This window comes from Heterocephalus glaber, unplaced genomic scaffold, assembly GCF_053883595.1.
Source record: "Heterocephalus glaber isolate CG9 unplaced genomic scaffold, H.glaber_assembly_v1.0 deba00001760, whole genome shotgun sequence".
Lineage (NCBI taxonomy): Eukaryota > Metazoa > Chordata > Mammalia > Rodentia > Bathyergidae > Heterocephalus > Heterocephalus glaber.
Window position 1 is genome coordinate 6,026,203 of NW_028258457.1, and position 231,405 is coordinate 6,257,607.

Genomic DNA, 231,405 nt, shown 5'->3' on the forward strand with positions numbered 1-231,405 from the left:
TTACACCTTGAATGTAGTATGGTTTTGGTATGAAAGAGTGAAAATGTGAACTCTAACCTAAAATTCAGTATTTTATAGCATGGTAGAAGAATCTCGATAGGTTCTTCATTCCCTACAGAAATTTGTCACCTTGTATATTACAAAGAAGTTGGAAAACTAAAATGGACCATGAAGAAATTTAGGAGGGCATAGCTTTGACTTTATAGTGGATTCACATCTTCTGCATGTAGTCCAAGGCCCGTAGTTTGATAATAACAATAATATTCCTGAAATAAATACCAGAATTAATATGTTCTAAAGTCATGGTTTGGTATTGCACCTCCAGGATTGTAAAAATATTGAACTAATTTGGAATTCTATTTTATTTCTTCCCTGTTATGTGACAATATTGTATTTAAAAGCTCACAGAGACAAATGATGAAAATATATCACTGGGTGTGTATTAGCATATCGAAGTATTAACTTTAAAAAAGTAGATTAAAAACTTTTATGCTTCAAATTGAAATCTCCTGGACTGTTTAGAGTCTGGGGACAAAATCCAAAGTTAGATTAAATAGTGATCATAAATATTTCAAAATTAAAAAGATTGCATTAGTCATATTTTTAAATCTGAAGCTATGTGTATTTCTTTGTACAAACATCATGCCTACCGTATTTAGGTATTTTAACAAAATAGTATTCAAATACAGTCAAAGAGGGAGATAAACTTTTTTTTATATTCCCTTTTCAAACCACGTGTCTAGGACAAGTGCTTGTTCATAGGGTGATAGACCTGCAGCATAGAAACATTTGTAAACATACAAAACCATAATGTCCAACCAGAATTCATTACAAACCTTGGTGAAATTTACTAAAAACTTCATCAATTAAAATAGACAAGTAATTTAACCCGTTAAATATGCAGCACAATTATCCAGCCTTATTATTGAAGTAAATTAAATACTCTATGACAGTAGGAGTGAAGAGAGCAGAATTGCAGGGGGGATAAGTTCTAGTAGCTATCAGGAGAAATATACAAATCAAAGCATCAGGTCATTATGAAAGATTATGGCATCTATATCTGAAGAAAAAGCTTTAAGAAGAAATATTAGTAGACATCAATCTAGAGACAGGTCTACATTTCTCAATGTTTTTCCAACCTAGAAATTCTATAATCATAGAATTTTTAAAAAGAATATGCTGAAAAATATATTTTAGTGTAACATTATGGCCATACATAGACACTGAACTTTTAATATGGAGGGCCGGGGATTTAGCTCAGTGGTTCTGGTGCCTGCCTTGCAAGCGCAAGGTCCCAAGTTTGATCCCCGGTACCAAAAAAAAACAACACACGAACTTTTAATATGGAATCTGGTTTTTACGTCACAATTGATTTTCATAATCTTATTGTATTTACTAAATTGGTGTTCATTTGCATATTTTTGCAAATCAATAAATATTCAAAGTAAGATGAATATAACTATGTGAGCGGCAAAACCAAGGTAGAACCCTCATGGCTGCTGTGACCTCTACCAGGAATGATATCTAATGTTCTACAATGGCACACCCATATACTGATGATTATAACGCCAACCTTGATGAAAGCAATGGTAATTTTATCACTGACAGTCCCGGTTTCATCTGGATTTCCTGGAGTTTAGATACACTGCTAAGCACTGTAGAGAATGGATCAGACTATTTCCAACATGTCTTGCATCCCTCTTATTAGGATATTGATGCTGAAGGCAAAACAGTATTTAAGTTTCCTCTGTAATGTGTGTCTGAAAACAATAGAAACATCACATTGCTATGGCTTCTTTTTGCATTGCTATGGCTTCTCTTGGGTTGGAAAACAGCTACCCTTTTCCCTAGACTCTCCCTCCATGGCTGCTGACCAGGGAGTGAGAACTAACAGTGTGAAAAAGCTGCAAACTGCAGGGGGAGGTTGCTCCTGCACACCTCATTAGGCCTTTAGTACATTTGACTTTGTCTTTCCCCAGCACAGTGCACATTATAATTGGAAGCAGTTGGGTACTTCCTGTTTTTCTTTGAAAGGTGTAATTGGGTAGCCAAGAAACTGTCACTTTCTGGAGATTGCCTGCTCAGCCATCTGCTGTGGAGCCTGAATTCATTGGCTATTTCTTTAAAAGGTTTGACTCATGGAACGTTCCATTTTAAAAGCGCTCACCAGTTATTTTATTTAGTTTCTCTTATTTTACAGATGAGGAAATTGATCCCAGGAACATTAAATTTCTTACACATAGACACACTATCACTGGATTATACTTCCAAGTTTGCCTGGTGTCAAGATTTAAGCTATCCTTACACAATGCTAGACTTTAACATACCCACAATACTTTCATTTTTTCCCAGTCTGACAATTTCATGAGTGTAACAGGTTAAAAGGATCCATTTAGCATTTACATATAATGCTAAACACCCCTTAGGTATAAAATGCAAGACTATTGCGAACCAGGCTGTTGTTGTAACTTCAGAACAATGTTCTTCATTTTTCACTTCACCATAGTTACCCAGTGTTGTTTTGTAACTATCATGGATGGAAGAAATGGGGCAAGGTAATTGGAGAATACAGGCAAATTTCAGTCAAACGCTCATTACTTTGGATGCTTTGCTTCTTGGAGACTAAGTCGGAGTAATAGAAAGAAATCCGGACTGAGCTAGAGTTTGAGGTGTCCATCATCTACATGGCTGACCAGCACTATAATCTCGGAACACAGTTTCACTGACTTGTTATCATTATATAATATTTCATCAAATTTCAGAGTTTTTCATAGCTTGAGTTCTAAGCAAGAAATAGGTAAGATCTTGTGAGCTCCATGTGAATTTCCTAATGGAATTTTCATCTAAAAACTCATAATATGTGGATCAGACTGTAAGAGTTAAGATTTTGTAATACTGAGTTGTAGGATCGTCTTTTGAACCATGCCTCCTGACCTCGTTCTTTCTATATACTTATTGGTCTTGTAAATCTACCTTACTCCTCCATGTAAGCCTGACTTTCTGCAAGTCTTCTTCCTACCTCAGGGCACTCAGTAGAAACATTTAGAGGTCATTTATTGCAAAATTCCAAACATGATTTTGTATTGACCTTAATTATGATGGGAAAGGTTGGAATCAAAAGTCAAAGTAAAGGTTCAAAAATTGTTCATTTATTTCTCTTTTCCTACAATCAATTTGATACCATACTAAAAAGAATGAACATGGGTGTGAGGTATAGGTGGACTTTTCCCTCTTTACACCTGAGAGGATAGGTCAGCCACTGATAGAATAACCTGATCTCAAGCTTGTGATTCTCACCCATCTTTTTCTGGGCCAGGTATCTCCAGCATATTCAGAATTCTAGAAATTCAGTTTCTGCACCTGCAGGAGCCTTGCCTACAAAATAAAATTATTTTGAGGTCAATTTTCCGCTTTGAGAGAATTCAAAGGTAACTGAGAAATATTATCATTACTTTGAGACATTTTTTTCAATAACCCCTAAGCTCCTTATAGCTCCTTTTCTACACTCTGATGCATTCTACATTGTCCTGTCATATTAAACTTCTTCTTTTTTTTTTTTTTTTTGGTACCTCGGGATGGTGTCCACAGACGTGGGGCTTCTTGATGGAAGACCTCGCACATGGACATGCCAGGAGGTGAGCAGAGAAAAACTGCATTCCATGGAGGAACATGGCTTCCTCCTATGTGGCTGATCCCCCATGAGGAGGATGTCCACATCCACAGTTACTTTTTTTTTTTTTTTTTGGTACCGGGGATCAAACTCGGGTCCTTGGACTTGTGAGGCAGGCGGCAGAACCACTGAGCTAAATCCCCGGCCCCAGAGTCACTCCTGGATCTGTAATTGGAGCCACCTTGTGTCGGTGACGCCCTGAGGGTGCCAGGTAGCAGCAGCACAGGGCCCGCAGGCAGCCTGTGATGCTCCTCTTCATGCCGGGGGGGGGGGGGGGTCCTTACTAGCCCTTGGTGGCAAGGGTAAAGCTGGGCTCAGTCCTGGGCGCTCTGCTCCCTGCACAGCTCTACCAGCGTGGCTCCACGGGTAGCTGAGAGGCGTGCCGGGGGCGGTCCTTACCTGCCCTTGTTCGCCAGTGTGTGTCGCCAGCCGGGCAGAGCTGGGCTCAGTCCTGAGCGCTCTGCCCTCTGCACGCCTCTACCCGCGCGGCTCCCCGGACAAGTGAGTGCATGCCCAGGCGGGTCCTTCCTTACCAACCCTTGTTCGCAAGTGGGCGTAGCCCGCCCGGGAGAGCTGGGCTCAGTGTTGGGCCCTCTGCTCCCTGCAGGGCTGAACCCGCGTGGCTCCATGGGCAACTAGGGGGAGTTCCCGGGGGGATCCTTAACAGCCCTTGGTCGCTCGTTTGCATAACCAGCCTGGCAGAGCTGGGCTCAGTCCTGGGCAGTCTGCTTGCTGCACCGATCTACCCGGGTGGCTACAAGGCGGCTGACAGGCATGCCCGGGGGCGGGGGTCATTACTAGCCCTTGGTGGCAAGTGGGCGTAGCCAGCCGGGCAAAGCTGGGCTCAGTCCTGGGCGCTGTGCTCCCTGCACAGCTCTACCTGTGCGGCTCCACGGGTGGCTGAGGGGCGCGCCAGGGGCGGTCCTTACCTGCCCTTGTTTTTCAGTGGGCGTCGGCAGCCGGGCAGAGCCGGGCACAGTCCTGGGCGCTCTGGCCCCTCCTGCCTCTACATCCTGGTTTCTATGGGCGACTGGGGGGCGTGCCTGGGGCGGTCCTTACCCGCCCTTTTTCTCCAGTGGGCGTAACCAGCCGGGCAGGACTGCGCTCAGTCCTGGGCTCTCCGCCCCCTGCGCAGCTCTTCCCTTGCGCCTCACGGTTGGCCGGGGGTCGTGTCCGGGAGTGTCCTTAACCGCCCTTGGTCGCCAGTGGACGTAGCCAGTCGGGGATAACTGGGCTCAGTCCTGGGCGCTCTGCTCACTGCGGGCTCTATGGATGCATCTCTAGGAGCAGCTGGGAAGCTTGCCCAGGGTGTCCTTACCTGCTATGGGTCGCAAGTGGGCATAGCCAGCAGGGCAGAGCTGGGCTCAGTCCTGGGCGCTCTGCCCCCTGCAGGGCTCTACCCGCGCGGCTCCACGGGCGACTGGGTGTGTGCCCGGTCCGGTCCGGTCCTTACCAGCCCTTGTTCGCCCGTGGGGGTAGCCACCCGGGCAGAGCTAGGCTCAGTCCTGAGCACTCTGCTTCCTGCATGGCTCTACCCGCCCGTCTCCAAGGGCGGCTCCTCTTTGGACTGTTCTTGTCCATGTACCTGGTCACAGTGCTTGGGAACCTGCTCATCATCTTCGCTGTCAGCTCTGACTCCCACCTCTGCACCCCTATGTGCTTCTTCCTCTCCAACCTGTCCTCAGCTGACATCTGTTTCATCTCCATCATGGTCCCAAAGATGATTGTGACATCTTAACTCACAGCAGGGCCATCTTCCATGCAGACTGCCTGACACAGATGTCCCTTTTTATCCTTTTCGGATCCATGAATGACATGCTTCCAACTGTGATGGCACATGACCGCTTTGTGGCCATCTGTCACACCCTGCATTATGCTGTCATTATGAACCCTCACCGCTGTATCTTAGTATTTTTGCTGTCAGTCTTTGTTAGCCTTTTGGATGCCCAGGTACACAATGTAATTGCCTTACAAGTGACCTGTTTCAAAGATGTGGAAATTGCTAGTTTCTTTCTGAGCCTTCTCAACTTCTTGACCTTTCATGTTCTGATACCTTAATCAAAAACATATGTGGTAGGTGTCCTATTTGGTTTTTTCCATGTCAGGGATCATTTTCTCCTACTATAAAATTGTTGCTGCCCTCCTGAAAATTCCACCACCTGAGTGGAGTTAAGTGAGGATAAGATAAGGATACAGATAAGTGAGGCATATAGAACTCCACCCAGCCATGATAAAAAAAAAAATCTACACCTAGACATATAATAGTCAAGATCCCAGAAACCCAAGAGAAGAACAAAATCCTACAGGCAGGTAGAGAAAAGAAACAAATCACCTACAAAGGAAAGCCCATCAGAATCACAGTAGACTTCTCAACACAAAACCTCAAGTCAAGGAGAGCCTGGAGTGAAGTATTTCAAGCCCTAAAAGAAAATAACTTCCAACCTAGACTGTTGTATCCTGCAAAATTATCTTTCAAAATCGATGGTGAAATTAGATACTTCCATGACAAAGAACACCTGAGAAATTTCATGAACACTAAACCAGCACTCCAAACAATTCTAAGCAATATCCTAGAAAAAGACAAGGAAGATCACAACTCCATGTGGCCCAAAAGAAGGAAGCCACCAGGCAAGGTAAGAAACTAAAGTGAAACGGAAAAAAAAACAAAACCAAGAAATGAAAGAGCCACCAATAGTAAAACATCATGACAAGGATGAGTCAATATCTATCAATTATAACTATCAATGTTAATGGTCTCAATTCACCAATCAAAAGAAATAGACTGGCAGAATGGATTAAGAACCAAAATCCAACAATATGCTGTATACAAGAAACACACCTAACTCAAAAAGAAATTCATAGGGCCAGAGATTTAGCTCAGTGATTCCGGCACCTGCCTTGCAAGCACAAGGTCCCAAGTTTGATCCCCAGTACCAAAAACAAGACAAAACAAAACAAAACACACATACAAAAAGAAATACATAGACTGAAAGTAAAAGGATGGAAAACAGTTCTCCAAGTGACAGAAACCCAGAAAGAAAGCAAGGGAAGCAATCTTATTTGCAGACAAAGTAGATTTCAAACCAAAACTAATTAAGAGAGACAAAGATGGTCACTACATCTTTGTGAAGGGAACAGTCCAAGAGGAAGAGATGACAATCACAAATACATAGGGCCGGGGATTTAGCTCAGTGGTTTTGCCACCTGTTGTGCAAGCACAAGGACCCAAGTTCTATCCCTGGTACCAAAAAATAAAATAAAATAAAATAAATAAATATATATGCATCAAATACAAATGCCCCCAACTATACAAAATAAATATTAATGGACATGAAAAACCAAATAAGCTCTAATACAGTTGTAGTGGAGGATCTCAATACTCCATTATCACAATTAGACAGATCATCTAGACAAAAAATTAACAACAAAATTTTAGAGCTGGACCAAGCTATTGAACAAATGGACTTAATAGATGTTTACAGAGTGTTCCACCCCACAAAATCAGAATACACATTCTTTTTGGCTGCACATGGGTCATTCTCCAAAATAGACCACATACTAGCTCATAGGACATGTCTAAGTAAATGGAAAAGAATTGAAGTTACCCCCTGTATATTATCAGATCATAGTGCAGTAAAGTTGGAGATCAATGATATAAGAAACTGCAAAATTCCTACAAACACATGGAAATTAAATAACACCCTCTTGAACAACTAATGGGTCACAGAGGAAATTAAAGAAGAAATTAGACAGTTTCTACAAGTAAATGATAATGCCAGTACAACATACAGGAATCTATGGGACACAATGAAAGCAGTCCTATGTGGGAAATTCATAGCAGTCAATGCCCATATTAGGAAAACAGAGAGAACTCAGATAAATAACCTAATGCAGAACCTCAAGCTCCTAGAAAAAGAAGAGCATAACAAACCTAAAGCTCATACAAGAGTGGAAATTATAAAGATCAGAGCAGAAATGAATGCAATGGAGACAAAGAGAACGATACAAAAAATTAATGAATTGAAGAGTTGGTTTTTTGAAAGAATAAATAAAATCAATAAACCTTTAGCCAATCTTATCAAAAAAAGGAAAGAAAAGGCTCAAATCCATGCAATCAAGAATGAAAAAGGTGAAGTCACAACAGACCCAGCAGAAATCCAGAGGACATCAATACCTACTTTGAGAACCTGTACTCTAATAAAATGGAAAACACAGAAGAAATGGACAGATTCCTAGATACATACAAATTCCCAAAGTTAAATGAAGAAGATATAGAAATTCTAAATACCCCAATTACAATGAGTGAAATTGAAAATGTAATTAAAAAATTTACCAACAAAGAAAAGCCCAGGTCCTGATGGCTTCACTCCTGAATTCTGCAAGACATTTAAAGAACTATCGCCATTACTCTTTAAACTCATCAAGGAAATTGAAAGGGAAGCAAACCTTCCAAACTCATTCCTGGAAGCAAGTGTTACTTTGATTCCAAAACCAGGGAAAGACCCAACCCAAAAAGAGAAGTACAGGCCAATCTCCCTAATGAATACTGATGCAAAAATCTTCAACAAGATACTGGCAAACAGAATACAGAGTGTCATCAAGAAGATCATACACCCTGACCAAGTCGGATTTATCCCAGGGATGCCAGGATGGTTCAACATTTGTAAATCAATAAATGTAATACACTATATTAACAGAGTCAAGGACAAAAACCATATGATCATTTCAATAGATACAGAAAAGGCATTCAACAAAATCCAACACCCACTTATGATAAAAACCCTACAGAAAATTGGAATAGAAGGTCTGTATCTCAACTTGATTAAGGCTATCTATGAAAAACCAACAGCCAACATCATACTAAATGGTCAAAAACTGAAAACTTTCACGCTAAAATCAGGAACAAGACAAGGATGCCCACTATCACCACTCCTGTTCAATATAGTTCTGGAAACATTAGCCACAACAATTAGAAAAGAGAAAGAAATAAAAGGAATAAAAATAGGAAAGGAAGAAGTGAAACTGTCATTATTTGCTGATGATATGATACTTTACATAGAAGACCCAAAATACTCTGCCAAAAGACTTCTAGACTTGACAGATTCAGTAGAGTAGCTGGATATAAGGTTAACACTCAAAAAACAATAGCTTTCTTGTACACAAATAACAGACTCACTGAGAGAGAAATTAGGGAAACAATTCCTTTTACAATAGCATCCAAAAAAAATGAAGTATCTAGGAGTCAAACTAACAAAGGAAGCAAAAGACCTCTACACTGAAAACTACAGCACTTTGAAAATGGAGATTGAGGAGGATATAAGAAAATGGAAAGACGTCCCTTGTTCCTGGATAGGAAGAACCAATATAGTGAAAATGGCCATACTTATAAAACTATTATATAGGTTTAATGCAATGCCAATTGAAATTCCAACAATATATTTCACAGAACTAGAGAAAACAATCCAAAAATTCATTTGGAACCAGAAGAGACCCAGAATAGCAAAAGAAATTTTTAGGCAACAGAGATATGGCTGGGGATATTATAATCCCCAACTTGAAACTATACTACAAAGCTGCTGTGATAAAAACAGCATGGTACTGGCAAAGAAACAGACCCAAGGATCAGTAGATTACAAGGTACAGAAACAACTACAGATATGCTCAGCCACCTCATCTTTGACAAGGAGCCAACCATCCTCACTGGAGGAAAGACAGCCCATTTAATAAATGGTGCTGGAAAAACTGGATTTCAACCTGTCAAAGATTAAAACTAGACCCATACCTATCACCATGCACTAAACTAAGATCGAAGTGGATTAAAGATTTAAATAGTAAGACAGAAACACTAAATTTGCTGGAAGATAAATTAGGTAGAACTCTTGAAGACACTGGTATAGGTAAAGACTTTATGAACAAAACCTCAGTAGCACGGGAACTTGCACAAAGAATCAACAACTGGGATCTTATCTTATTAAAAAGCTTCTGCACTGCAAGAGAAACCACCAACAGAGCTAAGAGACAACCTACAATGTGGGAAAAAATTTTTACCAGGTGTTCCTCAGACAAAGGTCTACTATCTAGAATATATAAAGAACTGAAAAAAATCAGATCCCCCAAATTCAAAGACCCAATTCAAAAATGGGCATCTGAAATGAACAGATATTTTTCAGACAAAGAAGTAAAAGCAGAAAATAAATATACGAAAAAATGTTCAATATCATTGGTTATTCGAGAGATGCAGATGAAAGCAACACTGAGATTCTACCTCACCCCAGAAAGAATGGCTGCTATCAAGAAATCAGCCAATAACAAATGCTGGCAGGGGTGTTGAGAGAAAGGAATCCTTCTCCATTGTTGGTGGGAGTGCAGACTGGTGCAACCACTGTGGAAATCAGTATGGAGACACCTCAAAGAACTAGGAATAGAGGTCCCATTTGACCCAGCTATCCCCCTGCTCGGTATCTTCCTGAAAGAATTAAAAGAATCATACCACAGTGATATATGTGTACCCATGTTTATAGCGGCACAGTTTGTAATAGCGAAAGCTTGGAAGCAGCCCAAGTGCCCATCAACTGGAAACTGGATAAAGATGTGGGTTTTTTTATAAAATGGAGTACTACTCAGCCATAAAGAACGAGAATCTAGAGTCATTTATAGCTAAATGGATGCATATTGAGGCCATCCTCTTAAGTGACATAAATAGGACACACGTGTGTAAATACCGAATAGTTTCTCTAGTGTGAGAAACTGAAAGTGTAAAAGAGGACACACACAGATGAAATTGCCAAATAACATATTTCTAGGATTGTGTTTCCATTGCGTGTCATAAGACTGTATTGAAATTTAAATTAGGGAGAAGTTTGGCTTATGTGGAGTCGGCTAGCTAACTGGAGTTTTTTCCAGACTATTTGTTCAATGCTGGTTTTGGGGATCTTTCTGAAACAAATCACATCCTCTGGTGTCTTGTTGGTGCTTCAGATGCTTTCTTAAGTTATATGGAAAAATGTTTAAGTGCTTTACAGTTTTGTTTTGGTTGAGTTCTACTGTATTTGAATATTATTGTAGTTTTTTTCCTCTTGCCTTCTTCCTCTTCCTCCTCCTCCTATTCTTCTTCTTCTTCCTCCTTCTCCTTCTCCTTCTACCAGGGATCAAACTCGGGTCCTTGCACTTGCACAGCAGGGGGTGATGCCACTGAGCTACATCTCCCGGCCCTGCATTGTTCTTCTTTGAATGGTTTTAATTTTTGTATGGGTGTGTGTTTGATAATAAAGTAGATAGATGGGCTTTTTTTTTTTTTTTGAACTGGGGATCAAACTTGGGACCTTCGGCTTTCAAGGCAGGCAGCAGAACCACTGAGCTAAATCCCTGGCCCGATAATAAAGTTATTTAAAAAAAAAAAAAAAAGAATATCCTGGGTCCCTTCTCTCAAATTCTGAAACCCCTTGTGCTCTCCTCTAACACCCTTAAACCCTAGGTCTTTTCTCAGCACTGATAACGCCTGACCTACTTTTTAGTTTACTTATTGCTAAGGACAGAATTGCTCCCTCTGCACCGCTATTGCAGTGCAGTCCCCAGTACCCCAGAATGTGACTGAACCCTTTCTGTACCAAAATCCGTGCATCCTCAAGTCCCTTCTATAGCTAAGCACAGTAGCACGCGCCTGTCTTGCCAGCACTCAGGAGGCTGAGGTAGGAGCATTGCCAGGAGTTTAAGGCCAGTCTGGGCTACATAGCCAGACTCTGTCTCAAACAATCAAACAAAACTTCAAGTCCCTACTGTAAAATCATTCTGTATTTGCACAGGACTGGGACTTGTCTTCTGGTCATCTCCATGACTTAAGATACCTGATACAATGTGAACACTTTGGAAATGATTGATACATTGTATTATTTAGGAAATAATAACAAGGAAAGAAGCCCACACTTCACAAAAGACCCATTTTATAAAATATATTTTTTCCACCTCCCACAGTGGCGCACACATGGGTAAAGCCAACAACTCAGGAGGCTGAGGCAGGAGGACTGAATTTCAAGGCCAGCCTGGGCAAATTATCGAGACCTTGTCTCAAAATTTAAAAAAAAAAAGGGCTGGAGGTGGAGCTCAGCATGAAGGCTGTGGTTTCCATTCCAGTACCTTCAAAGGAGGAGGAGGAGGGGGAGGGAGGGGGGAGGGGGGGAGGGAGGGGAGGAGGGGGGAGGCAGGGGCAGGAGGAGGAGGGGACACGGGATTCCTGCAGAGGAAAGGCCCCTGTGCCAGCCAAGCAGCAAGGTGTGGAGAAACCAGCCCTGCCCACACCTTCACCTTTGACTTCCGCATCCAGATCTGAAAAAAAAGAAAAGAAAAGAAAAAAAATCCATCTGTTGTTTAAACCACCAGTGTGCAGTGTTTTCTGTGGCATCTCCGCCAGACTAATGAGCTTCCTTAGCCTTTCCTGAGATTCCCACACCCGAGATGCGTGAGTGAGGGGGATTTGGGGTCCCGTGGGGGGCTCTCCCAGCTCCTAATTTAGTGCCCGGCGCACGACCCTCTCGGGATCTTCCTTTTGCTGGACTGGGGATGGAACTCAGGGCCTTCCCACTGAGCTCCTTCCCCAGCCTTGCATTTTGAGACAGGTTCTGGCTGAGTTGTGCAGGCTGGGCTCAGACTTGTGATGCTCCTGCCTCAGCCTCCCAGAGTGCAGGGATGACAGGCCTGTGCTACCACGCCCTGCTCTCGGGAAATATTTACGGAATGAATGAGTGTCTCATTTTTGGTATTCTGTCTCGGGATCTGTCCTATTAATTTCTCTATTTTTTCTAAATGTTTTTTCATTAAAATCCTTGTGAAGCTCCCAGGTAGGCTCTGGCGCATCCGTAACCTCTCCTGTGGCCTCCCTGGCCCGTGCTCTGCGTTGGCTGAGCTTGGAGCCCGGAGCAAGGACAGGGACAGGCAGCACAGGGACAGACTTGGCTGTGCGTTGCCGCCTCCCTACAGCCCTGCGGGGACACAGAAAAGAATCAGAATGAAAGAAGAGGAGGCAGAAGGACCCCAGGACTTGCAAGACGCAGAGCATCTAGGGTAGGTGGGCTGGGGCAGTGCTCAGAGCAGCTGCGTGGGGGCTGGGAGAGAGCGTGTACTGCGCATGCCCACGGCCCAGGCTTCCCTTCCCAAGACCAAAAACAAACCAAGAAACTAGGCGCAGTGGTGCACACCTCTCATCCCAGCACTCTGAGAGGCTAAGGCAGGAGGATCTCAAGTTCAAGTTCAAGCCCAGCCTGGGTGACGACGACTTAGACGCTGTCTGAAAAAAAAAAGTTTTTTCAAACGGCTGGGGATGTAGCTCAGTGCAAAGGCCCTGGGTTCAGTTTACAGTATAATTAATTTTTTTTTTGGTACCAGGGGTCGAACTCGGGTCCTTGAGCTTACAAGGCAGGTGGTGGCACCACTGAGCTAAATCCCCGGCCCCAGTATAATTAATTTTTATAAAGCTAGAACAAGAAAAAGGTATACTAAATATGTACATTATGTAACAGGTGAAGCTGGAATGGGATATTTGATCAAAATGTACAGTGAATGTCTGGATTTTTAAAATGTTATTACAGTAAAGCACTCATTTCCATGAATCCCCCTCAAAATCCTCCTCCTCTCCGTGGACACATTTGTCCCATCACGCTTGCCCCTTCCCGCAGCAGTTCCAGAAGTCCTCATTCTTGAGTGTATACATGAAGTGTGATAAAAAAAAATACAGTGAACACAGCTGCTGAGCACCATCCAGTGGAAAGGCAGACTTGAAAAACATGGCACTGTGTCCTCATCCACCTTAGTCACTGGATCTGCCACAGAGTGACTTCTAGCTCCTCCCAAAAGTCAAAGTGGGCATGAAAGGGAACTATTTCGAGTGGATTCAGGACATCAAGGCAGCCATGACACCCCTATTAAAGACACTCATAAGAGTTGACTCATGAGAGTCTTTAAAAACAGGAAGTTGTTTTGCAGTTTACAATTCCATTATCAAAGACTTAGGATCCTTCTATCTTTGATTTCCAATGTCCAATGAAACAATTGTTTGAGATGCCCAATATGGCAGCCATTAGCCACATATGGCTATTTGGGCAGTTGCAGTGGTGGAACTGAGGTATTTGCTTTGTTGTTATGGCTGGACTCCATTTTAATTAAAGCCCACAGAGATAATCCTAGTGGTCCACCAAACTCAGCCTCTGGCTTCTTCCTTGTGAGGCACACCACTTCTGCTCATTTCCCATTGGCTTGTGTGTGGTCATATGATTGCATCTAGCTGCAAGGGAAGCTGGGAAGTGTAGTTTTCCTTTTGAGCAGCCACGTAGCCCAAGTAGATAGTGAGAGGGAGAAGGTGAGAGAAGATGGAGGGATGACACAAAGTTGTGAACACATTTACCAATCCTAAAGTAAAACCTAGGCTGCCATGGCCCTCCAACCTGCCCACCCTTCCCTCATGAGAGTCTCTAAGGACAAGGCTGCCTCTTCAGCCTCTCCCACACAGGGCTCCCTCTTCTCAGCCACATATGGATCTCCTCACTGGTCAGTGGAACAAACCCTGGGAGTTTTCATCCTCTTCCCTCCATGCACAGTGATCATAGACGAGTCACATCTCAGTGTCCAGCAGCCCTTTTCCTGACTCTCCCTGTCCCCCTCCTGAGTGTCAGGTACTCCAAACCCTTGTCCTTGGTCAAAGCCACTGTGGCCAGTTGTAGGAAGATGCTTTCTGGTCAAGCATGGAGTGACAGTGGAAAAAAGAACATGTCAATCATAGTAGCAGGAGTTCCCACTTACTGAGGCTTCCTGTGTGCAGTCACGTGTCACTTAGCGGCAGGGCTGTGTTCCCAGCAATGAGTTGCTAGGCGATCTCATCACCATGCAGCATCATGGAGGGCACTCATACAGTAGAGACAGAAGAGCCTGACACGCCTGGGCTATGGGGTGACTCGGTACAGCCTGTTGTTCCCAGGGCCACAGGGAGCAAGGAACACGAGATTAAATCAAGAACTAGAGAAGGTGAAGTAGCCAGGCATGGTAGCAGATGCCAGTCATCCCAGGAGGCTGAGGCGGCAGGATCACTGAGAGTTTGAGGCCAGCCTGGGCTACATAGCAAGACCCTGCCTCAAAACAAAACAAAACAAAACAAAAATAACATTAAAGATATGGTTACAGTAAAAACATAACCAGTAATACAAACACTCACTTTCATTATTGAGTACTATATACTATGTATAGTTGCACTGCTATATTTTCATCGGACTCTCAGGCCAGTAGGTTTCTTTACCTCAACACCACCAAAAATACATGAGTAATGTGTTACACTATGACATTTAATGACCATGATGGCAGGTAGGATTTTTTTTCTCTCTGCTTTCAGGAGTGAGCCAATGGCCTTGGCACTGGCTCCATCCCCCGCCCTTTTTTATTTCTTCTCTTGGGACAAGATCTCACTAACTCATTGTTAAGTTGCCCAGGCTAGGCTGGAATTTCTGACCCTCCTGCCTCAGCCTCTTAGAGTGCTGGGATGATAGGTATTTCCACCATTTCCAGCTGGTGGCAGAAAATTTTTTTGTTTTGTTCCGGGAATCAAACTCAGGACCTTGTGCTTGCAAGGCAGGTGCGGTACCACTGAGCTACATCCCCGGCCCAAGTGGCAGATATTTTGAGCTCCACTGTAATCTTATGAGATCATTGTCATGTGTGCAGTCCATCCTTGGCCAAAATATAGTTGTGCTGTGTGAGGCTGGGCAGGGCTCTGCGTCACATGCTGTTGACAATTTCCTCACCTAACCCTAACCTCACAGATGGGGGCATCAGGGCTCAGAGGGCCCCCTGCAATCTCAGAAAGCTGATGAGGGTGCAGCTGAGCCCCGACCCAGGGAAGGCTGGTGGCAGCACTCATGGCTCACCACACTCACTGCTCTCATATGCTGCTGACCAGATGCCACGGGGAAGGAAGAGCTGCTGCCAGCTGCTTCTTGTGCAGACCTCAGGGCATCAGCTGCTCATTGTGGTCCCGTGGGACTGTTAAGGGGTCGCTGCCGTTTATGGCTCAGGAAATGCAGGTTTAACAATGTTGACTCATTGCAGACCTGACTGAGAAGCAACAGAGTCAGGATTAGAACTCAGATCTGTTGGGTTCCAAAAAGGTAATGCAAAGTGATGAGAATGGAATGAAGGCGGTGATGGTCCTGCTGATGGTGGTGGTAGTCATGGTGATGATAGAGCTGTTATTATAGACTAAAATGTACTTTCATAGAATTAAAATTCATATATATATATATATATATATTTTTTTTTTTGGTACCAGGGATTGAACTCGGGACCTTGTGCTTTCAAGGCAGGCGGCGGCACCACTGAGCTAAATCCCCAGCCCAAAATTCATATTTTGAAGTCCCACCTTCCTGTGTTGGAGATAGAATTATTGGGGGTGACTGAGTTAGAATGAGGTTTGAAGGGAAGAGCCGTAGCCCTCCATGACTTGTGTCCCTACAGGAAGAGGAAGGCAGAGCAGAACTTAAAGCCCGTGGTTGTGGCTGTAGGAAGTGGTGAGAATGGCCGAAGTTTGGGAGGAGCCGTGTGGAGCCGGAACTGCAGATTAAGCCCAGTCAGGAGACAACTGCCGCAAAGCTCCACAGCTTCCTAGCAGAGCCCATGGGGAGGAGCCAGTGGGGACCTGGCCGGACACGAAGCCCGAGTCCAGGGCTTGGACGGCGCATGTGGTTCCAAGTCAGTCTCCGCGCTGAAGGGAGAAGAAGAGCCCTGGGAATGGCTGGGGGACACACGCGCACTACACCCCGCAGTCCTGGACGGGTGCCTGGGGCAGGAGTGCCGTGATGCCTTCCTTGATGCGCTCCGCGGAGCCCCCATCCCCAACACGGTCTCCATAGTGTGCAGAGGTGCGGGGGCCTCCCTCTCCTCTCTGAAGGAACAAGGTGCTCTCCCCCAGGCCAGGGCAAAGCTCTGCAATCCTCGTGGGTGCTGCAGCTCTCTTCCTGCTCCTCTCACCAGTCCCAGCTGCCTATGGATTCCTGGCCCTTCCTCCCCCTACCCCCTTCACTTCCGGTCTGTTGGATGCCATCTGGCTCCTTTTGTGGCAGGACAGTCACTGACTTTATAAACTGTTTAGATCAGCAGTTTCCGTGTCCTTCATAAAAAGAAGAGGAGGAAGAAGAAGAAAGGAAGAGAAAAAGAAGGTGAAGAAAAAGAAGATGGATGAGGAAGAGGAAGGGGAGGGGAAGGAGGAGGAAGGATGGAGGAAACAGAAGAGGAAGAAGAGGAGGAGGAGAAGGAAGAAGAGAAGGAAAAGGAGAGGAGGAGGAGGACAGCACCACCACCAGGGAGAGGTGTGCACAGCAGAAAGGCCGTGTGAGGGCCGGGAATTTAGCTCAGTGGTTTCCGGCGCCTGCCTCCCAAGCACAAGGTCCCGAGTTTGATCCCCGGTACCAAAAAAAAAAAAAAAAAGAAAAAGAAAGGCTGTGTGAAGTGGCAGTGAGACAGCAGCCATCTGCAAGTCAAGCTCAGGCTCCACGAGAAACCAACCCTGCTGACATGGTGACCTTGGGTCCCCAGCATGCAGAACCATGCGGACGTACATTCCTGATGCATAAGCCAGCCAGCGTGGCAACTAAGACAACAATGGTGACAATGGTGGCAGTTGCATGAAGTGATGATGGAAGAATCCCCCTTTGTATCTCCAACAACACACATTGGAGTTACGGAGCACTTTTATACTTGTTTCATTTTGCTTTGTTTTGAGACAGGGTCTCGCTGTGTAATCCAGGCTGCCTTGGAACTCCCGACAATCCTCCTTCCTCAGCTTGCTCAGTGCTGAGCTTACAGGTGAGCACCATGGTGCTTGGCTGTACAGAACACTTTCAGGAGTATTTTCTGTCACGCTTTGAACATGGACTGTCCCCAGATGCTCATGTGTTGAAGGTTTGGGCCCGATGAGAAAAGGAGAAAGATGAGCTCTTTGAGGGCTGGGGATTTAGCTCAGTGTTTCCACTGCTTGCCTCACAAGCAAAAGTACCCGAGTTTGATTCCTGGTACCAAAAAAAAATTAAAAGATGGGCTCTTTGGTGGACTCCTAACCTGGTGGCATTGCTCGGAGGCAACGGAGACTTAGCAAGGGGGCCCCACTTGAAGGTGCTGGGTCACAGGGACATAAACTGGGGGCTCTGTCTGTTCCACAGCCTCTTCCTCACTGGCTTTTTCCTTTCCTCAATGCTTCCTGGATGTCGTAAGGTGATCAGATATCCCCTACCACATCTGTCCTCCATGATGTTCTTGCCTTGCTACATCTAAGAGGAATAGAGCCAGCCTACCACAGACTGAAACCATGAGCCAAAATAAACCATTCCTCTCTATAGGAGTCAGGTTTTCTGTCCCTGAGACATAATGCCCAACACCTGCAACTGGAAGCAGAGGTTTAATTTGGCTCACAGTTTCAGGGGATTAAACCCATGGTCAGCTGGTTCCAAGGAAGAAACATCATGGCAGAAGAACATGGAGAAGCAAAGATGGTGCCCAGGACAGCAGGGAAACAGAGGAAGGGGTGCAGGACCAGATAGAGTCCCCTAGGTTCACACTTCCATGAGCCACTCAGACACACCCAGAAGTGTGCTTTTCTAATCCACTGTGCTGCACCCAAGCCAATCAAGTTGACACAATTAAGCTTAACCCCACACTGCTTGAAGTTGTTATACTCAGGTATTTTATCTCAGTAGTGGAAAGCTGGCTAACACCTTTCCCTCTCATGCCTCGCACAGCTCCTGTATCCCATTTAAGACAAGAAAGCCACATTCATGGACTCTGAACAATGCACGCTGGCCAGGATTCTGCCAGTTGAACCCAGGAATTCAGTTTACAGAAATGACCTCTTGGCTATGATGGAGGACAAATCGCTAATAAAGTATTTTCATTCAAAACTCTTAGCCTTTCTGCTGTACAAAATGCTCTGAGTAGACAGATGTGGTGGTGCACACCTGCAATCCCAGCACTTGGGAGGCTGAGGCAGGAGGATTACTATGAGTTTAAGACCAGACTGGGCAACACAGTGAGTTTAAGGTAAGCCTGAACTACATAGCCAGACCCTGTCTCAAAAGAAAAAAAAAGTGCCCTAAGAAGCACCAAGAAATGTCCCAGAGGTTGACCATGAGTCACTTGGCTAGGATTCTTATCTCCCTACATGGTCCTATGCCAACCCCAGGTGCACCCTGGCAGCCTTGAAAGCAGATAGCTTACATGTAGCTTTCAGCTGCTCTCCTGTTCCCGAACCTATTTCCGCTGGTGAATTAATTTTTAAAATAAACCCTGTAATTACTTATGCAGAGAACAATTATACAGCAGGACGTTGCCATCTGTGGAGGGGGGTTTAAGACATGGCAAAGTCCTTAGTGACAGACACTCATGTGACTTTCAAATCATAGTTTAGTATTCTGTGTTCAAAACGTTAAGAGACCTGATTTCACTGCTGAAGTTCTGACTCATTAACTGCAGTAAAAAGATTTCGAAACCAGGTGTAGTGGCATATGGCTGTTCTATCAGCACTCAGAGAGGCTGAGGCAGGAAGACCGCAAGTTCAAGCAATAAAAACAGGCTGGGGATGTAGCTCAGGGGAGAAAAAAATACACAAAATCCTGTTGGAAAATGGTTCATCATGTTCTAACACATCAGTGACTTGGACTTTTTCAACCCAAGAGGTCCTGGAGCAAACTTTCAAGACTTCCTAAAGGAGAGGAGAAACAACATGTGAAAAATTCAGCAATACCTCACAAGTTAAAAATAATTTCATTCTTAGGCATCACTCAAGACAAAATGAAAATATAGTTCCGTAGTATGCAAAAGTTCATAGCAGCTTTATTTCAATCAGCTAACACAAAAAATAACCATAAGTAATGGATACAGAAACTGTGAATCGTCCACACAATGGAATATAGCTTAGCAACAAAAGGTAATAACCAGTCTCGCATAATGGTACACCTCTGTCATCCCAACTACTTGGGAGGATCTTTGTTTTAAAATAAAAAATAAACCCGGGTGTGGTGGTGCATGCCTGTAATCTCAGCACGAACCCTGTACAAAGGGCCTGGGTACAATCAAAAGAGAGAAAGAGAGACAAAGAGACACCTAACATACAGTACAACAGAAATAAATGTTTGAGATGTAGGAGAATGAATAAGTGAATGAAAAATGAGTGAGCGATGAAGATCGACCCTTATCGCCTTCTGTCCTCCTAGCTCCCCTCAGGTCCACGCCACACAAGTGGCGCGCGCCCTCTGCCGGTTAGCGGATCCCCCTCATTTTAAGCCCTAGACAGACCCGCTTGGCCAATTTAGCTCGCTCGGCTTGCTGCGGAATGGAGTCTTCTGGGCTTGTGTCTGGGCTTCCGGTCGGCTCCAGCACAATGACAGCAACAGGAAGTACGTCACCAAATTTCCCCGAGTCGCCCAAGTGAAAGCATGGTAGCATGGCATGCCGGGAATGGTAGTCCGTTAATAGCTGGTTTCCCCTGCGACCCGTTTCTATTGGAACGGCAATTCCCAGTATGCATCTTGCTCGCAGTTTGCTGGGTTGGGGCCGATGCTTTCTGGGAAATGTAGTCTTCCGCCTCTACTGTTTCTTGTGCGTTCTATGGAGTTGGAATGGTAGAGGACTCCGTTTCCCGGCAAGGCCACGAATGCCCACGGGCGCCCGGTCGCGGTGGCCATTTTGTTCCGCCCCGAGTGCCCCTAAGATGGCGGCGAGGGAGACGGTGAAGGTTGTCGGTTGCTCTTCTGGTCTGTAACTGCCGTCTCCCTGTCCCCCCCGCGGCCAGCCCATGGCCTGACGACAGCCCAGACCATGGACCTCCACACTGCCGTATACAATGCCGCTCATGACGGCAAGTTGCAGCTGCTCCAGAAGCTGCTCAGCGGCCGGAGCCGGGAAGAGCTTGACGAGCTGATGGGCGAGGTGACGACCGGGGGGACGCCACTGCTCATCGCCGCCCGCTACGGCCACCTGGACGTGGTGGAGTACCTGGTGGACCGGTGCGGCGCGAGCGTGGAGGCCGGGGGCTCGGTCCACTTCGATGGCGAGACCATCGAAGGCGCGCCGCCGCTGTGGGCCGCCTCGGCCGCCGGCCACCTGGACGTGGTGCGGAGCCTGCTGCGGCGCGGCGCCTCGGTGAACCGCACCACGCGCACCAACTCCACGCCCCTGCGCGCTGCCTGCTTCGATGGCCACCTCGAGGTGGTTCGCTACCTGGTGGGTGAGCACCAGGCCGACCTGGAGGTCGCCAACCGGCACGGCCACACGTGTCTCATGATCTCGTGCTACAAGGGCCACCGCGAAATCGCGCGCTACCTCCTGGAGCAGGGCGCCCAGGTGAACCGGCGCAGCGCCAAGGGCAACACTGCCCTGCACGACTGTGCCGAGTCCGGCAGCCTGGAGATCCTGCAGCTGCTGCTGGGCTGCAACGCCCGCATGGAGCGCGACGGCTACGGCATGACCCCCCTGCTGGCAGCCAGTGTGACCGGCCACACCAACATCGTGGAATACCTCATCCAGGAGCAGCCTGGCCAGGAGCAGACCCCCCCAGGGCTCATCCAGGAAGGCAGCTCCACCAGCCAGGGCTGCTTGCAAGGGGCTCGCAGCTGCAGCTCCTCGGCAGAGGAGCAAGTCAACAGCGAATCCTATGAAAGCTGCTGCCCCACCAGCAGGGAGGCTGCTGTGGAAGCCTTGGAGTTGCTGGGAGCCACCTACGTGGATAAGAAGCGTGACCTGCTTGGGGCCCTTAAACACTGGAGACGGGCTATGGAGCTGCGGCACCAGGGGGGCGAGTATTTGCCCAAACCGGAGCCCCAGCAGCTGGTCCTGGCCTATGACTATTCCAGGGAGGTGAACACCTCGCAGGAGTTGGAAGCGCTGATCACAGACCCGGATGAGATGCGCATGCAGGCTCTGCTCATCCGAGAGCGCATCCTGGGCCCCTCGCACCCAGACACATCCTATTATATTCGGTACCGAGGTGCAGTGTATGCCGACTCTGGCAACTTCGAGCGCTGCATCCACCTGTGGAAGTATGCCCTAGACATGCAGCAAATGAACCTGGAGCCGCTGAGCCCCATGACTGCCAGCAGCTTCCTGTCCTTTGCTGAACTCTTCTCCTATGTGTTACAGGATCGGGCTGCCAAGGGCAGCCAGGGCACGCAGATTGGCTTTGCAGACCTCATGGGGGTGCTCGGCAAAGGGGTACGGGAGGTAGAGCGGGCCCTGCAGATGCCCAAGGAGCCTGGGGACTCAGCCCAGTTCACCAAGGCGCTGGCCATCATCCTGCACCTTCTCTACCTGCTGGGGAAGGTGGAATGCAGCCCCAGCCAGGAGCACCTGAAGCACCAGACCGTCTACCGCCTGCTTAAGTGTGCGCCCCGTGGCCGCAATGGCTTCACACCGCTGCACATGGCAGTGGACAAGGAGACCACCAACGTGGGCCGCTACCGCGTGGGCACCTTCCCCTCACTGCATGTGGTCAAAGTGCTGCTGGACTGTGGGGCCGATCCGGACAGCCGGGACTTTGACAACAACACCCCGCTGCACATTGCGGCCCAGAACAACTGCCCGGCCATCATGAGTGCCCTGATCGAGGCTGGTGCCCACATGGATGCCACCAATGCCTTCAAGAAGACGGCCTACGAGCTGCTGGACGAGAAGCTGCTGGCCAGGAGCTCCGTGCAACCTTTCAACTATGTCACCCTGCAGTGCCTGGCCGCCCGCACCCTAGACAGGAACAAGATCCCCTACAAAGGCTTCATCCCCGAGGAGCTAGAGGCTTTCATTGAGCTGCACTGACCTCCCCACCCTGCCGAGGGGAGAGGTGGGCAGGTGGGCGGCAGATCCCCATTCTCGCCTTGGCGAGGTGAGCGTGAGGTGGCAGAAGGGTTCCCCTGCTTCCCGCCTCCTCCACCTATGCAGAGGGGAAGGGAGTTCAGAAGCGTCGCTCCGGGAGCCCACCCACCCATCCTGCGGCTGAAGAAGACGCCAGCGCCTCCGTGCTGTTGCCTGGGTGTCGGAGGAGCTGTTCCCTTGTGCTTGAAACACAGGGAGGGGCCGAGAACTGGTCCCCCAGTTCCTGTGCGAAGGCACCTAGCACACTCAGGACCAGGCCTCCCAGAAGTTGGAGAGTCAAGAAGCAAGGCCGCTCTCGGTCCTTCCAGCATGGTCATCCCGAGCCCGCCCAGCCCAGGCAGCCTGCCACTTGAGTAGCTTGCGGCTGGTTTGTTCACATAGTAAGCAGGTAGTGTCCAAGCACTGCACACACGACCGGAGATGCTGCTGCCTTCCTTAGTGATTTTCTTAGGAATTTCATTGTCGAACTCGATGTTCAACCCAAGGCCTGAGGGCTTTGTGGTGTGTCAGGTGGCTGACTCGCCTGTGACGGGAAGTGACTGGGGGAGCGAAGTCAGAGGTCACAGCCCCAGTTGGTCACAAGGACAGATGTCTTTGTTTTTATGGGCCTCCCAACTTTGCATTCACATGAAAGAACTTCTTCTTACCAAGGATGAGGTCAGGTGCTGAAGGAACGACAGCAAAACTTGACAGGTTTGCCACCCTGCGCCTGGCTCAGCACTGTCTACGAGTTCAAACAACAGGTCGCTTGTGCCAGCCTCACCTGCTCCGAGGACCAGACCCAGGAACAGCTCCAGGGCCATTCGCCGGGCTGGTGGTTCAGCTGGGCAGTGAGCAGCCCCAGCTCCACAAAGCAGAAGCCAAGAGCCAGCTGGGTTCAGGTCCGCAGAGTCCCACAGGGCAAGTGTGGGTGCCAGAGAGGTCCCCCAGCAGGGTCCTTTCCAGGAGCAAGAGCAGCGGGAGTGCGACAGAGGCAGCTGCCCCAGGTCAGCTGCAGATGGGCCCCCAGAGCCCAGCACACTGCCCTGCAAGGGGAATTAGGTGTGGATTTGCAGTGTTCTCTAGGAAATTATTGATTGATAAGATAGGCTTCGGCTTCGACTTCCCTCAGGAGGGGGCGCCATTCCCGTCTCTTCCAGAGCACAGAGCAGAGCCGAGGGCTGCAGTTGTGTCTCTGTGCTGCGTTTATGGTATTAAAGGAAGGTACTGGAATAGAATCGCCTGGCGCTTCCTTGCGGCTGTTTTTGGGACTGGAGTGGGTGTTGCCGTGCAGATAGGAAAGCCCAAGGTGGAACGGGGGTGCAGCTCAGTCGAGAGCCCTTTCCGGACTCGTGGGGGCCTGGGCTTCATCCCAGCACTTGGGAGGCGGAGGCAGGAGGCAGGATTGCCACAAATTTGAGGCCAGCCTGGGCTACATAGCAAATCCCTGTCAAAACCCCACCAAACTAGTCCACAGGTGTGCCTTGGGGCGGGGCTGCCAAGCACAGGAAGGGCTGCTCAACTCAAAGCCGGGGCCAAGGAGGCCAGGGCGGGCCCTGAGGGAAGCTATGGGCTCCATGGGTCCCCGAGCCTGAGTCCTGGCTGCCCTTCCACACCAGCACCGACCCCCGCCACAAGGCGCCTCCCTGCCAGGTCCCCACCCAACCGCACTGGGGCCTGGGGCTGTTCTCTCCAGCGATGAGTCAAGTTGCCAAGGCCAATGGTCACACTTGCCACCGAGAGACACAGTGGGAAAGGCCACACTGGGGACTCTGCTTTGGTGGTCAGCTGGGTTAGGTGTCTCTTCCGTCTCCTGGTTCCTTTGGGGGCCAGACAGCTGCCAGTAGGTGACACTGGTCAGCCATGGTGCGACCATGTCATCTGCTATTGGAGTGGACCTTACCCCGACTACTCTCAAGGCAACCTGACAGAAGCATTTTTTTGAGCCCTTATTGTAGCCCAGTACTGGGGCTGAACTACCGCCCTGGCCCTATTGGTTGATTGGTTGGTTGGTTGAGACAGGGTCTCACTGTGTGTCCCAGGCTGCCCTCAAACTTGTGATCCTCCTGCCTCAGCCTCCCAAGTGCTGGGATGACAGGCGTGTGACACACCCGGCAGACAGCACAGGCCTGCTCCTTCCCTGCCAGGTGGTGCTGCTTCAGCTCCTGCTCGCCCTCACCTTGGGCTGTCTTGCCTCAGAGCTCCAGCCTCTTGGCCTTGTGGGCGCGAGTGTCACTGTCCCTGGACCCCAGCAGGACCCGGAGCGGAATCTACCAGGTGAGCACTCTTCGGAAGCCCAGACTGAGGACGTCACTGTCCTTCCGGATGGAGGCCTCAGCATGGCAACCAGGTTCATGGGCTCCCTTCAGACAGGCTCCGGCCGTGCAGGAGGCCTCCTGGCAGCCTGCACTGTCGGGGACCTGTGTCCCTGGTCCCCATCCAAAAGGAGAAGACCACATCCTCTTCCCTGCAAGATCCTCCCACGGCTCTGACTGTACACACCCAGTCCCGAATGCGCGGTGCTGATTGGCTTAGCCTGAGGCTGGGGGGTGGGATTGGGGGTGGAGCCTTGTTAAATAGGGGAGTAAATGTGCTGCACCCCTGCTGTCCCAGCTATTCCGGAGGCTGAGGCAGGAGGGTTGCAAGTTTGAGCTCAGCATGGGCAACATAGCGGGGCTTTGTCTCAAAATAAAATAGAAACAGCTGAGATGTAGCTCAGTGTGAAGGCCTAGTTTGGATCCACAATCCACCAAAACCAAAAGTTTACTATAAAATTAGTATCTGAGATTTATGAACAAAGAAAATCACTCTCAGAGAGGTCAAGTGGCCCGCCTGTGGCCACGTGGCCAGGGTGCTGACCGATTCATTGACAACTTGCAAACCCCGCTCCAGAAACGGTGGGGGGTTGGTTGTGCTGGCACACGCCTGTCATCCCGCACTCAGGAGGCCGAGTCAGGAGGGTCACTAAGTTTGAGGCCTGCCTGGGCTACATAGTGAGACAGTCTCAAAAATAAATAAAGTAAAATAAAAAGGGCTGGGCAAGTAGGTCAGTTTCAAGGCCCTGGGTTCCATCCCCAGTGCCCAGGGCTGCCTCAGGGAGGGAGGAACCACAGCCTGCCTGCTCGGGGATCAGCCGCAGGGACACGGCTTGACCAGGCGGTTCCCGCGGGTGCCAGGGCTGACACTCGAGTGCTGTTTACCAGGAGGGTGCGTCCCAGCCGCGGGTTAAAGATAGCCTGGCTCTGAGCCCCATCCCAGACCGGGACGGGGGACAGTGACTGTCCAGGACAGCTGCCGCATCTGATCCGTGCCCCACGAGTGAGCGAGGCTGGCAGTGGGTGGCGGGCAGTGGCCTGTGGGGGGCTGGGCGGGGAAATGGAGGCACCTTGAGCCGGCGGTGACCAAGACTGGCATCCACGGCCACATGTGTCCCTGGGGTGCAGAGCCTCCTGTTCCCTGGGCCTCGCCCTGAAATCTTTCAAAGCCTGTTAGCCCACAACCTTGATGAAAGTAACCGGAAGTCACCACCTCCGGGAGGCCAGTCCAGATCGCAGTGCCCAGCAGGTGCTGGGTGTGTCCTGGCTTCCAGTTCTCTCTGTCTGTCCTCCTCGGCCTTTTTTATATTTTCAGACAGGTTTCCTCTAAGTCGCTATGCAGCCCAGGCCAGGCTCCTGCTTGTGACCTTCCTGCTTCAGCCTCCCCCAGGGGTGGGATTTTAGGCAGGCACCACCACACCTGGCATAAAACCTGTTTAAAGAAAAGTATTAAATGACATGTACTGGGAAATAAATGCAATAAACACTCCCAAGTGTGCAGGTTGCTGACAGAGACCCTGAGGAGGGACCAGGTAAGCAGGGTTTGGAATCGGGTACCAGGGAGTGTCACGTGTCCCCAGGTGGGGATTTTGAAGCCCAGAAGAAGGGCAGGGAGTGAGGCGGAGGTGCTGAGCTGAGGACAGAGACAGAGGGCAGGCAGGGCCTCAGCAGGGGTCCGCAGGGGACATAGGCAGCCGCCCTATCTCAGGGAGGGAGACACCCCTCGGCCTCTCTGCAAACTGAAACCGTGGCCTCCTCCCAGGGCTATAATAAGGCCTCAGGTGCAAAACAGGTTAAAAATAAGACCGCTGCTCAGGGTGCTCAGGATGGCGTCTGTGAGCCAGGCACACTCCGGGCCCGGAGGAGGTCCTGTGTGTCCTGAGGAGTGAGGGGAACCTGCTGCGTGACCTCAGGCAGCTGCCTGCCCTCTCTGGGGTCCCAGTCCTTACAGAAAGAAAAGGCTTCCACTGAGCAACACGCAAAAGCCTGGCACCTCCAGCCGGGTGCAAGGTTGGGGGACCACACGAAGACAGTGGCCCGGTTTCCCTGTTTGTAAAACGGTGCAAAGAGCACAGCAGTGACCTGTGAATGGGGTTGTTCAGATGGTTGGGATCAGCCGGGCGTGGTGGCGCAAGCCCGATATCCCAGCACTCGGGAGGCTGAGGCAGGAGAATCGCCAGCAGTTTGAGGCCAGCCTGTGCTACATAGTGAGACCATGGCTCCATGATGATGATGATGATTTTAAAAATAAAAAGAACCCTCCAAAATGGATGCTGGGATAGGATCGATGTCAGGCTGAGGTTGTAGCAGGGACGTGGCTTTGCCGCGGCGTGGAATGGGAACCTTTTCGTGGCCCTCAAGGCTAGGCATTCAGGCCCACAAGAGAGATCCACTGATCTGGCAAGGACGGGGCAGAGGTTGGATGCGGCGCCCCCTGGTGGCGATATCTGCGCACTGCAGCTCTCAGTTCCCTCAGCAGTAACGACTTGTCCCCTCCCTCTGGCCTTGGGGGACAGAAGACCTGTGCCCGGGTAAACCACGCTGGCTCCCCTCGGCCCCTCAGAGGCCCCACAAGCCCTCCCACTGCCACCGGGGCTTGGCCTAGGCTGCACCTGGGTCCCAGGGCTTCCACACCCCCGGGGCCCCACGAGACCCTCAGCGCCCACGTTTCCTGCCCAGGACCTCGCGCTATAACCACCTGCGCTCCCCCTGTCCCCCTATGTGCCCGAGACCCACGGAAGCCATCGCTGCTATACAGTGGCTGCTCAGTGTGGGCCCCTACAGGACTGAACAGTGGACGACGGAAGGGGCGAAGGGGACATCTGCCAGCCTGCAGAAGGGAACAGAGAATCAAGGGGTTGTTCTAAAGGCAAAAACAGCCTCTCGAGATGGCACATGCCTGTTATCCTAGCACTCTGGGAGGCTGAGGCAGGAGCATCTCAAGTTCCGGCCCATCCTGGGCAACCCAGTGAATTAGTGAGACCCTGCCTCAAAATAAACTAAAAAATGGCCGGGGATGGAACTCAGGGAAAAAGCCCTGGGTTTAATTTTATAAGTTAAAAACACACTTGAGTATTAACTCAAAGTGCAGTGTTTGTTGAGTGCCTGCTGTGTGCCAGGGACTAGAGTGAGAGAGGGAGCCCCACCCTCCAAGAGAAGGCAGATGGCCGACAGCGAGGGTGATGGATGAGTGAATTAAAGATTGTCCCATACTGCTAACTGCCACAGACATACAGAGAAGCCCTGGGAAATTCTATGGGTGTGATTTTAACTGACTATTAAATTGGCTGCAGAAAGGTAAGGAGGGAGCCATGGAGGTTTCTGGGGGAAGAGTACTCCAGGTGACCTTTACAGCCCGTGCAAAGGCCCTGGGGCAGGACAGAGGTACAGCGAGGAGGCCATGTGGCTGGAGCAGGGGGACCAGGTCTGGAGGGTGCAGAAGTGACCACCAGCCCTGATGAAGCAGGTCACCAGTGCCCTCGAGCCAGCCATTCTGACAGCGCACACGTGTCACGTGTCTCAGGAACTCTGTGGATTCCACTCTGGAGCAAAAGCTGTAGGAAAGAAACCCCGAAAGACCTGGATTTGCATGGGCAGAGCCGAGGGTATCGGCAGCTGCAAGAACTTCCTCTCTTCTGGGCTCAGTTTTCACTTCCCCGCCACAGCCGGAGCATGTCCGGTCGGTGTGACCTGGGCAGCGGCCAGCAGGGCACCGGGTCGCCAAGCACTGAGCTCCATCCCAGGTCCTTTTCATTTTTTAATTTTGAGTCAGGGTCTCACAAATTTGCCCAGGCTGGCCTGGAACTTTCGATCCTCCTGCCTCAGCCTCCTAAGTAGCTGGGATAGGGAGGCTTTGTCACCGCGCATGCTGTGTGACGTTATACAAAAGCCCACCCTCTCTGGATCTGGAGGGTGGGAGAAGGTGGGTAAAACCCCTGAGAAGTTCCCAAGGGCTCATCCCAGCCGGGGCAGCCCCCGCCACCCTGGCTGCTGGCCTTCGGCCTCCTGAGAGAAGCAGGTTGCGCCTTCCACGTATTTCAGTTGTAAAGGGAAATTCTGTTTCTTTCCTTCCTATTTTTCTCTAAGGCTGCTTGGCTTCAAAGGACGCCCCCTGGGAACCCCACCCCATCCCTGACCCGGGCCCCCCTGGGGCCGCTGGCTGAACGGGTGTGGCCACCAGGGGGCGCAGGGGAGCAGGGACGATCGCTGAGCCCCTGACGCACCGCCGCTGCCGCCCCCCCCCCCCCCCCCCCGCGCGCAAAGAACCCTCTGATTTTGTTTGTCTGGAGATTGGGTTTGGGTTTGGGTTTGGGTTTGGTGGGGATTTTTTTGTTTTTGTTTTTTTTCCGTACCGGGGATCGAACTCGGGACCTTGGGCTTGCGAGGCAGGCAGGGGAACCACTGAGCTAAATCCCTGGCCCTCGGTTCGGTTTTTTGAGACAGGGTCTTCCTATGTAGCCCAGGCTGGCCTCAAACTTTCGGGTATCCTTCTGCCTCACCCTCCTGAGTGCTGGGATTGCAGGCCTGCACCACCACACTAAGCCTTGGGTCTCAGCTTACTTTCTCCTTCCAGAATCTTCCTTTCATCCCATCACACTGATCAAGGGTCCCCTTGGGCTTCCATGACCCCATCACAGCCCTGATCACCCCTATACCTGCTGATCACGGTCGTTTCCTGCACACAGCAGGTGCTCAACAATGGCTGATCCAAAGAATGCACTTACTCAGCACTGACTGTGTGCCCTGGTTCATGCTGGGTTCTGAGGTACTCAGTGAGCTGGAGACTCCTGTCCTCTGCCCTCAGGGCAAGGTGGTGTATGCTGGGAAATCTCCAACTAACAGTCAAATGATCCCTGCACTGGGGAGGCTGAAGCAGGAGGATCACAAGTCTGCCCTCAGCCCTCCATGGTTCCCACCTCCCTGGGCCAAAGTCCAAGTCATCCCTGCTGCCCACAGGGCCCTGCATGGCCTGCCTGTCCCTTCCCCAGCTCCCCTCCTCCCTCTGTGTCCCTCACTTCCTCTGCTCCAGCCACACCAGCTGCTCACTGCTCTTGTATAAATTTGATTGCTCTGTCCTGCCCCAGGGCCTTTGCAAGGTGATCTCTCGAACCCCTAGTTTTTTCCCTAACTAGCTCCTCCTCTTCTGTCAGGTCTTGGCTCCAACTGCACCCCTGGACACCACACTAAGGTTGTCCTGCCTGTCACCTGTCCATGCCTGTTCCTTCTGATGTCCCTGCAAACCTTGAGCTCCTCTATCATCCTTCTTTGGTGACTTCTTTCCTGTCCCCTTTCCTACAGCCTGACGGCACCAGGTGAATCAAATCAGTTTTCATCCCCCAATTGGTGCCTGGGACAATCCTGGCACACAGTAGCTGCTCAGTAAATGTGGGTTGTGCCGCTACACCACAGGATCAAATCTCAGAGGCTCTGTCCGCCAGGTTTCACTTCAGGGCTGCCGTGTTGGCCGGGACTGTGACTCAGTCTTAGTCAGGGATGAAAATAGGAGGCATTGCGTGGCTGCTGGGTGACTCATGCCAAGGCCTCCCCTTGGGCCTAGTGGGCAGTGGGCCAAAAAGCATTTGATCTCAGAGCTCTTGCCAAAGTCCAATTCTGCCCTCCTGGAGCCTCTTCCGTCCCTTCTGGAAATGTTTTCATTGTGAGCACCCCACTTCTAATCTGAGGGATGATGGGGGCTACAATTCACTTCCTTGGGCCTCTGTTTTCCCTGTCTGAAAAATGGGCTCTGAATCACAGCATTTCCCTTGAGGGATCATTCACAGCACAGAAATGTTTATGTATTGAAGCCTCAAAATTCCATCCCTGTCCCAGCGACCAGTGAGCAGAAGGTGAAGGCAGCAGCCGCGTGGAGCAGGGCGCCATCCCGCCCATGCCTCACCTCCCAGCAACAAGCTTAGCCCTTCAACACACCTCTGGCCTCTTGGCTGTCCCTGTACCTGGTTCCACACTACAATGGCACAGGGGGGCATAAAGGCCATTGTCCTGAGCTCCAGAAGATAGAGCAGAAGTAAGCAACAGTGAGAGGGCCTCTCTCAGGCTCCCTGATGAAAACTGAAGCCCACTGGAAGAGTGAAGAGAATCTCTGCAATAAAGGCACACCAGACCACCGTACTTGGTAAGTTGGAGGGATCATCACCTCCCATTGGCACCTGGACTTTCTTCAGGGGAAGGGCAGCTGGAACCTGCAGTAGAAACTTGCAGAGTTTTAACCCTGCAGGGGGACAGGGAGCTCAACTTGGGACTTGCAGCCAGAAATCTGCCTGAATCTCACAGGTCTGCTACTGGCTTGCTGAGACTCATTGACATATCTGCACACAGCTGCCCATGTTGTCTATTGTGACAGCAGAGACATACCCTGAAGGAGGCCCTTCATTTTTATTTTTTATTTGCAAAAATTTTTTTTCTCTTATTTTTAATTCTTAATTTTTATTTTTTTTCTACTTTTTAAATTTTTATTTTTTCTCTTTTCTTTTCTTCTCTCTCTCTCTCTCTCTCTCTCTCTCTCTCTCTCTCTCTCTCTCTCTCTCTCTCTCTCTCTCTCTCTCTCTCTCTCTCTCTCTCTCTCTCTCTCTCTCTCTCTCTCTCTCTCTCTCTCTCTCTCTCTCTCTCTCTCTCTCTCTCTCTCTCTCTCTCTCTCTCTCATTCTCTCACTGTCCCATATTATTCTTCATCTTCTTTTTTGTTCCTTTCTGGACCTAATTTGGATTTTTTTTTTCTTTTTCTTTTCTTCTCTTTTTCCTTCTCTTGATTGTCATTAGTTTTAAAGGAAGGTAAATAGTTTCTAGCCCCCCTATTGCTGTTAGGTTGTTCTTTTCTCATCTTTGTTCTTTCAATTTGTCTTTTCCTCGTCTTCAGCAGTTCCTTAGAGTTTGCGTGATCTTCCTGTGTCCTCTGGCCTCACCGCTAACCTTCCCCTATCCTTCTACCTATCTATCCCTCCCTCCCCACCTCCTTCTAACTCCCCATCTCAAAGGGTAATGTTGCTATATTGAGGAGTTTATTCACTATAAACATATGTTGGGCTGGTCCTTGATTTTGATTTAATTCACACAGTTAAAGGTGATAGATTAATAACTACCACAAATTGTCAGTTTCTAAGCTGTGCTTGATGCTATGGTGTTGCTGATTCTATCACTTGGGCTAAGGTGTTGTGATTGATATAATCAGTTGTCCTTCCTGGTATAATGAAAATGAGACAGCCTCAGAGCCATTAGAGACTCAAAACCTAAAGACCAGCTACATCTGGAAGACACCTCTGAGAAGCAATCATTCCATAAGGATTCTAAATACAAGCAACAAAGATACTTACAATAAGTAATACTGAAGAATCAACCCAGGGATTAAGCCAAGGACAGTAACAAAAACAAAAATGAGAAGACATTTAAGCAAGGCACAAGCCCAGATTTCCACTCCACCAAAGGGAAATTCTGCGGGAAACAAGGTGGAAAAGTCTGATAATCAACCACCTGGACACCCTGAACTGATAGCACAGGAAGTAACAAAACAGATGAATGAGGCTCTAGAAAATTCAAAACAGAAATAATTTCCCAGATAACTACAGAAATGGTGAGCAGAATGAAAGACATGATTAGAGGCTCTAGAGAAGAAACAGATAAAAAAAATAGATGAGCTCAGGACCATGATGGAAGCCATGAGTACTCAACATAGGAAAGAAATGGAAACCATGAAACAGATTCAAACAGATATCCAGGAGATTAAAACACTATTGAGGGCCAGGAATTTAGCTCAGTGGTTCCGGCACCTGCCTTGCAAATGCAAGGTCCTGAGCTCAGTCCCCAGTACAAAGAAAAGAAAAGAAAACTCTATTGAAATCATACACAGCAGACTGAGCCAACCTGAAGACAGAATATCAGATAGAGAAGACAGGATGGCAGTCTGTGACCAAAGAAATAGAAATCTCTTAAAAATAGTAAGAGACTATGAGAAATTAATCCAACAGCTCCTAGATGATGCAAAGAAGAAAAATATGTGATTGTTAGGAGTCCATGAAAAAGCAGGAGAAAGTACAAATGACATAAAAAAAACTGTTCACAGAATTAATGACAGAAAACTTCCCAAACAGAGAAAAAGAATTTGACATACACATAAGTGAGGCATATAGGACTACAACTAGCCATGATAAAAATAAAAAAAAAAATCTACACCTAGACATATAATAGTCAAGATCCTGGAAACCCAACAGAAGAACAAAATTCTACAAGCAGTTAGAGAAAAGAAACAAATCACATACAAAGGAAAGCCCATCAGAATCACAGCAGACTTCTCAATTCAAACCCTCAAGTCAAGGAGAGCCTGGAGTGAGGCATTTCAAGCCCTAAAAGAAAACAACCTTCAACCTACACTGATGTATCCTGCTAAACTATCTTTCAAAATTGATGGGAGAAATAAGATACTTCCATGACAAAGAACACCTGAGAAACTTCATGAATACCAAACCAGCATTCCAAACAATTCTAAACAATATCCTAGAAAAAGATAATGGAGGTCACAACTCCAAGAGGCCCAACAGAGCAAATCCATTAGGTAAGGCAAGAAATTAAAAGGAGAGAGAAAAAAATAAAATAGAACCAACAACAGGAAAATAACATGACAATGATAAGTCAATACATATCAGTTACAACCATCAATTTTTTTTGTTGTTGTTGTTACTGGGTATCGAACTCAGGACCTCATGCTTGTAGGGCAGGCAGCGGAACCACTGAGCTAAATCCCTGGCCCATAACCATCAATGTTAATGGCCTCAATTCACCAATCAAAAGAAACAGACTGGCACAATGGATTAAGAAGCAAAACCCAATCATATCCTGTATGCAAGAAACGCACCTAGTTCAAAAAGAAACTCATAGACTGAAAATCAAAGGGTGGAAAACAGTTCTCCATGCGACAGGAATCTGGAAAAAAAGCAAGGGTAGCAATCTTATTTGCAGACAAAGTAAATTTCAAACCAAAACTAATTAAGAGAGACAAAGAAGGACACTACATACTTGTAAAGGGAACAATCCAAGAGGAAGAGATCATAAATATACATGCACCAGGGCTGGGGATTTAGCTCAGTGGTTTCTCTGCCTGCTGTGCAAGCGCAAGGACCCGAGTTTGATCCCCGGTACCAAAAAGAAAAAAATATACATATATATATATATATGCACCAAATACTAATGCCCCCAACTATACAAAACAAGTATTAGGGGACATGAAAAACCAAATAAGCACTAATACAATTGTAGTGGGGGACCTCAATACCGCACTATCACAAACAGGCAGATCATCTAGAAAAAAAATCAACAATGAAATTCTAGAACTGAACCAAGCTATTGAACAAATGGACTTAATAGATGTCTACAGAGTGTTCCACCCCACAAAATCAGAATATACATTCTTTTCAGCTGCACACGGGTCATTCTCCAAAACAGACCACATGCTAGCTCATAGGACATGTTTAAGTAAATGTAAAAGAACTGAAGTTACCCCCTGTATATTATCAGACCATAGTGCAATAAAATTGGACATCAATAACATAGAAACTGCAAGAACTTCACAAACACGTGGAAATTGAATAACACTCTCCTGAACAACCAACGGGTCACAGAGGAAATTAAAGGAAAAATTAGACAGTTTCTACAAGTAAATGGTAATGCCAGTACAACATACAGGAATCTAGGGAAACAATGAAAGCAGTTCCACAAGGGAAAAATCATAGCTGTGAATGCCCACACTAGGAAAACAGAATGAGCTCAAATAAACAACCTAGTGCTGAAGCTTAAGCTCCTAGAAAAAGAAGAGCAAGACAAACCCAAAGGTCATACAAGGGAGTAAATTATAAAGATCAGGGGCCGGGGATTTGGCTCAGTGGTTTCACTGCCTGCTGCGCAAGCGCAAAGACCCGAGTTCGACTCCAGGTACCCCCCCCCAAAATTATAAAGATCAGAGCAGAAATCAATGCAATGGAGACTAAGAGAATGATATAAAAAAATCAACAAATTGAAGAGCTGGTTTTTCAAAAGAATAAATGAAATCGATAAACCCTTCACTCACTTTATCAAAAAAAGGAAAGAAAAGGCTCAAATCCATGCAATTAGGAATGAAAAAGGTGAAGTCACAATAGATCTAGCAGAAATCCAGAGGACATCAATACCTACTTTGAGAACCTGTACTTTAATAAAATGGAAAACAGAAGAAATGGACAGATTTCTAGATACATATGAATTACCAAAGTTGAATGAAGAAGATACAAAAATTCTAAACACCCCAAAATTATAATCAGTGAAATTGAAAACATAATTAAAAATTTATCAACAAAGAAAACCCCAGGGCCTGAAGGCTTCACTGCTGAATTCTACAAGACATTTAGAGAGGAATTATTGTCACTACTCTTTAAACTTTTCAATGAAATTGAAAGGGAAGCAATACTTCCAAATTCATTCCTGGAAGCAAGTGTTACTTTGATTCCAAAACCAGGGAAAGATCCAACCAAAAAAGAGAACTACAGGCCAATCTCCCTAATAAACATAGATGCAAAAATTCTCAGTAAGATATTGGCAAACAGAATACAGAGGGTCATCAAGAAGATCATACACCCTGACCAAGTCGGACTTATCCCAGGGAGGCAAGGATGGTTCAACATACATAAATCAAAAAAGGTAATACACTATATTAAGAGAGCCAAGGAAAAAAACCATATAATCATCTCAGTAGATGCAAAAAAAGCATTCCACAAAATTCAACACCTATTCATGATAAAAACCCTGCAGAAAATTGGAATAGATGGTCTTTATCTCAACTTGATAAAGGCTATCTATGAAAAACCAACAGCCAACATCATACTAAATGGTCAAAAACTGAAAACCTTCACGTTAAAATCAGGAACAAGACAAGGATGTCCACTATCACCACTCCTGTTCAATAGACTTTTGGAAACATTAGCCACAGCAATTAGACAAGAGAAAGAAATAAAAGGAATAAAAGATAGGAAAGGAAGAAGTTAAATTGTCATTATTTGGTGATATGATACTCTACATAGAAGACCCTAGAAACTCCGCCAAAAGACTTCTAGACTTAATTGACAGATTCAGTAGAGTAGCTGGATACAAAGTCAACACTCAAAATTCAATAGCCTTCTCATACACAAATAACAGACTCACCAAAAGAGAAAGTAGGGGAACAATTCCTTTCACAATAGCACCAAAAAAGTGAGGTATCTAGGAATCAATCTAATGAAGGAAGCAAAAGACCTCTACATTTGGAACTATAGCACTCTGAAAAAAGAGATTGAAGAGGATATCAGAAAATGGAGGGCCGGGGATTTAGCTCAGTGGTTTCACCGCCTGCTGTGCAAGTGCAAGGTACCGAGTTCGATCCCCAGTACAAAAAAAAAGAAAATGGAAAGACATCCCCTGTTCTTGGGTAGGAAGAACCAATATAGTGAAAATGGCCATACTTCCAAAACTGCAATCCCGATTGAAATCCCAACAGCATATTTCACAGAACTAGAGAAAACAATCCAAAAGTTCGTCTGGAACCAGAAGAGACCTAGAATAGCAAAAGCAATTCTAGGCAACAGGGTCATGGCGGGGGGTATCACAATTCCCAACTTGAAACTGTACTACAAAGCCACTGTGATAAAAACAGCATGGTACTGGCAAAGAAACAGACCCGAGGATCAGTGGAATAGATTAGAAGATGCAGAGAGAACTCCAGACACACTCAGCTACCACTTCTTTGACAAAGGAGCCAACCATCCTCATTGGAGGAAAGATAGCCTCTTTAATAAATGGTGCTGGAAAAACTGGATTTCAGCTTGCCAAAGATTAAAACTAGAACCCTATCTTTCACCATGCACTAAACTAAAATTGAAGTGGATTAAAGATCTATTAAAACAGAAACACTAAACTTGCTGGAAGATAAGTTAGGTAGAACTCTTGAAGACATTGGCGTAGGAAAACTTTATGAACAAAACCTCAGTAACACAAAGAATCAACACCTAGGATCTCATCTTATTAAAAAGCTTCTGGGGGGCCGGGGATTTAGCTCAGTGGTTCCAGCGCCTGCCTCGCAAGCACAAGTTCCCAAGTTTGATCCCCAGTACCAAAAATAAATAAATAAATAAATGAAATAAAAAGCTTCTGGGCCAGGGATTTACCTCAGTGGTTCCCATCCCTGCCTTCCAAGCGCAAGGTCCCTAGTTCGATACCTGGTACCAAAAAAAAAAAAAAAAAAAAAAGCTTCTGCACTGCAAGAGAAACCACCAACAGAGCTAAGAGAACACCTACAATGTGGGAAAAAATTTTTACCAGGTGTTCCTCAGACAAAGGTCTACTATCTAGAATATATAAAGAACTGAAAAAAATCAGACCCCCCCCCAAATATAAAGACCCAATTCGAAAATGGGCATCTGAAATGAACAGACATTTCTCAGGCAAAGAAGTAGAAATAGCAAATAAACATGGAAAAAAGTTCAACATCACTGGTCATTCAAGAGATGCAGATGAAAACAACACTGAGATTCCACCTCACCCCATAAAGAATGGCTGCTATCATGAAATCAGCCAATAACAAATGCTGGCGGGGGTGTGGGGAGAAAGGAACCCTTCTCCACTGTTGGTGGGAGTGCAGACTGGTGCAACCACTGTGGAAATCAGTATGGAGATACCTCAAAGAACTAGGAGTACAGGTCCCATTTGACCCAGCTATCCCCCTGCTGGGTATCTTCCTGAAAGAATTAAAAGGATCATACCACAGTGATATATGTGCACCCATGTTTATAGCGGCACAGTTTGTAATAGCGAAAGCTTGGAAGCAGCCCAAGTTCCCATCAACTGGAAACTGGATAAAGATGTGGGGTTTTTTTATAAAATGGAGTACTACTCAGCCATAAAGAATGAGAATCTAGAGTCATTTATAGCTAAATGGATGCATATTGAGGCCTTCCTCTTAAGTGACATAAATAGGACACGCGTGTAAATACCGAATAGTTTCTCTAGTGTGAGAAACTGAAAGTGTAAATAAGGATTAAAATGAATAACTGATCTTGTGAAATAGGAAGAAAATGTCTAAAGGAGTAGGGGAAGTGGGAGGGGAAGGGGAAAGGAAAGAAGGGAAAAGAAAAAATATGAGAAAAGGAAAAACATGGAAACAAAGGCTTTGTAAATAGGGAAGGGTGGAGGGGGTGAAGGGAGGGCAGGGGAATGGGGAAAAAATAAGAACCAAGATGCATCATGTACAGATACAAGATCCCAATGATGAATGTCACTGTATTGTATACCAAAACGTACCAATAAACTGAATGGAAAAAAAAATCCATCCCTGTGGAGTGCTCAACATACACACTCTTATTCTCACAATAAGAGCATCCCACCCTGAAATTCCATGGAACAAAGTTAATGACAGTCTGGCATGCTGGCACGTGCTGTCTTCCCAGCATGGGTGACGAGACAGGAGGGGTGCAAATCTGAGCCCAGCCTGGGCAGTTTAATGACATGGGGAGACTGTTTCAAAATTAAAAACAAAAAGGGCTGGGGATGTAGATCAATGCAAAGGCCCTCGGTTCAATCCTCAGTACTGCAAAAACAAAACAAAACAATCAAATCTGCCAAGTGTTTCTGTTTCGTCTCCCCTTTGGAACATTACAATTGAGACCGTGAAGCTGAGCTTGGTGGCCCACAACTCAATCCCAGCACTCAAGAGGCTGAGGCAGGAGGATCACTACAAGTTCAAGGCCAGCCTGGGATACATAGTGAGTTCAAGCCCAGGCTGAACTACATAAAGAGACCCTGTTTCAAAAAACAAAACAGAGCAGGGGACTTAGCCCAGTGGCACCGCACCTGCCTCACAAGCTCAAAGTCCTGAGTTCAATCCCCGGTACCAAACGAAAAGACTAACTGTAAGACATATGGACTCTCAAAAGAGTACATCTCCCACCATGCCTTGCAAACATGAGCTCAGGTCATGTGACTTCATTCTGACCAATAAGATAAGACCAGAACGTGAAACTTCCGACTTCTGCCCTTCGAGAGACAGAAGCTTGCTCCTTCTGTCTGGTTCTCTTTTAAGGGCAAGGGGAGCCACGTGTTCGTTAGCAGAAAGCAGATCAGAGTCTTTTGGCTCTGAAGAATCATTCAATAAATATTTATTTATAATTAAAAGTTTCAGGCTGGGGATTTAGCTCAGTGGTTCCAGCACCTGCCTCGCAAGCGCAAGGTCCCAAGTTCGATCCCGGGTACCAAAAAAAAAAGAAGAATTATAATTAAAAGTTCCCTCCAGTATCCCCCACCACCAAGTCCCCTACCCAGGATTAGATGAATCTGTGAACACCATGTACAGGTCTGTTTCCTTTCTTGGCACTTTTCCCCCCCAATGCTGGGGCTAGAGCCCAGGGCATTCACACTGAGCTACACCCCCAGCCCTTGTGGACAAGGTCTCACTAAGTTGCCCAGGCAGGGTTCAAACTTTCGACCCTCCTGCCTCAGCCTCCCACAGATGACAGGTGCACCACCACGCCTGGCTCCTCTTGGCTTTATTTTGAGAAATGACAGTCCTCCGGGGCCAGGTCTTAGAAGTGGCAAATCAGCCGGGCTTGGTGGCACATGCCTATAATCCCAGCTCAGGAGTCTGAGGCAGGAGGATTGCCATGAATTCGAGGTCAGCAAGGCTCTGTCTCAAAAAAAAAAAAGAAAAAGAAAGGGGCAAATGACCCTGTCTGCCACTGCCCACTGGGAATGTCCCACCCAAAGCTGGTGCCTGGATGGTGGTATGGTCCCAGGGGGTCAGGCCTGGTCGCTCAGCCTTTCTGCTTCCTGCACCTTGTCCTCAGGTGTCTGGGCTCCTCTCTGGTTCCACATGTGATTGTTCACTCCCAGCTGCACCATCTGGGCGTGGTGAATAATGAGGGGGGTCTGAGGAGGTGCAGGAGAGGCAGGTGGAAAGGTAGGGGGCTGGGGGAAGGTGGGGGGCTGCGGGCAGGCTGGTGAGGGGGTACCAGTATGCCCTGGGTGCAGTGTTGGTGGCTGAGGACACCCAGGCCAGCCCAGGAAGGGCGGCAGGGCTCCCCAGGGCCCCTGGACCCCAAAGAGCCCCTGAGCCGGATAAGGCACCTGAGTCCCAAGTGACAAGTGGCTCCCGAAGTCCACCTTGAGCTTGTCCATCTGAGCCTGCCAGGCCAGGCAGCTCTGGAGGTAGGCACTGTGCTCGGCGTGCAAGGCCTCGGCCTGCTGTCTCTCGCTGTCCAGGCGCTGCCTGGCCTCCAGCCGGGCCCGCGCATCCTGCTCCCTCTGCCAGTGCGCCCTGTGCTCCCACAGCCTCTGGGGCTTGAAGGTGTTGCCCACCTTTCTGGCAAAGATCTTGGAGTGCTCGTCCAGCCACACGAGGCCGGAGAGCAGGCGTGAGGTGTCAGAGCGCTGCAGCCCAGGTGCACTCTCAAGCGGCAGGAGGGGGATGACACTGTCTCGGCGGCCGTGATGTGTGAAGCTGCTTGTCAGGGCCTGGTTGACCTGGTGCAGGCTCAGGGCGCTGTTGAAGTTGGGGGTCATGAGCAAGATGATGAAGCCTGAGTGGTCAATGGCGTCCTGCAGGCAGCGGAGCTCACCACGCCCGGGCACCTGGAAGTCCTCCCAGAACGTGGCCCCATCGGGCACCCCCAGGGCCTCCAGCCTCTCCCGGACTCGCAGGGCCACATGCTCATCCGCCAGGGCGTGGAGGACCACGAAGTTATAGAACTTCTGCTCCGATGCCTCGGACTGGAAGGAAGAAGGGCAGAGCGGGCGGGAGGAGGCTGGCAGAGCCTCGGAGCCGGAGGATGGGGAAGCAGCAGGAGGAAGGGGCAGGGAGGTCTCCGGAGCCAAGGACATCGGCGGGCTGGGCTTGGAGTCCTGTGATGTGGTGTCTTCCACAGACAGCTGGGGTGCTCTCTGGTCTTTGACGGGGCAAAGACTTTCTGTGGGTTCGGGATCCGGTGAGGGGAGAGGTTTGGGGCCTGAGGAGACGTCTGTGCACTCCACTGGGGAGTGGGCGCCAGTCTCCGGGGGAGCAGGGGGAGCGGGGAGGCCTGGAGAGGGGGGGTCGGGGCCCACTTCCAGGGCAGGAATGCTTGGCAGCTCCAGAGGCCCCGTGATCTGGGCCGAGGGGGGCCAGCTCATCTCCTCCGGCTCCGGGCCCCCCAGGGGGACAGGCTCAGGCCCCAGAGGCTGAGTACTGAGCTTGCTGGGCCCGTGGAGGCCTCGGGGCTGGCTGAGGAAGGCCATAGTGGGCGACTGGCTGATTTCCAGGTCGCTGGCCAGCGAGGCAGGGCTGCCCGTGGAGCGCAGTGAGCGCCCCTGGCTCCAGTCCTCGATAGGGCGCGGAAGGCTCCCAGTCCTCGGCGGTGTCACTGATGACAGTTGCAGGGGACCCTCATTGGAGCAGAGAGGCTGGAAGCCCCTCATGTCCCCGAGGACGTCCCACCCACAGCAGTCGAAGGCCTCAGCCTGCAGCTCACCCAGCCGCGGGTCCCCATGGGAGCCGAGGGCCTGGTGGGCTGCCTGGTAGGCCGCGTCCCTCAGGGCAGCTGGGCACAGGGACTCCTCAGCCAGCAGGTGGTACAGGCGGGCAACTGCCCAGGACACATCGGCGGGTTCCTCGGGGCCCTCGACACTGTCCATGCCGGCCCACCGGTGGCCCACCAGACGGGCCACAGTGTCAGCCTTCAGGGTGTCCAGTGAGATCCGGGCCTCGGTGTCCCGGCCCAGCTGCAGCAGCACCATGGCGTGCAGGAGGTCGGCGCCTGGGTGGCCTTTGTACACCGTCTGGAGCTTGTGCTGCAGGACCACCAGCTGGTCCGGCCCGGTGGCAGCTAGGAGGTCAAAGGCGCCAGGCAGTGACGGGCCTGGGCAGGCCATGGGCACGGGAGGGAGCGAATGTGGGCAGCAGAGGCTGGGGCTGGTGGCGACATGTTCCAGATGGCTGCCTCCTGCTCGCCCAGCGACTCCTATTTATCACTGTGCCCAGGTCCACACGCAGGAGGGCGACCCGGGGAGACCTGCCGGAGACAGGAGGGCACCCAGTTAGCACCAACACAGCAGCAAAGCCAGGGGTGGCAGTGCACACCTGTCACCTCAGCACATTGGAGGCTGAAGTAGGAGGATCGCTGAAAGTTCAAGGCCAGCCTGGGCTACATAGCCAGGCCCTGTCTCCAAATAAAAAATAGAAAGGGCAGGGGCCAGGGATTTAGCTGTGGTTCCGCCACCTGCCTTGCAAGCACAAGGTCCCGAGTTTGATCCCCGGTACCGGAAAAAAAAAAAATAGAAAGGGCTGGGGTGTACCTCAGTGTGAAGGCTCTGGGTTCAGTCCCTAGAACTAAAAAAAAAGAAAGAAAAAGGGGTGTTTTCACCCAGGAAGTCCTGGGGAAATTTACTACATGGCCATCGGTAACCCATGCAGCTAACAGTATCAGTGGGACAAGTAAACTGTCACTGCACACGAGCGGGTCTGTACCTAACTGGGCAGCCACATGGGAATGACTCTGGCTTCTCTGTGTTTCTCTGACAATGCCGGACTAAGTCCTGCCTTTATCATTCCCTCCAGGTGTGTGCTGTCCCCAGGCTTCCCTACTGACCTTAGCCTCATCTTTCCAGTCTCAGGTGCAATGGGACTGCCGGAGAGGGGCCTCCAAAACCACCCCAGGTCCTGCCTGTCTCTCCCCTGTCCTCTTTCTGTCAGTTGTCAACACCATAGACTTTCTCACTGAATGAGTATTTGTGTGTGGGGGGGGTGCTAGGGATGGAACCCAGGACCTTTGCACATGCTAGGCAAGGGCTCACCACTGAGCTGAACCCCAGATGTGAGCTTTTCCTGCATGTTAAATCTTTCACATTTACTGCCTGACTCCCAGTAGCTGGTGAGCACCTGATAGTGGAGGCTGGGTCCCTTCTGCACACTGCTGGGAGGCCAGAGCACAGTGCAGGCAGCTGGCAAGGGGCTGGTGGGTGGGTGGATGAGTGGATAATGGATGGGCTGGCCTTCAGTGCTGTCCCTGAGTAGACCAGGGCCCAGAGAAAAGGCTTTTCCCAAGGACGCCCACAACCCTCCAGGCCAGGACCCAGCCCCTGTTCCGGGTCACCAGAGCCCTGTTCAGCACATTCTGAGCATCAACACCTTTTACCTACCCCTCAGCCTGGCTGGACTGAGCCCTGCTGCTTGTCCCTGCCCTAGCGCCTGCCACAGGGACAACAGCCTGAAGCCAGCTCCCACCCAAGAACACAGCCCTGTCTGGGACGGGTGAGGCGGTCACACCTGGGGCTCCTGGCACAGACTGGTGGAGGCTGCCGATGCCGCTCAGCCCCTGCAGTGCCCAGCACACCACGGAGAACGCCCGGCTCAGTGTGCAGTGCCCAAGGAGCCCCTGGGCCAAATCAAAAGACGACCCCAATGGACTGGGGATTTAACGCAGTGGTTCTGGCACCTGCCTTGCAAGCAGAAGGCCCTGAGTTTGATCCCTGGTACCAAAAACACTCAAAAAACAAAAAACTGATAAAGTGAAGAGCTCTTTGTTTAGTTAGAATTCTTTTTCCCTAGGGGGGATGGAACTCAGGGCCTTCACACTGAGCTACACCCCAGCCTTTTTAAATTTTTTATTTTGAGCAACTTACGTTGCTCAGTTGCCCAAATTGGGCTTGAACTTGTTTTTTTGTGGTTTTTTTTGGTACCAGGGATCGAACTCGGGTCCTTGTGACTGCGCAGCAGGTGGCGAAACCACTGAGCTAAATCCCCAGCCCTGGGCTCGAACTTGTGATCCTCCTGCCTCAGCCTCCCAGATGCTGGGCTGCCAGGCTCCCATGGCTTACTTTTTTTTTTTTTTTTTTGCGGTACCAGGGATCAAACTCAGGACCTTGCACTTGCGAGGCAGGCACGATGCCACTGAGCAAAATCCCCAACTCAGGCTTAAATTTTTAAAAAATTGATTTTGAGCAGACCTACTGGGCCCAAGGGCAAGCTCAAGACTCCAATAAGGAGCAGAAAGGGGCTGGGAGCACTGGGAGGGAGCTGGCATTCAGCATCAGCACCTGGGAGGGCGACCAGGCAGGTGGGGAGGGAGGGAGGGGAAAGGGGCACTGGGCAGTTGTCTGGGGGATCTGAAAATCACCCTGGGACAGCCTGGTGGGGTGACCAACCCAGGTGGGGAGGGGAAGATCAGAACTGGAAACCAGAAATGGTGTGAGGGCTGAATGAATGAGGAAAGCCCACCACCTAGGGGCTGCGGGTGACCGGCACCTGGAAGAACAGCAAGCCGGACCAATGGGGGCAGGCTGAGAGGGGATCAACTTAACAAGACTGCACCAGGCTCCAATTTACCTATCTTTAAGAGATCTTCAAAGAAAAGTTGCCGGGCAAGGTGGCGCACACTTTAAGTCCTAGCACTTGGGAGGCTGAGGCAGGAGGATCACTGCAAATTCCGGGGCAGCCCAGGCTACATAATGAGTTCAAGGACAGCCTGAACTACATAGCAAGACCCTGTCTCAAAAGCACCACAAAACAGGGCTGGAGATTTAGCTCAGTGGTACCACAGTCTGCCTCACAAGCTCAAGGTCCTGAGTTCGATGCCTGGTACCAAAACAAAACAAAAGTTAAGATCAATAAAAAAAAAAAAAGTAAGAAAGAAAAGTTCAGCCGAGTGCTGTGGCACAAACCTGTCATCCATCCCAGCACTCTGGAAGGCTGAGGCAGGAGGATCCCAAGTTTAAGCCCAGCCTGGGCAACTTAGCAACTTAGCAAGAGCCTGCCTAGAGACAAAAATAATAAGGGCTGAGTACGTAGCTCCGGGCAAGGGCCCTGGGTTTAATACCCAGTACTGGGGAGGGGAAAAAGGAAAAACAAAACAAAATTCAGATTCCTGGACGCCACTGGCAGCAGCCTAAGAGTGAGGTTGTGTGTACTTCTCTGCCAGCGTGGAACAAAGCAGGCTCTGTGTAAAGGTGCCTCGTTCTGGATTCCCACGGAAAGTAAACAGCTGGGCCATTTTCAGCTGATAGGAGTGAGGGGGGGGGCCCAGGGGTGAGGCGCCCCGCGCCCGGAAAGACACGGTCATCCCAAGGAGAGGGGAGCCACCGGCAGAAGCAAGCGGCTCTGCCACTGCCGGCTGCAGCCTTGGGTGCGAAAAATGCCTCCATCTCCTTGCGCAGCACTGGGGATGGAAACCAGTCTCTGCACTGAGCCCTCTTTATTCTGAGTCAGGGTCTCACTAAGTTGCCAGGCTGGGTTTGAACTTGAGGTCCTCCTGCCTCAGCCTCTGAGGTGCTGGAATTACAGGTGTGCGCCAGCTCTTTTTTTTCTTCCGTAACCCGGACTGGGAGGTAGCGTCCCCTTCTCTCTGTGCCCACGCAGTCTGCCGTGTGTGCCTGGACAATGCTGTCGCACCCGGAGTGCCTTTGGCCTCCAGGGCTGTTACGGCCAAGGCAGAGCTGGCTTCCGCCTCTGCCCACGCATAGCGCGCGGTCCGGTCCAGTCCCGAGGCAGTAAGAGGAAACGAGAGAATAACGCGAGATCATTTCGAGAATGAAAATGCCATGAAGGAAATGAGCCAGGCTATGTGGTTAGACTGGGCTCAAGGAAGGCCTGGAGCCGACAGCTCACTGCCACCAAAGGAGGGCAGGGAGCGAGTCGCCAGAAATCGGAGGGCAAAAACTTCCAGGTGGAGGGCAAGGCCTTGGAGCAGCAGTGAGGAGACCGGAGCAGTGGGAGGAGGGGCGGAGGGAAGGGAATGGTGGCCGAGCAGGGCCTTGTGGGCTGCAGGGAGGACTTGGGCTTTGGCCCAGGGAGGTAGGAGAGGTGCTGAGGAGGAGGCCCTGATGCGGTGCTCGCGGCGCCCTCTGGTGGTTGCTGTATGGGGACAGGTCAAGATCAGGAGCAGGGACCAGGTGGAGAGGACTGAACTGGCACAGAAGAGTCCCTAGGAAGGGTGAGGGGCTGACTCCAGGGATAATGTGGAGAGGAAGCCCTGGGCCCTGGCCCGAGATGGGGCCGCGGGAGGCGCTGGGGTGTGGCCAGGAGGAGGCTCCTCCTCCTCCTCACTCTGCTACTTAAACACACAAGCATCATCCACCCCAGGACCTTTGCACCTGCCGTGCCCCAGCCTGGTGCACCCTTTCCCAGAAATCTTTCGCTGCCTTGAGCCTCCTCCACTGGCCGCCCCCTCTGCAGCTGGGTCGACCTCGCATGCCCACTCTGCTCTCCCTCCCCTGACCTCCTCCCACTGTAGAGCGCCTAGTTTGGACAGCCACCCTTGCCTGCTGGGGTGAGGACCTCTCTGGGGACAGGGGAAGGAAACGGCTCTGCCAGGTTCATGGCTTGTATCTAAAGCACCAGGCACACAGTAGGTGCCTAATATATGCTAAGCGAATACATCAAACAGACAGGGCAGTGCCCTGCATACAGTGGGTATTTAATAAATACTACAGATTGGGCCAGGGATTTAGCTTAGTGGTTCCGCTGCCTGACTCAAAAGTGCAAGGTCCCTAGTTCAATCCCTGGTACCAAAATAAATAAATACATAAATAAATACTACAGATTAACTGAACCAATCAATGCAGTAGAACGGTACCCAGTTTCACAGGAAGCACTCAATAACTCTTCCTGCTTCTAAATCCTCCCTCCCTAACATGACTGCAATTCTTATTTTATTTTGTATGATTTTTTTTTTTCTTGTACTGGGGTTTGAATCCATAGCCTTCAGACTGAGCTCTACTTCCAGCCCTTTTTACTTTTTATTTTGAGACACAATCTCCTAAATTGATAAGTTGCCCAGACTGGACTCAAACTTGTGATCTTCCTGACTCAGCCACCCAGAGGGCTGCTATACAAGCTGATATCATTGCTAAGGTTAGGACTATTTTTTTTTTTTTTTTTTTGGTTCCGGGGATCGAACTCGGGTCCTTGAGCTTGCGCAGCAGGAGGCGAAACCACTGAGCTAAATCCCTGGCCCAGTTTAGGACTATTTTATTTGTACTCTGACCGTTGGGAGAGAGTGGAGCAGGAGTTTAAACTGGAAAGCCTGAGCTTCCTCCGCAGCAGAGTGAAGCCTCAGCGATTTCACTGAGCACCTACTATGTGCAAGCTCCTGGCAGAGCAGGCATAAGTTCCGCACAGCTGTTCTCCAAATCTGGCCTCCTCACCTTCCCCTACCGTTGGCCCAGGGTCTGAGCACGTCTGGGGTCACAGCAGGTGACCCGTGTGTACTGACAGTGAATGAATAAGCCCTGTCGCCGCCTCTTCCGGATGCTGCTGCCCCACCCCGCCCCACGGCTCGGGGGAGACTCGGGTCCCCAGCCCAGCTGGCAGCGCCCCCACCCCGACTTCAGGCCCCTACCCCTACATGGGCCGTAAGGAAGAAATAAGAGGGTCCCCAGGGGGAAGAGACAGAGCTGGCCGGACCACGGGGACCCCGGGAAAGCTGGGGTCCCCAGGGTGGGCGAGGCCTGTGAAAGGGGGGCACCGAGGCCCAGGGCGGGTTCTAGGGAGGAACTGAGTGTAAGGGAAATCGGGGTACTGGAGAGGGACCCAGACTGTTGGGGGACCCAGGTGTTGGGGACCTGGGTATCGGAGAGACTTGGGTGCTGGGAGACAGACAGCTGGGGCACTGGGATCCGGCCGCTGCAGGGTCGCAGGTGTTGGGGTTCGGGGTGGGGACAGAGAGCCCCGCTGTGTGGAGCACCCGCCCGCCCCGGCTTTGGGGTCCCCAGCCCGCTCAGACGCCTCCACGGCCCGCCGTCACCTACCTTTGGGGCAGCGTCCTCCGCTCCCCTCCTGCTGCGCGCTGCAGGGCCCGAGTAGCCGAGAGGAGGCGCCGCCCTCTCCAAGTCACGGGGAGGAGCCGGTGAGGTCACCGCGAGACCCGAGGCCGGGAAAGTCCCCCGAGGGGCCCCAGGAGCCGCGCTGGACGGCAGACCCGAGGGAAAGCAGAGGGGCGGCCCAGACTGCACACGGCGCAATCAGGCGCTTTGGGGATACCAAACGGGGCATTTAAGGCACCAGATCACAACTTTGGGGAGTCCAGGACCCAGAGCAGGCAGACTGTTAGACACTCAGGGCCCCCATGACGTCGGGGCCCACTGGAATTTTTTATTTTTAGTTACAGGCATGAAGCCAGGGCCAGGCACTGAGCTAAATCCCTGGCCCTGGAGATAGCGTCTCCTTAAGTTGCCCAGGCTGGACTGGAACTTGGGATTCTCTTGCCTCAGCCTCCCAGAGTGCTGGAATGACAGGTGTGCACTGCCACAGCCCCGTACATTTCCACATCCTTTAAAGTTAGAGGGAAAACATGAATATGCCCCAGCTTGGATCCGTTCTTTGTACAATGGACGTAAAATAGGATTTTTGTGTTTAAGGAGATGGCTCCTGGCTGAGTCAGGATCTTTTTTTTTTTAATTAAATAACTATTATCAAACACACACATACAAAAAATTAAAACCACTCAAAAACAATGCAAGGGGAAAAAAGCCTACAATACTACTCAAATACAGTAGAACTCAACCAAAACAGAACTGAAAAGCACTTAAACATTTTTCCATATAACTTAAAAAAGCATCTCAAGCACCAACAAGAGAGTCAGGATCTTTGACAGGACTCCGGCAGATGACAGAAGCTCAGAGACTACTTGCTGGGTAGGCCATGATGAGACAGGAGGGTCAAAAGTTCAAACCCAACCCCAGGGCTGGTGGTGCACCCCTATAATCCCAGCACTTTCCAGGCTGAGGCAGGAGGATTTGTACAAGTTTGAGGCCAGCCTGGGCTACATAGTGAGTTCAAAACTAGCCTGAACTACAAAGCAAGACCCTGTCTAAATTAATTAATTAATTAAAATTTAAAAGAAAAAGAAATTTTGAGCCCAGACTGGGCTACTTAGTGAGACCCTGTCTCCACAATAAATAAATAAATAAATAAAACAAAAAGTAAAAAGGGCTGGAGGCATAGTTCAGTGAGAAGGCCTTGTGTTCAATCTATTTGAACTGGTCAACTTTGCCAGACTCTGTCTCAAAAAACAAACAAGACTATTTGCAGAAGTATTTTTATTTTATTTTTTTGTTACTGGAGATTGAACTCTGGACCTTGAGCTTGTGAGGCAGCCAGTGGAACCACTGAGCTAAATCCCTGGACCCTTGCAGAAGTATTTTTAAGAAATAACCTAGTAGCTAGGCATGATGTTGCTCACACCAATAATCCCAGCACATGGGAGGCCAAGGCAGCAAAGTTCAAGGCCGGTTTGAGCTAGTGAGTTTCCACCCAACCGGACTGCAGAGTAAGACCCTGCCTGAAAAAGAAACGAATAAAAAATAAAAATGAAAGCCCAGGTGCATGCCTGTAAACCCAGCACTTGGGAAGCTGAGACAGGAGGGTTGCCCCAAGTTCGAGACCAGCATGGGCTCCACGACAAGACCCTGTCTCAAAAAAACCAAGCCAAACAAAAAAAGCAATGACCCAGTGTTGTGCTGCCCAATGAATGAATACACACAGAGTGGTCTAACCACAGGATGGAATATTAGCCATGAAAAGGAAGTCCTGGCACCGCTAGAGCAGGGAGAGAAAACTTGAGACCGCGCTGCTCAGGGAGCTGAGGCAGACACAGGAGGACATGCAGCGCAGGGCCCCACCCCCAGGAGGCCCAGCGTGGTCAGACCCACAGGGACAGGAAGGAGGACGGTGGTGCCGGGCTGGGGAGGGGACAGGGGTCAGCGCTTCCTGGGACAGAGCTCAGCTGGGGAGATGGAAAGTCCTCGAGGTGGGCGGCGGGGACGGCACAGCCGAGGGATGCGCTCGATGCCACTGAACCATACACTTAGACGTGGTCAGAAGGGGGCTGGGTGTGGCTCAGCAGCAGAGCACATGCTTAGCAAGTACAAAGCCCTGGGTAGAATCCCCAGCACCAAAAACAGTTACCATAATTTCAGGTTACATATATTTCACCACAATTTAAAAAAAATATATTTTTGAGGCAAGGTCTCACTATATAGCCAAAGCTGGCCTCAAACTCATAGTAATCCTCCTGCCTCAGCCTCCCGAGTGCTGGGATGATGACAGGTGTGCATCAGCACACTGGGCAACACTGACTTTGCATGGTGACCAAGCGTGGCCCTGTTTCGGGTTCTCGAAAGCACAGAAGCGGCTGTGAAAGTACCCGGAGTCTGCTGGGGACAAGGGACAGGGACAGGGCCCAGGCCTGGCTGCTGCCTCACTCATAATTGAGGAAGCGGAAGCAGCAGTCAGTGTGGGCGGAAACAGAGACCCGACTCTGCCCCCTCAGAGTCCCGGGCACCCTGGACTCCTGCCCAAGAGCCCCCAGCGGTCCAGAGCCTCAGGCTGCAGGTCACTGAGAGTCCTCGAAGGGGCTTCCCACAGCCGGGACAGAGATGAGAGGTCCCCACCCTGCAGCCTCTCTCACATGTGGGCTGGACTCACTGGGTACCTGCTGCGTGCCAGGCTGGCCTGGCCCTAGGAAGGCATCAGGAAAGAGGAAAGAAACGGTTCTCAGCAGGGCGTGGTGGTGCATGCCTGTCACCCCAGCGCCTCATGTTGGAGCCCAGCCTGGGCAACTTGGCGAGAGCCTGTCTCAAAATAAAGAATAAAAGGGCCAGGGATGTAGCTCAGTGGCACCGTCCCTGCCTAGCAAGCCCAAGGTCCTGAGTTTGATTCCCTGTACCTGAAAAAAATTTTTTTTAAATAATAAAAAGGGCTGGGGTGTGGCTCAGTGCAGAGGCCTTGGGTTCAGTCTCAGCACCAAAAATAACAGAACACAAGCCATTTGCCGCCCGCCGCCAAGTCTCCTCATTCAGCTGCTCGCTTGTGCCCCCACAGGCGATTGCTCTCCTGACTGCTGTCTTCCTGTCCATCGTGATGTTTCTAAACTTCAGCACACTAGATGCTTTCACGTCTGGCTTTCTTTTCCTCATCATTCTGCCTGTGGGTTTCTTCCACATTGTTGGGAACATCCGGGCTTTCTCCTTTTAAAGACAGGGTCTCTTCATGTTGGCCAGGCTGGCCCCAAACCCCTGGGGTCAAGCAATGCTCCTGCCTCAGCCTCTCAAAAAGCTTCAACTATGGGTACACACACCACACTGGAACCTTATTCCTTTTGTTGCTGTGTAATATTCCACACTGGGTGATTATATAGTAGTGAAAGAGGCTAACATATATTTATCCCCTTTCCTTTTTTCCTGAGATTCCATCCAAGACTTTCACACTGAGCTACATCCCCAACCCTTTTTCACTTTTTATTTTGAGACAAAGTCTTTGTAAGTTGCCTAGTTGCCCAGGGTAGGCTCAAACTTGCAATCCTCCTGCTTCAGCCTCCCAAGTAGCTGTAATGACAGGCATGTGTCACTGCGCCTTTCTAAGCTATTTTTGTTTTAGCATCAAGAATAGACTAAAACGCGCGCGCGCGCGCGCACACACACACACACACACACACTTTAGCTGCAGGTAAAATTTATTAAGGCGACACTGCATACCTGGGTACTGGGACGGGGCTCACCACCCAGGCCTCAGCCCCTTTTGGACCCAGAATCAGCTCAGCTGCCCCCACTGGCCACCCAGGGGGCCAGGGTACTCAGACCGGAAGTCCTAGTCTGGGCAACTTAGTAATTTGGGGAGACTCTGTCACAAAATATAAAATAATAAGAGCTGGGGTGTAGCTCAGTGCCAAGCCCTCTGAAACAAAGAAAAAAATAGAAAAAGAAGAGAAGAGTTTGAAGTGAGCTGGTTGTTAGAGAAACCAGCGATGCTGGTGCCCCCGGGGAGGGACAAGGCCGGCCCACCCCCTACTACTTCTCCTCCTCCTCTGGGGCTCGCTCAGTGATGCCCGGGGCAAAGGGCCCCACCAGCCAGGTGACATGCACGTTCTGGGCCACGAACTCCACCACACGCTCCAGGGCCTCTCGGGCCTGGGCCACGCGCTCCCGGCTCTGAGCCAGGACACTGCCGGGCAGGTCCTGGAAGGAGCGGGCACCGGCAAAGGTGGCCTGCAGGTCCTCCACGTGGCAGCGCGCCTGCTGGGCCTGGTCCTTCACGTGCACGGGCAGCCCCTGGATGCTGGCGCCCAAGGACGCACAGGTGCTCTGCAGCTGCTGCGCCACCTCGCGGCACATGGCCAGCGCCCGCGACTCCACCTGTGGGGACAGCAGGATGCGCAGCTGAAGCAGGGCAGGGCTCTATCAGTAGCCAGACGGGAAGCTTTTCCAGGGCAGAGACCGAACTGAGGGCTTCCTGCTGAGCTCCATCCCCAGCACTTTTTATTTTGTATTTTGAGACAAAGTCTAAGTTGCCCACACTGGGCTTTAACTTGTGATCCTCCTGCCTCAGCCTCCCAAGTGCTGGGATTAGAGGTATGTGCCACCATGCCCAGCTGCGAGCCACATCAGTATGGAGCAACTTGAATTTACAAGCCACAGCCACACCCATGGAGGGAAATCTTGAAGGGCTTCCTGGAGGAGGCCTCAGGGTGGCAGAAAACAGTGAAGAGGAGGAGTCTTGGAGAGCATGCGGGTGGGAGGGCCCACAGAGCAGCGCCTGCAGGCTGACTCAGTGCCCCAGCACCGGCACACCCAGTGGGTACCTCTGGTTTGGCCGGGTCCTCCGAGCCCTGTGATGCTCTCTGGTTCCAACTCAGCCACATCCGGTGCAGCTTCTCCTGCCCCTCCAGCAGCTTCTGGTCCACTCCCTGCTTCACGGTTTCCATCTGCAGCGGAGAAAGACCAGTGAGGGTCGGGGCTCCTCCGGGGGGTGCTCCTTTCCGGTCCGACTTATTTTTTAAACTGTGTTGGGGATGGAACCCTGGGCCTTCACCCTAAGGTACATCTTAGGCCTGTTCTATTTATTATTTTGAGACAGGGTCTTAATAAGTCACTAAGTTGGAGCCGGGGATTTAGCTCAGTGGTTCCGCTGCCTGCCTTGCAAGCGCAAGGTCCTCAGTTCGATCCTCGGCACCAAAAAAATAAATAAACAAAAATTAAAAAATAAGTCACTAAATTGCCCAGGGTGGGCTCCAACTTGAGATCCTCCTGCCTCAGCCTCCCAGAGCGCTGGAATAATATGCCTACAACACCACACCTGGCCAGGTAGTACCCTTTTTTACACCAGAGCACCTAACATACAACCACAGCCCCAGCCAGTTGGACCCTTCCAGCGCACCTGCCCAGGTGCGTGATGCTCTACCCAGCACGGGAAGGGTCGCGCCGCCCCTCTCCCTACTCACCAGACTGAGCGCCTGCGCCAGCTGCTGCAGCGCTTCCTGCGCATGCTCCTTGGTGCTGCGCAGCTTCCCCAGCGAGTGCTCATACGCGTGCTGGCTCAGGCGCTCAGACAGCGAGCCTAGGCGCACAAAGTAGCTCTGCTCCTGCCGCTGCTGCTGCACCGAGGCTATGTCAAAGCCCTCCAGGGACGTGGCGAGGCGCGCTGGGGTGGGCAAGAGGTCCCTGTGAGGCCAGGGTGCACTGGTCCTGTCTGTGCCCAGGTCGCAGCGCTCAAAGGCTGCCAGGGACTTGCAGACGAGGCCAGCAACATGAGGTAGGAGAGGACATGGACTCGCCGTTTGCCATGTCGCTCCATTCCTGCCACCACCCCAAATGGTCCCATGATCACTCCTCGGGCCCCAGCCACACCAGCTTTCTTGTTGACCCTTGAACAGGTTCTTCTTATCCCAGGACCTTTGCACTGGCCGCTCCCTGGGGCAGGAACATTTTCAGCAGGTGCTCAAAGCCTTACCCAAAAATCATGTAGAAAGGGCTTCTTCTCTGTTCTCCCCCCTGCCTTGTGGCACCCCTGAGCCTCTTGGTTCATTTAAAAGTTCAAACCCATGTACTGGTGCACACCTGACATCCCAGCACTCTGGGAGGCTGAAGCAGGAGGATCACAAGTTCAAGCCCAGAACGAGCAACTTTGTGACTTAATGAGACCCTGTCTTGAAATTTTAAAAAATGACGGGATGTACCTCAGTGCAAAGGCTCTGGGCTCAATACCTAGTTTCACTGATACAAAAAAGGTTTACTGGGCACCTTCTGTAAGTTAGATCCTGGAGATATGTTGGGAATCAAAATTTGTTCCTCACAGAATTCACCATCTCAGTAACAAAAATCAAGCTAAAGGGAAAATAATGGAGACTAGGTAGACATTTCTGAGGAGGTAACATTTGATTGGAGCTAAATGGACACAGGGCATAGCCCATGCAAAGGCCCTGGGGCAGGATAGAGCCCAGTGTGGTACAGGCAAGAAGCCCATGTGACTGGAGCAGAGGGACAGTGGGGCAGAGAGGGAGGTGGGGAGGTAAGGAGGGGACTGGCCAGCATCCAGGGCCCTGTGGGCTGCAGGGAGGACTTGGGCTTTGGCCCCAGGGAGGTGGGAGTCATGGAGGGCTGAGGGCAGAGGAAGCAGGACCTTACTCAGTGCTCACAGCCCCATCTAGTGGCTATTATGGGCAGGACAGGCTGCAGGGTTAGGGGAGAGGTGACCAAGGGCCAAGGTGAGCCTGGAAGGGGCTGCAGGGATTGAGCATGGCTAACAGGGCTGCACTCACCCAGCTCGGCATTTGTCATGGGCAGGTGGTTGTCTGCCCAGGCCTCTGACTTGCCCAGCACGGTCTCTGCCCCACTCAGCACCATCTGTCCCACACGCGACCCCATGACCGACTGGACGCTGCTGGTCACCGCGGACTTCGTCATGTCCACACCGCTCTGCACAGCTCCGCGGGTCACATCCACCGCGCCCGCCACGCGGGTGGCCACGGAGTCCTTGGCACTCGATACTGTGTGGGACACCACGTCACGGGCCTCCGACACCTTAGCCGACACGAGCTGTTTGGTGTCCGCCAGGACCTACAAGACAGGACAACTGCACCTCAGTCCCTGGGCGCCCCTCTGCTGCACCCCGAAAGGAACATTCCACCTCCTGGTGCGGCTGTGACCCTGAGCAGTAAGAGCTGGGATTCAGCTTGGGGCAAAGTTCTATTCTCTGCACTGCAAAAAAAAAAAAAAGTCATAGGGCCGGGGATTTAGCTCAGTGGTTCCGGCACCTGACTCGCAAGCGCAAGGTCCCGAGTTTGATCCCCAGACCAAAAAAAAAGTCAGTATGCCCAGGTTCCCATTTCTGGCTTGCTGCTCCCTAGCTGTGTGGCCTCAGGCAGGTCCCTCTACCTCTCTGTGCCTCCCTGTCCTCCTCTCAGGGGCTAGGGGTGGTGCTGTGTCCTCCTAAGGAAGTTGTCAGTTGAAGCCCTCACTTCCAGCACGTTAAAATGTGGCTGTATTTGGACAGTCTTTAACGTGGTCATTAAGGTCAAAATGGTTGTGTATGCCTGAAATCCCAGCACTCTGGGAGGCTGAGACAGGAGGCTCTCAAATTCAAGCCCAACCTGGACAACTATGTGACTTAGTAAGACACTGTCTCAAAATGAAAAATACAAATGGGCTAGGGATGTAGCTCAATGCGAAGGCCCTGGATTCCATCCCCAATATAGAAAGAAGAAGAAAGAAAAGAAGAAGATTTGTCGAGTCAGAGGGTAACCCTGCCGGGGATTTAGCTCAGTGGTTTCGCTGCCTGCTGCACAAGCACAAGGACCCAAGTTCCATCCCGATCCCCGGTACCCAAAAACAAAACCAAAACCAGAAGGTAACCCTGCCACTATAGGCAGACAGGAGCCATGGAAATGGAAACGGAAATGAGTGGGTGGGGCCACTTGCCAATAAAACCAGGACAAAAGACAAGGACAAAGAGAGGGCCCTGCTTGGGCTCCTTTTCTGGTATTTGAACCTAGTCTGGTGTGAAAATCTGTGCATCCAATCAGCATAGCACCAGGGTTAAAACCTAGCACTGGGCTGAGGCATGGTGTCACACACCTGTTGTCCCAGCACTCAGGAAGCTGAGGCAGGAGGATCACAAGTTAAAGTGAAACGTAGGCAACTTACCGATTCAGGGAGACTTTGTCTCAGAATAAAAAAACAATTCTTAAAGGGCTGCAGATGGAGCTCAGCACAAAAGCCCTGAGTTCCATCCCCAGTGCTGAAAACAAAAGAGTAACACAGGCAACACCCTTGTCCCACAGACCTTGGAAAGCTGCCTTTTCCAGGGAGAAGAGTCATGGCCCAGGGCCCAGGAGAGAGAAACCCCGGCCCCTCCCAAGCCCGGAGCTGAGAACTTGACCTTGGGCTCCTGGCTTCAGTAAGGGAAGGAAGGCTGGCCCAGCGGACAGACAGGAGGGTCCCCAGGCACTGGGTCTGGGACAGGGAAGGAGAAAGCAAAGCGCAGCCCTGAGGCTGGGCTTCTGGGGACATCGCCAGGGTTGGGGGCTTCAGCAGCTCCTGGCTGAGCCCTTTGTTCGTGAACAGCACGGGGCAGATGGGTATACAGCAGGCACTGGGTGGGTACCAGGGGGAACACTGGCCCTAAGTGAGCTGGGGTGCTGGAAGGGCCTGGCCCACTGCTCTCCTGGACGGAGGACCCAACATGCAAGGTGTGCCCCAGCCAGCCCTCCTCACCTGCCCCCGAGTGTGTGGATTCAGCCCCGGGTTTTTCTTACTTGTTTTGGTATTGGGGATGGAACCCAGGGCCTTCGCACTGAGCTGTATCCCCAGCCCTTTTAATTTTTTGTTTTTTGTTTTTTTTGTTTGATTTTTGGTACTCACGATAGAACTCAGGTCCTTGCACTTGTGGGGCAGGCGGTGGAACCACTGAGGCAAATCCCAGCCCCTTTCTATTTTTTGTTTTGAGACAGGTTCTCGCTAAGTCACTAAATCACTCATGCTGGGCTCAAAGTTGTGATCCTCCTCCCTCGGCCTCTCACAGCACTGGGATGACGGGTGGGCAACTCTCCACCCAGCTCCCTAGGGGCTTCTGATGGTGCCCCGTGCTCAGTCCTCACCTTCTCCGTGGGCTGCTGCAGGATGGGAAGGTTCTCCTCCAGCTTGTCCAGCCCCCTGTGGGCATACTCACTGGCTGATGCCACTGCGGGAAGGAGAAGGGAGAAATCAAAATCCAACTGTGGAGTGGGTATGGGATGCACGCCTGTCAGCCCAGCACTTGGGAGGCTGAGGCAGGAGGATCCCATGAGCTCAAGGCCAATCTGGGCTACACAGTGAGACCCTGTCTCAAAAAACAAACAACTAGAACTACGGCTGGGTCTGAGGGGTCTGGGACTGGTGTGGGCAGACAGGGCCAAGGGTGCAGCAGATGCCCCAGGTCAGGAGGGGACAGTCCCCACGTTCTGGGGCCTCCATCACTCACACTGAGGCTCCAGCCGGGACAGGATGGGCTCCGCCCCGCTGACTGCAGCCGCTGTGAGGGTCCTCACTCCCTTCTCTGCCACGTCGCACATGGTCTTGACGTGGGGGTGACTCTCCTTGGTGGATGAGTAGGCAGCCGACACCATGTCGCAGGTGGAGCTGATGAGCGGCAGGCTGGTCACGCGGTCCACCACACTGGGCTGCAGGTGGGGAGAGGCAGCTGAGGGAGGGTGGCGACGGAGCCCAAGAAACTCCGGCACCTGCAGGTCTGATTTATTTATGTTTGGGCACCGGGGCTGGAACCAGGGCCTTCCCACTCAGCTCCACCCCCAGCGCTTTTTTTTTTATTTTGAGACAGGGTCCCGCTAAGTCACTGAGTTGCCCAGGCTGGGCTTGAACTTGTGATCCTCCTGCCTCAGCCTCCCTGAGTAACAGGATGACAGGCGTGCACCACCATGCCCGGGTCAGGTCTGCCGCTGTTTCTGGTGAGCACAACAGCCCTGCCCCCGGGACTCAGACTGCTGTGATTGCAAAAGCCAGGAACTCCGAGCTTCTGCCATGCACTTCCACTGGCTGGTCCCCTACGAGTGAGGCCTTACCCCCAGCCTTGTGGCAGGCAGTGCCAAGGCACAGGGGCCATCAGAGCTCAGGGTCCGGACCTGAGCACAGGCACCTCTGTTCTGTGTACCAAACCCAGCTGACCACCTGAGTTTTAATTGTTACCTGCATTCCCCTAATATTTTTTCAGATTTTTTTTTAGAAAGGCTCTCACTATGTAGCCCAGGCTAGCCTCGAACTCTCAGCGATCCTCCTGCCTCACCATCTTGAGTGCTGGAATTACAGGCGTGCACCACTACGGCCAGCTCCCTAATACTGTACTTTTATGAGATATAATTCACATACTGTAAATTTCACCCTTTGGAGGCCTGCAACTGTGCACTTATTAAATATATTTACAAAGTTATGTAACAACTACTAATTCCAGAGCTGTCATTGTGTGTGTGTGTCTGTGTGTGTGTGTGACACTGGAGATGAAGCCCAGAGTCTGTGCATCCTCAGCCCTTTTCATTCTTTTTTTTTTGTTACTGGGGATCAAATTCAGGTCCTTGCGCTTACACAGCAAGTGGCAAAACCACTGAGCTAAATCCCCGGCCCGCCCTTTTCATGCTTTATTTGGAGTCGGGCTCACACTAAATTGTCCAGGCTGGGCTTAAACTTGCAATCCTCCTGCCTCAGCCTCCCAGTGCTAGGATAACAGGCGTGGGCCACCAGGACTGGGTTTTTTCCCCCTTGGCAGAGGGGGAGATGGAACCCAAGACCCCACTGAGCTATACCCTAAATGCTTCTCAGCACCCTAAAGAGGTCAAATCTCTACTCACAGCCCCTCCCTGAAGGGGCTTAGAGCCATTCATCCAGCTTGTCTGCAGGGCTGTGCCCCAGCTGCACACCTGGGAGTTGGGTCCTCAGTGTGGTCGCCTGCGCCTGGCTTCTCCACGGAGCCCAGGTCCTGCAGGTTCATCCGCACTATGCTGAGTCAGAGCGCACTCTTGTAATTGGGCTAAAACACATTCCCATGTCTAAGTGCCCAGCTTGGCAGCATGGAACTTATCCCTTGGCTGTGCCGTCCCCACTGCCCACCTCCAGGGCTTTCCATCTCCCCAGCTGAGCTCTGTCCCAGGAAACGCTGACCCCGTCCCCTCCCCAGCCCGGCACCATCCTCCTTCCTGTCCCTGTGGATCTGATCACACTGGGCCTCCTGGGGGTGGGGCCCTGCGCTGCGTGTCCTCCTGTGTCTGCCGCAGCTCCCTGAACAGCGCGGCCTCAAGGTCCATCCAAGCTGTAGCAGTGTCAGGACTGCCTTCCTCTTCGTGGCTGAGTAATATTCCATTGCGATTTGGTTTAAGATTTCATTGGCACGCCTCACATCTGCTCATCTCCATATCATCTATGGTGTTTTCTGGCTACATAGCAGTTTTGAGCAGTACTGACACAAATCATAAGATCCATAAAGTTGAGAATATTTACTGTGTGTTTTTTTATAGACAAAGTTTGCTGCTCTCTGACACAGATCATATATAATATTAGGTGGTCAGAGCTAAAAAGAGGCTGGGTACAATCATACACGCCTGTCAGCTCAACACTCTAGGAGGCTGAGGCAGGAGGATCGCAAGTTTGAGCCTATCCTTGCCAACTTAGTAAGAACCTGTTTCAAAATAAAAAAGGCTGGGACGTACCTTGGTGGTGCGCCCACACGAGCCCCTAGGTTCGTCTGGGAGACAACTCTCATGTGCTTCAGGGTCACATGAGACCCCGATAGTCCTGAGAAGTACACAACGTTGTTCCAATTTCACATGTAGGGAAACTGAGACCCAAAGGAGCCAGAGACATCACCCACAGTCAAATATCGAGCTGGTCCTGGACACAAGCAGTGTGCCAGGGCTTCACCACTACGCACTGTGGGGTCCTCAGAGGTCATCATGTGCCCAAGGGCTTGCTCAGGTCCCCAGCATCACAAAACCCAAACTAAGGGAATCACAAGTTTACCATGGGATCCAGTGATGTTGCTCCTAGAACCGGACCCAGAGACTGGAAAACTCGCACCCACACCTGAGTCATAACAGCCAGGACGTGGAAATGACCCAACTACCTTTCGGCAGGGGAAGAGATTAAAAAACATATAAAACATGTTTCACACTGTTGTCCTATCACCTGGGAGGCTGAGGCAGGAAGATCACCATGAGTTCAAGGCTAGACTGGGCTACATAGTGAGTTTGAGGCCAGCCTGGACTACATATCTAGACCCTGTTTCAAAAGAAAGAGGAGGAAGGAAGGAAGGAAGAAAGAAAGAAAGAAAGAAAGAAAGAAGGAAGCCTCTTGCCCCACTTCTCTGTATCCTGCACACAAGTCACAGGGTTGAGGCAGCCCCAGCCCCAGGCCTTCCTCACCTGCTGTACTGGTTCCTCCGGGGTCACCTGGCTGTCCCCATTGGCCTCTGTCCCCTGGGCATCCATGGTCTCAGCAGCAGGTACTGTGGGCAGAGGGAACTGTCAAGGGACAGCCTACCTGACCCCTCCCTTAGAGGAAGTCTGGCCCACGACCGGGCGGGGGACGCTGGGCTCACAATCGCCCTGGACCTCCTCATTCCTTACAGCTGGGCCTCCATCACTGGGCGACACCTGAGTCACCTGTGCGCATCCCAAACTGCAAGTGTGACTAAGAAAGTCAGATGGCAAAAACCAGACTTGGCCAGTTTTTCCTTTCGGTACTGGGGTTGGAACTCAGGGCCTTTGCACTGAGCTGCATCCTAGTCTGTTTTGTTTTTAAATCTGAGACAGGGGCTCACTAAAGTTACTAAGTAGCCCAGGCTGGACCAGAACTGGTGATCCTCCTGCCTCAGCCTCTGGAGTAGCTGGGATGACAGGCCATGCGCCACCTTTCCAGGCTCCTACTCCAGGGGTTCACCTTTATCACCTCTAGTCCAGAGACACAGATCTGGGCCAGAACCTTTGCAGAAGGCAATCTGCCAAGCCCTAACAGCTTACAGCAGCCACCTTCCCTTTACCATGGAAACCTCCCTTCGGGGACAAGCTCGAGCCAGCTCTGCCACATGGGTGGCAGTGACCACACCGCTGCCAGCCATGCCATGATCTTAGGACCAACCCAGAAGCCTAGAAGAGGAGATTAAAGAAAATAATGCACCAGGCCGTGGTGGTGCACCCCTATGATCCCAGCACTCGGAAGACTGAGGCAGGAGGATCGCTGAAAGCTCAAGGGCAGCCTGGGCTATATAGGGAGGGCCTGTCTCAAACAACCAAATAAATGAATAAATACAGTAACACACATCCCCCTAACCCCAGCAGGGCTTGACCCTGAGGATAACTGACACGGGTCAAGATTGCTAAAAGGTGTTCAGTTGGGCAAAAGCTTTTGCTGGCTTTTGCAGAGTGTTTAATGAGACATAGGACACTGACCAGGGGCCGCCTTTCAGGAAGGAGGATTGGGTGGCTGGAGGTGGGGACAAGACGCAGGCTTCAGAGTTTAAAGCCAGGTCAGTAATATTAGCTGTTGGAAAACAGGTAAGGGTTTGAGGTGCAGCTCAGGGGTATGTGCTTGCCTACCACGCTCAAGGCCCTGGCTTGGATCCCCAACACTGCAAAGAAACAGAATAAAGCTTTTAAAAAAATTAAGCCAGGCCAAAAGTAAAAACTAAAGCCGAGTGCGGCGGCACATGCCTGTAATCCCAGCACCCAGGTGGATGAGGCAGGAGGATTGCGAGTATTTTAGGTCAGCCTGAGAATTTGAAGAGACACTGTCTCAAAGTAAAAAGTAAAAAGGTCTGGAGGTGCATCTGCAAAAACTGGGGTTAAATCCCCAGTAGCACACACACAAAAAGGGGGCAGGCCCAAAGGGGGCCAGGAATGAGCTTACCCAAGGCTCCTGGGCCGGAAGGAGGGGAGGACACATCTCAGCCTGCCCATCTCTACCTATAACTCCCCACACTCAGAGTACAGGCCAGACCAGTGCCCCAGCCCCGGCCTCCACAGATGCCAGTTCCCACTCAGGACTCCAGGCACTCCCTCCTACCCCCTCTGTCCACCACCCCCTCCTGGAGCTGCACCCCCCGAGTGACCACTGTGGACGTCAGCACCACTCAATTCCTCAGGGTTGGCGACGTGCACGTCGCTGGTTCCCGTGACCCAGAGCTGCTCTGGCCAGAGCTGACGCAACTCCCCCAAACACATCCCCACCCAAGTCCACTCTCTCCTCTTATAAACGCCAGTCAAACCAGCACTCTGAGAGGCTGAGGCAGGAGGATCGATCGAAAGTTCCAGCCCAGCCTGGGCCACTTAGGGAGACCTTGTCTCAAAACATAAAATAAAAAAAGGCTTCGCGTGTAGCTCAGCGAGAAGGCCCTGGATTCAACCCACAGCACAAAAAGAAAAGAACTAAGACTTCGGAATTCCAAGAGACCAAGGTCCCAGGCCCAGCAGGGTGCAGAGCCCCACAGCAGATAAAGCTTTCGCAATTTCCCGGCCACACCCACCCATGGGAAAGGCAGGATTTGCCCAGGAAAGAGATCCCCAGGTGCCAGCCAGAGCTGGGGGCAGCTCCCGGGTAGCAGAGCCATTTGCGGGGGCGGGAGGGGGGCGGCTTGGGAGGCCTGAGGTCCCGGGAGAGAAGGCAGAATCCCCGGGCCACCCAATCTGGCGGCTGCAACCGCGTATGGAAAAGCAGCCCAGGCTTTTGGCGCACAGGGGATCGGGAAGGGGGCAGGATGTGCCCCCCCCCCGCCCGATACTAAGTAGATCCTTGTCCCGGGCACGGTGAGGACCCAGTGTAGGGTCTCACTCTGTCACAACAATTACATTTTTCCGGGGACGGGGAGCCCAGCGCCCTCCTTTCCTGAGGTTTCCCAGGACCCCAAGGACCCCGCCCCTGAGTCACGTCGGAGCCCCTAGCTTCTCACCACCGTCTGCGGAACTCCAAGGCCAGCGCGGAAAGTGGCCCGGACGGGGCGGGACGGGTCTTTACCCCATGGGAGGGCGGGTCCCGGGAGTGACGGGCCCGACAGCCAATCATGTGCGGGGGGCTGCCCGCCGCCGGCCCCGCCCTTCCCCTCCGCCCCCGGCCCAGGACGTGACTGTCACTTAGTCAAGTAGGACTTCGTGCCCTGGCTCTGGAGGGGACAGGGGACCTTGGACGACGCCGGACCCAGAAAAGAGGGGGCCCTTCCCCACGTGGGGGACTCTGAACTCAGCCCTGGGTGGTAAGTGGGTGCAATCCGAGGCGCACTGGGTGGGGAGTGGGGGAGGGACATAAGGCCCCCACTTTTCCAAGGACCAAAGGGAGGCTTCCAGATCCCAGCGATGGTTGCCAGAGGGTCCCAAAGTGAAGGCGCCACATCCTACCCAGCAGTCAGCAATAGGAACAATGAATCCCATTGGCCAGCCCTCACTCAAAGCTTTCTGTCTGCACAGCCCCAAATCCTGCCTCTTAATCCTTCCAACACTGTATTGTGCCTTTGTCACCCCCGTTTTATAGACCCTGAAGCCCAGAAATGGTCAGCCAAAGATGCTACAGGGTCCAAGCCTCAGATTCTCTGGCTCCTGGATCAACCCCTTCCTGAAGCTGCCATAACTTTTTTTCCCAAAAAACAATTATTCTTTGTCCTTTTGGTCTATAATCCAAGATCTGAGACTCAGGTGGCTCTAGAGGCTGGGCAGGAGATGGCACCATGCCCAGCCCTGGAACAGCAGAGCCTTGTTCGAGGAAAGACACTCACCTGGGAATCAGAACATCTATGGGAAGTCAGGCTGCAGAAATGTCCTGTCTCTCAGAAAACTATGGGGCCAAATGAAATCTAGCTGGGGCTACATCCAGCCAGGGACCACCCAGCTGCCCTTCTACTGAATTATATGGATGGGGGGAAATTTAAGAAAAATAATAAATTATATGGATGGAGTGGGGCTTCCAAGGCCTCCAGAAAAAGCATGGGGAAAATGGGGTGTCACAGACCGCATTTTCCCTGACCAGGTGGACACAGCATTGTGCCACAGAACTCCTGTGATGTCGGCAACGGGAATGTTCTAGAAGTCTCCAGCTCCCAGTTGAGTGGCACGTGCATTGTGTCAAAGCAGGAGTGGGCACCAGGTGGAACTAGGGCCTCAGGCTTGCCAGGCGAGCGCTGGCCACTGAGACTCATCTCCAGCCCAAGAAACAATATCCAGTTTAAATTTGTTATTGATTGATTGATTGATTGATTGATTGATTTTTTGGTACTGGGGATCGAACTCGGGTCCTTGCACTTGGGCAGCAGGTGGCGAAACCACTGAGCTAAATCCCTGGCCCTATTTATTTATTTTTAGATAGGGTCTTGCTAAGTCGTTATGTTGTCCAGACTGGGCTCAAGCTTGAGATCCTCCTGCCTCAGCCTCCACAGCGCTGGGATGACAGGCATGCACTACCATGTCTGAGGGAACATCTAAGTTTACCCACTTACAGGCAGCAGACTGATTCCCAAGGAACTTTGAGCCCCCCCATGATTGAGGTAATAAATGATTATGGGTGTCTTCTTCCTATTCATTCATTCATCTGTATCTATTCCACTCCTGTGCTGACTGTAGGCCCCACGGCTGTGAGCTAAACAAAAAAATCCAGCCCTGTGCCGCTGGCCACCCAGTAGCAGAGACGGCCAATAAGCCAGATAGCTGAGGGCTCTGTATTTGGAGTCAGGGGGTGATAGGCACTACTGAAGGAAGCCAAGTAAGAGGGTCACAGATGTTGGGGTGCAGCTTTACCAGGGTGCTCAGGAGAGGCCTTACCGAGTGATATTTGGGCACAGAAGTGAGGGGGATACATGAGATGGAACCATGGAGAGAAACAGAAGAAAAGTCTTCTGGGGAGAGGGCACAGTCGTGCAAAGGTCCTGGGGCAGGGTGGAGCCTGGTGCAGGGCAGGAACAGCAAGGCACCCCTGTGGCTGGAGCAGAGGGAGGAGGGGAGGCAGTGCTGGCTTAGAGAGATGAAGGGATTTATCTGAGGTCACAAAGCTCCAAGGTCAAGGAAGTGGCCTTCAGCTCCCCAGGGGCCTAAGTGCCTGGATGGCTCTGGTAGGGGATGGAACCCAATTGTGATATGGAAGATAAATTCCTAGTGATCCTGCCCCCATCTTTGAAGCAAAACGGGACAGAGAAGGAGTTGGGCCCTGGGTAGTGGGAAACAGGAGAGATGGCCACAAGCAGAGGGTGCTGGGAGACGGCCCTACCCCCCAGCCCTGCTGGGCGTTCTCTCTGCACATGTGGGGGAGGGGCCTTAACAGCTACTCTGGGGTTTCCTGAAACTTCTCTTCCTGGGACACTCCCGCTGTTCCTGCCCCCTTGTCCCCCCTCTCAAGCCTTCCTTGTTAACCCCCAGACTCCCCCAGGCTGGGATTGGCTGGTGAAACTCAGGAAGCCCGGTGACATTTTCATTTCAGATCAGTAACAAGTACGGTACAGCTTTTCTTTTGCTATAGTACATCCCATGAAATACGTGTGATATACTGACTCTCAAACACTCAAACACTCATTCCCAGCCAGGTGTGGTGGTGCACGCCTGTCATCCCTGCACTTCAAGAGGCTGAGGCTGGAAGATCACAAGTTCCAGCCCAGCCTGGGCAACTTAGTGACTTAGCCAGATCTTATCTCAAATTTTTAAAAAAGGGCTGGGGTCGTAGTTCAGTGCTGAAGACCTGGGTTTAATTCCTGATTCAAATGTAGATGTACATGATGTTTGGTTTTTGTTTGCATTTGTGCTAAATCTGACAACCCTACCTCACACCCACCTGCCTCTGTTTGCACCCCCTGGTTCCGGTGGGGATCCTGTCACCTTCCAGGCTTAGGAGACTCCTTGAAGGTGATACCCATGCAGGACTGGCTCCTGGCCTCCTGCAGCACTGGGATGCAATGTAGGAAGTAGCTGCTGTCTCTGAGCTGTTTTATTACATCCCTTAGCAGCCTGATGGGGAAGCAAGGTTCAGAGAGGCAGTGCAACTTGCCCTGGTCACACAGCCAGAAACTACCAGGCACTGGGTCTGAACCCTTAGTTGTTTGCCTCTGAGCTTTTTATTTCTGCTTTTGCTTCCTCCTCTTTCCTTCCCACCAAACCCATTCCCAATAAGAGGGCTCTGAAAATGGACCCCTTCTTTTCCACTGGGAGTTGGGAAGCAGAGGCAGGAGAGCATCCTGCCACATGGGGGCGCACTGGTCCTGGATTGGTCCCCACCTGGCCCAGGCATTCTCAGTGTTTGCCTTTCTGACTGACGCTTCCCTGTGTCTGTCCATCTATTCCTCACACATTTCCTGTTATCCATCAGCCAAGCCAGTGATTCACTGATTATTCATTCAACACACTTTTTTTGGTTTTGCTTTCTTGAGACAGGGTCAGCTTGATCTTGAACTCACATGTTGCCCAAGCTGGCCTCAAACTTACAATGATTCTCCTGCCTCAGCCTCCCAAGTGCTGGGATTATAGGTTTGTGCTACCACACCCAGCTCAATAAGTAATTCTTTTTTTTTTTTTTTTGTACCGGGGATCAAAATCGGGACCTTGCACTTGCAAGGCAGGCAGTAAAGCCAGTGAGCTAAATCCCTGGCCCTCAATAACTAATTATTAAGCACTGCTGTGTAGCAGTCTCCGGCTCGGCAGCCCTGGGCAGCTTTCAAGTCACTCATAATCCACTGGGAAGACAAGTGTTCCCAGAAACGAGCAGGGATCAGACAGGGAAAGAGTGCAGGTGAAAGGTGGGACTTGGGTAGTGGTCAGGGAGGATAGACAGAGCTGGACAGGTTGGCAAAGACCAGACTACTAGTATCACAAGGCACTGGGGAGCCGCACCAGGCTCTGGAGCTAGATCAGCAAGGGCAGATGGACTAGTTGAAGGATCCCTGGGGCTTCCCAGTGGATAGAGGTTCAAAGGGCAGAGGGTGGAGGATGGGGAACCTGGAGAGTAGAAAGATTCCCTAGCGATTTTGAGACTATCACTGTCTCATCTTTGCTCTTTGGATGAACTAGTCCCTTGAATGTGCTGAGGAGGACTGCTAGATGGTGTCAGGATATAACGTATAAGTCACAGCTTTACTCTGAGTGTAGGTAATTTATGAGCCCTAATCCACTTTATGCAATCTGAGGGCATTAAAATTAATTACCACCTGGAACTTCAAAGAGAGGAATTCAGGGATGAGTTGAAAAGCACTGGATCTATTTGCGTCCATACTGGATCTGTAAGACAAGATTATTCAAAAAACCAAGCTGGGCCTGGGAGTCCATACCTGTAATCCTCGTACTTGGGAGGCTGAGGCAGGAGTATCAGGAGTTCAAGGGCAGCCTAGACTAAAAACCAAAACAAAACATTGAAGAGCTAGTGTCTAGAATTAGCTGTTCAGAATTCAGAAGGGGACATTTGTTTTAACTTTGTGATGTATTAGCACAAATGGGCCCCACTGTGATGTTTGGGAAGAAGGGAGAAGTTTGGTTTGTTTTTTTCTGTTGTTTCTCTTTTTTTTTTTGTACTGGGGATCGAACTCCGGACCTTATGCTTGTGAAGCAGGTGGTGGAACCACTGAGCTAAATCCCCAGCCGGGAGAAGTTTTTCCTTATGCACTTGTATATGAAGACAGTTTGTATGACACAAAACTTTTAAACAAAAAACAAAAAAAGAAAGAAAGATTCCCTGGCTTCAGTAAGCATAGAGGAGAAAGTGCGGCAGGAAGAGGTGGGGAGGGATGGAAGGCAGGATCAGTGCTGGCAGGGCACTCCAGGCAGTCTGTTCACTCAGTCTCCCCTTCAGGAAGGCCTTTGCTTTATTTCAGTTCCAGGGATTGAACCTAGGGCCTTTGCACTGAGCTCCACCTCCAGTCCTTTTGATTTTTCATTTTGAGACAGGGTCTCACAAAGTTGCCCAGGCTGGGCTGGGACTTGGGACCACCCTGCCTCAGCCTCCTAATCCCTCTCAGATGACAGGCATGGCCAATGCGCCCAGGCATCCTGAATAAGTTTTTACATAATTAAGTCCCAACTCTGGCGGGGAGCACACATATACTAAAAACCCACTTGCCTCTTGGTCCTGACTTTGGCCAGCAACCTGGCCTGCCTCTGTCCATGTCCTCACCACCACCCACCACGTGGTGGACACCTCGCCTCACCCACTGTGGCAGCAGGGACACAAAGCAGGGGATTTGTGACCGCTGCAGCCGGTCTGGGCTGGCCGCCGCACGCCGCAGGAGGCATGGGTCCTTTAACATGCAGACCCTGGCCTGTCCCGCCCTCCCGGGCTTCGTGGCGCCAACTGCCCGCTGCCCTGAGTTCCCAGCTGCAGCAGTGGCAGGCTTGGGGGAGGGGAGCAGCTCTGAGGCTCAGGTTCCAGGGCTTGTTGGCCTCTCGCCTCTCCCAGGCTAGCAGGGTCCCCCGACTCAGTTCCTAGGCGCCTCCATGCAGGTGACGCCAGGCCACATGCTGGAAAAACTTCCATCTGCCCTTTGTGTCCCCCGCCAGCCTCCATGGTGGCCTGCGGGCAGGCAGGTAGAACCAGAAGCAGCTGGGCAGGCATGGTGGTGCATGCCTGTCATCCCCGCGCTCTGGGAGGCTGAGGCAGGAAGATCACAAGTTTAAATTCAACTAGATCCACTGGGCAAGACCTTGTCTCAAAATAAAAACTAAAAAGGACTGGGGGTGGAGTTCAGTGCGAAGACCCTGGGTTCAATCCTCAGTGACATTTTAAAAACTGTGCTAGACACAGCTGACCAGGAGCAAGCCCTGGTGGGACCCTGTCAACTCATGCCACCTGCAGCTGTCCCACACTGAGGATCCTTGTCGGGTGGCCAGGCTGGCGCAGGGACAAGGGCGCCAGGATGTGCCGGTCACATTGGCAGCATAGAACAGGCCGTTCTTGGCTTTCCCGCCACCCTTTTGTTCCTGGGTGGAGGTGGGGGGCTGTTGTCCTGGCAACCAGCCACCTCCCCCCAAAACACAGATAGTTGAGGGGGGAATTGGGGGCACCTTGGAGCTGGGCCTAGGGGTTCTAGCTAGGGAGGACCTTTGTTACGCAGGGGGCAAAGGGCTCCCTCCTCCCAGCATGGCGGCTCCTCCTCCTTCTCCTCCTCCTCCTCCTCCTCCTGAGTTTAGATTTCCAGGGTGACAGAAGGGCCTGGTCACCCCCTCTCCCTCTCAGGACTGGAATGCCGGAGGTGGCAGCAGTGGGGGGTGGACATTCCCAGCAAGACCTGCACCACGGTGGCTGTGGCAGCAGCTGGTTGTCCCCAGGAGCAGGCTGCAGCTGGTGTGGGTGGCTTGGGTCCCTGGAGAGTGAGGTTATTTAGGGGGTGGGGGCCAGGGAGACCGAGAGGCCCCTCGGTGGGGACAGGAAACAGGGCTGCCCCCACTTGCCTTCTCCTGTTGGCCCACCTGGCACGGTGGGCGCCCAGGGTCACCGCACAGGAAGTGTCCCCAACGCCTGTTGTGTGGGCCACTGAGTCTCAGGGCCAGGAGGGAGGCAGCCAGCAGCGTGGGCAGGGCCTGCTGTCTGTCTCAGCTGCAGAGAAGGTTGACCTCTTACCGAGTGACACATGCTTGTCATCCGGGCCACTCAGGAGGCTGAGGCAGGAGGGTCAGTAGTTTGAGACCAGCCTGGGGAATTGAGAGACACCTTGTCTCAAAATGAAATTTAAGCAAAAAAAAAAAAAAAAGAAATTTAAGGTAGGTGTGGTGCCACACACCTGTGATTCCAGCACTCAGGAGACTGAGGCAGGGAGATCTACAAAAGTTAGAGCCCAGCCCGGACTACATAGTGAAACCCTGTCTCAAAACACAAAACAAACCAGGGCCGGGGATTTAGCTCAGTGGTTCTGGTGCCTGCCTTGCAAGCACAGGGACCCAAGTTCGATCCCTGGAACCAAAAAAAAAAAAAAAAAAACCACAAACCAAACCAAAAAAAAAAAAAATTTTAAAAATAAAATAACAAAGTCAGACATACAAGGTTCTGGGGAAGGGCAGGTCCTCGATGTCCCTCACAAGACCTCCCCAGAACACGGAGCTGGGGAGAACAGCCAGGGACAGATGTGGCTGTGGCCACAGGGAACCAGTCCCCAGAGAACCCACAGCCCCCAGAAATGTAGCTGCTCGTGTGATCAGGGTAGACTAGTGCCTCTCAGTGGGGGTGATTCTACCCCCCGTGGGACCCTTGGCTACGGCTGGGGACACTTTGGGTGGTGCTGGCTAAAGAGAACACTACTGGCATCCAGGAGGTAAAAGCCAGGCATGCTGTCAACACTGTATAGTCACAGGACTGTCCTCATCATCAAGTCTTCAGCCCCAAATTTCTTTTTTCTTTTTTACCAGTTGTAAGTTTTTATTTAAAAGATTCCCTTTTTAATCTGTTCCAAAGTGTTGGAAGCTGAACTGTACAAGCTCTTGCCACCTACCCTTCCAGTATAGTTCTTTGAATATATATATATATATATATATGACCAGAATCAGCTCCTCAGACCCCGGTGGCAGTTTGACCAAAGCTGGCCTTGCAGAGTGAGCTCATGGAGGAATCTGAGGAACTAGGCCCCTCTCCTGTGAGGAAAGGGCTGAGCAAATTCATATTCTCTTATGGGGAGAATGGTCCAGATTCAGACCTGAAGACCTCTGTTATGATGTTCCCTGGCACTCTTCTTACACTTTTGATATTGAAGGCTGCTTCCTCTTTTATGGCCAGTTTTAGCAGGCAAAGAAAAGGAACATAGATACATATATATGTGTGTGTGTGTATATATATATGTATATATATATATAAATTTTATATAGGTAAAATATATACATATTTTATACATGTATCTATACATATCTGGGGGTAGCACCAAGGTCAAGAAATCCTGGATGAGGGCAAAAAAGAAATCCTGGATGAGGCCAGGCGTGGTGCACAACTGCAATTCCAGCACTCGGGAGGCTGAGGCAGGAGGATTGCCTGGCTAGCCTGGGAGAGTGATTTCTCACACTATTCAGCAAGATCCTGTCTCCAAAAAAACAAACAAAGACATTTTATTTATTTATTTATTGCAAATTAGAAGGGGACCAAGAGATAGAGGGATGGGGCAGGGGAGGGGGAAGGACAGAAAGAGAATCAAGATGTCTTCTGCCCATGTACCAACTCCCCACAAGGAATGCAATCATTCTGTATTGCAAACATGCACAATAAAAATTTAAAAATTCAAAAAAGGAAAATAACTTGCAAAAGATCACACAACTAATAATGGACACATTCAACTAAAAAAAGTTGTATATTTTTGATCCCCAGTACTGGGAAAAAAAACAACTTGTATTTTTTGCCAGGTGTGGTGGCCATGCCTGTTGTCCTAGCAATCTGGGAGGCTGGGCAGATTAGTGACTCAGCAAGACCCTGTCTCTTGGTTTCTTGTGTTAGAGCCAAACTCAAGGTCAGCCTTCCTGGGTTGCTGCCCCAGAAAGAGGGAATCAGGATGCAAGGTCCTTCCCCTGCTTGTCTCTTGAGTCCTCCCATCCTAGGGAATATTTAGAGAACCAGACAGGAAACGAAGTCAGTTTCTTTTTTATCCATTGGGTAGAACTCAGTGACATGGCCTCAACTTCCTCTGGCGCATGCTGGGAATTGTATTCCAGCCATGTGCTCCCATGGGCAATTAAAACAATAGGCAGACTAGGCCCATGTTATTTTGTTGTTGTTTATTTTTAAATTTAATTTAATTTAATTTTTTTGGTACTGGGGATCGAACTCGGGTCCTTGTGCTTGCGCAGCAGGCGATGAAACCACTGAGCTAAATCTCTGGCCCTGTTGTTATTTATTTTATTTTTATTTTTTCTGGTACTGGGGATCGAACTCAGGACTTTGTACTTTCGAGGCAGACATGGTTCCACTGAGCTAAATCCCCAGCCCTTCTTTATATTATTTTTTTTTTGAGACAAGGTCTCACTATGTAGCCGAGGTTGGCCTTGAACTCTGGGTGATTCTCCAGCTTCAGCCTCCCAAGTGCTGGGATTACAAGCATGCACCACCACACCTGGCCTATGTCCATGGTACTGTTTCCATTGCTTTTATTATTATTCAAACCTAATAGTTTTATATGTCTTTTTTTCTTTTTTTGGCAAGTACTAGAGATTGAACCTAGGACCTTTGCACTAAGCTACATCCCAGCTCTTGTTTTAATTTTCATTTTGAGACAGAATCTGATAATTTGCCCAGGCTGGGCTCAAACCCACAGTCCTCCTGCCTCACCCTCCCAGAGTGTTGGATTATAAACATGTGCTCTCACACCTGACCCTTTTTTATTTTTTTATTTTGAGACAGAGTCTTGCTAAATCGCCTAGGCTGGGCAAACCGCTTCTTGAACATATTTCTACTTCCTGCCTCAACTCTTCTCTATCCAGAGAGTCGAAGGAGTGATTTTCAAACATGTTCTCTCAAACCCTCAGCCTCTGTCCCACCTCCAAAGAAAGACACTTTTTGGCTTCCTGAAGACCAGTGTGTCAGGCGCAGTGAATGCCAGAAACCGCGTTTCTGACTTGGGCACGTGGAGCCAGCAGCAGGACATGGGGGCCTGTGGAAATGAACCTGGAGTCACCCACATTTCAGGGCCTAGTGAAGGAATCCAGTGGCAAGGAGAGTAAGGGGCCCCTGCCTGGTGTAGCGGGAAAGCTTCCTAGAAGAGAAGGTACTGATGCTGTGGCTTTGAAGAGGCCACAAGTCAAATCCAAAATCAACAGTGGTAATGATAGAAATAAAGCATAGCCAGGCATGGTGGTGCCAGCCTGTCATCCCAGCACTTGGGAGGCTGAGGCAGGAGGATCCCTGTGAGTTCAAGGCCAGCCTGAGCTACATAGTGAGAACCAGTCCCAACTCTCCACCACCTCCAAAAAAGTCCCACACCACTGGCTGAAAGGTTGTAAGTCAAGTGGTCTGGGATACCCTTCTGTAGATTACTGACAGGTTACAGAAGAAACTGGCAACTTCATAAGGATATCTGGTTGACCTCCCTTAACTCTCAGTGCTCAAGAGTTCACACCTTCAGGGGGATTGAGACACGCCTCCACATTATGTGCTTTGTTTTTTAGTTTGTTTTTGACACAAGGTCTCTCTTTGTAGTCCAGGCTGGGCTTGAGCTCCCGGCAATCCTCCTGCCACAGCCTCCCAAGTGCTGGGAGGATCCTGCCCAGTTTGAGCCAGAATCTGACCTTGAGAATACAATCAGATTTTGGGAGAATTGGAGACAACTGGGGGAGGGGGATTGCTCAGCTGTGAGTGCTTAACTAGTGCACAGGAGAACTCAGTTTTGTTTTGTTTTTTGGTACTGGGGATCAAACTCAGGTCCTTGCGCTTATGGGACAGGTGGCAGAACCACTGAGCTAAATCCCTGGCCAGAGAACGGGGCTTTGATCCCTAGCACCACACAACAAAAGGGAGGTAGAGGGGAGAGCCAGCCGGACACAGTAGCAAAAGCCTGTCATCCCAGTACTCTGGGAGGCTGAGGCAGGAGGATCACAAGTTCTAGCCCAGCCTGGGCAACTCATCGAGAGCCTGTCCAAAAAGTAAAAAGGGGGCCAGGGATTTAGCTCAGTGGTTCTGGTGCCTACCTCACAAGTGCAAGGTCCTGAGTTCGATCCCCAGTACCAAAAAAAAAAAAAGTATAAAGGGCTGAGGATGGAGCTCATTGTGAGGCCCTGGGTTCCATCCCTACTACCGCAAAAATAATAACAATAAAAGCGACAAACTGTGTTGCCTGTGGCACCCTGATCCACGAGGTGTCACCCTGCAAGACACAGACTTCAGACTTCCCACCGAGTGAGATACCTTTTACTATCCAGGAGTTTGTACACTTGTTCCAGGTGGGCCAGGCTCGGGGCTCACACCCCCAGCTGCCAGGGGCTGGCTGTTGGCCGAGTCCGCGGGGCTGCAGGTGATGACGATGGGCACCCTGGCCTCGATGCTGGTCATCGACCAGGGCAGCGGCACGGTGACCACCAGCTCGTAGTGCGTGCGCATCAGCTCCTGCTGCTGGGCGCTGTCGCTCACGGCCAGCAGCAGTGGGAGTCTGAAGGCGCTGACGATGTTGGCGGTGGTAAAAGCGGCAATGTGCGCGCTGGCCTCCTGTCGCAGCAGCTGGCTGCTGTCAGTGCGGCAGCGGCGCTCCGCGCTGGGCGTGAAGGCCTCGTACTGCACATGCGCGAGGAGCGCTGAGCTCACCGACTGGATGCGCTTGCGGGTCTGGTTGTGGATCTCCGTGGTGAACACAACCTTCTCCCCCGGTATGAAGGTGTTCTTGTCCATGTGCACCTGGAGGTCCACGGTGCCCCGGCTGCAGCAGTTGTAGGAGACCCTCTTCTCGACCCGCACCAGCAGGGGGTTCTGGAGGGGGGAAGTTCGGGCTATGTAGTTCAGGCTGGCCTTGAACTGGTGAGATCCTTCTGCCTCAGCCTCCTGAGTGCTGAGATTCCAGCCATGTACCACCACGCCTAGCTTTGAACTCATCTTTCCCTGGCAAGCAAGTGGTGTACAATATCCTATTGTGGATCTGGGCAGCTAGTCGTCTGTTGAAACTACCAACATTGTACATGGTGCTGTGTTACTATGCTAGAATGCACTGTAGGTTAGGGGTATTAAATGCATTTTGGACTTAATATTTTCAGTTTATGGTGGGTTTGTCAGAACAGAACCATATTATAAATGAACGTCTGGGCCAACATCTGGGATTTAGCTTAGTGGTACCGTGCCTGCCTCACAAGTGCAAGGTTCTGAGTTCAATCCCCTGTACCAAAGACAATTACTATAAATAAACATCTATATATAGCTTCATGTTTAGGTTTTTATTTTATTTTTAGGTCCTAGGGATCAAACCCAGGGCTTCTCCCCTATTAGCCAGGTACTCTGCCACTGAGCTACACTCCCAGGCCTTTTAATTTTATTTTGTGGTAGGGTTGCCAAGGCTGGCTTAGATTTCATGATCTTTCTGCCTCAGCCTCCCAAGTAGCTAGAATGATAGGTATATGGTTCTGTGCCTGGCTCTAATATTTTTGACTTATTTTACCATTTAGTCTATTATTTTATTTAAAAAAACAAGTTTGAAGTTGGGTGTGGTGGCACACACCTGTCATCACAGCATTCTGGGAGGCTGAGTCAGGAGGATTGAAAATTTGAGCCCAGGGCCGGGGATTTAGCTCAGTGGTTCTGGCACCTGCTTTCCAAGGGCAAGGTCCCAAGTTCGATCCCAGGTACCAAAAAAAAAGAAAATTTGAGCCCAGCCTGGGCAACCTGGTGACTTAGAAAGACCCTGTCTCAAAATAAAAACATTATTTGGGTTTGATATAGTATACAGCAAACAAAAAAATAAACACCCCAAACCATGCTCGCATCCTGCCAGATTGATTTATACAAAGGAGATCTATGGTTTAAAAAACACTCTAGATCAAATGTTGTTGCTCTTTGGGTCTGTGGCTGACCCCTGACCCCTGACCCTCCAATCTTACCTTTCAACCTCTGCCTCTGACCCATGCCTCTCTCCAGCTTTCCCACTGGCCAGCCCCCCACCCCTTCCCTGAAAGCCTAGCCGCTTGCAGGCAGGCAGTTTCACCCCAGTCCATCCAGTCTAACTGCAAGTGACTGCATGCCTTAGGGCCCTGAGGGCTTAGGGTTCCAGCGGCCTAACTGCAGGCACAGCCCGTGTTCTGTACAGTCCTCAACCAGGTATCCAGAGCCTGCTGTGGTGGCTCACTCTTGTCATCCCAGAACTCAGGAGGCTGAAGCAGGAGGATTGCTGCAAGTTCAAGGCCAGCCTGGGGCACATACTGAGACCCTGTTTCAAAAAACAAAAAGGAGGTATCCCGAAGCCCTTATGTGGCCCAGCAGAGACCCCACACCCCACCGGAGGGGCTTCCCCAGTACCCTGATTCCCAAGAATGTTGGGGCAACAAGGTCAACGTTGGATTCACTGAACTTGGGGATTGGGGGATCTCATATTCCCTTGACACGTAGGAAGCCTGCAGGGACCCATTCACTTGACTTGTTTTTTTTGCACCTACTCGAAACCCATAGTAGTAGAGCCCAGCCAGGGAGGAGGGGAGGAAGAATAAAAGACAATAAAAACAATAGGTCAGGGTTGGGGATGTAGCTCAGCGGCTCTGAACCTTCCTGGCAAGTACAAGGTCCTGAGTTCAATCCTGGGACCAAAACAAACAAACAAACAAAAAACCAAGCAAACCCTGGTAGGTCTGAGCTGGGTGCAGTAGTGCATGCTGGTCATCCCAGCACTCTGGGAGGCCTAGGCAAGAGGATCACAAGTTCCAGCCCAGGCTGGGGAACACAGTGACTTAGAGAGTCCCTGTCTCAAAATAAAAAGTAAAAAGGGCTAGGGATGGAGCTCAGTGCGAAGGCCCTGGGTTCCATCCCCAGTACCAAAAGAAGAAGAAAGAAGGCCTCCTTTGACCAGTCTGGTTAAACCAATGATTGGTGCTCTGCCCAAAGCCTGCCTGTGTCCCTCTCAGTTCCCATGGGGTCCAGGGAGGGAGCGTGGCCTCCCAAAGGCCACCGAGGAGCAGCGGCTGTGCTGGGAACTTGGACGGCTGATCTCAGGGCCATGCCCCTTCCAAACAGCCACCCATCCCAGCAGTGTCCCCTGCAGTCGGTGGGCCTGGGGAGGACCCTTGTACCTGGACAGGGGCAGTAGCAGCATGTCTGGCAGGAATTAACGGCAACGCCACAGTCCAAGGCCCAGCACTTATGTGAAGTCCACTCATTGTTCTTTTATTTAAGGGGATGTGTACTGGGGATGGAACCCAGGGCCTTCACATGGAGCTGCATTCCCAGCCTTTTAAATTTTTATTGTGAGAGAGAGCCTTGGCAAATTGCTAAAGTTGCCTGGGCTAGACTGGAACTCAAGATCCTCCTGCCTCAACCTCCCAGACTGCTGGGCTTCCGGGTGTGCCCTTTGAATGACCTTCAAGAAGGTCACACAGCAGGGGGATTTTTAACCTGGATTTTGAGAGACAAAACACCAACCCTCTGCCTTTGTCATCCTAATGCTCTGAGGACAAATGACTCCCTGGGGCTAGTGACCTTGGCCAGTGTCACCCCCCACTTCCGCTTCTGGGTGTGGCTTCAGGAAGGGACTCACAGATGGACACAGAACCATTCCTGTCCTTGCCTCTCCTGGGCCAGGCCACCTTTGCTGTCTTGAGGCTTGGAGGCCAGGAAGCCACCGAGCGCCCCCATGCCCCTCTCTCCCATCCACGGGGCCTGTGCAGGGCTATTGGCTTGACTTCCTGAAGGGCCCTGGACACTGGGGACACAGGGCTGGGCCTGCTCCGTGGGGCGTCCCAGGCACTGCAGGCTGCTGGGAAGCGTCCCGGCCTCCACCTGCTCCAGGTCAGCAGCTCCCCCAGTGTGACAGCCACAGATGTCCCCACGAAAGAAAGACCCAGTGTCAATTGTCCCTCCTTCCTCTTTTCCTTCAGAGGCCCTGAGTGACTCTGAGGCTCACTCTGCCCATAAGGTAGGACCACCATCCCTGGGCTGTCTGCACCATGCCAACGGCCCCTGCCTGGACAAGTGGCCAGGCATCCTGTCCCTAGACATTGCCCAATGTGACTGGAGGGGGTTGTAAAGCTCCCTGAGTTCCACCCAGGTTTCTGCTCAGCTTTTGTGAAATCGCAGGGCCCGGGCAGCCGCCAGCGCCCTTCCCCACCTGGGCCTCTGTCCCCAGGCCACCCATCTGTCCCCTTCCTACCAGAGCCCTGAGGACGCTCCCACTGCTGTGCCATCCCCACGGGTACCTGCAGTGCATTTTCCTGGTGGAAAACTGAAGTCCCTTGAACCAACAAATACACCCTTTTCCTCGCAAGAATGTGCTCCCGGCCCATGCAGGAGGCTTGGATGAAGTAGAAGATGTGGCCCGTTTTGCTGGCAAAGGTGGACGGTAGCCTGGGAGGTAAGTTGAAACGGAAGTCGAAGGTGTGGGTACCTGCGCCTAACCAATTGTCTGAAAGCAAAACACGGCAAAGCCATCAGAAGATTCTAGAATTGTTTCTTCTGTCTTCATCCCCCACCCGCCTGCCCACCTGCCCGTGTGTGTGTGTGTGTGTGTGTGTGTGTGTGTGTGTGTGTACTAGGATTGAATACAGGGCTTTTGCACTGAGCTACATCCCCAATCCTTTTTTATTTCAAGACAGGGTCTTGATAGTTCGCTAAATTGCCCAGGCTGGACTTGAACTTGAGATCCTCCTGCCTCAGCCTCCCAAGCGCTGGGATTACAGGCATGCACCATCACACTCGGCTTCAGGAACTATCAATTTTGAATATCTGAGTTCTGGTCAGCTTCTTGTGTCTTGTGCTTCTACCTATTTTTTTTTTTGGTACTGGGGATCAAACTCAGGACCTTGAGGTTACAAAGCAGGTGGCGGAACCACTGAGCTAAATCCCCGGCCCCAATTTCTTATATCCCTGGGGGTTTGTTGCTCAATTCCCAGTGTTTCCCTTCCAGATCCAGTTCCTGTGATGGCTGTGGTCGGCTGCCAGCCTCTTCCTTACCCTCCACCAGGAATGTCTTTGTCTTATGGACGTAGTCTGCCTTGTTGTTACAAATAACATTTCTGCTATAATCCCACGTCTCCCCAGTCTCTTCGTTCCACTCCACGTAACCCCGTCCTACAAGTTCTACTTTCACTACGGGGTCCACTAGGGTGCTGTAGAGGGTTAGAGCCACATCCCCGTATATGCTGGAGCCAGCCAGGTAGACTGCATGCATGGGCAGCACTAATTCGATGGACTTCACCAGAGACATGGGGAGCTGGGCTGTGGAGAACAATCCTCCTCCTCCCCCATGCCAGAAAGAGTCCTGGTTCCTGGGCTGTAGTGACGTCACCGCTCTGTGATGTCACTGATCCAAGTTCTGGGGAAGGAGGGGCAGCGGCTGTGGTTGGGGTGAGCAGTCACTAAAGAATTCCATGATTTGTTTTGTTTGGTTTTGTGAGACAGGATCTAGGAATGTAGTTCAGGATTGTCTCGAACTCACAGCAATCTTCCTGCCTCAGCTTCCTGAGAGCTGGCATTGAAGGCATGTGGACCACCTCGCCCACTCTTGCAGTGTGGAGGACAGAACCCAGGACCTCCTGTGTGCTAGGCAAGTGCTCACCAAGGAGCCATGCTGCAGCCCTTCTCGTTATCTTATTTTGAATCAAGGTCTAACTTGCAATCCTCTTGCTTCAGCCTCCAGAATAGCTAAGATGCCAGGTGTGTGCCACCACATCCAGATTCTCACTGGTTCTTGACTTGGCAGCCTGGCTACTTTTTCCTAGGAAATAACAACAGACCAAAAAAAGCTAAAACAAGCCCCAAAAAGCCACATAGGGAATGCCTGTCACCAGGTCAGAGATTTGGTGGCCTGATTGGGAAGACTGTTAACCACCCTGGTGCAGTAAATGTCATCAGCTCCCTTAGCAGATGAAGAGAGCCAAGCGTGGTGGCACACACCTGTCCTCTCAAGACTCTGGGAGGCTGAGGCAGGAGGACTGCAAGTTCCAGCCCAGCCCAGGCAATTCAGTGACTTAGCGAGACCTTGAATGAAAAAAAAAAAAAAAAAAAAAAAACTGGGGATGTGGGTCAGTGAGAAGGGCCTGGGTTCAATTCCTGGCACTGTACCACAAATAAACAAAAAATAAATAAACCAAAGAAGGCCCAGGGGCCGGGCTTAAAGGTCTGTTCTGTCTTATCCAATACCCCCACCCCAGTGGGCTGCACACATCTTCGAGTTGAGATCATATACAGATTATCATTTTCTTTTTTTTTTTTTTGGTACTGGGGATCGAACTCGCGTCCTTGCGCTTGCAAGGCAGTCTGTGGAACCACTGAGCTAAATCCCCGGGCCACAGATTATCATTTTCATGATTGTGGTTCTACATTTACACCAGTCTATGTTAGAAGAAATACAGATATGGCCAGATGGCCAGTTGTGAAATTCAGTGTGTACTGAAGATTGTCAGAGCATTGTGTGCTCAACCTGAACAACTGTACTGTCCTGACCATTGCAAAGGCCCATCTCCCTGCACCTCTGATGTTTCTCTTTAGGGCTGTGTGTGCCCCCCTCCCCAGGAAGTCCCTTCAGGGTGATACGGTACCTCAATGAACTTTGTGGCCACTACTGTCTGTCTGACCCAGACAAGGGTGTAGGGGGGTTTTCAATAAAAGTTTGTTGAGTGACTTAATGACTTTCAAGAGTATATTGTGTTTACAAAACAGTATCTCACTTGGGCTACTGTCCAAGTGGGCAAGACATTGAAGGAGAAAGGGTAGTAGACAATACCCACTGTCCAAGTTGACAGACTTTTGTTATCTTTGGTGTATCTTGCTTTGTGTGACAGTTTTTGTGCTCACTGACATCTTGTCTCCCCAACATTTTTTTTCCCCTAATTTTTCTTTCTCTCTCTCTCTCCTCTCTCTGTCTCTCTTTCTTTTTGTACTGGGGATCGAACCCAGGACTTTCACACTGAGCTACATTCACAACTCTTTTTTAATTTTTTTTTTTTTTTAGTGAGGTGTTTTTTTTTTTAGTGAGGCACTAAGTTGCCCAGGCTGGGCTCAAACTTGAGATCCTCCTGCCACAGCCTCCCAGAGTACTGGGATTGCAGGCATTGCCACTCCATCCAGTTTAACTTGAGGTGTCTGAAGCTCTTGGGGCTGTACTTTAAAACTGACCACATTTCTTTCAGCCACGTTGAGTGTTTCCTACTGTGGCACCAACTGCTGGAAGAGGCTGGGTCCTTTGGAAATCCTGCCAGCCTCACAAAGCTCAGAGGGCTTGTTCGAGTCTGGGCCCTACATGTGGCGTGGCAAACACCTGGCTGCTGACTCAGGGTCCAGAACTGCATTTCGGTCCTGAAGCAGAAGACAGTTAGCAGCAACATCCTCACTTCAGGTGTCAGAGTGCATAAGTGTCCCATGGAGGCTGTAACAAATGACCACCAACTCTGTGGCTTGAAACAGCACAAACGTGTTACTACCTTACACTTCTGTACGTCAGAAATCCCAAATGTATCCTGGGGGCTAAAATCAAGGTGGTGCTGGCAGGGCTTTGTTCTTGGGGAGAATCTGTCCCATCCCCTTTCCAGCTTCCAGAGGCTACCTGTGTGCCTGTCTCATGGCCACCTCCTTTTTGTTTTGAGGCAGGGTCTTGCTACACAGTTCAGGCTGGCCTTGTGTATGGAACAGGGAAAGGGGACATCACCAGAACCTCTGCAGTAAGTCCTAGTCTCCTGCGAGCCACGGCAGCACAAGGCGAATTACAGGAAAGGTAGAAAAATGAGACTGAGAAGAAGCTGAGCTTTGGGTCTGATCAGTGCTGCTCTGGGCGGCAAAGACGCAAGCCCCCGGCTTACCTCAGTACATTGGGAGAAACAAATGTAGCAAATGACTTGCAGAGAGTTCAGTACATCCTGCATAAATGAGATGTAACACTCCAAGAACAACCAGGAACTGAGTAGATGTTTATTCCTCCCAGGATGTTTTCAGCTCCCAGGATGTTTCTTGTCCTGGAGAATCACAGCATCACGGGATCATTGAGGTCTCAGTTGTGACTGGAGGCCAAAATGGAATTATGTCTTGGAATTCCATAGCTGGGCTGTAGGCAGGAGAACTAAGCTAACCAAATGATTTTTCCCTAAAGTTATGTAGCATTGCTCCGGACAGCCTTGAATTCACTATGTAGCCCAAGTTGGCTTAGGAACTCACACCAATCCTCCTGCCTCAGCCTCCGGAGTGTAGGGATTACCACTGTGCACCACCATACACAGGATGGCCTCTTCCTTCTAACCTCTGCTTCCGTGGTCAGGATCCCTTTTCAGACTCACCTTCCTGCCTCTCTCCTCCACTCCCTGGGACCCTGGTAATGGCATCAGGCCTGCCTGAACTACCCAGGTTCTGGGACAATCTCCACATCTCAAAATTCCTAACTACCTTACACCTGCTGACTCCCTACCCTGTGGAAGGCACCACTTTCATAGAATCTGGGGATGAAGGCGTGGACATCGTTGGGGGCCATGGTCCTGGGTACCATGGGGAAAGAGCAGAAACTTAGGCCAGATAGGAGTTCAGCACAGTGCCAGAGAAACTGCAAAAACAAAAGATGAAACTCGACCACTTTCCACTCACAGCCCTCCAAGGCCGCTCCCTGCTCCCAAGAGAAAGACCGAAGTCCTTCCCGTGGCCTTGGAGGTCTTCCGTGTCACCCCTCTGACCCTGGCCCCTCCCCCTCCCCTGGCTCAGCCTGCCCCAGCTCCTTGGGCCTCCTTCTGGCTTCAGCATCCCCAAGCCTTCTCTTTCCAGGTCCCGTGTGTCCTTGGGAGTGTCATCTCAGTCCCCGCAGAGGGCCACTGGCCAGAATGTCTTCTCTCCCCAGCTCCCAAGGACTCTTTTGCCTTCGTGGCCAGTAGCACTATCAGAAATTATCTGCTTTATTCATTCATACCTCGTCTACATCCCCAGACAATTCACCCTACCCTAGACCAACCAGGGTTATGTCTTGGTTGCTGATGGACTCTCCTGGCTCTGAGCATCCCGTCCAGCCTAAGGTGCCCGGGGACAGGTCACTCGTGTGCCCTCCCAGACTGGCCAGGAGGGAGCAGGCCGGGCGGAGGGGGCAGGGCAGCCCTGCCCGCCTGGACAGCTCGGAGAAGGCGGGAAAACGAGGCGGGAAAACCCAGTCAACAGGCCCTACGGGTGGGTGGGGAGCGCTGGCAGGCCCTGACGCCAGGCCATGGGGATGGGGGGTGATCTGACCAGCTATCGGGGTGCACTGTCTCATGGGGGTCTTTCGCCTTCTCCAGTAGTAGACAGACATTCCGTCTTGGTCAGTGGTTGCCCAGGGGAGGGGGCTGCGGAAACGGATTTAGGATAAGGTCAGGGGTCTCCACACTGGGGGGTTCCTGTGCTGGGGGGTCCCCCTAGAGGTACTGTGGGGTGTGCATGGTGGGGCGCCCAGGTCGCGCCACCCAACCCCTGGCACGCTGGGCACGCCCAGCAGACCCACGGAACAGGGCGGGCCGAGGACAGCTGGGCGGAGTTCGAGGGTGGTGGACAGAGGGGGCGGGGGGCGCCCCCCAACCCCCTTTTTCGTTTCCCGCCACTGCGGCGGCCAATCAGGAGGTAGGCGTTCGCCCGAGGAACTGCCTCCCGCGGGCCTAGCAACTCCCCAGCGCCGAGTTTTCGCGGGAAAAAAATCAGAGCAGCTGGTGGCGTGGTGGACTCCGTTCGTCTAGCGCGCGCTCCGGGTGGCACGCAGGTCCGCGCGGGAGTCCGGCCCACGCACGGGGCGCCACCGCAGTCCCTAGCCGAGGGAACTAGTGCGTTGGATAGCGGCAGCCGGAGAGGTGAGTGGCGGGGCCGATCGCGGTGCCAGCCTGAGCTAGGCTCACGGGGCGCGGGGACTTGGCAAAACTTTGCCGCGTGGCCCGGGATGCGCGATCAGTATGGGCGCACGCGTGCCCTGGAGTGGGGTGCTGCTTTGCACACGAGGTGTAGATCTAAAGTCTGTGTCTTGGATCACACGGCTCGGGCGGGGGCGAGCGCCACGCCGCTGCAGCCTGGCCGGGGTCGCGCGAACCTGGTGGGGGAGGGCCCGGAGAGCCGCGGGGGAGGATGTCAGCCTCCGCGCCTGCGCGCAGGGCACCCAGCGATTCAATTGTCGCGCCTGAGCCTGATTTCGCGCGCCCTGAGTTCCCCGGGCGCTTCTAGACCAGTAGGAAGCGAGTGGGGCGGAGCGTCCTGGAACCTCGAAGCCAATAAGAGGAGCAGCTCAAGTGAAGGGAGGCGGGACTTGGCGTGGGGGCCCCTTCGGTCGGTCCCGGCGGCGGTGGGCGTGGGTTTGCTGGTGCACTCGCGCGGGCCGGTGAGAGTGCGGGAAGAGACGTGAGGGCTTGAGTTAGGTGTCCAGGGAGCGTGGCCTGCCGTGGGGCTGAAGTGAGTCTCCCGGCACGCGGGCGGGGGCGGCCGGGACGGGGCGACCCGTTGCCATGGCCACCGCGGAGCTGGCCGGGTCGCGGACGCGCGCGGGGGCATGGTGGAAGGGGGGTTTCCGGGCTCCGGGGTCGCAGGTGGGGGCCAGACCTGTCTTCTCATTCGCACTTGCTTGAGTTACTCCCGGTTCCTGCTTTTTCTCCCCTGGACTTCTGAAGTTCCGGCCCGTTCTGGACTTTGGGAATTTACGAATCCCGGGAATGAATGAACGGTCCGGTGTGGCTACTTGTGGTGGTGCTGGACGTCCCTGGCGGCTGTTTTCCTGCGCATAGGGTTGTAGTGGGTTATACTTGGTGGTCTGAGATGGCGTTTGGCCCCCCCCATCAACAGTTGCTAGTCATTAAGGCAGTTAAGTCTTTAATTAACTTTGCCCGGCTCTGGACCAGAGCGGCAGAATATGGGGACTGGAAATTCTCCTAATTGTCTGAACCCCTGCGCCCCCATAACTTGGTGGTGATGTGGAAACTGACCTTCGGTTCTGCTCTCTCCCCCACCCAGCACCGACACCATGTGGGTCCAGGTGCGGACCATGGATGGCAAGGAGACTCACACCGTGGACTCGCTGTCCAGGCTGACCAAGGTAGAAGAACTGAGGCGGAAGATTCAGGAGCTATTTCACGTGGAACCCGGTTTGCAGAGGCTCTTTTACAGGGGCAAGCAGGTAAGCCCTTTGGCCAGGCTGCCCGCCCACCCGCCAACACCTTTGTTCCTGACTGGTCCAGGCACCCGGCCACTGCAGCCACAAGCACAGGCAGACTCCCCCCTCGTCCGGTCCCGCTTCACGTCTCCCGGAAGGAGAAGTCTTACAGAAACCTCAAATGCTTGCCAGCAAGAGGAAAGGAACAAAGGCCAGACTCGCACACTGACCCGCCAGGCAGGCAGCTGGCACTCCAATCTCTAGCGCCTGGGTTTTTAAACTTGTTTTTTAAAAAAGCTTGTCTTGAAATAATTTTTTTTTTTTTTTGAAATAATTTTTAAAGAAAGATGTCAGAGGTGGCCAAGAAGAGGGCTGAGGAATTTCGAAAGACAAGCCGAGCCGTAGAATGCACCCGTATACAGTTAAGACCAGGTTTTTCTTTTACAACACACCCTGATGGCCCACAGCCTGCACCCATTCAGCATCAGATTCCGTCCAGGATGTGGGATTAGAGATTTGGATTCTTTCATTCAGAGTCTGAGTCCGAGTGGGAGCGCTGGGTGTGGAGTTCTGGCCACTCTGGGCTGAGCTGGAGGGAGGGTGGTCTCCCCTTACCACATTTCTGCAATCTCTCTCCCCCGGCCCCCTGTGCTGTTAACATGGTCATTGTGCTAACAGCTGCCTGTGCTTGGGAAGCTTTATCGTTGGCACCTGGGGCTTTTGCCCCTTTGATACGGGACGTGCATCTATGCAGCAAGCGGGGGTTTCCTAGGTGGGCCAAGATGTGTGGTATCAGGTTCAGGTCTTACCTGCTGGGACTGGCTTGGAGTTGGTGACTGTAATTGTTGGTGACAAGACTATAGGACTGGATAAAAAGTCTCAATTTGACTTGGTTTTGTGTGTCTGACTTTGTTGTTGCCGAATTTTAAGCCGGGTGCTGCTGCCATCTGCTGTCTAGATTGGTAACAGATGCAGTGCACTTGGGCTGATATCTGGGGGCTGGGAGGATCCTTCGTGCTCACTCCAAACGAGACTTGATGATTAATTTCTTGGGGAAGTCATGCCCTGGGAGACTTTTCTTAGCCCTTGATATAAGAGACTTGAGGCCTCGTGAAGATCTTAAGAATTCAGTTTAGCTGTGCTTGGTGGTGAGTGCCTGTCGTCCCAGCAGTCGGGGAGGCTGAGGCAGGAGGATCAAAAGTTTGAGCCCAGCAGGGGAACTTAGCGAGACCCTGTCTCAAAAAGGGTTGGAGATGGAGCTCAGTGCAGAGGCCCTGGGTTCAGGCCCCGCTTGGGCCAGAAAAAAGCCCAACAAAAACAAGTCCATTTAAGCAGCCCAGGGCTGTGCTGTGCTGGATGGTGGCAGCTGTAGCTTGTGTAGCAGTCAGGCTGCCATCCCAGGGGACCTCTGCTGCACATGCTCTCTCTCCTCCCAGGGTGGCTGCTTTTTGTGGCATCCCAATGAATTTTTTTCTTTTTGGTACCAGGGATCGAACTCTGGTGCTTGTGCTCGCGCAGCAGGCGGCGAAACCACTGAGCTAAATCCCCGGCCCATCTCAATGAATTTTGACTGCCAGTGTCTTCCCGTTTAGTTCAGGCTGGGCTTGAACTCACTCGGTAGCCCAGGTTGGCCTGGGACTCACAGTGATCCTCCTGCCTCAGCCTCTACACCCAGCTTTGATTACCATTGGGATCGGCCCCTGGTGTGTGGGTCCACGCAGTAGCTTTCATCTCACATAGGTTTTGGAGAACCAGGTGTGCCTGCTGGGCTCGTGGTGGCTGGGACTCTCCTCAGTGTGAAGGAATGAATATTACCTGTTGTCCACTCTGTGCCAGGCACTGGGCCTGCGTTTTAGCTTCGATGCTTTAAGCATACAGAAAGTTAGGATGAGCCCTGAACACCTATGCACACCTACCATGTTCATTTTACCTACCTGGGCATTTCGCCATATTCGGGTTTTTTTGTTGTTGTTGTTTTTGGTACCAGGGATCGAACTTGGGACCTTGTGCTTTTGAGGCAGGAATTGGAACCACTCAGCTAAATCCCTGGCTTGGGTTTTTTGTTTCTTGAGACAGGGTCTCATTATGTAGTTATGCAGTTTGAGCTGGTTTTGAGCTCACTCTGTAGCCTAAGCTGGCTTCCAACTTGAGATGATCCTCTTGTGTTGGTCTCCCAAGTGCTGGGATCACAGTGTGGACTCGGCTCTTATTTATCATGCAGCACTCTATCCTTTCTCCGTTCATCAATCTGTCTTACCTTCCAGATGCAGACATTTGTCCGTGTCATTTCTAGACACTCGGCACGCCTATGGCTCACTGAAATTCAGTATTCCTAGGTCTGGTTCTTTTTTTTCCCCAGTACTAGAGATTGAACCCAGGGCCTTTGCACTGAGGGAGGTACATGCTCAACCCATATTTTTTTTCCTTTTTTTTGGTACTGAGGATCGAACTTGGGTCCTTGGGAGGCAGGCAGCAGAACTACTGAGCTAAGTCCCCGCCCACCCCACCCCCCCCGCCTTTTTTTTTTTTTTTTTTTTTTTTTTGAGACAGGGTCTCACTGTGTAGTCCAGGCTGGCCTTGAACTCACGGCGGGCGACCTTTCTCCCTGAGCCTCCCAGCTCCTGAATGCTAGGATTACAAGTGTCCACCACCACGCCCAGCAACTCTGCCCATTTTTAGTTTTTATTTTGAGACAAAGCTTGGTAGGTCACCCAGCCTGGCCTCAAACTTGTGATCCTCCTGTCTCAGCCTCCCAGAGTGCTGGGATGACCAGTGTGTGTATATCTGTGTATATAGTGAGATATATACATGCTCGCAGACTGAGGAACTGAGGTAGATAATTGTCTATGTCACCCAAAACTCTTTGATTCTTCTCTATTTGTAATGGAATAAAGTGTCTCCCACATCTGTGGCCACTAATGCGCGATAACAAGAGGAACAGCTGTGTGGCAGCAAAGCACAGGTCTGGGTCTGACTCTGGGGAGCCCACCCTAGCCCGGGTGAGCTAGGATTCACACCCCATTAGTAGTTAGGAAACATTCTCTTCTCCTGCTCTTAGTCCCCGCCTCCTACCCCCTTCCCCGCGGTGGCTTTGTAGGGAATGTGCAGTTGCTTCCGTCTTCCGGGTGAGGGAATCAAGCCTCAGACCAGTGGCGCCACTTCCCCAGGTACCCTGCTGGGGAAGTGGCCAGACCACGGGAGGCGTGAACGGTGACAGGAGGGTCGACAGGAGGGTCGGGATGAGGGCAAGGAGCCGAGTGGAGGCTGCACCGGCGCTGGGCCGATCTGCGGAGAAAGTAGCCAGCCCGTGGGGCGCGACTGGGCTCTTCTCACGAGTGTTCTGGAGCAGCTGTTTTGCTCTGGGGTGTGGGGGTGCAACCCAGGGCCTGGTGTGTACTAGGCAAGCCTGCACCCCAGGGGCCCTTCTCTTTTTTTGTGGCCTGGCAGCCCGAAGTCTGCAGGGAGGGGCTGTCTTTGGGAAGTGGCGATCCCTTTGGGTAGTGGGGTGGCCATTAGGGTGCTCAATTGGTGGAAATGTGGTCAGCGGGTGTGCACATGCCCAGAATTTGGTTGCCTGCTGCAGCAGAGGAAGGCATCTGTGTGCCTGTTGCATAAAATGACAATAGTAGTCATTACCCAGGTACAGTGTGCTTTTTATGGAACCCTCCCCATCCCTGAGTGCCTCTGGCCAGCCGTGCTGGCTCCCGTGGCTCCCGTTGCCAACGTGGCTGCCGCTGGGTCCCCATGTGGCCACGCAGGGAGAAGCCAATGACGAGATGGGGTGAAGGGCTGGCACGAGCCTGGCTCGCAGTAATAGTGCAGTAAACCATTTATTTGGCTCACAGTCTAAATGCACTGTGCGCACTGGGGCCGGGGCATTCTCTGTGGGGGCGTCCTGAACACCGCAGGTGTGGGCTGAGTGGGGTCCCCAGCCTCCGCCATGAGATCTCCCAGTGTGACAGCCACACGTATCCCCAGACATCACCCAGTTGAAAACTAAGGTTCGGTGATTTACTTCAGGAACGTGGCTAAATTGGCTAGGGCTGTGTTGACGTTGCTCTGAGAGGACAGTCAAAATAGTGGCCTAGGGTGACTTTGGATGGGTGCTTTGTCCCTGTGTGCTGCCTCGGTTGGGCTGGTACTTGTTTTCCCTGGGTGGCCGAAGTGAGCAGAGATCTGTTGTCCAGGAATGGGGTGGTCCTTTGACCTGCAGGCACCCACAGCCTTCCTCCCCGGGACAGCTCCCAGCCACAGGCAGCCAGGTGCTGTTGGGGGTGGGATGGGGCGGGGCAGCCAAGCCAGCTTTCTATAAGTGGCCAGGCAATGAGCTTTGCCTGCGGTCCCATTTCTGTTGAGACTCATCTCTGCCAGTGTAGCACAGAAGCTGCCATAGTTGATGAGTAAATGTCTGTCTCAGTAAAACTTTATTTGTAGCCAGAGGTGATGGTGAGTATCTGGGGTCCCAGCTGCTAGGGAGACTGAGACAGGAGTTGCTTGAGCCCAAGAGTTTGAGGCCAGTATGGGCAACGTAACAGGATGTCACTTCAAAAAAATCAAAATAAAACTGGGCGTATTATGATACGTACTTGTCATCTCAGCACTTTGGTAAGCTGAGGCAGAAGGATCACAAGTTCACCTGCCTGAGAACTTAGCAAGACCCTGTCCCAAAATAAAAAATAAAGGAGGGCTAGGTTTATAGCTCAGCAAAAAGGTCCTGGGTTCAATCCCCAGTATGGCAAAACAAAACAAAATACACTATAATGAGTGGAGAGCCAGGGATGGTGCACCCCTGTAATGACAGCGCTTAGGAGGCTGAGGCAGGAGGATCGCCAAGAGTTTCAGGCCAGCCTGAACTACATAGTGAGACCCTTTCTCAAAAAACAAAAAAAAATAATCGGTGAAGGGTAGAATTGCCGAGCTGGCTGGAGTCGTGGACCAGCTGGCTGGTATCTGGGAATGGCACTGCCATAGCGTGTGCTGACGCCATCGATTTTTTTTCAGGTTGGTGTCCTCAAACTTTGGTCTCAGGACCCTATTGCACTTCCACATGCTTAGGACCCCAGGGAACTCTTGCTGATGTGGATTCTGCCTGTCGGTTGTTACCGTGTTAGATGTGGACAGGTCATGCCAGTCTGGGCACCTTACATAATATCCAACAAAATATCCTGGGTGTGGTGGTGCATGCCTGCAAATCCCAGCACTAGGGAGGCTGAGGTAGGAAGATCCTGCGAATTTGAGGCCAATCTGGGATACATAGTGAGTTCAAGGCTAGTCTGGAATACATAGCATGACCCTGTCTCAGAAAAAAAAAAGTGGGCCAGGAATTTAGCTCAGTGGTTCTGCTGCCTGCCTCACAAGCGCAAGGTCCTGAGTTCGATCCCTGGTACCAAAAAAAAAGGCATTGGTAGGTGACCTGGCCCAAGACTACACGCATGCGTGTCCCCTTGCAGTGCATTGCCATGGCAGTCCCTTGTCTTGTGGCCTCCGCAGACACCCTCCTCTGCGCCTTCCTGAGAAAGGCCTGCAGCAGGCACCCTGTGCCCTCGCTGACCCGAGAGGCTGCTGAGGATGTGTCCTCAGCTGTGGCCTGGCTGGGTGGAAGGCAGCTCCCTTGTCCCTGGCCATCCTCCCTTTAGTGTCTAGGTGTTCCTGTCCCTGAGGTTCTCTGTGACTGCTACTCTTGCGTGTGTCCTGTCCTCTTCCCCTGCCTGGGGTCGTGTCTCCCCTCCCTGGCCCCCTCTCCCCAGCTGTCTGTGGGACTGAGGTGGCCAGTGGGGGCCAGAGCACTTTCTGGGTCCTCCCCACCGGCCCTTCCAGGCATTTGTCTCAGATGAGGCTCCTCTGCCCGCATGGTGCCCTTCGGTCTGCTTCCTGTCCCCTCTGCTTCTCCCCGGAATCTCAGTTGCTAAGCCATCTGGTGGGAGTTACTGCTTGTGGCTTCTGTTTCCTGACCTGTGGTGCCTCAGGGCAGCATTTGGCACCCTGAAATGTACCCCCTAAGCATGGCACAGAAGGGTAGAAAGTAGAGGGACATGGTAGGCATGGTGAGCTTTAGTCTTTAACTTTTTCTTTTTTTTAGGGCTGAGGATGGAACCCAGGGCCTTGCCAACAGCAGGCAAGCGCTCGCTGCTAAGCTACCCTCCGAGGCCTTTTCAGTTTTTGAGACAGGGTCTTACTGAGTTGCCCAGGGTGGGCTCTAGCTTGCGATCCCTGCCTTCCAGAGTGCTGGGATTAGAGTTGTGCACCACTGCAGTGGGCTGGATGCTATTTTTTAATTTCACGAACATGAACGTGCTGTATACACACACATCTTTGTCGTGGCTTTTTAGTAACTGCTGGTCCACATTAGCACCATGGCTGCTTTGTTCTCACAATGACTCCACAGAAGGCCTTTTTGTCTGGGTGCACTGTGGTTTATCTACCACTTTAATATTACTGCATGTTTTGGATCATTTTTTTCTCTTTGCCATGATAGAGTTGCTGACCGTCCTTGTCCCAGTGTCCGCGTGTGGTTGAGGTGGAGAGACAGGCTTGGTTTGTGGAGGACTGGTGTCCAGCCAGGGCTGTGCACCTTGGCTTTGAGGAAATGATTTCCTTCTCTGTGCACTGAGGAGGTCTCTGCCTCTCCCTGTGCTGCCAGGGTCTGCAGTTTGTTATATGATCAGCCGTGGTCTGAAAATACGCGTGAAAAATACCAGAAGTGAGCAGACTACATTCATATAACTTGTTGTTGTATGTTGGTACAATTGTCTGTTTCTTGGTTTTTATTATTTTTTTTCTGGTACTGGGGATTGAACTCTGGTGTCCTTGCGCTTGTGCAGCAGGCAGCGAAACCACTGAGCTAAATCCCCGGCCCCATTTCTTGTTTTTTTTTGTTTTGTTTGTGTTTTGTGATACTAGGGATGGAACCCAGGGCCTTCACACTAAGTGACATTTTCACTCCTTTTTAAAATTTTTGGCCAGGGTCTCCCCAAGTAGCCAAGTTGCCCAGGCTGGGCTGGAACTTGGGATCCTCCTGCCTCAGCCTCCTGGAGTGCTGGAGTGACAGGCATGTGTGCCCCCATGCCCAGCTGTTCCATGTTATTTTCTCTCATGGTGCTGATGACGGAACAGGCCTGCACCCTGCCACTGAGCTGTACTCCAGCTGAGGTTTAATTTTTAACATTGGAAATTCCAGTTTAACCTGAGGTGTGACTTTCCCATGCTCTGGTTTTTATATCTTTTATTAATGCCATTAATCTCGAGCAGCATTTTTGACTCTGGCAAACCGGGCTTAACCTTGGGACCCTTGATGGAAATTCGGCCTGTGGGAGAGCCTGGACCAGCAGGTTGTGGGGCAAGGACACCCCAGCCCCAGCAAGGGGCTGTGCAGGCTCCTCCAGGCCTTCTCTGGACCTTTCTGAGAAGTTCTAGGGTGGACTTGAGGAGAGGGAGACAGCCTGACCGGCTTGTGGGTCATGATCTGGAACCAGCCCCAGCCAGCCTGGCCCATGCTTGTCCTCTGTCCCTGCCACATCCTGTCCTGTGTATGCCCCTCTGCACTTTGTTTGGCATGAGGGCCTTGCTGTGTAGCCCTCACAGGCGGGCCTTGAACTCACAGAATGGTGTGCTGCGCCATGCCCAGCTCTCCTGTGCAGTCTGGCCTGGAGGCATCCGTGTCGCCCAGGACCCCAGCTGCTGGCTGCTTGCTCTGCTCTTGGCCTGTCCTGCCTGGTGTGTGCAGGGCTGCCTGGCAGCTGTGAGGGCCTGGCAGGCTCCGCAGCCAGCTGCACCATTCCCCCGGGAATGAATCCCCAGTCTCAGAGTAGGAGATACAGGCCTGGCTGCTCCAAGCCACACCTGCCGCTCACTGTACCCCCAGTTTCCCTCCATCCTTCCTTCTGGGAGCCGAATCCAGGGCCTTTACACTGAGCCCCGTCCCTAGCCCCTTTGATGCTGAGGCAGGATCTTGCCAAGTTGCCCAGGCTGGGCTCAAACTTGCCCTCTTCCTGCGTCTGACAGGCGTATGCCACCATGCCCAGCTCTCCCAGCTGCCATCTCTGCTCATGTTCCCCTCCCTTCACTTCTTCTCTGCCGCCTGGCCTCTGTCTGAACGGGACGGAGTGTCTCCTGTGTCCAGTCGCTGGCTTGTCACATGGTCCCCTCCCGGGTCCAGGCTACAGTGATCCCTGTGCCCTTCTGTGTCCATGCAGTGGCTCTCCTGCCCTGCAGTCCTTGCCGCCCTTTGTCACTGTGAGTGCTGTCTGGTCTGTCATGTGGGCTGTGCGGTGGCCCTGTGCCCTGGGCTGTGGTCCCTGTACTTGGATCCTGTGGTGTTAGCTGGCGGGCATTGCGGTGATCACAGCTCCCCTGCTCAGCGGTGAGGTCCTCATGTTAGGGCCTCTCCTTGGGGGCCACTGCCCTCCAGGGGACGCCGGGCTATCCTGGGGCCATCTGTGGTATCTGTGACCAGGGAGGGGAGCTCCTGGCATGGAACAGGAGGAGGCCGGGACGTTGCTAGTGCCCAGCACGCCCTGTCAGGCACAGTTCGAGGAGGTGCCTGCCTGGCGTCTGTGTCCTGTTCATCCTCTTCGGGAGCCCTTTGATCTGCCACCACCCAGCTTCCTGGGAACAATGAACTCTGTCTTTAAAAAATTTGCACTGGGGGTCCAGCTTGGTGGCGGGTGCTTGCCCAGCACGCACAAGGGTCTAGGTTCATCCACAGTTCTGCAAAACACAAACAGGGAAGTTTGCTTTAGAGTAGTTTGAGTGGAAGGTGCAGAGTTCAGCTGTCACTGTGCCACCGTTGCCTCTGGCCCGAGTGGAGCGTCGGTCGCAGCCCTGGATGCTCTGTGGACCCAGCCTCTTCTCTCAGCCCGGCCTCCAGGTGGGCCTGGACCAGCGTGCAGTGCCTGCTCCCCGTGCTGGTGTCACACAGGGCTGTGTCATGCCCTGACTGCCCCATGGGACCCTCCTGGTCTCCCCCACTCCGGGTCCTGGTGGCTGCTGACCCTTCCTTGTCGCCATAGTTTCGCCTTCTCCAGACGCACAGGGGGAGTGACACAGCGTGGAACCTGGTCCCAGTGGCTCAGGGATGACACTCAGGACCTTGTGCTTGTAAGGCAGGCTCAGTACCACTGAGCTAAATCCCCGGCTCACTTTGTTATTTTTTGAGACAAGGTTTTGCTAAATTGCCCGGGCTGGGTTCACACTTGGAATCCTCCTGCGTCAGCCTTACAGAGTAGAGTGCTGGGTTGATGGGTGTGCACGACTACAGCCCCCTTTCTTCCTCTTTCTGAAAGCTGGCAGGGCGGCTCGTGTTCTCCAGTCGCCCACGTTCAGGAGTAGGTGGAGGGCATTCCTCTGCTCACTTGTGAAGCCATCACCAAATCAACCTCACGACAGTGTCACCTTCACAGGATTCCCTGTACCCCCAACTTCCCCCTCATCCCCTCTCCCCCCCAGCCTGGCACCCCCGAGTCCACTTCCTGTCCCTGGAGTCGCCTGTCCTGGGCGTTTCCTTTCTGTGGAGCCCACTCCGTGTCCTCTGTGTCTGGCGTCTCTCCCTGAGCACGGCGTCCTCGGGGTCCCTCCATGCTGTGGCGAGTGTCACAGCCTTGCTTCTTTCTCGACCCAGTGACATCCTCGTGTGGTGGACCCCTCTGGGTGTGTCCGCGCCTCTGCCCATGGCTGGTCTGTCATCCCCTTCTTGACTGCTGTGGTGGTGATCCTGTCCTGGCCCCTCTGTCTACCCAGGCCAAAGGGTAGGTGCCCAGCTGGGGGACTGGGTGGCCTGTGTGACAACTGTGGCCTGCACATATGCAGTGTGGTATCTGTGGGCCTTGAGGCCTTGCTGCTGGAGGACAGGAAAATGCTGAGTGTCTTTCTGCGGGAGGCAGTGTCCCGCGAGGCCTGGACAGGGTGTGAGCCCACGGGCTGTTTGCGTGTTAATAGCGCCCAGGCCTTGGCCTTGCAGCTCCAGGTAGCTGGGGGAGGAGGGCCTGACCTGTTCACAGCCCCTTCTCTGCTCCCTGACTAGGGCATATCGCTCCCACAACACGGGGCCCTGTCTGGGGATATCTGTGGCTGTCACGGCAGGGGAGCCCTGCACAGAGGGGTGGAGGCTCTACAGGGAAGGAGCAGGGAGTGACCTGGTCCCAGGCGGAACTGGGGGGCTGAGAGTTGGCATCTGGGGCATCTGGGCTCGTGGGTCCCCTCCCTGAGCACTGGGGTTGAGTAGGACAGGAATGGAGGGCCGAGCTCAGGGTCTGAGAGCAGCCCAGTGCCAGCTGCAGTCTTGGCAAGGAGGATGTGTGTGTCTGTGCATCCAGACAGGGCAGGGTCCTCCCGGGGCGCCCCGGCCTCCACCGCTGCACACCAGCAGCTCCCCAGTCGTGACAACTGCCATTGTCTCCAGGTGTGGCTGGAGAGTCCAGGCAGGCGCCTTTGGTGAGGTCCCTGGTAGGAGTCACGTCCGTCCCTGTGACAGACACTCTGGAAGGGTTGGGAGAAGCTCCTGCTGGGTCTCACAGGCCCAGTGTCCGCAGCTGTGTGGCCCTGAATGGGGCAGAAGGGCTGGTGGGAAAGAGGGGTGCCCCCTTCAACTTGCCATCCTTTGGTTTTGGTTTTTTTTTTTTGGTACTGGGGATTGAACTCAGGACCTTGTACTTGTGAGGCAGGCGGCGGAACCACTGAGCTAAATCCCTGGCCCTATCCTTTGTTTTTTATTTTATTTATTTTTTGAGCCAGAGCTTCACTAAGTTGCCCAGGGCAGCCTCAAATTTGCGATCCTCCTGATTCAGCCTCTAGAATGCTGGGATGTCGAGCTTGTGCCACCACCAGTTTGACTTGGTGTCCTTTAATGTGATTGAGAGATCCTGTCCTCCGCCAGGCGGGGCACATGGGTGGTTGGTTCGCTTTGTGTCCCACTGCCTGTCCCAGGCCAGCCTGCGCGTGTCCAGGGCTCGGGGGACGCATGGACACACAGCCTCTGTCTCGGGGTCTCTGCAGATGGAGGACGGCCACACGCTGTTTGATTATGATGTGCGCCTCAATGACACCATCCAGCTGCTGGTGCGCCAGAGCTTGGTGCTCCCATCCAGCCAGGAGAGGGACTCAGAGCTCTCAGACACGGACTCGGGCTGCTGCCTGGGCCAGAGTGAGTCGGACAAGTCATCCACACATGGCGAGGGGGCTGCCGACGCAGATAGCAAGGCTGGCCTGGCAGACAAGGATGTGGCTGAGACTGAGCAGGGGCTCTATAAGGTGAGGCGGGTCCCTTCCTCCCGTGGAGATGGCCAGCGTGTCCCCTCCCCTTCCTGGAGGGCCATGTGGCCTGGCCCTCTGGAGCCCTTCCGCCCTCTTAAGCAGAGTCCAGGCTTGGGGCCTGCAGGGTTGCTCCATGGCCTAGTCATCCCCAAATCTGCTGCCCTTGCCGGGATCAGGAAGTTCCCAGGAACGACCTGTGTTTCTGGGTGTGCTAAGGGGGAGGGAGTCGCCCCCCTGAGCCACAGCCACAGAGGCTATGCTGGGCACACTGCTCCTGCTGGGCCTGCTGCTCCCCGTGGGCAGTGGGTCTTGCCTGGGGCAGTTCTGCCCCCAGGAAGGCTGGGTGATGCCCAGGGACCCCAGTGGTTGTCAGGACTGGGCTCGTCCTGGCCTGGAGCTCGGCACCTGCAGGACACCCACCCCGGAGGAGGACGTGGCATCGCCTGCCGTGTCCCCCATGCCTGCCCCAGAGGAGCAGGGTGTCTGTGTTCCTGTCCCTACTCCCCGAGCACTGGGGGAGCCCTGTTGGTTCCTCACGCCACCAACTGAGACACCCGGGTCCCTGTCCCTGCAGGTGAACGAGTACGTGGACGCACGGGACACAAACATGGGTGCGTGGTTCGAGGCGCAGGTGGTTGGGGTGCTTCGGAAGGTGAGGATGGCTGAGGACAAGCCCTGCAGCTCCACCACCAGCCCAACACCCGAGGAGAATGTCATCTACCGCGTGAAATACGATGAGTGAGTGGCCCCGCTGTGACTGCAGGCTGAGCTTGGTGCTGTCTTGGTGATGGCACTTGGGGTCTGCAGGGTCCCTGCCCACACATGACCATCGGGTGGACACAGAAAGCAGGGCCGCCCCTCCTTGGCAGCGAGACGAAGAGGGGCAGTTGGCTGGCAGTGCTGGATGGAACCGAGGGCTTTTGCAGATGCTAGGCAAGCACTCGCCACAGAGCTGCACGCCAGCCCATTTCCCCGTCTTCTTCTCATGCCACCTATGACTGATGAAGCCAGCTTGTCCCCTTCCTTCTGGGCCTCGTGGTCGGCTGCCCTCAGATACATAGGCTTAAAGTGCCCAGCCCTGTTGCTTGACCTTCTGAGGCCAGAAGGCCAAGGGCCAGGTGGTCAGAGGACGGGTGCCTGGTCGGCTGGTTGTCTCCTGAAGGGACCCCGGGCCTGGGGATGAAAGCCCCACCTTTGACCCTGTGTAATCACAATCACCTCTGTGTCCCAGGGCCCTTGAGGCTTGGGGCTTCAGCCTGGAGACCGGGAGTGGAGGGCTGCTGGCAGACGAGGTCAGAACGAGGCAGAGCTCCTGCTCTGGGGTACTGGGGGCTCAGTCTAGTCCCTCTAGCCCAGAACGTGTCTGGCACACTCCATGCATGCGTGGCTCTGTGGGTAGTTTCTGGGGAAACTGGCCTGGGCAGACCCCATTGGAATAGAGCTCCAGTCATCTGGGCCAGGAGTTTGCAAGCTGCAGTCCTAGGGCCAAATCCAGTCCCTGCTCGGTTCCGTACCCCTGTTAGTTGCCTGGGACTGGGGCAGACTAGACCACTATCTTTGCAACCCTGTCACCCCAGCACTCTGGGAGGCTGAGGCAGGAGGATTGGAAGTTGGAGCCCAGCCTGTGCAACTTAGTGAGACCCTTTTGCAGCATAAAACAATAAAAAGGACTGGGGATGAAGCTCAGTGTGAGGGCCCTGGTTCAGTTGCCAGTACCACAGCATGTATTTTTTTTGATCCCCAGTACCAAAAGGAAAAAAAAAGTTGACTCTTCACAGCATGTTTTTTTTTTTTCTTTTGTAGCGGAAATTAAACTTGGGACCTTGCGCTTGTGAGGCAGGTGGTGGCACCCCTGAGCTAAATCCCCTGCCCAGTTCAGGCTGTTGTTTTGCGGGGGGAGGGTACCGGGGATTGAACTCTGGTCCTTGCGCTTGCGCGGCAGGCGGCGAAACCACTGAGCTAAATCCCCGGCCCAAGGCTGTTTTTGAGCTCACTGTGTATCCTAGGCTGGCCTCGAACTTATGGCAATCCTCTTGCCTCAGCCTCCTGAGCGCTGGGATTATAGGCATGCGCCATCACACCCAGCCAGCATGTATTATTTAAAATGAACAAAAAACCTTAGCAGAAAGTTTGATAATGCCTATTCATGGTGACGTATTAGAAAAAAATGAGCCCACAGTGAGAGAGCTATAGGAATAGATTTAGGGGTGACCTCTCCCAGGTCAGGCTTATTTGCTGGCGGAGTATCCCCCCCCACCCGCCCCAGTATGAGGGATTGAACTCAGGACCTTGTGCTTGCCAGTCAGGCGCAGCACCACTGAGCTACATCCCTGGTCAGAATTTTCTTTTACCTCTATTTTTTTCTTCCTTTTTTTCTCTCAAGTGGTGGGATTATAGATGTATGCCACTATGCCTAGTTAAGCTCTGTTTTACATCTCTTATGGCTTGTAAAATAACCCTGTGCATCCAGAACAGTGATGGCGAACCTTTGGGAGGTTTCGATGATGGAAACAGCCAGCTGCAGCATGCGTGCCGGAGGTTCGCCACCATTCACCTAGAATAATGACTTCCCATTGTGTTCTCATAGCCATTCTGTTATATGCACCTAAACAAAGTCAGGCTCCTCTGCAGAAATGACTTTGAACACCTACATGTTGAAAAATTAAACTTTGTCCTCTCTGGAATCTGTCCAAGGGCCGAGTCCTCTTGGGCTGGAAAAGTCAGTTTGGGAGCCAGAAGCCCGGGAGGTCAAGGAGTCTGCCTATGGGGAAGCGCCAGTCGTCCCTGGGGTGCTTGGGGATCCTGGGCATAGTGGCTGCCTCCCTACAGTCTCTGCGTTCTCTCCCTGTGGTCTTCTTTCCCTCCTCTCTCCTCTTCCTAAGACGCTGGGCCACATCCTACTCCAGGGTGGCTTTTTTCAGCACTGGGGAATGAACTGGGGTGCTTCACACTGAGCTACATCCCAGCACAGGCTGCCCCCTGCCCTTTTTTTTGGTACCGAGGATTAAACTTGGGATCTTACGCTTGTGAGGCAGGCGGCAGAACCACTGAGCTAAATCCTCGCCCTGAAAAATTTTCTTATGAACCAGGGTCCTGCTCAGTGGCTCAGGTTGGGCTTGAATTGCCATCCTTCTGCCTCCTCCCCAGTGCTGGGATGACAGGTGTGCACCAACATGCCCAGCTCTGTGTGATCTCATCTTGACATGGAAGACCCTGTTTCCGAGGGCGGCCTCCCTCGCAGACTGCTCTCTTGGAGAATGGGCCCCAGCCTGTCTGGGTGCTGTGGTTGGACCTCGTCCCGCACACCAGTGTTCCCAGTGGGGCACCTCAGGTTGGGATGGGGCCTTTTCTGTGCGTCCTCGGGCTCTGCAGAGACGGCTGTACTGTCCCCCCAGCTACCCCGAGAACGGCGTGGTCACCATGCAGTCCCACAATGTGCGTGCACGGGCCCGCACCATCCTCAAGTGGCACGAGCTGGAGGTGGGCCAGGTGGTCATGCTCAACTACAACTCCGACCACCCCAGGGAGCGCGGCTTCTGGTACGACGCCGAGATCTGCAGGAAGCGTGAGACGCGCACGGGGCGGGAGCTCTACGCGAACATCAGGCTCGGGTGAGTTGAGCCGGGCTGAGATTTCCGGAGTCTTCCATGGGCTCCCTGGGTGGTGAATCCTGGGGGAGGCAGGAAGATGCAGGGTGAGAGTGTGGGGCACCAGAGCCTTCTCACTGAGCTTTTTTATGGGGGGTGTGGTGAGACAGGGTCTCGCTTTGTCTTCAGGCTGGCCCTGAACTCACTGTGTAGCCCAGGCTGGCCTTGATCTCACGGTGATCCACCTGCCTCAGCTTCCCTAGTGCTGGGATGACAGGCTCCACAGGCCTAATTTCATTTTGATTCTCTTGGTTTTTTTGGTATGGGGGATCGAACTTAGGTCCTTGTGCTTGTGAGGCAGGTGCCGGAACCACTGAGCTAAATCCCCGGCCCTCATTTTGAGTTTGAGACAGGGTCTCATTAAGTCCTGAAGTTGCCCAGGCTAGGCTTGAGCTTGAGATCCCCCTGCCTCAGCCTCCCAGAGTGATGGGATGACAGGTGCCCAGCTGAGCTGCCTTTTCTGTATACTCGAAAGTTGAGGGAGGTTATGGGGCACGGGGTATACTGGCCAGCAGCCTCTGAGTCCCCTGATCTTGAACCCCAGGACTCAAGCTGTTTCTGTGACCATAAAGCTCCTTGCTGTGGTTCTTTAGTCCTCCAGTGCTTGAAGGTCAGATCTGTTGTGCTTGCTGTGTTGCATTCCTGCATTTGAGAGTTTGTGTCTTTATTTTTGTCTATTTTGCTGGAAGCTTGTCAGTTTTTTGTTTTGGGGAATTACCTTTTTTTTTGTACTGGGGATCGAACTCAGTACCTTGTACTTGCAAGGCAGGCAGCAAAACCACTGAGCTACATCCTTGGTCCAGCTTTTTGTTTTGTTGATTTTTTCCCCATTATTTTTAATTTCATTGATTTTTGTTCTTTTAAAATTTTCTGCCTTCAAAAAAAGGAAAGAAAAATAGAACTCCCTCAAAACAATAAATTCTCTTCTGCTTGCTTAGGGTTGATTTTGTTCTCTTCCAGTTTCTTAGGAAGGGGGTCTGTGTGGATTTGAGACAATTCCTCTATCATGAGCCTTCAGTTCTCATTTTCCCTCTCAACACAGCTTTAAGTGCTTTCCAGCATACTTTGCTCTGTTACATGTGTGTGTTTGTTTTTGAAGCTAGGTCTCTCTGTAGAGTGGGCCATCTTGCCCCAGCCTCCCAAGTGCTGGAATTCTAGGCATGGGACACTACACTGCCTTGAGGCATTGTTTAATTTCCAAGTGTTCAGTGATTTTCCTGTTGTGCTTTTATTGGTGATTTGTCGTTTGGCTTCATCGTGGTCAGAGAACATACTCTGATTTCAGTCCTGTGAATTGTGTGTTTTGGCCTGGGATATATGACCTCTCTTGGTGACTGTTCCATAGCCACTTGAGAAAGGAAAAAAAGGGGCATGATTTCTTGCTGAAGGGGGAGTGCTCTGTGCCTAGCTGTGAGGTCCAGTGGGTTGGCTGTGATCCAGATCTGCTCTTGCTGTACTTTGTCTCGCAGTTCTGTCACTGGGGAGTGGGTTATTGACGTCCCTGGCTGTATCTGTGGGATTTGCTGTTTCTTACGGGTTTATGTATTTTGAGGCATTCTTGTTTAGTGCCTATGTGTTTGGGTTTTTTGTTACTGGGAATTGAACTCGGGACCTTGCCCTTGCGAGGTAGGCGGTGGATCCATTGAGCTAAATCCCCAGCCTACTGGTTCCTATGTGTTCACAGTCGTTTTGTCTCCTTGGTTAGTTGGTGTGTGTGTGTGTGTGTGTGTGTGTGTCCGTGTGTGTCCGTCCGTCCGTCCTAGAATTGAACCCAGAGCCTTCATACACACATAGCTGCATCTCCAGCTTTTCTGAGACAGGGTCTTGCTAAGTTGCCCCAGGCTGAGCTCAAACTTGTAATCCTCCTGGCTCAGCCTCCCAGAGTGCTCTGATTTACAGGCATGTGATAACCTTGTTGCCTTGATCTTTTCATCATTAGGTAATGTCCCTATTTGTCTCTGGCCATGGTTTTTTTATTTTGAGACAGGGTCACGCTATGCAATTCAGGCTGGCCTTGAACTCACTGTGTAACAGACTGGCCTCAAACTTGCTGCCCTACTGCTTCAGCATCCTGAGTGCTGGGATTCCAGGTGTCCACTACCACACCTGTCTCTGGTCGTGGTTTTCCTTTTTCTTTGTGGTGCTAGGGATGGCGCCCAGGATCTGCTACATAAGGGGTACACACTGTACCCCCGAGCCACACCCCAGGCCCAGTGACTGTTTTTTACCCATCCCATGGTGAAATAATATCTTGGGTCATCTGAATTGGTTCTACCTGTTTCCTTTTGAATGTGAGAAAATTCAGTGTGTATTTGGAACTCGAACTCTGCTTCCCTTGGATGTTGCTGATGAAGTTGCCAGGGACTCATTTAGGTCATAGGAGCTTTTATTTTCTGTTCGTTTGGGTTTTTTTTGAGACAGGGTCTTGGCTATGTAGTCCAGGCTGGCCTCAAACTCATGGCTTAGCCTCCTGGGTGCTGGGATGAAATATACACAATTTTTTTTTTTTTTTTTTTTTGGCACCAGGTATTGAACTCGGGTCCTTGTGCTTGCGAGCCAGGCAGTGGAACCATTGAGCTAAATCCCTGGCCCAATATATACACATTTTTAAAGGACAAATTGGTCAGACTGTTTCTTGTTCTTTGCTGTTGTTGGCCTTGTATGCCCAAAGGTTTAAACTTTTGCCAAACACATCCCATAATTGAAGCTCTGGTTTGTTTTTGTCTTGCGTCTGGTTTAGCAGGACTTGACTTGGCACGAGGACTAGCTCAGGGCCTGCAAAAATCTCCTGTCTGACCGCACTGGAACTTGTGGTGTTGAAATGCACCCAGGATGGGGTGAGAGCAAAATCCTTTTTGGTCCGGGCATGGTGACAGAAGCCTGTAATCCCTGCACTGGAAAGGCTGAAGCAGGAGGATCTCAAGTTCAACTCTGCTTGGGTGACTTAGTGAGAGCCTGTCTAAAATGGGCAAAGATGTAGCTCAGACCCACCGACAGAACGCAAACAACAACCAAGTCCTCCTGGGAGCGCCAGGCTGGGGCCAGGCAGTGGCCCGCTGAGGTTCAGGGTTATCCTCCCGCAGGGACCATTCCCTCCACAACTGTCGCATCGTCTTCATGGACGAGGTATTCAAGATTGAGCGCCCAGGCGAGGCCCCCCCCGTGGTTGAGAACCCCATGAGACGTGAGTTCTGAGTGTCCCTGTGCAGGCGGGGAGGGTCCCTGCTCGTCCTGCCCCCTTGTTCACTGAGCCTGCCCTCCCGCGCAGGCAAGAGTGGCCCGAGCTGCAAGTACTGCAAGGACGACCCCAACAAGCTGTGCCGCATATGCGCCTGCCACCGGTGCGGGGGCCGGGAGGCACCCGACAAGCAGCTGATGTGTGACGAGTGCGACATGGCGTACCACCTGTACTGCCTGGACCCGCCGCTCAGCAGTGTGCCGCCGCCCGAGGAGGACTGGTGAGGGCAGGCAGTGCACGGCTGGCCGTGACCGGCAACGCCTGTGCTCGCCCCATGCCGTGGACGAGGGCGGAGCTCGTGGCCCAGGTGCCCCCTTGTGTTGGCCGCTCCTGTTGCCGCGTGCCCTGAGATGGGGAAACCGAGTCCATGCCTGGAGTTCCCACACCATTTGTGTGTGGGTGGTGCCTGCGCTGTCCCAGTGGGGAGGGGCTGTGAGGCTCTGAGGAGGGCGATGTTTGATCCAGGGAGGGGCTGTTCCAGCTCTAGCGGGGACCTGGGATTCTGGGTGTGAGGAACCCGAGTGACTCTCAGTGGCCCGGATGCCACGGGGTCCCTGTGTGGCGGAAGTGACGGGCGCTGAGGGGCTCGGACCGCCGCTTGCCGGGTCTCCGTGGAGCTGACACCCCTGTGGTCGTAGGTACTGCCCCGATTGCCGGAACGAGCCCAGCGAGGTGGTGCTGGCTGGGCAAAGGCTGCGAGAGAGCAAGAAGAAGGCGAAGATGGCGTCGGCCACGTCATCCTCTCAGCGGGACTGGGGAAAGGTGAGGCGGGTCGGACCCCTGCCCCACCCCGTGCCACCGTCCTCCCCTCCCATGCTCATAACTGTCCCTCTTTGTCCACCGTGCAGGGCATGGCGTGCGTGGGGCGCACGAAGGAGTGCACTATTGTCCCGTCCAACCACTATGGACCCATCCCAGGCATCCCTGTGGGGACCATGTGGCGGTTCCGCGTGCAGGTACTGGCTCCTGTGCCCACCAGGCTGGTTCATGGCATGCAAGGCAGTGACCGGGACCGCGGGCACCAGCTCCTAGGCCAGGAGGGTGGGGCCGGCCCGAGAGCGCAGGGACACAGCCAGTTCCTTGCTGGCACTACGTGTGTGACTGCTCTGTGCCCTGAGCCTGGCCCTGAGGCTGCTGTGCCAGGGCCTAGCTGGCGTCACTGGAATGAACCTGTTTTCCCCACCAGTCCCCGTGTGTAATGACGTCTCCTACCTCTGGTGGCTCTGCCAGCACCCAGTGCCACCAGCAGCTTCATGTGTTTTTGGTCTTTTTTTCTTTTTTTGTTCTTCAGTATTGGGGATAAAACCCAGGACTTGCACACTAAGCTACGTTCCAGTCTTTTTAATTTTTGAGACAGGGTCTTGGTAAATTACCCAGGCTGGGCTTGAACTTGCCATTCTCTTGCCTCAGCCTCCCAGAGCAGTGGGATGACAGGTGTGTAGCCCTGTGCCTGGCTAGCCTGAGTTTTGTTTTCTGTTTTGGAGCCCAGGGTCTCATGCATGCTAGGCCAGTACTGTGCCTCTGAGCTCTGTCTCCAACCCTCTGGCAGCCTCTGGACTGTGTGCCAGGGTGGAGGAGACACAGCCACTGCTGACAGGGCTAGCAGGCTCTGTGAGGCTATCCATGACACTGAGCAGCATCCCTGGCCTCCATCTGCTCCATGCCAGCAGCACCCCCAGTTGTGACAACCACAAATGGCCCAGGGTCCCCAGGACAGGGTCGGCTGGGTGAAAGGGACCATGCTCACTTTGGTAGGAGCAGACCCCAGGTGCTTGGTGTTTGTGTCCTGCTGCAGAGCCGGGTCGGCCTGGCTGAGTTGCAGGGCTGCTCTTGGTGCACTTGGTGGGCTGGGTTGTAAGCCTACCCCTCTCAACAGCATGGCCTGACTCTGGAGGTGATGTGTGGCCCCAAGGCAGGGTTGGGAATGCCAGGCTTTGCAAGGTGGGGGGGACAAGGTTCTGCTCTGCTGTGGTCATTGCTGATGGTGCCGTCTGTCTCTGGTGTACACAGGTCAGTGAGTCCGGTGTCCATCGGCCTCACGTTGCAGGCATCCATGGGCGGAGCAATGATGGGGCCTACTCCTTGGTCCTGGCTGGGGGCTATGAGGACGATGAGGTGCGTGAGTCGGGGTGGCTTTACATTTTTTTTTTTTTTCCTATTGAGCCTTGTTTTTGAGCCAGGGTCTCATGGTGTAGCCCAGGCTGGCCTTGAACGCTTGGCAATCCTGCCTCACTCAAGAGTGCTGGGATCATAGGTGTGCACCACCATTCCTGGCTTATTATCTGTTATTATCGTTATTTTTTTTTTTTTTTACAATACTGGGAATTGAACTCAGGACCTTACACTTGCCAGGCGGATGAGGCACTGCTGAGGCTACATCCCTGGCACATCGGTTTATTTTTAAGTTTGTTAATTGCTTGCTCCTTCCCATGGTTTCCACATTGACCTTTCAGATTGAACTTTAGTCAACCATAATCCAGAAATAGTAAATGGAACATTTCAGATCTAACCTACTCATACATTTAAAGTTCTGTGCCATTCTGAATGGCACATTGAACTCTTGTGGTGCCCACGCTCATTCTTAGTCAACTCTTTCCACATGGTATGGACTACCTTCCCATTAGTCACTAGGCAGCCATTCTGGTTATCAGGGTGAGTATCATGTGGTATCATAGCACTGTATTTCTGTACTTATTTAATAGGGGCTCCTAAACACCAGAGGAGTAATGGTGGCAGTGCATATGCCAGGTGAAAGCAGACAATGCTTCCTGTAAATGAAAAGATAAAAGTTCTTGACTTTGTAGTCATTGTACACTGAAGTTGCTGAGAATAAATCTAACTGGAGTTGTGAGGGAGAAAAAAAAGTTGTGCCAGTTGTGATAAGTGGTTACTTAAGATAGAAAAAGTCTTAAGAGTTTGTAACTGGGGATGGTGGCATACCCCTGTAATCCCAGCACTCAAGAGGCTGAGGCAGGAGGATTGCCATGAGTTCCAAGCCAGCCTGGGCTACATAGTGAGTTCAAGGCCAGCATGGACAACATAGTGAGACCCTGTCAACAAAAAACAAAAAATAGGGCCAGGGATTTGGCTCAGTGCCACTGCACCTACCTTGCAAGTGCAAGGTCCTAAGTTTAATTTCTGGAACCAAAAAAAAAATCAACCCCAAAACAAAAAAAGAGTTTGGTACAATCTGAGGCTTTACACATTCACTGGGGGTCCCGCAGCACATCCCCTCAGCTTACAACAGGAAGTGCATTTCCATGGCTGTGTGGCCATCACCACCGTTCACCTTCAGGCTTTCCATCTCCTTAAACTGAGCCCCCTTCTTCAGGAAACGCTGACTCCCATCCCCTCCCCAGCCCAGCACCACCATCCTTCCTGTCGCTGTGGATCTGGCCAAGCTGGGCCTTCTGGGAGTGGGACCCTGTGGTGCATGTCCTCCTGTGTCTGGCTCAGCTCCCTGAGCAGCGCAGCCTCAAGGTCCATCCACGGTGGAGCAGCATCAGGACTTCTTCCCTTTCATGGCTGTGTGATACTCTTATCATATGGATGGACCCCATGATGTGTGTCCATTCATCTTTTTTAAATTAATTTTATTGGTACATTTTAGGTATACAGTATAATGGCATTCATCAGTGGAAATTTGCCCCTTTACATAATCCATTTTCATTCTTATTTTTTCCCCATTCCCCTGCCCTCCCTTCAACCCCTCCATCCCTCCCTATTTACAAAGACTTAGTTTCCATTTTTTCATTTTCTCATACTCCATTCCATTCATCTGTTGATTGCCACTTGGGCTGTCCCCACCTTTTGCCTGTTGTAAACAGTACTATGTGCATATTGTACAAACATGACTTCACGATCTGCTTTCAGCAAAGCCTTTTTTTGGTACCGGGGATCAAACTCAGGACCTTGCACTTGCGAGGCAGGTGGTGGCACCACTGAGCTAAATCCCCGGCCCTCAGCAAAGCTTTTGTACGTAGGGAGGGGAGGGGGATTGAGGGGGGGAATGGGATAAAATTTAAAAAAAAAAAAAAATCTGCTTTCAGTTTTCCAGGCTATACACCCAGCAGTGGGCTTGCTGGGTCACATGATCTTTTTCTTTTTTCCTTTCAGTACTGGAGATTGAACTCAGTCTTTGCACTGGGCTACTACTTTGGTCCTTTAAGAAAATTTTTTTGGGGGGGCGGGGTGGGGATTTAGCTCAGTGTCACCATGCCTGCCTTGCAAGCGCAAGGTTGTGAGTTCGATTCCCGGTACCAAAAAAAAAATTTTTCTTTTTAAATTTTAAAAATTTTGGGGCCGGGGATTTAGCTCAGTGGTTCCCGCTCCTGCCTCGCAAGCGCAAAGACCCAAGTTCGATCCCTGGTACCAAAAAAAAAATTTGAGTCAGGGTCTTGCTATATCACGATGTTGCCCTGGGTGGGCTCCAGCTTGCTATCCTCCTGCCTCAGCCTCCCAGAATGCCATGTGGTCATATCATGTGCAGTTTTTTTTTTTTGGTACCGGAGATCGAACTCAGGACCTTGCCCTTGTGAGGCAGGCGCCGGAACCATTGAGCTAAATCCCCAGCCCTAATGTGCAGTTTCTTGAGGAAGCACCATCCTGTTTCTTTAGAAGCAATACTGGGTGACATTCCCAGCATAGAACCCATGAGCCCTGTCTCACGTCACCCACGCTCCCTTGCTCTTTGACACTCACTATACTGGTGGGCGCCTGGGCTGGTTCCCTGGCTCCCCTCTCCCTGAGTGGAAGGCTCACTGGCCCCTCTTTTCTGTTGCAGGACAATGGGAATTCTTTCACCTACACAGGTAGTGGTGGCCGAGATCTTTCTGGCAACAAGCGGACTGCTGGGCAGTCATCTGACCAGAAACTCACCAATACCAACAGGTTCGTGGAAATGGCTGGTCTTGTTTCTCCCCAGACCCCCCAGGGGTCCTTGGTTCTGATCTGGCATCTGGCAGGTGCATGGCCCTGTGCAGCGTGTGGTGGGGTGTAGAGCTGGACATCGTTTCTTCCCTTGTTTACTAAAGCTGTGGGGGCCATTCAGGTGGATTAAAGCGTTCTCTCCGTTAGGGCAGCTGTGTGTTTCCTGTTTGCTATCCACTTGGTCTTTGTGGTAGATGCCTGGGTGCAGCAGCTGCCACAGACCATCTGTAAGCAAGCCACTTGCAAAAACCAGGGTCCGGGTCAGACTTTGCTGGCCCCCCAAGGCAAGTGGGGTGGGCTTTTCAGGATTAAAAGCATAAAACCCAAAGAAAAAGGCTGAGAGACCTGATGGGTTGGTAGGGGAAGGGGCATCTGTGAAACAAACAGCCAGTGACTGTTGAGGAGTAAAATGTGCCCATCATGGCGACAGCTGTGGCTACTACGTAAAGACAATGGGGGAAAGAGTGAAGGACATGTGGACAGCCACTGTCCATGGTAAATTAATCATTCACCTCCAGTAATCAAAGAAATACAGATTGAGGCAATGTTCAGACCCTGTTTATGTCCCCTGTGAAATTGGCCAGAAACTCCAAAATGCTGAGAAACAACAGGGCAGAAACTAATGTTCTACTCTTGTAGAAACTCAAGCTGCTGCCGTCTTTCCAGAGAGCTCTTTAAACAGACAGTGTATGTAATATTCCCAGCTCCCAAGTCCAGTCTTGACTCTCCCACAGGGCGCTGGCTCTCAACTGCTACGCCCCCATCAACGACAAGAAGGGCGCAGAGTCCAAGGAATGGCGCTCGGGGAAGCCAGTGCGGGTCGTGCGAAACATGAAGGGCGGCAAGCACAGCAAGTACGCACCTGCGGAGGGCAACCGCTATGATGGGATCTATAAGGTGAGCCAGTGCCATTGGCTATGCCCTCCCACACCTTCCTCCTAGCCCTGCCCCTCACTAACACACCTGGCCATACCCGCGAACAGCCCTGGATCTAGACCTCTGGCCAGACCCCCCAGCACTCCCTGGCCACGCCCCTCCCTACCGGCTAGGTGCTCACTGGCTTTCGCCCACACCCTCTAGGGTCACGCCCCTCACTAGTCCCTCTCAGGCCATGCCCTTTCCGGCTGTTGCCCCTCCCACAAGTCTTCCTGGGCCGCCACGCCCCCAGGGTGGGCTCCCCTTCCTGACACCCCTACCCATCTCTTTCCTGTAGGTCGTGAAGTACTGGCCTGAGAAGGGCAAGTCTGGCTTTCTCGTGTGGCGCTACCTCCTGCGCAGGGATGACGTGGAACCTGGGCCCTGGACCAAGGAAGGGAAGGACCGCACCAAGAAGCTGGGGCTGACCATGCAGGTGCGCCCAGGCCCGACACCCACGCAGGGGCCCCACTTGGCTCTGCTGTCTACTTTCTGCCATGTCTTTGGACAGCCACTCTGGGTGGGGCAGGAGCCAGTTTGGGGTCAGCAAGTGAGCGGGCACCCAGGCCTGAGGCTCCCTGGCTCTGAGTCTCTTCTGGTATTACCCCCAAGCTCCCCTTGCTTTGAGTTGCTTTGCCACGTTGTGTGATGTAGAAGCCACCTCTCCAGGTGTCTGGCGCAGCTTCCGGTTTGCATGTCATCTGTGTGGAGGGAGAGCCAGACCTCCCTGGCATGGCCATGTTCACGCAGGGCTTTGGCCCCCATCTGTTTGGAAGCTGGTCTTTCCTCTGTGCACCACCTCCGCCCGCTCCAACAAGGCAGAAAGGAACCAGTAGAGCAGGCAGAGGAGGAGCGAGAGGAATCACTCGCTCTGTTTTCTGAGAGAGGTGCAGGCTGTAATTATGGTGTTCGCTTCTCATTCCCTGCACGTTGCTGTATAGCACGAAAATGTTGGGCACTATTTCAGGAATCTTAATTGCTGGTGAGAGTCAGAGAGCGCTTACCCCCCGGGGGCACAGGGACTGTCATCTGAATGTGTTTGTGCAGCCCGGGAATTTCAGCACTGAGGCAGTGGGGCAGGGAACAGCAGTGGGATGGAGAATGTCACCTTCTGGCAGGGCACAGTTTTGTTTTGTTTTTTGTTACTGGGGATTGAACTCGGGTCCTTGAGCTTGCGCAGCAGGCGGTGAAACCACTGAGCTAAATCCCTGGCCCCCTTGGGCACAGTGTTTATTCATGACTTTGGTCAGCACAACTGCAGGTTACTCGGGATGTTGAAGGTTTGGCTTTGCTGTGGAGGTGGGGTTTTGCTGTGTCGCCCAGGCTGGGCTTGTGTGCATATTGTGTGCTGGGGGTGGAACCCAGGGCCTCGTGCACTCTGTCTGGGCAAACCCTCAGCCCTGCTCCACACCCTAGCTTCTGTCAGTTGCTTGTAGAAGAGGGAATGGGGATCAGGCGCCTTTGGGGACCAGTCATGCTGAGGGCTGTCTCACCATGCATCCACTGTTTCGCAGTATCCAGAGGGTTACTTGGAAGCCCTGGCCAACCGGGACAAGGAGAACAAGAGGGCGGCCGAGGAGCAGGAAGACCTGTCGCCCTCCAAGAAGGGCAAGTGGAAGCGGAAGTCAGCAGGTGCATGTCTCGCCCGTCCCCAAGTTCCCTGTCCTGCGCAGGAGCCAGCCGCTCCCTCACCCACTGTCTTCTCCAGGCCAGAGTGGGTCTCAGCCTCAGACCACCAAGAAGACCAAGCTGGAGCCCTACAGACTCACGGCTGAGCAGAGCAACCTCATCAAGGCGGATGAGAGCAACATGAAGCTGTGGACCGAGGTCCTCACGGCGCTCAGAGAAGGCTTGGTGAGTCCACCTGGGCGTGAGCTCACGTTGGTGACGTGTGCATTATGGGGCAGCTGGCAGCCAGACCATGTTCAAGCACACGGCTCAGCAGCATCGCGAATATCCAACAGCTATGCTGTCCCCACCATCCACCTCCAGGACTTTCCATCTCCCTAGCTGACCCTGTCCCAGGAAACGCTGACTCCCATCTCCTCCCCAGCCTGACACCATGTCCTCCCTCCTGTCCTTGTGGATCTGACCACGCTGGGCCTCCTGGGAGTGGGGCCCTGCGGTGCGTGTCTTCCTGTGTCTGGCTCAGTCCTGAGTAGCATGGTCTCAAGGTCCATCCCTGCTGTAGGAGTGTCAGGACTTCCTTCCTTTTTGAGGCTGAATAATATTCCAGTGTGTGGGTGGACCAAGCTGTGCGTATTCATCCTCCCCTGTTTAGTTCCACTTTTGAGCTGTATGCTCGTGCTTCTGCGACCCCAATGTGCAAATGTCTCTTCTGGCCCCTGCTTCGATTTTGAGGTATATCCTAGGTGGGAATTGCTGGTTCAGGATGGGGGTCTGGGTTTAGCTTTTTGAGGGACCTCCAAGCCAGACCTATCTCTCTCTTCCTGCCCTTAGTGGGGTTTGACACTGATCAGTCATTGTCATCCAGCCGGCGTCCCCTCCTTGATAGTCCAGGCTCACCTTCCCTGACCCATGTGAGTCTGTTGGGGGTCCTGTCATAAAAGACCCCAAGCCTAGTAGTTCAGAACAAACCAGACTTAAGCTGTCACTGTTTTGAAGGCTTGAACCCTAAAAGGAGCCTTCTGGGGCAGCTGGAGACGTTGGCAGGGTCAGTCTCGGTGGCCCCATGGCTTCGTTTCTCCTGTGCCTCCCTCTTAGACCGTTGTGACACTGGCCCACTTGGGGGGGTGGGAGCCGCCCCCCTCTGTGTTAGTGTATTCTTGTCAGCAGAATCTCTTGTCATGTGAGGGGACGTGTTTACGGGACCCAGGACTGCCCTGTGGGCTTCTCTGGGTCCCCATCCAACCTCCCACTGCTCCTTCTGGCCTCATGCATGAGCCATCTTCTTCATGGAGCTTTCTCTCCCCATTCTGCATTTGGGGGCAGCTCCTCATGCTCTCTGCGGTCCCCAGCCCCACAGGGACTTTTTTTTGTTTTGGGGTTCTTTTTGTGGTACTGGGGATTGAACTCAGGATCTTATGCTTACCAGGCAAGTGCGGTGCCACTGAGCTACATCCCTGGCCTTGTTTTCATTTTTTGAAATGGGGTCTCGCTGTGTAGTTCTGGCTGGCCTTGAACTCACTATGTAGCCAAGCTGGCCTTAAAACTCCTGGCAACTTTCCTGCCTCAGCCTCCGGAGTGCTAGGATCATAGGCGTGTGGCACCATGCCTGGTTTTCTTGCACATCTTGGCACCTCCACCAAACCCATGTGTGAGGGCCTTCTTTCTGATCCATCCCCATGCTGGGCCCACTGGGGGACCCTGGATGTGGCCTGCATGGCCCTGGGTTTCTGCTCTTTGTCACGAAATGGGACCCAGCTGCTCCTGCTCGGGGTGGGGGCCGTGTGGGGATGGCTGATGCGCCTGCCCGTGTGCAGTTCCAGGTGTTCCTGAGCAAGGTGGAGGAGACGTTCCAGTGCATCTGCTGCCAGGAGCTGGTGTTCCAGCCTGTCACCACTGTGTGCCAGCACAACGTGTGCAAGGTGAGCGTGTGGGGGTGCTCGGCAGGCGGTAATCACTCCTCCTCAGCAGCTCCCTGCTCTAGGCCTATTGCATAGCGAGACTTAGGGTCAGCCGGGCAGGGAGGGAAGGCTTCCTGGAAGGGGAGATTGGATGGGGCAGCACTGCAGGAGCAGCCAGGACCTGGAGGCAACGTGGGCACCAGGACTGGGCCTTGCTGGCCGTCTTCAGCACCCTTAGGTCTCTGCTGCTTCCTCCTCCTCCTCCCTGATGGGTGTTTATTGGCCACCTGCTTAGTGTGGGCACTGTGTCTGGTGTTAGCAGGGTGTAGGGGATGTAGACCACAGTCCCTAGGCTGGTCTGGGTGTCACATGGAGGGAGAGGCAGCAGGCTGGTGGGGTTGGGCTGGACAGGTCTCGGAGATGATGACAAGTCCCCTGGCAGTCAGCCTGAGGCACAGCTGCAGAAGCTGATGAGCCTGGCACCTCTCAGGGACCCTGCAGAGGCCAAGCTGGCTGTGGGCAGGGAGTGGCATGGGGGCCAGGCCGGGACCTCACCCACCCACCCTGTCTCGCAGGACTGCCTGGACAGGTCATTCCGTGCCCAGGTCTTCAGCTGCCCGGCCTGCCGCTATGACCTGGGCCGTGGCTACGCCATGCAGGTGAACACGGCACTCCAGACCATCCTCAGCCATTTCTTTCCCGGCTATGGCAGCGGCCGGTGATCCCCGAGCACTTCCGGCGGCGCTGGACCCGTCCCCGTGCCTGGCGTTGGCCTTGTTCCTAGTGGGCTTAACTTAAAACATGTAGTTTCCCTCTGCTCCCTCAAAGCCTTGTCTTCCTGTTTTTGTTTTTGTTGTTTCTTAATGTATACGTTTTCAGGAATTTCCAAGTTCTAGCTGAAAGTTGGACTTGTGTTTGGTTTAGTTGTATCAGAACTATAAAGCTGCAATTTATCTGCATGAGATGGGATGGGCCCCGCGGCCTGAGGCTGCGCCCTGGCACTCCTGTGGAGTTCAGAAGCTCTCAGAAGCTCCCGCCACAGACTGCTAAGAAGGCGACCGCTGGCTGCCCAGAGCCAAATGTGAGGTTTGGGGGAGTCCCCGAGGTCCCCCCTCCCCAGTGTCAAAGCCGGTCGTCTTTCTGGTGGCAGCAAGTTGGTTCCTGGCGGGTCCTTGCCGACTGCCTAGAGGCGGCTAAGCGGACAGGATGCTCAGCTGGGCAGACTCGCCTGCAAGCTATCCATGGGCACCTCGGCCGGCCGGGGTCCTCTATCCCCGCCTGCCCGCCGGAGGACAGCATCTGCCTGGCCTCCATGGGGCCGCTGGGGCGGTGGGGAGCACGGAGCCCTGTCCAAGTGCCTTCGCTCGTCCTTCACAAGACGGGGCTCTTCCTTTTTAGCACTGAAGTTTTGAAAAATGCCAACCAGATTTTCTAAATACTGCGCCTGTTCCTTCCTTCCTCGTGCTGAGTGGGTGTTAGGGGTGGTTTGAGTTTCACCCATCTTTTTTTTTTTTCTAAAACTCAGCAACTGAAACTTACAAGGGGGGATTTTGTTTTTTATTTTTTTTTTTTGTACCGAATGCTTTTTGAAATGAATTTTTTTTTTTTTGTAGCATATGTACCAAGAAAGATATAACTTAGGATTTGGTTGTATTTTTTTATACTTTTTTTGAAGGGTTTGTTCATTTTTCTAACTTTACCAAAGTTTGCAGCGTATACCTCAGTAGACCCAGGGATGTTTTAAATCACGTAACTGCAAACAGACTGAAGCAATACTATTTTTAAAGGGTTTTTTTTGTTTTTTTTTCTTACTAGACTGTTAATGTATTAGGGAAGAAATAACGAAATTCTGTGTAGGCTTTTTCCGAAGTTCAATATTCTTTGTGCAGATTTTAGATTCTCAGAATAAATGTTTTTCACAGATGTATCTGGTTGTCTTCATGTTTGCAAACAACTTTGAGTTCTGTGTCTTTTCTCGCCTATTATTTCATTTTCTCTTCACAAAAACCCCAAGAGAAAAGTTGGTAAGAAACGTCATCCCCACTTTAACATTTTTTGCAGTACTGGGAATTGAACCCAGGGAGTGCGGAGCTATATTTGTAGCCCTTTTAACTTTTATTTTGAGGCAGAGTCTTGCTAAATTGGCCAAGCTGGGCTGGAACCTGTGATCCTCCTGCCTCAGCCCCTCCCAGTTTGCTGGAATTACAGGCGTGCACACGCTGACCAGGTTGACAGTTTTTATTGATGATAAAGTCATTACGTGGGCAGATGGAATTTGATAAAAATAACTTTTTTTTTTGGTACCGGGGATCGAACTCGGGTCCTTTTGCTTGCGCAGCAGGCAGCGAAACCACTGAGCTAAATCCCTGGCCCCAAAATAACATTTTTAATAGAATGTGCCATCTTTTCCTTAAAATGTCTTGTGTCCTTGGGAGTGCTATCCTAAGTGAAAAGTGAAGTCACAGAATGCCATCCATGGTCCTATTCATGTGAAATGTCCCCCATAGGGGACAGGATCTGGTTGAGTGGTTTTGAGGGCTCGGGCAGAGCTGGGGGCTTGCTAGGAGGGAGTGGTAGGTGAGAATTGTGTGGGATGTGAATTATATCTCAGTGTCAAGTGTGAACATAAACTAAAAACAGGAAGGATGCCCAGGTCGAGGAACAGAGAGCTCTCAGTGTCCCCTGGCCAAGTCCTTCCCAGAAGAGCCTGTAGGGTCCCTGGAGGCAGCTGCTGTCAGGGTGACTCATTGTCTCTGGAAGCTTTCACATAGAATGATAGCACTGGCTTTTTGTTTTATTTTATTTATTTTGATACTGGGACTCAAACTCAGTACCTTGTGCTTTCCAGGCAGGTGGTGGCACCACTGAGCTAAATCCCTAGCCCCTTTCTGTTTTTGTGTTTTGAGATGGGCTCTGGCTATGTAGCCCAGGCTAGCCCCAGATCCTCAGCCTCCCAAGTGCCTGGATTTTTTATATATATATATATAATCAAGATGTGTACCTTGATGCCTGGCTCATATTATTTAAAAAATGGGCTGGGGATTTAGCTCAGTTCTGCTGCCTACTTTGCAAGCGCAAGGCCCGAGTTCAATCCCCAGTACCAAAGAAAAATGTGGAAACACCAGAAAAGTGAAATTGTTATACAGAAATTACAACGTTGGGGGCTGGGGATTTAGCTCAGTTCTGCTGCTTGCCTCGAAAGCGCAAGGTCCCGAGTTTGATCCCCGGTACTAAAAAAAACCCAACAAATTACAATGTCGGGCATATTTCTCTCCTGGTTGACTTTATAACAGCTTTATTGAGATTTCATGTAACTGCACCCATTTAAAGTGTACAATAAGTCCCCAGTTTAGTTCCAGGAGAACTTTTTTTTTTTTTTTTGCGGTACCGGGGATCTTGGGTTCTTGCGCTTGCGAGGCAGGTGGTGGAACCACTGAGCTAAATCCCCAGCCCCAGTGGAGAACATTTTAAAGTCTGATTCGTTCACAAGTGAGAAAGTGAGTCTTACATGCCTCTAATGCAAATATACAAAGTGAAGCATTAACACACATTTTGGGCTCTGAGCACTGCGCTACTGTACAGCAAACACCCAGCAGCACAACTGTGACCATGTCCGGCACACACGGGAGTTCATGATTTGTTTGCATCTACTCGTGTTCCTAGTGCAAAGTCAGTTGGTATGTGAAAGTTCGCAACTCGAATGTTTGCAAGTTGGGCCCTTACTGTGCAGTTGATTGGTTTTTACTATATTCACAGAATTGTGCAACCATTGCCAACATCTAATTCCAGAACATATTGTTACATCAAAGAGCAACTTTGTCTCATGAATGGTCACTGCTTGTCCCCTCTGCAGTCCCCAGCATTTACATACAGGTCCACTTCCTGTCCCTGGAGTCGCCTGTCCTGGGCGTTTCCTGTCCGTGCAGCCCATGCTGTGTCCTCTGTGTCTGGCGTCTCTCACTGAGCACAGCGTCCTCAGGGTCCGTCCACCCTGTGGCGAGTGTTAACAGCTCTCGCACCTTGTCTGGCCACGTGAACCCTCTTAACCTTTGGGTTCAATCCCTAGTACTGAAAAGCTGGATTGAGCACATTTTTACAATCTACCTGATTGATTTTGTAAAACTTTTTGGCTGGATGTGGTGGCCCACGCCTGTCATCCTAGCACACAGGATCGCTGGGAGTTCAAGGCCAGCCTGTTCTACAAAGTGTGACCCTGTCTCAGAAAACAAAAAAAGACATTTGCTTCTCTCCACCTCTGGTTACAAAATAAATGCTGACCACCTTGGAAACTACATGTGAGGAAAGATAATCCTGTCCCCTGTGGGTGACATTGCGGTGTGCGTTTATTTAGGAGTTAATTATGGGTGTCTCTTCTGAACCCACTAGGTGCTGGTACTACATGGTTTAAGTGCAAAACCACCCTCATAGTTTGGATTCTGCCATTATATTCTGAGGGAAACTGAGGAACAAGAGGGTAAGAGGGCTAAGGCAAGGATATGGCAAAGCTAGGGTGTGTGTGTATGTAAATGTCCCTCACTGAAGAAAATTTGGGACAGTCGTATATTCTATTTTATACCTGGTTTTCTTTTCGGTTGATTTATCAAGTAGCTGATTTGTCTAGCACCGTGGTAAACAGGTGTGGGCCATGGTCTCAGTATATATACAGTACATGTGTGCCTAGTAACATACTGGAATGAAATAGGTTAGATTTCCTCCCACAAATATATTAGATTTGTCAGGGTACAGGATGCAGTAGCACATGATTGTTCCAGCTCTAGGGAGGCTGAGGCAGGAGAATCACAAGTTCAAGCCCAGCCTGGGTAGTTTACCAACTTAGCAAGACCCCATCTCCAAAAGGGCTGGGATATAGCTCAGTGGTAGAATGCCCCTGAGTTAAATTGCTAGTCCTGAGGAAAAAATGTTTTTTCCAAATACATAAGAGAATCTATCTCTCCATTTTAAAGTTCATTTTTCCAGTAGTGGGGAATGAACCCAGGTCTTTGCACTGAGCTACATCCCCAGCCCCCCCCCCCCTTTTGAGTGAGGCTTTTGCTAAGTTGTCCAGGCTGGGCTCAAACTTGGGACCCTCCTGCCTCAGCCTCCCAGAGTGCTGTAATGACAGATGGGCACCAACACCCTAGGCCATGCATCTCTAATTTTCATGCACCAACCCATAGGGTGAGGGAGCCTTTGTGAACCGAGTGCTTCTTGGTGCCACACCTTGCCTTCAAGGATGCTGTAACTTGACCTCTCATACTGGAGGGGCCTTTGATGTCTGAGGTCTGCGCAGAGGGTCTCCTGGACTTGTCCTTCGAGTGCTCCCCAATACAGCCTGGCCCACCTTGAGGCCATTATACTTGTCTGCAGAGTGGAAGGATGAGCTCTCCCCAAGTTCATCTGTCCGTTTAACAGCCCCCTCCTACTTTGTATATGGTGCCTTTTAATTAAACGACAGCGATTCATTTTTTTCTAACTTTTTTTTTTTTTTGGTACCGGGGATCGAACTTTGGTCCTTGCGCTTATGCAGCAGGAGACGAAACCACTGGGCTAAATCCCCGGCCCATTTTTCTAACATTTTATTATGAACATTTTCAACATAGAAAAGGTGTAAGAATTATTCAGTGAGCCTCAAATGTGCCCACCATTTAGATTCCATGATTGTTAATGTTTTCCACATAACTGGATTTAAAAAATGTCGCCAAACAAAGTAAAGGAAAATTGACTGTTTAGGTCCCCTGCTTAAGAAAAACATTAACATTTCAGAGTCTGTGAAATGCAAACATCTGGAATTCAGTGATTTGCAGGATAAACTTGGATGTAGGAAAAAAAAAAGACATATGTGGGAAAATCCCTTTATGATAGCACTTATTTTTATCTCCAGTCATGCTGGGGATGGAACCCAGGGCCTTTGCACTGAGCTACATCCCCAACCCTTTTATTTATTTATGTTTTTGGTACCAGGGATCGAACTTGGGTCCTTGTGCTTGTGGAGCAGGCGACAGAACCACTGAGCTAAATACCCCAGCCCCCTTTATTTTTATTTTGAGCCAGGGTCGCCCTGAGTTACTCAGGCTGGCCTTGGACTTGAACTCCTGCCTCAGCCTCTTAAGTATTTGAGATTACAGGTGTGCCTTGTTGTGCGGTAGGACCATCATCCAATCCCTTTCCTAGCTCCCCCCCCCCCCCGGGTTAAGGAGTTCCTGGAGGGCATTTTCTATTTCCTATTTTAAAGATGCAGTTTAAATCCCACGAGGAATACGTGAATAGGGTCCCCTAAGAATTTTAAACGCCCAGAACAGCTTCAAATCCCCTTCCGACTCCTCATTTTACCACAGTGGATCCCCCCTCTCCCCGCAGACTCAATTGTCTGTCAGGGGGTTGCTATTTTTGAGGCATTTGCACACAAATGAATTTCTGAAAACCCAGGAGTATGGTGTGTGTGTGTGTTTGTCTCATAACGTGTCTCATCGAATGCAGAATTTTGAGTATGCCAGTGCACTGTCCACCTCAGGTCCCTACCCAGCACCCTGCTAATGGGCTAGGAGACTTTGGCAAGTGGGGCACTCAGCGCTGAGTCGCATCCTGGAATTGTGCAAATGCTGGAGAGCAGAAAGCCTTGGTGGCTGCAGGGAAGATACACTTTGTTACTAGAAAACGTTAAAGCTCCGGGTTGACTCTCTGCCGGTGAAAGGGGAGTGTGCTCATGCCCCTGCCCGGCTCAGTATACACTAATAGCGGTGATGATGGCGAACCTTAGTTACACGCTGACTATACGAAGCCACGGAGTAGAACGCTCCCTGGATGCGGGGGGAGAGCGGTTCGAGACCTGTAATCGGAACTGGGGCGCTGAATTCCCCAATTTGCAAAGTGCCCCGATACCTTAGGGAATAGCGCCCAGGGCAGCCCAGTGCGCAAGGAAGGAAGGGAGAACTCAGCACTGGGAAACCCTCTTTATTCTCTGAAGCCTTCGCCCCCTTGCTGATCAGCCTTGGGGGGGGGGTTAAGCACTTGTTGCTTGACCCTGTATTCATCCAATTCTCCGGTCTCCTCCTTTGCAAAGTAGGTTGCTTTGGGGTGCTCTGTTTCCTAGCTCAGCATGTTGCAAGTTTGGGAACCCCGGCGTCCAATTTCCGGCCATGGGTCTCGAACTACTGGCCCGCACGTTCCGGGCCGGAGGATCTGATGTTGTGCAGGTTCTCACGTACTCAGCGGCCTGCTGATAGCCAGGGCGGGGCCTGGAGAGAGTAGACAGTGATTGGCATTTACTCCAGCCAGTTGGCGTCTCAGGTCAATCCCGCAAGCCAATACTCGCTTCCCTCAGTGCGGTCGTTTGGCGGCCCTCAAGGCACCCTTGTCAATCTGTGGCCCCGACGCTGTCCGGTTGGTCACTACCGCTTTACCTGGCGTGTGCTTCCACCAATGAGAGTGGAGCCGGTCAGCGGGCAAGTGAGTGGGCACCGGCGTGTCCCCTGACGGCTGGCCAATGAGAACGCGAGACTGACTCCTGTACCCGCCCAATCGGGGTGCGCGGTAGGCGGGCCGTGCGGTGTTGATGGGCCCGGTGGAGGGGAGGGGCGGAGCTGTCAGCCGCGACCAGTAGGCATGCGGGCGTGGGCTCGGGAGCCAATGGCAGCCGGGGCGGAGCTGGAGCACCGCCTCATATGCCCCTCCCCAGGGCGCTTGCGGAGGGCTCGGCCGCCAGCGACCGAGCGGGGTACCCTGCCCGGGCTGGGCCTTGGGGGTGCGACGCCGAGGGCGGGGGAGCGCGCGCCGCTGCTCCGGGACCGGGCCGCGCGCGCCGCTTCAGGTGAGCCAGCGGGGAAGCCGGCTGGCCGCGGACAGAGGAGCGCGGGCCCAGTCGCCCAGGCCGCCCCGCGCCGCGGCTCGGTGCTGCGGGCGCGCCCGGGACTCGAGGCCCAGGCCTCGGGCGCGGCCTGCTCGGGGCCCGGGGCCGTCGCGCTTTGTCCCGGCCGGCGACACGGGTGGTTGGGGGCGTTAACCGGTCTGCCGGGGGTGGGGGTGGCGCCGGTCGGTCCTGCGGACGGGGGGGGGGGTCGGGGGCCCGGCGGGCCGGACAAAGGCGGGGCGCGCCCAGGGCGGGGGCGGGGGCGGGGCGGGGCGGGCACCCCTTCCCGGGCCGGGGGCGCACAAAGATGACAGCGTGGGTGGCCGGCCCGACCCTTCTGCTTTATGATGCAAAACAATCCTGATCACAATTTAAAAAAAAAATAAAAGAGAAAGAATGAAAAAAAAACGATCCCAGATCCTTGGTAACCCCTGCCTGCGTTTCTGGCCCTTTGGGCACTAGAGAGGCAGAGGGCATCCTCCAACACCCCCGAAACGTGTTCTCCCAGTGGTGCCCCCGAAATGCCCATCACTGCCGCTCCCCCAGTCACCCTGCTGTCCAGGCTTCCAAACTCCCCCCATGTCCCACAGCACCCTTCAATAAGCATGCAATTTAGATTTTTTTTTTAATTAAAAAAAATTTCCTGGCTGTGCACTGGCAGCTTCAAGATGCGCCCCACCCCCGCGTCCCTCCCACTTTCAACCCGGTCGCCATCACGGAGGAAGCCCCTTTACTATAGAGATGATCGGATCGTGCACTCGGTCCCGCCGTCCCCCTGGACGTCCCCGTGACGGCTGGGCACGGATTTCCTCTGAAATGTGCTGCCCTCGGGGCTTTGCCAGGGCCTGGGGGTGCTCAGTGGGTGCGATGACATCAGGCGGAATGGGGGGGTCCGTGTCACTGGGGAGCCGGGAAAGGTTTTCTGAGGGATTTTTTTTAGCAGAGGAGGTAGGGACTGCGTTTCAGTGTGTCCCATCTGTCAGGTTGGGGGAGGATGCTTTTGTTTTAATAATTGAGCAGCACCTGGGGAACTGTTTCCCCGAGTTGTGAAACTAGTGGGAAGGTGGCCGGGCTCTGTGGAGCCGGGCAATCCTATAATACATAAAGAGTGTCTTTTTTTCCCTGGGCCTCTGCCAATGGCATTGATTTAGCACATTACTTTGGGGGCCAGCGCTGTCCTAGGGTCTGAGGAGACTGGGTCTTGAAGGGTTTGGTGTGGTGCCCCGCTCCAAGTCCCAACAGCCATTTATCTGACTGTCCCCAACCTGGAGAAAGGTCCTGCAAGCAGCGCCTGCGCCTGCCCTGCCGTGGGCTCATTAGATGACTCCTCTGGGCTTTTATCACAGCCCTGCCAGAGTTAATGACTCCCCTAATTCTCCAATAATAGCTGCCTTAAGAGCCTTGGGAGACCGCGTCAAGGGCCTGGAGTGGTGAGCAGCCCCTCTCATCTTGGCCTTTATTTTACAAAAGCCCCCCAAAGGACAGAGTGTAAACGGCTAGAGTCAACTTTGGATGCTCTTCCTGAAGCGAGGGTTTCTGAAACTTGCAAATCTTGGCTGCTCCCAGTTGTGGGTTGCGGGAACATGGAGAGGGTCAGCTTGTCCCGGCTGAAGGAGGTTGTAGCCAGGGAGGCCAGGAGTGGTGGAGATTGGGTTGCACAGACACTGTAGGGTGGGCGGCGTTGTATCTGGAAGTGTGCACTGTGCTAGGCGCCGTGTGTGTGTGTGTGTGTGTGTGTGTGCATGTGTGTGTATGTGTGTGTCCACGTGCTGGCACCTGGAACATGTGCAACTCTTAGCAGCAATTGATTTTCTAACCCTTTCCACTGTGGGGAGGGGCTGCAAGGGAGGTATTAAACCCTAGAGGCTGAAAGTGTTGCTAATCAGTCAGTCTGTCACCCACTCTGCTCCTCAGTCCCCTCTGTGCCCCTCCATCTCGCCCTGTCTGGGCTTCGGTTCCTCCTCTGCTGCTTTCTGCTCCCATCCTGTGCCCCGCCCCTCCCCCTGCAGGGGCCCTGGGAGTCCCAGCCCGGGGGAGCCCATCTGTCCTCTGTGCCATCTGACACCTGGCAGGATTCACCTGGCTTGTGGAGGTTGGGTTTCCAGCCCTTAGGCAGGTTGGGAGGAGCCTTTCACTCCAGGGCTTGGGGTTCAGTGAGGTGCGGGTGGGGGGGTGCCCTGGGCTGAGGCAGAAGTTGTGATGGTGGAGTAGCTTAGGGAGTGGGTGGGAGGTGCCCTGCGTGGCCCCAAGTAATCACCAGGTGACTTCCTGGGATTGGAAATGCGACTGTGGGCTCAGTGCTGTGTGACCTTGGGCTAGTCCCCTGCTGTGGAGCCGGGGTGGGGGGCATTCAGCCCTTGCCAGTGCCCTGGGCAGGAGAGGTGGGCAGGGAGAGAACTGTGGGCAGGAGGCCTGTGCTGGTCACACCGTGACAGATGGCCGGCTCGCACACCAGCCAGGTCTAGCTCCTGGCTGGGTTCCAAAGACCTGCCACACAGCTGTCCATGGGCCCTCAGCCCTGTCCCACCCTAGGGGCCTCACTTTCGGCTGAGAACACTGGGCAGCGGAAGGCTGATTTGGGCCTGCTCTGCCCTGATGTTAGTGATGCCCATCCCTGGGTCCTGGCCCATGTCTGTGCCCCACAGTCTTGGGAACCTGAGAGACCTGGGGTCAGGTACCCTGCTAGGCAGGTATGTCACCTTCTGCCCATTTTCTGCATCTGTGAAGTGGGCTGGGCATTGGGAGCACGTGGTTCCCCCCTCCCCCATGGCTTTTTGCATGGGAGGCATGAGAGGTGCCAAAGAGTTTTGGGGGGTTCAGGGAGCCCTGAGCCCGGAGCTGATTACTCCACATCCGCCCTATGCCCAGTCTGGCCAGGTGTGCTCTGCGGGGCATCCTGGGCACTGTAGGATGCTGAGGGACGTCCCCAGCTTCCACCCACACCGTGCCAGCAGTACCCAGTCCTGACAGCCACACAGGTCCCCAGACGTGGGCCCCTGGGAGGACCTGGGACAAGGCCTTGAACTCCAGGGCTGCCTCTCCCTTGACACCGAGCTGCTCCCAGGCCACTCCCATCCAGGCCACGCCCACCCGGGTTGGGGTGTCCCTGGGCTGCCCTTGGCCTCTGAGCCCCAGCAGGTTCCCGCCCCCCTGGGCGCCTCCATCCCTCCCATCACCATCCCCCTTCCCGCCAATCCGGTGGACGGTGTGTTTTTAATGCGTTTTTTTTATTTTTTATTTTTTTGGTACCGTGGATTGAACTTGGGTCCTTGCGCTTGCGGAGCAGGCAGCGGAACCACTGAGCTAAATCCCCAGCCCTATGGTTTGTTTTTAAATTGGCTTAGGATGGCTCACTTCGGTCTCCACAGCCTCTTCCGGACGGTAATGTCCTAGGAGCGGGGGAACGTGGGCCGGGACGCAGGAGTGTCAGCTGCGGTGCTTTCAGGCACCCACATGCAAATGCATGGCGGGGCCAGTGGGGCCATGTCACTGGCTGAATTGGGCCCCCTGAAGTGGGGCTCCACTGGGGACGGCCCTTCCTGGCACACCCGCCCCTCTTACTACTTTGGTGAATTTTACACTTTGGGAGCACTGAGTTTTGAGTTTGTCCCTACTTGGCATGGGCTGTTCCAGGACCCTTATGCTGGTTGGATAAGGTGTCCCAGCCACTCGGGGGGCCACTCGACTCCTGTTGCCTCCACTGGCTCTGAAAAAATGGCCTTCCCTGTGGGGGTAGGGAGCATGTGGAAGAGCTCTACCTTTTGCTCCCTTTCGTGGCAACCTGAATAGAGACTATTAAAAGTTAAGAGGGGGGCTGGGGATTTAGCTCAGTGGTTCTGGCGCCTGCCTCGCAAGAGCAAGGTCCTGAGTTCGATCCCTGGTACCAAAAAAAAAGAAAAGTTAAGAGAAACAGCAACAAACAAAGCATTCTGGCAGCGGGAACAGTGAGTGTGAAGGTCCTGAGGGCAGGCAGACAGGCAGGGGAGCGGAAGTGGTAGGGAAGGGAGTGAAGACTCAGCAAGGTGCAGCAGAGAGCCCGGAAGTTCTTTGAAGATCCACTGGTAGCAACAAAGCCCTGAGCGATCCCTATCCTGCCTGCTTCTGCTAAGGTGCAGCCACTTTCCCTGTCTCCTTGATTCTGCCCCAGGACCTTTGTACTTGGTGTTCAAGTTGCCACAGTGCTTCCCCCCCCCCCCAGCAGGCTCCTTTTCATTTGGGTCTCAGCTCAATGAATCCTTTCTTCCCCTGACTCCCTTCCTGCAGTCAGTCTCCTGCTCTCCCTGTCCCATCCTGCTTTTTCTTCTTTGGCAGAAATGAGTATTCATCTCCTAACACTACCGGAGATGAGTATTAATCTCACTATGAATTTGTGGCCCATTTTGCCCCCTGGAACAGGGGGTTTTTCTGTAAGGGAGCAGACAGTAAGTATTCCCATCTCTGGAAAGCAAATAGTCTCTGTCCGGCCACCCCACCATGCCATCGTAGCAGGAAGGCCACAGTGGGTAGGAGCAAAATGAACGTGTGTGCCTGTGTTCCAATAAAACTTTATGTGCACACAGAAGAGTGCAGGGCAGAAATACAGTTTTTACATCATGAAATACTTTTCTTCTTTTGATTTTTTTCCCCCACCCTATGATTAAAAACTGTCAAAACCATTTTTAGGTCACAGATTGTACAAAAACAGGACACAGCAGGAGTGGCCCCTGCACCTGGAGTTTGCCAGCACTTGGGCCACAGCCTGAGGCTAATGTGATTGAAATGACATCTTTTGTTTGCTTGAGGCCGGATGCCTCTCTATATAGTTGACGCTGGCTTTGAACTTGCCAAGTTGCTCAGGCTGGGCTGGAACTTGGGATCTTCCTGCCTCAGCCTCTTAGTGCTGAGATCACAGGTGTGCACCATGCCCGCCTAGAAATGACATCTACCTTGGTGGCTGTATATAGGGCAACACACAGGGCAGCTGTTGGTACGTAGTAGATGCTCAGCAAACATCTGTTTAGTGACTAGGTCTCTGTCTTTCCTACTTCAAAGCTTTAGAGTCTAAAACTAGAATGTTTAAAATGGGTCAAGGGTCTTTGGCGGAAAACTAAGAGTGCAGGGAATGCAAGAAAATGTGATTAAAAAAAAAGAAAAGAAAATGTGATGCCATCTACCCTATGGGCTCAGACAAAAGAGGAATGAAATAGACTTAAACAAGGGGCAAGACAGTCACAGTTTGGGGGAGGCTGGGATTCTCGCTACCCCCTTTCCTCGAAGTTCCCACGCATCGGAAGAAGCTGGGTTGCAGCCTTGGAACTGTCTGTGACCAGCGGGAGCCGATGGTCACACAGGAAGATCACGTCTCACAATTCTTTCATGAGTGTCCCAGTCTGCCTCTTGATTTTTGGAGACAGGGTCTCACTATGTAGTCCATGCTGGGCTCAAACTCAAGACCTTCCTGCCTCAGCCTCCCTTCCAAGGGCTGGAATAACAGGCATGTGCCACCACCCCTGGCGCTGAGCCCTCCTATTTACCAAAGCCAGCAAACCCCTCTCCCACCCCAAGGAAGGGAGCACCGTCATCCTGGGAGGTGGTGTTTGCTGTTACCTAGCAGGAGAGGAGGCTTGGGCGAGAGTGAAACACACTCTCACTGTGGGTGGGGCAGACCCGCTGCAGTCAGGTGGCCGTGGGCTGTCAGGCTGGGGACCAGCCTCGGCCTGCCTCACCCCCTTTCCCCTGTTCTTCCCCTCAGGTTTTGGGAGTAAAGACAGGCTGGCGAGTGTTTCCCCAGCGACGGGGAGACACTGACTTGTCCAGAAAGGTGCTCTTAAAGTGGGCATGGTGGCGGATACCGTCATCCCAGCACTCTGAGAGGCTGAGGCAGGAGGATCCCAAGTTCCAGCCCAGCCTGGGCGCTTAGCAACTCAGCATGACCCTGACTTAAAGTGAAAAGGGCTGGAGATGTGGCTCAGTGAGAAGTCTATGGGTTGCTTCCCCAGTATTGCAGAAAACAAACAGAAAGAAGGGGTGTGGTTATTTAAGGGTCACCCTTGCTTTCCTGGATTGGAATGAGCCCTCCCGCAAAGGGCTGCCTGTAACCCCAGGGCTTTAAAAAGTTGTGTGTCTTTTATTTATTTCTGCTCATCCCTGCTTCTCTGTCCTTTCTTTCCTTGCCCAGTCCTGGGGATCTCCTCTCACACATGGGGTCCGATGACAGTGACACTGAGTTGCCTTTGTCCCTGTGTGGGGTTGTCCCTCCAGGTGGGCCCAACCCTGCAGCCTGGGGACAGGAAGCAGGGCGGGGGGCCATGCTGGTGTGGCCAGCCATCCAGACCAAGCCCAGCGATGCCTCCTGAACTTGCTGGGACCGGGCTGGGCGCCTTGGGCAGCTGGGCATGGGCCCCGCTTTGTTTCTGTGGCTGCCCCAGTCCCAGGGGAGAGGACATGGACAGAAGTGATTCGAGTAAGCTGAGCCTGCACTGCAGTCCATTCTGAGTCCAGATCAGGCCGGAATGGGTCCCCCGGGTCCCTTCCAACCACAGAGTTGCTGAACCTCCCCGTGGGGCACAGTGAGGCAACCACAGCAGGGGGAGTTGGGCTCCTTCTCAGCCCAGGTCAGACCCCAGCTGGCCCTCCCTCTTCCCCAGCCGGGCCTCCCCAGTCCCACTCCATCCAGCAGGAGGGGAGTCCCTGCTGGCCAGGCCCTGTCCAACTTCAGTCCTCCGGTATACCTGATCACCCCGCCGAGCCCAGTGAGTACAGCCTTGGGGTTCCAGCTCCGTGCTCCTCCCCAGGAAGAGCGGGGAGCAGGTGAGGCTACACTTCTGCCGAAACCTTTTAGGTGGCCAGCAGTGTCTTTCACAGACCCTCCTGCTGCAGTGGCACTTGTAGGATATTTCTGGCCCCTGGGTCTCCTCCTGTCCTCTGTGCACTAGTGGTAACACAGAGTTCATTTCTTTTTCTTGCCCTACTGGGGATTTGAACCCAGGCCTTCACACTGAGCTGTATCCCCAGCCCCTCTTTCTTTTATCTTTTTTATCTGAGTCATTAAATAGTCCAGGTGGGCCTTGAATTTGCAGTCCTCTTGCCTCGACCTCCCAGTGCTGCCACAACAAACCTCTCTAAGCCAGATACCAAAGAGTGGCCTGTGCCCTCCCAGTGTGGTCCTCTGGCCCTGGAGGGGAGGAGGGCTTCTTCCCTTATGACAGAGCTGCAGCCAGCGCCCTGGTCACCTGCGCCTGTGAGCAGTGGCCTGAGTGTCTTTGCCATTATCACTTTCATTGTGACAGTGGTCCGGCTGCTGTCTACCTGGCCAGGTGCCAGTGGCAGCTGGGTGACGGGGCTCACTTAAGCCCTTTGGCAAGACAAGGAGAAGCCAAGCCTGGCAGAGCTGCCGGGGTGGTGATCGGGGAGGCTTCTCAGAATAGCGGCCGCAGGAGCAAGTCTCTGTCATGGGTGACACAAGCTGGTGGGCAGAGGAAGGAAGGAAGGGACATCTGGGTTGGGCCTGTGAGGTGAACAGGAAGGAGGCCAGGCACCGGGAATGTGGGGTGACTCTCGGGCCACCCTGCGTGCACCTGTACCCAGCTCCTCTTAAGGTGACCCTGCTTTGTCTTTTTTTTTTTTTCTGGTCCTGAGAATTGAACCCAGGGCCTTCTCACTGAGCTACCTACTCAGGCCTTTTTATTTTTTATTTTAAGTCAGTCTTGCTAAGTTGTTAAATTGCCTAGGCTGAGTTTGAACTTGTAGTCCTTCTGCCTCAGCCTCACAGGTGCTGAGGTTACAGGGATGGACCATGCACTCAGATTTTAAAATATATTTTTAGGGGCCAGGGATTTAGCTCAGTGGTTTCGCCATCTGCTGCGCAAGCCCAAGGACTTGAGTTCGATCCCCGGTACCAAAAAAAAAATGTATTTTTAGTAGAGATATATCTCATATACCATAAAATCCATCCTTTTCATGGTTTTTAGTGTGTTCAGAGTTGTACAGCTGTTTTTATTTTTTATTTTTATTTATTTGTTTTTTTGGTACCAGGGATCAAACTCGGGTCCTTGTGCTTGCGCAGCAGGCGGCAAAACCACTGAGCTAAATCCCCGGCCCCATCTGTTTTTATTTTGTTGTAGTTTTTTTTTGGTTTTTGAGACAGGGTCTTGAATGTAGCTCAGGCTGGCTGCTGTGTACTTCAGGTGATCCTCCTGCCTCAGCCTCCCAAGTGGCAGGATGACAGGCATGCGCCACCATGGCCAGCTAGCAGCTTTACCTCTGTCAAATTCTAGAATATTCTTATCACTCTAAAAAGCAGCAGTGTCCCCAGAATGGTCAGTCCCTCCCCTTGTCAGTACCCTAGCCTCTGGCACCACTAACGTGCTAATTGTCTCTGTGATTGTTTGGCTCAGCATAATGGCCTTAGGGTCCACCCACATTGTAGCCTGGTCAGTGCTAGGTTTGTGTCTGTGGTATGGGTCGCATGTGTTTTTCCATTCATTTAGCCCCCCTTCCCTGTAATTGTCGTGGAGTTCCAGAACGCAGGCTGCGGGTCCCGCTGGCCCAGGGCCAGAGCAGCGTGGAACCCTGTGTAGTGCATCTGGGTGTTGGGTGCAGTTACCCAACTCACCTGCAGAGGGTGCTTGACCTACCCATTACACACCAGCTTCTGGCCTCCTGTAGCTAGTGGCACTTCTTGGGCCCGGTCTTCGTCTCTGCTCACTTCCCCCACTCCAGCCACAGTGGGACAGGGTCCCCATGGGCATGCTCCTCACCCAGCCATGGCCTCTCAACACGGCCAGCAGGACCTTTGCATCCTCACGCCATGGACCTGGGTGGCCCAGGCTGGCATTTCCTGCTCCCGAGTCCACCATGGCCAGGCTGCCTTGTCTCTTTCCTGACACTTGCTGGGTCACCTACTGGCCTGGATGGGCCATCCTGAGAAGCCCCACAGCCACCCGACTCATTCTTCCCTTCCTTCCCTGCTTCCTGTGCTGGGGATTGAACAGCCGGAGCACTCTAGCACTGAGTGACATCCTAGCCCTTTTAGATTTTTATTTTGAGGCCTGGTCTTGCTGACTTGATAAGTTGTTTATGCTAAGCTAGAGTCCTTCTGCCTCAGCTTCCTTCGAAGCTGGGATACCAGGTGTGCATCACTGTGCTTGCACAGCCATCTTTCCTAGTGCCTTCTGCAGGTTAGAAGCGGGATGTGGCTGCGCCACTTCCCTTTCCTGGCGTGAGGCTGGGTCCCCAGCTTGAGAGGGTGTGTGGCCTCCTGCAGAAGGCAGCTGTGGTTCTGAGCGGCCCTGGAGGTAGTGGTCACAGTCCTGCTCCAGCAGCACGTGGGTGGGCAGTGCTGTCACCACTCAGGGTGACTTGGGATTCTGCTGGGGTCCCAGGGAAGCTGCAGGGGGATGAAGGGAGTGGCTTGGCAGCAGCACGGTGACAGCCCCCTTGCTGCCATGTAGCAGTGTCCCCCGTGGGGACAGCAAGGGGCACGGGCAGAGGCGTGACCGGCTGGCTCTTCCCCTGGCTGCTTGCGTTTGCCTAGCATGTGTGAGGCCTAGGGTTCATCCACAGCACGGCAAAAAACCAAAAATAAAGCGGCATGTGATGTCCTCACAGTCTCCCCATGTGTCTCTCCCGGGAGCTGAGCAGCCAGCAGGGAGCAAAGGAAGATGGCAGAGATCCCGAGGTGCCTCTCCCCGCAGGGGACAGGGAGCAGGGCTAGAGTGACCCAGCTGCTCGCTGTGAGCTCGCCAGGAGGGCTCCACAGGGCATCGAGTGCCAAGGCCTGGGCTGGGAAGGAGGCTCCGGGTCTGCGGTGGGAACGCTGGGGCGGGCTGACCCCGTGGGAGCAGAGGCAGCGGCTCGGGTTCCAAGGAAGGGCTGGGCATCGGCGCATTTTGGAGGTGGCCCTGACATGGCTCGCTGCAGGAGACGGCACCTGAGGGCTGGTTCAGGCCCCTCTGCTGCTTCCTCCCAGCCCGGGGTGAGGGCGAGTCGTTGCCGCCCTGCTTCCTCTCAATTCAAGACCTGAGGTGGGTGGCTGGCGGCCCTCTGGGTCGCCTGGGTCCCTGGGAGCTGCCCAGGGTGGGAACCTGCGTGTCACTGTGTTGCCCAGCTGCCCAGTGACTTGTCTTGTTTGGCACGACACAGCCTCAGTGACAGAGTACTTCACCTCCACCTGGACATGGGTCAGAACTGACCCGGAAGGACTCAGGACATCCTGGACTCCAGAGTGGCACAGTGCTGGTGGGATGAGGTCCAGGCCCGTCAGGCTGAGGGGTGGGGTGCGGAGCTCAGGAGGGTGAGGAGGGCGAGGAGGAGGGAGATGTTGAGGCCTGGCTGGGCGCTCCCCCTGGTGCTTCCCCGGCGCTACGCCCTTAACACTCATTCATGACAGCATGGTGGGCAGTGTTCTGGGTTCTCCTGGTTTCTAAACGGACTTTCTTAAAAAATAAAATTTACTTTCTTGTGGTACTGAGGATGGAGCCCCAGGGCCTCACACACGCTAGGCCAGTGCTCTGCCAGAGCAACACCCCAGCCGTTTTTATGAGACAGGCTCTCGCTTTGTAGTTCAGGCTGGCCTTGAACTCATATGTAGCCCAGGGTGGTCTCGAACTTGCTGTGATTCTCCTGCCTCAGCCTCCCGAGTGCTGGGATTACAGGTGTGCACCCCCACGTCCGGCTTCCTGGTGTCGCTTTAAGATCTGTGTTGTAAAAGCTCCTGACCAGCTGTGGGGCCTCTGCAGACAGAGGCCCATGGCCGAGGTTCTATGGTAGAGACCTGGGACGAGGAGGAACTGGCCCTTGTCGGTGCCGTTCTGGTGTTGCGTCCCTTTATCATCATCGGGGATTTGAGCGCACGCATTGGTGAGCAGAGTCGGGCAGTGAGCACCGGCACACCCGTCACCGCGCCTGAGCCATCGCCATGGCAGTCTGCCCGCAGTGCCCCGTCCATGACAAACTGCCCCTTGTCATTTTCGTAAACTTAATTCTTCATGGATTGTAGACTCCCCGTCAGTTGCAAAAGTAGCTGAGAGAAGAAGGGCGGGAGGGAACTGGGAGAAGAGGCATTGAGATGTGCTGTGTACACGCACCGCCTCCCATGATGAGGGCTGCATTATGTCCTGCAGACAGGGACTAAGAAAAATGTACCGATTTAAAAAGCCTGAGAAGTTGCACTGTTCTTACCCCAGCTTCTCCCAACGTTAACTTTTTTTGGGGGAGGGCATTACTGGGGATGAAACCCAGGGCCTTTGAACTGAGCTCCACTCCCAGCTCCATTTTGTTTTTTGAGACAGGATCTTGCTAAGCTGCCAAATTGTTCAGGCTGGTTTTGAACTTGCGATCCTCCTGCCTCAGCCTCCCAGAGTGCCAAGATGACTGCCAGTGGCCCTGCTCCAGTGGTGTCATATATTACATAACCAGAGCTAGCTGTCAAATCCAAGCCCTAGCAGTGCACTGCACGCCGCGGTCCTTGCACTTGGCCACTTCGGCACACGCTTGTGTGATGTGTGTAACTGCCCAGTCGAGCAGCGGAACTGGCGCACCGAGGACTTCGGTTCCTTCCATCTCCTTCCACAGACCTGGATGTTCTACAAGTGTGGTGTGAACCCTGCGTTATTTCTTTTCTCACCTTTATCCACCCACGTTGTGCGAAGCAGTGGTTCAGACCTGGTATTTTAAGATCTCTTGTTTCTGTAGGGTTAGGCTCCTCCGTCACCGCCCCACCCCCAGCCCTTGAAGGGTTCCTGTGTCCTGCTCACTTGGAGGCGCTCTGGATCCCAGATCAGCCAGGGCTGCGCTTCCAGAAGGCACAGGGCTGCGGGCTGTGGACTGTGGGCTGCGGGCTGTGGGTGGGGGCCTGTGACCTGCTGCTGCCGTGAGGGGCCAGGAGCACGGCCTGAGACCCGAGGTCTGGCTGGCCTGGGCGCAGAGCCAGGTGGTGCCACTCTAATTCTCTGGTTTAAGAGATAAAAGCTTTATTCAGTGCAGTGTTTGTGCCACGCAGTCACTCTTCAGAGAGGACACTTGAGTGGTTATTAGTGTGTTTACCAAGCTGAGTAGCGGCCAGCACCGCTGTCAGCACCTCAGAAAGAGACTCCAGCCCCTGATGCGCACCGGTCTTACATTTGTGTGTGTGTGTGTGCTGGGCTTGAACTTACAATCCTCCTGCCTCAGCCTCCCAGAGTGCTGGGATGACAGGCTGCACCTCAGTGTCTGGTTAACTAATCACAGTTTCTGTCTCTAGGGACTTGTCTGTTCTAGACATTTATATACAGTCACACTGCCTAACAACGTCTCAGTCAATGAACTGTACACGACAATGGAGTACACAAAGTCACAATGGAGCTCACAAATTCTTGTTGCCTGGTGTTTTCCTGTATCTTTTGTTTTAATGCTTTGACCTGCAGCTCACCACTGTGGTTCAGGGGCTTGAGGACTCAGTACAGTACCCTGCTTCACAGAGCCCAGGGTGAAGGAGCCACCTGGGCTGTGGAGTACATGCTGTTATGGTCACACAGTGACGTATTTCTTGGAACATAGCCCTGTCCCTAGGTGATGCGTGACTGAGTAGAATCATCCAGTGTGTGGCCCTTGCAACTGGCTTCTCTCGCTGAGCAGTGTTCTCGAGGTCTGTTCACACTAGTGTGTGTCAGGGCCCCGTTCCTTTTCGTGGTTGAGTAATATTCCTTGGACCAGATTCACCACGCTGTGTGTATCTTTTCTCTCGTTGGTGGACATTGGGTTGTTTGCACTTCTTGGCTCTTGTGAATAATGCGGCTGTGAAGATGCATGGATGTGGATATGTGTGTTCATTTATTGTGGGGAGATAGGAAGAGAATGTCTGGGTTCAATGATGACTCCGCGTTTTACATTTTAGGAAACTACCAAGTTGTTTTCTCATGTGGCCACACCAGTTTACAATCCCATCAGCCCCCCCTGTTTTTGAGACAGGGTCTTGCTATGTAGCTCAGGCTGGCCTTGAACTCACTGTGTAGCTCAGACTGGCCTCAAATTCGAGGTGAACCTCCTGCCTCGGCCTCCTGAGTGCTGGGCTGGCAGGTGTTTACCCCCTTGCCGGGCTTCATAGTTCCTTCTCTTGGTTGGGGTCTCTGTTTCCCTGCTGACCATAGACTGGTCCCCCTCTGGCTGTGCACGCACTGGGGGCTTAGCTGCTCCCTTAGCGCCCTGGCTGCGCAGCGCCCCTGATGGAGAGAAGCCGCCCACATCAGGGCCCCTCGAGTCTGTCTCACTTTGCATGTCTCCTCAGGCCCTGGCTCACCCTCAGGGTCACTTTGGATGTGTTGTGACAGGCAAGGTTCTCAAGTTCACCGCCAACACTCTCCTTTCCTTTAAGGCTTCTGGCTTTGTGACCTGCGTAGGGGGCCTGGCCTCCCCGACATGGTAAAACTCTGGCCCATTTCTTCCCCTGTGCCGGGATGGGTTTCTGAAGACCTGCACTCCAGAAGCAGAGACGTGTGTGGAGGCTGGGGGCCCCATGTCGGGTAACTGAGCTTCAGTCCTCAGAACGCTGCGCTCAGGGTCCTGGGGCCCAGGGCCTCCAGGGAGGGGTGGGGCCCCTCAGTGTCACTGTGCTTCTCCCAAGGCTGTGGACATCAGGGCTCCCATACTGAGATCACTGGTCACATTTGCAGATAAATTCAGAAGATGATTTTGCTAATGATTATAGTTTTTTTTTTTTTTGGTACCGGGGATCGAACTCGGATCCTTGTGCTTGTGAGGCAGGTGCTGGAACCACTGAGCTAAATCCCCAGCCCCTTAATGATTATAGTTTTAAGCAGTTAATTATGGGACATCAAAGACCTAGAAACATATGTAAAGGGTGGGCTGGCTGTGCCTGAGGGTGCCCCTGGCAGCCCTCTCTGCATCCCCCCTGCCACCCTGCCCTGCCGCCCTGCCCGGCCCTCAGTGTCAGGGAGATGTCAGTGGTGGCCTTGGTCCTATTGTCCCTGCTGGGAAGTGAGCGCAGGGCAGGGCACTGGGGCCTGAGTCCCTCCTGGGTTCCCTGGTTCTGTACCCAAGCTCTGCTTTCTGCTTTGTGGGGGTTTTTTTGGACATAATTTTATTGTTGTGGTTTTTTTTTTTTTTTTTTGGTACTGGGGACCGAACTAGGGTCCTTGTGCTTGCGCAGCAGGCGGCAAAACCACTGAGCTAAATCCCTGGCCCTTGGACATATTTTAGATTAATCAAAAAGTCACAAGAAGGGGCCGGGGGATTTAGCTCAGTGGTTTCACCGCCTGCTGCGCAAGCACAAGGACCTGAGTTTGATCCCCGGTACCAAAAAAAAAAAAAATTCACAAGAAGGGCTGGGGATTCAGCTCAGTGGTTCCGCCGCCTGCCTTGCAGGCGCAAGGACCCAAGTTTGATCTCCAGTACCCCCCCCCCAAAGTCACAAGAGTAATACGAAGAATTTGCAGGTACCTCTCACCCGGGCCTGTCCATTGCCTTTGCTTTATTCTCTCTGCGCTTCTAAACTGCCTCAGTTAGATGCAGGCTGGGGCCCATTACTGTTGAAGGCTTCCCTTCGTGTTTCCCAGGAGCAGGGATTCTCTCCACGAGTTGTCAAGTTGGGAAACTGACCCGGATGCGGAGCTGACTCTGCTCCCCTTCGCAGCAACATCTACAGGCACCAGAGCAGGGTCCTGTTCACAGTTGCCTTAAGCTGCCTCCCTCCTTCCCTCCCTTCTTCCTTTCTTCCCAAGGCCTTTAGACTGAGCTATATCCCTAGCTTTTTTACTTCGAGACAGGGTCTCGCTAAGTTGCCTAGGCTGGGCTCAAGCCGGCCTCAGCCTCCCAGTGCTGGCTTGATGAGTGCCCCTTACCCCACTCGGCTCTGTCGCTTTTCCTCTGGAACGACTCTCGAGCCTGTCTCTGCACTTAATGACTTTGAGGGTCTGTTCCCCGAGCTGTGCCCACTTGCTGTTCCTAAAGCCACACTTGGCAGAAAAATCACAGGCTGATGTCGTGTCCTCCCAGATGACGTCAGCCCTGGTCCCCTGGTCTAGGTGGTGCCCGCGCTGTGCCAGCCACACATATGAGAACCCCATGCCGAGACCCTGAACCCCAGGAGCGAGGTTGCCCCTCACCCGCCTCGTTTGGCTGCAAGTGTAGGTTCTCATCTGTGCCTGCGCCTGCGCCTGCGCCCCTTCTGCATTTTGAGTTGGTGTCTGCTCCAGGAGCAGCTCCGTCTCCTCTGCCCTGTTGGTGGCCATGGTGGCAGGTAGAATGCATGGGCACCAGCCCCGCTCTCGAGTTTATCCTGAGGGAGGTGCACTGCAGGTCCCACCCTCCTCTGACCCTTCCTGCCTTGGGGCACAGCCTCCGCTCATTCTTCCCCCTCCCTTGGGTGGACCCTGGGATTGACCACTCTTCCAAGGAGCTGTGCTGCCATTTGCATTTTGAATGCCTTTTTTTGTTTTGTTTTGTTTTGAGACAGGTTCTCACTATGTAGTCTAGGCTGGCCTCCAACTCACAGCAATCCTCCTCCCTCAGCCTCCCAGGAGCTGGGATGACAGGTGTGTGCCACTACACCTGGTCTGGCAAATGCCCAGTAAAGACCACAGGCAGGAGATGAGGTGATCTCTGTGGATAGAGCTGGAGGATGGATGTGGGCAGCTGGGCTTACACATGCATGCACATATACACACCTTAGTGTGGCTGTGTATACATGCATATGGGCACCAGTGTCTCTTTCCGAATCTCGACCTGTTTATCACGTACAGCATCTGTGTCCATTTCTACATGCAGCTGTCCATCTAGCTGTCTGCGTATCTGTCTTTCCATCCATCTCTCCATTTGTCCATCCATACACCCAGCCACTCAGCCACGCTTCCATCTCCCCGTTCAGCTACCCACCCACCCACCTATCCATCTGTCCCTACCCGGCCACACTGCACCCGGCCACCTGTCTATCCAACATCTACCTGCCCAGCACCGGTACCCATGGGCTCATACTGAAAGCCTTGTTCCAGTCCCACCCCAAGGGTCCTTGCCATCCCCCCTTGGGTGCCGTGAGAGCCCCTCTCACCTACCCTGGCAGCAGTCTGCACATTTGGGCTGTCAGTATCGCAGAGTCCCCAGCCTGGTTCTTCCTTTCCAGCCCCTCCTGACTGGGCTGTGTTGTTCCCTTGAAGTAGGTCTGGATGTTTGCTTCTGTTTGTGTTTTTATTAGGACACCCCCAGCGAATCTGACTGATTTCCTTTATTCTCTATTGATCCATTGATGGTTTAGAGTGTAGCAGCCTGGTGCGGCTCCAGAGTAGGGCTTTGTGGCCAGCATTGCCACCAACCCTTGCCTGCCCACGTCCTGCAGTAACCAGACTCGCTGGTCTCTGCCTCAGCCTCCTGCCAGCTTCAGGGAGCAGAGTGCATCATATACCCGGCCTCCCTGCATGAGGGAGACTTGGTATTCTGCACAGTGCTCCTTTCCGTCTGTGTGTGTGTGTGTGTGTGTGTGTGTGTGTGTGTGTATGTGTGTGTGTGGTGTGTGTGCATGTCCTGGGAACCTCGTCAACAGGGCAACAATCCTCCTGGCCCTCTGCACAGTCCTAAGTGCCCGGGCTCTCTCCCGTGGGGCGGTTCGGTTGCTTCTACCCTCTTGGGCCGCGCTGCATGGGAGCTTGAGTGTTCGGGTTTTTGCTCAGCAGAAGTGTGTCTGCTGTGGAGGTTTCTACCCGCCAACGGGACTGCGGAGTCCAGAGAAGCCCCCCACTCCCTGGCTGCTGCCAGGTCCCTCTGGGCCCATGTGCTTCTCTGCCACACCAGTAGGGTGCGCTATTCTAGCCAGGAGCTCAAGGAAGCGGCCTCAGGGAGGTGGGAGTGGTGCTGCTGGACCAAGTGGACTGAGTACCTAGTGGGCAAAGGCTGTCCTGTGACTTTGCTGCGATGTCTGTGTCTGCCTGCAGGACTCTAACCTCCCCAAATCTTACAGCTCTCTGTCCCAGGGTGGACGCAGCCTTGGTGATAACTTGCAACTGTTTTTTCTGTCACTCAGGTGCCTTTGGGCTGTGTTAGTTGTTTTCTTCCTGCAAAGACTGTCTTTTCCCTCCTCCCCTCCACCTTTCCTGTCCAGTGCAGTCCCACGGATGGCTGTTTCTTTCCTGTCTTAATTTGCCTCGCCGTCTGTGTCCCAGGCCGCTCTCTGTGACTAACTGAGCCCCGCCACCAGGGTGACAGTGACGAGCAGAGGGTCCCGGGGCCTCGTGCTGTGCGCTGATGGTGGAGGACATCCCGTGACCCCCTGGGCCGGTGCCAGCTGGGGTCTTTCTCCCCTTACGGGGCCACTGTGCCACCCGTGCCGCCCTGCCTCCTCAGCCCCCTTGCAGAGCCCGCCACACGTTCCACCCACACCCAGGCCACTGAGGCCAGGGATCCTGGGCTTTCTTCAGGAGCCGGGTGATCCCCTTCCTCACTCGGATCCCCTGCGCACGTGGAGTTGGTTTGTTCTGGGAGTCCTGTGAGGGGGGGGCCCTGCCTCTTTCCACACAGCCACCAGGCGGCACCACGGAGGAGCGAGCCCTCCTCAGCCCTGTGCGTTGCAGTGCCCCTTGGTACCGGCAGAGGCGCTGAATGCCTCTCCATCCCTTCTCCCACCAGTGCCTGTCCCCACGCGTCCATTGCTTCCCCGGGGTCCTCTGAGTCCTTGTGACTGCGTGTACCCCTGTTGTGGCTTTCCTGTGGACTGGGCGGGCCTGCTGCTGGGGACATGGGGTCTGGGTTGCAAACCCTCTCAGAGCCCTTTCTGGGGGTGGTAGAGACTCTCGGAGCCCCTCCAGATGGCAGGTCCTTGCCATCCCCATGTCAGCTGCCCTGCCCTGCTGGGCACTGGCCCACGAGCCCCTCTGCTCCCAGCCCCAGCCCATAGTCCTCAGGGCGTCCATCTTCACCCTCCTGTCTCTGCATCCTGGCGCAGGCTCTTGGTGGGCGGGGCAGCCTGAGATGCCTGGCGGTGCTGGAGACTGCACAGGTCACTGTGACCCGGGTGTGTGAGCCGCACATGCGCGTCTGGACCCAGATTTGACCTCGAGGAGGCAGTTTGTAGGCGGGGCTAGGATGGAGGGTGGCTGTGTTCTCGGTGAAGGACAGCGGGGACTGTGAGGGTCCAGAGGGCCAGCCTGTCTTGGCGCCCAGCCTCCTCCTGTCCATGTGTCCTGCTGCTCCCAGACCCTGGTGCAGCTCTGCCTGCGCCTCCTCCCTGATGCCCGTGGCCCAGGCTGCTCTACCTCTCTGCTCTGATGACTGTGTCCCTTCTGGCCCTGCGGCATGCCCCTGGCCACCCCACCTGCTGTGCCACCTGCTTTGCCCTTGGGGTGACTTAGGAGGTGGCAGCCTCAGGGATGTGCCTGGTGTGATAGGCACGGAATGGTGACCTGCACAAAGCAAGGTGACCGGTGCCAGAGCAGAGATGAGTCACAGGGCTGAAGCTGAAACTAGGACCTGGGCAAGGCTAGGGTGGGAGGCAGAGCCTTAATGGACCTTGAAGCAGGCCCTGCCCCACACCCCCTGTCACGAGGGGCGTGGCAAGCTGCGTGACTGTACCCCCATCACCTCCTGTCCTGCAGTGCAGGGCTTGTGCCAAGGCCTGGTGCCCCAGGGACCCTCTCCTCTCCCACCCGAGCCTCCTCCAGGGTGGTGCTGAGCTCAGGAGTGGGTTCCCAAGGCCCGGCTGTCCTTGCCCATGCTGTGGGTCTGGCTCTTTCCTGCTTCTTTGTGCTGTCGCTGTGACATTGAGTATCCCTTCATGTGTTTGTTGGCCAGAGCTGGCTGCTCAGACCCTTGGCCTGTGTTCCCTGTTAGCTCTTGAGCTGTGGATGTTCTTTACGTATTCTGGATTCTAGTCCTTCCTCAGACACAGGACTTGCAAAGGTCTCTTGTTTCCCGGGCTCTTTGCATCTTTTTTCTTTTCTTTTTTTCTTTTTTTCTTTTTTTTGCTCATTATTGGAGATGGAACCCAGGGCCTTTGCACTGAGCTGCATCCCCAGCCCTTTCTACTTTGAGCCAAGGTCTTGCTAAGTTGCTAAATTGCCTGGGCTGGGCTTCAACTTGAGGTCCTTCTGCCTTCAGCTTCCAGAGTGTAGGGGTGACAGGGCCACATCACTCCACCTGGCTTGTTCTGTGGCTCTAGTCAGGTGAGGTCCTTAGTGATTTTGCTGTGAGAGTCCTCCCCTGGGGCTCTCTCCTGTGTCCCTGCTGCGCATCCCTCCTGAGCCCAGGGCCTGAACTCCTGTGTGTCCCCAGCCCCAGCCCTGAGGTGACTGGATCTCCTGGCAGTGGAGGTGGCACTTAGATGCCTTAATCCAGAGACTGTGATGCTGTAGGTGTCACAGCTCCAGGGCCTGTCACCAACACCCGTGTGACCGTGCCTGTCGCCCTGTGTGTGTGGCGTCCTCGGAGGGGCTGTGTTCTTGCCCACAGGGTGGCGCTGTGCTGGGGACTCATCCCTTCTGGGCAATGGGCTGCGTCCCCACCCTGCATGGGCACGTGGCATCCTCTGCAGAAGAAGGGACCATAGTCCTGGTGGGCCAAGGCCTGGCAGAGTCAGGAAAGGAGTGTCCCTTCTGGAGGTGACTTCTGGCTGTGCCCTAGGAGGAGCAGGTGGGGTTGGGCCCTGAGGCTGTGCAGGTGGGGACCTTTCCCAAGTGACCTGTGCCTCCTGGCACCAACCGTCCCCAGCCCCGGGACCGGGGTAGGCAAGGGGCCTCGAGGGTCAGTCCCACAGCCCCAGGGCCAGGAGCACCTCTGCCCCCTCTGGGTGGAGTGAGGGCCCACGGTCCCCAGAGGCCACCTGTGAGGAGGAGTCCCTGCACCTCTGTACAGATGCAGGGCTGGCCCCTTGCCTGTCTGGGTACCTGCTGTCCCTGTGCAGAGGGGTAGGGGGAGTGGGACATGGGCACGTGCTGGCATCTGCAGGGCAGACTGCGCCTCTCAGGGTGCCTGGGTTGTTCCGCCAGGCCTGTTGGGGTGGCCCTGACTCTCGCATCACCTCTATTTTCGGTGCCTCAGATTTGCGACCAGTGGGCCGGCTGGGCACAGGACGTGGCCTGTCTGATTGCTCTGCCCCTCAGCAAGCAGGCTTGTGTGTAGAGCGGCCTCAGATGCTCAAACGCTGGCACAGGACAGCCATCCACGCTGCCCTCCCCATTTCCTGTGGCCACTGCTCACCTTTCCATGGTGCCTGTGCAGCTGGGAACTGAGGATGATTCACCAAAGTCCACACTTTGGTCACATTTCCTGTTTATCCTTCATGTCCAGCTCCTGTCCCAGCCCCATCCTGTGTCTCATGGGACACAGCTGTCACCTCTGCAGGTTCCTCTGGGCTGTGACATTCTTAGGTTTATCTTGCTTTTGATGACCTGGACAGTTTGGTTTTTTTTTAATGGTGCTGTACTGGGGATTGAACCTGGGGCCTTTGCACTGAGCTGCATCCTCAGCCCTTTTTATTTATTTTTTTTGAGACAGTCTCACTAAATTGCCAACTTGGGATCCTCCTGCCTCAGCCTCCCAGAGTACTGGGATGACAGGTGTGGGCCGCCACACCCGGCTAACCTTGACAGTTTTGAGAAGAGTCCAGGTGGGTTGTGGGATGTCCCCTGATTGGGGTTCATCTGCGGTTTCTCTCACTCTCACCCTGGGGTGATGTTTGGCAAGGAGAGTGTGGGGGAGGTCATCGTACCCCGTCCAGGACAGATGCCCTCCCCGTGACTCGGTGTGATCCTTGGCTGGAGTCGTTTTGATCAGGTTTTCCCACCGTGAGGCAGGCGACTCTGTCCCATGAGTCCTGCACGCATAGCTCAAGGAGAGAAGTCCTGTGCACAGCCTGTCCTGAGGGGAGGCTGCCTGCCCTCAGCCCTCTGCCCTTGACCTTGTTTGGAGCAGAGCCTGACCAGCTGGGAGTGGGAGGAGGGCCCCTGGGCTCCATGGCATGGTGACCTCGAGCGGGGGCAGGCTGGGATCTGCCCCTGCGCTTGGTGTCCTTTCCTCTCAGGCCCCGTGCTGCTGGGGTGCCCTACCCTGTGGCCCCAGGGTGCTCATTAGGCTACCTTTCTGGCCACCCACAAACAGCCTGAAGTGGGGCAGGCACATTCTCACTCAGCCCTGGGGTCAGGAGGCTAATAGCCTCCCAGGGCTGAGTCCAGCTGAGGGCGGTGGGGCCGTTCCTCCTGAGGCTCCAGGAGGACCCCAACCCCTCCAGGCTCCTAAAGGTGGCCACCCCATCCTCCATCGGAGAAATGGCAGTGCCGTCTTCAGCCTCTTGCGACTTCTCACCCTACTTTGCCTGCTCAGGGAGACCCTGGGGGACATTGGGGCCTGAGTGACCCAGGAGGATGATCCCCCTCTCAGGGTCCTGAATTTTATTATTATTATTTTTTTTTGTGGTACTGGGGATGGAACTCAGGGTCTTTAAGCTGAGCAACATTTCTAGCCATATTGTTTTTTATTTTGAGACAGGGTCTCTGAGTTGCTCGGGCTGGCCTTAAATTTTGATCCTCCTGCCTCAGCCTCCTAAGTAGTCAGCATTAGTGGTGTGTGTCACTGAGCCAGGCAGTTCTTCACTTAATCTCATCTGCAGACTCCCATGGAAGAGGACATAGCCACAGGTCCTGGGGGCAGGGCAGGGGCTCCTTGGGGGTCGCTGCTTTGCTGGCCACAGCTACACTGAGGGATTCTGGGGTGCCCAAGGCCCTGGGCTTCAGCGCAGGCAGTGTCTGACTTCCGTGGGGCTGTGTCTGGTGCTGGCTGGGCTGTGGAGCAGGAATGCTTTGCACTGTGCAGCCAGAGGGCACAAGGAGCCCTCTGGGGGTTGCTGGGCAGTCATCCCAGTCCTGAGGAGGAGGGGCAAAGCCTGTGCTTTGATTCCAGTTTGCCTCCAGCTAGGGGTGCTGTCTTTTAAAAGACAGTAAAATCAGAGGGATGGGCCCTGCCCAGCAGTTTTGAAAAATCCAGGTTAAAATAAGAGAAAAAACCAGGATATTGCATGTTCTAAGGGTGTTTGTCAAACTTATGTAATTCCAAACCCCTTGTGAAGCTGGGCATGGTGGTGCAGGCCTGTAATCCCAGCACTCTGGGAGGCTGAGGCAGGAGGATCCCAAGTTTGAAGCAACTTAGTGAGACCCTGTCTCAAAAATGAAAAAGAGAAGAAAAGACTTGTCCTTGGCCACACGCACCTGCTAGGGGTGTCACTGAGGATGAAACTGGAGCCCCCTGGAGTCTAATTGTGGCTTTATTTGCACCCTGTAGGAGCTGTCAGCGTTGCAAGAGGAGCCTGACAGAAATCCTGGCCGATTACTGGAGCACCTGTCCTTCAGCAGCCTCTGCCACCAGAACGCACCTGGGAGCTGCGAGGTGAGGAGCTTGGCATAGGTTTCTTCTGGACTTTTCTCCCTGCTGTCCTGGGTGCTGCGACTGTGTCCTGGCCCTTTGCATCCAGACGCCCGTCTTTCCTGTGACAGCTGGGGGACTCCCTGTGCCCAGGCCTCTCTGGGGGCGGTGAGGACACACTGGTCTAGGCTGCTGACCCTGGGTTCTGTGGGCAGGTGTTGGAGGCGGACAGGACAGTGCCCAGCTATGGCAATGGCAGTGCAGGGGTCAGACTGTCCCTGCCTCAGTCCCCTGCCGGATGGCACTGGGTGACGACCTACTTTTCGGGACAGCAGCCTGGGAGGGGAGCCCCCAGTGGTCTGTGACTGGGGCCCTAGAAGAGCTGCTGAGCCCGGAGCAGGCCTCCTCCCAGCCTGGCCTGTCCCCTCTGCCACACGTCCCCAGCTGTCCTGGGCAGAGGAGAAGCTGGCCAGGATGGGGACACTGGCTGCAGGACCTGGTCGGTGTTCACACAGGGAGCCCGGGGCCAGCCCGAGGTGTGTGGGGACCCCTGGGAAACTGCTGTCTTTTTACATTGTTTCAAATAATCCTAGCTCTGAGACAGGAGTCACAGAGCACTCAGTTACCCATTGGAAGCATTCAGTCCTGTGGTTTTTAGGTCGGAAACAGCTGTTCTTAGGCCTCAGAAGGAGGAGAGGAAAGGATGCTTTTTCTCCACAGAGGGGTGCGGCTCAGGGCGAGCACCTGCCTAGCAGGCACCAGGCCCTGGTTCAACCCCTGTTCTGCAAAAATAAAACAAAAAGAAAAGAAAGACCCTGGCGAGAAGTGGCTGGGTGAGCACCTGCTGCACACTCTCCCTGCCTGCCGCCCCGGAGTCCCCACCTGCGCTCAGCTCAGGCAGGGGATGTGTGTGTCCTGGGCGCTGTCAGCACCCTGTGTGGTCCCCTGTGTCCCCGCGGCTGCTGTCACACAGGGCCCCAGGTTTGCTGGCCGAGGGTTCTGGTGGTCGGGTGTCTGTGGTGTCTTCCCTCAGGGAAGATTTGTCTGGTTTTGCTCAGCTCTGGAAGCCACTGCATCCCCTGGCTGGTGGCCGCATCACTGCAGCCTCTGGCCCAACCTCCAGGCTCCTTCCGACGCTGGCCTCCCTCTCACTAGGACACCGGACACCAGGACATCGGGGATAGCCTTGGTCTGTGTGCTCTTTGGAGTGTGTGGGGAAGGACCCTGTGCTGTGCCACTGGACGTTTGCTCTCCCCTGCACTGCACCTGCCTCCGTCTCTGTTCGTAGTCCCAGCTGCAGCGTCTCCTGCCCCATGAGGAGCCCGGGACTTGGATGGGGTTGCCCTGGCATACCATTCTGCCCCCACAGCTCTTTCTTTTCAGTACCGGGGAGCAAACCCAGGGTCTTGGCACTAAGCTGCATCCCCAGACCTTTTTATTTTTCATTTTGAGACAGGGTCTCACTAAGTCCCTAAGTTGCCCAGTCTGGGGTTGAACTTGGGATCCTTCTGCCTCAGCCTCCCAGAGTGCTGGGACGACAGTGGCACGACCACCACACCTGGCTGTCCCTGCAGTTCTCGTCCACCCCTTTCTCGCTCCTGTGCTTGGTCTCTGGCAGTGAGAGCTGCAGTCCTACTTGAACAGAACCCAGACAGCCTGGGTTTCTCCTCTCAGTGTTTTGGCAGGCCTTGACCCCACCCAGCCGTCTTCCCTCACAGTCCCCTGCCTCAGTGTCTCCGCAGGGGCTGGAGCAGGATGAAAGCACAGGGCCTCTTGTCCCCAGGCTGCTGAGAATGGTTGTCACGCCCAGCGTGGGGCCTCTGCACTGCCTGGTCCGTGCAAAGCCGCAGCTCCCTGAAGCTGTCGCCCGGAAGCAGGCTGGGTCTCCTCTGCCAGCATCCACCTGGCGGCCCCAAGCAGCCCCGCCCCACACTCCCTCCCCTCAGCCTCGGAGCCTTGGCTTTGCCCCCATTCCCCTTTGCCGGGATGTTCTGCCCCAGCCCTCTTGGTGCCCTATGCTCCCTCCCCAGCTTCCTCCTGCCACCACCGAGCCGCCTTTCCTCGGCCTGCTCTGTCTCCCTCTCCCCTGCTCCGAGATGGTGCTTGTCAGTTGGTCCCTCTGCCTCCGGAATGAGCGCAGGCCGCTGCCCAGCCTGGGCGGTCCTAGGGCCCGAAGGTGAGGAGTCATGGCCAACTTCCTGCCTTGAAGGTGAGCGTGAAGTGCAAAGGCAGCCTGGGCTCCAGAGCAAGACCTTGTCTCAAAAACCCAAGAGTAAAGCAAAAGGGAACTGAGCAGCTCCCAGAGGCTGGGCTGGCCTCGGGCGGGACTGTGTTGGTGGGTGTGGGAGGAGATCCACAGCTCACAGAGCGTGTCCCCTCCTTGTCGAGGCCCTGGTGCCCACCTCTCTCCCAAGGCCCGAGCGTCTGTCACGTTGCAGCATCTGATAGGGACGCAATGGGGCGGGCGGCAGGGCCTCGAGCCCCATGTGTGCTCTCCAGGCGGGGGCTGAGGTGGACAAGGGCGGTGGGGACAGCACAGTCTGACACGTGCGTGAGGAGCCCAGCACCGCCCTAGGGAGGACACGTCCCGTCCCGTGTAACCATGGGCCTTGTCACTTACCTGCCCTTTTCCACGGCTGCCCACTTGTCCCTAAAATGTGTGTGGCGAGGCCGCTCCTGTCCCCGAGTGAGAAGGCCCAGCTGAGGAGCACAGGGCTCGGTCCGCTCCGTCCAAACCCCTCCCTCTGCCCAGTGTCGCTGAGACGCAGGTCCACCGCCAGCTCCCTTTCGGAAAGTGGTGGCCTGTGGAGCTGTCACTGCAGTTTGTTCCAGAATGTCCCCCCACCCCCAGGGTGGGTCCTGTTCCTTCGAGTGTCCCTTTGTCCTTGCTGTGCACGCACCTTTCCACGTGATGTGTATTTTCACTTCTCTTGAACATATCAAGTTTGGCCTGAGCCATTGGTGGAGACACTGGCTGTATCCGCAGCTCTGTGGCGTGTCGCACCCCATCCATCTGCAGGGCGAGTGCTCCTCTTCCCCCAGGTCCACATCAACACTGTCTTTGCCCCTGGTTCTGATTCCAGCATCCTAGAGGGTGTGAAGTGTTAGCTTCTTGACGATCATTTTTCTTTTTGGCTGAGGGTAGAACCCAGAGCCTCGAGCACGCAAGGCAAGTGTGCACCCCTGAGCTCCATCCCCAGCCCTTTTTATTTTTCACTTTGAGACAGGTCTTGGGAATTTGTTAAGTTACCCAGGTTGGGCTCAGACTCACGATGCTCCTGCCTCAGCCTCCTGAGCATCTGGGTTGACAGCTGTGCGCTGCTGTACCCAGCTCCTCTGTGGCCCTACTGTTCATTCCCCAGTCGCTGAACGATACTAAGCACGGTTTCACATGCTCATCTGTGTCTGCTGTGGAGAAATGCCTGTTCAAGAGCTTGGCCGGTTTTAACTCAGGCTGTTTTTCACCTTATAGTTTAAGGGCTCCACTTTTCTGTGTAGAGCACTCTGGACAGCTTGGGGTCCTCATGGGGACTTCACAAGGCCTGCCATCCCCATCTGTGCTGAATTGGAGGCTGGGTTCCAGGTGGGGCTCCAGTCAAATCCTGTAGAAAGTGTGTACAGGTGTCATTTCCCCTGGGGACAGTCCAGAGCCTCCACACCCAGCTGCATCCCAGCCCTTTTATTTACTTTGAGACAAGGAAACTTACTTCAAAAAGTACAAATGAAGTAGAGCGAAACAGCCATGCACGGTCCCTTGCCAGTGTGCGTGTACAGAGTCCTGCCGCTGCCCCAGAGCATGGGTGTGCGTGGTGTGTCCCGGTGGCAGGGCCCTGTGTCAGAGGAGGACTGTCAGGCCCCACCCGCCAGGCACGCAGCAGGCCAGAGACCTCGTAGCTCCACAGTGACGCTGATGGCCCCATCAAAGTCCTGGTCCCACCAGGCTGCCAGCTCCCCAGAGACGTTCCCGGAAGTCCTGTCTAGCCCAGATCCAGTGTCACCCTGGGAGGCCCTGTGTGGCCAGCGTGGGGCAGGGGGAGGCCAGGTAGGGACTGAGGGTCCACACAGCCTGGGGGCTGCAGAGTTGCAGGCAGCGAGGTGGGTCTCGGGCTGGCTGGGCCAATGTGGTGGCCTTGGGGCCCTGAGACTCACCTCCTGGCAACTGTTGGGTGGGTGGATGGCTGTACCTGCTCCCTGGAGGGGGTGTTTACAACAGCCCGGTCCTTTGTGCCCTGCTGTCCATGGCACATGTGTGCCCTGGCTGGTGGCACTACGGCTGCACAGAGCAGGGGGCTGTGGCCCTGGTGTGGGTGTTCCCACGGTAGCCCTTCACCAGAGTCCAGCCAGTGGGTTGGCCACTGTCCCCAGTGCTGAGTTCCCTGTGCCCAGGTGAGAGTGGGCTGGCCAAGTGCACCTGGGTAGATGAGGGCAGGTGGTGAGGGGGGTGGGTGTCCCCGGAGGTACTGCTTCTGCTTAAAGGAGGGTGGCCGTACCTGGGCTTCCAGGCGCTGCTTGCATGGGATTCCTGGGTTCGTGCTGCCCTCTAGTGCCGCCATGGGGTGCTGTAACTGGCAACAGGGCACCCTCAGCTAGGCGAGGCCCTGCCTCTCACTGGGTGGCTCAGTGCTATAGGGCGGGGTGTGTGTTGCCAACTTCCTGTGTTCTCGGGTCTGTGCGCACTGTGGTTCCTCTTACCTCGGACCTGTCTGGAGGGTCCTGGGGCCTTTGCACTCCATTTGGAGCATTTCATGGCCAAGCAGGATCCTCCCTGGTTTGGTGGGCCTGCCAGGGACAGGAGGGAGCAGCTCTGGCCTGTGCTTCCTGATGGGACACCAGGCTGGTGACAAAGGCTCTGGGTGGCATACAGACTCCATGTGATGTCCATGTGCCCAGCACGCAGGCGTGTGCATAGCTGGGGGGACCTGAGTGTCTCCGATGGCAGGGACCAGGCCCTGCAGCCGGGCACGAGTCCCTACTCTGGCCTGGGCTCTGATGGGCTGTGCTTCCCTTCCCTTCCCTTTTTCTGTGGTCCTGGGGCTTGAACCCAGGACCTTCCCACTGACTTCCTCCGCTCCTCACTGAGCTCCATCCCCAGGGTCTCTCTGAGGGGGCTGCCCAGCCTGGACTCCAACTTGCCGTCCTCCTGCCTCAGCCTCCAGAGTGCTGGAATGACAGGCGTGGGCCACTGTGCCTCGGGACTCTCTCACCTGCAAGAGCACACCCAGGGCTGTGGTCTTGAGTGCACATCAGACGTGTGCATATTAAGGGAAAGGAAAAATTATGAGAGATAGGAAAAATGGAAACAAAGGCTTTGTAAATAGGGAAGGGAGGACAGGGAATGGGGAAAAAATAAGAACCAAGATACGTCATGTAAAAAAAAAAAAAGATACGTCACGTACAGGTACAAGCACCCAATGATAAATGTAAATGTATTATATACCTAAAATGTACCAATAAAAGAATTTAAGGGAAAAAAAGTGTGCGTATTGATTTGGAGCCCAAGCCAGTGCTGAGGATGAGTCCCTGACAGCAACAGCTTTTAGTTCCGAGGCTGCAGTTAAAACAAGTGCACCGGCTTCCTGTATCGCCTTGGCTCTCAAAAGTGGGACGCCTCTGCTTTAATTAGCCAGCGTCATCCTGCCCTTTGTGCTGCGCGGCGGTGACAGGACGGGGCCAGCTCACAGTTCCTCCTCACCGCCCCCGGCTGCTGGGCCGGGTGCCATTGTCCCCGGCGGCCGGGGGTGTCTTCAGCATTCTGAGGGCGCAGAGGCTGGGGTGGCGGCAGTGTCGGAGCTCACCGTCTCTTCTCTCCCCGTAGGTGTGGCGCCCACGCAGCTGCAGCCATGGGGTCTGAGGACCATGGGGCCCAGAACCCCAGTTGCAAAATCATGACTTTTCGCCCAACTATGGAGGAGTTTAAAGACTTCAACAAATACGTGGCCTACATTGAATCGCAGGGAGCCCACCGTGCGGGCCTGGCCAAGGTGGGTGACATACTGGGCCCTGCAAAGGGCCCTGTGAGCCTTTCCTCATGGGCCCCTGGCCCTGATCTCCATTGGCAACATGCTGGTGGGTTGGGAGGGACACAGGCGTGGGCAGGCGCCTTGGATGCCGAGCCACGTCTCCCGAGTGGAGCTGGGGGGTGGGGGGCTGCACTTTTGCCCTTGTGTTCCTAGTCAAGCTGCTGTTGGAGATGACAGTGCAAGGGCGAGGCAGGGGTGGGAGGTAACGTGAGCCCCTTCTCCCACCCCGGCAACTCTGAGGCAGCTGTAGGTTGCCTTTCCAGGACAGTATACGCGTGCATGTGGGTGTGTGTGTGTGCGTGCGTGTGTGAATGTAGGCAGACCCCTGTGTCACACAGGTCCCTCAGCCATGGGGACCACTCACCTCACAGCTCAAAGCCAAGATGAATCGCGTGTGTCTCTGAGCTCTGCGGGTTGCGCCCTGTGTGAACCCACTGTACCTAGATGCCTGTCCCCCAGTCTCTGCTGAGTCCTCTGCACTGTTGCTGGCAGGGAACAGGGCCACAGAGCGTGTATGGATAAAACTTTAATCCATTCTTTTTGGTTTTTTTTGGTACTGGGGATCGAACTCAGGGCCTTGCGCTTTCGAGGCAGGCAGCGGAACCACTGAGCTAAATCCCCGGCCCATGGGACTTTTTTTTTTTTTTTTGGTACCAGGGATCGAACTCAAGTCCTTGCGCTTGCACAGCAGGCGGTGAAACCACTGAGCTAAATTCCCGGGCTGCCAATAAAACTTTATTCCTGGATGTTGGAGTGTGAATTTCACATCGCTTTCACTTGCTCCGAGATAACCTTTTGATCCCCCCCAAACATTTAAAAATGAAGAAAACAAATGAGAGCTAGGGATGGAACCCAGGGCCTCGCCCATGGTGGCCCCTGAGCCGTACCCCGGCCCACACTCCATTTTAAGCCCTCTCCCTGACCCTCTCTGCCATAGTTTGCCTGGCTTCTCTGTGGGGTCCCCTTTGGATATGGAGGGGACAGGCAGGATGGGGCAGGCCTGGGGAGCTGTGGGGAGAGGAGCAGAGGGCGCATGCGTATTGACACCATGGAGCAGATGGGCTCGGGGACCATCTGCTCGGGGTGCAGGCACCTCCGCTCCTCCAGATGGGGCCTCGGCTCCAGGACGCTAGCCTCTCTGCAGAGTGCAGTGCCTGCTGGCTGTGGACATGCTGTGGGTCTCCTCAGCCTCAGCACCCTGTGCGTGTGCGTGGGAGCGTGTGGGTCTGTCCTGCAGGGGTCAGCTGCTCCCAGTGTCCTCAGTGTTGCTGTGGCTCTGTGCATGGTGCCTGCAGCCAGCAGGGGGGGGCAGGGGAGGGCCCGGCTACTCCTACGTGGCCATCGCCCATGTCCACCTTGGTGGCTTTGCATGTGTGACCTGTCTGTTCTCCCGGGCCTGGTAGAAATGGGCCTCTGCGAGCTCCAGAGAGGGGACAGAGGAGTTGGCCTCAGGCGCTGAGCTTCCCCAGGGTGCGGTGCCTGTCCCCAAGCCCCCCAGCTCCTGGTGGCCTGTGTCAGGGACAGGCAGCTCTCATGCAGACCAGAAACTTCCGTGTCCAGAGTCCGGGCCCATTTCGGTGTCTGTGACAGGGGTGCCTGAGCAGAAGGGACAGCAGGTGGGGCAGCCTTGTAGTTTTATTTATTTAGTTTTTTGGTACTGGATATCGAACTCAGGACCTTGTGCTTTCGAGGCAGGTGCAGTGCCACTGAGCTAAATCCCCGGCCCCCTTGTAGTTTTTTTTGGCGAGACAGGCCTTACCAAGTTGCCCAGGCTGGGCTTTCCAGTCCTCCTTCCTCAGCCTCCTGCAGCATGTGGGGTAGCAAAGAGCTGTGAAGCAGCCTCCTACAGTGCAGCTCAGTTTGCAGTCCCTTCGGGTAGGCCCGGTAGGGCTGGTCCAGTTGCGGGCTCCCCTGTGCAGGAGGCACAGGTGCTCTGTGAGGCAGGGGCCCCCATGTGCATCAGAAGCACCTCAGGAGCTGCCTGTCATTCTAGCTTCTTGGGAGGCAGAGGCAGGAGGATCACAAGTTTGATGCCAGCCTGGCAAGTTAGACCTGATCTCCAAAAAGAAAAGAAGAGAAGAGAAGAGAGGAGAGGAGAGGAGAAGAAAAGAAAAGGCAGCTGAGAGAGAGGTGCAGCCTCCGTCACCGCCCAGCCAGCAGTCCCTGTGCTGTCTCCTTGTCCCTCTCTCATCCTGGAATTTCAGCTCTTGGCTTGAGGCCCAGGACACTGCATGCTGGCAGCTGACCTCAGGGCCCTCCTGTCATACAACCTGCACCAGACTTGGGCACCCAGGCGCCCTTGTGTCTTGGCTGTGCCTGAGAGAGGGGTGGGGAGAGGTCTTTGGAGAGAGGGGCTCATGTCCCTTGTCAGCTCCAAGTCAGGGTCCTCCGGGCACCGTGGACATTCAGGGCCAGGTCATCTGGGGAGGGCGTCCCGGGCACCACAGGTGCTGAGCAGCGTCCCTGGCCTCCACCTGCTGCAGGCTAGGGCTCCCCCAGTGTGACAGCCACATGGGAGTCAGGCTTGCTTGGCTGAGAGCCGGGGCCCTGTGGTGGTGGATGTCTGCGTTGGTGAGCGCAACCCCCCATGGCCCTCTGTCATCAGCAGGCAGCCGAGCCAAAGCCATCGCAACACAGGCTTCTGCCACTGTGATCGTGATTGTGGGATCCATGGGGACAGCAAGTGGCTCCAGCTGTTCCTGGAGCTGTCCATGAACTCGGAGTCCCCAGGGCTTTCCTGCCTCTGTGCCCAGTGTGGCACTGGCACTTCCAGCTTGGAGCTGATGAGCTGAGTTGGGGATCTGGCCCCTTCTGCCCCAGCTGGGGCCCAGGAGGAGGATGGGGCCTGCAGAGGGCGCTGCCAGCTGGCTCTTCCTCCTCCTCTTCCTCCTCTGTCCTCTCCACTTGTCCCGGCCTTGGAGTTGACTTGGGACTTCACAGGTCACTACCATGCTCTGAGTCCTGTCCCCCCCTTCCCAGCAGGTGCTGGTGGCCTCAGCGTCCTCAGCTGTAGATGGGGTCACTACTCTGCCCCCCTCTGGGCTGCCTCGGGGAGCAGAGGTGCTGGGTCCCAGTCAGCTCGGCACAGCACCCCCCTGTGAGCCGGCCCTGTCCCCACCCCTCTGCCCGTCCTAGTTGGAACTGTCACTTCCTCAGTTCAGTTGAAGTCATTGCTCTCCCTGTGGCCTTGCCTGTGCATCCTCCCTTCTCCTTGTGCCCTCCTGAGCTGTCCCCTACCCTCTCCTGTCACAAACCCCAGGACCAAGGGACTTTACCTCAGCTCCTGGCTGGTGGTCTGAGGCACCACAGCTGGCCTGGGCCGTGGGCTGTGGTCCTGTGGGGGCTGCTTTCCCTGCACTCTGGGCCACAGGGACAGGGGGCCGGCACCGGGGCACTGCTGTGCCGTGACCCAGGGCCCAGGGTCAGGGTCCAGTGACCCCAGCTGACCTGGCGTGGTGGGAGCTCTGTCGTGATGCCCTCCCTGTCTTGCAGATCATCCCCCCGAAGGAGTGGAAGCCCAGACAGACGTACGATGACATTGACGATGTGGTCATCCCGGCCCCCATCCAGCAGGTGGTGACGGGCCAGTCAGGGCTCTTCACGCAGTACAACATCCAGAAGAAGGCGATGACCGTGGGCGAGTACCGCCGGCTGGCCAACAGCGAGAAGTACGCGCCTTCTGCAGTGTCAGTTGGCAGCCCGGAAACAAGGGCCTTGCCGTGCCTCCCATGTGCCGCTCCTGGCTTCCTTCACCGCACCAAGGGCACAGGCCGTCACCTGTTCCCTGCCCCATGGCCTCCTCCTCATCCTTCTGTGTTCCCGCCTGTGCCATGAGCTGGGCCTGGTCTGTCCCCCTCACCTTGTGTCCCTGGTCCCCTAAGGCCTCCACCCAGCTGCCAGCTTGTGTTGAGACTTGGGTCCCAGTGTGATACCGAGGAGGAGGGACATGACGATGGCTTGGCCTCCCCCATGGCGGTCCCTGGGTACCCCGAGGAGTCCTCCCTTATGTGCTAGAGGTGTCCGTATCCTTTGGGCCAAGGGTGGGCCATGGTGCTGGGTCATTGCAAGCTGTCTGGTGCTGTCCCCAGGTACTGCACCCCAAGGCACCAGGACTTCGATGACCTTGAGCGCAAGTACTGGAAGAACCTCACCTTTGTGTCCCCCATCTACGGGGCTGACATCAGCGGCTCCCTGTATGACGACGTGAGTCCCCTGGGGCAGAGGGTGTGGGCGACGCTGAGGGAGTCACCCTGGCGGGGGACAGTGGTTCTGAGGTTGGCACAGAGCACTCCCCATGGTGACACAGCCCCATCCCTGATTCCCTGCACACCTGACCGACCAGAGTTTGCCTGTCCTGGGCTTTTCCTGTCCATGGGGGTCATGCTGTGTCCTCTGTGCCTGGTGTCTCCCACTGAGCACGGCGTCCTCAGGGTCTAACCTGAGAGTGGATCGCTGCAGGTTTGCTTGTGGAGGAGCCACCAGGGCGACTCTGCCTGCAGCCGCTGCACTGCATCATGTCCCCCCTGGTAGCAGGAGGCTCTGTGTGCCCTCGAGACATGTGACACGCCATGGTTCTGGGTGCATCGGAGTCCTAGTGGGTGTGAAGCGGTGTCTGGGATGCGCACTTTGCTTGGGTACTGCTGGCATGCATCTTTCTGTGCTGTCCTGAGAGACCCTTGGCTCATGTCTGGGTTGGGCTGTTCGAGGTGAGAATTTCTCATGCATTGAGGTTATGTGTTCCCGTGTATTGAGATTTACAGGTATTTTCTCCCATTGCTCTTCTGAGGTTGTCTTTTTATGTTCTTGGTGGTGTGGTTTGAACCCCCCACTTTTATTTGATGGGGTCCAACTTACACTTTTTTCCTTTATTGCTGTGCTTTTGATGTCATATCTAAGTGTCCGTCAACAACTCTAAGTCATGAAGATCTACTCCTGTTTTCTTCTGAGAGTTTTTTAGTCTTGGTTCTGTCTGAGGGCATTGTGAATTCATTTCTTTCCTGCTCATTTTTCTTCCTCTTCCTCCCCTCCCTCCCTCTCCTCTCCTCTTCCCCTTCTTCTTCATGATCCTGGGAACTGACCCCCAGGCCTTTGCACTGAACTCCATCCACAGACAAGTTTTAGTGTTTATTTTCAGACAGGGTCCGCTCTTTAGATCACCCAGGCTGGGCTTGAACTTGTGATCCTCTTGCTTAGCCCCCCAGAGTGCTGGCATGGCAGGCCTGTGGGACACCGTGTGTGCCCGGCTGTTAGGAATATTAGATGGCATGAGGGAGGGCTCACATTGCTCCTTTGCATGGGGACAGCAGTTGTCCCAGAGCCATTAGTTGAAAAGATTTCTTTCCCCAGTGAGTGGTGCTGATACTAGGTGCGATACCTACAGCATTATTGACTTTCCTGTTTAAAAAATAAACATAAATATTTCTTAGGACTTTAGGTTCACAACACAGCAGAGTAGAAAGTGGAGAGCCCCACCTGGGCCTGTCCCCGACATGCTCAGCCCTACCAGTGGGGTTTGCAGCCGTCCGGCTGTGTGGCCGTGCTGCTTGGGCTGCACGCTCAGCGGGTGGACACAGGTGAATCTGCCACCGCTGTGGTGGCCCACACAGGAATCTCACTGCCCTCAAGGCGCTGGCTCCTTTCCTGTCTCTGAGGTTCTGCTTTGCCGACTGTCACAGCCTGGATTGGCTTGGTGCTCACTCCGGTCACTGCGTCCTGTTGTCATGGGCCTGGAGGCTTCCTGCAGGCCTGCAGGGCTGATGGCTGCATCCCATCATCCAGGCGCATGCAGTTCGTTACCCTTCTCCTTGCTGAAGGCCGAGCTTCTCGCTTCTGGCTGGGGTCCTTCCACCCCGCTGCAGGTACAGGCTTGAGTGGGGAGCAGGCTTGGCTGTGCAGGACCTGCCGGCCTGGCCTCCAGAGCGGTTGTGCCCTTCACACTCTCACCAGAGACTGGGGACTCTGGTCGCTCCCTCGCTGTTAGCTGCCTGGGCTTGGGCCTTCTGACAGGGCGTGCACATGGCGTCTTGGCTGTTGTAGCCTGTGGTTCCTGGTGGCCTGTGAGGTGGCCCTGTTCATGTGCTTGTTTGCTGTCTGTCCAGCTTCTTTGCCCAGGTGGCTCTTCAGGTCTTTTGTTGTTTGTTGTTTTTGAGACAGGGGCTCACTCTGTAGGCCAGGCTGGCCTTGAGCTCACTGAGTAACTCAGGCTGGCCTTGAACTTTCGGCAGTCCTCCTGCCTCAGCCTCCCCGGTGCTGGGATGACAGGTGTGCTCTGCCATGCCTGGCCCATCTTCAGGTCCTCAGTCCATTTTCAATGAGGTTGTGTTTTGCTGCTGCGTTTTGCGAGCCTGTTGTGTGCTGTGGGGCTGTCAGGTGTTCTGCGAGTCACCTTCCCTCAGCCTGTGGCTTGTTGTCTCATCCCTTAAGGCTCTTCTGTTACTGCTTTTATTTTTATTTTTTTGGTATTGGGGATTGAACTCAGAACCTTGCACTTGCCAGGTAGGTGTGGCGCCACTGAGGTAAATCCCGGCCCTGTTACTGTCTTTAAATAAAAGTTCACAATGGGAGTGGGCCGGGGATTTAGCTCAGTGGTTTCGCCGCCTGCTGCACAAGCGCAAGGACCTGAGTTTGATCCCTGGTGCCAAAAAAAAAAAAAAAAAATTCACAATGAGAGCCCAGTCCCATGAGAACCTGCCTTGTGCCTGCCCCCCTCCAGCTGCATGCAGCCATGGCTCTGTGAAGGACTCTGTGGCCACTCGGGCTTCAGAGCTGTGGGCTGGGGCCTGCGAGCTGCACCTGCCAAGAGCCAGGGGCAGTCGGGGCTCACCTGTGGGTTTCATATGCTGTGCAGCACTTTTTTACAGATGAGGAAACCAAGGCACAGCAGAGAAACACTTTTCTCTCCTCACAAGATAAATCAGCACCTGGGCCAGACTCAGGCCTGGGTCCCCTTCTCTGCCCATGTCATGGTCCACTGTGCTGTGAGCGTGTGGGCTGGATGGGGCACAGTTTGGCCCCAGCTGTAGGTTGAGGGTGACTTGTTTGTGATGTTCCTTTCCTGACCTTGGGCAGCGCCTACTTGTGGAGCCCTTGGGCTTCTTACCCTTGCCTCCAGGAGTTGGATGCTGTCACCTCTCCGTGTTCTGGGCTCCTGCCAGGGCTCGGTTTGCAGTCGCCACTGGTCCTTAACGCAGGGTCCTGGGTGGGGTGGACTGAGAATGAGTGAGGACACTCGGGATCCTGAGTGTCCCGAAGACTGGCAGGCTCGGAGTGCCCAGGGCCTGGAGTTGATTGACCCTTTTAGGATCGCTCATGGTGAGTTGGGGTGGTGGGCTTGTAGCGTTAAGGATCGGTGAGCTGTCGGGGTCCCCTTGTCTGCTGGGCTGCACACTGTCACACCTCCTGGGACGCAGGTGCTGGAAGGGCGGTCGTGGAAGCAGGCCCTGCCTACACTGATGCTGGCTCGCCCTGTGGGGACTTTTCCTCCTCCTCAGTGGTTCATGACCCTGTGCAGGCTTTGGAGCGAGATCCCTGCCCTGCACAGCTGGCACACAGCACAGTGCAGGATCAGTGGTGGTCTGAGGGGCAGGTGGTGGCAGATGTGCCAGGCTCTCCTGCTCTGTGGTGATCGGCTCTGGTGGCTTTGAACTCTGCAGTGGGCAGGCTCAGGGGCTGACTGCCAGGTCCCGGGCTCTTGGACACCCAGTTCACACCAGGAACTCGGGGTGACCGACCAGGCCTCCTGTTCTTCCCAGGTGCACAGGGATGAGTCCTGGGTCCTGGGTGGTGGCCGTGCTGACCCGCTGCATCCCCTTGCCTACCCGCAGGACGTGGCGCAGTGGAACATTGGGAGCCTGCGGACCATCCTGGACATGGTGGAGCGGGAGTGTGGCACCATCATCGAGGGTGTGAACACGCCCTACCTATACTTCGGCATGTGGAAGACCACCTTTGCCTGGCACACGGAGGACATGGACCTCTACAGCATCAACTACCTGCACTTCGGCGAGCCCAAGTCCTGGTGAGTGCTGTGCTGTGCTGGTCCTCGCTGGAGCCAGAGCAGAGCTGGGACGGTGCTGGTGTCCCTGGGCCAGAGTGTGGATCTCGTGTCCCCCCGGCTTTGACCCTGCACTTCCCTGGCTCTGGCCTTGGGCCCTGGGTCCAGACTGCAGACTGCTGGGTGGCGAGTCGGCCCCAAGGCCAGCCCCGGAGGCGAGTGTCCCATTGTCAGAGGGGCCCGAGGGCTGCAAGGGGACATCCTGACACATATGTCTCATGCTGTCTTCTCTGCACTTGGTGCAGGGGCCACAAGGCAGTGTCACTGGGCAGGATGGTGCCAGCCGCTGCTGTTGCATGGGGACCCTGCCTCCCCTTGCCCATCCCTGGCTGTCAGAGCTGCTGTCTCTGCATGGTCCCAGCTCAGAGGGTATGATGGGCTAGGAGGGGGGCACAGCAGAGCTGGCAGTCCTGAGGGGAGGGGAAGGGCACAGTGCCCAGGTGCAGGTGAGTGGGGTACCCCAGGTACGGAGCCCTGTCTATCCGAGGTGGTGGCTGCATCTCTCCTTGCTGCCAGCCCCTCTCCAACACCAGCTGGCAGGACTGCCTTGCCTTGTTGTGGAGTGGGGTGGAGGTGCCAGTGGGAACCGCTTCTCCCGCTTGCCCCAGCACCCACTGCCCCCTACTCCCCCCTGGGTTCTCTTGAGGTGGAGCCCCTGCCCTGCTGTGGCAAGTGGGTGACGCCCAGCCAGGTGTGGGGCCGGGAGGCCAGCAGCAGTGAGGCTTGGCACACGTGTCCCAGGGCTGCAGTAACACATTGCATATGCCTCATGGGGTGCAGGCAGCGCAGACTTTCTGTCTCAACCACGGAGCCGAGAAGCCCCGAGCCAGCCTCCTGGGCTGAGTCCAGGCACAGGCGGCAGGGCTGCTCCTCATGAGGCTCCAGGAGAACCTGGTCCCCTCCCGGCTCCTAGAGGCGCCTGCAGCCCTCGGCTCTCAGCCCCGTCCTCCATCTGGAGAGCCAGCACTGCCATCTTCAGCCTCTCTCGGCCTCTCACCCTCCCGAGCCTGCTCAAGGGGCCCTGGGGGATGCTGGGCCCTGGTGGTCAGGATGGTCCCCCTGGGGGTCCTTAGCCCAGCTACAGAGTCCTTTCCCCTAGAGGTGACATTTGCACAGGTCCTGGGGAGGATGATGGGGACCTCATGGGCTCTGGTTCTTCCCGTGCTGGCCGCAGGCACCAGCCCGAGCTGGGACACTTTCTTGGAATCCTGTTGTCATCCCAGCGTCTTTTCAGCTCGGATCTCATTTTGTGGTTGTTCTGTAGCTTTGCATTGACCCCTCATCTTGGAAACTGGTAGACAAGGTGTTTGTCTTTTGGGAAAACTTTGGAGATAATGTTGGGGTGGTGTCAGCTCTGTCTCTCAAAGGGCTCAAGTCTGCATTTGGGGGAACCAGAAGCGCCATGTTCAGCATTGTGGCCCTGAGCTGCACGCAGGGGGCCTTTCCAGGTGCAGTGGCTCTGTCTGGTCCAGCATAGAAAGGGTGGCCAGCGTGTCATGGTGTCCCAGTGACGGGTCCCCGCTGCCATCCCACTGCCCGCTCCCTGGAGGCAGGAGCAGACCTGCTGGGTTGGAGAGTGTGTGGCCGGTGCAGCCCTGGGCCCTGAGCGTCCCAGTGGGGTGAGGTGGCAGTGCTGGCCTCAGCCTCTGCTCCCAGGGATGGGTTCCCACGCCCAGGCCACGGGTCACAGAGGCAGCTGTGAGCACGTGTGGGGTGGACTGGCACTGCTTGCCCGTAGTGGGAACTGTCCTGCTGCTGAGAGCCACTAGGAGGCGCTCCTGCCCTTCCGCACCGCTCTCCTTGTGGTGGTTCCTGGGCGTGACCAGTGTCCCTCCTTACAGCTGCTGGCTGAGCCTGGAGCCGGGAGCCTGGAGCCGGGAGTGGCTGGGAGGCACAGGTGCCTGGCTGGGTGGGTGGGGCTTGGGAAGCAGCCCCTCTGCTGAGCCCTTATCTGGCTCAGGTCTGGGGAGAAAACTGCATCTCCTCCTTAAGAAAGAACACAGAAGGCAAAGCTGGGAGGGAACACACTGCCCCCAGCACGCGTAGGAGCCTGCCGGGACCCTGGCTCCTCTCTGTGGCCTTGCAGGGCCTGGGTGAAGCTGTGTCCCTGGGGACAGGGTCCTGGTGGGCCGTTTGGGCACTACTTGGGCAGGACCCGGTTTGTGCCTTGGGAGGGCCCTCCGCTGCCTGCTGCTGCTCTGCACAGCTCCGGCCTTCACCCTACCTGTGTCCTCCCATGACGACGTGGGAAGAGCCCTGGGGACAGCGAATGGATGGCAGCAGCTCCTCCGGGGAGAGTGCCGAGGGCGCCTGGCCTGGCCCTGTTCTCATCCTGCAGGAGGGGTCTGTCCAGGAGGGGCTTCCCACAGTGACACCCCTCCCCAGGCTCGGGGCTGCGGGAGGGCAGGGCCCTTAGGGGGTTCAGTGACCCAGAGCCCCTCTGACCCCGATGCCGCCTCATCTGTGAGCCGTCCTCCCTCCGGACTTCGCATGCCTGCCCTAGGCTGGGTTCAGAGACCCACGTGACCCCCACAGCAGCGCCTGAGGCCCACCCAGCCCTTCCTCTCCTTCCTGAGCCCAGTGCCAGCTGGGCTCCTGGCGATGGGATGGTGCAGCTGTGCCTGCGCCTGTGTGCACGCTGTCTCCCTAGTTAGAGCCTCTTACGTCGGCATCAGCTTGATTGCGTGGTTTGTGACTGTTTTGGTGGCTCTTGCTCAGTGTTGACATTTGCAGGTTTGCAGGGGCTTGTGAAGCCTTTCTGTGCCCGCTGGTGCATGGTAGTGAGACCCCAACATCAAGGTGATGCAACAGCCAGGCAGCCAGGCTGAGCAGCTCTCGAACCTCCCCCCGGTGGCCCTGGTGTTTGGGGTCACAGAGGACACTGCCCTGGTTCCTCCTGGGGCTCTGGTCGATGGGCTGTGCTGGTGGCGCAGCCGGGGCCGGTGTCCACCCAGTGGCTCCCTGCCCTGTGGTGTGTGGTGCCTCATCCAGTGACCAGGGCAGGGCCAGAGGCCAGCAGGAAGCCCGAGTTGGGGCCTGGCAGTCTCTGCTGGCCACATGGGACTTCACGCTCTGAGTGCCTGCACCTCGGTGGTCCCATCCTGGCCCCTGTGGCACTTGGGCAGCCCCTCCCCGATGCTGCCAGGCTGGGGCTGGCACAGGCTCTGGGAGGGGAGAGGGGGGCAGAGGGAAGAGACGGTGCCCGGGGAGATGGAGGCAGGGTGAGCTGGGCCTCCGTCCCTCACCGGGCACACCAGCAGAGTCCCTCTCCTCAGCCACAGAGGCGAGCCTCAGTGAGAAAGGCGGGAGAAAGTGAGTGCTTCAGAAGGCACGGTTACAGAGAGCAGGGCGTCGTCTGTGGAGACTCGCAGGGGCGCGTGGGGCTGGTCCCCTGGAGAGCGGGAGCAGAGTACTATATCCCACGGTGTTCGCACCAGCCCCCAGGCCCCTGTCTGCCCAGAGCAGGGAGACCCTCGGAGCAGCCCCAGCCTGTCCCTCAGGCCTGAGTCCTTGGCCCTGTGTCCTGTCTGGCCTGCACTCAGTGCCCGGGGAGTGTATGGGAGGGGTCCTCTCTCTGCACAAGGAGCATCCTTCCCGCTCAGGAGGTGGCTGTCACAGACGGCCGTACACAGGCCCGTGCCTCCTCCCAGAGTGGTTATGGGGACCAGCTGAGGGGCCTGAGTCCCACTCGGCTGGTTCTGGGAATGGCACCCAACATTGTGTCTTTGGGCACATGGGTAATTGGCTTCTGAGATGCTGACACAGCCACGGGAGAAAGGGGATCCTTCCAGGTCACCTGCCCAGGTCCTCTTACCCTGCCAGTGGCAGTGACTGTGGCTCCCGAGTAGCCTGGCACTCTGGCCCCTTCAGGAGTGCCTGTGCACAGTGGGTGCCCACCGACCCCCCCAGAGACCCAGTGCATTGGTGCTATGCAGACCCACAGCTGTGTGCCTTCATCCTGCAGGGTTGTGTGTGGCACAGACTGGCCGTGTGGCGGGCTGTGAGTGCATCTGACCCTTGGGATGCTGCCAGCAGCCCTGAGACCTGTGTGGTGGCAAAGCCAGGCAATGGCATGCAGCCTGCCTCCCCCTGCTCTGTGGAGCTCAGCATAGTGGGGCTGGTGTGGGCTTGCAGCTTGGCTCGGGCTCAGCGCCATGGCCAGGAGGGCCCGGGCACTCCAGAGCTTGTGGAGGGACAGCTGTGTTATGCCTGGCCCAGGTCCCCTCCCGGCCCTCCGTATCGAGCCCTTGGCCCCGCTCTTGTCACCACTGCTCTATCGTCCAGGCCTTCTGCTTGTCAAGATTGGATAGTAAATCTCAGGTTGAAAGCTGCTGTGAGCGTTCACAGAATTAACTCTGAAGCTTGTGCTCAAATCAGGGCATCGAGTGCCGCCACACAGCAAGAGGGGGATTGTGTCATTACCGGCAGCGGCGGTCTGATGACGGCAGGCAATTTGGAAGGATTTGGAGCACACGGTGCGCTTCTGAGTCACAGCTGCCCCATTAGGCCCCTGCACTCCTCTGCGCGCCTCCCCTGCATGGCTGTAATGGCCCGGCTCTGCCCCGGGTGGCTATGCCCAGCTGTCCTGGGACAGGACGTGTCTCACGGACACCCTGGGCCAGAGTGGCTGGGAAGCCCAGTATCCTTGGGGCCCCAGAGCTCCCCATCCTGTTGGTGGCTGCTCTGCGTGTCTCCAAAGCTGGCAGGGACAGTCACAGTTGGTGTTTGTTCAGAGATGGCAGAACAGTTTTAACATCATGTTTGTGCCAAAAAGCAAAATCCCTCCATATGCTCTCCTGAAGCCAGCACGCTAGCCGGGGGTGCTGGTGTCCCAGGTCTGTCACCCTGCTGCAGCCCCAGACGGGCAGAGGAAGCACAGTGGTGAGGTGGACTGGGGACAGGCTTGTTAGGGGCAGAGGCCAAGGCTGGCAGGCTACAGAGTCTGCCGATCTCCTTGTTCCTTGGGATTTTGTTTCCCGTCTGCCTGTTTGCCTGGTGCACGCTTGTCTGCCATGGGTTTGCACCAGCCCGGGAAGACAGTACAGAGAGTCCTCACACACCATGTCCCTGCGCTAGTGACATCTTCCCCGGGAGGACACTTTGTTACCGCAGTGGGCCAAGAGGGGCTGTTGTTAATGACAGGCCACGAGGTAGCAAGGGACGTTGGAAAGTTTAGAGTTGGCTTCGGGTCCAGGTGGGGGTGGGAGGGGCAGGAGCGCCGAGGTCAGGTAGGGTGGTCTGTAGGTTAGGAGGCGGCATGTGGGCCCAGCCAGCCATACAGGGCACAGCCGCCATCTGGAAGAGGTGGGGGTGTGGCCAATAGCCAGACCCTTCCCACCCCCATCCTGACCATTGCCAGCCCCAGGAACTCCCACGGTAGGGGCGGGGAAACGGAGGTGCTGCTGGAGAAGAGGGTCCAGGGCACACCCAGGTCAGCAGGTCCTGGGCCGAGACAAGCAGGGTGCAGGCTCAGGACGCTGCCACCCCTTGTGCCCTGGCCAGGCCGCCCTGCCCACAGGGCTGCAGTGACTTCCTGTCTGGTGTGGCCTGCAGGAGCAGATGGCCGACATTGCGGAGTCTTTTGAGCAAAGTGAGTGCTTTGGTGTTGGAACAGGATGGGCCATGCCATCTCTCGGTGCTGGGACTCCTCGGGATTTCTGCTTTGGGGAGGCAGGAGCCAAAAGACACCCGCCAGGTGAGGAGCCGGAGTCCTTCTTGCCCCGCACTTGGAGGGACAGGAAGTCCTGTTGGAAACGCCACTGCTAGATGCCCTGTCGCCTGCAGGCGCAGGCATCTGTGCTGAGGTGGGAGGTGTGGGCACCGAGGGACCCCTCCCCCTGCAGAAGACTGGCACCTGGCCGAGAGTCACTTAGCCACCTGCCTGTCACCGTGCACACGGGAGGCCTGGGTTCCTGGGCAGGGTCTGGTTTCCATGGCAAACGTCTCTTGTGTGAGTGCGGCCCCCAGAAGGGAGATTGCTGCAATCTGTGACCGAGGAGCCTCTGTTATCTTTGCTTAAATGTCGGGCGCAGAGTATGCTGTCTCCCCAGCAGCAGGGGACAAGCCCTCGTGCCTTCCAATGTGGAAGCGACAGCGACACTAATGGCCCTGCTCCACAGCTTCCCTGCCGAGGCCGAGGCTGCTGCTTCCCAATCTGATTGCACCAGCGAGTTTAACCTGTGTGAGCGCAGCCCTCCCCAGCGCTGGAGGAGGGACATTCGTGTCCTGGGGTCTTGCCTGGCACCCAAGAGGTCGAACAGGGCTGTTTGACCTGGGTTGTGGAGTGTGACCCACGTACCTCCAGTTCTGGCCTCATAGCTGAGGGGAAGCCAGGGCTACCATGGCCCCTGCGAGATGGAGCGGATGTTGTCTTGGTGGATGCGTGACAAAGACACCTCGAGCGCTGTGGAGGCACCGGAAGCCCAGGGGCCGACCAGCTCCCCAGCCTGGGCCATCACCACGGCCGTCCCCACAGGCCAGAGATGACTCCAGGGGCTGGGCCTCGTGCTGCCTCCCATCACCGCCACTGCCACCTGCTTCCCTCTGCAGGGCTTGGTGCTGCCTGCCCAGTGGCTGCTCCACTGTCTCCGTCACTCCTGCTGGTCACCCTTAGCCCCAGCATTGACTCTGGCCGGAACTTCCCCATCCCACCAGGGCCCCTGACCCTGGGCTCCTGGGGTGGACATCTGTCATCTGCTCCCCATTTGTGACAAAGGGAGCCTCTTTTCCCATCTCTCCAGCACCAGGTCCCTCCCACACTCCGTGCTCTCTGCCGACCTGTCCTTCTTCCTTCCTGTTCAAGCTGTCCTCTGTGTGAGTGGAAGTAAATCAGGGTGGGGTCCCACTCGGGTATAAATGAGGCTGCCATGGGAGGCGCTGGTTAGCAGCCAGCCGTGCAGCCATGGGTCCATGTGGGGCTGGGGGCTCCCACCTTGTTGCTTTATGAGGCGACAGCAAGGGGGCTCCGAGGTGGCTGTGTGCAGGTTGTGTCATGGCCCATGGGCTCCTCTGGGTGCAACTGGCAGTTGGCAGCTGGGGGTTGCTCTTTGGCTGTCACTGGGCACCACCCCTCTGCCGGGCGCACCCACCTTTCACAGGCGTGCAGGAAGCCACCATCAAACACCGGTGCACATGTGACTTCGCTGTTCTGATCTTGTCATAACAAAAATAATTTGTGGGCCTGAAGGGGACCCCAGGGCTGGGGACAGAACCCCTCCAGAACCATGTCAGCCCAGTCCCTTTGTCTTAGCGTGCTTGCTGTCCTGACCCGTGGGTGGTGGGGCAGCCACCCGAACCAGAGGCCAGAGGAGCCTTGCCTGGCCACCCAGTGATCTGCAGACCATCGCCCCTGCAGCTCAGTTTACCCAGTGTCCCCTGGGTGGCCGTCCCTAGCTGCAGCTCCCTGTTTCCTGTGAGCCCTTGCTCCCAGGGCTCTGCTGATCTCTGTGTGCTTCAATAAAAGTGTCATTATTTGAGATCATGGAGCTGCCGGTGTGAGATACCAAATTCCATCTCCTGTTGTCTTGTGAAATGATCCATTAGAGATAAAGCCACAGGCTCAATGAGGCCCTTTCCTGGGAACAAGCCACCCTGGCTGGGCGCAGATCCTATCTCCAGAGCGCACTTACAGTGTCGCATCAAGGGCTCAAGGCCAGGGACACTCTCACGCGCTACGCTGGGAGGCTGCGCTCACGACCGGGTGTCCCTGTAGGAAGTGGGGAGGGCGTTGCTCGAGGTCTGAAGGCTCTGGTGGCTCTGGGTGGTGGCTGTGCAGCGTGGGCCTACTGGCTAGGCTGGCAGAATGCCGGGGTGGAGCCCACCGTGCTGGGCCCCAGGTGTGTCCCTCTCCCTCCCTCCTCCTGCTGTGACATTGGGAGCGCCCCAGTGACAGGCGGCCCTGCTCACACCGTGCTGTCCCACTGCTTCTGAGGCACCACCGTCACTGTCACAGGGATCACTGCCTCTGTCGCAGGGACTCAGCCCAGTTAGCAGTGGGTTCCCTTGCCCTGGAGGCCCTGCCGGTTCTGAGGTTCCCAAGCAGCTTGCATCTTCGCCTGCTCCTCCTTGTGCTCCACACTGTGCTCCTTTCTCTGCCCTTGGCCGAGTCTTCAGGACAGCTGTCCCGCCCCCGCTCTCCACAGCGCCCTCCCTCCTCCCTGTTCAACATGATGGGGGCAGCCCCTCCTCGTCCTGGTGGGCCGAGGACTTTCACGCTGTGTGGCGTGGAATTTTATAGATATTTTTATAGGTTTGTGCAGCCCTGGGAGTAAACTCTGCGTCTTGCACTGTTCTTCTGCATCTGATTCACTGATATTTTCTTTAGGACTCTCAAATCTGACACTGGTGTGTCACACTCTGTGTGTTCTTCTCTGTTGGTAGTAGTGTTTCCCACTCCTCCACCCACTCAAATGGGATGCTAGAGCTGGGTGCAGTGGTGATCCTAGCACTCTGGGAGGCTGAGGCAGGAGGTTTGCAAGTTTGAGCCCAGCCTGGACAACTTAATGACTCAGCGAGACACTGCCTCAAAATTTAAAAAAAAAAGGCTGGGGGGTGGAGCTCAGAGGGAAGACCCTGGGTTCCTTCCCCAGTACCACATACACACGAGTGGATGCCGGACTCTTAAGGAGAGCTCAGTAACATCTTGTCTGCCCCCTGCTCGGCATCCAGTGTTCCTGGGCCCTGGCCCTGAGCGGGAAGGGGAGGGGTGCTGTCAGTAAAGCCGCCGGGTCTGGGGCCCTTTCCAAAGGGTTGAGACTGAGCTGGTCTCCCCAGGAGTCCCAGCTGTGCCTGTGTGGCCCTGTGGAAGCACAGGGGACACTGCACAGCTCCCAGGGTAGGGACTGTGTCCTTGGTGCTGATGTTTTTTGAACAGCCGTCTTGGGGTGTAACTTCTCACCCCACAGAAAGTACCACACACAGAGGTCACCTGGGGAGACTGGGTGTCGAGGGATGTCAGGCAGGCACTGGTTCTCCGGCCCAGGCTTCTCGGGGCCTTTCTATGCCCTCGGTCCGGAGCAGAGCAGGGAGCTTCCTGGCCCAGCCTGGAGACAGGGCTCCATAGCGGGTGCTTGCAGTGGGGGAGGGCGAGAGCAGCTGCTATCCAGCTTGGCCTCTGGAGATGTCGGGCAGCAAGCTGGAACTGCCCTTGACCTGGGCTTTGTGTGTGAGGGCTGCAGCGATGTGCCTGTCACTCGGGCCCCTAGAAACGTTGCTGGCATAGGGTCCCTGTGGCCTCCTGGGCTGTGGGTGGGTGGATTCCTCCTGCCTGGGCTGTAACTGGGCATGGGGTGTTGGTGCCACCGGAGTGGGGCGGTGTGTGTGGCTCTACCTCTGCATTTCCTGTTCATCTTGATCTCGCTCAGCATCTGCCCCTGCCCTGTGCATATGCTCTGAAATGGACTCCCTCACCCTTCTGCAGGAGCCAGGCCAGCAGACATTTCCAGTGGGCTCTGCTTGGGCTGCTCTTGGCTCCTGTCCTCACCGAGAGTATGAGGCGATGGCATTACCACCACCACTACCTCCTTGCTGCAGCCTGGTGTCGCAGCCGCCGTTGGCCATCTGCCTGTTGTCACTAGAACAGAGTCACGAGCCTTGCCGGTGGGGGCAGGGATGGGATATGACATCTCCGTGCCGAGGTTCCCATCCCTACAGGGGCTGAGGGGCACATGAGGACGGCAGCCCTGACCTGACCCACAGGAACCTCACAGGCTGGGCAGGCCTGGCCCCGTCACTGTGGGGGCCTGTGGGGTGACTACTGCTCGTCCCTCCTCCTGCTATCTCGCCCTGTTGCTGTGGGCTCAGCCCTCTGGCCCGGCCATCTGCAGTCTGGGGTGGGAACAGGCAAAGGCCCTGAGGCATCGCTGCCCTGCCACAGAGGCCAGTGGCTGGCACACAGGACACGGGTGTCGTCCACCTGTGAGGTGACCAGATAGCCACTTGGCCAGAGCTTTGTTGAGGGTAGGCAGTGATGACTCCAGAAGCCCTGTTGCTCATTGTCCCCTGGTGACTAATGGCTGCTGAGCAGGTCCCTGCTCCCCAAGACGATCTGTGTTCCTCTTCCTGACACACTCATTTAATTTTTAACTCAAAAGGCATTTGCTTATTTATTTTCATTGTTCTTGATAATAATTCTAAGCCATTAGAGGGGAAAATTATATTCAAAAATGCTGTTTCACACTTTATTTGTTTGATGATTTAGAGCGATAGAAAATAGCACATTTGCTGGCTTTTATAGTCTGATAATTATTCACATCCATCAAGCCATTCCAGGGGAATAAACAAAACACCAAGAAAATTACACTATTAATAGCATCCTCCGTGGAGGACGGAAGACACTTCCCAGGCCAGCGTGGCAGCAGGACGTATGGCCTGTCGGCCTGCAGGGAAGGCCACTCCCTCCAGGGCGAGGACCCACGGCCACTCTGTGAAGGTGGGCTCTTGATGCAGTGGCTCAGGGCCTGGTCTTTCTGTTTTTGTTGAGACAGGGTCTTGCTAAGCTTCCCTGGCTGGCCTTGACCTCACGGTCCTTCTGCCTTAGCCTCCTGGGTAGCTGGGGTGACAGTGAGGGCGCCTAACTGGGTGGGGCTCCATCTTTCTGTGTGTCCCCTCCTGGACACGTCAGGCTGTGGCTCAGACAGTTCATGTCCTGGTCAGGGTCTCAGCCATGGCAGAGACGCCCAAGTCCCTGCGTTTGTCCCTCTGGCAGGTTTGTGGGCTCTCAGCTCTGCCTTTTAGGTGGCAGTTATTGGAGGGGAGACATTCCCTGCTCAGGATGCTTCAGAGTAGGAGGGAAGAGCCCTGGAAAGGTGGAGAGCTAGCTCCTGGGGCCGCCTGCCTTCCCAGGCTGCATTGTTCCTCCCAGACTCAGGGCTTCACTTCTGCCTGGGCTGTTGTGTGTGTGGTGCTGTGATGGAGCCCATGGCCTTTTCCCTGGCCTACATCCCCACTCCCTTTTATTTAGTTAGTCTTTAATTTTAAGACAGGCTCTCACTAAGTCACTGTGCCACCCAGGCTGGGCTGGCCCTTGCCATCCTCTTGCCTCAGCCTCCCAGAGTGCTGGGCTGACAGGGGTGTGCCTCTGTGCCCGGCCCTTCTGGAGTCTTCTATGGGGAGTGTGTCCTTGCTCCACCTCATGTGTGTTGCCCTGTGGCCTCTTGAATTGTTCACCTGCTAGGCTGAGTTTTTGTTTTTTAGGGGTTTTTTTTGGTACCGGGGATCGAACTTGGGTCCTCCCGCTTGTAAGGCAGGCGGCAGAACCACTGAGCTAAATCCCTAACCCTAGGCTGAGTTTTGTTTCTCAGCCATTGTGTGATTCACACGTCTCATGTCCCCAGCTCAAGGTGACAGGCCTGGGCCCGTCTGTCTCCTGGGGCCTCCCCTGTGCGAGTGAACGTGACACCTCATCTGAGCACATTTTGTTTTCTCCTGAAGCCCCTCGTGCTTTCTGAAGAGGAAGCTGGCCAATGCCGCCTGGCCCAGTCCCTCGGCAGTGCCAGGGTGCTGCACTCAGTCCTGAGTCCCAGCATCCTGCCAGGGACACCTGCAGTAAGTTGCCAGGGAGACCGGTACCACGGCTTGGCGCAGATGCAGATCGGGCTGTTCACGAGTTTCTAGTTCAGAGTCTTCCAGGGCTTTGTGGAGAACATTCAGAAACGGGAGGCAGAAGGGGCCAGAGGGAGGCACATGTGGACCTGCATGTCCTCGGCTGCAGGGGAGGATGGCAAACGTCTTAGAGCTTTCAGTGACACGGACAGCCTGCTGTGGCGTGAGTGCTCTAGAGGGTGGGACCAGGCTGGCCTGGAGGATCAGAGGGGCTAGGGGATAGGACAGGGAAGTGCCCTCTGCCCAGGCCGGTGGGGGTGAGCCTGGGGCAGGCGGCCAGACGGCAAGGAAACCCCGCGGGAGCCCACTGCTGCCCAGTGGATGGGGCCACTTGGGGTCGCAGGAGGTGAAACTGATTCTGGCGATGCATTTTGGCCTTGTGACAGGGACTGAGCTCCCAGGGAGCGAGACAGACTGGCTCCCCATGTCAGTGACCAATGAAACCGACTCTACTTTACAGCCGCGAGAAATTGCTTGCTAATCACCAGACAGATGCTCACCCTGCCCTGAGCTTCAGCGAACAGACTTTGGCGGCCCAAGTCTCCACTCCTTGCTCTCTTCACCTCCACAGCCAGACTCCAATGTCAGGGAGGCCCCAGTGGGTGCCAGGTGCAGGTGGTGATGAGGGTGGCATGGGCCAAGCTCCAGGGGTGGCAGCGCCTCCTCCATCTCGCCGGTGTCGGCCCTGTGCCCTGGGTCCTTGTCACACGCCGAGAGCACCAGGTGGAGGTGGTGCCCCGGCCGGGGAGGCGGGGGGTTTAGGCATGAGGCTCCCACCGTGATGGTACATCCTGAAGCACACAGCCCTGGCTCTGCTCACCTCAGCTTGGACGGTGAGGTTCTCGCATGGCCCGTGCCATCCTGGGGTAGCTGGGCTGGCATGTGCTTCGGCATCAGGGTTCTGGGCACCACAAGGCCGCCACTGGCCTGTGCCAAGGGGTGCGGTGGTAGTGCTCCTCGCTCTTGGGCACTGCCAGTAGCACGGTCCAGAGGTCCCCAGAGCCACCCCGCTTCCCAGCCGAGAGCCCTTTTAATCTCTCTGGGGGCCTCGTCCTGCCAGCTGTACTTCCCGATAACAGAGGAGCCACGTTGCAATGTATTAAACTTTTAACATCCACCAGATTCAATTAATCTTATCTTTACAACTCCCAATTACAGGCGGTAATTAAGTGAAAGCTGCATTGTAGATGGGGGATATTGCATTAATCATCCCAGCCCCGCAGCTGTGAATTAGCTCCTTCTGTCCTCTGGCGGCTTACTCTCTTGGGCAGGGGCTCCGGGTCCACCTAGGTGCTGGGATTAGGATTAACTTCCATCATCTGTGTGTAAACGATAAACGGGCCTTGGAGGAAGGATGACCTCGGCTTCATCCAGACAGTGGAAACTGGGAAACAACGAGGAGGCTGAAGGTGCCTGGGAGTGCGCCCAGATTCTGATTGCAGCATTCTATGTAGATCACAGGCGACATGACGTCTGCTTTATCTCGGCCCCCCACCCCCTCTTTATTAGAAGAATCTCAAGCCCCTTGCTGGGAATGGGCCTCCCCACTGGAGACGGGCCCATCTCTCCCACTGCCGGCTCTCCGTCCTGCTGCCTGCATCCTGGGCACTGCAACGTGCTGAGCAGCGTCCTTGGCCTCCCCCACCTGCCCCGTGTCCAGAGCTCCCCTAATTGTGACAGCCACACGTGTGCCCAGGCCTGGCCCAGTGCCTGGCAGTGCGGCTTCCGTTCTGTGTGAGTCCTGGGTGGATGGGCTGGTGTGTCTGTTGGCGCTGGCTCCTCAGCACCCTCCCCACCAGCCTGTGGCTCTGGGCAGCCGTCCCCATGGGAAGAGTCCCCGCAGCCGCGCCTCCAGCTTTCCCGAGCAGCCAGCGAGCAGCGTTAGCGGCATGTCACTCCTGCGGCATCTGTTTGCAAACTCCCACCTTACATCTCCCTTACTGATGACAGAGCCCCAGCAATCTTTCAAATATAAAATGTGTAAAAATAAAACTCACAAAGTGGGTGACGAGTGTAACTTCTCATTCCTGAAGCTGCTTTTCCCTGTTGGCGCCCAGTCCAGGACGCCAGTGAAACAGGCCTGAGAACCGAGGCCCTTCTGTTCTACACGCCTGGGCCCTGCTCCCCTTCCGCCCGGGGCTGCTCGTGTTCTGTTGGGAGTGTCCCCACGCCTGGCTTTGCCTCCATGGTCCCTGCTCCCGGGAGTCCGCCTGCCGGCCCTTCCCTGCTGCCCAGAGTCCGTCCCCACCCAGTAGGCGTGTCCTCTCTGACCTCCTCCCTTCTCTCGCAGGTATGCCATCCCGCCGGAGCACGGGAAGCGCCTGGAGCGGCTGGCCATCGGTAGGTGTCTGCGGGTGGGCGTGGCCACGCAGGGTGCGGACTGGCCGGGACGGGCCCAGGCGGGAGCGGTCACTGCCCACTCAGGAAGGGCGGCTGTTGGGCTTCTGTTTTGTTTCTGTTGTGTTCTATACTAGGATGGAATTCAAGGCCTTCTCACTGAGCTATGACTCCAGCCCTTTTTAATTTGGAGACAGGGTCTTGCTAAGTCACTAAGTTGTCCAAGCTGGGCCTGAGTTTGCGATCTCCAGACTCAGCCTCCCAGAGTATTGGGATCACAGGTGTGCGCCACTGTACCCCTGGTTTCCCCTGGCACAGCTGCCGCCTGTGACCTTGGCTCGCTTGTCCAGGTCTGGTGGAGCCACAGGACCCTGGTGCACCTGAGCAGGGGTGCAGTGGCTGCGGCCATCGGCCCTGCTGGGCTGTCCTGGGCTGCCCAGATCCTCTCTGGGTGCTTGGGCAGAGGCATTTGTCTTTTGGGGGTCCCAGAAACAAGGCAGACACCAGGTGGGGCTGGCACCGAGGCCCCTGAGCACCCAGCAGGTTCCCCGGGTCAGCTCATGTCACCGCACCTGGTCTCCCCGGCTTGTGGAAGCTCTAATTTCCTGGCGTCAGGTGGTGCCTGCACCTCCAGGCAGATACCAGATGCCTTACCTAGATTGTCAGGTGGCTGTGGCAGACACCTGAGGCCGGGTCACCCAGGGGCAGCAGGATGCACTGCTTATGTTCAGTCAGGATCTCTCAGTGGCTACGCCTGCATGCATAGTGTCTGCCGAGGGCCTGGTCCTCACTGTTGGCTCCTGTCCTGGTCTCAGTGCCAGACTCAGTGTCCATTGTGCCTCTCAGGAAAGGGCCGCCCTCCCTGTCGTGGGGTCCCTGTCCCCTCGCCATAGCGTGACACAGGCTGAGTTTCAGCTGCTGACGGACTCCTTCACCCCTGTTATCTCAAAGGGTGGGCAAGGGGCAGGCGATCTTAGTGCTACCTGGGGCAGCTCAGGGCATATGAAAGAGAGGGCAATGAGGACCTAGGTGCGTCAGCACCCGCTCTGGTCTCCCTGAGCCTCCTGGTGACAGTGATGGGGGCCCAGGAGTCTGAGGCTTGTGTGGAAGTTGCCCTTGGCATTGGCATGGGCTCCCTGACTGCCCAGTGCTGTCCTGTCATCTCCCCACCTTTGGCCCAGTGCACAGCCATTGCACACTGTCCCTCCCCACTGGGTTTGTGCTGTTGGGACGGGGACAGCCCCTCTTGATGAGGGAGTCCTGCAGGGGCTCCTCCCATGGTATTGAGGGAGGGTGCTGTTTCCCTCCGAGCACGCAGCTTCTGCATGAGGCCCAGGCGCCCTGCCTCTGAGCACGTCCAGTGGAAACGGGGCCACTCTCGTGGGAAGCGCCTGTCCTAGTCCAGCAGTGCCTGCTTCCCACAGAAGTACAGTTCCGCATGGTCTGTAGCGAAGATCTGTTCAATTATGTATCTGAGCCCTCAAAAGACAAATGAAGACAGTTTTCTCCATTGTACTTCTGTTCTTTTCTTTTCTTTTTTCTTTTTCTTTTTTTTTTTTTTTTTTTGATTTGTTGAGACAGGGTCTCATTATATATTCCAGGGTAGACTTCAACTCACTGTGTGGCCCAGGTTGGCCTGATACTTACAGTGATCCTCCTGCCTCAGCCTCCTGAGTGCTGGGATCACAGACCTGTGCCACCATGCCTAGTGTATTGTACATTTTAAAAATACAAACTTTAATTTAAAAGATAAAGAGATGTTTTCCTGATGAGTTTTCTGTTGCCGTTACAACAAATAACCACAAATTTAATGGCTTGAACAACATGAACTAATAGTTCTGTAGGTCAGAAATTTGGGATTCTGGTGGTAGCTCCTGGGAGTACCTGGTCCCTGTCCTGGGTCCTAGAGGCACCCGCAGCCCTCGGCTTTCAGCACCGTCCTCCATCCGCAGAGCTGGCAGCACGGCGCCTTCAGCCTCTCTCAGCCTCTCACGCTCCTGTGCCCCCTGAGGGGACCCTGGGGACCTGGGCCCTGGGTGGTCAGGATGACCCGCTCAAGATCCCTCCTTGAGCCCTGCTGCAAAGTCCCTGCGTGCCACCCTGCTGTGGCTGCTGTTGGGTGGCTTAAGGTGACAGACACGGACCCTGTCACAGTCCCTGAGTCAGAAGCGACCTTGCCTGCCTCTGCCAGGCCTCCCTGTGGCCTCACCACTCCAGTCTCTTCATCGCTGCACACTCTGTTCCTCTGCGACCTGTCTCCCCTCCTCCTCCTCTTTGTCATGGCCCTCCTGCGGTCCCAGGCCCTGCTGGCATGTTCACCCCTAGCTGTGTGCAGAGGCCTCACAAGGCAGACCCTTACCCAGGGGCGGAGAGGGGCATCAGATGACTGCGGAATGGCCGAGCCCCTCGGCAGCCCCAGCAGGCCCTGCCACATTTTGGGGGGCTGTCACGGCTCTGTCTGGGGATTGGGAGTGGCTTCGAGATTAATATGGAGAATGACTAGTGCGCCTGGAATGGGCTCGTCGGGAGAGTCGTGGGGCCCACAGAGAGGGCATTAATGTGCTGCCGCATTATTGGTGCTAATCACTTAAAATGTGTGCCTTTATTAGAGCTTTAATGAGAGCCACTTAAACTGTGCATTAAAAAGAGGAACCGCAGCGTGGCCAGCAGCCCGGAGGCAGGCAGTCATAACTCTAATTGAAATGCTCTTAGCGCTGGGAAAGTTGCTGGATTCAGTGGTCCTGGACTCCCTGGAACTTTATGGTTGTGTCCTCGTAGGTGCCTCCCACCAGCCCTGGGGGTGGCGGAGCCCCCACTCTGTGCCCACCTTGTGCCTAAGTAGCAATGACCTGCCTGGGGTGTGGTGCACTGGGCCCAGGGGAGCCCCTGGGCAGAGTCCCCACCTGTTCCTGGCCTGGCTCGTGGGGTCTGTCCCGGGGGCAGAGGCTGGGCCTCTGATTCGGCGACGTCCCTTTGGCAGCAGGGAACATGAGTCTTGAGTCAGTATCTGCTGTGAGAGGGAGGGACATGGGCCCCAGATGTGCTAGTGCAACTCACTCCGGCTCAAGGTTCATCAGCTGCACAGTCTGCTGGGGGACAGAGGTGTCCCCAAGTGGAATTCACACTGTGAATTCACACTGTGGCTGAAGAGGTTGTTTGGTGTCCTAGGTGGGTGCTGTGTGGGAGGTACAGAGCCAGAGTTGTCCATGTAGGGCTCAGGCCCGGCTGCCAGTTCTCTCTGCAGACTCGCTGTGCCTGGAAGGAAGGAGCACATTGGGAGTGCCAGTCGTGTCCCAAGGTCTCTGGTTCACAAGGCTCCATGTGGCTTCTCTCATGCACCTCTCAGGCCGGCACAATGACCATGTCCCATGTCCTGTTACCCAGACCACCCTGCTCCTTCCTGTGGGGAGGTGGCTCCAGTTGTTTCCTACTGCTCACCCCCTGCCAAGCAGGGAGCACAGATGGGGGCATCCCCGCTGTCCACCCCGCAGATCTTGTGGAGCCACTGGGCAGGACCTGGGTGCTCATTGTCCTCAGAGCTGTGACCAAGCCCTGCAGGTCCCCCAGCACCTACCTGGCCTAGTACAGCCTCTGACTGATGCTGCCTCTCTCTGTCCTAGGCTTCTTCCCCGGGAGCTCGCAGGGCTGCGACGCCTTCCTGCGCCACAAGATGACACTCATATCGCCCATCATCCTGAAGAAGTATGGGATCCCCTTCAGCAGGGTGCGTACAGGCTGGGCAGACGCCAGGGAGGGGTTTGCAGCTCCAGGAGTGTGGCATGTTGGCACTGGAGAAGGTTCTGGAACAATGGCCGGCGGGAGGCTGAGGGGTTGCTGCAGGCGGCTCTGTCTCTGGTGCAAGGGGGGAGGGCAGAGGGAGTGGCCGAGGGAGGCAGGTCTCAGCTTGCCTTCCCCTGCTCCCCCTCTCCCTAGCCAGCCCCTCTGTCCGAGTGGCCACCAGGTCCACTCCTCAGGGCCTGGAGTGGACACTAAGGCTTAGGCAAAAAAGTGGGAGGTAGGGTGGCTGCTGAAGACCCCTCCTTGCCTAAGACCTTGTGCACCCTGGGGGACTCGAGCTATTGTCCTGGTCCTGTCCCTTGCGGGCTGTGGCGCGTGCCATCTTTCAGGGTCTGCTATGTGACCAGCTCCCGGCCCTGTGGCTGCACTGATGGACACCTAGGGGTTGCAGATGAGGTGCTATTGGGTCCCCAGGGGCCCAAGGGGCCAGTGCCTGGGAGACAGCTCTGCTCGGGTGCAGGCCTGTGTCCTGGTTGGGACAGGCATGGGCTGGCAGTGGTGAAGCCCCTCGAGGACTGGTCTAGGTTTCCTGACTGAGCAGTATGTCAGGCTTAGGAGCCAGCTCTGTGATGAGGCCCTCACTTCCTACTATCCACCTCCTGTCAGTTTGTCAGAAATCGCTTCTGACATTTTAATCGCCCGCCTGCAGCTCAGCCTGCATTGAGCGCACTGCTTGTTGGGCACAGCTGGGGAGGGTGGTGGGTCGGGTGGGGAGCCATTCACTGTGCGTGTGGGCGTCGTGTCCCTCTGCACCTGGAGAGCCACCTCCTGTGGGTGGCCCGTGGACATGAGCAGGGCTGATTCCCCTCCATCTCCAGTGTGCTCTGAACGTGCCTGCCATCTCCCCGGTCTGAGTCTAGATGGCGCTGCAGTTCGCAGGAAGATCACCCCGCCTGACCCAGGCACTGGCCTCCAGCTGAGGCCAGAGGCTGTGGACACTGAGTGGCTATGTTCCTCACTCCTGGCCCTGCCCAGAAACCCAGCATCTCTGTCCTCTGAGGCCCTGTCCGGCCAGCAGAGAGCAGCCCCAGTGCCTCCTGGCCTTGAGTGGTGCCACAGCCCCCTGAAGCTAGTCGTGGACCCCTCATCTGAATTCCTGGCGCCCTTCAAAAGAGTGACTCCCTACTCTTGGCTTATAAATCCTTGTAATGGTATTTACTTCTTGAAGAAAAAGCAGATCAATAGCAGAGCTTTTTAATAATTAACAGTGTGTATTTCTGCAATCTGCGTGGATTTCCTCGTTTATTCTACATGCACTCGCAGAAGGCACTGCGGCTGGGCTCCCATGACTGGTGTTGGGCTGGCAGCCCCTCCACCACGGATTACTTAGCTGCACCCCATCCATCATTCCCAGTGCCTCCTAATTTATTGTCGGGCTCGTGTTGACAGCAGTGGCATGGAACACAGACACCGTGGGCTCCAAACGCAGCCCCTGGGATGTAGCTGTTCGCACAGGGACATCATCTTCCTGTCGTCCAGCCAAGCATGGCCTCTGTCCTGGGCCTTGGGTCCCAGGAAGCGCAGCAGGCAGGACAAGGCCCCCATGTCCCCCTGAGCCAGTGCCTGCCACCAGCCCTTCACATCTGGCTTTCAAACTGGGGGGTCCCAGCCGTGCACCAGAAGGCTCTGACTTGGCAGCTTCTGGCATACAACACCCTGCGACCCGCAGGCCCAGTCTGCACCACGTCGGGAAGCCTGCGGGCAGCAAGGGGGCACTGGCTGGGGTGTGAGGGGGCCCAGCAGGAGCACTGCAGGGCCTGCTCCACTGGCCGAGAAAATTAACAATTGTACTTAAAAAAAGCCCCCAAGTTTGACTTTACCTGCCCCACTGCCCCAGAGCATGGAGTGAGGCAGACCAGAGAGTCCAGCGTGCACTCTATCCTGTCCCACGCGCTGTCACTTGGACAGGAGCTTAAACATATAATTAATGCAGGGGCTGAGGATTTAGCTCAGTGGTTCTGCCACCTGCCTCGAAAGGACCTGAGTTCGATCCCTGGTACCAAAAAACAAAAACAAAACAAAAGAATATAACTTAATGCACACTTAATTCCCTTGACTGGTGCAATTAATTATTTGAAAAGAAAAATATCGCAGTGTTCTTAAAGACTGGCTTTTCTCCAGCTGTGTCAGTTTTGATTGATTTTTGACATGGTGGCGGAGGCGGCTTCTGGAAGCCTCACCCTCAGGTCCCACCACCCACTCCCCGCCTGCCAGGGCTCTGCCTTCTCCTCAGTTTCTTAATGAATCCAGAGGCTTCTGCTCATCTCTCCAGTGGAATAAGTGCAGATTAGCCAGCCTGATAGCCCCTGAAAATCAACAGCACAAAGACATGCAGCCAGAGCCCGTGAGCGGCACAGCACTCTGGGAGGCTGAGGGAGGAGGTTTGCAAGTTTGGTCCCAGTCCAGGCAACTTAACAATTTAGTGAGACCCTGCCTCAAAATAAAAAGTAAAAGGGGCTGGAGATGGAGCTCAGTGTAAAAGCCCTGACTTACCTAGGACTGTAAGAAAAAAGGGAAAAATGAAGAGATGAGCAACCTGATAAATCAGGGCGAAAGGTTTGCACAGACTCTGCGGAGGGACTCAGTGTCCAGCATCCATACAAGTTGTGCTGCAGGGTCGTAGGTGTGGCAGGATCCACACGAGGCCTTGAGCCCTGGTATGGAGGGAGAACCCCTCACCCGGCAGGCTCTGGACCCTGGGACACGCCCTGTGCCCTGAAGTCCCTTGCAGCCCATGCTCAGAGGGACATGCGTCTCCAGAAGGACTTGTGCACCCATGTGCACAGCAGAGGCCAGGCCGAAGGTCCCTGTGTGCCTCAGGAGGAGATGGTGACCCAGCCGGTGTCCACATGGCCGGCTTCAGCTGATTGAGGGTGGGCGCCAGCTCTGTTGGGACACCAAGCAAGGGGCATGTGTGCAGGTGCCCAGCATGTGGCTCCATGTGTGCAGTTGCAGGACAGCAGTCAGGTCACCAGGTGACAGCACTCGGGGGCTGAGGAAGGGTCCTCCTCAGGGCACGTGAGAGGCCAGAGCCCCGCCCGTCACCATTGAGACCCAAGCGCCTCACACCTGTGACTCAGGCCACGCCCCGTCTCTGGGAAGCACTTTGCCCAAGTCACAGGACACAGTGAGTGGAGCCGGTCCCTGATGTCATCTGTCATCGATCTGTCAGTAAGTGTGTCTCTGATGGCCAAGTGGCTGCTGGCACAGCAAGAGCAGCATAGCCACCTGAGTGTCCCCTCCCTGGAAGGGGCAGGGAGCTCGATGAGGCTGTGACCCACAACACTGGTGGGCACTGCCCTTTCCTCAGGCCCCGGAGGCTGTTGTGGAAGCCTGGGTCCTGTGTCACTGTGGCCTGGGCTGCTTGGCTGCAGCCAGTCTGTCCAGCTGTCGGAGCCTGCTCCGCATGCCACAGCTCCACTTTGGGGCTCTGATCGCGGCACCACACCCACAGCAAGCCGTCTGTGGACTCTTGGTCTCCTTCAGTGCCCTGCCTGGAGCTGTGGAAGGTCCTGGCTGGTGGCAGGGACTCTGTGCAGGTTGTCTCTGGGCCTGTGGTCTGTGCATGGCCTCTTGTGCCGGGGGACACTGTTCTGGAGACCCCGCCTGCACAGGAGCCTGTCACAGTGGCTGCAGGCGTGACACAGCCCCTCTGGACAGGGGACCCTGCCCTCACTGCAGGCATTGGGCACGAGGCCTGCATTGCTGTCCCCTCGGGGGTGAGGGGTGGCCACGTTCCTTGCCTGATCGGCCAGGCCCCTGACCTCAGGAACCCCCTTGCCCCTGGCCCTCACTCCTCCCTGGGGCCCTACCTGTCCTCCCTACTCCTCACCTCCCGCTTTCCCTCCTCAGATCACGCAGGAGGCCGGGGAGTTCATGATCACATTCCCCTATGGCTACCACGCGGGATTCAATCATGGGTTCAACTGTGCAGAGTCCACCAATTTCGCCACCCTGCGGTGGATCGATTACGGCAAAGTGGCCACACAGGTAGGCGCCCGAGGGTGCTGTGGCGGGGGTTCTGGGGTACGAACAAGGCAGTCCTGACCTTGAGGCTGGAGAAGCTGGAAGGTGGGTCGCTCGGTGGCCTGGTCCCATTTCTGGTTTGTCTGCAGCCCCTTAGCCTGTGCCTAGGGCCGGCCCTGCACCCTGCTCTTCAGTGCCTGAGGGCTTCTTGCTGACTTGGGATCGTGGGAAGTTATGGAAGGCGAGAGAACAAGTCTGTGCTTCCCAGTCGCTTGCCATTCCTGGTCTCCAAACACTGTACTGTCAACACGTGTGACAGGGAACTTTGTGTGCGTAGCACCCTAAGGTGTTTCCTCGTGGGACTGTCCCTGCAGGCACCTGACCCAGTGCTCTGGAGGAGGCCATCGCCAGCCTGGGGTGCAGGCCACATGGCCCTGGCCCATGCAGTACTCCTCAGACAGCACTGAGACTGTCCCTTATGCACCATGGCAGCCAGGTGTGGCCGCTCGCCCAGCCAGGGTGACAGCAGGCCATCCCTGCCAGTTCCTCCAGGGCCCAGCACTGGGGCAAACTGGGTTCCCCCAGTCTGGACCTGAGGGTGGGGTGAGAGGGAGCCCTCAGGCCGGACCCTGAATGACTCAGCATCCTGTGGACCTCAGACCTTTGTATTGGCCAGCAAGGCCACTGGGGCCTCAGATGTAGTCCTGTGTGGTGAGAGGCGTGTGAGTGGGGTCACCCCATCAGTATTCAGGCCGGAGGACAGAGCGGAGCAGGAGGGACACGTGCGTGGCTCACGCGTGTTTACACTGACTGGTGTTTTGGGTACTTTGGGTTAAACGGAGTGTGTCATTCAGATGAGCATTCTGCTAGGAAACCGGTGCTCTGAGGTGTAGGTGGCTGGAGAGACGTTTCCTCTGGGTGCACTGGTCTGGACTGTCGCCTGCCTTTATGTGCCAGTTACTTGTTTCTCTTAATTGCTGCAGTGCTGGTTTCGTTTACCCGTGTTTTGCAGCACTGGGGATGGAACCTGGGCCTCGCCTCTGTAGTAGGCAAGCGCACACCGCCGAGCTGCACCCCAGCCCAGGCGCGGTTCCGGAGAGGCTAGAGGCGCATGGCGGGAGACTGAGTGTAGCTCTGAGGTGGGCAGTGGGATTTTCTCTGCAAAAATCCTGAGCTTGGCTTGGTGAGGATGGATCCAGAGACCAGTACTTCCTCAAGTCTGAGTTGAAAGATTAATTAAGTATCTCGGGCCATGGTGCGGTGGCCAGGCCATGTGGTCGTAGGCCTGTCTCCTCGGGGCCCAGCCTGGCGTGTCCCGCAGATGCTGTCACAGCCGACACTGCACAGGCCGTGGGGCCTGCCCAGACATGAAAGGCAATTTTGGGTGCAGCCGTGTGTTCACAAACAAGTGACACTTGGGAAGTGCGGCCTGGATCGGGCCTCCACGCTGACATTGTTAGGTGGCAGAGCGTGAAATTGCTGAACAAGTGGCTCGGTGCGCATCTGGGCGGAGTGCCGGGGGCTGTGCCCCAGCCTCTGCTGGCAGTGCAGGATGGTGAGGGCCAGCCTGAGGTTGGCTCATGGGCTGCGCTGCCAGAGACGGGGCAGTGGGTCCCAGTGCGAGCAGAATCCCCGCTCTAGTGGCTCTCCTGGGAACAGCGGGACGGATGAGAGGCAGGAAACGGTTGGGCTGGGGCCTGGGGCTTCTCCATCCCCTGCATGGGAGGAGGGAAGAGGAGCTCCACGCCCCCCTGCTGCTTCCCCTGGCCTGGGCGCTGTCCACTTGCCTGTGGGCCAGCTGCTTGTCACACACACGTCAAGGACCTAGGAGGCCGTCTGTGCCCTGTGCTCAGAGGCTGAGTCCCTGCCTGTCCTCCCCTGGGCTCTGCAGTGGCAGGTTGAGAGGGCTACATGCTGCCCAGGCTTCCATCCGAAGTGGGCATTCGGTCAGAAGGTGCAGACCAGGCCCTCAGGCCAGGCCCAGCCAGCAGTTTTTATCTAGTCTGCAGAACAAGCGTGATTTCTACATCTTCAGAGCTTGGGGGAAATCAGGACATGTGGCCTGTGGTGATGACAGAGAAGTCAGGTTCCGTGTGCCTGAGGCTGTGTCTTTGGGGCACAGCGGCATCGTCCATCGTGTGGCCAAGGCCACTCCACCCTGCAGCGCCAGTGCCAACAGCCCAGAGCCAAAAATAGCTGCTCTCCGGAGGAGCGCACCAGGTGGCTGCCACCTCACCCCAAACCCCGAGCCAGCCACACCGCCAAGGCTCCGGGGCTGGAGAGTCTGGGCCTGCGGTCAGGTCCCACTCACCCACACCACATGCTGATGCCAGGCCGGCAGAAGGTGACACCGACTCTGCAGGTGCCCTCCCTGCCCACATGCTCTGCAGTCCAGGCCCTTGTACCCTTCCTGTGCTCCTGCTGTGATGGGCCCTGCCCTCTGTGGCTGGTGACCTCTGAAGGACCTTGGACGTCCGGCTGAGGGATGTCATTTTCTAGCACTGTCCTGGGCAGGAATGGAAAGGGATAGGAGAGCAGTGAGGGCAGATGCTGTGTGCCCCGCCCCTCAGACACTGGCTGTTTGGTTTAAATCAGGATCCAGGCCGTGCTCTGTGGGGTGCCGAGTAGCTCCCACCTGCTCCATGCCAGGAGCTCCCCAGTATGACAGCCATAGATGTCCCCAGATGTGGCCCAATGTCCCAGGGGGTGGAGTCTGCCCAATCAGACCCCTGGTCCAGTGGCATTTTTACTCTGTTCTCTCTTGGCTGTTGTAGGCCTCTCCTGGCGAGTCCTGAGCACAGATTTCCTGGTCTCTGTCCTGTAGGGGATGGAACAGCTCCTCTGGGTGCTGTGGGCATGGGTGTCGTTCACAGCCTGTGCCCAGCACCCCAGACACTGAGAGCCACTGAGCTGCACAACTGCAGCCCCCGCCTTGCAGACGTCTCTAGCTTTGGAGGGACAGTGGGGCTGATGGGGGAGGAGTGCCCAGCACCCAGTTAGAGCTCTGCTGTCACACACTGCCCCTGTCCAGGAACTCTTGTGCCCCAGACCCCACAAATCAGTTCTTTTTTTGTTTCCGGTGCTTGAGATTGAACCTAGGACCTTCACACTGAACTACATCCCTGTCTTATTTTTGTTTTTTTGAGACAGGGTCTCACTAAGTTGCCCAGGCTGGGCTCAAACTTGTGATCCTCCTGCCTCAGTTTCCCAGAGTGCAGGGATTATGGGCATGCACCACCATGCCTGGCTTGTAGGTTGATTTTTGCAGTGGGAGTGAAACCAACCCAGCGGGACCCACAGGACTGTGGCAGGACAGGGCCACAGAGCACTCTGAACTCAGCATCCCTGAGGGCCGCTCCCCACCTTGAGGCAGCCTGGATCCCTGGGGATGGGACTCTGGGAGGTGGCAGCAAGGCCACCACCAGGATGCGTGTCCCTGTAGCTGCTGTGACAGGATGTGCCGCTGGCGGCTGAGCCCTGACTGAGCCCCCACATGGCCATGTGGGTGTCTTCTCACGCGTGTGACTCAGAGGCACTGCCCAGCCTGCCCTTCCTTGCCTGAGCACATCCCATGGTGGTGACATGGCTTTGCCCTGGGCCTTGGTGATGCCAGTGCCCCCATGGAGTGCTGGCCCAGGCTGGCGACCTTGAAAGGACAGAAGGTTGTGAGTGCCAAGGTCTCATCAGCGATCAGCCCAGCATGCCCTTCCACTTCCTGTTTCCCTACTTGCCCCCTTGGAGGTGCAGGGGCCAGGCCACAGCAGCAGTGGGGTGCAGTTGGGTGGGCTGGTGGCGGCAGCCTCCCTGCATTCTGATTTCCCGAGCCCTGCTCCCTGGCTGGACGAGAGAGCACACAGGCTCGTGGCGGGGAGGGGGCTTGCTAACGGGGAGCTCAAAGGCACAGCTGCCTCCCGAGGAGGACTGCAGCCCCCCTCCAGCCTCCCCAGCTCTGAACTTGAATTGTTCCTATAAGCCGCCTGCCACACTGGATTAGCTCAGCACGCCCGCCGTGGGTGGCATGGCACTGCCTCCTGCACCGATGGACTCAGGGCCTATTCTTGGGGTCTCACCCTGTCCCTGAGCCACCTGCCTGGGGGAGGATTGACCACAGATTAAACAGAGCCAGCGGATTGCAGGCTATGTTGGCATGGCCAGGGGCCCCAGTAAACTGCACTCAGTCACCCCTAGAGAAGCCCTGGCACTCTTGGGGGCATCTGAGCAGGGTTGCTTGGGGTGAGGACAGATGGACACAGATCCCCGGGCACTCTTTCTGGAGATCTCCACTTGGCACCCCTGTGACTCCCATTCCCTATGACTAGCTGGCAGCAGCTGGCACTGGTTGGAGGGCTCCCTCACCTGCACCCTGGGGTCCTTGGGACCTAATTCAGTAAATGGAGCCAGCTTGCCTCTGCCCCTCCGAGTGCTGTGCTCCTTCTGTTTGTAGTGACGCTGCCTGCTCTGGGTGATTAGCCTGGCCCAGGGGAGGTGGCAGCAGGCTGGGGTGGTGGCAGGAGAAGGACAAGCAGAGGGAAGCCCAGAACCCCAGATCTGAAGTGCCGGGTGCCCCGGGGCTGCACCTCACTAACCCTCTGATTTATGGCGTTGCAGGGTTTGCTGTAAATTGCTTTGTGAAATATGCTGTCCTTCACTCTTTCCCGGTCGGTCCTGTCATGTGTCCCCACCGTGTCTCCAGCCCCCATGTGGACACCTGAGCTCAAGGTGTCCATAAGCATGGAGGTGTGCAAGAGTCTGGGTGGAGACCCTGGCAGTGTGTGGTGCCCACTGGTCGGCTCCACTGGGATCCTGAGCTTGTGTACCTGCCGTGCAGGCCTGGGGCAGGCAGTGAGGGCCACAGTCTGGAGAGACGGCTGGTCAGGTGTCCTGGGCGCTGTACATGGTGGGCCTGGTGCACTCTGTGGGGCACTGCAGGGTGCTGGGCAGCATCCCCGGCCAGGAGTTCCACGCTGTGGCAACCGCACGTGTCCCTGTGTATAACCCAGTGTCCTTGGGGAGAGCATCACCTCCATTGAGGGGCCCTGGATTGGGTAGCTCCTTGAGGGCTGAAGCCACATCTGCCTGGGAGTATTGGGGTCTTTACAGGGGGAGGCCGGAGGTTGGGGACTCAAGCTTACGGCAGAGCTGTGTCTGCCTTTCCCGCTGCCCTTGGGGAACAGTGTTTCTTGACTGCAACTAACTGTCGAGTGGCATCGGGTGGGGAGGTCGTCCTGGGGCTGGTGCCCTCGAAGTGTGGCAGTGGTGGAGCCTCAGGGTGGGATGGACGAAAGTCTTCAGCAAGGTGGCGCTTGGGGAGCAGCAGGCAGGGCACCTGGTGGGGAAGTGGTGGGGCCCCTCTACCACCAAGCAAGGCCTGGGCCTCTGGCTGAGGGAGACCAGGTAGGGGACAGAGCAGCTCCTGGGGTGGCATCTGTGCCCTCTTTTCCAGATGGACCTGCACCCCTATGCCTGACCACTCCTCACCCCCAGCTAGGGGCTCCTGTGAGGTCAGAGCCACACAGCCCGGATGCCCACACTCTGCAGCCCTGGGCAAGGCAGTGCTCTGTGCCTCCATTTTCCCCATCCAAAAAGTGGGGCTCCTGGGGTGCCTCTCAGGTCTGCTGCTTTGGTGGTCCTGTTCCGGGTGTCAGCACCTGCATGGAGGGCTAAGGTGCTGCTGTCCCCACAGGAAACCCGCTGCCTGCTGGGGCCGGGAGTCAGTGCCTATGGCTTTGTTTGCAGCGGGTTTCCTAACGAACTGCTTTGTTAGCAGCTCTTGTGCTTGGAAATAGGGGGCCACACCCCTTCCCCAGTGTTCCAGCATCAGATGTGGGACCGTGTGGGGCCTCACGTTCCTGCCCCGTGCATCTTGTAGCGAACACGTTGGATGCTCGTGCGCAGCCCCCTGAAGCAGGTGGCTGTGTAGAAGCATGTTTTTCCCTGCCGTACCACGTCCACCCAGCACCGTTACTAGGTGGGTCACCATTTGGCTGCGGGGCCGGGGGACAAAGAGCAAGCAAGGAGAAAATGCGTCCCACCAGGAGGCTGTGCCACAGCACCGTGGAGACGATGGGCACGGTGGGCCTGAGGTGTCCCCGTGCGCAGCCCAGAGCACCTGAGCCCAGTCTCTTTGGTCCTGGAGGCAGAGGTGGGGCCAGGCTCGCCACTGTGCTCCCCTCCCGGCTTCTGACACTGGCAGTGCTGCCGGGCCACTGTCCTGGGCCCAGCCTTCCCCTGTGTCTGAGTCCCCTCTGGATTTTAGAAGGACACCAGGCATCGGGTCAGGGCCACCCAAGCCAGTGTGACCTCACTTAGCCAGTTGCAACTGCGGAGACCCCACCCCTGACGAGCTCCCTGCTGGGGTCCTCTCAGGGGTGATGCTCGCTCTTCAGCCCCACGAGCCCGAGGATGGGAGGTGGGTGAGGGAACAGAGGGCAGAGCCCCGAGCCTGCCAGGTCAGGGGGAGGGAGGGGCCACCCGCAGGGTCGGTCGGGGCAGCAGTGAAGACTGTCATCCACCTGTCTGCCGGGGATTTGGTCCGTCCTGCACATTTGGAGCATCGGGCATCTCACAAAGGAGGGGTCTCCTGGCCACAGAGGAGGTGCAGAGAAGGCATTTGTCACTGTGACCTAGCAGGAGAGGGGACCTAGGGCGCAGAGTGTGGGGAGCTTGGCTGTGTCCCCAGGTTCTGGCTGAAACATGGGGTCCACGACAGTGACAAAGATGAGGGCTCCACACTGGGGCCACACGGAGACCGCACTGGACATGCAGGAGCCTTGGCCGTACACAGCTGTAGCCACTGCCCTCGAGAGGCACAGACAGAGCCCCACTCCTCCCTGCGCTTCTGTACCTTGTCAGAGCCACACCGCAGACCCAGGACGAGTGCCTCGCCGGGGCAGGCTGCTGTGACACCGTGCACCCGCGGTTCCTGGCTGGGGTGTGAGTGTAGATGGGTCCGGCTGTGGCTGACCGTGGGCATCAGCTGGAAAACGGTCTTTGCTGTCACCACTGAGGTGGAGCTGTCCCCGTCCCCACTGTCCCCATCCACAGCGGTGCCACCAGCCGCACATTTGCCCGCCGCCACCACCGGCTGTTCCCACACTGTGGCAGTGGCCTCAATGTTCTGCCCTGGTTCCCACGTCTGCAGGCCGAGAGCAGAAGGGGCTCCCTGTGGCCCAGTGCTATTTGGGTTGATGATTTTATTGAACTACATTTAATAATTTTCTCTTTAGGACAGTGGCTGGGACTCCTCTCTCCCACTTTGCTATTTTACATGAGCAAATTCTAATATCTGCTCAATCTTTTAAAACAAGATGGCCCCTGATTAAAGCTCAGTGCTGTTTAAATGGGGGAAACACGGCAAATCAGCCCCCATGGACTCCACAGCCTGGCCTCATTACTCTACCAAGCTCATTGGTGGCCCTGGGTGGCGGGAAGAGGCGTGGCCATGGGCAGAGCTGGGTTCCAACAGCAGGGCTCATGCCCTGTGCTGGCCACGTCTGCACCAGGACCACCGTGTGGGGCATGGGGCAGGGTAGAGCCTTGCCGCTGGAACTCCCGGGGATCTGGGTGTCCCAGCGGGTGCAGAGTTGAGCGTGTGTGGTAGGTGTGTGTGTGAGTTCCCCTAGAAAGGAGATTCTGTGGGCCCCATCTGTAGAGGAGAAGGGGCTGCAGGCCCCTGGCCGCTGACAGGCAGCAGGTGTGGTCCCAGGCAGGGGCAGCGCCTGTCCCCAGGGCCCAGACACAAGTCAGTAGCTGCAGTAGAGCCTGGGGCGCTCAAGCTCAGGCTCAGGACCCTCAGTGCTCACCCTGGTTAGTGCCCTGCTGTGGCCAGCACTGACCTCGAGTTTTTGCTTCTGTTGCACGTGTTTCTGTGACTTTTGTGGCGTGTTTTTGTCATATCTACCTTGGGGGGCAGTGTTTCCCTGTGTTCTGTGTCTGCGCCACCAGATTCGGGGGTCCTGCAGTGCTTCCGAGTGTCCTTGTCAGAAAGGCCTTGGGGTCTGTGTGGGAAGAGTGTAGCCAGAATAAGGAGGCCGACAGGAGAGGAGTGTGTACCCTGACTGTGCCTGGGAGCCGGGGCAGATGCTCGGAGGCCTTGGTGGCACCAGGAGGACCTGGGAGGTGGTGGCTCCATGCAGGATGGGCCACCTGGCCATGCCATATCGTTTTTCTCTGAGAAAGGCTGAGGCAGCCCCTGGGGTCCTGATGTGCCGCCTTTTCCAAACCTGTACCCTGGCAATGACAAGCTGTGAGCAGCTGCTAGAGGTCGCAGCTCATGGGCAAAACGGAGGACGGGCAACATTCGTCCAGAGCTTTGCCCTCCAGAGCCTGTTCTTGGGGACGCGGTAGCTGTCCCAGATGTCTGCAGAGTGCCTGTCCCACGTTTGGCTCGGGTCCTTCTCACAGGTGGCGCTGCAAGGGTATCTGGCCCTGCTGCCGCCTCCCGCACTGCACTGGGCCTGCAGGTCTCAGCCACTGGGGATGCAAACATCAGGCTCCATTAAAGGTTTAATTTTATAGTACTGGAGATGTAACCCAGGGCCTTTACACTGAGCTACATCCCTAGTCCTTTTTCTGCTTTTTCTCTTTTGAGTCAATCTTGCTAAATCACTCAGTTGCCCAGGCTGGGTGCAAACTTGCAATCTGCCTGCCTCAGCCTCCCAAGTGCTGGGGTGACAGGCGTGAGACATCTCCTGCTGTCCCCATGTGCAGTCCTGGTGCTCGTGGGCTGGAGTGCTGGTGGGGGCAGCACTGCCCCGTGACCTGTGCCTGTGCAGAGTCTGGGCTCTGTCTCACTTGCTGATGTCCCTACAGGCCCTGCCCAGGCTGAGGCTGCTGTGCCACCTCCCAGGGCACCCCTGAGCCCGTGCTGCTCTGGACCCATGGCTTCCCAGTCCCTGTGTCTTTCGTGCTCTGGGAAGGAGAAATCTGTTTGTCCCCACACTGGCCCCATTCTCTGTAACCATCAGCTCTTTCCCATTTTCTCATTCATTTTCCCTGGAACTTAGCTGCCGGTCCTGGGAGACTGTGGCTCAGACACCAGGCTGTTTGATGTGTCAATCTTGGGAGTCGGGTGACAGCCATGGTGCTCACAGCTCTTTGGTGTGGTGGCCGAGCTCCGGGTGACAGGGGCCAGCCAGCAGCTGAGGTGTAGATGGGGTCATAAATCTCTGCTTGTTGCCTGTAAGTGACAGCTGGGTCCGGGTGAGCCTCTGGCCGGGCGACTTCTCGACCCTGGGACCTTCTTAAGGAGCTGTGACAGCATCCACTCTCCGGGGACTCACAGAGGCTGGTGCCCAAGGCTTGGTGTGGCGGACCTGAGTGAGGACAAAGGGGACAGCCGAGCCTGGGTGCCTGGCGCTGTGCCCTGCACCTTCCGTTCCTGTGCGTCCCGTCCTGCCTGGTGTGCAGGAGGCCGAGTGGATGTGGGGCCTGGGCAGAGCACACTGCAGGCTCTGCAGACCTGGGAGCCCCACAACGCAGCCCCAGGGTGGGTGAGGAGGCAGCCGGGCCGGCCCCTCCCCAGGGTGCTCATCTGACCCCGAGGGGCTGAGGAGCCTGCATAGCCCCAGCCGTGCAGACTTATAAACGGGGAGGACACCCTGGCTCAGATGTGAAAACAGGGCTCTGTTAGCCCAAAGTTTGGAACCATTTTGCTCTGAGGTTCTATGGCCCCAACTGCAGAATGGAATCTAAAACCAGTGCCCTTTGCACATCCAAAACCTTGGGAAGCTACAGCTCTGGGTGAGACAGTTGCTGTGTGGCGTCTGTGGGACATGTCCCTCCCAAGCCTGGGTCCCCGTGTCCCTGAAGGTGAACACATCTGGACTGATGTCGCCAGGCTGGCTGCTTTCACCTGGCACCAGCACAAGGCCTGGTTCCTTCCTCCCGGGCTGTCTCTGGGGGACCGGGATTGCTGTGTCCTTCTGTGTATGGGCGCCCAGGTTAATGACAGTGAAACTAAAATGAGCTAGGCCAGAACACGTGAGCTCTGTGGACTTGGGGACTTGGAGCTGGCTCAGCTCTTCGAGGAAGCAGTGTGGGCACCTCCCCTGGGCCCTGTGTGGGTGACATACAGTGGCTTAAGTTGCTGGGGTCCCTATGAGTGCTGGGGGGGGGGGCATTCCTCACAGCAAGGGGTCAGCTTGGGCCAGGTGCAGAGGGCAGGTGAGCTGGGGTAGCTGAGTGAGCTTCATGGTGGGGAGCGCATAGGACTGCACACTTTCTGTAGTATTTGCCTTTGAAGGCCACAGTCTCTGCTGTGACTTTGGAGTCTGCTATTGAGCAGATGTGGCTCAGGCCCATGGGTGGTCGGGTATTAGGGCCGTGTGGCAATAAAACTTTATTTAGAGAGCACGGAGCAGGTTGGACTTGGCCTGCAGCCTGACTCAAGGATTACTGGTTCAGTGATGCGGTGGTTTAATTGTGAGGTGGAACAGCCTCACGGTGTCTGGGTGAATCTCCTGGTTTTGTTCACAACAGCAGCTTCCTGCCCGTGCGGCCTCGCAGTTTGCATTCGCCTACCAGGCGCATTGTGAGCTTGACCCTGTCCTGGGACGTCTCAGGGACTGTCCTGCCAGCACCGTGCTTCCTCAGCCTGACCCTGATGCCAGACAGGGGCCTGGGGATTTGGGGGGGCGTGTGTAATGTGTGGGCACATGTGTTTTTCTCTTAGCAACAAGGCAGAGAGCGTCTTCGTGTTTCTTTGTTGGGCAAAGTCCGAAGGAGGGCAGGTAGGGGACAAGGGGGCTGTGGTGTCAGAGAGCCACGTTTTGCCTTTTGTCCAGGGGTCCCCGGAGCCACGTGTGTCCCCACATTCTCTGCAGCCGGATGCTGCTGTCAGCTCCCTTCAGAAGCCCCAGGCCTCGCTGGAGATGGCCAGAGCCAGTGTGACACAGCCTGGCCCTGCCACTCCTGCTGCTGCTGCTTCTTCCCTGCCTCCACCGGGGCGGGGATAGCCTTGCTCACCTGTGTTCCCGGGGCGCCGTCAAGCACATCCGCTGATAATTAAACTGGCACTAGCAGCTGTGGTGCGCGGCCATGCCAGGGGCTCTTTGAGGAGCACTTTGTAGGGGCTTCCGTAGTAGTGGGGGGTGGCAGAAGGGGTGGCAGCGTCCTTGGGAAGGGCTGGCAGACAGTTGAATTGAGGAGTGGGGCAGGAGACCCCAGAGGCCACACCCAGGGGCCACTGTGCAGCCAGGGCAGGACCCACAGGTCATGACGTGGGCTGCTGAAGGGACCCCACGCCTACCGCATGTCTTGCCTGTGACCCTTGCTCCTCCATCTGCCCCCAAAGGGGTCCACGTACCCATGGAGTGACTGGCTGCCCAGCCTTGAGTTGGATGGTGCGGCCCGGGCTGGCCCTCTGTCCTTGTCCGCATGGCTCTGGGAGGGAATCTGGGAGCATGAACCATGGTGGCTGAGCACTGGGTACCATGTGGTGGCATTTGACCCTGGGGTGTACTCAGACCTGTGAGGTGGGGGTGCTCAGCCCCCCTTTCCCTGTTGGTGCCCAATTTTTCCATCAGATGCTAATGATGCAGCCGCACCCTCGAGAGCTGCTCCATCTGTGTCTCGGGTGCTGATGGGGGACGATGGCGGGGGGATGGGTGGGGCTGCCGGCCTCGGTAATGGAGATGCGAGTGCCAGAGGGTTGGGGCCAGTGGATTGGGCAGGGAAGGGATGGGGGCGCGTAATGGAAACAAATAGCCCAGTTTGCTCGCTGCTCTCTCTTCCTCTGTGGCTGCCAGCTCAGCAGCCACCCTGAGATTTCTGCAGTGAGGCTCCCGCCACCCTGACCCCCCTCAGGTAGCCCTGCAGCAAGGGGGCAGCTGGACCTGTTCCTTGTGTCTCCTGGGCTTAGACCGAGAGGCATGGTGGCAGCTGTGGCAGTTGGCAGCAAGATGTCTCTGCTCTGCTTGGCATTTCTTTCTCCCACGCTGCCTGGTTGGGGTCTGCAGCCTAGGGAATGACTCTCGTGTCCCAGGCCACGAGGCTGGGCCTTCCTCCCAGACCCACTGGGCCTCCCATGCTCGTGTTGCCCACATCCCTGCCAAGCCCCTGGAGACGTTCCTGCTGGAGTACCAGGGCCCACCACACTGTAGGTGCCTGCCACTCCAGGACCTGTCACTGCAGTACCTGCCACTCCAGTACCTGCCACTGCAGTGGGCTTGTGCCAATCCCCCATCTTGGCTGGTGCCATTGGCACAGCAGGGACGTGAGGGACAGGGCCAGCTTGGCCAGCACAACCCACGATGCGCTCTGCAAAGCATGTCCCCTCCACGGGCACACACAGGTGCTCTTTGTAATTAGGCAAGGAAAAGCAATTGCAGAGCCGCTCAATACAAATCCCTTAAGCCACCCTGGCTGGAGATGCAGGGGAGGCCTGGCCCGGCCAGGAGCTGGAACCACGGGCACCACCTGTACTTCGCCGCTCCGCAGCCAAATTCCACCACCGGCCTCACTGAACGTTGTCGTTCTATGAAGCCAATTTGCAGGAGCTGTGTGCCATAAGTGTCCCCTCCCCTCAGTGTGGTCACCATGCATGGGTGGCCATGGGCCGGGGGTGTAGAGATTCTCACGTGCAGCACTGGCTTGGGGCTGGGAAGTTTTGGTGTCCTCAGAGCGAGAGCAGGGCAGGTGGGAGGCCTGTCAGGGCCAGGGACTGGACCATCACATTCAGGTCCTTTCCCCTCCCTCTGCCTCCATGGACTCCGCAGGGCTAGCGAAATGGTCCTGACACAGGAGAGTAGTAGCTGTTTGACTTCTCAGGGAGGCAGAGTTCCAAGGCAAGGGTTGGAAGTCGGGCTGCCATCGAGTGCCCCGCATTTGTCCCCCATGAGACCAGGGCTGGGGCAGTGTGGCTGCTGGGCGGCCCCCACATCCTCTGTGCCCTCCCTCCTTGAGCATCCACATGTTTTGAGCCCCAGGGCCAGACTGAGAGGTCGGGTCGGACCTGGGTCCCCCCGAGGCTGAAAACACATACGATTTGGCCTGTTGTTGATGCAGCTTGCCAGTTCCTGCCTGAGACCGGGGTCCCCTCATTGTCCCCTCGTCTTTAGTGCTACAGTCCTAGGCAGGGTCCCAGCTCTGCAGAGGTGGGCAGTGCTGCTTGGACATTGGGGTCACACACTCAGTAGCCCGACTTCCCTGCCCCCCAAGTCCCTGAAGCATTGAGTGTCACCAGGTTGCCTGCGGTGCTCATTGTGGAGGCTGAACCCCTGAGAGCAGAGCCCTGGGGGAGGTTGGGAGTGTGAGAGCCATCTGCCGCTGTCACCTGAGTTTGCCTGTGCTTGGGGATATCCTGCCCAGGGCAGCACTTGCCGAGTCCCACAGGAAACTGGCCATGCTGGCCGCCCCCAGCAGTGGCATATTGCACCCCTGTGAAGCTGTGTGGCCCTCGCTCCGGGGCCTCCGCTTCCTCCCTCAGCTTTGCCACGTGGTGGCCCTCATATGAGGCCAGTGTCACCCTGGCCGGGGCCCACCAGGAGGGCGGCCCGCCCCTTCCAGTGCCGTGTTGTGTGTCTGCTCGTCTCTTCTCTTTGTGGTTGGGGAGCTGCCAGCTGTCACCCCCTACCTTCCATGTCCTGACTCTCTCCAGGTAGGTCTGTCCCTGGGGCTGCACCTCTAAAGGACAGGGTGACATCTGAGCTGGGGGAGGCCGATGGTGGCAGAGCCAGTGCTCCCAGGCGGCGCCTCAGGTGTGTGTCCCCACAGTGCACGTGCCGCAAGGACATGGTGAAGATCTCCATGGACGTGTTCGTGCGCATCCTGCAGCCCGAGCGCTACGAGCTGTGGAAGCAGGGGAAGGACCTCCCGGTGCTGGACCACACTCGGCCCACGGCCCTCAGCAGCCCCGAGCTCAGCTCCTGGAGTGCCTCTCGGGCCTCACTCAAGGCCAAGCTGCTGCGCAGGTGGGTGCACACCCAGCACATGCACAGACCCCCCACCCTGGCCTACAGCGGGGCCAGGTAGGCTGCCCTGCCAGTCCCCCTCCTCCTGCCCTCCCTTCCTCCTCTTCCTCCCTCCGTTTCTGTCTGTGTCTTCCTGTCTGAACCAAAGTGAGCCTGTTACCAGGTAGTTCCTTCAGAAATGCCTGGCCGAGGCCGGGCGTGGTGGCACACGCCTGTAGTCCCAGCCCTTAGGAGGCTGAGGCAGGAGGATCGCCCCAAGTTCAAGGCCACACTGGGCTACACAGTGAGACTGTGTCTCAAAAAAAAAAAAAAAAAGCCTTGCCAATCAAAAGAATTCCAGGTCTTTTGTCTCAAACAAAGAATAGGATGAGACAAGCCAAAATGGTGCCAAAAGTTTATTTGAAAAATGAGGGGTGAATGGGTATGGGAGAAACCAGCTCTGCAGAGCAAACTTGGGCTGAACAAGAAAAGAGGAGATAAAAGCAAAAATAAAAGTACACACTGCACTGTGTGCACTGTGAAAGTGCAGTGTGGGTTATCGTGGGAAGTCAGGATAGTGGCTCCCTGTGGTGTCCGGTTTTCTTTATGCTGCCCACAGCTTGTGGGAGCTGTTGGGAAGTTCTACATATGTGTCCTGCTGTTGCCCTGGGATCTTGCCATCCACAAGTCCTGCTCATTTTCTCAGCCAGCTCTGCCATCCCCTACTCCTATATCAGACCCCCAGGCCTGTGGTCCCGAGGCTGGCAAGGCCATTGGGGCAGGCCGTGGTTGTGTCCCTCCTGCCCTGCCTCCTCAGCAGAGCCCTGAGAGTCCCTGGCCACATGGTTCCCCTCTGGAAGCCCCCGAAGGTCCCTCATTCTTTCTGCTTTTGCCTCTGGAGCAAGAACCTCACTCTTTGCCCTCAAAGCAGCTCGGGACCCCTGTTGGCTCTGAGAGGTTCAGGTGCTGTGCGTGTGTCTTGGGCAGCACTGGGCTACGGGGCTCCTGACCTCTGCCCTGTGGTGCTCACTGTGCTATTGGCATGTGGCTCAGATTTGGGGCCCCCTCCTCAGCATGTCCTTGGACACCCCTGTTCATCCACTGCAAATGCGGGACCCCTCCATCCTGTGGGTCCTTCCAGGCCCACACCGTGATGGCATGGTCATGGTCTCCGTGTGTCCATGGCTGCAGGTGCTGAGGCCAGGAGCAGGTGGCAGGGCTGGTAAGGAAGCTGATGCTGTCCCGAGCAGAGAGGCCCGAGGCTTGGCAAGGGCCCCACACCTCATGGGCACCGGCCCCATGCCCAGGCGGTGGGATCCCTGCTGCTCATGGACTTCTGTCCACCCGGTTTACCCGCATTCACCCAGGGAACACTGTGTGGCTCCTGAGCATGGCCAGGCCAGGAGAGACTCTTGGAGCTCAGCCCATGCTGTCAGACCCGGGTGCCTCCCAGCAGCAGCTCCACGCCCGGGCACAGCTGCCCTCTGGCTTAGCACAGGGGCCCTGGCCCAGTGATGCTTCACGCATGGACCTGGAAGGCGGGCCTCACAATGCAACTGGCTCAGGTTGTGACTCTTTTTCTTTCCAACCACTTAAAGGTGTCAGTGCCGCCACTGGCTATGCCAGTGGCATCTCCACGGAGAGCAGCTCCCTTGCCCAAGCCCAGCTTCTCCAGCCACCCCTAAGGTTGCTGCCAGCCTGAGCTTGTCCCTTGTCCTTTTCCCACTGGTGTTGAGTGGTGCCTGGCAGGGCCCAGCACGTCTCCCCTTGGGCTGCGCTTGGCTTGCTGCCTGTGGCTCAGGAGCACTGTCACACTTTCACAGTCTGTTCTGGCCTGGCGGGCAGTGTGGCTCAGCTCGCCTCTGGTTTCCTTTGTTGTCTGTGCCTTTGATTCCTTGTGAAAAGCCACTTGCCCAGTGTGGTGGCTCCACCCCGCCCCCAGGCTGGACGGCCATTTACATAATGGTTAATTGATTGTGGCCTGGGCTAATTGGTCAACAGAGCAGACTGCCAGTAAACAGGCGCCACATTCCCGGGCAGAGCAGGATTAGAGCATGTGCAGCTGCCAGAGGAGGCAGTGCCAGGCCTTCTTTGCACAAAAGTGGCCTTTGGACTGGCATCCCTGTCGCCGTGCCACCCCTAGTCCTGAGTCCCATTCCTGTCCCTTTTTGCAGCGTTGTGCCTCCCCCTCACAGCCTTCCCTGGGAGCCATAATAACCCAGCAGCAGGACTGAATAACAAATCAAGTCCTGTTCCCAGGGATGTAATTTTCTTTAAAGCCTTTAGTATGTAAAACAAGGCCAATTCCCTTTTCTTCTTGTGAAGTCTAGGGGCTCTTCTGCAGGAAGGCTGCTGCGTGTCATGTTTAAAAGCCCAGCGGCCTGTGGCTCGGGGCTGCCTGTGGGTAGTGACACTCAGAACTGCCTTTGTGGCCTCTCTGTAGCTGTGACCTGCACCCTAGGTGTGCCCAGCTCTGGCTGGGACCCTGAGCTCCTGAGGCCTCCTGGAGGCTGGGGTGGGGTCGTTGGCACATCCTTGGCTGGGGCCCTCACTATGAGTCAGGGCCTGAGCACACTGAGCTTTCTCTGTGGGTGTCCTGGGCACTGCGGGTGCTGAGTAGCATTCCCAGCCTCCACCCACTCAGGGCCAGGAGCTTCCTGAGTGACAGCCACAGATGTCCCAGACATGGCCCAGTGTCCCCTGGTGAAGATCCCTGCCCTAAACCAAGGGACGGTGTCGGGGGGCCTCCTGGCCCTGTGTGGGTCCCCCTTTGGGTATGGCTGGGCACCGAGCCCCAGGGGCTCATGCAGCTGCAGCACTGAGCCACCCGCACCGAGCGCCGAGGAGACCAAAGGTTCTTCACCTTTCCCTGGGCTGATTTTCCATAACCGAGTCTTACTGGGCGACTCGAACCCCCCGACCCCCCACCCCGTTGGGGACACCTGTGTTTTCCTCGCCACCGTGCCAGGCCGAGCAGCTGTGTGCTGTCTGGTCCCCTTGCAGCCTGTATTGCCTTCTGTCACCTCCCACCTGGCCTTCTTGGGATGTCACACCACATGCACTTTCCCGGTCCCTGGGGAGACAGTGAGGGTGGGCACACCCCACCCTCAGCCTGGCTCCCAGACTGTCCTACTCCCAGCTTCTTCCGGCCACCAGCCAAGTGTGGCCCAGGTGTCCCTGCAGCCCCCCTGGCACCTTCAGCCACCTATGGACACCTCAGACTAGGAAGATGAGGGACAGCCCTTATGCTGCCTATGACCCGGGGGGGTGCGGCCCCACCTGCACCCTGGCTCGCTGCTCCCACCCCATCTGTGCTGCCTGCAGCCCCCAAAGAATGCATTGCCCAGGCCACAGGGAGCGATGACCTCGTGTCCTAGCTTCTTTCCCCCCAGGACTTGCAGGGGCCCTTGTTCCAGGGGCAGAGGAAAGAGGGTAAGGATCCACTGCCCTGGAGCCATGCACAGCCTGCAGCCCTGGTCACCCGAGTGCTGCTCCTTGGGCTGTGGGCTGTGAGCTCTGGGTTCCTTGGCGATGGGGCTACAGGCCGTCCAGCTGAGGACTGGGGATACCTGCTTTTGTCTTGAGCACAGTGGTGTTATCTGGACTTGGTCCCAGCACTTGTATAAATGAACCAAGTGACATCCAGCTCAGCCTGGCAGGTGACACACACTGGTCCCATTCTCTCCAGAAATACTGCTGAGCTGCCACGGGCCACCTCCCAGGACCAGGCACAGGGACAGAAGCAGGTGTGTGGGACCAGAAACTTGGATCCAGAGGAAAGGGGGCGAGCAGTGCCTGGAGTTTGTGCTTGCAGACAGGAAGAGAGGGAGGGATGGACCCACAGGCTGGGCAGGAGCGGTCATGCCAGGGCAGGTCAGGGTGTTTCAGGGTCCTGGCACCTTGCTCAGTGCCCCTGTGCCCACCCTGCTGTCTCCCTGCAGAACATGGGCTGCTCTGTGTCTGATGAGGCTGAGCCTGGGCGACTGGGCAGGAGGGAGGCGTTTTCCTGAAGCCTGGGAAGCCGGGTCCTCTCCCTGGGAATGGGGATGCTGTGGCCATCTCCGGCCGTGGCTCCCTTCAGTGGGCTGCTCACAGGGCCACCGATGAGTATTTCAGTACCTCAAGCAAGAGAATCAGCAGCTGGGATGCTGTGATCTGAGGCAGCTCCAGGGGAAGGCAGAGTGATGCGGAATGCCAAGGTCAGCGAGCACAGGGCACCGAGAAACTTCAGAAACAGCCCCTGAGTGGGAGGTCCCTTTGCATCCACCACAGAAGGGTGTGCTACCAGAAAAGCATGCTGGCCTTTGAGCAATATTAGTAAGGGCAGACCGGGAGATAGGGCTGGGCCCAAGGAGCTGCTTGGACGAAGACAGAAAGACGGAGGTGGGGAGCAGGGAGGCAAGTGTGTCAGGAAGCCTGGCCTCTAGTAGGAGTTTCAGCCAGAGAAAAGAGGGTCTCCAAGCCCAAAGGCTGTAGTTCCATGTCAAAGGTGTGCCACGGCGGGTAAGAGTCCCCATGCTGTGGCTCATCCCCGGGGACTTCCGTCTTGGCGCCCAGCAGGAGACCCCAAAGCTTCCAGCCCAAAGGATGAGGGGCCTGCCGGCCCGGGACTCAGCCTTCTTCCGCTTCGAACTGCAGCAAAGGCACCAGGCCTCGGCCAGCCGGGAAGGAGCAGCCAGACCCCCGCCTTAGCCCCGCAGTGCCCCTGATCCATCTACTTCCTCAGAAGACTCCCGGGGGATGTGCTCCAGCCACACGGAGTGGAAACCATGAGATTCTCTGAGAGAAGGCAGCTCCCAGGGAAGGCGCGTCCGAGGGGCTGGATTCCAGGGAGTACGTGCTGCTTGTCAGAAGTGATCACCATGCAAAGCCAGGGAAGAGACGCAACCGAGAGAAGAGGGGGCAGTGACTGCTCCCAGGGCAAAAGCTTGTGGACGGTGGTAAATGGATGCTAGTGCACACTGGGAGAACCTGGGGGCCAGACAGCCGCACCCTCTGCTTCTGTCCCGGGCAGTGGTGGAGGGACCCAGACACAGAAAATGGAGCTGCAGCCGAGGAAGGTGCCTGCAGGTAAAGAGAAGAAAGAACCGAGCATGGTGGTGCACAGCTGACATCCCAGCACTTGGGAGGCTGAGGCAGGAGGATCTCTGAGTTTGAGGCCAGCACGGGCTGCACAGTAGTTCAAGACCAGCCTGGACTACATAGGAAGACCCTGACACAAACAACAAAAATAAAAACTAGAGAAGCGAGAGAAGACGACCCTGCATCTGGGGAGGGCTGCAGCAGAGGGTTGGCATTTGGACACGGTGACTCCAACCCTGTGGGCACACTGGCCAAGGTCTGTTGCTCTGCATGGTGCAGCTGCTTTCTGTTTACACAGCCAGCTTCGCTGTTCTCAGTGGCCCAAGCCTGGGCCTGGGGCAGGTCTGCCCCAGGGAAGTCCCTGTGTCCTCACTCCCAGGGACCCTGAGCTCACAGCAGGAGCCGCCAGGTGGGCTTTGGGCCCAGGAGGCCCCTAGTCTGCTGCCTGGAAGTGGCCTCCAGGGCCAGCTCCCAGCTGGGAACAGGGAGGGGAGATCAGGGCCTGGAAGAGGTGGCCTTGAGGAGCCGAGGGCAGTTTGGGAAGCAGGCAGGTGAGTGGGCAGGAGGCCACCCTCTGTGGCTGGTGCTGGGCAGAAGGAGGCATCCATGTGATCCTCCGAGCCCTGCAGCCCTGGAGCTTCTGACCTGGAGGAACCTCTGGCAAGGGTGGGCTGGTAATTCCAGGGCTGCTGCCTGAGCCACAGGTGGCGTTGCTGGGAGGGGGCCCCGTCCCCCAGCCATCCCCTCTGTCAGGGCCCCCTGTCCCTCACTGCCACCCCACCTCCCATCTCACCCGCGCACCTGCGTGTGTGACATCCACCATGCCTTTGCCTGTGCCCTTGGAATGCTGCACCTGCTTTCTGCCGCTGGTCATCTTGTGGGGTTCATGCTACTGCCATCAAGTGGATCCCCCTGGGCAGGGACACATCCGAAAGCGCAGGCCACAGGGAGTGGTGACCTAGAGAGGAATAGGAGGGCCTGGCTTGGGCAGTGCCACACAGCCTCCCAGGGCCACTGCAGCTCTGCTGGGCCACCAGAAGGGCCAGGTGGATAACAGTTACGGGGGGAAGAAAGGCCAGCGGGGAGTCGGGCAGTGAGGTCAGGAAGCCCCATGGCCATGCAGGGAGGTGAGGGTGTAATCCACTGCCCCTGTTCCCGCCCTGCCCATCTGGAGCGCTGTCGGGGCCCCTGGCCCAGGCTCACTGCCTCTGCCCTTCTCCCCGTCCCCTCTCTTCACTGAGGCCTCCTTGGGCCTCCTCTGTCCCCGCCTCGAGGTGCGTCCCCGCACCAGGCTGGCCGACCCGGGCTCAGGACCCAGGGAGCTGGGGTCAGGGACAGATGCCTGAGATCAGCATGGGGGGTGACCAGAGTGCTAGAAAAAAACTCCCTGAAATTTACATTCTAGACAAATTAGTCTGAAGGAAAACAGACACTGGAGAAAGGCTGAGGAGGAGAGGAAACCCAGTCTAGAGAGGAGGAAAGAGCAGACCAAAAAGCCGGGGCTGGCGTAAGTGCACCTCCGTCGGTGGCTAGCATTTCACGCGGGCTGCTGTCCATTCGCATCTGCTCCTGTGTGACCCACCGCCCGGCTCCCGGAGCCCGAACTGTCCCGTCATCCACCAGGTGTCCATGGCATCCATCTCAGCTGCCATCAGCACCCGCTTGATACCCCACCCGCTCCCCTGTGTCCTCCTCCAGCCCTGACCAGGGCCCCTCATCCCCAGCCCTGAGGCTGTGCCTGCCGCTGGGTGGAGAGGTGGGCTCCATCCTGCCGGCAGTCCACAGCTGTCCCCTCCATCCCAGTCCTGCCTGACACTCCCCCCCCTCCAGGTCCCACCGGAAGCGCAGCCAGCCCAAGAAGCCCAAGCCAGAAGACCCCAGATGCCCAGGTGAGGGGGCAGCCGGGGTGGCCCTCCTGGAGGAGGTGGCAGGCTGCACCAAGGAGGAGGCCGCACCTGATGCTGACCCTGACGAGGAGGACGAGGAGCCGGCACAGGGCCAGGATGGCGAGGGTGCTGAAGGTGGGTCCCGGCCTCCTTCCCAGCATGTCCCGATGCTCTGTGTCCAGCAGTGGGGGTGGCTGACGGGCTGCAGTGGGGACAGCCTGGCCAGGAGCCTCCCTGGGAGCGGGGACCCCCTCCACAGGGGTGCCCTCCATCTCTAGGGCCCAGGAGCAGTGGCAGTGCCAGAGTGCCACCTGCAGGCTCAGGTTCTCAGCGACACCCCCTGCCAGCCACCCTGTGGTCCCCGAGGGCAAGGGTATTATCCTGTGGGGTTTAAGGTGCCCCCTCTCTGCCATCGATAGCGGTTTCTCCTTCCTGTGCCTGGGCTGTTTCTGGATCTACAGCAGCAGCCACCACACATACTCCCAGTGCTGCCCTGGTAGAAGGGTGGGGACAGGGGAGCCACCAGCTGGGCCCAGAGACTCAGGTGCCTGCAGGGGAGAGCTGGAGCATGAGTGGCTGAGGCACACTGCTCAGATGGGGCCGCTGGCAGGACCTGTCTGGCCAGGACAAAGCAGAGGCCAGCCTGGCCTGTCACCGCACTGCTAGACACGGACGGTCATCTGTGTAGAAAAAGCATTATGAGTCACAGCTGGTCAGAGACTCGGGGTCCAGCCGGGGTCCTGTGAGTCCCAGAGGGAGCCAGGGAGTGAACTGGGGACCCAGCCTAGGTCCCGGGAGTCGTAGTGGGCCAAGCAACACGGAGTCCAGCAGCGAGCGCCATTCACAGCAGCTGGGCAGCAAGGCCATCGCTGTACCACTCAGCATCTTCAGAGATGGCGCTGGGGATGAGAGCTGCTGCAGGAGCCCTACCTGCAGACGGTCCCTGTGCACGTCACCTGCAGGTTCACTGTGGTTCTCTCTGCTCACTGGGCACCCACGGCCCATCTCAATGCCAATGGCCCAGCCCCAGCGTGGAGAGGTGCAGGGGAGTGATGTGTGACCCCCCACACTGACCACTCTGAACAGTGACCACAGTCCCACGGCTTCACCACACACATTATTCCCTCAAACTTCGGCCTGGTAGGAGACTGACTCGGGCTCCTGGGCTGAGTCCAGGCGCAGGCGGCTGGGCTGCTCCTCCTCAGGCTCTGGGAGAACCTGGTGCCCTCCCGGCTCCTAGAGGCGGCCGCAGCCCTCGGCTCTCAGCCCCGTCCTCCATCTGCAGAGCCGGCAGTGCCATCTTCAGCCTCTCTCGGCCTCTCACGCTCCTGCAACTGCTCAGGGGGACCTGGGGGACGCTGGGCCCCGGTGGTCAGGATGAACCCCTCAGGGTCCGTCACTCAGCCCAGCTGCAGAGTCCTTTCTGCCATGGGAAGTGGCACATTCTCATCCCAGAGATTGGGGTGTGGACATCTTTGGGGGCCGTTACTCTGCTTGCCACCTGGCTTAAGAATTTGCGTCACAAAGACAGAATATTAGGAAGTTGTCATCATGAAATAGAATAAACCCTTAGCACCCTGGGCTGAGGTTGCATTAGTAAGCACACAGCAGAGAGACTGCCCGAGTTTGATCCAGGGGAAGTGAGGGCTCACTGAGGGAGTGGGAGGGGCTGCCTGCAGGCAGGGGTCGCATGTGGCTGCTGGAGAAGCATGGAAAGTGGTCAGAGCCCCTGAGGGAGGAGGCACAGGGTGACAGGTGCGATGGTCAGGCCCCCAGAAGTGTCCCTCATACTTGCCCAGCACCGCAGGGGTGACAGCAGGCAGCCCAAGTGGCAGTGTTGGATACGAATCAGCCCTGCCCCACTGTAGAGTGGCCTCAGCTCCTGCAGGGCCTCTGGGGGCGCGAGCATGGGGAAGGGGCAGGGCAAGGGAGACAGAGGATCCCCTTGCTGCTGTACAGCTGTGAGGAGGGGCACTGACTTGTGCCTGGCAGGCCCTGTGTTGTCACCTCGAGTCCCACCGGCTCCCAGCCGGGATGGGGGTGGCTGTGATGAGCCCCTGTGATGAGGGTAGGGCTGCTCTCTGGTTGTGGGTCCTGGGAGTGAGATCAGGGTGCAGGGGGGAGGTCTCTCGCAGGGACCCTCCCAGTCCGCATGCTGTGAACTCCCCCTTTCACTAGGACCCCATCCTACACCTCGTCCTGACTTCCGCAGTGACGCTGTTTCCAAATGAGGGTGCATGCTGAGTCCTGGGCTAGGACTTCCACGTAGGAGTTTTAGGGACAGGATGCTATCACTGCAGGGATCCCAGTCCTGGCTGCTGTGGTCCAGGGAGGGTGTGGGGTGTTCCTTGTTGCACCAGCATCCTTTGGGCCCTGCATCTACACTGTGAGTTCTCACAAACCCATGCTTCATGGCAGATTCGGGAGGTCCGACATGGGGTTGTGTTGAGTAGATAGGAGTTCTCCTGTCTCCTAAGCACATGTGAGGTAGGGCGAAGATGTGAGGTGAACGGTGACTTGGTGGATGTCCCTGAGGGACTGGTGAAGGGCAGGGAGGGGTGGCGGGGTGAGGAGGACCACGCTGCCCCTGCCGGGCTGGCTGAGGTGGGCATGGCAAGGCTTTCCTGGGCTTCCCTCACTGGCATGGTGCCCTTTGTCCCTTGTGAGCAGGTGGCAGGGGCTGCTGGCTGCAGGCTGACTGAGGACGGTCCCGGCTGGGTGGCTCTGCATGCCCCACTGATTAGTGAGGGAATAATGGCTCTTGTGTAATTAATTGGATTTTATTTTATGAATTGGCCTGGACCATCACCTGTTTGGGCACAGTGTGTCCCCACCCTGTCTCAGGATCCCCCTCCTTGGACCTGGGCTTTGCAGTGGCCTCAGCAGGCTCTGCGAGCCAGAGGATCACATGCAGGCTTCCTGCTGAGGCCCTTCTCCAGATGTCTGTGTTCCCTCCCAGCCCCAGCCACCTGATGGGAGGAACACTGACAAGCATAACCAGAGAATGGTGGCCTGTGGCTCCTCTGGGTGACAGGCAGGGCCACCAGGGACAGGGCCCTAGGGGACAGGGTGGGGTCTCCGCCTCCCAGCCTGGACACCTGTCCCCATGCTGTGGTGAAGGCCCTTTCCTGAGAGGAGAGGATGGAGGACTCAGGAGTCCCCCTGTCCCCGGCCCTTTTCCTGGGACATGACACAGACATGTCCTAGGGTGGACGGCAGAGTACTGGAGCCATTTCTGTCCTTGGCCCCTGGGAGTTGCAGCCGCCAGGGAGCCTTTGCGGGGTGAGGGCCGAGTGTTTAGTGTCATGTTCCCAAATGGAACGCAGCCTCATGCCTCATGGAGAGACTGGATCCTGGGGCTCGCATGGGTCCAGCATGGGCACTGCTGGGACCCCACTGGCAACCTGTAACCCCCAAGCCCACTCAAAGTAGCAGCCCCACCCCTAGCCCAGCATGACCCATAGCCTCCTGTGCCCAGGCCTGACCACTGCAGGAGGGTGGCCTGTGCCCAGCTGCAGAACCCCAGCCCCAGGCTGCCTCCGAGGCTGCTCTCCACCCCACCTCCTGCAGGCCCCATATCCAGAGTGGCCCAATGGGCAGTGATCGGCTTCTGGACCATGACGGCAAAGGCAGGGCCTGTGGGTGTGGTGCACCCAGGGACACCCAGTGCCTGCCGAGGGCCCTGGCTGGGAAGATGGGTGTGGTGGGAGTGACCCTCAGCAGGACCAGAGGGACCCTGTAGGGTGGGACCTGCTGGGCCAGGTCAGCCACAGAAGGAACCCACAGGCATCTCGTGTCCTGGGCGCCTTGGAGGTGGGGCCAGAGCTAGTTTCCTGGGAAATGTGGTGGTTTCCCAGCTGGCAGCCTCGGGCCGGAGTGGGTCTGTGTGGAGTGGTGTTGGTGCCCAGAGCCAGGAAGGCTGCTGAGCTCGACCCCGGGGGACACCGGCTGCGGCTCCCTCCGCTCTGGAGAAAGTCCAGGAGGGGCTGCCTGCCACCTTTCCATTTCTCCTGCCCCGCATTCGGGGTGATGGAGGTCCCAGGTTCTGTGCAGGGACCCACTGGGGTCCTCTGCCCCTCCTGTGAGACCGCCCCCTGGGGCAGGCATGGGGCTTGTAGTGGGAGTGGCAGGGGTCCCCATGGAGAGGCCCGAGGGATACCGGCACCTGGCATGCTGCCACCTTTCCAGGTGTTCCTCCGGGCCTTGGGCTTCTCCCTGCAAGGCGCTCAGGATGTGAGCTGGCCACTTGCTCTGGCTGCTTGGAAATTCAATGGAGGTGGGGTTTGGGGCGTGGGGACCAGGGGCTGAGGGCCAAGGGACAGCCTTTGCTTGGAGTATGTCCCCACCTTGTCTCGGGCCTGCACTGCAGCTGTGGCTGCCTCAAGTTTGTTCCAAGCAGAGCTTGCCTTGCTCACAAAGCAGATGCCCCTGTCCCCGAGGACCTGGCTGCAGGCCTGCGGGCTGTAGCTGCGTGGAAGGTGGGGTTCAGGTGAGAGCAGGGGGACCCCTGCCCCACTTCCTCACCCCAGTGCTGAGCACCACACGGCTGGGTGCTCTGAGGCCGTGTCCTGGGATCCCTCTCCGGGTCCCAAGACCTTGCTGCAGCCCCCCAGGGCAGATCTGCAGGCCCCAAGTGCAGAGTGGCATGGCACAGTGCTCCGGGTGCAGGCCCCAGCTGGCTGGGCATGGGCCCACCTTCCCCTCTGGCCAGCCCTCCCGACAGCCCCAGTGTTTTGGGGCTTCCTGGGATGTGCTTACCAAAGGTATAGGGGTGCAGGAGGAGCAGCCAGGTGGCCCTGTCCCCACTGTGGGCTGTGGGCAGGGAGTCACTGGCGGACACTAACCCACAGGCAGGAGAGGTGGAGGCCCGCAGTGTGGGGGCCTGAAGGGCTTACCTGGGACCTGTGTCAGTGCTGCCTGCCTCGTGCCTAGTGGCAGTCGGTCCCTCCCAACCCCCATGACCCGGACACATGCAGGGAGTGGGTAAACCCAGTGTGGTTGTAGCACAGTGGGTGCCAGGCTGGGTCTCCCAGGCTGGGGGTCTGGGACACCAGGATGCAGCTGGCCACCACCCAGCTGTCCACACACGAGCCACCAGTGCCAAAAACCGAAACCTGGTGGCTCCAGGCAGCACAGATCTGTCACCTCATGTCACCTCACCTCAGGGCTGGCCACCTGGCTCAAGTCAGTGTTGGCAGGGCTGCTCCTCCTAAGGCTCCAGGGAGAACCCAGGTCCCTGTCCCAGCTCCTAGAGACACCCCCAGCCCTCGGCTCATGGCACCATCTCTGCCTCTCTCTGCCTCTCACCCTCCCATGCCCACTTGGGGGGACCCTGGGGACACTGGGCCCGGGTGGCCAGGATGGTCCCCTGGAGGCCCATCACTTATTGCCATGTGCAGAGACTCTTGTCACAGGAGGTGACCTGGCCACAGGAGCCAGGGACCTGGATTTAGACATCTGTGGGGGCATGACTCTGCTGCCCACAGCCCCTGTCTTGCCTTTCTTGATTGACTACTGCACTCCTGTCCTGGCACCAGAGATGCCTCGCCTGCACCCTCCTGTCAGCTGTCAGGGGCTCCAGGCAGGGGCCTGCGTTTGCTAACGTGGAACCCTCACAGTGCAGCTACCCGGGAGAAGCAGGTCCTGTTCGCTGCAGTAACATGTCAGCTTGGTCCTCCGAAGCTGTGGAGGGCAGGAGCCTCTGACCGGGATCTGGTATTTGGGGACAGCTGAGAAGCAGCTACCCTGTGGTGCAGGCAGGGGCTTCTGAGACAGCGTGTGGCCCGGGCTCAGCCTGACCGCCGCCTCTCCCCACAGAGGACAGCAGGGGCAAGCCGCGGCCCGCCAAGCCCAAGGGCGACCGGAAGAAGAAGAGCTACGGGCCCCTCTCCCCGCAGCTACCACCCCAGGCCCTGCCGCCCCCGCCAGTCCTGGTCCCCGCCGAGGAGGCCACGAGGCTGCCACCCCCCCTGGAGCCCCCGACTGCCGAGGAGGGTCCCCCGCCCCCGCCCCTCAATGTGGTACCCCCTGAGGTGCCCAGCGAGGAGCAAGAGGCCAAGCCACGGCCCATCATCCCCATGTTGTACGTGGTGCCCCGGGCTTCTGAGCGCGACCGTGGGCCCCCGCAGGCCGCTCCCATGGAGCTGGCAGGGCCGGAGGACGAGGCCAATGCCCGTGGTGGCGAGGTGCAGGTAGGTGTCCTGTCCCTGCCAGGCCCTCTCCGGCGCCACCGCCCTGTTGCAGCCCTAGCCCGGGCCTCACAGGGTGTGGTCTGTGTCCCAGGTCCCATCCACCTTCTCCAAGCTGAAGATGGAGATCAAGAAGAGCCGGCGACACCCCCTGGGCCGGCCGCCCACCCGGTCCCCACTGTCAGTGGTCAAGCAGGAGGCCTCGAGTGACGAGGGTGAGCGCCCTTCCCTGCCCCGGGCTCTGTGCCTGCTCTGGGCTCTCGTTGGACCCAGGCCTGAAACACCATGGGCACCGTCCCCGGGTGACGCGGTGCTCTCGGCTGTGTGCGGCTGTCAGGACACATGAACACCGGCACTGTGGATGCTGGGCAGGTGTTGGGGGCTGCAGGATAGATAGGGCTGTGGCCTGCCATCCCTGACCTGGGCCCGGGGCACTGCCCTCAGGCTCCCTGGGGTCCTGTGCCCGCCATTGCCCACGGCCTGCAGGCCTGCCAGGCTCCCCGCCGCGTCCTCTCGGCCGGGTCCATTCGGCTGCCCCTCACCGCGTGGATCTGCACCACTGCACACGGTGGGCCCGTTCCAGTGACCCCTGAGCAGCAGCACATGTGGCCACACCTGTTCCAGGCCAGAGCTGGGTACAGTAGAGCTCACAGCCATGGGTGTGTGGTTGCCCTCCTGGCTCTAGCCTCATTCCTATGGAAACAGCCTCACACCTGCCCTGTCCATCAGCAGAAGGAGCCAGCAGCCACCGGTGTCTCCTCATGGCCTCGGGCTGCCCTGAGGTTACACAGGAAAGCTGGCTAGAGGAAAACCTCTGGGGTCACCCTGGGTGGGTGGCCTTGTCGGAGTCACCAAGGCCCATCCTGCCCCCAGTCCACCCTGAGAGAGTGCCGAAACCGGCCACATGGTTTCCACCTGGCTTCAGCCCTCTCTTGAGACCCTCATATAATCTGAAAACCTCTCAGATGGCACCTTTCGTCCTGGGTCTGGCTGGAGGGCTCGGGAGGAGGGGTTTCTGGAAGTTCCGGGGTGGAGGGTCCAGGCGTGGCCCCAGGGCCACCTCAGAGCCAGGCTCTTTCCAGAAAGCATCTCCAGGGCCGTGAGGGCTGGCAGTGCCCCACCCTGCAGTCCAAGGCAGCCCTGAACGAGGCCCTGTGCCCCAGACCCAGTGCCGTCCTGAGCCCATGGCTCCGCCAGAGCCCCAGGCACAGGTCTTGGCAGGGCATCCTTGCCCTGAAGCATCCTACGTCCTCCTCAGGGTCCCCTCCATTGACCCAGGCCCAGGAACCAGGATGACATGGGGCTGTTTGGAGGAGGGGGAGCCCCAGCAAGGAGAACCCTTCTTGGGGACACCACCCTGAGTCTGCAGGACATGTGGGTGGGGTGTGGGGAGACTGGAACAGCTGGCTGGTAACAGGGACATCTGGGGACAGTGGACAGGAGGGTGTGTGTGAGCTCAGCCTCGGGATTCTCTGGAGGCTGCGGGTCCGGTCTGTGTTCCCTCCCTGGTTCCCACTGTGCCCAGCAGCCCTGTCAGCTCAGGTTGCTCAGGGGTTGCACAGCTGACGCTTGGTCCCCAACGCCAGGAGGGATCTGCAGGGCACGGCGGGGGCCACGAGGGAACAGAAGGTCCCCATGTCTCTGAGTTGCCCGCCAGACCCTGGCCTGGATGCAGGTAGATTCCTGGCTGTGGAGGGTCCTGGGTCCTTGGCCTGCAGGGCCCCAGCCACTCGTCCAGGGAGGCCTGGAGGGCGAGGGGCTTGGCCCATATTGGCACACCCAGCCTCCTGAGGGAAGCAGGTCCTGAGACAGGACCCAGGGCACCACGAGGAGCCCGTGAGCAGTGGGCCCACCTCCGGCAGGGTTTCACTTGCCTGCCTGCCCGCCCTTTCAGAAGCCCTGCCCTTCCCCAGTGGAGAGGAGGACGTGGGTGACCCCGAGGCCCTGCGGCCGCTGCTGTCTCTGCAGTGGAAGAACAAGGCAGCCGGCTTCCAGGCCGAGCGGAGGGCCAACTCAGCAGCCGCGCTCACTGAGCCCTACTGCGCCATCTGCAGCCTCTTCTGCCCCTACAGCCAGGTGGGCACGGGCGCTGGCCTCTCTGTGGAGGTGGGGTGGGGGTGGGCCGAGAGGGGCTGGGGCCTGTGACGGGGGGGGAGCCCGGAGCCATGTCCTGGGCCTTGTGCTTCCCAGACTGGCTCCCTCTGTCCTGTTACCTGGGCTGAGAGTTTGGGCTCTGCTCCCATCTGCCCTCTGCTATCGGCTGCCAGGTTCTGCCCGCTCTTCCTTTTTGGGGGATGGGTACCGGGGATCGAACTCGGGGACCTTGCGGTTGCCAGGCAGGTGGCGGAACCACTGCGCTAGGCCAGGGATTTAGCTACGTGGTGCCTCCGCCTGCCTTGCAACTTCAAGGGCCCGAGTTTGATCTCTGGTACCCCCAGAAAAACTTTTGGAGAATGATCTCACTAGGTTGCCCAGGCTGGGCTCAAGCTTTCCATCCTCCTGCCTCAGCCTCCCAGATACCTGGGGTGACAGGTGTGAGCCACTGTGTGTGGTTTGGCTGCTTTGCCTCTTAATCCTTTGCATCCTCCCCGAGTCTTTGTGCCCCAGGGGCAGAACCATGTGTCATGCTTGTGCCCAGCTCTGAGCCCTGGGAGGCAGTGTGCAGGGATGTGTGCCTTGTGGCTGTCCCCAGGCCCCGGCCCTCTGGAGACAAACCAGTGTGATTTCCAGACCCGCTCTCTCAGCACGCTCGCAACCCTTGGCGCTGCTGGGAGCCCCGCCACAGCCGGTGGGGAGCGTGGTGGCTGCCTTGGGTGGGGTCCAGGCCCAGGTGCTGCTGCTGCTGCTGCTTGGGGACCGGGTCTCCGGTGAGGCCCTGGAGGGCGCAGGGCCTCTGCCCTCACCGAAGGTCCCCTCCCCCGCAGTCCCTGCAGACAGAGAAAGAGGCGCCCCTGGCCTCTGTCACTGAGGGCCCGCCAGCCCCGCCGCCTTCCAGGTGCGGCCTGAAGACGCGGCCCCTCATCCCCGAGATGTGCTTCACCTCCAGCGGGGAGAACACCGAGCCACTGCCTGCCAACTCCTGCGTGGGTGACGATGGCACCAGCCCGCTGATCGCCTGCGCCAAGTGCTGCCTGCAGGTCCATGCCAGTGAGTGCCGGCCGCGAGGCGGGGAGGGGCAGTCTGGTGTCTGTCCCTCGGCAGAGCAAGATGCGGCGGCCTCTGTGTAGGTTCGCCCCGCGCTCTTCCTGTGCGGCCCACGCCTGCCCCCGGCGCTCTCCTGCGCCATGGTGGGTGTGGAGACGTCGCCTTAAATGCCGCCCTGTGGGTCCCAGTGTCCCCGTCTCCCTCTCGCAGGCTGCTACGGCGTGCGCCCCGAGCTGGTCAAAGACGGCTGGACGTGTTCCCGGTGCACGGCCCACGCCTGGACAGCGGTAACTGGCCCTCCGCGCGGGGACGGGGTGGGCCCGGCCTCGGTCTCCCTGCCCGTGCACCCAGGACCAGGACGCGCGGTCGGTCGGCGCGGCCTCACCCGCCTCTCCCCACAGGAGTGCTGCCTGTGCAACCTCCGGGGCGGCGCCCTGCAGACGACCACCGACCGGAGGTGGGTGCGGCGCTGCCCCCCTGGGTGGGTGCTGAGGGAGAGGCGTCTCCTAGAGCCCCGTCCACCTTGCCCGCAGGTGGATCCACGTTATCTGCGCCATCGCCGTCCCCGAGGTGCGGTTCCTGAACGTGATTGAGCGCCACCCCGTGGACATCAGTGGCATCCCCGAGCAGCGGTGGAAACTGGTAGGTCAGAGGCCCGGGCCCATGCTGCGACCCCTCAGCGCGCGGGGCACTTGTCAGGCGTGCTGCGGCCGCGGGGAGCAGGCGTGGGGCCTGTGGTGTTGGCACTGTAGGTTTGGGGCCCTCTCCTCAGGCGCCAGGTACAGGCGTCACGGACACACAGGGTGCGGTCACCAGCGCGTCCCTGCTCAGAGGTGCTCTGTGCGACCCGGGCGAGCACGCACGGCTCCTCACTTGGTTCCACGGGCAGCAGCTCGCTTCACACCGGCTGGTGCATGGCATGACGCCTGCCCCTCCCTGCCTTCTTTGCAGCCCCTGTTCCTGTTTATACCCCTGGCAAAAGACCAGGCAGGGTTTGGCCTTTGTTTGGGTCCTGGGGATGGAGCCCAGGGCCTCCTGCATGGTAGGCAAGCACTCACCACTGAGTGCACCCGGCCCTTGTATTATTTTGAGACAGTTGCCAAGTTGCCCGTCTGGGCTACAACTCAGGATCCTCCTGTCTCGGCCTTGTGAGTAGCTGGAGTGGCAGGCATGTGTCACGGCGCCAGCTAACGTTTTCTTTCTTCTGAGGGCTAATATTCTGCCCTGTGAAGGGACCCTGTCTTCTTTATCCATTCCTCTGTTGATGGGCACTTGGGGAGGTTCGTGAACAGCACCGCAGAGTGCGGCGTGGTGTGCATGGCTCTATGGACTGTGAACTCCTAGCAGAGGAGTCACCGCCACGCACATTTGAGCTTTGGTTTGGTTTTCTGAGACAGCACCAGGGCCTTTCTGTGACGGCTGCGTGGCTCTTGTTCCGGCCTAGCAGGGGTGCCACACCGTCTCTTTGTGGCTTTGATCTGCCCTTCCCTGGTGGTGAGAGGCGCCAAGCCTTCCCACCTTTCTGCCTGCCGCCTGTCCATGCCTCTCTTTGCAGAAATGTCTGTCAGGTCTCTGCTCGCTTTTCGTCGGCTTCCTGGGCTTTGTGCTGCTAAGCTGAAGGCATTGTGTCCCTGGCCCCTTAGGGGTGCACTGAGGCTCCCCCTTAGGAGCCCAGTCCATCCCTGGCAGGCTCCCTCTCCTGTCTCTCTGAGGTCGCCCTGGAGGAGGCCCAGGAGCAGGTCTGAGTTTGGCTGGTGTCTGGCTGTGCGGCTCGGGCTAGCTTCCTAGCCTCTCTGTGCCTCATCTCACAGAGAGCAGTGGCTGCGGCTGCCTGGGCACCTGCCTGCCACGGCCCCTCCCCGGGACGCCACGCCTGTCTGTCCCTGCTTTCCAGCCACACCAGCTGACATGGGAGGCCCTGGAGTGGGGACCACCTGGGTGGGCTGAGCCTGTGGCCACGGGGCCCATTTGCAAGTGTGTGGCTGCCAGCCTGGATGGCACGGCGGGGCAGCTCGGGGCGGCAGCAGCAGGTGGCACCTCCGCGGTGGCAGTGACTCAGTCCACAAATGCAGGCAGGAAGGCCTCTTATTCAGGAGGAGTGATGGAGCAGCGCGGGCGCCAGTGATAAATCCTCCCTCCAGACGCTTTATGGATCTTCTGACATTTCCAGCAAGCAGCCTCTTCATCGCGAGCACTTGTAACGATGAATTAAAAATCCTTTTACACGGGCCCGCGTGTCCTGCCTAATGGGGCCGTGTACCGTGTAGGCAGCGCACTTAACTCCTGCACACCCGGCCTGCTTGTCCCCATCTCCTGGCTCCCTCCAAGGCCTCCGGGGACCATGGCCTGGCCAGGTGTGTGGTGACTGGCGGGGGGGGTCCTGGCCACCAGCACCACGCCCCCAAGAAACAGGAAGTGCAGGCCTGGCTGGGCCCTGGGGGCCAGGTGCAGGGAGCCAGCCGTACCCACTCTGCACAGCCTGCTCCAGTGCGGGGCGGGGTCAGCCTCTGAGGTAGGAAAGGGCTCTCCACTCCGGGGCATGCGCACACGGGCATATGTTCCTCCTGACGCACAGACCCAGCCTAAAGAGCTGCCCCCAGGCCTGGGAGGGACTCCTGTGGTGCCCAGGCACGGTAGCCCCGGGCTTCTCCTGGGCTGTGTCTGGGCCGGCTGGGGCTGGTCTAGGGTGCCATCTGTGCACCAGCGTGGAGCAGGGACCCAGCCTCGAGGCGGAGGCTGCCAGGCCCGCCACACATCAGCACCAGGCCCTGAGCCTGAGAGCTGGGTATTGACAGTTTAATAATGAGATCTCATTGCCATCGATCTGATCCTCGAGTGCTTCGGAGCTGCTGAGCTGCTGCGGCCCGGCCCGGCCCGGCCCGAGGCTGGTGCTTATCTGGCCTTTGAACATGGTTTGAACAGTGATAAGGGCTGCTTAGTAAACGAGCTCACCTCTGTGAGGCAGCCGCCTAGGCTGTGGCTCCAGGGCCTCCGGGGCACAGAAAGGCCGTGTGGCTCTACTCCAACACTGCCCCATTACCACGGAGGCTGCCCCGCTGCCTTGGCTACAGCTGAGCTGCAGGCCCTGGTTCTGACTCCTCTCCCGGTGCTGAGATGGTCCCAGGCCTCGTGCTGCTGAGGGGCATCCCGGCCCAGTCCGCCCACCTAAAATGCAGGTGTTTAGTGTATTTACAGCTGCAACCTTCACGACTCAATTCAGAACATTCCCTCACCCCAAAGGAAGCCCCATCTGTCCCCATGAGCAGTCCCCCGTCCCTTCCCATCCCCAAGTCCACTTCCTGTCTCTGGAGTTGGCTGTCCTGGGTGTTTCCTGTCCATGGGGCCCATGCTGTCCCGTGTCTGGTGTCTCTCACTGAGTACAGCTTGCTCAGGGTCCCTCCATGCCTTGGCAAGTGTCACAGCCTTGCTCCTGTCCTGGCCAAGTGGTGTCATGTGGCTGACCCTGTGTGCCCCTGTCCAGCCCTCGATGGACACTGCTGCTTTCGCCTTTTGCCTTTGGAGTGCCTCACGTGTTTGCCTCCCTTATTCTGGGGTGCTCCTGGGGCCCCATTTCCCAGCCTACTCATGGGGCAGGCAGATGTAGCGGTGCTGGTGAGACCCTCCCCAGGTCGGCTGGGGGCTTGACGGGGGCAGTTGGCCATCGGTCCTGGGGTACAGTGAGCCCTGTGCCCCCACAGAAGTGTGTGTACTGCCGCAAGCGGATGAAGAGGGTGTCAGGCGCCTGCATCCAGTGCTCCTTCGAGCGCTGCTCCACCTCCTTCCATGTGACGTGTGCGCGGGCTGCGGGGGCGCTGCTGGAGCCCGACGACTGGCCCTATGCCGTGTCCATCACCTGCCTCAAGCACAGGGCGGGTGGCCATGCCGTGAGTGTCCCCATGCCCCATCCTTCCCGCCCTGGCTGCCCCCGCCCCCTCCCCCGCTGACCAGCGCCCTCCCCCCCAGGCCCAGGCCCTCAGGGCCGTGTCCCTAGGCCAGGTCGTCATCACCAAGAACCGCAACGGGCTCTACTACCGCTGCCGCGTCATCGGCACCACCACGCAGATCTTCTATGAGGTGAACTTCGACGACGGTTCCTACAGCGACAACCTGTACCCTGAGAGCATCACGGTGAGTGTGGAGCCCTCCGTCGTGGGAAGGCCGTGGCCCATGGGTGGGGTCTGCGCTGGGGCCCGGGGCGGCTCCTGCAGGGCCAGCCTCTATGGCCAGCATCCTGTATAGACAGCTGGGGCACAGCCCTGCTCCTCTGGTTCCCCGTCCCCTGTGACCAGCGCCTCACCCAGGCCTGCAGGCTGGTGCTGGTGCAGAGTTCACCGATGTCTTCCAGGCCTGGCATCCCTCATGGGCACCCGGACACACAGCCGGGCAGCGCGGCTGGCGCTGCCCGGTGCCCCAGTGTGGCCTGCTCATGTCCCCGCCTTCTGTCTGCAGAGTAGAGACTGCGTGCAGCTGGGGCCCCCACCTGAGGGCGAGCTCGTGGAGCTCCGGTGGACAGACGGCAACATCTATAAGGCCAAGTTCATCTCCTCAGTGACGAGTCACATCTATCAGGTAGGGGCCTTGGCCGTCCTGTGGGCCCAGCGTGTCTGGGAGACCGGGCCGGCTGGAGGAGCACAGGCTGCACTGGCTTGGACGCGGTGGTGGGGTCCTGGCCTGACGTGGCCATCGTTGACATCCCTGTGGGGAAGCCTTGCTCTGGGCAGCATGGAGCCTGGGACCTCGTGCACGCTGAGCATGTGCTGTGCAGCGAACTGGCCCCAGCCCCCTTAGCCTTTGTAAAGCACTCTGTGCCCCAGCTTCTGACTTGAAAGTGTACTTTTAGAGCAAAGTCCCTCACAGTTTAGCAATGAGACACTTGTTGCTGACCCTCGGATATCACACGTGCCCTGTGGTCCCTGTTCACAGAGCGTCCCCAAGGGTGACATCACTGTCCCTGTGTCACCCTCTTCTTGTCCCGGCCCTGGCTTGCTGGGTGGGAACAAGTGACATCAGCCACCCCACGTGTCCCACCCAGCAGGAGGAGGGGGAGGCAGTGAGTGGCCCTTACAGAGGGTCCCAAGGCTGCTGCTGGGAGGAAGCACTGCACCCCGACAGAGCCACCATCCCACGTGGCCCTGTGTGGCCCTCCCTGCTCTGGCCGGCCCCAGCCCCCTCTCTGTTCAGGGCAGGCAGAGGGTGCTGCATTCAGTGTGGCTGGGTTTTCTGGTAACTGTCGCTGGGAATGTGGCTACACCCCAAACCCTACATGAGGGGCTTCAGGCTCTCAGGACCAACTGGCCCATGCCCAGCTGTGCCAAGCAGTAGGGGCCCCACCAGAAGTCCCACCACAGACCCCCAGCATCACCCACCTCCGATGGCCTCGCTTCTGTGTGGAGCCGCCTGTGTGCAGTCCCAGGAGGGTCGTCCATGCTACATGGGGCTGAGACCAAGGGAGAAGCCAGTTTGCATCCAGAGCCAGGCCAGGGCCTGCCAGGGAGGAGGGACCGGAAGCAGGCGCCTCAGGGAGCTCTCCGGACTCAGCTGTCATGGTGGCTCTTCCGACAGCGCAGAGTTCAGGGCAGCCTCGTGTGTGGGGTGGCCGGAGAGCGCAAGGCCACCAGAGGGCTCTGAGTCAGTACTCTGCCTCATGTGCCCCTGCCCTGTGCGCCAATGGCACCGGGACCTGTGGTCTCATCTCGGAGTGGCCCGGCCCAGCAGGGGTCCGTGAGCCTTGGCAGCCGCCAAGGGAGGGGTCTCAGGGGACCCTGTGCAGTGCTCTGCCATCAGACTCATGAGGTGCAGGGGTGCCCTGTGTCCCCAGGCCCACTGCTACCCAGAGGCCCCTCAGGGCTCCTGATCATAGGTGTGACATTACCCTCTGAGTACGCCCTGAATAACAGGGCTGCAAGGGCCTGGCCCTGTGCATCTGGCCCCGCTTCCTGTCAGGAGCCTCTGACAGCAGATGGCACACCTGCGTCCCACTGCGTGAGGCAGGACAGTGTCAGGGACCCCTCTCCATACAGCAGCTCGTCACCCACCCACAGTACATAAATAAAGACATAAGTGGTAGTTGCTGTCCGGATTTCAGGGAGCAGAGGCAGAACTGGGGGATCCAGGAGGGCTCAGGGCCAGCACACTTGAAAGGAAACCCAAGGTGGCGCCCGGCAGCACGTCCCCAAAGGAGCCAAGGAGCCCTGAAGCTCTGGGGTCAGCTGTCACCACCAGGCCAGCGACAGATGAGGACCCAGAGCTACCAGAGGCAGTTGTCATGCGACCTGAGAGGCAGTCTGGTGCCAGTGCTGGGAACGTGGTGGGGACGACCCTGTCCCACGGAGGCTGTGAGGCGGGCAGGGTGGTGTGGGGAGACGGCTGTGATGAGCATGTAGGGAGGTGTGGCAGACGGCATGGCCCAGTGGACCCCTCGGCATGGCAGCCTGACAGAGCCGGAGCTGTGTGGGCACTGGCAAGGCCGGGATGGCAGGTCCGCTGGTATCCATGGGAGCCAGACAGGGAGCAGGTGCACGTGACACTCACACGCCAGGCCTTCGGGACCCCGGGACACTGAGCACAGCTCTCCACGCGGGACCCCAGGTGCCTCCTGAGAGCTCCACGCATGTAGCACTGCGGCAGCCCAGGTCCAGCTCCACAGTCCTGTGACTTCCTGCAGTGATGAGGGAGCCCTTGGCTGGCTCAGAAGGCTACGAAACCGCTGCCTAAAGAGGCCTCAGAGATGGGTGCGGACGGAGGTCTGACACGCGCCTGCCGCTCTCCGGCTGGGCCTCGGGCACACAGCCTGGTGCCTGTCTCTGGGTCCTTCCCCGGAGCTGGACTGCCCCTGCCCGCGGCTGGCTGCCTCCAGGTGGCCGGCGTCGTCACTGCCTGCACTGTGGGGCCCGGGCAGAGGGCCTGAGAACTGTGTCCCGGCAGGTGGAGTTTGAGGACGGGTCCCAGCTCACTGTGAAGCGTGGGGACATCTTCACCCTGGAGGAGGAGCTGCCCAAGAGGGTGCGGTCCCGGCTGGTGAGTGCCCCCTTCCTGGTGGGAATGGGATCCTCAGGCGGTGTCACCATCCCCTCCTGGTCAGCCGTCCAGCTGGGAGGCCTGTCCGCTCCCTCCCTCCCGGCTCGTGTGTGCCGGACAGCAGCGTGGGACGCTGGGGTGGGACAAGGGTCCCCCAGTGGCCACCGCGGCCCGGCAGCAGCAGCCCACAGGCAGACTGTAGTCGCGCCTGCCAGGCTGCTGCCTGAGGGCTGAGCGTGGCCTCTTGGCGGGCAGAGTGGGGTTGGGTTGCTCTCGAGGGGCCGAGCCTGCGCTGACCGCCTGCCCCTCGGTCTCTGCAGTCACTGAGCACAGGGGCGCCGCAGGAAGCCAGCTTCGAGGGTGAGGAGGTAAAGGCTGCCAAGCGCCCGCGAGTGGGCGCCCCGCTCCCTACCACCTCCCCTGCCGCCGAGGACTCAGGGCGCGGCCCGGACTACCTGGCCTTCGGGGAGAGCCTCCTGCAGGGGCAGGCCCAGGCCCGGCCCGGGGTCCCCTTCTAGGATGTGGCTGCCGGCCACCCTCAGCCCCACAGGGCAGGTGCCCCCAGGGTCTCCTGGGGCGAGGCCACCTCCGTACCGCGGGCGCCCCCTGCCTGAGGGCAGGAGCAAGGGACGGTGCGGCCCGGACTCAGGGAGCAGGGCCCCAGGCCCGCCGCCCACGCCCCTCAGATTCAGGCCCTCGGCCCTGTTCTCCTCCTAAAGGTGCTACCGCCCCGCCCCACCGAGCAGCCTGCAGACGGGACTGTGCACACCGCCTTTGTGAGGCTCTTTCTATAGAAGTATTGTTTAAAAATTAAGAAAAACGGGAAACAACAGGCAGAAGCCCCCACAGTTGTTTTTTCTAGATTTGTGGCTTTAAAACCAATGCATTCTTTTCCACAGCGCCGAGGCGCCAGGGATGAGGTCCCCACGACACTGTTCATGTTTGTTTAAAATCCCACCATCTGCCGAGCAGGCCGAGGGGAGGCTTGGCCCCCGTGTCTTAGTGACCCGGGTGGGGAGCCTGGAGGGGCCAGAGTGGCGGGCGCCCGTCTGGCCATCACCCAGTCCCGCCCGCCTGGCTGTCCTGGAGCCCTCCACTGCCCACCCTCCGTGGCGGCTGCCCCCAGGGTCCCAGAGCTGCCTCTGGCCTGCTCAGATCTTTGCAAATAAACAGTCACCCCTGGATTTCTGTTCATGCTGAGTCATTCCCCGGGGGCAGGTGTGTGTGTGTGTGTGTGTGAGTGTGTGTGTGTCTGTGTGTGTGTGTGTGTGTGTGTGTCCGTGTGTGGGGGGGGTGGGGTGGGTGGGTGTGTGTAGCCGGGGCCCTCTGCCCCATCGTATGTGGTGGCACCTGGATCCCGGGAGCAAGGAGCCTAAGAAGATGGGACGTGGGTAGGCCAGGCCCTGGAGGTGGCCCAGGTCTGCCTGTGCCATACACACAAGGCTGGTGTCCGGGGACACCCTCCCGCCCTGCCACCGTGTGCCGTCATTGTGACTGGGGTCTGTGAGTATCGGAAAGAAGGGGCCCCTGCCTTGGTCCTGAAGGGTTGGCTGCTGTGGAGTCTCTGGCCCAGCTGACGACGCAGAGAGCCCTGAGCAGCCAGGCTGAGGCCTCCCCTGGGGAACAGTGCCCTCGGCCCTGGCCACCCACGCCCCTCTGCGCGGCCTTCTCCCAGGGCCCTGAAGACCGGAGTGCTCACCGTGTGTGCGGCAGCCACCAGGAGGAGCAGGCCAGGCACCCCTTGGAGCTGTGGGGGGTCGGGGACCAGGGTGCAGTGGGTGCTGGGCAGCCCAGGTCCCGCCTGCATGTGTCGTCACTGTACCGTGTGTGGTCTGGAGATGCTATTTATATTGTAAGGAGAAGGATGAGGTGGGCAGGTGCCCAGGCAGGCCAGGGCGGGCAGCAGGTGGGCAGTGCCCCTTCCCCAAGAGATCCAGCCGTGTCCTGACGGTGCAAACAGGGTGGTCTCTGTCCCCGCCTGAGGTGACAGCTGGATAGATGGATGTGCTGTATTTTTGCCTAACTTTTCTGTTTCAAGGTCCATGATAAATTAAAGGCTCGTGAGCCACGTCGACCTTCTGCTGGAGTTGTTGGAAGTGTCTTCATTTCCGCAGGGCATGGGGGGACATCAGGCCCAGGAGGGGACCGAGGTTGGCTCCCTGGAGGGCAGGGCTGCAGGGGTTCAGAAAGCGTGCTCCTGGGGCCTCCCCACAGCCTGCTTCCTGAGGCCCCTGGGCCGGACCCTGCGCTTGTCCTGGCCCAGCTGTTCCCTGCCCGCCCCTCCCCCTACCATGTCTGTTTCTGGTTTGGGTTCTGAGCCCTGGAGTGAAGCTGGGACCCAGGTACCCAGAAGCAGAGCTGGAGCTGAGGAAGTGGAAAGACTGGCGGCAGAACAGGTGCCATTGGGGCTGCCCCTGCAGTTCTAATGGGGAGACCAGGAAGGGGTAAGGGAGGAGTTGGGCAAAGGCCCTGAGGCAGCACAGAACCCAGCAAGGTGCAAGGAGCAGAGGGAGCCAGGGGCAGAGAGGGAGGCAGGGAGGTGGGGGAGGGGACAGGATGGACAGGTCTTGCAGGGCCCTGTGGGCTGCAGGGGGGACTTGGGCCTTGGCCCAGGGAGGTGGGAGCCATGGAGGGCTGAGGGGAGAGGGGGAGGACCTGACTCGGTGCTCTCAGCGCCCCCTGGTGGCTGTGGGGAGACAGGGTGGGGTTGAGGGTGGGAACCAGGGATCAGGTGGAGGGCACTGGGCTGGACCCGGTGGGTGAGGAGTGGCAGATCCAGGTGCGCGTGGAAGCAGAGCTGGCCTGGGGAGGGGGAGAGGGCTCATGGGCCTGCTGTGTGACGTCACCGCCGAGGGAAGATGCCCGAGCGGCAGCGGGTGGCAGGTGTGGAGAGCTGACCAGGCTGCATCCAGGCACTGCCCCAGGTGGGTGAGGAGGGGACCCAGGACTGGGCCTGTGGTGTCTGCAGCCAGATGGGAGGATGAGGAGGAGCTTGGAGAGCCTGTAGGACTGCAGTTGGGGGTGTGACCTGCTGGGCCTCAGTTTCCCCTCTGCCTGCTTCACCTACTTCTGAGTCCCAAGGAGACTCAGTTTCCCCATCTTCTGCACTGGGGACCCCACCACAGGCAGTGCTGGGGCCCGTGGGAAGTGGATGGGGAGAGGCTGCAATCCTGACTCCCCACAAAGACTGCTCCCTCCCCCGGCCAGAGGTGGGCAGATGCGCCATCTGCACCCACGTGGGGTCTGCCCCAGTGCACTGAGGGGACGGCCAGTGTCCCCAGGTGCCACCCCTGGGGTAGTGGCTGAGGAAAAGGGGGACAACCAGTGCAGGACAAGAAGGGGCAGAGGCGAGGCCAAGTGGGTGGCCACAGGAGCCACGGGTGAGGTCAAGGACACCTGACTGACGGGGGAGGGGGCATCCAAACAGCTCTGACACACCTGGGCCAGCAGAGCCCACACGCACTTGGGTGTAAAAGTGAGGCTGAGTTCAGAGTCCTCAAGGGCAAGACCACAATCCATAGCCCTCAAGCCTAATCTGGCCCTTGCCTTGTTTTGGTTAAAGTTTTATTGGCAAGAAGCTGCCACACCTACCATTTGCATATGCCGGCCATTCTCCTACAGTAGCAGAGCTGAGCATCCCCAGGGCCTGCAAAAGACACATTTCATATCAGACCCCTTACAGGAAATAGTGCAGAGTCTCTGACCTAGGGGAAGCAGGAGGGGTGGCCTCCAATGTGACAAGTTGTCTGGTGGGGACAGCCCCTGGGTCCCTCCCGGGCTTCCAGTTAGGTGGACAGTGCCTCTGGCAGCACCACCCCAGGAGCTCGGTGCAAGGAGGCTTTGGCCAGGGGCCACCCTCTGTCTCTCTGACCCTGGGGGCCCTGGCCTCTACCCGTGGCTTCAAGGAGCCCGTGGCATCCATCCCTGCAAGCCCCATGTGCTCGGCACCCCCACCATGCCCACTCTTGGCACCAACGGGGAAGGAGGGTGGAGCTGGCTGCTCTACACCTCTGCAATTCTAGCTGCAACCCGACAGGGTCACAGTTCTGTTTGCAGCTTTCAGGATGGTGCTAAAATCTCTGTCCCGCCTGCCTCCCTCCAGCGGCACCATGGCTGCCCCCTCAGACACTCCTTCACATGTTCATCTTCCCACCCACCCCTCAGGGTTGCCATGGGGACAGGGTCACAGCCCCTTAACCAGAGACAGAGATACACCCCAAAGATGTAAGCATGGGACCTGCTTTGGGCCCAGCATCCACTCTGCGCCTGGGAGGGTTATTTATGTTTGTTTGTTTGTTTGTTTATTGGGAGGGTTATTTATGGATTAGATCTACTTCACGCTTCTGCTCTGTTAATGGAAAAATAAGAATTATTTACTGTCACCGGAGGCCGAGGAGGGACAGGCAGTGGCTGCTGAACAGCAAGTGTCAGTGCTCCAGTGCCTGCTCCGGGCGGCATCCGTCCCCAACTGCTCACATGGTGACAGGGACTAATGTCCCACCCAGCCCCAGGGACCCCTCTCTGGCTCCTGCACCTGTTAACTCTACAGACACAGCTGAGGCTTTGCAGCTGGTCTGTGACACCTGCCCTGGCCTAGGACCCTTCGGGTCCCACAGGCACCGCCTGCTCCCTGGGGCCATGGTCACAGAGGGCAGACGGGCTGCAACCACAGAGAATTCCTCTCTTGCATTCTGGAGGCTGCAAGTCCAAGGTCCAGGTGTCCACAGGGCCATGTGCTCTGAAGGGGGGGGGTTCCTTCCTTTCTCTGCCAGCTCCTGGGGCCCTGGTGGGTGTCCTTTCCCCATCTTCTTGCTCCTGGAGCTTGGGAGGGGTCTTGCCACCTCTAACCTGCTGGTCAGTTGGGCACCCCCGTGACCCTATTGCTTAATGAGCATTGAAACTTTGGGGGACATTTTAAATCTAAACCCTAACATTCCACCTCTGGCCCCCAATAACTCTTCTCCATGTCATTATGCAAAAATGCATTTAGTCCAACTCTAAGAGTCACCAAAGCCCTAACAGTTCCAGCCCTGCTGAGGAGTCCAACTCCAAAGCCTCCTCTGAGACTCAAGGCAAACGCTTAGCTGTGAGCTCCTGTAAAAATAAGAAAGTTAACCACTGCTGACTTACACAGGCACAGGGTAAACATCCCCATCCTAAAAGAGAGTAATAGGCGGTTAGGAAGGAATGGGGCCGAACGAGACCCCCAGGGCAAACATTAAATCCTATAGCTCCAAGTCCAGCTCCTGGGCAGGCTGTGGCCTGGGAGCTCCAGAGGGTTTGGGGAACCTGCCCCGTGGCATTGTCGGTGGTGGCCTACATGGTGCCTCTCTTGGGCTGGCTCTGCTTATTGCCTACCACTTTCCTCAGACTTTCCACATTCCTGGCTCCAACTTCCTGGGGCCTTTGGCTTCACTGTCAGGGCTTCAAGCATTGCCCTCTCAGGGGCTCCTGGCAGGGACTGTGTTCCTGTTACTTTTTTTTTTTTTTTGGTATCGGGGATTGAACTCGGGTCCTTGCGCTTGCACGGCAGGCAGCGAAACCACTGAGTTAAATCCCCAGCCCCTCCTGTTACATTTTTGCCTGGTCTCCCAGGCCCTCTTCTGAGACCCGGGTGGAAGGCTCCCTGACCCATAACTCTTGAAGTCAGCACTCCTGGAAAACCAGCACCATGTGGATGATACCAAGGACTGCCACTGGCTTGAGCAGTTGCCAGGCCGCCTTGGACCATGGATGCAGTGGCCCCTGAGTGCCTGGATGGTTGAGCTCAGGAAACACTTCCCTAGTGAGCCAGAATGAGCAGGTCAGCCTTGGGCTATCCCCTCAAAACAGTCTTTCAAAATGTGTTTATACCCTTGAGCTGGCCATGGGAGGGGTCTGGCAATTCCTGAGATGCCTTCACACCATCTTTCCTTTTGTCCTGATGCAAAGTACTTGGTTTCTTTTGAATGCTAATCCTTTCAGCTCTCATATACTTGGGCCCAAGTTTGCAGTGCTTCCATTCTGATGAAACACATGGCCTCGAATCCAGCTGCCAGTGGAGTCCTTGTTCCCAACTAAAACCTCCTGAGCCTGGCCTTTGTCATCTGCATTCCTATTACCATTCTGGTCTTCTGAACTCTGACCAGAATCACCCATCAGTCTGTTTACAGCATTCTAGAGCTTCCAACAGCTGGTGTCTCCAAACCTTTCCAAACTCCTCCTGTAGACTAGTTCCAATGGCTTCCGAACCACACAATAGGGTTCAGGCACAGCAATGATCGTATTTCTGGCACCAATTCTCCAACACTGGGACCTAATACCTGACATCCACTGAAAGGAGAGGAGGGTTATTTGGCTCACAGTTTCAGAGGGCCCAGTCCATGGCTAGCTGGCCCCAAGGCAGAAACAGCATGGCAAAGTGGCCTGGCAGAGGACAGCTGCTCACCCCACCACAGCCAGGAAGCAGAGATGAGGGAGGAACCAGGGACAAGAATACACTCGTCCAGGTCACCGTGAAGTCACCCCCTGATCCACTGATGGGTGTGGGGACCCTGTGTCCAGTCACCTTCTAGGCATGTGAGACTTTGAGGGGACATTCGAGAACCTGTAACAGAGTCTGGGTCCATGGTCAGGGCTGAGCCTTCCCTGGGTACAGGTCCTGGGGCGCAGGCAGGGGCTCAGTGTCTGGGGTCTGAAGCTCGCTGAGTACCAAGTGCCATCCAAACCCGGAGCTGGCACAGCTGTCCCCCAGCCAAACCACCGTGTTCTCATCAGTCCCACAGCAGCTGGGGTGCCAGCCCCGCACCAAGCTCCTGGCACACTCTGGCCCTTGTGAACTTGGGAAGCAGGTGCTGAGGCAGAATTTCCTGTCCCATGGAGCCCACACCCTGTGGGAGAGACAGATGTCAGCATCCACCAGACCAGGGGTTCAGAAACTGGGAGTAAGCTGAGCATGATGGCGCACCCTGGTCACCCCAGCTACTTGGGAGGCTGAGTCAGGAGGATCTTAAATTTGAGGCCAACCTGGGCCAGCTTGATTATGCCACAGGTTGGAGATAAGCCTTCAGCAGATGGGCCTTTAGGAGGTGGGTATTTACGATCCAAACAGTAACATACAGTAATTGGGAGGCCCCCACACACCCTTAGCACCCTGTGCTAATGGCTTGGTACTGGTGGGAGGTCAGGAGCCACTGGGAGGCAGTCTATTGTTATAGCTTTTTGGGTCATGGACAGAACCCTGGGCTCTTCCTGCCTCCCTTTTCTGCTCTCTGGCCATGAGGTGAGTGGCTTGGGGCCCCCACACACCCTTGCCATGCTGGCCACCACAGGCCCAGAGCTACGCCCACTGGTCACAGACAGACACTGGAAGGCTGTGCTGTGGGAAACCTTTCGTCTTGAGAAGCCAGATCTCCCAGGTACTTGTTACAGTCCCGGAATGCTGACCGACACAGGGAAGAGGAGCGTCTCCATCTGTCTTTGCTGCCACAGGAGCACGCACAGCGCGGGGACCTGCACAGGTCAGAGAGCTGATTCCCACTGTTTCTGAGGTTGCAAGTCCAAGGCTGGCATCTGCTGTGGGCTGCTCACTGCTTCCAAGATGGGGCCTATTTTTTGCTTTTTGACAGCTCTGAGGATTGAACCCAGGGCCTTCACACTGAGCTGCATCCCCATCCCTTTTGTTCTTCCTTTTTTAAATTCCTGGGAACTGAACTCAGGACCTTGTGTTTGCCAGGCACATATGGTGCCACTGAGCCACATCCCTGGCTTCCCATTCCTTTTTTAATGTTTGTTTTGAGGCAGTCTTGAAAAGTTGCCCACTCATCAAATGCTGTTGGAGGGCTGGGGATGTAGCTCAGTGACACCATGCCTGCCTCGAAAGCTCAAGGTCCTGAGTTCAATCCCCAGTACCAAAAAAAATGCTAATGGAGTTTCAGATGGGTGGCACAGCTGTGCAAAGGCCCTGGGGCAGGAAGGAATCTGGTGCATTGCAGGAGCAGCAAGGAGCCAGTATGGCTGGAGCAGAGAGACCGAGGGGCAGAGAGGGAGGCAGGGAGGTAGGGAGGGGATGGATGGGTTGTGCAGGGCCCTGTGGGCTACAGGGAGGACTTGGGCTTTGGCCAAGAAGAACATGGCTCCCGGGGAAGGTGGGAGCCACGGAAAGCTGAGGGCAGAGGGAGGAGGACCTGATGTGGTGCTCATGGCCTCTGGTGGCTGCTGCAGGGAGGACAGGCTGTAAAGTGCCAGCCTGAGAGTGGGAACGGGTTGGAGGTGACAGAGCCTGTCCAGCTGGAGGAGGGGAGAGGACACTGAAAGCATGCTGGGAGCGGGGGTGATGAGAGCCCATTGGTGAGTGAAGGCAGAGCTCACCCCCTGCATTGGAGGAGGGGTCAGAAAAGTGCCCTTTGGATCCAGCAGCGTGGTGGTAGCTGCTGGCCTTGCAGAGGGACAGGGTAGAGTGAGGCACCGCAAATGCCTGGTTGGAGTGGGGGAGCTCACATTTGACACAGTTGCTGGGTCTTTTGTGAAGAGTAATCGTCCATTGCCCGGATGGGCTAGAATTTTTACAAAGCCCCCTCTTGATGGACAGAGGGGTCACTTCTCAGTAACCCCCCTATGGGCCCCGCTGTAGCAATGTGTGCGACTCTCTAGCGTGCCTGTGCAGGTGTGTGTGGTGCCAGCGACGGAACCCAGGGTCTCACGCGTGCCAGCCGAGTACTGAGCACTCCGCACCGAGCTACACCCCGCCCTGTGTGTGTCTCTCCGGAATAAATCCTGAAGCCACAAAGGGAGGGATTGCCAGGTGCAGCCCTCAGTCATGGCACTGTTAATCCCTGCAGTTGAGTCACCCCCAAATAACTTGTGCGCCCCTAGTTGCCCTGAAGGACGGTGCCGTCCCCCAGAGTCCCCCAGACGTGAGCTCTCACCCACCTTGGTGACCTGGGTCTGTGGGGTGTGACTGAAAAGTGTGGTGTGTTTTTAGATTGTGTGTGTGTGTTTAGAGTTTTAAAAATCGCTCTAGTAAAAGACAACCACAAATCCCTATCAAAATCCACCCCCTCATTTCCAACACACTGATCTGATCATTGCTGCCCCTTTCTGCAGCAGCTCTGGAGTCCTCTTTTGTGAGTGTCTTTAGTTGCGCTGTCCTGGCTGCCTCGAGGTCCTGAATGGATTCAAAACATTTCCCTTTCGTGGTGATCTTGACATTGAGGAGGAGACAGAAGTCACATGGTGGCAGACCCAGTAACTGAGGTAGGTGAGGACACAGTGTCTTCTTTTTTTTTTTTTTGGTACTGGGGATCGAACTCGGGACCTTGCGCTTGTGAGGCAGGCGCCAGAACCACTGAGCTAAATCCCCGGCCCCCAGGTGTCTTCTTCTTATGAGCTGCCTTTTTGTTGGATGGCACTCGGTCATGACAGTCACTGTGTTTTTGATCATATCTTGACATTCAACAAAGAGGACTCCAGAGCTGCTGCAGAAATTGGCAGCAATGATGGGATCAGTGTGTTCAAAGCGAGGGGGAAGACTTTGAGAGGGATTCATGGCTGTGTATCTTTTACTGTAATAAATTTTGAATTTAACTATTCACTGTATTTTTCTTTCTTTTGGGGGGGGGCGGGGTTTTTGAGTCAGTGTTTTGCTATGCAGTTCACCCTGGCCTTGAAGTCACTTTGTAGCCCAGGCTGGACTCAAACTTAGACAGCCCTCCTGCCTCAGCTTCCCAAGTGCTGGGATCACAGGGGTTCATCATATTTTTCTATCACTCCTCGTATCTCCCAGGTGACGTGTGATTATGATGTGCACAGCCCTTTCTCTTTTTTTTTTTCTTTTGGTACTGGGGATTGAACTTGGGTCCTTGTGCTTGCGAGACAGGCGGCAGAACCACTGAGCTAAATCCCCAGCCCACAACCCTTTCTCTTAATGTAAATCTGTTATGGTTTATTTCTGCATGTCTCCTCAAAGCCTCATGTGGTCAGAGGCTGGGTCTAGAGTGTGTGAGCCAGGATTGATGCACGGTGCAATCCTAGGCTAAGGGCGCTAGGATAAAGGGTGTGAGTGCTTCCGCCCTAAGTAGCCTGAATAAGACAAAAGGAGCAGAAAGACGCTGTTAGGTCCTCTTGTTGCCTCTCCTACCTCATGTGCGCTATGTTGTTTCTCCTCTGCAAGGCCTCTTTGCCATCCCTGACTTGGAGCCGGCTCGTTATGAACTGAAACCTCTATGAACTGTAAGCCAAATAAGCCCCTTCCCCTCTCACTTTGGGTGTCTGGTATTTTGTCCCAGCAGCGAGAGAAAAGTAACCAACACAATATGCTTTCACACGATGAAAAGCCTTTCTGTCAGAACTGTCAGAAAATGTGATCTTTTAAATTCCACAGTGACAGTTTGCCGTCGCCAAGAGGATCCACACTGTCCAGGCGTTTTGCCAATTCTGTCCCAGTGTTCTGGGCCCCTGAGCCCTGGGTTGGGGGTCACCCCAGACCGCTGCTCCTAGATTAGAAAAATCAGGTGCATATGACTGTGTGCGGACAGGGGCCAGGGTGCGACAGCTGATGTCAGCGCCCACGCAGGGGCCAACCCAGTCCTTATTTTGGTCCCGCTTTCTGGAAAGAATCCCATGTTTTATTTGTTTGTGTATTTATTTGTTTGTTTGTTGCAGTACTGGGGACTGAATTGAGGGCCTTAGCCCTGAGCTACATCCCTAGCCTTTTTTATTTTCTATTTTTGAGACAGGGTCTCAACTAAGTTACTAAATTGACCGGGCTGAGCTAGAAATTGCAATCCTCCTGCCTCAGCCTCCCAGAGTGCTCAGTTGACAGGTGTGCGCCACGCCTTGGCTCTCTGACTCTTTGTGTTTATTTGTTTGTTTGGTTGTTTGGTTGGTTGGTTTTTTGAGACCAAGCCTCACTATGTACTTCCGGCTGGCCTTGAACTCCTCCCATCCTCCTGCCTCAGCCTCCAGAGTGCTGGGTTTACAGGCGTGCACTATCACACACAGCTGTTAATGTCTAATTCTTATCTTTCCAGGGGGGGGAGAAAAGGCCAGACCTATCTACCCTGTGTACGGGAAGGGTTTGCTGTCCCAGGGCCAGAACTGACCCTCCCCCCCCCCCCCCCCCCCCCGTCCTCTATCCATCTTCAGATGTGGGTCCCTGCAAATCCAAGCTCCTACAGAGACTCCCTGGACGCAGCTAGCACTCGAGGCTAAGTCAACAATAACTGATCCCTGGCTCTGTCCCCGCACCCCCCACCCCACTTACTATACAGCCAGCCATGGTGGCACACGCATGTAATCCCAGCACCCAAGAGGTTGGGGCAGGAGAATCACTGGGAGTTCAGGGCGACCCTGGACTACAGAGTGAGACTGCTTCAAAATAAAGCATTACGCAGAGCTGAGCATGTAGCTCCGTGTGAGCCAGAAACCCATCTAAGCCACACAGGATTCCAGACCCCAGAAGCTGAGATAATAAATATGTGCTTTTTACACTAGTAAAATGTGGGCTAATTTGTTACCTAGCATTAAATAACCAATACAATGCATGAATATTTCCCCCACACAATGAGGGTCATTTGTGGTAGCTGTGTTTGTGAGCTGCCTCCATCACTTATGCTGAGACTGTCGCTATTTTTCATATCATGAAATATTCATGCTCCAAATTTTAGCACCATTAAATATTTTTATAGTTTTTATTTGGGGCTAGTTTTCATGCTATGGCATAAACATGTCTTCAGTTGTACAGTTTTCTAAGTTTGACAAATGCAGAGCCTTGAGGAGCCAAAATAAGACATGGGGTGGAGCATTCCTTTCCAATAGCCCCTCACCAACCCTCCTCACTCACAGGAAGCTGCTCGTCTGTTTTCTGTCCCTGTAGATTAACATGGTCCATCCTACCACTTTGTATAAATGGAATTGTGCAGAAAGTAGTCCTCATTATCTCATTTTTCCCTTGGTGTAGAATACTTGAGATTTGATTACATCACGTGTTTCTGCAGCATAATCATTTTTGTGGGTGCAGAGTATTGCACCCACAGTTCACCAGTTTGCTGATACATTCACCAGTTGATGGGCATCAGTGGTCATGCACTCACAGGCAAGGCTTTTGGACGAGGATTGGACCATAGGGGTGCTATAGCTGACCTCCTTTTAGGAGGCGGGGCTTGGTGGGGTGGAGGTGGGTCATCAGGGATATGACCTGAAGGTGTCCATCTTCCTCCCAGGCTTCCCTTTCTCTCTGCTTCCTGGCTGCCATGATGTGAGGAGCTTTCCTCCAGCCAGGCCATGGCAGTTGGACTTGAGACCACGTGTGTTAAGTGCTGACAGAAATTTGTCTACATTTTACTCCTCCCTGAGATTTTGTGGGAGACTGACAGTAAAGGCAGTGGCCTAATTAATCTGATGGAGGAAATTTCAAGGCTGCCCAGTGTTCAGGCTGTAGCATGGTACTGGTCACTGATTTTAGTGAGCTCTACTGTGAGAAGTAAGAGCGAAAAACCAGGCTGAATACCTTGAAAACTTTTGCTGGTGGCCAGAAAGGAAGCACCTTTAAAATTGGGGCCTGCAAAATTTTGGCCCAGGACAGTTTGGTTGCTGAAAATACTGGCATTGAGAAGAAACCAACAGGGAAGGGATGTAGCTCAGTGGCACCGCGCCTGCCTCAAAAGTGCAAGGTCCTGAGTTCAATCCCTGGTACTGGAAAAAGAAAGAAAAGAAAGAAAAGAGGCCAAGTACTCTGCTCTATAGCTAAAGGTGAACTGAGGAGGTGGGGCCTGGTTGGAGGTGGACCAGGGCCCCGGCCTGGAAGGATCTCTCTCCCTCTCCTCCTCCCTTCTGTCTCGCTGCCCCCTGGTGGTCATGATGTGAGCAGCTCTCCTCCACCTGGAACACCCAGCTTGGCGCTTTTGTGTCTAAGCTGCCAACCGTGGACTGAGGCTTCTGAACTGTGAGCCAAAATAAATCTCTCCTCCTTTAAGGTGTGGGTGTCGGGTATTTTGTTCCAGCAAAGAGAAAATGACCAAGGCATATGTGATACATTTGTGGCCATTTTATGATGGTTTCTTTTATTTTCTATTTTCTTCCCTGTCATTTATAGAACTTTATTTTCCCCTGGTACTGGGGATGGAATCCAGGGCTTTCACACTGAGCCACATCCCAGCCCTTTTAATTTTTTCATTTTTCAGACAGTCTTGCGAAGTCACTACATTGCCCAGGTTGGGTTCACACTTGTGATCCTCCTGCCTCAGCCTCCTGAATCATTCATTAAACTTTATCCTGTTGGGGCACTCTAGCGCCAAAGTGGTTTCCAGCATGAGTTTTCCAAAGACAGCTGCGGTGGCCATCTTTGTACGTACTGCGGAGCAGAGGGGAGAGACCAAGCCTCAGAGGCGGCCAGTTGCAAACATCACAGCAGCAGGTACGGCTGGAACCAGGGGGAGGCCAGGAGGGGACAGGTGCAGGACACGGCAGGATCCTGGGTCTATTCTGAGGGACAACAGAGGAAGTCGGGAGCTCTTTGAGGTCCCAGGGTCACCCGAGAAGGTCACAGAGAAAACTGGCAGGGCCGAGGCCCTGCTGAGTGCAGGCGGCAGCCCCAGCCCTGTCTCCAGCTGCAGTGTGCAATGTGCATACCCGGCCCCACCATCTGATCACAGGCTCTGTTCAGAACAGCTGCCCAGTGACAAGTATAACAAAGCGTATTAATGAGGCCATTATTACTCTCTAATTAAAAGCTAATAACTACGAGTTAATTGCCTTTAAAAGATGGAGCCAGGCCGGCGTGGGCTTTAATCTCTGTTTTCCTTTGCTTGCCTGGATGGGCTGATATTTAGGAACTAATTAATTGAATCAAATCTTACAGAAAACTAATAACCTCCTTGGGCTGTTGGATTAAAAGGTGTTTGCGGGGGCCTGGCGCTGTGGCTTTAAGACCCCCAGGGCCTGCGTGGCCTGCGCAGGTGGGCAGGTGGGCAGAGTGTGCGGGGGCCTCGGGCGCAGGGGCAGCTTTGTCTTGGACTTCTCGTGGATTTGTGGCAGGTGGTGGTCCAGGGTCCACGACCTTCTGTCTGAGCTACAGGCCCAGCCTTTTTTATTTTGAGACAGGGTCTCACTGAGTTGGCGAATGGGCCAGGCAGGGCTCATACTTGGGATCCTCCTGCCTCAGCCTCCCAGAGTGCTGGGATGACAGGCCTGTGCCACTGTTCCTGGCTCGTTTTTAAAAATTGGAATATTAATCACGTACCAGAAAGCTCAGAAAGCTCAGTCTTTATGTGTTTTTAGACTCGCAAAATCACTGCCACTAGCTGAGGATTTGTAAGGACAAGGTCCCGAGTTCGATTTCCGGTACCAAAAAAAAAAATTCCTGCCGCTAGATGAATCTGAGCACCCAGTCACCCCAAAGGAAGCCCCATGCATCCCCATAGCAGTCACCTGTCCCTTCCCCACCCCAGCACCCCCGAGTCCACTTCCCATCTCTGGAGTCACCTGTCCTGGGCGTTTCCTGTCCTTGGAGCTTGTGCTGTGTTCCGTGTAACATCTCTCACTGAGCACAGTGTCACAGCCTCCTTTTAGTGTGCAACTTTCAATTCTCTTGGATCTGTATTTCTTTGTGAGTAGTGAGAATTGAACCTAGAACCTCATTGTATTCATTTTAATAGTAGGGACTTTTTTAAGGTGCACAAATAGTCCGGGTCTTGTGGCGCACTCCTGTCATCCCAGCACTTTGGGGTGGCTGAGGCAGGAGGATCTTAAATTTGAGCTAAGCCTGAGGAACTTAGAGAGACCCTGCCTCAAAATAAAACATCAATTTTAAAAGGCTAGAGATGTACTAAATGCAAAGCCCTAGGTTCCATTCCAGGTCCTGCAAAAAGAAAAAAATTCCACAGAGGGCCGGGGATTTAGCTCAGTGGTTCTGTCACTTGCCTTGCAAGCGCAAGGGCCCGAGTTCAATCCCTGGTACCAAAAAAAAAAAAAAAAAAGAATTACTGGGTTTAACAACATACTGCAACATCATCTCTCCAAGAGCCAGAAGTAACCACATTTTTGTGACCAGGGATTTAGCTCAGTGGTTTTGCCACCTGCTGTGCAAGCACAATGACCTGAGTTCAATCCCCGGTACCAAAGAAAAAAAAAAATTCCACAGATACAGTGTCTCTGTGCTACTACACACCAAGCACAAGCAACCACGAGGTCGTGCCATGTTGAAATCTTAGTTCCGATGGGATTTGGCTCTGTTTCTTGTTTGTGTTTCTAGAAAATCTCCATGGATTCACCTCACATTTTGCTGTTCTAAAAAGCTGGGTTGAAAGGGGTCAGTAGGGATCACTTGTCCAGCACACAAGACCCTGATTTCCATCCCCAGGACCACAAAAACCAAAAAGAAAACCAAAAATTTGAGCTCTATTTTAAATAGAAAATGATACCTTAATCTTTTTTATTTTGTTTTGATTGAGACAGGGTCCTGCTGTGTAGTTCAGGCTGGCCTCGAACTCATGGTGATCCTCCTGCCTCTGCCTCCTGAGTGCTGGGGTGATGGGCAGGTCACTTGTTTATGAATGCAGTGGACATTTTGTCTTCCTTGTGCTGGGAAATGGAGGGAAGCTCAGGCCTGGCCTTTACTAGTTCCCTCAGACTGGGGGAAGTAGTCAGAAGCTCCCCTGCAGTGGCGGGAGGGCGTCCTCAGAAGTCTGCTCAGGGAAGTAGGGGAAGGGAGTGGGTTTTGAGGGATGAGCAGGAGACAGAGCAACTGGAACCCATCTGCACCACCGTTTGCTGCTCCTGGGGCCAGACCAGGCCAGATGCCAGGAGTGCAGCTCCCAAAGACCTCCCGCCTGCTCTTCCTGTCTCAGTCATTTTTCTCCATCCCCTGCCCTCTGTCAGCTCCTCTGGGCTCCGCTCTGACCCTTTCCTTATCTGACCCCCCTCTTATCCTGCAGCCATCAACTCGGGACTCCTCCTGCATGACGCCTCCTGACACTGCTGTGGTCCATGGGACAGCGAGCTGGCGCCTTTAATCACTGGGCGTGTATTTTTAGTGGCTCAAAGCTGGGCTTGGTGGTGCATGCCTGTCACCTCAGCACTCAGGAGGCTGAGGCAGGAGGATTGCCGCAAGTTTGAGGCCAGCCTGGGCTATACTGCCAGACCCTGCCTCAAAACAAAACAGAACAGGGGTGGGGATTTAGCTCAGTGGTTCCGCCGCCTGCCTCGCAAGTGCAAGGACCCAAGTTCGATCCCTGGTACAAAAAAAAACCAACAACAACTTAAAAAGACATTTTTAAGACAAGGTCTTGCTAAGTTGCCCAGGCTGGGCTCAAACTCAAGATCCTCCTGCCTCAGCCTCCCACAGTGCTTGGATGACAGGCCTGCACCACTGGGTCTGACTGGCTCCTTTTCACTGCTGTGTAGTAGTTCAGTGAGAGGTGCCACATTTTCACTTTCTGGGGATGGGTGCCCAGAGTGCAGTTGTGGGATCACATGAAAGCTGTGTGCTCCATTTGT

At 55.3% G+C, this 231,405-nt stretch overlaps 6 protein-coding genes and 3 long non-coding RNA genes across 14 annotated transcripts; 4 read left to right on the forward strand and 5 right to left on the reverse strand.

The window, feature by feature from the left end:
- Window positions 1-3,127: 3,127 nt before the first annotated feature.
- On the reverse strand, window positions 3,128-5,480 carry LOC110345939 (uncharacterized). Its single transcript, XR_002389634.2, has 2 exons — window positions 5,256-5,480; window positions 3,128-3,375 (listed from the first exon to the last, which is right to left on the reverse strand). It is a non-coding gene; the product is annotated as an uncharacterized LOC110345939 (long non-coding RNA).
- Window positions 4,070-19,046, forward strand: LOC110345940 (uncharacterized). Its single transcript, XR_002389635.2, has 3 exons — window positions 4,070-4,171; window positions 17,428-17,506; window positions 18,436-19,046. It is a non-coding gene; the product is annotated as an uncharacterized LOC110345940 (long non-coding RNA).
- A 901-nt stretch (window positions 19,047-19,947) lies between these two features.
- On the forward strand, window positions 19,948-23,772 carry Fem1a (fem-1 homolog A). The gene has a single exon (XM_004865716.4). The coding sequence runs from the start codon at window positions 20,510-20,512 to the stop codon at window positions 22,496-22,498; it is 1,989 nt and encodes a 662-aa protein (XP_004865773.2). The 5' UTR covers window positions 19,948-20,509; the 3' UTR covers window positions 22,499-23,772.
- Window positions 23,773-38,995: 15,223 nt separating this feature from the next.
- Window positions 38,996-47,745, reverse strand: Ticam1 (TIR domain containing adaptor molecule 1). The gene is made up of 2 exons (XM_004865715.4): window positions 47,625-47,745; window positions 38,996-41,893 (listed from the first exon to the last, which is right to left on the reverse strand). The coding sequence occupies exon 2, from the start codon at window positions 41,751-41,753 to the stop codon at window positions 39,648-39,650; it is 2,106 nt and encodes a 701-aa protein (XP_004865772.1). The 5' UTR covers window positions 41,754-41,893; window positions 47,625-47,745; the 3' UTR covers window positions 38,996-39,647.
- A 3,565-nt stretch (window positions 47,746-51,310) lies between these two features.
- Window positions 51,311-62,653, reverse strand: Plin3 (perilipin 3). 3 transcript variants are annotated; one of them, XM_087201680.1, is made up of 9 exons: window positions 62,575-62,653; window positions 60,053-60,135; window positions 59,652-59,750; window positions 57,109-57,307; window positions 56,747-56,829; window positions 54,410-54,707; window positions 53,093-53,292; window positions 52,454-52,576; window positions 51,311-52,007 (listed from the first exon to the last, which is right to left on the reverse strand). In XM_087201680.1, the coding sequence occupies exons 2-9, from the start codon at window positions 60,116-60,118 to the stop codon at window positions 51,663-51,665; spliced, it is 1,413 nt and encodes a 470-aa protein (XP_087057806.1). In that variant the 5' UTR covers window positions 60,119-60,135; window positions 62,575-62,653; the 3' UTR covers window positions 51,311-51,662. The 3 variants fall into 3 exon arrangements, with proteins under 3 accessions (XP_087057806.1, XP_087057807.1, XP_087057808.1); XM_087201681.1 differs by lacking the exon at window positions 59,652-59,750; XM_087201682.1 differs by lacking the exon at window positions 53,093-53,292.
- A 10,797-nt stretch (window positions 62,654-73,450) lies between these two features.
- Arrdc5 (arrestin domain containing 5) lies at window positions 73,451-78,429 on the reverse strand. The gene is made up of 3 exons (XM_004865713.4): window positions 78,177-78,429; window positions 77,423-77,628; window positions 73,451-74,003 (listed from the first exon to the last, which is right to left on the reverse strand). The coding sequence occupies exons 1-3, from the start codon at window positions 78,427-78,429 to the stop codon at window positions 73,455-73,457; spliced, it is 1,008 nt and encodes a 335-aa protein (XP_004865770.4). The 3' UTR covers window positions 73,451-73,454.
- Window positions 78,430-82,860: 4,431 nt separating this feature from the next.
- On the forward strand, window positions 82,861-113,721 carry Uhrf1 (ubiquitin like with PHD and ring finger domains 1). Of its 3 annotated transcripts, none has more exons than XM_087201251.1 (17): window positions 82,861-83,008; window positions 84,153-84,315; window positions 95,281-95,535; window positions 96,113-96,276; window positions 98,934-99,149; window positions 102,269-102,369; window positions 102,454-102,643; window positions 103,062-103,185; window positions 103,272-103,379; window positions 104,434-104,538; window positions 107,207-107,313; window positions 108,087-108,249; window positions 108,566-108,703; window positions 109,782-109,899; window positions 109,976-110,121; window positions 111,711-111,815; window positions 112,370-113,721. In XM_087201251.1, the coding sequence occupies exons 2-17, from the start codon at window positions 84,163-84,165 to the stop codon at window positions 112,514-112,516; spliced, it is 2,340 nt and encodes a 779-aa protein (XP_087057377.1). In that variant the 5' UTR covers window positions 82,861-83,008; window positions 84,153-84,162; the 3' UTR covers window positions 112,517-113,721. The 3 variants fall into 3 exon arrangements, with proteins under 3 accessions (XP_087057377.1, XP_021100770.2, XP_004865767.2); XM_021245111.2 differs by lacking the exon at window positions 82,861-83,008 and adding an exon at window positions 83,435-83,526 and having other exon boundaries at window positions 112,370-112,695; XM_004865710.3 differs by lacking the exon at window positions 82,861-83,008 and adding an exon at window positions 83,470-83,597.
- A 5,008-nt stretch (window positions 113,722-118,729) lies between these two features.
- On the reverse strand, window positions 118,730-119,381 carry LOC147821199 (uncharacterized). The gene is made up of 2 exons (XR_015447428.1): window positions 119,195-119,381; window positions 118,730-119,029 (listed from the first exon to the last, which is right to left on the reverse strand). It is a non-coding gene; the product is annotated as an uncharacterized LOC147821199 (long non-coding RNA).
- On the forward strand, window positions 119,379-216,116 carry Kdm4b (lysine demethylase 4B). Of its 2 annotated transcripts, XM_004865707.3 has the most exons (24): window positions 119,379-119,601; window positions 141,871-141,975; window positions 147,767-147,932; window positions 151,464-151,639; window positions 152,060-152,174; window positions 155,795-155,988; window positions 169,916-169,965; window positions 173,583-173,686; window positions 177,613-177,750; window positions 191,440-191,636; window positions 198,103-198,204; window positions 198,528-198,718; window positions 204,401-204,774; window positions 204,866-204,986; window positions 206,666-206,847; window positions 207,696-207,918; window positions 208,126-208,202; window positions 208,317-208,372; window positions 208,449-208,557; window positions 211,614-211,799; window positions 211,879-212,043; window positions 212,365-212,484; window positions 214,840-214,932; window positions 215,253-216,116. In XM_004865707.3, exons 1-24 carry the CDS (start codon window positions 119,456-119,458, stop codon window positions 215,448-215,450), a joined length of 3,588 nt encoding a protein of 1,195 aa, XP_004865764.1. In that variant the 5' UTR covers window positions 119,379-119,455; the 3' UTR covers window positions 215,451-216,116. The 2 variants fall into 2 exon arrangements, with proteins under 2 accessions (XP_004865764.1, XP_004865766.1); XM_004865709.3 differs by lacking the exon at window positions 198,103-198,204.
- The last annotated feature ends 15,289 nt before the right edge of the window (window positions 216,117-231,405 follow it).

What these genes read in the sequence shown, in the direction of transcription:
- Plin3 (XM_087201680.1), bottom strand. Translation starts at nt 60,118, where the DNA reads ATGGATGCCCAGGGGACAGAGGCCAATGGGGACAGCCAGGTGACCCCG. An exon ending in TGCAGCAGCCCACGGAGAAG is followed by an intron (nt 54,708 to 56,746) that starts GTGAGGACTGAG and finishes CCTGTCTTGTAG; the next exon opens with GTCCTGGCGGACACCAAACA. An exon ending in CATGACAAATGCCGAGCTGG is followed by an intron (nt 53,293 to 54,409) that starts GTGAGTGCAGCC and finishes TGCCCACCCCAG; the next exon opens with CGCGCCTCGCCACGTCCCTG.
- Arrdc5 (XM_004865713.4), bottom strand. Translation starts at nt 78,429, where the DNA reads ATGTCTCTGGTGAAGTCCATCGAATTAGTGCTGCCCATGCATGCAGTC. An exon ending in AAAGACATTCCTGGTGGAGG is followed by an intron (nt 77,629 to 78,176) that starts GTAAGGAAGAGG and finishes TTTTGCTTTCAG; the next exon opens with ACAATTGGTTAGGCGCAGGT. An exon ending in ACCAGGAAAATGCACTGCAG is followed by an intron (nt 74,004 to 77,422) that starts GTACCCGTGGGG and finishes TCCCCCCTCCAG; the next exon opens with AACCCCCTGCTGGTGCGGGT.
- Ticam1 (XM_004865715.4), bottom strand. Translation starts at nt 41,753, where the DNA reads ATGGCCTGCCCAGGCCCGTCACTGCCTGGCGCCTTTGACCTCCTAGCT.
- Kdm4b (XM_004865707.3), top strand. Translation starts at nt 119,456, where the DNA reads ATGCCCCTCCCCAGGGCGCTTGCGGAGGGCTCGGCCGCCAGCGACCGA. An exon ending in CGGCCCACGCCTGGACAGCG is followed by an intron (nt 208,203 to 208,316) that starts GTAACTGGCCCT and finishes CTCTCCCCACAG; the next exon opens with GAGTGCTGCCTGTGCAACCT. An exon ending in TGTACCCTGAGAGCATCACG is followed by an intron (nt 212,044 to 212,364) that starts GTGAGTGTGGAG and finishes TTCTGTCTGCAG; the next exon opens with AGTAGAGACTGCGTGCAGCT.
- Uhrf1 (XM_087201251.1), top strand. Translation starts at nt 84,163, where the DNA reads ATGTGGGTCCAGGTGCGGACCATGGATGGCAAGGAGACTCACACCGTG. An exon ending in AGCTGGGGCTGACCATGCAG is followed by an intron (nt 108,704 to 109,781) that starts GTGCGCCCAGGC and finishes ACTGTTTCGCAG; the next exon opens with TATCCAGAGGGTTACTTGGA. An exon ending in GCCAGCACAACGTGTGCAAG is followed by an intron (nt 111,816 to 112,369) that starts GTGAGCGTGTGG and finishes CCTGTCTCGCAG; the next exon opens with GACTGCCTGGACAGGTCATT.
- Fem1a (XM_004865716.4), top strand. Translation starts at nt 20,510, where the DNA reads ATGGACCTCCACACTGCCGTATACAATGCCGCTCATGACGGCAAGTTG.